The sequence below is a fragment of the Cryptomeria japonica genome, chromosome 2 (genome assembly GCF_030272615.1).
Source record: "Cryptomeria japonica chromosome 2, Sugi_1.0, whole genome shotgun sequence".
In the NCBI taxonomy this organism is placed as follows: domain Eukaryota; kingdom Viridiplantae; phylum Streptophyta; class Pinopsida; order Cupressales; family Cupressaceae; genus Cryptomeria; species Cryptomeria japonica.
In genome coordinates, this window is record NC_081406.1 from 88337425 (window position 1) to 88625782 (window position 288358).

At 37.6% G+C, this 288358-nt stretch overlaps 2 protein-coding genes across 4 annotated transcripts; both read left to right on the forward strand.

The window, feature by feature from the left end:
- The first annotated feature begins 5460 nt into the window (after positions 1 to 5460).
- On the forward strand, positions 5461 to 201114 carry LOC131078811 (uncharacterized). Of its 3 annotated transcripts, none has more exons than XM_058016577.2 (7): positions 5465 to 5724; positions 6653 to 6714; positions 7557 to 7640; positions 76631 to 76685; positions 122381 to 122516; positions 182755 to 182805; positions 200698 to 201114. In XM_058016577.2, exons 1-7 carry the CDS (start codon positions 5637 to 5639, stop codon positions 200795 to 200797), a joined length of 576 nt encoding a protein of 191 aa, XP_057872560.1. In that variant the 5' UTR covers positions 5465 to 5636; the 3' UTR covers positions 200798 to 201114. The 3 variants fall into 3 exon arrangements, with proteins under 3 accessions (XP_057872561.1, XP_057872560.1, XP_057872562.1); XM_058016579.1 differs by lacking the exon at positions 5465 to 5724 and adding an exon at positions 7268 to 7317 and having other exon boundaries at positions 7543 to 7640; XM_058016578.2 differs by lacking the exon at positions 182755 to 182805 and having other exon boundaries at positions 5461 to 5724.
- A 4865-nt stretch (positions 201115 to 205979) lies between these two features.
- On the forward strand, positions 205980 to 208427 carry LOC131078882 (pectinesterase). Its single transcript, XM_058016709.1, has 2 exons — positions 205980 to 207505; positions 207639 to 208427. The coding sequence occupies exons 1-2, from the start codon at positions 206500 to 206502 to the stop codon at positions 208331 to 208333; spliced, it is 1701 nt and encodes a 566-aa protein (XP_057872692.1). The 5' UTR covers positions 205980 to 206499; the 3' UTR covers positions 208334 to 208427.
- Positions 208428 to 288358: the final 79931 nt, after the last annotated feature.

Sequence of the window (288358 nt, forward strand, 5' to 3'; positions counted from 1 at the left end):
CTTGGATGAGTACTATATAAGTTTGATTAAATTCCTTATATAGTGATTGTCATAATAAGAGAAATAAGTGTAGGAAGGTCGGCAGTGGATGGTTGCGTAGGATTGTCTAGTGGGGAGACAAAAAGAAAGGGGTTCCATAAGACACTATGCCCAATTAAGAGGAAGACATTGGTCAATATTGCATATTCAACGTTTCATTCTATCAAATCTAAATAAGATATTTCATTTCAATTTCATAAAGTAGGAAGTAAGATTTTATTTCAGTTTCAGTTTTGCAAAGTAGGAGTAAAAGATAAGCTCAAGATCATTCTCATTCTCATGCCATTTGAGAGTGATCATTGATAGAAATATTGTAACATAATATGTCTAAGTATCACCAACCATAACATAAGTAGGGAAGGGTTGGTGATAAGGTATACCCGCCTTGTCTTGACAAGGCCAGAAGTGAAGGGAATTAAGATCAAATTGATCATTCCACTAGTTCAAGCCAAAATCAGTTGTTGATACTAATCATAAAAAGTGGCATACTCTTAGGGATCATCAAACCAGTGATTTTGAGCTCCAACAAGGTGTCCAACACAAGACCCCAGGTTTGCACATCAAGGACGACCTTCGCAAGCACCTAGTGGATGAAGCTCAACCACTCGGCCACGCCTTCTACAAATACATAACATTTCACATAAGTATCCATCATATCCAAAATCTCTACATCTATATATATGCAAGAAAGACTAAAGTACATCAACTAAAATCACAAGTACATACCAAGATCGCCCCTCTGCCAGTCTGTATCTTGTGGAGGCACCTTGATGGAGGATCCATCTGCAGCCATAGTCGTTGTTGTTGGTCGCACCCATGGCTTAGATGGTGGTACAACTGGTGACAGTGGAAGAGCCCCAGCAGCCAGTATAGGTCTATCTAGACTCAAGCTCCTAGTCTGCTGTCTCCACCCTGGTCTCCCGCCCTCATTGCTCGAGGAGGCCTACTCATCACTATCACCTCCTAGGGCTCTGACATCTCCTCCTCCTGCACATGGTGGGAAAATTGGTGTTGAGCCCACCCCGCTCCACCAACCTGCGAAACCTGGAGTGACTCCGACATCGTCTATATCAAGCTATGATGTGATGTCATCATCATCACTCCCCCGCGGACTATCCTGTACATCTCCCAAGGTGGGACAAGGTAGGTCCTATGGTCGCAATGCACTCCTGGCCAATCGTGTGTAGGTAGGTGCTACAGGTGGGATCGTTTGCACCTATCCAAACTATCGCATGCATCGCCACTAGTAGTATTACATCACCACATGGTCCCGGTGGTCAAGTAGGAAGCGGTCTCTCTACATATGTGGGAGTTGTGTGTGGTCTGTGGTCCATACCCCCATATCTCAGTATGACTACCAAACAACATCTCTAATCCCGAGTTGGTCGAAGGTGATCCTCTAGTATGTCAAGTCTCCCGTTTGCCATCCTCTGCGTTGTAATGGATATGTGTGTGCCCGTGGCATGTCCAAAGGCATGGGCATCAAAAATCCAATTAATTGTGTGCAAGTGATGTGCTCGAAGGACCAAACCTATAGAAGTGTGCATGCAGTCAGGCTCTGATACTCATGGTACACATATCGCTCCAGCTCATAGTATAGGTGGGCCAACATGTTGTGCCCCACACGTATAGTTTATGACTCTCCTCCATCTCTCAGATCAAGGGGACAAACCCTACAATTAGCTTTAAGCCACGCCCATCTATCAATACCCATCATGCAATGGTCGCGATCATGATGCGTTGTACTAGGGGAATCGACACTTGTCCCTGGCCCATTGCTCATAGGTATACATGTCCTGTGGTGTCTATCCTCCACCCAGGGCCCACTCCTGCTGTCTGACTAGCTCCATTGCAGATAAGATAGTTGGTGACACCTGCTCCCCCCAGATGGGAAGACGTAGGATGCAGTAAACGTCGATCAATGTGATGGTCATCTCTCTTGTGGGTAGGTGGAATGGCATGGTGTTCACATCCCACCTCTCCATCAATGCTCGTAGCATAGGGGTGTGGAACTGAAACACGAGTAACGTGTGTGTCCACCATAGACCTACTCTGCAGAGCAGTTGTCTATTGATGTCCGACAACTCATCCACTTAATTTCGCAGGGTCTGCAACAAGTTCCTCGACGTATGCTCCCGCATCCTGCATCTCGGGCAATGTCTGCACACAAAGAGTTTTTTATTAGTTTCGATTCATCTTTCCCATCCGATGCCCAGAAGATGACATCACATCTTCTGGACGATAACGCCCATCAGGATGACAACACGTCATCTGGATGACAACGACCATCGTAGACGACTGTGCGCTTACCAAACGATAGTGCGTCCCATGGACGCTTGCCCAGTCGTGCTACCTACGATGATAAATACATGATCCAAATGACAAAACCAAGCATGTTTCAAGCCGTACTTGGTTGGGCTCATCACCCTACTTGACTGCGGTTTGCAACTCCTTAATCCTGCTTGCCTTGGGCTCTCACCTGCGTGGCATTTTTGCTCAGATTCTAATCAAATATTAGCTAGAACAGCCACAATGAATAGTGAAAATGACCCTTCTTGGGTCCCACTTTCGAGTATATAGCCTAGTTTTTGCCCGAAATGGCTTTTGCCCAATTTTGGACAATTTTGGCTCATATTCCTTCCCGTTTTCCCCACCTGGCTGGGGGGAAAACATGAGGGGGCATATACTTACCTTCATCTAATTTTTTCCCTTCTATTAATACTAACATCTCTTAAGAATTCTTGTTGTCGAAGTAGCTTCCTCCGTTTTTTGTGTTGACAACTTTTCTAGTTTTGCAATAAGGAACTCGTCACATTAGATACTAGGTTTTCTAGTGGATACTTGGGGGCATCGCTCATGATCGTTGAATTGACCTCTGCGGTTTCTACGGTATCCTTTTTGGCTAAGTATTAATTGCATCTATTTTCATTTATTGCACTGCATGGGTTTAATGAACGTATCTTTCCAAACTACTTTAGTGCAACTGATCCTTAGAGTCGACCAGTCCACTAAAGTGGGGGCAAAATGTAGTGTCCTAAATTGCACCTAGTGCATTTATAACACTTATGCATGATGCCTAGTGCATTAATGATGAACTTATGATCAAAATTATATCATTTTGGCATCATAGGCTCGGAAGGCAAAGTGCCTCGAAATGCCTTGAAAGTCCCTTTGGGCTCGTTTTTGTGCGGACAATAGCGTGACACGAGGACGTCCACGCACCGCGCTAATGTCCTAAAAAACTAGTGGAATCTCAAATCTGATAGAGAGTTGAGCACTGGCCGACGTATGTCCTTTGGCTCGCATTTCGCCGTAATGGCTCTTCGCGTCTGTTATGAGTTTAAGAACCCTTCCTAGCTTATTTTGAAGGGTTCCCACTGGAGTTCTTGACTCTTGGACTTTGGTTGCACTCTCACACTCTCATTTCTCTCTTACTCTCTATGCTCTTGGATGCACTCTACCAACATGAAGCTACATTATCCTTGGTGGCTCTTACCAACAAGCATCATGCAGGCTTTGTCACACTCGTAATTCCAACAAGAGGGGTTTGGCTTCATGCCTTGTGTTATCTCTTTTATCTATTTAATCTACATGCAATGAGTCCTTTGCAATATTGATTGTATCTATTATCTAGGTGCATTCGTTATTTTTGATATTTCTAATATTTCCAATATTTAATGCATGCAACAGGGGTTTTCTTTCATTAAGCGAAGCATAGTTTCTATTAGCATCTATTTCCAATTTATCAAGTTTCCAAGTTCCTTTATCTCTTTTCAATATATCTATCTGGCTGTCTGTGGCGGTGGAAACACCTAAGCAGGGGTCTGACTGAGGCAGACCCCTATGCAACCCAACAATTTTCCCCATTCTAGTGTGTGTAGGTGACAAATAGATTCCGCAAGCAGGACGCTTTGCACATAATCAAATTTTGGAACTTCTTTGTCTACAAATTGTACAAACGACAGCACAACATGCTGATGTCCGCACCTCGCGCTGGTGTCTAAAACCCGAGAGCTTCTTGGTTGGCAGGTATAATCTACTTTTGATGCTTTATCGTTATGTAAATCCAATGTCTCTATTTTATCATTTCCATATTGTAATTCTATCATTTATTTCTATAGCATAGTTAGTTTAGTTATTTGTTATCCCCTGACTCATCTTAGCGCCAGTTCGAAGAGGTAGCAACAGACTGATTTGCCTTCTAAGATTCATCATCTTGGAGGGGGCAAATCTCCTCCCCTACAACCTTAAAGTTGCATGTAAAAAAAATATTAAAAATAAAAGTATAGGACAATTGTGGATCACCTTATATCTTTTGATGCTATTTCAAATACTTGTTTTGATTACTTTTTAGAAGTTCACCATATCGTCTTTCCAATGAATTTAAAATCATTTTGTTTGAAGACATGTGAGATACAAGGCCCTCAACAATAATTTTGTCTTTTATCTTTCCAATGAATTAAAAATCATTTGTTTGAAGACACATGCAAGACATAAGACACTCAACAATAACTTTATCTCTTATCGGATTAAAAAAACTAGTAACCAATTTACTCCATTTTGTTACAATCGAAACTCTAATATCACTTGTTAAGATCTAAGAATATAGTACTGTCTATAAGATAACATAGAAGATAGATTAGACACAAGATTTGATTATAGGCCAAGATGCCCTAATATTCAAAATGTGAAGAAATAAAACAAATTCTTGAGATAGGATAATAGTATACAATATTCCTTAAGGAAGAAGTCACTCTAAGAGATCTTAAAAGAACATGACATTCTTTTCATATCACCTACAATAATATTCACTTCCCTTGTACAAACCTCCTCCTAATAACACAAGAGAAGGGTGAAGCACTAAATTTCATATAATCCTTGCTCAATAATTGATTTCAAAAGTTGTTCACATGATCTAATATAACTAGTTTAATGGACATACCACATATTAGCATCTCCATCAAGCCATATATTTTAATGTCATATCCCCTGATACACCATATAAATACATCAATCTAAATACAACTTTGAATTTTGGATGCCTATGTTGATGGGTAGTGGTCAAATCTCAAGAATGTCAACTTTGAAATACAAGAATTCAAACTTTAAAAACATAGAATGAGATTGATCAACCCTATTTAAAGATAAGATCATGTTTAAAATCTTTAACATATTGGTTAAAAATAGATTAGAAAATTTCTTTAGAAAATAAATGGACGTATTTTTAGTATAAGATGAATTTTAATTAATTTTAAAGAAAACAATATAACACATTTTAATTATATTTTAATTTATAAATACACCAAAACAATTAAATTTTATGCTCGAAACATAATCAAAACCAAAAATAAAATAGTGTACAACAAATTAAGATGCACACACCAAATAAACAACAACAGAAAAAGCAAATTTTACCGTCCAAACATGGGGATCCGTTATGACAGCAGAGGGTCCGAATACAGCGGCACCGATGCAAAAAGAAAGAAGCGCCAAACGATGAAAACTGTTCAAGTGGAATTTTGTCGAAGACTACATTTAAAGTTATACAGGCTAACGTTTTAAGTCATTCGCAATTTTGATATAGAGGGAAGGCGAGGATGAAGCGAATGAAGGCGGCCTTGCAGGGATTATCAGAGGAGGAGTCGTTGCCTTCATACGAGGATTTTCAACCACTTGAAACTCGAGGTAATTCTGCTCCATCTCCTCTCCGACTCTATATATGTTCTTTTCTCAATAATTTTAACATTGTAAACATTTCTTTTTGTTTTTCACTCAGTCAGGGTTATGGGATCTCAGTTTCCTTTTTTCTTTGGATTTTTTAATGAATATACTTCTAAATACAGACACCTTCTTACACTGAAGCTTGCCTGGATTTGAACTTTGATCTTACCCATGACAGCACCCCTGGACCACAGCCCAAAACGTATAATCCTTTATATAAATTATAAGTCTCAGTTTGCTTTAATTGAGCCAATTAACCACTATGATTTGAATCTTTGGTGACTAAATATATGTGATTGTACGGATCAAATTTGAATCTATTATACAAGCATTGCTCGACAACCTCACTACCTGTCCCATAGGCATTCTATTGTGAACCTCCAAGTGCATAGGGAAGCCCCTTTTGCCACATATGCAGAGGCGAGGCGAATGAGCCTTTTATAGTTTGCAGGGTTGGAGTTATTCTTCCTGCAATTTGGAGTATTTTTGGGGTTGTTCAGATTGCTTGTGGGACTGGTGTGTATTAACTAGAGCTGCAAACTGGAGTGGTTATCTAGCGAGTTTCTAGAAGGTAGGGCAGTTACTTGGACGAGTGTAAGAAACATTGAGCATGCATTTGAAGCCTTTTCTCAGCATCTCAAAATCAAAATCTAACTGCAGTGTGTCTAATTTTGAACCTAGGTCATGCTCTTATAATAGAAATAACATTTAAACGAGATTACATGATTAGGTCGCTATAAACTCTTTACAACATCCAATTTGTTATTGTCCAAAAGTCTGATGCCTAATTTGGATGGTTAAAATTTAAAGCAATGCAAAACCTTTTGCTGTTATACTAGAAATAGCATTTATACAAGTTCACAGAATTAAGTGACTGCAAATTTTGTAACAGAGCAAGTGAAGATGGTTGAGTCGTTTGAGAAGAGTCATGCACTGCAGAATGCTGTGTGGCGGGTATGTTCAACTTTTTCTCATTTTAACTGATAATTGAGAAAGTTTTAGTGGATAATATTTCTTGTTGTCTAGTTTTATTAAAGAAAACTTCTAAAACGCATTTGTCAACTGAAAATAACGTTTACTACTATTTCTATCTATTTAAGATCTGCTAAAATTTTCAGAAATTGTGTAGAATCTGAAGAAAATTGGAAAATATTTTAAAATTCTATCCACAATTTTTATCTTCAATCTTTGCTCAATTTTTTATAAGTAAAAGATTTTATGAAAATTGGGTTCTAATTGATTTTGTGAATATTAGCTAGCATTTCTAAGCTTGTTGCAAAATGTATGGTTCTTATTTTTCCCATTGCTAAATACATACAAGCACCATGCGTCTAAAGTCATTTACATCTTGGATCATTGTTCTTGTTTACTAATGAAGTTAGATTCTCTTACATGTAGAGCCAGAACTTGATCTGTTTAGATTAATCACAATTTATAGTAACAAATCAGGGCAGTTCGATATGTTCTCAGCATAACAATTTGTTTAATACCAGATATTTTATTGCAGGTTATTTTTATCTTTTTTCCTTTTTAGTTGTCAAGGGCTGATTGCTACATGTAAGCACCACACATCTAAAGCCATTTACATCGTAGGCCATTGCAATTCTCTCTCTCTCTCTCTCTCTATATATATATATATATATATATATATAGATAGTTCATTCTTGTTTACTCATGAACTACGAGGACCATAACTTGATCTATCTTTTTTTATTCACAATTTACTGTAGTAAATGAGGTAAATTATATGTATTCTCAGCATATTGATTTGTTTAATACCAGATATTTTGTTGCAGGGCATTTTTTCAATTTTCCTTTTTAGTTTTGCTGGCTTCTTCATCTATTCAGCTCATCGTCAATCTTTGTCTCCCTGGGATGTGGTGAGTAGTAATCTATTTTGCTTTCTTTGATTACACTTGCTATTCATAAAGTTCTATGGCTACATCAAACTTGTATTATCATGATTATTATGACAAAGTTTTCCCAAAGGTAAATGATTCATTGTTTTTATCTAAGTTGCTGGTTCAGGTTCAAGAACCCGGTTCGCTGGTTCGGCAAAATTTTGAAAAGGGGTATATATATGTATGCATGAATTAAGACTAGAATGTCACATAGCATCATATAAACAACAAAGCCACCATAAACTTGTAATCTTAGCATCATGATCATACCATCATAGCATCATATACATCAAGTTCAATATCAAAATAATAATATCGAGTAAAAGTATCGTTGTCTCAACAATTGGAACTTTAGTTTTAAATTTTAATAATCAAATGGATTCTCTAAATCATCAACATCATCATCATCCTCATCATTGACATTGACATTAGATGAGCCAATGTTAATGCAATGCCATTTGCACTTGCACTATTAGTGTTCTCGCTTTCCAAGTCCTCAAATGCAACAAGCTGAGAAGTGGAAGCATTCAAGTCGGTATGCTCTGGCTATATATCCCACATCTTCGATTCCCCTTGCTTGTAGTCATGTTGCTTGTGTGAAAGGAGATGCAAGTTGGAATGCACACGTACTAAGTTCTCCCCTCTTTTTGATTGCAATCTATTGCGCTTTACTGAGTGGATGAAAGAATATGTACTCCAATTTCTTTCTGATGTAGATGGACTAGCAACCTACAAAGACAAAGTAAACTATAAATAAAACTTACTTGTGATAAAATAAATATTCATTAATTGTTAAACTCGTGATAAAATTTTGATTGCGAGGGGCTGCAGGTTTTGGAAGCATTGGCCATGGAAGTACTACCAACTATGAGCATCCTTCTTAAATCTATAACGAAGAGTGTCAACACTTAGACCATTTGTGTTCACAAAATTTGTGAACTCATTTGTAATCATATCTCACACATCATCCTTAGGGAAGAGTCTAAGGAATGCTGCCTTGTACCCTTCAGACACTTCTAAATCTCTCCATGGTGCAAGCCTTCCTGGCATATCAAGAAACTGATTGCTATAGTACTTTGGTGTCAATGCATAGGCAAGAAGATGTAAAGGAGTGGTCATCTTATTCCACCTTTATACAACAATTACTTGCAATTGTTTGAAGAAAGTTTCCTCAGGGTGTTGCTCTTTTGCACTCATGATGCACTTCATCTGCTTAAGCATTGAGTCAATGCCATCATAAAGCTCTCAAATGCAAGGCCTATTCATGTCAGTGTAGCGAATCATACCCATAATGGGCTCGGTGAAACTAAGGGGATGCTTCACACGATCCCACCATGAGTCATCCAATATCCCTTGCCTAATTCTTGTTGCGCTCTTAGTGTTGCTATGCTTCCATATAGCCCAATTTTGGTTGATCACTATATTACAAAGTGTCACTTTAACTTTCACAAGTTGTCTCAAGATGATTGTGTTAGATGCGAAACAAGTTTTTTGTAAGGTGCTACCCTTGTTTTGATTTTAATTTTTTTTTCCCTTTTTTTTTCCCATTTCAATCAATACTCAACATTAAGACATTATGTCAAACAGTTTGCTCGTGAGTGTATTTAGTTATTGTTTTTAGTTGCAAGAGGACAATGTTTGTTTGTTTGAGGTTTATTGTAGGATTGCACATGAACAATGTCAAACATTACATAGCAGAAATAAATACTATGGTGTCCACTATCAACAAACTTTCAAATTGCATGTGAACACTGAGACCCTCACAGAGTATAAAGGAAGAACATTTATATTGAAAGATATGGGACAGAACTCTTGTTACTTGCAAACTACAAACTGTAAATGAGAATTTATGACCTCTTAAGGCAGCCAAAACATAGGTAATATACTAGCATTGTTACTCATATTGATCTTTCAACAATATAGACTGCTTCTACAAGTTCCACGTTCCCTTCACACCTTCTCAAGTCACATTCATGGTCTACAATTGTTTTCTGAGTACTGCTGTGGCTTCTTTACACCCTTCAAGGTCATGTTTAGGGTCTGCAATTGTTTTCTGAGTACTGCTGTAACTTCTTTACACCCTCCAAGGTCATGTTTAAGACCTACAATTGTTTTTTGAGTATTGTTGTGGCTTCTATGTATCTGCAACAGCCTTGAAATAGCTGCTACAACTTCTTTTGCCCCTCTAGATTGACCGAGTGAGTAACCAAGACTGTAGATTTGCCTTGAATATGCAAGCTCACACCAAAAAATACCTTATGTGCAAATACCAGATTGCTAAAACAGCAAATTAAACCCTAGTACTATAGCATGACACTGTAGCAGCAGGTACTGTAGCAAGTGCGACACTGTAGCAGTCGTGTCATTGTAGCAAGTATGAGTACTGTAGCAGTCGTGTCATTGTAGCAAGCTTCCAAAAACAACATAAAATCTTCATCCAAGTACTTGGAAACTTCACACCAAAAAACTAGGGCATTGATCAATGAAGCACAATGTGAATTTTGAAGTGAATCCACTATTAAATGGAATTGGGTTTTCGTCCAATCCAAAGAACCCAAGAGTTTGTCCTAGGGCATGAAACTGAAAGCTAGAAGCTCCCAAATTCTCCAAGAGAAAATAATAAACCAAGCATGTCCATAAATGAGCTCTTAAGAACCTTTTATAACTTTCCTGGGAGAGCTCACCCACTTTCCAGCCAATGTGGGATAAAAGATATACTTTTTTCCTTTTAACATTCATGCCTTTACATACTTTAATAAAGGGAACTTTTAATATTTAAATCACTTTCCCTTTTAACTTAAGTTTCCACATCAATAAAGTTAAATATTTTAATTTAACTTTATAACTTAACTTTATTGATAAATTAATTAATAATCGCAAATGATTATTAAAATCTCAACTCAATATCGTCAATAACCATTGATAGGATATTATTCATGAATCACTGATGATCCTGACCTAGTTCAATTGATTTACTATAAATAGTAAGTATCCCAAAAATACATCAAAACACCTTAGAATTGCCTGTAATTGAAACTGCCTAGGCCAAATATCATCAAGATCCCTAAAAGTCCTGGTTAGCCTACGAGACCATGGAGAAATAGGCTAACAACAACATCACACAACGCGTGCTAGAAAAGGGGTATATCACATTTTTGTAACCTATAATAGAAATTAAAGCCAAAATGTTTAAAAATTAAAGACAAACTTTAAAGAACAATACTCATTACACAATCAAGTTATGAACATTGAAAATAAAAAAATCAGAAAATGTAAACTTAAATTACTATTTCACTTACCTTAATTAGCTCCAAACTTGAAAAAGATCTTAAAATCCCTTGAGACATGTGGTGGTTTGTGATGAATATCTGGATTTCCTTAGCCTCTTCATACACCTCTTTGATCCAATCAATTTTATTACCAATCTTTTGTAGCATAAGTTTGAGTGAGTGGACCACACAAGGTGTCCAAAAAATATGGTTATAGTGTTCCTCAATCAACAAACCAACAACTCTACAATTCTTTGCATTGGCCATTAATGACTTGAACAACATTACGGGTTCCCACTACCTCATTGGCAGAGATGAGAATATCTGCAATAAATTGCTTATCTTTTACCTAACCCTCACAATCCACAGCTTTCAAAAACATTGCCCGTTTAGGGGACACTGTTATGACATTGATCAAGGGACGATTTTTGGAATCTTTCCACCCATTTGAAACAATAGATACACTTTTCTTAGTCCATGAATCTTTTATGGGCTTCAATGCATCGTCAATCCCCTTGACCTCTCTTTCCAACAAGGTGCCACGTACCTTCTCATAACTTGGGCCCTTATACCCTCTTGGAGCTTTATTAACACTTTTCAACATCTTTTTTTAATATGGGAGCAAACAACATTGAAAGCCAACCCATTTGCATATATGCATCTTGCTACATCTTGTTTGGCAATGTCTCGACTCTCATTTTGAAATGCAATTTCTAAAGGCCAATTTGATCTTTTGTATGCTATGTGTGCTTCACTTTCAGGCTCAGTTGCGGAAAAAAATGGGTGGTTTTCTCCTATAATATTGGGATTAGATAGGGGTTGCATTCCCTTTCATTTTTTTGAAACGGGTTGATTTGATCTCTGGGCTTCTCTCTCTTCTGCTTCTTCATGCTCCCTAATATATTTTAACACTGTCTCTTGTGATATAGGCACTGTTGGTGTGTTTTTTATGCATATGCAAACACAGTATAAAATACCAAGGTATCTTATGCTCTCTTGAAGAAAGTCTTTGAAATGCTGAAGATTAGCTTAAGGATCACGTGAGACAATTCCAAGGTTCATAAATGTCGGGTCACGACGTGTGGATAAGCACAGTTGGTCGTTGTGATTGTTGTTCCTCCGAGGGGCCTTATGTTGTACATGAATACATGAATTGCTGAAACTTGATCATTTGATGTTGCAATATTGTGGTACTTTTTACACTAAACTAGCTTGAGTAAAAAAAAAGGCAAAAGAGAAAGGGTTGAGGAATTCTATCCTAAGACTTAGAATGCAAGAAAAGGGTGAATGATTCGATGGAATCCTACTGGGCAAAGTCTCACCATCAAACCGAACAATTTGACACAAGCTCAGTGCAATCTTCTAAGGTGCAATTCAAAGATGTTCAAATCATTATCATCAAACATTGATTGCCATTCAAGTTAACACATAAACAATGGATGTATAACAATTGAAATTAATCTTATACAATTCCAGTTGACCACGCATGGCACACTTACAATCAGCAAGAGGCTAGTGGTATGGACTAAATGGATTCCACACAAATGCATTCAACGGATTCCTCCATTCAATCTAGCAACATGAAAGCAGATGAGAAGTAGAAACCGTGGGACTTGTTGAAATAACAGATTTCACCATAACTTCAATGAAAAGAGTATCTCATTTACAAGTCTTAACAACAATTCCTCCTCCTAATCTAACTTCTATTCTATCTTCTAATCTATCTTTGGACTACACACTTTTCTATTAACCTTTACAAATGAAGAGCTTGAGCTTTATATAGAGAGCTCATTACAATGAATGGCTAGGATTGATTTGAGATCAATGGCTAAGATTTTACAATGAAACCCTAATTAGGGTTTGTTACAACAAACTTTATTCCGGCCAATGAAATAATTACATTCAGGTTCAATACTAAATGTGAACCAGTAGGAAACAGGAGTAGGTATCTTGAAGTTTGTGCCTACATATGATGAGCTTGGTTCAGTGAATCTGGACATGCTAATGTGGAACTCCTTGATTTGGGAGAGTAGGGACTAGGACGCCACCTCAATTTGCACTTGTAGACTTGATAGATCATCATGAGGGGATGTTGAGAGATATCTCTTGATACTCAACATTAGTCACTTGCTCAAAGCTTGATGTGATGATGATGGTGGGAAGTTCGACTCTCTTCCCTTGCCTGCCTACCTTGCCTTGGGGTGATTGTATGACTTCTCCTTTGCACTCCTTTGATCTCTTCATATCTCCAAGATAGAATGAGAACTTAGAAGGCATCCTACTCCATTTGTTGTTATGCTTGCTTCATGTTGGAGCTGTTGAAATGTTTGAAGTCATTCATCCTAATAGCATTTTGAGTCTTCTTCCATGTCTTTGAAGTGTTCTTGATGCTGCTTCCAGTCCACTTCTCCATCCTTTTCATTAGTTATTTTTGCAAAATAAACAAAAGATGGTATTAAGCACACATGATATATAACTTATACAATCTCTTAATTTGATATAATCTCTGATTTTATGTGATTAGCAGGTTTGATAAGTGCATCCATAGAGGAGATCGCTCCTTGGTTTGAGCAAATTTGTTGTCTCCTTGGTGAATTTGCTTCTTCCTTTGTGAATTTTGCCGTCACTATTGATCGGAGTCGCTGCTTGTAGATCAGATTTGATGTTGATGCTGACTGCATTCGCTGTTGATGTAATCAAATTCGCTGATGATATGCTTCCTGAATCAGATTTGCTGTTGATATTGATTGGATTCCTTGCCTTGCTGATCAAATTCACTAGTGAAGTTGATGGGGGCTGCTGATCTGCTGATCAAGTTCGCTCTAGGAGAAAGGATTGCTTCGAATTGGTGACTAAATGATTGCTTCAAGTCTCCTTATATAGGTGTCTTAATGAGGAGATGTGTCCTTTTAGGGTGAGGCCGACTTGATCTTGAGCAAATAAAATAAAATTTTCTCCCTAAAGAAGGCCAACTCACTACTTAAAAAAAATATTGTTTTTGGCGCCAAATGTGTTTGGATTGTGCTAGCTGTGGTGTCTTGGGCAAATTCGCTCCTAAGCTAGGTCAATGGAAGTAATTTTTGCTCCCAAGGTGGAGCAATGGAACAAAATTTCGCTCTAACTCCAATGCAAAGGAAATTCGCTCTCAAACACAAGCAATGGAAGTAGGTTTTGCTTCAATATCTAGGCAATGGAAGTTCATCAATTTCAATCATTAAGTTAGATTTTCACCTTTCAAGCCTCAAAATCACCATTTCTTCCATGTGAAATATTGGCAATTGTCATCATATTGCCTTGGGAAGATTTTCGCTCTCAAAGAAGGGCAATGGAAGTAGAATTCACTCCTAACAAGGAGCAATGGAATTTTTTTGATACTTAGTCAAATTTTTGCTCTCCATTCATCAATTTATGTCTTGAATTTAAGTCTTCATGTGCAAGAGTTGTCAAATTCTCTTCACCAAACGTCTTGTAGATGATTTCGCTCCAAGATAGAGGCAATAGAAATGAAATTTGCTCCTAATGAGCAATGGAAGGACATTTCGCTCTTAGAGAGGAGCAATGGAAATTCTCTCACACTTGTTCAAATTTTGCCTTTCATCAACTCAAGTTTGAGTAATTTGTCATCTATGCAAGTGGAGGCATCAAATCAGCTTAGAGGAAGGCTCTATAAGCAATTTCACTCCTAACCTTAGGCAAAGGAACACGAATTCGCTCCCAACAAGGAGCAATGGAAGAGATTTTCGCTCCTGTTAGAGAGCAAAGGAAGTAGGCCTCAAACTCACCTCTTAGCTAGGTTTTATCAATTCCTTGCCTTTGCATCAACTTAGACCTTATGATTTTGCCTTCCTAGTTTGTAGATGTATCAAATTAGCCTTAAGGAAAACCTTAGAGAGAATTTCGCTCCTACCTAAGGGCAATAGAAGTGAAATTCGCTCCCACTGAGGAGTAATGGAAATGGCCTCCAATTTGAAGCTTAACACTTTCTTATTGACTTTCCTTCGTTCTGTTAGCTCATGTCAAATTACGCTCAATGTGATGTCTAGAGGCAAATTCACTCTCAACCCAATAGCAAAGGAAGCAAATTTCGCTCCCAAAGGGGAGCAATGGAAGTGAAATTCGCTCCAAAAGAGGAGCAAATGAAGTAGGCTCGATTTTGCCACTTAACTCATTTTCACTCACTTACATTTATTCTCTCAACTCAAATGCACCAAACCATGCTCAGGTGAGGCTTTAGAATCAAATTCGCTCTCAACTAGGGGCAAAGGAAGAGGATTTCACTCCAAAAGAGGAGCAATGGAATTGATTTTCAAATTCACCTTCTAGCTTGGTCTTACTAACTTGCACCCTAGGGTTTAGCTTTCATACTTCAAAAGACCAAAATACCTACCTTGAATGTGATTTCGCTCTCAACCCAAGGCAATGGAAGGGAAATTCGCTCTCAAAGGAGAGCAATGGAAGTGATCTTAATTTGTCATCTTCCCTCCATTCCTTATTAAAAATCTTGATGCACTTGATGAATTTGAGTGATTAAAGTGATTGTGAAGGCACTAAACGAGTTCATCATCCTCCAATATGCTCAAGAAGATCAAGTTGCTCCAATGTGTGGGCAATGGAAGAGGATTTCGCTCCTTTTGTTGTGACCACATCGCCCCATCAAGATAGGGACCCCCCCTTTTTTTCAGGTTTTGCCTTCTCTAGGAGTAGTTTGTTTGTGCTCTTTTCTAGTGAATGAAGTGGAGTAGGTCATCAACTGTTGCTAGATTGATCCGTAGATGAAGGACTTGAGGATTGAATAAACCAAGTAAGGTCAGGTAAAATAGCTAAGTGAAGGGTCATTCATGAAGTTATGTACCTTGTTCTAACTTGAGAGCAAAATTTTCATCAAGACCGTGTAGGTGTACCTTGCTCCCTATTGGAGCAAATTTGCCTAAGTACCTTGACCCTGTACCTTGCAGAGGTCCTAGAGTAAAAATTTCACCAAGGTCATGTCCTTCCTAAGGGTCCAGAGCGAAATTTTGTTAAGTTGAGTACCTTGCCGAGGATCAAGGACGAATTTGTTCAAGCATGTACCTTGTTGAGATTTGAGATCAAACTTTCCTAGTAAGTCTTGTCCTTTCCGAAGGACATAGAGCGAATTTTTTTATCAAGTCTTGTCTTTGGAGAGGTCCAAGAGCGATTTTGAAGTCTTGTCCTTGGAAAGGCCATAAAGCAAATTTCAATTTTGAGTCATGTCCTTCCAAAGGATCCAGAGCGAAATTTTCATGTCCTTGCTAAGGGTCCAGAGCGAATTTGAATATGTGTGAGAAGTCTTAGAGTGAGTTTTGTCTAGAATCATGTCCCTACCAAGGTCCTAGAGCGAATTATTTCCAATTGATGTACCTTCCGAAGGTCTTGGTGCGAATTTCAATACAAGGTCACGTACCTTAGAAAGGACATAGCAAATTTTTCATACAAGTCATGTCCTTGGAAAGAACACAGAGTGAATTTTATTTTTAAGTCATGTCCTTGCTAAGGACATAGAGCGAAATTCTTATCAAGATTCATGTCCTTCCAAAGGACATAGAGCAAACTTATTTCAAGATGACTGTTTTGTGTTTTTGTTGTTCATTTGTGCTTATGGAGGAAGAGGTAGATGCCATTCTAGTTCCTATGGAAATAAATTTTATGAACACATTCAAAAACATAAACACAACAATGGAAAATGACAGGTAAACTAAATAAATAATGTTTCATGTTTGTGAAACAAAAATGGATGAAAAAAATGAAAAAAGCCTAACCTCTTTCAGCCAATGGAAGTTTGCAAATGAGTAGGAATGAAGCTGCAACACTTGATCAAGCTTCAAAAATCGATCTTCAACTCCTATTTGATGCTAGAAGCCAAACTTTGCTCATTTTGCACAATTGTTTGCAAAAGAAATGAGAAACATAAGCCTCCCTTAGTGTTTAAAGCTCACTTTTAGGGCGAAGTGGACTTCAAAAAAAGAAAAATTGCTAATATTTTATGAAAAAACAGTGCCTAGATGTCTGGGTTCACCCCAAATGAACTGGTGCGCCTAGGTGCCCACCTTGCCTGAACCTGCAAGCGTACTGGACCCAGACTGGTATCGGGGGTGCTAGGGGCCGAACCCTGCAACTTAGGTTTTATAAATAGTTTTCTTTCTTTGAAGTAAAGCCCCAATTTAGTTCCCATTTTTTTTGAATGCCACAAAATTATGACATTAAAAAATATTTTCTTACTAGCTTTAATACATATATTATGCATGTCTTTGTGGAAACGTTTTTGTATAGCATATTTTGACTCTAACTCTTGGTTACATGCCTAGATGTTTCAAAAGTTGTGCTTAATGGTATGGCACTAGGATTTAAACTTGTTTTTTTCCTTTGAAGGAAGTAGGCTTTGGGGGGTTGGTTGTTGTTTATGTGGCAGCATCCTCCCTCTCCTATGTAATAACATTTCTTGTAATATTGGTGCCATTATTTGTGTGCCTCTTGAGCTTATGGCTGGTTACTCACATGATATCTATAATTTACATGTTGTTTACTATTGTGGCAAATCCCTATAATGGGACTTTGTTTCCCATTTCTACTTTTCTTCTTCTTCCCCTTCTATAAAATCATATAATATCTACTCTTATAGTTTTGTTTTTGAAACCAAAATAGGGAGGAATCTTTCCCTCATTGCCATGAATGCAATGATGTGTCAAAATCTTTTGGCTGTTGCTTCTTTTCTCTTGTTAGGATTTTTCCCCCTATTTAATTGAATGTTTTTAGCATTTTTTGGCCCAAGATACTAATGATTTGATTGACATCCAATGGCATTTGCATGTTGGAAATATAAAAAATCCAATATTATAGTATTTTCTATATTTTCATAATTTGCATTTTTTAAGGACTTTGGAGGGGAATCAACCTTTGAAACTATAATTGGTTGCTAAAGAGGAGAGTTGCTGGCTTCCCTCCACATATGACAAGGAGTTGTATGCCATTGTTCAAGTCTCTATACAACAAAAGCACTATATTTTGTGGAGAGAGATTATCATTAGATAAACCATGAGCCTCTCCAATTCATATAGACATAATGAAAGTTGTGTAACGATTGACATTAAAGGTGGTCCATCTACCTCTAGGATTTTCATCTCAACATTCATTCCAAGAATGGGATGATGTACAAAATTGCAGATTATTTTAGTTGACCCTCTGTTGGGCCCATAGAGAAATTTCCATTCCATATGTGTCCTTGTTTGAAGTAATGCTCGTCTAATCCGTTGGTCAAGTCATTTCCTTAACCTTCCTCATGTAACTCGGCCATTGTTATGTCGTTTAAGTTTCATTGCGTTGAACTTGAACCTTGAACTTGAACCTTTTGGTTCAAGGTTCAAAGTTCAACGGGCGTTGTTTTGAATGTCTTGTTCTTCCGTGCAGTTTTAAGTCTTTACTAGTCCTTGTCGGCATTTTGCATTCTTTGAACCTTGAACTTGAACCTTTTAGGTTCAAGGTTCAAGGTTCAAGATTTGTCATGTTAATGTTGTGTCGCGATTGTTTCGCAAAGTTCAGAGTTTGATGTATAGGCTTCTTGGAAGACATGTGACTTGCCACGAGGTAACGGCGCAAACTTTTAGGATATGATAAACGGCCGCAGAGGAGAGGAATATTCTTTCTTCAATGATTTGAAATCTATCATTTATAGCAAGTATGTGTGAAGATCTGTATTGTCAGAAGTGAAGTGACTTAGCATTTAAAGCATGCTCCAGCGCAATCATTTCAAAGTAAGGTCACACGAACGAAGAATAATGAAGACAGTTTTTGGTAATGATGGGTAAGATTTTCTTGGCTTTAAAACTAAGTAGTTGTCACGTCGAGATTATCATTTTCTTTCGAAAGTTTTGAGAAGAAGTTTTTGGAGCGGGAGAAATAGACTGCGATAGGGATTTGCAGATGTCAGAGGAAGGTATGTTCAACAACTTTCTCAATTGTTGCAGTTTTCTTTAAAAGATCTGGGTATTTTGTTAGGTGTTTGTTTCCGTTTTCCCTTTCCTTCTTTGCCTGGGTAATTGGGAAAAATCACGAGCTAAGCATGAGGCCTACTTTGCCCAAATTAGTGAACTCGTCTTCCCTTGTAAGCTCTTTACCGGAACTAGGTGATACAACATTAGTTCAACTGGATTTAGATGTTTTTCTAGAAAGAGTAAGGAACCCAGCCGCAGATCCTATGATGAGAGATATCGCACAAAGCGGATTATTAGAAGCAACCGCATTTCCCACATCTGCTCCTTTCCCTGAATTAGTTTTAGAATGTATGAATCATTATGACAAGGGTAATAGATGCATAAGGAAAAACAATGGTGAGGTTTTGTTATCCATTGATAGACAGACAGTAATGGCAGCCATGGGTATCCCACACCGGGAACCCTATGAAGATTGGACGATTGGGAAATCCTATGGAATTTTCTTTGAGAAAAAGCAGTATTACAGAACTGTTATTGCATGGAATTGGCTTCTAAGATTCCAAAAAGGAGGCTCAAGGCTGCCGAGACCTCTAACCCGCGAGCATTTAATTCCTGCAATCCGAGACTTGGTAATATTGTTAAGCAGAGTAAAGGGTAATTCCCACTCTTTCTTTTGGGAGGACTGGATGTATTTCTTCATCCAAGTTAACTCTAGATAAAAATGGGTTCATTGACTGGGAAATTGTTATCGCGGAAAGGTTACACGAAGGTTTGAGTAATTATCTTGGAATGCCTAACTTTTATATGTCTTCCTACCTGTTATATATGCTTGCCTGTGTGAGAGAATGGTCTGGATTGTCCCATGCAAAATGGGTTCAAGGCATAAGAATTTATGAGTATCATCCTAATTTGACTTTAAAAGGGCATGTTGATGATTATCTCCGTTGAAATGATATTTTCACTGGGAGGTTCACCTTTGAATTACAAGGTAACTTGCATAGAAGGATGTCTGCAGAAGTTGTTGAACTTGTTAACATCTACGGCAGTTTCTTTACACAGTTTAGTCACTTCACTTACCTAAGGGTTGGAGGATTTAAAGGTGAACCCTTTAGGCTACCTAGGTATGTTTCAGACTTCTGTATTTTGATCGAAATTTCTAGGCAGCTTGCCTATGTCGCAAAGGATTATGGTGAGGACTCCGACACAAGTGGGATTTTCCCTATTGATTTAGGCCATTACAGCTGCAGATTTGTCTCTGATGCGTTGAATCTTAAGCTAGAATTTAAAAGGTTTCATTTGAAGACCTTTGTAAAAAGAGATAATTTTGATAGTAAAGGTTTCATTGCTCAATATGTGAAGAAGATGGTGCCTGATCAGCATATTCCTCAGTTGGAGGATTATTGGGAGGGTTGCCAGGATGGATTTGAAGTAAGGAAAAGGAGTTGGTCCAGGTTAACCCTGAAGCAAATTCATGACATGAAATTGCCATTGGATACTTTAGGTGTCACCACTGATGATGAAGATATACTTGATTTTGAGTTTATGAAGCCGGTACATAAGTAACCTCTTCTAGAGGTGGATTGGAGCAAAAAGATGGAGGATAGTATTCAGACACACACCTTCAATGTAATTCGTAGGACAGAAAATTGGCTTAGGAGTTGCCGATTTCATCCGACACGAGCAACCAATTCAAGAAGCAAAAGTGGGAAGAGGAATACCGCAAGCAAAACTTCTATTTTAACTAACACTCCTGTTTCTGTTGCAGGAAAAATGCAGGCAAAGATTAAAGAAGAGAAAATTGACACTGAGGCTGAACTTTCTATTGGGGGTCGGGTTACCAGGTCAAGGTCCAAGAAGAGTTTTCAGTTGCTGGCTCCTCATCTCGTTCTTGATTTGGACGCAGAAGAAACACTGTGCAATATGGCATCCCCTGTTTTTGATACAGACAAGGTTTCAATTGGCGTAGATACTGCCTTCCAGGATTCAAGGACGCTTGATAGCCGGTCTCATGTAGACAGTGCCACACTGCCACCCTCAGCAGGATCTCCACCCATACCATCTAAGGAACTGACTCTGGCACCGAAGTGGTTGAGTGAATCAATTACCTGGAAAAGGAACGTGGTCCCTATTTTGGTATCAATGGAGGATGCTGTGAGTAAATGTTTGGGAAAGTCCACGAAGCCCAAAAAGCTAAAAATGGAGGCTATGATTGGTTTTGATGAAAATACGAAGCATTGGATTGCAGACATTGCTAAACCCGCGATCGACAAAGATGCTGTTACTGTTTCAGAAGCAGACTATGTTATTGAACGAGTTGATTTGGGGGTCGGAACCAGAGCCGTGGATGTGAAACACCTGGAGACTTCAACCAAACGAATTATCTCTCGTACTTGGAAGGACGAAAGAGACAAGGCTGAGTTAAAGCAGAATTTAATGCAAATGGCTCAGTATATTACTGCACTGCAGAACAACCCATTACTGTTGTCCCAAAGTTTAGGGCCATTTACCCCGAAATCACCTGGTAATCAGAAATTCTTTGATGAAGTTCAACGAAATAGGATGATCGTTGAGGTCTTCTCAGAATGGCTCACCTCGATCATGCACCCAGGGACCAATTACATAACGGATTTAGTCCAAATTTTTAAAGATGCTAATGTAGTCACCAAAGAATTGGATTCAGATTTAATCTCGTGGCAGAAAGAGAAGGCTAAATGGGCAGTGATTTCAAAACAGACGCGTGACATTTAGCGTTATGGCCTGATGAATTTTCTTGCTGAAAGGCAAGTGCCAGGGTTAAATGAAGACGTAATGTTTATTTGCAAAGAGAGCATTGAGTGGCGTAATCAGATTATTGAACAGGGCCATAGTGAATCAGCCAGTTTGTGTGGTGAATTAACAGCCTTAAGGACGACCATGCAGAAGGATCTCCGCTGCGTGGATGTCCAATTGCTTAAAGAAGACAGCCAAACTCTGGAAGATACTGCAGAGATGATTAACTAGTTTAGCAGCCACATTAAACAAATCAAGGTGGAAAAATCCTTGGCCATGGGAGATTTTATGAGGATTTCCAAAGTAGAATCAATGCTTACAGTTTGTCTTGATCACCTGGACTCACACAGGGACAAAGTGGAGATGGTAAAGAGAAAGAAGGAGCTCTGGAAGCAGAGAGTAATTCACATCAGTTTGCCACATGTAACTATAATTCAGGAATTTTCGAAGGTGCATCAAGAGTGGAGTGCGGCAAAGGCGGTGATGGTGTCCGTCCAAAACACCAACCCGAGCGATCACACCGAGATGGAGGAGACGACATGACTAGCACTGCTGGCATTTGTTTGCCAGCGAGTCTAGTCCATTTAAATTTCGGTTATGCAGTTAGGGTAGTTTTCTATTAACTCATTCGAGTTAATTTTACTTTGGTTTAAAAACTATTGGTTTGGCAACCTATATATATGTTTCGCATTGACTTTATTGGGGTTCACCAAGTTTTTGAAAAGACTATCTTTAAAATTGGCTAAACACTTTGTGTATGTAGAAAGTGGATGATCATCAATGAATGAAAATCTTGTTAACAGTTATCTTCGATTTCAAATTTGTGTGTTTGATATTTGAAGTTTGGTTTTTGTGAAAATCTGTTTCAAAGAAGGGGCTGTTATACTTTCTATATGTGCAGAAAACTATTGGCAAATTTCATCTTTAAGAGCTTTTCTGTCATAACCCCTTTTGGACATTAGATTATTGTGATTAAATAAATATGATAATTAAAACATTTATTAATTAACATTTAATAATATTGGAAAATCGTCTCATTTATGAGACTTCACGATTTCCCTCTGATATATGATTATTAATATTTATTATTTGTTATGATTATTATTTATTATTATTGTTTTATTTTAATGTAACGTTCATATTTCAATTATTAATTTAACTATTAAAGAAGTTTTACCATTAAATTACATTAAATATCAATACACTTATTTAATACTGATTAACCATTCATTTATTTCTATTAGCAATCTATTATTGAATAATGAATAACCATTTATCTCTATAATAATAAATTATTAAATACCATAGTAATAAATTATTAAATAAAATATTGATTTCCAGTCAATATTAATTACTATTAAATAACTATTAAATAAACACCTAGTGGCAGACCAAATCTGACACATGTCAGATTTGTCTGCCTTTGCAAACATGTATAAAAGAAACAAGGAAAGGTACGATTAAGATATGGAGACATAATAATATTTGACTGACATTAATAAATATTTATTAATAATAATATTTAATAAGACCAAAATCATAAAGACTTACAAGCATGCAAAGACCATCTATATAAAATAATGATTACCAATGACTAAGAACGGTAACTTAGCGATTTGCTGGAAAGACCGACAGACTCTATTTTGACTTGCGATGAATATAATGGTTAGTGATGGTCATCAGACGAAAGAGGTCGGAGAGGATATTTAAAGAAAAATCATCATACACAAGCAGCTAATGAAGATCTCATAATTATCCATCAGTTATTTTTGCCATGAAGGGGAGATATTAGAAAGAGCTTCATCGCGTATCATCTACCGCCGAGTAGAGCAGCAAGTTGGAGCTTATCGAGCAAAGTCGGATAGTAAACAACGACTAAATAGAATTTGTACAGATGTATAAACAAGCAGTGAACATTTAGTATATCGACCATATATGAAGACCCATCTTCATAGACAGGTCATCCCCTGGATATCGATTATGATAAGGAGGCGATCAAGAAGGTATATTAATGGAGAAATGCGATACGGATCAACAAGAGTGAGGAGACCAATGAATGGTAAAAGGATGGTAAGCGAGGGACCAATATCAATACTCATATGAGGGAAGACAAATCAAAAGATAATCACCAAGCGACAGCATTAATAATATTATCTCGATCAATGGAAATATCCGTTAATTAAAAGACAGCGACTGGCCAAGAATTTAATCATCGGGATAATAGTATCTAAGGGTTGATAAATGAAGAAAACCATACAAAGTTGTAGCCCTGTATGGTGGTACCATTTGAAGAAGTAAAAGACGATCATCAAAGTGAGCCTCCGCTAATGATTAACATTCCTAAATCTATCACCAATTATAATTAAGAGAGACACCGATTATGAAAGTCTAAATCAATACTTATCATCAAATGATGCGATTAGGTGGTAATAACGAATAGGCATGAGTCATGTCTTTTGCCACAACTTATCATTCCAATTACAATATATAAGAAGGCACTCAGAATAACTTCAAGGAGATAGAGACGGGAGTGAATGCAATATATAGAAGATTAATTCCGAAGTGAATACGAAAGATTATAAGGACAAGATGGTGATATCTTGGTATCCCACTAGTGACCAGAATTATATCAGTTTCAAAGGCGTAGTAGGGAAATATGTGAAGAATAAACATCAAAGAAAAATATGAAATGCAATTCAGGTTTATATCAAAATACATAAAAGTGTTAATATTGTGGAGGGGAGAATATACAATACATTGGTATAGAGCAGAAATTGGAGGAAGACATAGCCACATTTATGATCAGATTTTTGGGGAGAGATATTACTATATTTATGATCAGCTCAAATTAGAGGAGACTATTGAGATAAGTTCTATCCTTCGAGCTATTTCTAGAGTTTTAAGTTAAATATTTTAATGAAATGTATTCAGTTTAAAATAAAAAATATCATTTATACATTATAAACTCTCATCTTAAGTAAAAATCTTGTTTCAGGACTGAATTAGGGAAAATCCCAAAAAGGGACATTACATTTTCCTTTTGTTTTAGTGTACATGTGAAGTTTGTTGGCTTTATGTAAAGAGTTATATATGAATCAGTGCTTGCATTCATTTTGTATTGACTGGTGGATGCAATTACCTTTTAGTGCTTTCTGGTGAAAAACATTCTATCGATTGTGTGTAATTTGGAGCTGATTGAATATTTATTAGAGGGAGCTGTACCTTAATTCAGAGGTTAATCAATATAATGATTTTCCAACTGTTTGGTAGAAAGTTTGTCTTTCTTTCCTCGACCAATAATGCATAAAGATTAAACAAATAAAGGGAGACAAATCTGTTTACCAACACCCTCCCAATCATAGCTCTAACAGTAGTGTTAGACTCTCATGGGTGCTAGATAGTAGATTGGCCTCAATTATAAGATATTGATCTTGATTTTGTTGACGTCTATGAAAGATAATAGATGATAGATAGGTCTCCGATTACAACTTGCAAGACAAATCCTTTGTGACATGGGGCACATTTGTGTCCATATTGAAGAACTAAAAACAGTGATTTGGGAAGCACAATACAACTACGTTGCAAGACACTTTGGGAGAGGGAAGACAATTGCTATACTATAAAAGCATTTCTACTAGGCAAAGTTGCATCATGATGTGATCTTGTACGTTCAATCTTGCATAGATTATGTTGTTGCGAAGCCTACAAATAAAAGAAAGGATTTTATACAGCTCTTCTAATTTCTGACAAGCCTTGGCACATTGTCTCCATGGATATCATATCAGGCCTTCCTATGACCAAACATGGCCATGATTGTGTGTATGTGGTGGTTGATAGATTCTAAAAAATAGCCATCATGTAGCTTGCAAGAAAGGGTTTTTTGCAAAAGACATTAACAAGCTTTTGTTTGAGAATGTTTGGTTCCATTTCAGTCTGCTCTAGATTATTATTTTTGATAGGGATAGAAGGTTCTTCAACAAATTCTAGTTAGCAATATCGGCCATGATGCACACCAAGTTGATGAATTCAATTTCATTTCATCCCTATTTAGATGAACATGCTAAGGTGGTGAATTGCATTGATCATTCACATTCCGTGGATGTATCATTTAAAACATCACTTGTAATGCCTCCACTTTGAAATATAATTTAATAATAAATAATAATAATAATAAAATTAAAATACACAAGAATAAAAATAAAAATAAAAATAAAAATAAAATAAAAATATAAAAAAATATAAATAAAATTTGATTAAAGTTAATGAATGGTCAAAAGGCATGAAATGATTAGTTGCGACTCTCTTAAATATGAGGTATAAAAGGGAGAAGAGAACTCATTTTAAGGGGGGATAATTTGGGAATCAGAAGTGCAGATCTGATTGTGAAAGGTTGTGTCCCTTTCAAAGGTTAAAATAATGAAGGGTTGCACTCTTTCAAAGGGTGCAAAGGGTGTCTCTTGCTAAAGGGCATACATGATGAAGCAGTGTAACCTCTCCCTCACATTGAGAGATATAAAGGAAAGGAATCAAAAGCATCCAGGGACATCACCATCGATCAGATCAGATCATAGCTGTTATTTACAGGCAGTAACATCTTTGTTCTTGGTGGTATGTATGGGGATGTGCTTATTATGTATGCTTAATATATGAAGCCTGATATGTTCTTATGCAGAATTTAGTAGTAATAGTAATATAGACTGCAATATGTATGACAGTCATATTTAATTTCATAGATATTCATAATACATAAGAAGTTGGTATACTTATAGCCTAGTCCTTGATCTTTTGCTAATATTCGTGAGCATAAGGTGGTTTGTGTAGGGAAAGGTGGAGTAATTCGGTTACTAGATGGGTAAATCCCAAAATGGGTAAGGACATATATTTCTAAAGCTTTGAGGGAGAATCCCGAGATGGGCATAAACATATGTTCCTAAGAAACCTTGAGGGAGCCTGCTCATAGACTGTTTCCAAGTGCCCTAGCACAATAATTTCACCATCTTCTATAGGGTTAGGGAAGAAGTGAGGGCGAACCCTAAATTTAATTAGTTATTTATTGCATTATATATATTTCTAATCTCAATAACCTAATTTAAGACATAATGATGTTAAATGATGTATGTAACTATTGGGAAACAAGTAGCGTTCTAATAGGAGACATTACATCACTCCACATGCGATGAGAGTTTGCCCTATGTTCAACATGCTATCAAATTTTGTATGGGACAGGGGCTACTCAGCTCATAAATCAAAATTACCCAAAAACCAGTTTTCTATTTATTTTGAAATTGACTTCCTTGTGTTAATGAATTGTAGCTTCGGTCAGATTATTCTCATCGATGAAATCAAAAGCATTTAATTACTATCTTTCTTTTGTATACTGTCATGATTATGACTATCACAATGCATGACTGAAATTCAGAATCATGTACATATATATACATTTAATATTGCATAAGTACATTATTATATATATATATATATACATGATCATTAATTATGCCATTCATGTTGTTGATATTAGTCATGTTATTGTTGATATTGATAATGCTGTTTTACACTAATATTAATGTTGATACCACATTATAGCATATATCGATTTTGTGAAGTATCGATATTTAATATCGATTCCTTTATACGAATTGATTATGTATGTCAACCGTGGTTTTTGCCTATATTAGGAATCAATAGTGAATATCGACTAATCAGCATTCATTTGTGTATTGCGTCGGTCTAACTAACATGTCTCACGTAGAGACATGTCTCTCCGGGAGATATGTTCCTTCAGCATCATATATTATGATCAATCCAAATTCGTGTGAGACACAAAAAAAATAAGTGCCAAGCAAGACATATAGAATATACTTAACCTGCAATCATTCCAGAAAATATATCAGCGAATATATATACAGTTCGAATCAATATTAGAATTGCATTATCTCTAAGCATTATTGAATTGACATTGAAAACAAGATATTAGCACATCGATATATGTTCAGACTGCACTCATCTCAATAATATCATTTGAAATTACATATATTTGGAGAACAGAGATTATAATTTTAAAAGCATACTATAAACCTCTAAATCTGATCAAACATTAACATGGTATCAGAGCTAGCATAAGGAAGATCCGATTAGATTAATAAGAAGAGGAATTCTAACCACCATTAAAATCTCTCTAAATTTGCAAAAATGGTGAATGGTGTAAGATTTGAGGACAGACTTGAAGGAGCTGCAAATTTCGTTTCTTGGAAGTTCAGAATAATGATGGCACTAAGAGAACATGATTTGAACACATTTGTGGAGAAGGCAATACCTATACTTGATGAAGATGATGAGAAACTTCAATGGACAAAGAACAACAACAAAGCTATTAAGATATTAGTGGATGTAGTGAAGGATTCTATAGTTCCAATCATATCCAAATTAGACACAACATATGAAATGTTCACTACTCTAGAGGACATGTATGAAATAAATAATACTAGCAGGGCTCTTTCTCTAAAACAGCAACTCCACCATGTCAAAATGAACAAGGGAGAAACCATCACGTCTTACTTCTTGAGGATAACAGAGTTAAGAGATCAGCTATCCACCATTGGACACACAATTGATAGCAAGGAATTAACAATGCTGGCTCTCAATGGACTTCCTACATCTTGGGAAGCATTCATACAAGGAATAAGTGCTCGATCTAAACTTCCTAAGTTTGATCATTTAAAAACCGACTGCATTCAAGAAGAGTCAAGGCTGATCACTAGAGGAATTGGCTTAAACACCTCCAATGAAGAAATTCAAGTTCTAAATTCAAACTCCCACAAGAAAGGAAAGAAAGGCAACTTCTAACGAAAGAAAGGAAAGGACTCCCATGGAAAACACTCATTCAAGAGGAGGGACATGTCTAAAGTACAATGTTATAGGTGTGACAAATATGGTCACTTTGCGATGAAGTGCCCAGACAGGCCTAAGCCACAAGTGTGATGTCCTCGATATAATTAAATTATAAATTTAAATACTTTATTGTAAGGCCCCAAATGTATTAACAAATCTTTCGGGCCCTTTATTTAATTCGATTAGTCAAGTCTTAGTTTGGTCATGTTGGCCCGTTTGTAATCCTTCGGGAAAGTTCTTGGAGCCCATATTTATGGCCGAGTCTGTCATTTGTGTTGGTATGCGAATTTGGTATTTCTCTTTGTTTGTGCAAATTCCAGTGGAGTTCGATTGTCAGCAATTTCGGAGGTGGAAGATTCTCCATACCTGGTATCCGTAGTTTTGGTGAGATTCATCCCTCACCCTATTCTGCTCTGTGTACTTGTTCCGGATCTGGCAAATCTAGAACCTCATTATTGTTGAATAAAAAATTACTTCTAGTTGCATATCTGATAATCTGGTATACATGCATGCCAACTAAGTTCACAGATTCCTAACATTCAAAATTCATTACTTGATATGCTTGCGGAAGACCAACCCCTTCACACACACAGGTTGAAGTCCACCGTACACCCCTTCACCGTACAGTCACATTCTCTCCTCACTACCGTGCGACCTGCTTCCCTGACACCACCGTACGACCTACTTGACACCACAATACGGCCTGCCTTGACACCATAGTACAACCTTCTTGACACCACAGTATGACCCTTCTTGACAACTGTACGACCTAGCCTGACACCATCGTACAACCTCTGCTCGACACCCGTACGACCTTGCCTCACACCATCGTACGACCCTGCTCCAGACACCACCATATGACCTTGCCTCCCTTGCCGGTACGGTTAGGGAACATTATAGTTGTATTAGAGCTAGTGATCTTGCCAGCCTATCGTGTAGTGGATGCAAGTGTACACTAGAAGGAGGTACCGTTCGACCGATCGAATGGGGGAATCATAGGATCCTGCAAGAGAAGTCATGGCACTATTAAGGGAGCTAACCAAAGCCAAGCTCAGCTCAATGACACTTTAACCAGAGGGGAGCAACGACAACAAATCATGGAGGAAACCTTACGACAATTGGCCTTGGGAAAAACGAATGGAGAACATAATGGGCAGGTCGATGATTCGGTCACTGGAAGGTCAAACGTCCAACACTCACATTCACGATCGTTGATGCCGACTTTTCCTCAGAAATCAGAAGCGCCACGCGGGGAGCAAGAACCCACCTTTCAGGAGATGCAAACACAGTTGAACCAAGATTGGAGGGATGCAAATCTCGAGGGGGACATATCCTTCAAGGATTATGCTGAGCTCCGGATGAAATACTCGGGCGGTAGAAGTCGGGGCTATTATGGACACTATAACAATGACATCAAGCGGATGGTTGGCAAGATCAACCTGTCATCCTTTGATGGGACCGGAGCAACCTTGGCACGAGCTTGGGTGCAAAGAGCAGATACCTACTTCCAAGTCAACTCGATGCCTGAAGATGAAGCTATCAAGTTTGAAGCACTTCACCTGGAAGGAGTCGCGCACGAATGGTGGCATCATGGAATGATCACTCTCGGCCATGACCAGATAACTTCCTATGCCGACTTCACGGAGAAGCTCATAGATTAGTTTGACGGGAAGTATCCAAAACTCAATTTCAAGGAGTTGGCGCAACTAAAACAGTCGGGACATGTGGACAATTACATCACGGAGTTCCAGAGACTATCCGTGTTGGTAACAGACATCTCAAAGTGGAGATTGGTGGTCTTGTTCATGGACGAATTGATGGAACCTCTGAAAGGTTGGGTGAAAGGGTTCAACCCCAGCACGCTCACGAAAGCAATCAAAAAGGCCCGTAACATGGCAACATCTTCCTCTTCCAGAAATTTTGCACATACCAAACCACCTTTCGTTCTGAAGGAGAAGGATAATAAACCCTTTCCGAAGAGGTCATTGCTTGATGAAGCCACAAAACAGGAACTCAGAAGGAAGAAGCTTTGTTTCACCTGCAAGGAGCCATGGGAAACAGGACACCGATGTTTGGGCAAAGGAAAGATTCACTATATTGAAGTGATGTCCTATGGAGAAGTGGAGCCTGTGGAAAGCAAACCACCAAGGGAAGAATTTGACGAAGAAACCGGCTTGGCGGAGAGAATCTCCACATTGCTACGGAGGGGAGGCGTCATTGCCACACTGGCGGGTACCCCAAGGTGGAGTGTATTTAGGGTACGTGGTACACTCCAAGGGCAACGAGTCCTGATTATGCTCGATAGTGGGGCCTCGCTCAACTTCATAAACTCATCACTCGTCACCCGAAGGGGATTGTGTACAAAGGAGCATGAAGGGTTCGATGTCAAGGTGGCAGGAGGCAATCTCCTATCATACACTCACCTACTTCTGCAACTGAGCATCACCATGGGAAATTACACTGTGACCGACGATTTCTTTGTAGTAGATCTTGATGACACGGATGTAATATTTGGCATTCAATGGATGGAGACCCTCGACCAGTACACGCAGAGCTTCAAAAGGATGGAGTTCTCATTCGAGGTGGATGGCAGGAAGGTGGTTCTCAGAGGAATGTCGAATGGCGGCTCGAGGGAGATTTCCGCCAAACGGATGGAGGCCATCTCTAGACTTGATGAAGTAGTCTGGGCAGCACATTGCTTGATCTCGACAAAACCTGTGAAAGAGCATTCGACTTGCTACCAAGATGAGGAACTTCAGTCGATTTTGGATAAGCATAGTTTGGTCTTCGCTGATATTCCACCTTGTATACCCCCACACCGAGGGTTTGAGCACACCATCGAGTTGGAGGAAGGAGCAAAACCCGTTATCACCACACCCTATCGCCACCCGAAGAAGTTCAAAGAATAGATAGAGAAAACGATCCAGGAACTCCTTGATAAAGGATGGATCCGGCCCAGCTCTAGCCCCTTTGCGTCCTCGGTGGTACTGGTGAAGAAGAAGGACGAAACTCTCAGAATGTGTGTTGAGTACCGTGCACTGAACAAGAAGACTATCAAGAATAGATACCTCTGCTCCGGACAAACAACATGGCGCAGTCTATTTCTCCAAAATTGATCTCCACTCCGGCTACCATCAGATCCGTATGAGGGAGCAAGATGTGGAAAAGACAACCTTTTGTTGCCATTACGGACAGTATGAGTTCTTGGTCATGCCGTCTAGGTTAATCAATGCTCTGGCCACTTTTTAGTCCTTCATGAACAACATCTTCAACAAGCAACTGCGTAAGTTCCTATTGGTATTCTTCGATGACATACTCATCTACAACAAGACCTGGGAGGAACATTTGGGACGTTTGGATGAAGTATTGGGGATTATGAAATCGCAATCATTTTATGCCAAAAGGGCCAAATGTGAATTTGGAATGACCGAGGTCCTGTACTTGGGTCACGTCATCAGTGCCTGGGGGGTACAAGTTCACCAAGGGAAGATTCAGGCAATTTTAGATTGGCTTCCACCCAAGACTCTCGGAGCTATGTGGATTTTTTGGATTGTGCAGTTATTATAGGAGGTTTGTGAAAGAATTTTCACAGCTTGGTGCACCACTGACAAATCTGACAAAGAAAGGATCCTTCCATTGGAATGCGCAGGCGCAACAGACCTTCGACAAATTAAAATAAGTTATGAGTACGTGTTTGGTTTTGGCACTGCCAGATTTCACTCGCCCTTTCATCCTGGAGTGCGATGCCTCGAGAGAAGGCATTGTAGCGGTGTTGATGCAAGACCATCACCCCATTGCGTTCGAGAGTCAAAAGCTCTTAGGAGTTGAGCGGTTGTACTCCATCTACGACAAGGAGATGCTCGCCATCATGCATGCACTGATGAAGTTTCGACAGTACCTTGTCGGGGCAAAGTTTGTTGTGCGGACAGACCACAACAACTTGCGATATTTCTTGGAGTAGAGGGATTTGAATGAACGACAACAAAAGTGGGTGAGCAAAGTCCAGGCATTTGATTTCGACATTGAGTATGTAAAGGGCAAGAATAACGTGGTAGCCGATGCCTTGTCAAGAAGGCCTGCCATATGTTCTTTATCCCAAATTTCAGCGGATTAGAAGGAACACTTGTTGGTAAAATACTCCAAGAATACTTTTGCCTGCGAACTGATGGATGGTCAAGTGCAGGATGACCGATACAAGGTGGTTGATGACATCATTTACTACAAGGACATAATTTATCAGGTACCTGAGTCCAAGATGAAGGAAAAGATTCTGAGGGAAATGCACGACTCTCCCTTGGCCGGACATTGGGGATACTTGAAAACCTACAGATAGATCCGAGAAAGGTTTTCCTGGAAGGAAATTAAGAACGATGTCCTGCAATATGTGCGGGAATGCTCCGCCTATCACCTTGGTACTAGGGTGTTTATAGATTATTTTAGTGTTTACATGCTTCTCTGTACAACTCCTTATACTCCAAAATTGTAGAATTAAATTTATCAGTTTAATTTATTATCTTTCATAACCTGCATGTACCTGTCTAACATTTATGCTGGTAACATCCTGCACATACCGGTTAACATTTGATGTCAATTGTTAACCTTCACTCTTTAAATCATTTAATATAATATATTGAGGGATGAACTTGAACTGATAGTCGCCATGGGGTTCATAATTAGTTTTAGTGAACCTTTGTGTTTTAGTTTTATACATCCTGATATCTCTCAAAGATAACTTGTAAAGGGCTCAGAAACAGCAAAAGATGTATGCCGACCGACATCGGGTTGAGCGAAAGTTTGAGGTGGGTGATTTGGTATACCTCCGACTTCAACCATACAGACAATCCTCCTTGAAGACAAGTGGTAAGGAGAAGCTAAAGCCGCGTTTCTATGGACCCTACAGGGTGGTTCGAAGGGTGGGCGAAGTTGCCTACGAGTTGGAGCTTCCTGAGGGGAGTCAGATTCACAATGTTTTTCACGTGTCATGTCTCGAGAAGGCCGTCGGGCAGCGCGTCACAGTGTCCAAGGATCTGCCACCCATCGATGAAGAAGGAAAACTAATTCTTGAGCCAACGAAGATCATCGATGTTAGAGAAAAGAGGCTGAGATCACGCACAGTCAAGGAGTTCCTTGTGCGCTGGAAGAATCTACCCATCGAGGATGCCACCTGGGAAGGCGAGCAAATTCTGGAGCATCCAAGTTTGCAATTGCTTGAGGGCAAGTAATATTTGGCCTGGGAGGATTGTGATGTCCCCGATATAATTAAATAATAAATCGAAATACTTTATTGTAAGGCTCCAAATGTAATAACAAATCTTTCGGGCCCTTTATTTGATTAGATTAATCAAGTCTTAGTTTGGTCATGTCAGCCCGTTTATAACCTTTCGGGAAAGTTCCCGGAGTCCATATTTATGGCCGAGTCTATCGTTTGTGTTGGTATGCGAATTTGGTATTTCTCTTTGTTTGTGCGAATTCCAGTGGAGTTCAATTGTCAGCCATTTCGGAGGTGGACGATCCTCCCTACTTGGTATCCGTAGTTTCGGTGAGATTCATCCCTCACCCTATTCTGCTCTGTGTACTTGTTCTGGATTTGGCAAATCTGGAACCTCATCATTGTTGAATCAAAAATTACTTCTAGTTGCATATTTGATAATCTGGTATACATGCATGTCAACTAAGTCCAAGGATTCCTAACATTCATAATTCATTACTTGATATGCTTGCGGATGACCAACCCCTTCACGCACATAGGTTGAAGTCCATCGTACACCCCCTTCATCGTACAGTCACACTCTCTCTTCTCACCACCGTACGACCTACTTCCCTGACACCACCGTACGACCTGTTTGACACCATCGTACGACTTGCCTTGACACCATCGTACAACCTTCTTGACACCACCATACGACCCTTCTTGACAACCTACGACCCAGCTTGACATCACCACACGACCTCTGCTCGACACTCGTACGGGCTTGCCTCACACCACTGTACGACCCTACTCCAGACACCACCGTACGACCTTGCCTCTCTCGCCGGTACTGTCAGGGAACATTACAACAAGTCTCCTTAGCTGAAGCTAGCAAGGAAAGCTTGGATGAGGACTTGTTGTGACGTATTCACACATCGCCCCATTGCAAATGGGGACCCCTACTTTTTTGCTTTCTGGGGTTTGCTTTCTAGGTTTGTAGGGTTTGTTTGTTAGTCTTTGCATGTTGAGTGTTGCCAGAGGGATCACTAGGATGGCAGGTTCTGTTTGAGCTAGGGGGAGTCAACAGGTGCTCCAAATTAGGGTTTCTTTGAAAGTCTTCCTTAGGACAAGGTTTTGCTCTTGTTGCTAATTGTGTCTTGTTTGAGGAGGTCAATGAGGCTTCGTGAGTGAATATCATCCTTGAAGGTTTGAGTTAAGTCAAATTGGTGAGTAATGAAGTCTGGAATGTCATCCTGATCTTCAAATGCCCTGAAATTTGGCTGTCTGGAATGTCTTCCTGATTCTGAAATTTGATTAAGTCTGGTAAATTGAAGAATCCTCCAAAAACTAGATTTTGCATTATAACTCCTGGAGGTCCGAAACCACTCTCAAACATCCTGACAGTATATATGGAATATAACTCACTTATACTTAAATGTTATATTCCATACATGAATCGTGACGGAGAGACCAAAATGTCAAATTTAGCTCCTGACCCTTCCAAAGGGTCCAAAGCGAATTTCAATTTCGCTCCTGACCCTTCCAAAGGGTCCAAAGCGAAATTCTCCATAAGACATTCTACTTTGACCAAAACCTAGAACTAACGCATTCCCAGGCATTATTGAGGGCAAAGCACTTGTTTAGATGAAGAAATGTGAGAAATGAAGTCAAGATCTGAGCCTAAATGTGAATTTCGCTCCTGACCCTTCCAAAGGGTCCAGAGCGAAATTCTCCCTAGACACCTTGTTTGCTTTAAAAGTCTTGTTCCTTGGACGTGGTAGAGGTAAATTGGTATGATCTAGCCCAGGGAAGTGATTGAGGGCATTCGAAAATGTGGATTTTGAGCTAAAACTAGAATTTCGCTCCTGACACTTCCAAAGGGTCCAGAGCGAAATTCTTAGAAGAGAACTTTTTTCCTCTTTGTTTGCACGCAAACCTTGTTCCTTGGGCGCAGTTGGAAGCAGGATGATGAGGTGATAGAATGCGAAAGAATGAAGGATTTTTGACCAAAACAAGAATTTTGCTCCTGACCCTTCCAAAGGGTCCAGAGCGAAATCTTCCGTTTGACCTTCTATCTTGCCTAAAATGATGAATAGAGTTTGAAAGGACCTTGAAATCTATCAAGTTTGAGAGAGAATTGGATAAATCAAGATTTTGATCTTGACCCTTCCAAAGGGTCTAGAGTGAAATTCTTCAAAGCACCTATTTTCTCCTTGGATGAGGTCAAAACTTTGGTTCCTATGGCGTATATGGAAGTGGAGTGATGTATTTTTGCTTGGCAATGTAGATTGGACCTCAAGAAATGAAATATCAAGCCTAGAGTGTGAATTTCGCTCCTGACCCTGCTAAAGGGTCCAGAGTGAAATTCCCCAAAACCACTTTTTTCCCTCAATTTTATGCCAAGTCTAGGGTGGTTCAAGGTGAATTAGGATGGTGAGTGTCCTTAGGTGTGACCTTGACTTGCTCGTGATTATCAAAATGATGGAAATTAGCCCAAATCAAGGATTTCGCTCCTGACCCTTCCAAAGGGTCCAGAGCGAAATTCCTAGGATCACCTATTTTCTTTGCAAGACAAGTTAAGTTTTTGGTTTTTATGGCCTAGATAGGAGTGAGGCGATGTATCCTTGGTCTTGGAGGTGGATTGGAGTTGAGAGAATGAGAAAATAAGCTCAAATAATGAATTTCGCTCCTGACCCTTCCAAAGGGTCCAGAGTGAAAAACCCTAAAACCATCTTTTTCTCCAAATTTTGTGTGAAGTCAGGCCTAGACCTACCAAAAATACAAATTTTGAGCATCAAAAATACAAATTTTGAGCTAAAACATGAATTTCGCTCCTGACCCTTCCAAAGGGTCCAGAGCGAAATTCTGGATAGGTCCTGTCCTTGGCTAGGTTTTTGAGCGAATTTTCCTTTTCAAGCCTTTTGAGGATCAAGCAAATGTTGCCAAGCTGAGAGATGGATTCAAATGAGGGATTCTAGAGGAAACAAGAGGAAAGGAATGGAGTTGACTCAGGATAAACAAGCAAAATATGAATTTCGCTCCTGACCCTTCCAAAGGGTCCAGAGCGAAATTCTTCAAAACTACCTATTTCCTCCTTGTGTGAAGCCAGGACTTTGATTCCTAGGGCGTGGTTGAGGTTGGAATGATATTTACCTTACCCTGCAAGATGAATTGAGGTGAAGGAAATGGAGAATTAAGCCTAAGACTTGAATTTCGCTCCTGACCCTTCCAAAGGGTCTAGAGCGAAATTCACAAAATCTCATGTTTCCTCCAAGATTGTGTTGAGCCAAGATAGTGATCAAGGTGGATTAGACTTGAAGATTGCCACGAGCTTGCATTTGAGTAAGTTTTGAGTTCAAGAAGGGTGAATTTTGACCTAAAGGATGAATTTCGCTCCTGACCCTTCCAAAGGGTCTAGAGCGAAATTCTCATGATCACCTAATTCACCCATGGAGGAAGCTAAAAAATGGAATTTCTAGGCTTTGTTGAAATAAAACTAGCATATGCTCACCTTTGAGAGCAATTCGGAGTAAAGAATTGAGACAATTGAGACATAATCATGGAAATCGCTCCTGACCCTTCCATAGGGTCCAAGGCGAAATCTTTTGAAACTCCTATTTTTCACCTTGTTTGGGCTAGGTGAAGAGCTAGTTGTGAGATAATGTTGAAAAGAGGTCTAAATTGGGCAAAAGAACAAATTTCGCTCCTGACCCTTCCAAATGGTCCAGGGCAAAATTCTTATAGGGCCTGTCCCTGGGAAGGATTTTGAGCGAACTTTATTTTAAAGTCTTCTTGTTGATGATTTAAGGTGGAAAATGCTTTGTTGAAATGAACATGTCATATGTACTTAATCACGTTTTGGTTTATTTTGCAGATGGAGAAAACTAGTCCAACATCATCAAGGACGACCTCTTCCAGTCCAGCATCATCAAGGACGACCTCTTCGAGTCCAGCATCATCAAGGACGACCAATTCCAGTCCATCATCGTCAAGGACGTTCCACAGGCAAAAGGAAGACTCAAGGTGTTCAAGGAATTACTAGTTACCTCCAGAACCTTCACTTTGCCACACTAAGGAACCACAAGATGACAATGAAAGGCGTTGCCAACATTTCAAGGAAAGGTACACCACCCATCCATCATGTCAAAGACAGAGGATAATCAAATAAGGTCAGTGCAAGGGTCCGTTGAAGAAGCAGATAGTCTCAGAAGAGTTAATCAAAGTTAGCTTCTCAACCTCATCAAATTGAACATCAACCATGTTACAAGTGTCAGACAAGGTGGCATCCCAATCATCATTCCTCCAGTCGGATTGGTCCACCTCAGCATGACCAAATTCAATGTACCTAATTTACCGGAGGCGACACAAACTTCGAGGCACCTACCCCTGCTTCCTATTGGTCCTCACCCTTGGAATGTAATTTTCTAATTGGCTAAGGAAGTTTGTTGTAACAAACCCTAATTAGGGTTTCTATCTTGTAATCCTAGCCATTGATTCTAAATCAATCAGAGCCGTCTATTTGTAAAGGGTTTCTCTATATAAGCCCTGGCTCCTCATTTGTAAAGGTTAATAGTTGGTTGATAGAGAATAGATAATAGTGAATAGTCAGAGAATAGGAGAGTAGAAAGAGAAGGCAAAGATTGTTGCCAAGATGTTGTAAAGGACTTGTAAACTTCATTGAAGAAATGGTGAATTCTATGGGTCGATTCAACAATTTGCATGGTCTCTATACTTCTCAAATTTGATTTCATGTTATTAGATGAGTGGAAGAAATGTGTATGATCAATGGTGAAATATGTATATCCATACTACTAGCAGTTTGTTGATTGCAGACTTGCCTTGTGTAGTCAACTGGAATCAGTCAGCTTAAGCTTAACTTCAATTGTCGCTTCTTCATTGATATGCATCAGCCTGATGGTGTCCATGCTTGTAGCGATGATCTGAACATCATAAAGCTTTCCTCAGAAGATCGCACTAACCTTGTGGAGATGCTCCTGGGATGTCAAAGCAAGATTTAGTTAGAATTTCATCAAAGGTCATTCATTGTAGTTACGTTCTTAGCGTTAGAAATAGATCCCATTCCAACCCTTATCCTTTTTCCTTTTTTCAAAATCTAGGACCAGTAAATTCTCACGTTCCAGCAATATCCAAAGCAAATCAGACGTTCAGGCAGTTAAACGTAAGTCCCCTTGCGATTTCAGTAAAATCACATCATACCATGAAGAGCTTATCCACACGTAGAGAACCTACATACAAGAACCTTGGAGTTATTTCGACTTATCCTTCGGCGAGATCTTCAGTAGTCGGGAAACTTTGTTCAAGAGAGGATAACATACCTTGGTATTTTATTCTGTTTTCGCATGTGTACAAAAAAACACATCAAGAGGACTTTGAAATGCTTGTATGCTATTCAGCCCTATCAAGCCAAGTATCTACCAACCTGTTGATGTGTATTTTGTACACTATCAAACACAGAATAAAATACCCAAGGGTACCTTATCCTCTCTTGAGTAAAGCCTTTGAATGCTGAAGATATCGCGAGAAAGGATCAATCAGGGTGACTTCAAGGTTCTTCGTTGTAGGATCTCTACGTGTGGATAAGCACCAGTGGTCGTTGTAAATGCTGTTTCTTCAAGGGGCCTTACGTTTTTGAGCTGCAGGAACAGAATTTTCCTAAAGCTAACAGGTTCTCAAAAAGATCAAAAGATAGGGTTTGCAAGAGATGAATTCTAATCTAATCCTAAGAATGACTCAATGTAGGCTAGACTTGGTAAGATTGTACCAATTTCAGTATTGCCAAGGAATTACAACTCTACTGGAATTGATGCGATCTTCTAAGGTGATTAGTGATTTTTCAAATCATTAAGAATTATAGATACTACCATAAAGATACATATCAATAGTTCAATAATGATTGAAAGTTCAAGCAATCCAAATATCTCCAGTTGACCACACAAGGCGTTCTTACAATCAGTAAGAAGCTAGTGGTTTGGAACGTGAATCTCACCAAAGATCAAGCCCAACACTTGGTCCTTCAAACTTTAATACTACTTCGACTGAGAATGATTCAAGAAAGTAAACAACCATGAAGATAGCCACAAGAATTGCAATAAAACACCATAACTTCAATATTTTATTGATCTCAAAGCCAAAATAGACAACAATTGTTTGAAATTCCTTCTTCAATACTCAATCTTGCTACAAAATAACTTTCTTCTCTCCAAAAGCTCTAACTATCTCCTTAATATCTAATCTCTAATCTGCTATTTCTAATTTCTAATGACAAAATGAAAATGAGTGAGGGTATATTTAGCATCTTCAATTACAATGAACAGCCCAGATCAAAAGAAGATCAACGGCTGAGATTTCGACACCTAAACCCTAATTAGGGTTTGTTACAAAAAGTTCCCTTTTTAGTTGAACATTATTAAATGCATAGCCAAATATTTAATTGGCACAAAAATCGAGGGAACATAGACCAATGATAATTAAGATGCCACATCATTTTATAACAACCTCTCTTCTAGAACCTTATTCCCCTTCCAATGTTCTTTCTTAGCATATGTAACAAATCTGGACACAATTCCTTCAATCTCAGCAATAGGAATCTCGGGAAGATTCCTCATTCGCTCCTCCAAGTGGATAACCTGATCAAAGGCCTTGAGAAGAGAAGCTTCCCATCCTGGTTTGAGTTCTTTGATCTTCTCAATCAGGAGCATAGTAGTGAACATTAGATCTCGTTGCCCATCTGTGATGACATTCTCATCCTTGCAAAAGATGATCTTGACTCTTTCTTCCAACTCTTGAAGGTCCACATCTGTCTCAACTTCGATCCTCCTGCCGAGAATGGTACATAACACTTCAAACACCTTATCCTGAATTGGATGGATGACGCCCTCAACTTGATTGCATTTGGTGTTGATGTCCTCAAAAAGAACCTCTTTCATCTGGAGTAGAGTTGACCACTGAAGTAAATTATGAGCTCCTCCATCCATTATCTTTTCTTGTGCTAGGATCTTCCTTGGTGTTTGCCTGATTACTTGCAGAACAGGAATGATAACATCTCTAGTGTGAGCGAAAGCAACTACTGTTATCATTAGGTTGTGGACGATCTCAAGGACTTGGATAGCTCGGTGGATTGTTTGCATCATTCTTGTTGTAAATTCAACGGCTACTGTGTGGGATTTGTCAATCCAAGAGCTCATAAGCTGAACCAAGCTCTTGACTCTTTCTGCCTCGCCAACTGATTCAAGGGGAAGTGCTTGCATAGGAGATACTGCTGGATCCTGATGTCTCAAGGGTTGATTGAGATGACTAAAGTAGCCTCTCCAAGCACCTCTCTCTCTCTCAAGCTTTCTATTCTTTTCCATTTCTTCCTTAAGCTTGTCTTTAAGTGCTTCAAATGAATCGGTTGCCTCATCCAGTGCCTGCTCAGCAGTGAGTGGACCAAGCTCAAATGTTTCTACATCATATTCTTCTGCAAGAATCTCACCTTCATACTTGTCCACTACTGGTGTAGCTATCTGCAACTTCCTAGATCCTGCCTCATCTGTGATCATCTTGGACATCTTGGTGGCCTTCTTCTTCTCTGTTGCCTCTTGAGAATTTCCTATAAGGCTCTCTAAGTCAATTACATCATCTTCATCTTCAATCACAATCACCCTTGTCAGTCTCTCCTTCAACCAATCTGGAATGGCGGATCTCGTCTCTCTAACTTGTATTTCCTTAGGCAATGGTTCGTCTTTTCGGAGAGGAGATGTCACTTCATCATCATTCTTTTCTCCATGTAGCTCATCGACTTGGGGAGATTGACTTGATGAATGTTGAGTTGCCTGCCCCTTTTCAGGTTTATCATTCTGTACCATCGACTCCATAGATTCATCAACCTCAGGCACCGTCTTCTCTTGTCCTTCAACTTGACTTGTCCTTTTTTCATGTCGAGAGGATGTGCCTGATGAGCGATCTCGATTGGCCTCTTGCTTCTTCTTGGAGGGTTCCCTTTTCTTAGGTCTTTCTTTCCTCTTCGCGCCTCTAGGATGAGAATTGCCTTCCCTTGCTCCTCCTTCTTCTGGTCTTTCCTCCAAAGTAAAAGTCATTGGTATGTTTTGTTCTCTTAACTTTTGATGTTGTACATCCACCCATCTGCGAGTACATGACAAAACGGGAGCCATCAAAGCTCTCAAGTCCAAAATCTCAGGCTCGTTCCAATCTATCTTCACTGCTTTGTCTTCTCTATTATAGAATGATTGGAGATGTCTGCCACTGTCCTGAGCTTGATCGGCCACTCTGTAAACTTTGCAAATCTTGATGAAATCTAAAGGTAATCGAGAATGCATCTTTCTTTTCACCTCTAAATCACTCGAGAGATTCATCCAAAAGTCCTCTACCTGAAATTTGTGCTTGTACTTCCTACCAGCTGTCTCTTCCATATAACCATGAGGATCGAAATTCTCCCTCGAGGCAAAGAACGTGAATGAATATAAGGCCAATTCCCTCTCTGCATCATCCAAGGCTTGAGTATTAGGACATACCTCAACTGAATTCCCCAATATGATGGGCACGGGAATTCCATTTCCATGCCTGTGTCTGAAAGTCTTGGCATAAGCTGCCAACTGTCTGGTTACCTCAAGTAGTACTATCCTGTCTGTCGGATACCTTGGCAACATGTAGGGAGGTGAAGGACACCCATGAACTCTGATATATGTAAACTTTTGAAACTGGATGAACCAAGCACCATACCTCTTTACAAGCTCTTGTGCATCCAGAGATAGTTGATTGTGAATCCCACCTTGCAATATCCTAGTGATGTTCATCGTGAAGGTGTCATTGACTAACTTGTAGTCGCCTTTAGGAGGATGATGCAAATGAACATAGGAATCACAAACTCTCACTTCTCCGGGTCCTCTTCCGATCACTCCTCTATGAGGTAGCCCTGCATATTCGAAACTCCTGATCAAGGCATATATGACTTATGAGCTCATGTGGAACGACTTGGTAGGCTTTAGTCTTCTTGACTGCACATCCAGGCAATGGCTAATAATTCTAGCCCAATGAATCGTTCATTTCCCTTGAACTATCACTTGGATGAAGTAGAACATTCACTTCTCAAAGTAGGTGGTTTGAGGAGCTCTTGTAACTCGATTGAGCAAAGTTATCAAATCTCTGTACTCCTCCTGGAAGTCGATCCTATGTGGTTTGTTGGGAATCTTGCTTAGGCGAGGACGACTTTTGAGTAACCAATTCTTATTGATGATACTCAAGCAAGTGTCGGGATCATCTTCATACATTGACCTGGCTCCTTCTAGGCTTTTGTAAATTATATCTTTATGCTCTGGAAGATGGAGAGCTTCACTTATAGCCTCCTCCGAAAGGTAAGCCAAAGTGTTCCCTTCCTTGGATACGATTGATCTTGATTGTGAGTCATAATGGCGGGCACACTCGATCATCAGCTCATGACACTGGACTGTTGGAGGGAAACCGACCGCCTTGATGATGCCACTTTCAATTATTCTCTTCGCGACAGGTGATGGCTTGCCAATGTAGGGGACCTCTCGAAACTTCTTCACACTGAAGTTTCCCAAGTTAGTATCTCCAATATTGCTCCACTTGGACACGACCCTGGTCTCCAATTCTTCGTTCCTCTGATCTTCCTTCATGAGAGCAGGACGACTAGTAGATGTTCCTGCCTTTGGAGTCGCCATCTTGACACCTACACAACATTTCATAATGAGTAATATATCTTGAAGAGTAGCTAGGAAGATAAAAGATATTAATTAGGAAACTTCATGATAAATCTTGAGTTATCATTTCCTAATTAACTACGTCAAACTTAGAATTTTCAAAACGAAGCACAAAATTCAAATCTTCAACATTGGGACTAGGATGATCTCGCCATACCTCCACTTGAGTACTAATTCTAAGAAATGATGCAAAAATATAGGAGAATTCGCTAGGCAAAATGTAGATCAAAGTTCTCCCTTGAGCAAAATGCGCCTCCCTTGGTCTTCACAAGAATCAACTCCACCACCTTCTAGCCTCCAACACTTGAGATAAATTCGCTCCAAATAGACCAGATTTCGCACTTCCTTCTTGCTCTCCAAATTCGCACTTGAAGTAATGAGTGAATGATTGATTAAACTTGATCAAAACACCCATATTATATAGGGCGCTCACCACTTTGCTTCCCCATAGGCCGACTTGTCAAAATAGGCCTAAAAAAAAAAAAAATTTGCAAAAAGGAGAGGCCGACTTGTAAAATAAATAAAAATAAGCCCTCGAGCGCTCCATTTTTAATTTTAATTTCACAAAAATTAATTTTAAATGCCTTTATAATAAAAATTCGATTTTCTAAGGCTCAAAATTAATTTATTAAATACCAATGCGCCTTTATTAAATGCCCAATTTAATTCAATTTTTTCAAATATTTCGAAGTTAGCAATTTTGGCATTTAATGCAATTTGGAGGATGTTAACGCTCAAATATGGTGAAAATAAAAAGATGCTACCAACTTCGCCTTGGACCCTTGGAGAGGGATAGGAGCGAACCTTCAATTTAGGCCTTGCATTCCTCATTTTTCCTCGCTCAAACCCCTATCTAGGCATTAAAATGGCATTTTTAATTGGAGTCTTGAGTTCAATTTCACTTGATCTCTAGGAGGGAAGTGCATTAGGACCTTTTTCGCCCTGGACCCTTGGAGAGGGACAGGAGCGCCTTTTCACTTTTGCTCTTCATCCTTCACCTTTATTTGTTGATTCTCGTTGTGAGGTAAGCAATGATCTCTTTCATTCGTTCCATGCATGCTCAATTTGCTTTTTTCAAAGCAAAATAGGTGTTTCAAAGATTTTCACCCTGGGCCTCCAGTGAAGGACAGTGGCGATTTTTGTATTTTAACCTAGGATCATCAAGTTTAGAAGTCAAGTCTTTGTTCACCATGCTTTAGAAGACCTTTTCATCCTTGCACAACCTTGCCTTAGCCTAATCTTAGAGGGAAGTTATTGATTTTGCAAAAATCGCCATGGTCCTTCAATGAGGGACAGGAGCGCTTTTGAGTCCTTTGTACAAATTCTTGATCACCTCAACTTCAAATTACCCTCAAGGCGTAGAACATCATCCTCCACTCCCCTTCGAGTGTTGGAAACAAAAGGTTATCTCGAAATGCAAGGTAAATGGGCACATTTGGAAATTTCGCCCTGGACCTCCAGTGAAGGACAAGAGCGATTTTCCCTATTGTCATCCAAATTCGTAATCCTAGCCTCTCAATTCCACCTCAAGGCATCTCAAACATCATTTCAAACTTGCGCCTTGGCTTAGATTTGTCCAAACTTGGAGAGAAGGGCTGGATACTAGGTTTTTCGCCCTGGTCCCTCAGAGAGGGATAGGGGCGATTTTGCAGTTTTAAGTTTATTCGTCCTTTGCTAGCCCTCCAAATTATCTTCAATGGGCAATACACGCCTTCTTCCATTCATTTCAATTACAAAACTTGCCTTGTCCTTGCAAGAAAATTGCACTTTTTAGAAAATCGCAAGGGACAAGAGCGCCTTTTGTCATTTGGGTTGATTTCCTCCTTTGCTGACTACTCAAATTATATTCAATGGACAAAACATGCTTTCCTTGATCTCTTCCAATCATAAAATCACTTTGATCCTGCAAGAACAGTGCAAATTTGAAAATCAAGCTCCGGACCCTCATTGAGGGACAGGAGCGAACTTTGCCTTCTAGGCCAAAATGCTTCATCTCTCATCACGAAATGTCTTTGCTAGGGAAGATTTCATCTTGTTACATGCCATGAATAATTGTTCCAGTCCAAAGAAGGTCTAAAAATGTGTATATAAAGAATTTCGCCCTGGACCCTTGGAGAGGGACAAGAGCGAAATTACACTTCTAGGCAAAACTCCATCATTTCATTGTCTCTAATCAAGTCTGGATGCTCTATCACGTTCATTTCGTCCTCCACCATGCCTTTGATATCTCAATTTGACCAAACAAGGTTAGGAATGACTCCACTAAGTCTTTTCGCCCTGGACCCTTGGAGAGGGACAGGAGCGATTTTGATGATTCAAACAAAATCCTTCATCATCTCGAGCTAAAACTCCTTCAGGCGGGTGGAGAAAGTCACTTGTTTTCCAATCATATCCAACACTTGGTCCCTTTTCATTGCCAGATGAGGGAAATCAAGATTTCGCCCTGGGCCCTTGGAGAGGGACAGGAGTGATTTTTCTTATTGTCATCAAAATTCACCATTTTCATGCCTTAAAAATCTTCAAAAGTATCAAGTCACGTTCGATCATCTCTCCTGGAGACCCTGCATAAAGCAAAATAGAAAAGTCAGTGACAAATATGCTTGAAATAACATTTTCGCCCTGGACCCTGAGAGGGAGTCAGGAGCGATTTCACCCTTTCTGGCTAATCCATCCAAAATTTAAGTCTCCAATCTTTCACAAGGCAGAGTTAGGTCATCTTCAAGGCCAGGAACCAGTTAGTAAGCCTTCTCAAAACAAGAAATTGCACTTAGAAAGAATTTCGCCCTGGGCCTCCAGAGAGGGTCAGGAGCGAATTTTGTGTTTCAGGCACCATCTTACCTCCAAAATTCGATCAAAACTTAACTAGGCAAGAACACATTCAAAATGCTAACACTTAGCCAAAAATTTGGATTTTTCCCCAAAAAAACCAGATTAGACCTAACTTGAGACCTATCTGACTCTCCTGATAGGCACACCTTACTTCAACAATCTCAATCCTAGGGAGGACACTTAACAACTCTCAAAATTTGACTGGACTCAGCTTGAATAATGTCAGAAGGAACCCCTAAGGCTTAGTCTTAGCTCAGACAGACCACTCACTCACTCAAAAGTCAAAACCCTAAAAGCAGAGAGAAGAACAGGCAAAACAAAAGTGAAAAAGAGGGGGTCCCCATTCTAATGGGGCGATGTGTGAAATGGTCACAACACAACCTTAATACTTGGATCATAGAAAGTGGTGCATCCCAACATATACCAAGATTCAGAGAACATCTTGACAGCCTAGTGGAAAATTCAAATGAAGAAGTCACCATTGGGGATGACTCCAACTACCTTGTCAAAGGAATCAAAACCTGCAATATTCAACTAAAATAAAGCATCTCTCTTCAATTGACAGGCGTATTGTTTGTGCTAGGTATCAAGCTAAATTTGGTTTCTATTTCAGCTCTTGCAAACAAACGATACTGGATTACTTTCTAGCATGGCTTAAGAACTCAAATATAAAGAAAACTCACACCATAGGAATTCGACATGGATGCCTATACAAACTTTGCACTCCTCTTTCTCAAACCTTAATCCATGATTCTTCTACTACAAGTGAGCTATGGCATAGAAGATTAGGGCATCTTCACTTCCAGGCATTGTCTTCAATAGAGAAAATTGTAACAGGTTTACCTAAACTCAAACAAGATCATGAAGGAACTTGCAAAGGGTGTGCCTTAGGGAAGAACGCAAAGGGCACCTTTCATGGTAATGAAAGTAAATCTAGAAATGTATTAGAACTTATTCATATAGATTTATGTGGACCCATGTCAGTAACCTCTTTAGGAGGATTTTTGTACCATGTTATTTTTGTAGATGACTACTCTAGGAAAACATGGATATATTTTTTAAAATGTAAAGAGTCTAATGAAGTCCTTACAAGATTTAAGGAATTCAAGGCTCTAGTAGAGAATATGTCAGGCAAAAGAATCAAAACTTTAAGATCAGATAATGGGGGGGGAATATATTTCTGATAGTTTCAGAGACTTTAGTAATAATGTTGGAATTAAGAGGGAGTTCACCGTTCCTTACAACCCTCAACACAATGGGGTAGTGTTGATGTGGTTTTCATGCACATGCGAACACAGAATAAAATATCAAGGTATCTTATCCTCTCTTGAACAAAATCTCTTTGATTCTAAAGATTTGCTTAAGGATCATTCGAGAAGACTCCAAGGTTCTGGTATGTAGGGTCTCTACGTGTGGATAAGCTCTGTTGGTGTGATGTGATTTTGCTAGATTCACAAGGGGACTTACATTCGATTGCCTGAAAGCTTGATTTGCTGGAACTCAAGTCCTATCTACTCACCGGGATAATAAAGAAATAGCAAAAAGGTGTAGGGTTTAGAGAGTCTAATCTAAGACCTAGAATGCAAGAAGATAGATGAATGACTAGGTGGAGTCCTCCTGGGGTAGGTCTCACTATCAACTAGAACAATGTGACACCAGCTCAATGCAATCTTCTAAGGGATGCTTAGAATATGTTCAAATCATTATTATCATGTGTTGATCACCATTCAAGTTAATTCATGAACAATAGACACATAACAATTTGAAGTTAAGCTCATAAATGCCAGTTGACCACACAGGGCGCACTTACAATCAGTAAGAGGCTAGTGGTTTGGCTTAGGCGAATTCCATGCGAGTGCATTCGGTAACTTCATTCAATCTAATCATTTACCATCTAAAATGAAGATTCAACAAGAAACCATGCATATTGTAGAGAAACAACACACTTCACCATAACTTCAATGAAAATGGAGTTCATTTACAATCAAGACAACAATTTCTTGCCTTCTCTTCCTAATCTACTCTAATTGTTATCTATTTGCTATTCTTACCATTAGCTATTCTAACCACTATTAACTAACTATTTACCAACTATTAACCTTTACAAATGAAGAGCCAGAGCTTTATATAGAGAGCTCTTTACAATTCAATGGCTTTGATTGATTTCAATCAATGGCTAGGATTACAAGATGAAAACCCTAATTAGGGTTTGTTACAACAAACACTCTTAGCCAATGAGAAAATTACATTTCATGAGTGTGGACCAATAGGAAGCCGAGGTAGGTACCTCGAAGTTTGTGCCATCACTGGTGAGTCAGGTACATTGAATCTGGACATGTTGATGTGGACCTATCTGACTAGAGGAACAGTGACTGGGATGCCATCTCGTCCCACACTTGCCTAGTCAAGGAACGTCATATCTCTTGATATTCAATGTGATAATGATGAGAAGCTAACTTTGATCAACTCTTCTGAAACTATCTGCTTCTTCAACGTACCCTTGCACTGACCTTGGTTGATCCTCCTTTGTCCTTGATGTACTTGATGAATGATTTACCTCTCCTTGGCTCTCTTGTGTTTGATGAAGCCTCTTCATGGTCAAGTCATTTCTTCTTCTCTGCCATCTTGTGATTTCTTCATGTGATAGAATGAGGTCCTTGAGGATGGTCAACTCCATTGCTTGCAATTCCTTGAACACTTGAAGTCCTTCAACTTGGAAGTACTTTGAGTCCTCTCTCACTCATTTGAAGTGTCCTTGATGATGATGAAACTTGAAGAGGTCGCCCTTGTCCTGGCTTGATCTTCCTTCATCTTGATTTTGTTGATCTGCAAAACAAACAAAAGATGATTAAGTATACATAATATATTCATTCTAACATAGCATTTCTTACCTTAAATCATCAACAACAAGGCATTAGGATTAATTTCGCTCTGGACCCTCTCCAAGGACAAGACCTATAATGAACTTTGCTCTCCACCCTCTCCTAGGACAGGACCTATAATGAAATTCGCTTTGGACCCTCTGGACCCTTTGGAAGGGTCAGGAGCGAATTTCTTTCTTCGTCTCACTTCAATTTGCATTGATTTTCACCTTTTGATCCCTCTCTCATGAAGACATCACTTATTTGACCCCCAAAAAGGCCCAAAAGAAGGATTTCGCTTTGGACCTTGGGCAAGGTACATGCCTCAAGAAAAATTCGCTTTGGACCCTTTGGAAGGGTCAGGAGTGAAATTTGCATTTTACTCAATCTTCCTTCATAGAACTTCATCTCTCACCCTTACCTTATCAAGATCAAGTCACTTGCCTTCAAAAATGCCTAGGAATGGGTTGGTTCAAAGGTTTGAGCAAGGTACAAGGTATCTTGAAGAAATTCGCTCTGGAACCTTTGGAAGGGTCAGGAACGAAATTGGCATTTAGTCTCAAATTCATCATTTCCTTTGCTCCAATCCACTTCTCAAGGAAAGTATACATCAACATTCTCTCAACCATGCCATAGGAGCAAAAGCTTTGACCTAATCAAGGAACCAATATGCGTTTTAGGAGAATTCGCTCTGGACCCTTTGGAAGGGTCAGGAGCGAAATTCTTCCTTTGATGCCATTCATCTTCCATTCATCATTTCTTTGCCTTGAACTTAACTTTTCAAACCTCCTATCACCATCAAGTCAATTCGCCCTCAATTTAGCTTAAAACACGATCTTTTGGGTGCATTAGGTGAAATAGGGAGTCCTAGGAATTTCGCTCGGGAACCTTTGGAAGGGTCAGGAGCAAAATTGATAAATAGGGCTTAGGCATTGATAAAGTTTCCTCTTAGCTTGCTTGTTTAGCTTCAAACCATCTTAGGAAAAGACCTTAAGGGCAATTTGCTTTAAAATTGGGAGGAAAGTACATGTTTTTGAGAAATTCGCTTTGGACTTGTCTTTTCACTCATCTTGCTTAAGAGTTGTCCTTTTGAATTCTTTTTTTTGACATGCATGACCACCATTCAATGTTTCTGGTGAGGAATTAGGTCCTTTGGAGAGTTTCGCTCTGGACCCTTTGGAAGGGTTAGGAGCTTAGATGGATTTCACTTTGGACCCTTTGGAAGGGTCAGGAGCGAAATTGATACTTATGCTCAAATTCCTAACTCTTTCAAGATCCAAGGGCATTCTTCTAGGTCCCAAATCTTCCTTGATCACACCATAGGAACAAAGAATTCGACCCAAACAAGGAGCAAATAGGAGTTTTAAGAAAATTCACTCCCGTCCCTTTGGAAGGGTCAGGAGTGAATTTGGTGTTTTTGCCCAAATTCTCCATTTCTTCATGTTCTAAGTGTATATATCTTCTTCAAAGATGCCATGGGATCAAGGTTTGTGATGCAAATTAGGACCAAGAAGGGAGATATAAGGAAATTCGCTCTGGACCCTTTGGAAGGGTCAGGAGCGAATTTGAGGAATTAGCCTTAGATAACACTCAAACATTCAAACTTCACTCTCATTCACATTGTTTTCACCTTAGGACATGCTAGCAAATCACCTTAAGGAAGTGCCTAGTTCAAAATGTTGAATCAAAAGTGCATCTTAACAATTTCGCTTAGGTACCTTTGGAAGGACAGGACCTAAAGAGGAATTTCAGTCTAGACCCTTTGGAAGGGTCAAGAGCGAAATTCATGTTTTAGGTTCAATTTCCTCATCCCATCTCATTCCAACTTGCTCACAAGGCATAGATAGGTCATTTTTCATCTAGTCAAGGCTTGTAAGCAAGGGTTATAGTCCAAGTTAGGACCAGGAGAGGTTTTTAAGAAAATTCGCTTTAGACCCTTTGGAAGGGTCAAGAGCGAAATTTGCAATAATGCTCAAGTTCATGACCTTTTCTCCAAATTATCAGGTCTAAGTTTGTTCAAAGGCATCCAAAAGGTGAATTGAAGCTAATATCCTCCCAATCCATGCCTTAAAGTGAAGGTTTTGTCCAAAATAGGAGTCAAAAGGGAGCTAAGGAAGATTTCGCTCCTGTCCCTTTGGAAGGGTCAGGAGCGAATTTAATAATCTAACTCAAATTCTTCACCTTTTGCTCAAACTTTTAAGTCTAGACTTGATCATTAGGTGTTTTCTAAGGGCAAAATAGGTCAATTTTATACCAATCAATGCCTAGAGTACAAGAACTAATCATCTATTGACTTGACCAACTCAAACCTTCAAAGGGAAAATCCTTGATGACACTTACTCACATATCTTCATTCACTTCCTCGACTAAATGCCATAGATCTTAAAGGCAAGGCCACCTTTGGATTTTCACTTAGACTCATGGCAAGGTACAAAGATTCCCTTACTATCAATCAAGACTTAACCCCAAAAACAAGAGCAAGGTCTGACCTAGAGAAGGCTTTCAACAGAGACCTTGACCTGGACCACCTACTGACCCACTAAAATTCAAGGAAACCATCCAATCCCAATGAGCTCTCTAGAAACTCTCCAATGCAAAGATTAATAGCCAGGAACCTAAAAGACTCAGCCAATAAACCAGCCCTAGAAAGCAAAAAGTAGGGGTCCCCATTTGCAATGGGGCGATGTGTGAAACATCACAACAGGTAGCAGAAAGGAAAAACAGAAATATTGTAGAAGCAGCCAAAGCCATGATGCATGACCAAAACCTACATACCTTCTTCTGGGCTGAAGCCTCTATCACTGCTGTCTACATTCAAAATAGATGTCTTCATTTCCTTCTAGATAACAAAACCCCTGAAGAAGCATTTACATGGATAAAACCTGACATAAGTCATTTTAGAATTTTTGGGTGTCCTGTTTACATCCACATACCCAAAGAGAAAAGATCTAAGCTAGAACCCTCAGGGAAAAAGGGAATATTTGTTGACTACAGCGAATCATCTAAAGCTTATAGAATTTATATCCCTGGACAAAGATTAATTGAACTAAGCAAGGATGTTATATTTGAAGAAGATGTTGCTTTTAAAAGATCTAAAGACTGCTGAAATTGATGATGAGTCTCCTCTAAATATGGAAGAGGATCATGCTTCCGAGATTCAGAGGGAGATTCATGAAGATAATAATCAAAATGAACTTATGGATTCTGCTCTAGAGCCTACAGACCCTAATAGGAGTCGTAAAAGACCTCTATGGGCAAAGAAAATGATTCAAGAAGCTGAAAATTATGCAGCTCCAAAAGGAACCTACAAGGAAAGCAAGAGACCTAATAGATATTCCAGCTATGTTGCACTTATGAGCGAAATCATCACATCAAAACCTTCTTGTGTTGAGGAAGCCTTCAAACATCAAGTTTGGAAAGATGCCATGACAAAAGAATACCAGTCTATACTCAAGAATGATGTCTGGGACATTGTACCTAGACCAAAAGACAAATCAGTAGTTTCATCTAAATGGCTCTTCAAAATCTAACGTGCTGCAGATGGGAGCATTGAAAAATATAAAGCAAGGTTTGTTGCCAGCAGTTTCTCTCAAAACGAGGTAATTGATTATGAAGAAACATTTGCTCTAGTTGCTCGATGTACCTCCATCAGGGTTGTGATTGCTATTGCCGCATCAAAGGGATGGAAGATTCACCCAATGGATGTGAAGACTGCATTTCTTAATGGTATAATAGAAGAGGAAGTATACTTAGAGCAACCTGAAGGATTTGTGGTACATAGTTATGGTTCTCATGTTTGTAAACTAGAGAAGGCTCTATATGGTCTTAAACAGGCTCCTCGAGCCTAGTATGAAAGGATAGATAACTATCTCTTAGGATTAGGTTTCTCCAAGAATGATGCAGATCCGAACTTATACTTCAAGGTAATAAATGGCGACATGTTGATTCTCATCCTTTATGTTGATGACTTGTTGATTATAGGAGAGGACCATCTCATTACCAAATGTAAACAAGATCTAGCATTTGAATTTGACATGAAGGACTTAGGTCTTCTACACTATTTCCTTGGTTTAGAAGTATGGCAGCAGGCTGATGGTATCACTCTAAATCAAGGAAAGTACACTATTGATATTCTAAAAAGGTTTGGAATGATGGATTGTAAACCAATGTCTACACCCAGGGAGACAAATCTACATAAGTTAAAAGAAGTAGCAACAAACTTAGAATTAGCAGATTCCACTCTCTATCGACATATGATTGGGTCCTTAATGTACTTGGTCAACACTAGACCAGATATTTGTTATGCAACAAATGCACTTAGTCAGTTCATGTGTGAACCAAGGCAGTTACACTTAGTTGCAGTGAAACATATTCTGAGATACCCGCGTGGCACAATTGGATATGGATTAAGATATAATAATGTAGACCTAAATCTACGTGGATATACTGAATGTGATTGGGCTGGAAGTGTGGTTGATCGCAAGAGTACTTCGGGGTGTTGTTTCACCTTAGCATCAACCATGATTTCGTGGATTAGCAGGAAGCAATCTTCAGTGGCACAAAGTTCCACCGAAGCCGAGTACATTGCTGCATCTACGGGAGCTCGAGAAGCTGTGTGGTTAAGAAAACTTCTTGTAGGATTGTTTGGACAATCCCTAGATCCCACGATCATCCACTGTGATAACCAGAGTTGTATAAAGCTTTCAGTGAATCCAGTATTCCATGACAGATCAAAGCACATTGAGATCCCTTACCATTATGTTAGAGACATGGTGGAGAGAAATGTTATCCAGTTGAGATATATTAGTACAGATGAACAAACAACAGACATTCTCACCAAGCCTCTCTCCAAAACAAAGGTGGAATACTTTAGAGGTAAGCTTGGTATGGTAGAAATATAATGTTATCTGAGATTGAGTCTCAACTATATAAATTTATTGTACTAATATATTTTAAAGATGTTTAATGCGTAAACTCTTTTTTGGTCATGTGTGACCTCACGGGCTCCTGCAAACATCTTGAAAGATGACGATCTTTCAATGATGTACATCTATTCTTCAAGTTACTGTTGTAAGGTGACGACTTTACAACAGTTTAACCTTACTATCATGATGGATATCATGTGACTTGGTATCCGTGGACATGTCATGATAGTTGATATCTCTTAAGTAATATAAAGATGTGGATAATCACAATGAGTTATATTACTGAGATATCTCATGGTGGATATTATGTGACTTAATATCCGTGGATATGCCATGAGTTGATATCCTTATGAATGGCGTCATGTGACTTGATGCCAGTGCACATATCATAATGGATATCGTGAGTATGGTGAATATCATGTGACTTGATAATCCTGGACATGCCATTACTCCTGATATTACATTGAGGTGATATCTCTCTCACAATACATATGGATTTATAGTGTTTATTTCAGGACAGTAATCATCCTCCCTAGCTAAGAGGGAGTGTTAATGAATTTTAGCTTTGGACGAATTATTCTCATGAATGAAATCAAAAGCATTTAATTACTATCTTTCTTTTGTATACTGTTATGATTATGACTATCACAATGCATGACTGAAATTCAGAATCATGTACATATATATACATTTAATATTGTATATATATATATATATATAAATGATTATTAATTATGCCATTCACGTTGTTGATATTAGTCATTTTATTATTGATATTGATAATGCTGATTTACACTAATATTAATGTTGATACCACATTATAACATATATCGATTTTGTGAAGTATCGATATTTAATATCGATTCCTTTATACGAATTGATTATGTATGTGAACCATGTTTTTTGCCTATATTATGAATCGATAGTGAATATCGACTAATCAGCATTCATTTGTGTAAATGTTACTGCAATTTCCAATTTAATGAACAAGTTATATGCTAGATGGTGTATTTAAGATTTTGGTATTATTACTGTGACAATAATATTTTCTTTTGTTTGCTGCAGGTATGGAGGATGAACATGTATCGATTTCAATGTCATCTCCTTTCTTTTGAATGATGTATATATAGTAAGGTTGCCACGATCAAGTGGCACCTTGATCGGACATGTCTTTTAGACATGTCCGACCAAGATGTCACTTGGTCGTGACTCTTACCAACAGCAACTGATCCACTCGGTGATAACTAATCGATGCTGGTGTAAATGATAACAAGTCTGTAAACATACCCGATAATGAATCGGTATCATTGCAAATGATAACAGATCGATAATCACACCCGATAGTGAATCGGTGTCATTGTAAATGATAACAGATTGGTAAACACACCCGATAGTAAATCGGTGTCATTGTAGATGATAACAGATTGGTAAACACACCCGAAAGTAAATCGGTGTCAAAGTAAATAAGCCTGATAACTTAATTCCATTTAGATCAACGCTTAACTATGTTAAGCAAGTCATTGATCTAATCCATCGTTATCCAATATCAATATCATAATCAAGATCAAAGTTACAGTCTGATAAATATATTCAGTTCGGAAAGCATAAATCAGATAATCTAATAGCATAGATGAGTAAACCAAAACAGAATAGAGGAGATTAACGGGTTAGGAAAGCCTTATCTTGCAGAAGCTACTAATGCATTAACACTTCCTCTTAGCTTTGGAAGATAGATAAAGTAACCTGCATCACATTTCTTTTCCATAATGTCAGTCTCGAGGAATTTATATCATCTATACATATGATATGAAGTACCATCAGGACATAAGATAGAAATATAAAACATCACTCTATGTGACATAGAGTATCACCTAACCATGTGATATAAAAGATTCATCATTTCATTATGACAAGATATCACTTGAACACGTGATATCAGTATTGCCTAAACACGCAATACTAAGGATAAACATATGAGGATGGTTAGATTCTCATCTTATCCAGGTTGTGATATGTGCACAAACATTTTATACAAATGTCATATCACCTAATCACATGATATGAAGTATCACCTAGACACATGACACAAATGTCCATCATGTCAATCTTTTGATGACAGGATATCACCTAAGCACGTGATATCAGTATTGCCTAAACACGCAATACTTAAGGATAATCATATGAGAAATATTTAAATTCTCATCTTATCCAAGTTGTGGTATGTGCACTAACACTTCATATGAATGTTTTACCACAACACAATCATGGATTCATCCATGATCCACCAGAGATCCACCATGATAATTGGTTTGGACATTATAAGATCGTCACCTTATAATGTCTCCATACAAGTGTTCATTATCTTGAGAGATTGTCACCTCTTAGATATGAACCCAAGGGATAAAATCCAAAAATGTCTTGTCATGACAAAGAAGTTTACACATTAAACATGCAAATACAGATTACAAAGCAAATTACCTTTCTATCATACCTAAACCTTTTCTGAAGTGATCAACCTTCACTCTGAAAGAGGTTTGGTCAGAATATCTGCAGTTTGATCTCCAAGGGAAAACCCTCCTACTCGAGGGAGAAACACCCACCATAAAAATGTCTTCTTTATATATCAAATATGTCTAGCAATAATGCAAGATACGTGCCCAATAGATATTGCTTCACTCCTTGAAGCAAATTTCACAAGAACAAATCTGATTGGCCTTTTTCACAGGATTGATCTGCTCTAACTAATATATAAACTGCTCTTCACATAAATTGAATGGATCAGAGAATGAGTTTGCATCTTCTATATATATGAGGGAGACACCCTTTCACAAGGGGTTGGTCCTCAATGACCATCTGTCCCTTCACAAGGGTGGCCACTACAACATCAACACTCCCTCTTAGCTAGGGAGGAATCCTTGTTAATAATATAGTTATGAAATGACATCCACCATGGCTACTCCTAGAGGGTGGAACACGATTCATCACGGTACCCAACATGATGACATCAATCATGGCTATTCCCAGAGGGTGGAACATGGGCCTTCTCCTCAAACTTCTCTCTCACAGAGAAGAGTGTATTAACAAGGGCTTGCTCCTCAAACTTCTCTCTCACAGAGAAGAATGCATTAAGCATATCGTCATGATGGTGTGGCTCCCTCTGAGCCTGATATCAACCTTCTGACCTCCTTGTCTAAGGTTGCTTCTGATGAAATGTTAGACTCCCTCTGAATCTGATATCAACCATCTGACCTCCTCTTCGAAGAACCAGATCGCAAGGACAAACTGTATGGGTTCTTCTTCTTCGATGAATACTTACCGCCATCAACTCAGTCCTATGACTGCAAGCATCAAGTTCTTTCTCCCTTGAATGAAATCTCTTATGCTTCTTGGTTTGTCCTTTCTTTATCTCAAAAGATCACCTGCAAAACATGACTTATAGAACTCTGGCATGTACTTAGCAAATTCACCACTAGTAGCATAAACAAGAGCCCCTATGGTCAACATTGCTTCCTCATGGACTGTTGCACTTCTGCAGGCAAATACTTGTTTATAGATGGAAATGTGAAATTTCAGAATCTCCACTAAAGTCCCCTCCATATTCTTCCTGAATTCTTCATCACAAATAGTACATCAAAACTCTATAGCCTAAAGAGCAACAAGCTCTTCATCACTTTTAACTGCTTTAGTTGTGATTCTAAAGATGTCCTGCATGTAAGGGGCAAGTTTCTCATAGTACATTGATTGAAACAAGATATTCAAATGTAGCTTGTCCTGTGCGGACACCTACTGACAATGTTGATTCACAAATAACACGCATAATGTAATTGCATGAATTAATAACTACATATGAAATCATAATCATTAATCAAACATGGATTACTTATCTCTTTGTTTATTAGTCTTCCTCGCAATCTAGCAATTGTTCATTACTGATTCTTTGCACTTGAAGATTTAGATCTCATTTGATGGTTGCTCTTTGACACACATACTTTTAGTTGCTGTTTTCATCTGACATAACCAAGATCTGTGAGATGCTGAGCCCATATGCCACGCATAGGACACTCAGCAGTATCAATGTGGCATAGATCTTCCTCAGTAATCTTCCCAACCATGTACTCAACTTAGGTAAACCTGTGACAAGGTTTCCCATAGATGATAAAGCTCTAAAATTCAGGTGGCCTAGTCTTCTATGCCAGACCTCATTTGCATTTGTTGCTTCATGAATTAGGGCTAGGTTGGGCTTTGTGCACAACTCATACAAATAGCCTTGTCTTTGACCAATGACTTTAGCTTTCTTGATGGAAGAATGTCTTGGCCAAGCCAACACCTTGTTCTCCATGAAGGTTACTCTTTATCTGTTATCTTCTAGGGCTGATATGGAGACTAGATTTCTCTTGATGCTGGGGACATATAGTACTCCCTCGAGTTGCAATGATATGCCTGTCTTTGGTTTGATGGTGCAGGAACCAATTCTTCTAACTGGATGTGAGGAATCATCTTCGATGGTTACTTCCTCATCATTATCCTCTGTCATGGAGTCTAGCACTTCTCTAAACCCTGTAATGTGTCTGGATGAGCCATTGTCGATCACCCAGGAGTTAGACTTATTTGATGCATGAGTTGTAAGTGCTGAGTAGAGGACATAGTTCTGGGAGTCATCTTCTCTTTTAGATTTTCCTGCTCTGGCAAATGTGGCTTGTTTGGCTCTCTTTGGACATTCTGCAACAAAGTGCCCGAACTTATCGCACCTATAGCATTGAATATGTGATAGGTCTCTCTTTGAAGTGTTCTTGCCTTGATGACCCTTCCTCTTCCTAAATTGCTTCTTCATGGATGTCTTATTTGTGTTAGTATTTAGAACTTGAAGATCTTCGTCTATGTTCTTTTGTTTTATTCCCATCTTGTTCAATCTTGATTCTTCTTGGAGACAATCGTCCCTTAATCTTTCAAACTTAGGATACTTGGACATTGCACTGATGCCTTGGACGAATGTACTCCATCCACTAGGCAACCCATCTAGAGCAATGAGTGTTAACTCTTTGCTTTGGATCTCGTAATCCAGAGTTGCTAGTTCGTCTCTTAAAATTGATATCCGCATAAAGTAGGTGTTGATTGTCTCCCCCTTGTTCATGGTGATATGATTTATTTCTCGTTTTAATGGCAGAGTTCGACTTGCATTTGATATCTTAAATGTGCTTTCAAGTGATTTGAACATTTTATAGGCTGTCTGATGTTTTCTTATGATGGGCATTATGTTGTTTCTCACCCCATCAACTATTATTTTATGGCCTTTTCATTTCCCTCAATCCATGTTGTTTTGTTAGGTTCATTTTCAGGTTGGCCATTTTTAGTTTGAACAAATGAATCCACTTTGTTCTCCTTTAAGATCATCTGGATTTTGAACTTCCAGGCTGAAAAATCATCTCCACCTCCAAGTCTGTCTTCGAATCTGATAGCCTCAAATTCGATCAACTTGGCTCTGATACCTTGTTCTTAAATTATTCACAAAATTGAATAGCCTCAAGTTCGATCAACTTGGCTCTGATACCATGTAAATGTTACTGCAATTTCCAATTTAATGAACAAGTTATATGCTAGATGGTGTATTTAAGATTTTAGTATTATTACTGTGACAATAATATTTTCTTTCGTTTGCTGCAGGTATGGAGGATGAACATGTATCGATTTCAATGTCATCTCCTTTCTTTTGAATGATGTATATATAGTAAGGTTGCCACGATCAAGTGGCACCTTGATCGGACATGTCTTTTAGACATGTCCGACCAAGATGTCACTTGGTCGTGACTCTTACCAACAGCAACCGATCCACTTGGTGATAACTAATCGGTGCTGGTGTAAATGATAACAAGTCTGTAAACATACCCGATAATGAATTGGTATCATTGCAAATGATAACAGATCGATAATCACACCCGATAGTGAATCGGTGTCATTGTAAATGATAACAGATTGGTAAACACACCCGATAGTAAATCGGTGTCATTGTAGATGATAACACATTGGTAAACACACCCGATAGTAAATCGGTGTCAAAGTAAATAAGCCTGATAACTTAATTCCATTTAGATCGACGCTTAACTATGTTAAGCAAGTCGTCGATCTAATCCATCGTTATCCAATATCAATATCATAATCAAGATCAAAGTTACAGTCTGATAAATATATTCAGTTCGGAAAGCGTAAATCAGATAATCTAATAGCATAGATGAGTAAACCAAAACAGAATAGAGGAGATTAACGGGTTAGGAAAGCCTTATCTTGCAGAAGCTACTAATGCATTAACAATTTGTGTATTGGATCGGTCTACCTAACATGTCTCACGTAGAGACATGTCTCTACGGGAGATATGTTCCATCAGCATCGTATATTATGATCGATCCAAATTCTTGTGAGACACAGAAAACACAAGTGCCAAGCAAGACATATAGAATATACAGAACCTGCAATCATTCCGGAAAATATATCAGCGAATATATATATACAGTTCGAATCAATATTAGAATTGCATTATCTCTAAGCATTATTGAATTGACATTTTAAACAAGATAATAGCAGATCGATATATGTTCAGATTGCACCCATCTCAATAATATCATTTGAAATTACATATATTTGGAGAACTGTGATTATAATTTTTAAAGCATACTATAAACCTCTAAATCTGATCAAACATTAACACCTTGAGTCTGAATTACAATCTGAGTTTTTTTCTTTCAATCAATTGCAAACAGACTGAAACAATGTGTCTAATATAGAATTTGATCGAAAAATAGTGGATAAAAAACACCTAAACATTTGCCTAAAATAAGATGTCTTAGATGCAGTTCTCCAATTGGACATTTTAAAATAAAACAAATACAAAATCTGAGTAAATAAATCACAGATCGTTCTCTCCAAAGATATTTTCTAAATCTCAAAAAATAGCTTATCCTAAACATAGCGATTGGCTTTCTTCTAAAACATCTAATTAATATATAGATCCCTAAATTTAGTTTCCTAAGAATCTTAGACTACAGCAAAAGTAATGCATAAAATATTATCTTCTTTTATTGAATGCACCGGAAGTTTCAGTGAATTGTAGAATGGATTAAAATGTCTTTGACAACAATTGTTGTCATCTTCAGCTACATGTCATTTCTTTAGCAACGGAGATATCCTCATTCGCAATAGGTCGACTTCGTCAACATCAATAGTTCATCGTCATTATCTTCTTTTAACTGATCAGTATTTTGTTGTTTGACTTGAAATTTTCCAACATTTTCCCTATTGACTTCAAATCCCTGTATTTGCAACTTGTCTTCAAACCTAAATGTGTTATCTTTCCTAGCCCTTTAGTCCTGAAATTTGCCTATTACTCTATTGACTTTGAATTTCACCTTTCTTCTCTTGCACCAATTCTTTTACATAATGAGATAAGATTGCTTCTTGCTATTTCATTCTCGAACATATCATAAATCTTGCAAACATAATCAACAAATCTCTCTTTTAATGCATATCATCACATGCTTGGCCATGCCATTGGTGAATGTAATGCTTTCAAGAGAGAGGTACAAATGCTTCTTAATGATGGTATCATTCACATGACAAGTGACATTGAGTTTCTCTTTTGTCTCATCTCTCATATTTAATCAAACTTTTTGCTGTTATGTTGCTCCTCACTATATGACATTCATAGCTCTATATGGGGGCTCATTTTCATTCATGGTGGTATAATCTTATGTGCAATCATGCTTTATCTTGGGAATTGACATAGTAGTCTCTAGTGTAGTTGTCCTTGCCTATGCACTGGGGGGATGGATAAACAATTTTTGGAGGTGTGTATCCTTCTTGAGGTTCCCCTTCTCTTCTTTCTCATATTCCTTAAAATGTTAGCATAGTATTATGCTAATATTTAAAGTGGGGGGGGGTATATGGCCTCCTAGGTTGTGGACATATTGATGTTGTGGTGGTGTGGTTTTTCATGATGCCCCATGAGGCATGGTTATCAGTCTTCCTTTTGTAAGTTTTTGTGGTCTATGAATCATCCAGCATAAGGTAGCTTGTTTGCTAGTGGAATTAATATGTCTCACCTTGATCACCTAGCATAATGCATATTGCAAGTTTGGGATCTTTTCTTATTTACACTTCTTGAGGAATTGGTGGGCTTTGAATCACCTATCATTACACAAATTGCTGGCAAGTGGAATTCATATGACTCACCTTGATCTCTAAGCATAATGCAGATTGGTAGTTTGTGATCTATTGTTGTTTACGCTCCTTGAGGTGTTGGTGGTCTATGAATCACCCAACATAACACAACTTGTTGACCAGTGGAATTCATATGACTAACCTTGATCACTTGGCATATTGTAGCTTGCTAGTTTGTGATCTTTTGCTGTTTATTCTCCCTGAGGTGTTGGTGGTCTATGGTTCACCAAACATAACACAACTCATTTATCAATGGAATTCATAGATTTGTTTTTTCATCCATGGTCATCTAGCATAACACAATTTGGTAGACCCATGGGGGCTTTGTAATGTGCATGACCCCTAGCGACAAAGCAAGCTAGTGCTCGAGTCATGCACTCATTGTCACCTAGCATAATGCAGCTTGCTAGCTTGTGATTCTTGACTGCATTTTGGTATGCATGACTCATAGCCACAGAGCAAGCTAGTGCTAGAGTCATGTAACCTTGTGTGTTTGCATTAACTAGGTACATGCATGCGTTTTATTGAGTTCCTGCATATGTTTATGTTCTTGTGTATGTTTATTACATATTGATTTCTTACATGTGTTTGCTATATGTATTGATTAAGTTCCTCTATGTGTTTGTTATATTCAGGGGATGATGCTCGGTATTGAGACAACCTTTCATACCAAGGTCTCTTTACCTCACTGACTTGAAATCTTTGTTTGCTAACATTTTCATTATATGCTTCGTAAATGTCTTGCATGCCTTATGTGTTTGCATTGTGTCTTGCGTGTTTTGTGTTTGCTCCATGTCTTGCATGGTTGGTGTGTTTGCTTCGTGTCTTGCGTATATGCTTTGTACCTTACATGTCTGCTTCATGTTTGATTCATGTCTACTTTGCGTATGCTATATGCCCTGTATGTGTTTGCTTCATGTTCTGTTTTTCCCGTGAATGATATTGTGGGTTTTTAAGTTCCTTAGCCTCGATTTCTTTATAATTTATCGTGTGTAAGGGCGTAAGCCCACACCCTTGCTAAAGTGGGGCTAATGTCATGTCATAAATTGTTGATGCTCACAATTTCACGTTGTGTTTAGCACGCATTTTGGCGTTGTTGATGTTTCTTTTGTACACGACCAAACACAAAATAAAATACTCTGAGGTATCTTATCCTCTCGAGTAAAGTTCCTGAATGCTGAAGATATCGCAGAAGGATCAATCGGAGGAACTTCAAGGTTCTGTTATGTAGGTTTTCTACGTGTGGATAAGCTTATCGTGGTATGATGTGATTTTGCTGGAATCACAAGGGCACTTACGTTTAATTGCCTGAACGTCTGATTTGCTTTGGATATTGCTAGAACGTGAGATTTTACTGGCCGTTGATTTTGAAAAAAAAAGAAAAAGGAGAAAGGTTGAAACGAGATCTATTTCTAATACTAAGAATGTAAGAGAAATGAATGACCTTTGATGAAATTCTAACTAAGTCTTGCTTTGACATCCCGGGACCATCTCCACAAGGTTAGTGCGATCTTCTGAGGAAAGCTTTATGATGTTCAGATCATCACTACAAGCATGGACACCATCAGGTTGATGCATATCAATGAAGAAGTGACAATTGAAGTTAAGCTTAAGCTGAATGATTCCAGTTGACTACACAAGGCAAGTCTGCAATCAACAAACTGCTAGTAGTATGGGTATACATATTTCACCATCGATCATACACATTTTTTCCACTCATCTAATAACATGAAATCAAATTTGAGAAGTATAGAGACCATGCAAATTGTTGAATCGACCCATAGAATTCACCATTTCTTCAATGAAGTTTACAAGTCCTTTACAACATCTTGGCAACAATCTTTGCCTTCTCTTTCTACTCTACTCCAACTATTTCTTATTCTTTGACTATTCACTATTATCTATTCTCTATCAACCAACTATTAACCTTTACAAATGAGGAGCCGGGGCTTATATAGAGAAACCCTTTACAAATAGACGACTCTGATTGATTTAGAATGAATGGCTAGGATTACAAGATAGAAACCCTAATTAGGGTTTGTTACAACAAACTTCCTTAGCCAATTAGAAAATTACATTCAAGGGGTGAGGACCAATAGGAAGTAGGGGTAGGTGCCTCGAAGTTTGTGCCGTCTCCGATAAATTAGGTACATTGAATTTGGTCATGTTGAGGTGGACCAATCCGACTGGAGGAGTGATGATTGGGATGCCCTTGTTTGACACTTGTAACTTGGTTGATGTTTAATTTGATGATGCTGAGAAGTTACTTTTGATTAACTCTTTTGAGACTATCTGCTTCTTCAACGGACCCTTACACTGACCTTATTTGATTATCCTCTGTCTTTGACGTGATGGATGGGTGGTGTACCTTTCCTTGAAATGCTGGACTGGAAGTGGTCGTCCTTGATGATGATGGATTGGAATTGGTCGTCTTTGATGATGATGGATTGGAATTGGTCATCCTTGATGATGGACTGGAAGTGGTCGTCCTTGCCCTGGCCTAGTTTTCTCCATCTGCAAAATAAACCAAAAGGTGATTAAGTACATATGACATGTTCATTTCAACAAAGCATTTTCCACCTTAAATCATCAACAAGAAGACTTCAAAATAAAGTTCGCTCAAAATCCTTCCCAGGGACAGGCCCTATAAGAATTTCGCCCTGGACCCTTTGGAAGGGTCAGGAGCAAAATTTGCTATTTTGCCCAATTTAGACCTCTTTTAACATTATCTCACAATTAGTTGTTCGCTTGGCCAAAACAAGGTGAAAAATAGGAGTTTCAAAAGATTTCACCCTAGACCCTCTGGTAGGGTCAGGAGCGAATTTTTTGGTCATGGACAAAACACTCACTTCTTTCACTCACAACCCCTTCTAAGACATGTTTGTGGCAATCTTTAAGCCCAATCTACCTTGATCACTGTCTTGGTCTAGCACAAATTTGGAAGAAAAAGGACATTTGGTGAATTTTGCCTTGGACCCTTTGGAAGGGTCAGGAGCAAATTTCTTCCTCTAGCCCAAAATCATCATTTTTGGAGACAACAATCCATTCAAGGGCAATCTCAAGGGCTTCTATCATTTTTGTCTAGGCCTGGCTTGGCACAAATATGAAAGGAATAGGTGGATTTTAGAATTTCGCTCTGGACCCTTTGGAAGGGTGAGGAGCGAAATTCATGATTTGAGCTTATTTTCTCATTCTCTCAACTCTAATCCACCTCCAAGACAAGGATACATCGCCTCACTCCTATCTAGGCCATAAAAACCAAAAAAATTTACTTGATTTGCAAGGAAAATAGGTGATCCTAGGAATTTCGCTTTGGACCCTTTGGAAGGGTCAAGAACGAAATTCTTGATTTGGCTTAATTCCTTCATGTTCACGGATCACTAGCAACTCAAAGTTTTGCTCAAGGACTTCTCCAATCTTACCCCATCCTGACCCACACTTGACTTAGCATAAAATTGAGAGAAAAGGGTGGTTTTGGAGAATTTCGCTCTGGACACTTTGGAAGGGTCAGGAGCGAAATTCAAGATTAGGACACAATTCCATCTCTTTCTTCCCTTGCTATGCCATGATTCTCACCATTGGACTCCTTCCTCATGAAGACAACACTTGTTTGACCCCACGAAGGCCTAGAAAGAGAAATTCGCTGAAGACCATGGCCAAGGACAAGTCCCATTTGGATTTCGCTTTGGACCCTTTGGAAGGGTCAGAAGAAATTCATGTCCTAGCTCATAATCATCATTGTTGATGGCAAAAAATCAACTCCAAGGCATGCCTAGGGGTCCTTCTAAGCTCTATTCATCTTTATCCATGCTTAGCTTGACACAAAATGAAAGGAAAAGGTGGATTTTTGGAATTTTGGTCTGCACCCTTTGGAAGGGTCAGGAGCGAAATTTCTTTCTTGGACAAAAAACCTCACATTTCAATGCTTTCAATCACGTCCTTTGGCAAGAACATGTCCAAACTTTCACAATATGCCTTAGAAACTAAGATCCTGGTTCTAAACAAGGAAGAAATGGGTGCCATCTAGGAATTTCGCTCTGGACCCTTTGGAAGGGTCAGGAGCAAAATTTCCAATTTAGGTTGATTTCACATTCCATTGTCTCAATTCTTTTTCAAACTTGATTTATCCAACCTCCTTTCACCATAATCAAGGCAATCCACCACCAAATTAGCTCAAAACAAGGTCCTTCTAGTGCTTAAGGCAAAACAGAGGGTCAAAATGAGGATTTCGCCCTGGACCCCTTGGAAGGGTCAGGGTCAAAAATCACCCTTTAGGCAAAAAATCTTCATTTTCTCATGTGTCCAACCACCTTTCAAGGCAAGAACACCTCAATCCATTCGCTATCATGCCTTAGAAACCAAAAGTTAACCAAACCAAGGAAGAAAATGAGGTTTACAAGGATTTTTGTTCTGGATGCTTTGGAAGGGTCAGGAGTGAAAATCATCCTTGGGCTCAAATCCTAATTTCATTTTCACATTTCTTCACTCGAAATAAGTGTTTTACCTTCACAAATTCTTGGGAATGAGCTAGTTCATGACTTTGGGCAATGTAGAATGTCTTATGGAGAATTTCGCTCTGGACCGTTTGGAAGGGTCAGGAGCGAAATTTGACATTCTGGTCTTTCCGTCAAGATTCGTGTATGGAATATAACATTTAAGTATAAGAAAGACTTATACTTTAAGTTATATTCCATATATATTGTTAGGAAATTTGAGAGTGGTTTTGGACCTCAAGGAGTTATAATGCAAAATCTAGTTTTTGGAGGATTCTTCAGTTTTCTAGACTTAGTCAATATTCAGGATAAGGAAGACATTGCAGACGTAGCCAAATTTCAGGGCATTTGAAGATCAGGATGACATTCCAGACTTCATCACTCACCAACTTGACCTAGCTCAGACCTTCAAGGATGATACTCACTCACTGAGCAAGACACAATTAGCAACAAGAGCAAAACCAGGCCCTAAGGAAGACTCTCAAAGAGACCCTAATTTTGGGGCCCTGTGGACTCACCCTGGCTCAAGTAGAGCCTGCCATCCTAGTGATCCCTCTGGCAACACTCAATATGCAAAGGCTAACAGACAAACCCTAAAAAACCTTGAAACAAACCCCGGAAAGCAAAAAAAAGTAGGGGTCCCCATTTGCAATGGGGCGATGTGTGAATACGTCACAACAGGCGTGCGTGACTTGTCCTATGTGAATGTGCTTGCCCCGAGTTCAGATTGGCAATGCTGGTCACATCTTATAGTGCTTGGCCCTTTGAATAGTCAAATATTGCAGACATTAGCTTCCAATGCTAGTGTCTCGCTAATTTGGCTCCAATTCGAAGGTTGAAATGTTAGCTTCGAGCTCTTAACTAACATGACCTTGTAGTTGGCCTTTCCCGAATTGTTGTCTATGAAAAGGTGTAAATCGCATATAAATGTGAGTCCCTTCCTCATTTGAAAAGCCTAGCTAGACAATCTATTTAATCTCTTAATCAATTTGTTTAGCAATCAATTAAGATCAATCAAGCTAAGAAGTTTGAGGATATTATCAAGCACATTGTCATTTGCAATCAAGCAATTTTGTTTCTTATTTATTGTTATTATCATGTTGTGTACTAACACATGTAGGAGTTCATCAACACCTTGTGTCAAACTCAAGCAAGGGCCTCACATATAAGGTAATCATTATCATTTATGTTATTTGTCTTTGCCTCTGCTCCCCTAAGAGCACACGATTGTTATTATCATCACTATAGTTGTTGTGGAGGTGGGAACACCAACACTGGTTTGACCAAGGCAAGCCCATATACAACACAACAATTTCCCCTCTTTTATGTGTTTAGGTGCAGATCCAAAGGTTTCAGACTATGTCAGTGGCACAAATGGACAAAGTTGACAACGGCAAACAGTTCTAGACTTTGAATAGTGCAAAACTCTAGGACACTAGCACTTAGTACTTTTTTTCTCTTGGTTTGGCTCCAGATTTTGATGATAATTTCATAGGTCTTTGCTCAGACCATTCCTTACACCAGCTCCTGTGAGAATAGCTTCATGACACTAGCTTATTTAATTAATAAAGTAATTTAATAAAAGAGTTACCGAAAAGTTCTCAAAAAAAGCTTATAAAAGGGAGTTGGGAGCTCATTTGGCATTATGCAGTTTATTCCATTTCTCTTATTGAGACCCTTGTGGTTTGAGAGATTGAATGTGGTTCATCTCAGCCTTTGGAGGATAAAAACCCTCTTGGGAAGGTCAGTTTCGGTGGTGAAATATTCCTCCCTAGGTGGTGATTTGGTGGAGTCACTCAGATTTTGCATCTGCACTTAAATGGTTATGGTATTAAATTTATGAAGTCTTTTCAAAGATAAATTTCAGAGTTTGAAGCTTTTTTTGATGAAAGTTTGATCCATTCACTTGGATGCTTGGAGATTTCAATGAAATACAGTTTGATGTGGATGGGAAGATGATTTACATGAAGATTTTGATAAAGGTATGAAGACATTATTGGGTGTGGCTTTTCCTTAGCAGGTCGTGGGTTTTATTTGCGATCAAAATTTGTCTTCAACAGCTTTCAGCAGAGCGTGTGATTCTAGGGTTACATACTTCTTCCTTGTTGGGGGCGTAATAACTCCCTTATGTATATCGTAAATGTTCCATAAACCCTATGCACAGCTGAATAGTGGGATGTGAGGTTCTAGAGGCAGATTTGTCAAGTGTTTGATGTTCACAATTGTTAGCTGCCATTACTAAGGAGCTTGTTGTGGACACCTGAAGCTTCAAGCAGTAGTGTTGAGTTTATTCTGGACATGAGGGCACATAATGAGCCAAAACTTGGGTTTATTGCTACTGCTCTTAGAATGCTGGGTGCTGCCATAGTATTTCAGAGTTGATATGAATCTTGTAAGAAATTTTGGCTGCAGGTTATTTGGAGTGTAATTTTCTCACTTTGAAATACAAGTTAATGGTAAATAATAATAATAAAATTTAAAATTAAAATATACAAGCATAATTAAATATAATTAAATTTTAATTAAGTTAGTGGATGGTCAAAAAACATGAAATGAAAAGTTGTGACTCCCTCATGTTAAGTTTTATGATCAGATTAGATAGAAGATAATTCAATAACAAATGCACAGCATGTACCCTGGGAAAACCCTCAAACATGAGGGAGAAAAACCCAGCTATAAATCTCTTATAATTAATGAAATGAATACAATATGGCTATCACACAGCCAGATATGAGGTCACCATCAAAGCCGATCTGCAACTATAATTGTGCCAATTATTATATTAACTTTGATCTCCTTGATGAAGATGATGAATACGCCCAAGTCTGAATGTAGTGTGAAGGAGAGACGAAAATCTTCTACTTCGAACTGCTGTAGATGACTCGATCTGCTGTATATTTTAATCGATCTGCTTGTTATCTTATACGATGCTTGAGGAGAGAGATTCGATCTAAATGTACCCATACGTGGGTGACTCCAAGCAACATGTCTATTCCAAGACTCAGCTTGTCATTAATCAACATGTCTCTTCACCAAGGATCGATTTCATTATAACTAACACGTCTTTTCACCAAGGGTGGCGGGTTTAACAATTTTTTATATTTCAAAACATTTTATTTAATTCACAAATGCAAAGTCGACATCATATATATAATTTTGTTGGTTGAAAATTTTGTACACTTGGGGAAATTTACAAAATTGTGGTTTCAACCACAGTGTGTGAGTAAAACTCTCCTAATTAAGGGAAGGCTCCCCCTATCTACAAACCAAACTAATCTAATATGGGTGGGACATCAATCTGTCTTCTTCTTTCAAGAAAAACTATACTCTTTTCTCTTCACAGAAAAGTAATAGCAATTGGAAATAAATAACAACAAATACAGAAATGAGACTTCTTTGTAGGATTTTTGGAACATAAAGGGAAGCAAAGTTTCCATGAAGGTACAAAGACCTCTGTCACTTCCCCGGGACGGGAAAACAGAAAAAAACTGAAAGTCTTCAACTATCTATTCTCCTATCAACCTTTTTAGATGATTTTCTGCTAACTAAGCACAATATGTAGCAACTCAAAGTCTAACTACATGATGCACTTCAACTCACATGCACAAGTCTTAAAAATAGAAGCAACACAAAGTCTACAAGCTATCTTCCCACTTTAGCTTTCCACACTAGTTTCAGATATGATAAGCAGCTCAAAGTCTGCAAGACCAAATCTGATTACCAAACATATAACTCTAAATACAATTAGCAGCTCAAAGTCTGCAAGATTGAATTCAAATCCCTCTTTCACAATAGAACAAAATTCACAATCAACTCTAGAAAATGTCGTCACATAACAACTTGAATTGGCACAAAGTCTCAACACAAGTTGCCTCTTTTATTGAAAGCACTCTGATTTACATCTGAGCTCAAAGTCTTAGAGTGCACATACAAATTGGCAGAATTTTGTTGCATTGCCAAAAGATAAAAATTACAATAGACCCCTCAAGTATTTATAGAAGAGGAGTGACGAGAAAAAGGTTGGAGGATCCCAACTAACTTGAGAAATTCTCTCAACCACCAAGACTTATTCAATAACTAACTATGACCTATTCCAACTACAGTCCTAATTAAACACAACTTGTAGTTGCTTTACATGTAATTACAAAAGTGCAAGTAATGAGTTAACTTGCAATTACAAAGTTATTTTTTACATGTAACTTGTCAAAACAAAATTACAAATGCATAACTAAAACTATTCCATGTGTCTAAAGACACGACTCTAACTGCATCATCCTTTGTCTATGATGATCTTCATGTCGCTTCAGGATGCTAGAACTTGAAGTATTCTGGATTGGTAAAGACATCTTGAATCGGAATGCGAACTTGCATCCTTATCTTCTTGCTTGGGGTAGTACTAGCTTTTCAGGAGGGAAGGGCTGCCCTCCTCTTTTCATGTTATGACCATCTTTGTCTTGAAAGCATTTTATGCTCTCAACCATGAATTGTTGTTGTATCTCTTCATTGTATCATCCTCCATTCTTGAAATCTGCTTGCAAAATAAGGCCCATGCCTTAATCCATTGATTTGGTAGATCGTGTGTGCAAACCGGACTGACAAGGGAAGAGATAAATTGATGCAAAAATGGGCTCACAAGTGAATTTCGGGTTTTGGAAGCTGCATTACATGTGTGGGATAAACAAGAGCATTAACTTACAATTGTGGAGAACAAACATGCAACTTCATATGTGTAATGGGTAACTACAAGTTTGCACTTGTAATTGGACCTTTAAAACTCATTTACAAGTGTTTTTTGAGTGCATTTCGAACCAATTTTGAATCAGTGTTCTGCAGTTTTTAACTTTCTTTAACTGATTCTTAAACCACTAGATGCAAAAGAATGAAAGTAAAATGCAGAAACTCAACACACGCAAGCACAAAACCATAACACTGGATTTTTTACGTGGAAACCCAGAAAGGGAAAAACCACGGTGGGATTGAGACCCACAATAGTATGATACTGTGATTAGGAATATAATAATATTACAAGGGAATGCACATGTATTCAAGCACACTTCTCAATTACAATAGAGGGCTACAACCCTCGAAGGACTCACTGTCCTACAAATGATTACAAATGATAACTGATTGTCTGAACTGATGAATATCATCTATACATGCCAAAATGTAGTTACGGTTAAGCACAAAAGGTCTTCTTCCATTGTTCTGTCTCATTTCTCTGTTTTGCTCTGCTCTGTCATATACTGGAGCACCAATCCAAGGATAGCACACATGAAACTATGCACCAACGCTTATACAATCTTCGCACACTCACATCAATCCACAAAATGCTCAAATAGATCGGTCTTATATATCTGCAACACTTGATTTGGTCACCAACATGTCGGCTTCAAACATATTCACAAAATATGAAACGTGTAACAAGAGGTCGGCTCAATCCGATTACCAATACACATGCGAACCAAAACAAATTGATAATACGCTTCACATAAGTTAGCACAACAACCTCGAACACGGCACCAATCAACAAAATCATCCCGAAGATTTCACATAACACACTACACCAAAATAACCTTGTTCTTCTTGAAATACTAGATACCGGATCATCAAACTTACACCAGAATTAACATCGAAAGCTAGGATTGGGGACTAAGCAATTCCAACCAACAAATCGACTACCTCTTCCACCGCGAACAAAAATGTGCACCGAAAATCGAGTTCTGCTCAATGTACTCATACTCTGCCGAACACTGTGTTCCACCTTCCAGACTTAAGAAAAACTTCCGGTAGAATGACTTTGCACATACCAGATAACACTTTTGATCTGAGTTGCCATCAATGACAACCCCTAAACAATTCTCAAGCACCGATCTCTTCTAGAACAATGTCTCATGCCAACAAATTTTAGTTACAAATCCTTAAAGATGCTATTGAAGAAGTTAAATTAGAGAATATGGTGAAAGTAGTGACAAATGATGCCCATGTGTGCGGAGTTGTAGGGAAGATGATTAAGGTGGCCTACAAACATATTTGTTGGACTACTTGTTGTGTGCATGCCATGAATAATGAATTTAAGGGCATGGAAAAAATTTGTTAGATCAAAGAGGTCAATAATAATGTTAGACATGTGCATGTGTTTATTTGCAAACAAGAAGGAATTTTGGAAACTTGTAGAGAGTAGATATGTGTCATACTTCATGATCTTGGAGAGGATGCTTGAGTTGTAATACGCATTGCAACTAATGGACGTGATGCTAGAGTGGAATTGGTGGCTTATTTTAAGTTAGAAGTAGGGGAAGAAGGTCAAGGAGGTGGTGAAGAGTCACAATTTATGTAAGAACCCTTCACAGGCTCTACTGCTGAACTGAACTGATGGTTTTGTTTATGCTTCGTCTTTTGCCATTGTTTTGAGTTTTGATATGGTTTTTGCATAAAAAGAAAATACATGAATTGAAATAATGCTTCAAGCATTCAATCTAACTAAATTCTGATAAAGGAAGGCAACTTTTATTTATTCAGCTTCAATACATTGCACAAAAATGACTCCACATCAAGAAACATACCAATTAATTGAAGAAAAAGCACTTGAAGCCCTTGCTGGCCGAAAAAGCAAGGTATTGGCAGCTAGAAATCCCTTATAACAGCTTCAATTCCTTCAGCTAATGATGTCGATCTCTCTTGCCTTGCTAGGTGTCTCCCTTGATGAATTTTATTGATTTTTTTAAGCCCTCAAACCAATAAATCGTACCAACTTGGAAGTATGATGGTACGGCTGTGTTGTTGCAGCAAAAAGCAATGAAATAACCCTCAATGATCAGTAAATAAATCTTTTGTTCTATGTTTTCAACCTGCCATCAAATATGACCTCAACCTGGCAGTAACTTTGAGAATAAATCTTCCAATGAGCACGATGTCAACTTCTGAATGAAGCCAGCCCAAGGAGTAAATCTGGATGAATATTCCACACCCTCAGACTGTTGATGCAATGAAGTCTTCACGTTCTCCAATGCCGATACTCTAGACAAACTGTAGAAACCCCAGTTCCTTCTGCAAAGCCAAGCAAGACAATTCTCTCAACAAAATATCAATCATCATAATGAACTTGTACGATTTCCAAGAAGAATATAAGCTTCTCACAATAGGGTTGGATAATCCTCCAAAAAACACTTAATTGCTCATTAAAATGAATTAACATTACTTCTCTAATATTATTATTTTCAACTTATGAAATCGTGCTAACAAACAAATAATTAATTAGGCCCCTTCCTATGATGATTCGACCTTGAACTTAAGTCACTTAAATTATAATTTTTAATTATATTATAACTTTATAATATAAGCTCATAACCATCAATGCTTATTTTAGCCAAATAAACATTAATATCTCCTTTATTACTCAACATTTTTGCATGCCGTTTGAATTGGGAGTTGACATGAGGAAACTGCATATGACCATACCCCCTTACTAAAAATAGCAGGGGTCCATCTCTAACATCTCTAACTTACTATAAATATTAAGTACTGCAAACGGAGTCCTGTAGACCTCAAACGAACGCCAATCCTGCAGAGCTCTGACCACTGAAGAAGCTGCATCCCTCAAGGGATCCTCTATCCAACGTCATTAGCCTACGAGGGTCAATGATAGGCCAATCTACACAGCTGACTGATGTCAACTAGAAGGGGACATCACACTTTTTGGGTTGCCTTGAAATACATTGTGTCCATCATTAGTCTAGATTTCAAATTCACTAGAGATAGGGACACTAAGGCACCTTGGCTCGGAGAGGTGTCTTAGACTATTAGTGCATTGGTAATATGTTTGGCCAAATGACGGCCAAGAGGGAGACCACACATTGTAGTTCTACAATTAGCATCTTTAGCCCATCATAAATCAGAGATGGGAGAAATTCAACACTCCCTTACACATGGGTGCCTATGCATTGAAAATGAATTGGTATGTGGTATGTGCTAAGGCCTAGAAGAATTACCCCTATACAAGATTTTAATGTGGCAGGTTCATGAAGGCTATTCAAAAGATGTGCAATTCTGCAGATTTCGGCATGATTTGTGGAGTAGTAAAATTTATCACCCATAAGGGATAGCCAAGACAGGCCAAGTTGTAGGGAGACAATGGCATAGCATTACCCAGTTTTGTTGGGGTATGCATGGGCCAACTTCTTTGAAAACCACTAATTTATTTGTTGTCCTAGGTTTTTGGTTCATTTGCTACTAAGAGGAATTGATCTACTTGTAGCTTCAACCACTCTATTAAGAAGAACATGTTTACCTCTAGGAGGGTGAAGAAGATTGTAGTTGTAAGTAATGCTTGTGTTTCATTGTCTCAAACATGCTTAAGTGCAAGGAGAGTCCATTAGCTTGATGGTATATAGAACTAGTGGAGCCAACCTAGGTTGATGATGATGCTACATAGACAAGGTTGGTTGGTATTGTTTTGGAGGACATTGATCTTGAGGAGTCTAGTAGTACAAGTGATGAGGAGTTTGGTGCAAACATTGGGGGTGATTGGAGGCATTGGGCCATTGGCCAATTGTATGTCAATTTTGAAAATATATCCATATTTGGCATTCTCATTATTTAATACAATGTGATGTGTTTAGTACTTAAAAGTTTCATTTGTTTTTCATTATGCATTTTTTTATAAATATTTTTTGAAGTACTATGTATATTTGCACTGCCATTCTCCCGTTGTTCTGTTGGTCTTCTCTGAGTCTTGTCCTCTTGTTCCCTTGCCCCAAGACTTTGTGGAACAATGGTTTGAGCATACCCAAGACATTCGTAGGCCAGAGTCAAGATGCTAGTTGAATTCAGGTTAGGATTTGTAGGTTTGGACCAGCCTTGGTCTGGTTCATGATACCAAATTAGTTAGGTTCTGGCAAGACGCTAGCCTAACTTGAGCTAGGTTGGTTTGAAATCAGCCAGGTTTAGGCAAATCCATCATTGTAGGTTCTTTGATCACATTACAACTTGGATGATATGCTTATGGTTTCCTCTTATTGGTTTTAGCCACCTAATTGTGTTTATATTGTTTTTTTATTGTAGTTTTAGATACCTTTTCAACTCCTAGCGTTCTCTTTACCTTGAAAATTCTTTGTTGTAACTGATTATTGTGTCCCATTTGCCTTCTTTGTTCTTTCTTTTCAATCAACTTAAGATTGTTCATTCTTCATGATCACAACATGGACATAGCCTGCTGAAATGATACATTATCTTGTGGATATACTTTTATATTACCATCCCCCTTTTGTTTTGTAGTGCATTTCTTTTCTAGAGATTTAAACTAAAATCTCAGTTTTTCTTCAGCCAGTTTTAGGCAAATCCATCATTGTAGGTTCTTTGAGCACATGACAACTTGGATGATATGCTTATGGTTTCCTCTTATTGGTTTTAGCCACCTAATCGTGTTTATATTGTTTTATTATTGTAGTTTTAGATACCTTTTCAGCTCCCAGCCTTCTCTTTACCTTGAAAATTCTTTGTTGTAACTGATCTATTGTGTCCCATTTGCTTTCTTTGGACACAGGTGGACATTGACATATTCTTTCTTTTCAATCAACTTAAAATTGTTCATTCTTCATGATCACAACATGGACATGGCCTGCTGAAATGATACATTATCTTGTGGATATACTTTTATATTACCATCCCCCTTTGTTTTGCAGTGCATTTCTTTTCTAGAGATTTAAACTAAAATCTCAGTTTTTCTTTAGGTATCTTATTCACAATATAGTAATGGAAGCATTTCATTTTTTAAAGGATGTCATTAGAAGCTCACATGCTACCTAACAGCCTATTTCTAATTTGTACATGGTTTAAATTTTGTTCCAAACAGAGATATCATGCTTATTTCATGGACGAGGTTGATTCCAGGACTGTGATAATTGCAGGTTTATTATTCTCGTTTCCAAATTTTACCTCATCTCTTTCTTTGAACTTGTCTTTGTTTCCATCGGCAGCTTTGATGCTGATTAAGGTGACTTTCAGGAAATGTGTAATGTACTTATGTACAACCTGTTTTTGTGTCTTGATATATGGATTGGGCTTTGTGGGTTCTTGTCAATGTGCATTTATGAATTGATTTGGTGTGTAGGGTTTTCTTAGGTTATGTGATTGACCTACATAATTAGAATAATATAAGCTTATGTGGGCATAAGACACTTGACTTGCAAGAGATTTTTTTTTTTTTTTTTGAGAAGTCTCAGAACATACACAGCTATGATCAAGTTTTTGATGAGTGGAGGATTCTTTGTGACAGTTGAAGCACTAGAGACACTAGCAATAATAGGCACAACTTTGCACAAAACCGAGTAAATAATTTGTATTAGAATTGACTGTTAAGTTTGTGTGACTCACATCAATCCACTCCTATAAGATAGATAATTTGAACACTTCTTGTTATCATTTCACTCAGTATCAGGATGCCTATGTATTTGTTTAGAGATAGGAATTTCATCAGGTTGTTTTGTGCCAAACATAGAGTCATACAGTGGATATCAATAAAAGTCTCTGCAAATGTACAATGGCTATCTTGAAAAATCTCTGAATGTAGATGCCTTTGTATTCTATGGAGTCCACATATTGTTCTAATGTTCTTGTCTTCAATTGTTGTTTGTTTTTGACCTCTTTTACACATTGTACATGGCTTCTCTGTCTAAATTGCGAGTTCTTTTTCATTCCTATTTTAATATTATGTTACATGGGAATGCGTTCTCCCCTCTGAAACCCCTGTCCCCGGACAGTGGAACATCTGGGGACACTGCTGGCCATCCCATGTTTCCAGAAATTTTCTGGAAAATTACTGGGACACCCTCCACAGAGGTGGGTTGTCAGGATGTTTGGCTGTACCTGATGTCAGGGATAAAATTTTCACTGTTTTAATAGAAAATCAATTAAGATTTTTCATTTTATTTTTATGAATGGAAAAGTGGAGCTGTAGTGCTATAAATACAAGGTAAACAGTTCTATTTGGGAGGAGAATTTTTAATGAAAACATATCAAACTCATCTTTGCTATGATGTACCTGAGGCAGCTGTAGGGGATTACTATGGTGTCGATGAATATAACAAGAAATATTTAATTGAGATTGATATGAGTTGGTTGGAATTGATAGGTAAAGCAGTCTAAGAGGACAATGCTGCTGTAGAGATGGATTTTAGCACTCTTGAAAATGTGGACTGAAAGCAACCAATTTGTTTAAATTACAGTAATTGTCACTAAGCCTAGCTTTAAATTGTGCCAAGTATGATATAAAAACATAAAAAATATGAAACTCAGACTGTAAATTCTTGAGATGATGATTTGTATGATACATTCATAGAAGATTTCCAAGTTATAGAATAAGTATTGACCACGGTGTTTGATTCTTTTGTAATAGCAATATTTCTATTGTATTTATCAAACTAGTAAAGTTTTTCTTATTCATTTGGAAATTACATTTTGATTTGATTTTAATATCGAATTTGATATATTATATGCCTAAACTTAAATGATGTTATTTTCTAGTTATACTTGTAAAAGTTGGAGTTCCCCTACACACATGCTGTGCCATCCCCTCCTGTCCCCCAAAAATGGCCCTTCGTCTGCTGTTCCTCAAACATGTCTATCCCTGTCCTGGAAGTGCCGTGGAACGTAGTTGTAATTTAACTGAAGAGAGAGTAGTCCATACAGTCTTCTCAGAACCTTGGAAAGTTGAAATCTGTCGTGGAAAGGAATTTACCACATTTGGTCAGCTTCTTGTCTTGGATGTCTAGGGAGTAGAATCAATCTTTCTTTTTGTTGCACTGAGTTTTGTTCCCCCATTTATAAAATCTTATTTTGCCCATTAACTGATTAAGTCAAAGTTTTAGGGGTCTTTGAAGTCTTCCTATGTTGTCATAATTTCATTAAGTCCCTTTAAACCCTTCAACACTTAGTCATTTTGTCTGAAATCGGCCTTTTGAGTCAGTTTTGAAACCATTGTTAGGCCCCGATGTGGTTCTCACAACCCGCTTTGGCCTCAACAAAGCCTTTGCCTTCTCAATGATCATCAAAGGTCTTCAAAGTGTTTAAGTCTTTTGGCAATTGGCATCAGTCATTAAGTTGGTTCTCACAACCCTTTCGGGAACTGCTGAGGTTTTCAAAACCTTGTGTTCTTCCGAATAAGGTTATCTCAAGAAAAAAGTCTTTAACAGAATTTAACTTTTCTTCACAAAGTGGCCCTTTTAGTTGGTTTTAGAACCATTGTCTGGAGTTGACAAGGTTATCACAACCTCGTTGGGCTCTAACACCAAACCAAGAACTTAAAAGGTTCCAGCTGAAGAAAAGAGAAAAGACAAGCTATCAAAGATTTGAAGAGTCATTTGTGAGTTTTGACAACTCTTTTGGGAGTTGACAAGGTTCTTACAAGTTACAACCTTGTCGGCATCTGACACAACTCACAACTCCCTTTCTTTTTCAAAGTTTTTTGAAGGTGTGTGAAGGAAAAGAAATAAACAAAGTAAAAGAAAGAAGCAAAGAAAAGAGACTAAGTGAAAACCAAACGAGGTTTTGAAACCTTTGTTGAGCTCTGACAAGGTTTCAAAAACCTATCAAAGGCCCGATCTTTCTTTCCAAAAAGGCGGTTTTTGAATGGTGCGAATGGGAGCCACCGACCAGCATTGATTTTTTTTTTTTTAGCTCTGTGATGGCTTTTGATTGGAGCTTTGAATTAGTGGGGTCACAGAGGGGGACCCCATCCTCGAGTACATCATATATTTGATATCGAGGTATTAACACCTCCATTTTTTTTTGGCTCCTTTTTGGCTCCTTGTCACTCAACACTTTCTCCTTATCACTCCATATATCTCTCCTTATCTTTCCATACACCCTTATCACTTCACTCATTCTCCTTATCACTTCGATATGCTATCCATACTCCTTATCACTTCATACGCCTCCACTCCATGGCTCTCCCTTATGTCTCCACTTCTCTCCTCTCCACATCACCATTTCCTTATCCCTCTGCTTGCTCCCTTATCTTTCCATAGCTCTCCTTTCACCCACGTCCGTCCTACGTGCTCCGACGCTCGCCTACCCATGTCTGCAATGAGTGGGGGTCTTAACACCCCCCTCGTACATCATGCATCTTGTCCAAACCCCGACATCTTTCGGTCAACGCCACATTCTTTGACTCCTCTCCTATGCACGGGTCCGCTTTGAAGTCTGAGTTGAGCAGATTAACCTGCCATCTACTATTCCATTTGGGGTTGGGGGGACATAAACAACAAACCACCATATCAACACGGTGTCGCAACAACCGTTGCGCTGCGGGGTGAACCCCAACTGGCATTGAATGTTGTTAGAATAGAGGGTGAATTAATTCCTAAGACTTAAAAAAAGAAAAAGTACCCAAATTGAATCATTCTAAGCTTTTACAAAAGAGATTTGAGGGTTTCTAGCGCACACAAAAGTAGAATTGTGGTTAAAGGATTGATAACAGTAAATTTTTTTTTGGCTAGGAAGAATTCTTAGAAGTCATAAATGGGTAAGTTCATAGTCTTAGCACTCTTGTAAACAAATTGCTCATTCACTCTAATAAGCATTTTCAAACAATTTCCAAAATGAAAGTCGAGTAACCTAGCTGTTACTCTACCAAAATTTTCCCAGAATTAAAGACTAGAAGTTTAAGTTAAAATCTAGTAAAGATGAAGTACAAATACCTAAGATATGAGCACCTGTCCGGTGTGACCGGTACAATGCTGAAAATTGGTGATACTCGACTAGGGCATATCAATTTAGGAGATTTTTTGGGAAAGAATAAAAATGCCAAACAAAGCTCCAATTGCACAAAAGACTTGTAGAAATTGGTTGTTTGAGGTAGCTACCTTTCCCACGACTGTGCAATGCACAAATCTTGCCCTTGAGTGCATTAATCACTTGATCTAGACACCAGAGAGATCACGACAAATGACAGTAATTTACTCGTCACTTTGGATAGAGCCACCATCACTGGTTGTTTCAGATTGCCTAAGAGAGAAGTCTATGCAAACTTTAACTTCACTACATTAGAGGGTCAATTCGGTGAGAAGAGAGGGCATTATAAGAACATCATTTGCTAGACATTGGTTTGCTGTCCCTAAGAGATGGAAATCCCAATTATCTAAGAATTTACACAAGTCACACTTCAAAGATGAAATTTTAGATATCATCATATTGTTGCATAGACTGAAGGGCAATGTGAATGCCCATGAGTTCGAGGAGTGGATGTGCAAAAAGAAAGAAAGAAGGAATCCAATTCTCCATTGGACTTGGATACTATTCATGCCAATTTCAATCAGCTGCTCTCAACATTGAGAGAGATATTGTGAAGTACACAACTTCAACATATGAGGTGATATTTTCATTTGACAATAAGAACTTTGTGAAAAACAATTTGCAACTAGGACTTGGATTCCACCATACCCCTCATATGGAAGACTACTAGGTAGATTGCTCCAATGACTATGAAGTCAAAAAAGAAATTGGATGAGAATGACTCTAAGGCAAATTGTGACTGGGATGGGATATAAATGGGGTCAAGGATGATGAATCTGATTTGTTTGACCAAATCTACACCTCCCACATTCAAATGAAGCCTATTGTGTCAATAGATTGGAGCCTCAAGGAGCCCAAATACCTTGATACAAGGACTACCGTTGTTCTAAAAAGAACACAAATTTGGTTGGCTAAGAAAAAAGATGAGGCTTCTAAAGCTCAACCTAAAGGAGGGTAAAGGACAGGAAGACAGGGCAACCCTAGTTAGATAGGAGTCTCCTCATCCAGCACAATGCCAACCCCAGCTCACCAAACAACTACACCAGGAGGGGGTGGAGATGGTCCACCAAAGGACAATGGAGTGGAGGAGAAAGAAAATAAGGATAAGGAGAAAGGAATAGAGAAGTATAATGAACGAGAACAAGAAATTGAAGAAATCAATGTTGATTCCTTTGGCCCACTGCCAGATCCTTCTCAAAATGAGCCTAACAAAGATGCTCAAAAGGGTAAGAATCCTCCTTTCCCCATAAATTTGCAAAGTGTGACTAAAACCCCTCCATTGAGAAGAGCATTGCATTTTTCATCACTCAACTCTCATACTGTTTAGTACTACTTCCTCCCCTTCATGGTTGGAAAATACTATCTAAGAGGAGAAAAATAGTATTGGTCAGTTTGCTTGCTGATAATATCATAAGGCAATTGTTACAAAGATATTCTAAGCTCACAAAATTGATGACTACATCAAGGTTGATGGAGGATAGTGGTTTTGGGAACCTATATGTGGAAATTAGACATCCTTTTATACTAAAAGAATGTGGTTAGGCTACTATAGCTGCCTACAATATGACAAAGGTTGACAGGACCCCCTAGTAGAGATGGGGATGTGCATGATTTCCAAGCGACAACTTTCAGTCTGGTAGAAAGAATAAAAGGGATAAGCAAGATAAGGACGAGCTCAATAAATTTGTGGAATTGCTTACAAGCTGCTTGAAGTTATTGGTTGACCCATCCCCCCAACCAACAATCAAGCTAGTTCCTCCTTTGACCCTAACTATGCAGTTGGGAAAGAGATGATCAATAAAGTGCAAAAGGATAGTTCTTAGAGCAGAATTTCTTAAGAATGGATAAAGGATATGAAAGCCAGGGGACCTCCATTTATTGAGTAGGTAAGGAAAGTCTTGTTGTCCGTATTTTTGTATTCACAAAAATAGAAAACTCCCTTAAAATTTTTGTTAAAAAATGAAAATTTTACTCTAAGGAACGCTTCCCGAGGTAAAATTTTGCTTCGCTCTTGGATTGGCTTAATCCTCAGTCCATCCTTGATCCACGTTTCAAATTTCATCACATTTCGAGTTCGTTTGCTATGTTTTTCTTTCAATTTTGGGTTTTTTCTCCTTGACTGTAGGTGGGAAATTTTCTTTAAGTTGCAAGTTTTATTTTTCTTTTGTTTGAGTGTTGTAGGGAAATTTAAAGTTAATTACAAGTGCACTTAATGAAAAATAGAACTTGTAACTTACTTTTTATGTCCCCCTTGTTGCTTTTTGGCTTTTTAGTCATTGTAGGAACTTTTTGAACACATTACAAGTGAACTTCAAATTATAAAGTTAAAACAAAACTTGTAATTTATTTAAAAAGTTTCACTTAAGTGATTTTAAGTTATGGTAGGGGTTTTTCTTCTCCATTACAAGTTTTATAAAGTCACTTTAAGTTGTAATAGGGATTTTATTTCCCTATTAGAAGAAGTTTTATTTTTCAGTTATTTTTGTGACTTGTAAAAGGAATTTTATTTTCCTTTTATATGTCTTCTGTTGAGTTGTTTAAAACTTGTAAAGGGAGTTTTATTTCCCTTTTACATGTATTTTAAACTTGTAGTTTGCTCTCACAAACCTGATTTTGCCTTAATGAATGAAAAGTAACATTTTTAAACTTGCAAATGGGTTTTAAAAACCCAATTTCTTTTGTTCTTTGCAATTTTAAACTTGTTATTCTTCCTCAAGAACCCGACCAGCTATAGAGGTGGATTTTGTTGAAGATTTCAAACGATTTTTGTGGAGAAATCTTAGGAGGAAGAATGCATTTTGGTTTCATACCTATTTTAATGCATCTTCAAACTCTTTTCATGCCATTTGGAAGACGTTTTGCTGGTTCAAAAGCATTCTAACAACAAACACGTGTTTCAGGAAATGCCACGATTTTCTTTTTGAAGTGCCACGAATCTTGGTTTTCCTAAGTCGTTTTGGCTTCTAGAACCTTGGCGTGGAGATTGAATGCATTATTTGACCGATTCTTCATGCATTTGATATGCATTTTGCTACATATGGCGTTTTTTTTCAAAAACGTGGCTAGGGTTTGGAGTTAAGTTTTTTTTTTAAGAGATTCTTTCTCTTCTTTCAAGGATTGCTTCTTGTTCTTGGGAGGTCATTTTGTTGATCAAGGTATGCTTTCTTCCCTTGTTCTTGTTTTCTTTTCTTATTTTAGTTTGTCTTTGTTTCCTTGATCAATTTGTATATATGTTAGTTTTGTTTTGCCCTTGCCTAAAATAGGTTTTGTGAGAGATTTTCCCCTTTGTTCCAAGTTTTCAAAGCAATTTGTGAATTGCATTGTCTTTCCCCATTTTCCCTCTTTACTTGCATTCGGGATTTAAAAACCCGATTGCAAGTGAGATGAAAGTAGTTGATCTACCCCTTTGGTTGAAAAATCTTAACCATCTTTTGTTGAAATTCCAAGTTTCAAAGTTGGAAAAATGCTCATCCTTTCAAAATTGGGTTTTAAAAACTTGATTACAAGTTGAAAATTCTTCCCATTTTCATAAAGACGATTTTCCCAAAATCTTTTCATTTTCACTCATATTCATTGCCATCATCCATACATACCATTCCCACCATTTCATCCACTCATTTCACACTTTCATTCATTTTTCCCATTTAAAGTCTTCACTTGCAGTCAGTCATCTAGGGCCCGAAATTGGTCCAAAATGCACTCAAAAAACACTTGAAAATGTGTTTTAAAGGTCCAATTACAAGTTCAAACTTGTGTTTACCCTTTACACATATGAAGTTGCATGTTTGTTCTCCATAATTGCAAGTTAATGCTCTTGTTTTTTCCACACATGTAATGCAGCTTCCAAAACTCGAAATTCAGTTGTGAGCCCATTTTTGCATCAGTTTATTCCTTCCCTTGTCAGTTCGGTTTGCACACACGATCTACCAAATCAATGGATTAAGGCATGGGCCTTATTTTGCAAGCAGATTTCAAGATTGGAGGATGATACAAAGAAGAGACACAACAACAATTCATGGTTGAAAGCATAGAATGCTTTCAAGACATAGATGGCCATGACATGAAAAGAGGAAGGCAGCCCTTTCCCTCCTGAAAATCCAGTATTACCCCAAGCAAGAAGATAAGGTTGAAGTTCGTTGGCCAAGGACACAAAGATCATTAAGGATGCAAATTCCCGTTCCGGTTCAAGATGTCTTTACCAATCTAGAATACTTCAAGTTCTAGCATCTTGAAGCGACATGAAGATCATCACAGACAAAGAATGATGTAGTTAGAGTCTTGTCTTCGGACACATAGAATAATCTCAATTATGCATTTTTAATTTTGTTTTGACAAGTTTCATGTAAAAAATAACTTTGTAATTGCAAGTTAACTCATCACTTGCACTTTTGTAATTACATGTAAAGCAATTACAAGTTGAGTTCAATTCGGACTGTAGTTGGAATAAGTCATGGTGGTTGAGAGAATTTCTCAAGTCAGTTAGGATCCTCCCACCTTTTTCTCAAGGCTTCTCTCCTATAAATACTTGAGGGGGTCTATTGTAATTTGGATCTTTTGGCAATGCAACAAAATTTTGCCAATTTGCATGTGCACTCTAAGACTTTGAGCTTAGATATAAATTATATTGCTTTCAATAAAAGAGGCAAGTTGTGTTGAGACTTTGTACCAATTCAAGTTGTTATGTGATGACATTTTCTGGAGTTGATTGTGATTTTTGTTCTATTGTTCAAGAGAGATTTAAATTCAATCTTGCAGACTTTGAGGTGCTAATTGTATTTAGAGTTATATGTTTGGTTTTCAGATTTGGTCTTGCAGACTTTGAGCTACTTATCATATTTGAAGCTAGTGTGGAACGCTCAAGTGGGAAGATAGCTTGTAGACTTTGTGCTGCTTCTATTTTTAAGACTTGTGCATGTAAGGTGAAGTGCATCATGTAGTTAAGACTTTGAGCTGCTACATACTGTGCTTAGTTAGCAGAAAATCATCTAAAAAGGTTGATAGGAGAATAGATAATTGAAGACTTTGAGCTTTCTTTCTGTTTTCCCGTCCCGGGGAAGTGACAGAGATCTTTGTGCCTTCATGGAAACTTTGCTTCCCTTTATGTTCCAAAAATCTTACAAAATGTCTCATTTTTGTATTTGCTGTTATTTATTTCCAATTGCTATTACTTTTCTGTGAAGAGAAAAGAGTATAGTTTTTCTTGAAAGAAGAGGAAAGACTGCTGTACCACCCATATTAGATTAGTTTAGTTTGTAGATAGGGGGAGCCTTCCCTAAATTAGGAGAGTATCACACTCATACACTATGGTTGAAACCACAATTTTGCACATCCCCTAGGTGTACAAAATTTTCAACCAACAAGTCTATGATAATTTAATCCTATTGAGGAACGGTGTTAATATTGAGATAGCTAATAGAAAATAGGAAGAGTCCATATGGCTGCAAATTGACCAAGAGCTCAAAGATGTCCTAGACATGGGCTTATATAAGGCTGCAACTGAACAAATTATTCAAAGTGTAAATGATACTGGGTACATGATGTGAAGGGAGAGCATAAAATGGAAAGATTCTTTTCTCAAATAGAATATCAAGGAGCAAGGTAGGTTGTTGAGAGAGTGTAACTGCATCCAAGTTGACCTTATCAAAGAATTTTCAGATAGAGGATGTCAGCTGAAAAAGAAAGACAACGCTAGTGATGCTACTACAAATGAGTTGAAGGAAGAAGTTCGGAAAGTCATTATTTTTAGATGAACAAGCCTTCAACAAACACAACTTAAAAAATGGCAAGAATTGATTTGGCATTGGCTTGGTATGATAGTCATCCAACTAGCTTCACCATGGAAATGGATAACATCCGTGCCAAAAAAGCCCTCTGGAAACTCAGGACCAAAAACGTGAGTATTCCTCAACATATAGAGGTTCCAACTGTCACATAAGCATTGAAGAATTGCGAAGCACACGTGGCAACCACTGAACAAGTGCTAGTGGATGGAGTAAACTTGGGCCAACAAAATCAACCATCTCAATAGTAGCCACTTATTTATTTTTGAGTTTTAAAAGATAATAAGGCTTAATTGTATTAAGCATAAAATTAATGATTCTTTAAAAGAATCAGTTTCAAGACTTTTGGTGGCAGTTACTTTTGTAACTCTTTAAATATGTAATTGGAGGACATTAGAAGGGTCCAAAACTTTGATCCCCATTACATTGTAGTGTAAGAGTGAGATATGATCAAAAGAAGGAACAATAAGGTTTTGCTCATTTCTAGAGGAATTCATTTGTCTATGTGCATATGAAGTTGAATGCAATGCTTTGATATTTATTTAATATTCTGTGTGCTTGGGTGAATATTTGGGTATTACTTTTTTTTGTGTAAATGTGATATTCATTTTCTTAGCATTCATTTCCTTTCGTGGTGTGGTAAAATTTCAATTTGAAGTTACATATCGTTCACTTGCATTTCAATCTTTGCCTTGGGGTGCTTTGTGAAATCCTTTTTATTTAAAATCTTTGGTTGTTTTCAAACCTAAGTTATCGATTCGGGTACGGAATCAGAATCGGGTACAGATTCGCGGATTCGGCAAAAAAAAAAAGTCCTTGTGATCGTGTTCAGGTATGTCCGTACATATTGTTGATGTGTTTTTTATGCACAATCAAACATAGAATAAAATACCAAAAGTATTCTATCCTCTCTTGATCAAAATCTTCTTGGATGCTAAATGAGGTGATCAATCAAGACGACTCCAAGGTTTCTATAGTCAGGTCATGACGTGTGGATAGCTCAATTGGTTGATGTAATTGCTGGTAATCCAAGGGGACTTGCATTGAATACTTGGATGCCGAACGTCTAGATATTGCTGGAACTTAGATTCTAACTATTTGCTTACAGAATAAAAAGAGCAAAAGAGATGGGTTTAGGAAGACTATGCTACTCCTAAGAATGCAAGAGACAGTGAACGATTGGATGAAATTCAACCAAGCTTCACCTTGCCATCAACGAACAACTCTACAAAGCTAGTGTGATCTCCTAAGGTAGGAACGTGATGTTCAAATCACTATCAACAACAAAGACACCATCAAGGCAATGCATATCAAAGTGTGAATAGCAATTGAAGTTAAGCTCATTAAGAATTCTAGTTGACCACGCAAGGCAAATTTACAATCAACAAATTGCTAGTGGTATGGATAAATGAATTTCACTATTAATCATTCACAATTCCTTTCATTCATCTAATCAACATGGAAACAAATGAGAAGTCGAAACCATGTAGCTTCTTGAAATAACACATTTCACCATATCTTCAATGAATAGAGTATATCCAATTACAAGTCTTAGCCACAATTTCTTCTTGCCCTACTCTATTCTAACCTCTAACTTCTAATCTATCTATTCTTCTTACTCTTCTAACATTAACTTGCTATTTGCTATTAACCTTTACAAATGAGAAGTTTGAGCCTTATATAGAGAGCTCATTACAATTCAAAGGCTTAGATCGATTTGAGATCAATGGCCGAGATTACAAGATGAAACCCTAATTAGGGTTTGTTGGAACAAACTCTTCTTAGCCAATGAAATAATTACAATATTTGGACACGTCTTCTTTTGAATATTTGACCAATAGATAGTGGGGGTAGGTACATTGGAGTTTGTGCCTCCATATGATGAGTCAGGTGCATTGTATCTGGACATGCTGATGTGGAACCTTCTTGATTGATGGATTGGTGACTAGGATGCCACTTGATTCATCATCATGAATAAGTATTGAGCAATATCTTTTGATAGTCTTCTCAAGCTTGCTCAATGTGGTGATGATAGGAAGCATCACTATAGCTAAGCAAACTTTGATTAAACTCTGTTGAAACTATCTGCTTTTTAGCTTGAAGTGAAACATGTATGTTGACTTCCTTTGATATTATGAACGTACTGATCATACTCCTCTTTTCTGAAGTGATCTTCCTCTCTCTAAGTGATGGAGTTCCTTCTTTCTCCCTCCTATATAAAAAAAACATACAACCTTGATCAAGAACAATATCAATCTGAAATGAATTTCTTTTGTTCAACTTTTGATTATCATCTCTAAGGTCTAATTTTGTGTCTGATTTACTAAAAATGATCAAAATTTAACTTGTCTCAGACCTGCACAAAACTTTCCACCAGTTTGAATATTAAATCATACCTCTGATTTTGATGATTTTGACATGCAACTAACAAAGGAGATTGAGTATATTTGCTGAGAGCTGAGGGTGAATAAATGCAATCACCTTACTACTGATCAAATTCGCTGCTCAATGAGGTTTTGATCGCTGCTTTGCTCTTTCAAAGAAATAATTTGCTTTGTTTAAGTGATCAAATGACTAAATATGACTTGGCATTTATAGGCCCTCAAGAAGATAGGTGTCTTTTCAGTTCTTAGGCCGACTTGATAGGCTTTAAATAAAATTGATATTAACCGTAAGGTGGCCGACTTGATTGGCATTTTAAACATTTTCTTTTTGAATTTGAAACCTTTGGCGCCAAAATTGTTTGTTCATGCTGCTGCTTGGCGTGGTCATTGGTAGGAATTCAGACGTTTTATTGAGCAAAAGTAGGAAGTTCGCTCCCCCAAAGTAGCAAAGGAGGTCAGCCAGCTCCTCTTAAGGGGCAATGGAAATTAGTTTGCTCCTCTTAAGGGGCAATGGAAATGAGTTCGCTCCTCTTAAAGGCAATGGAAATCGCCATCTCCAGCAGCATTCCATCAACTTCTCCATCAATTAGATCCCCTCTCTTGCTCATGCCATGTCAATGGGCAAAGGCAAAGTAGTATTTAAGATGAAGCATAGGAAATGCTTAAGGTTTCTTCCTCCATTCACCTAAGATTACCAACTCTTCTTCAAAGAATGCCTTGCATATATATGAAATCTCCTAGGGTAATAAAAAAATGCTTACTGGGCTTGATCGCTGGTTAAAAGATCAAAATCATTACTCAACAAAGGCACTAAACCATAATTCACAAAGATCAAAGACATTTTTGGACCTCTTAGAAGGCAAAGGAATTCATATCACTCCTCCCAAGTAGCAAAGGAAGTCATATCGCTCGTCCCAAATAGCAAAGGAAGTCATATCACTCCTCTGAGGTGGCAAAGGAAGTCAGACCGCTCCTCTAGGAGGGCAAAGGAAGTGAGTTCGCTCCTTTAAGGGAGCAAAGGAAATAAGATCGCTCCTCTGAGGGGGCAATGGAAATTTTCCTATACTTAGACAAATTTTGCCTATGTGACCTGCCTCTCAGTGAAGAGCAATCGGAGCTCTTGAATGGCGAGGAAATTTTGTATATTTAGTGAAATTTCATCCAAGGGATTCACCTCTCAAACTTCCTTGCTTATCTTGTTTGAATTGACCTTACTTGACACCTTCCTTTCAATCTTTCGCCACCCTAGGCTTTGATTAATCGGGTTGATAGCCATACATTAACCCTAGTCACTCAAATGCAAGAGAAGGAATGCTACAAAACATCAAATGCTCATTCTTGATCAAAATGTTTTCTACGAGGTCAAAGGAAGTGACTGTCAATGCCATGGAAGAGCAAATGAAGTCACCGTCAGTGCCATTGAAGAGCAAAGGAAGTGACTGTCAATGCCTTGAAATAGCAAAGGAAGTCATTGTCAGTGCCATTGAAAAGCAAAGGAAGTGATTTCGGTCCTCTAAAGTAGCAATGGAAGTCAGATTACTCCTTTAAGAGAGCAAAGGAAGTCAGGCCACTCCTCCAAGGGGCAATGGAAGTGAGGTCGCTCTTCCAAGAGGGCAAAGGAAATTTTCCTATGCTTAATCAAATTTAGCATTTCATCCCTAGTTCTACAAGCAAAAGATGAGTCATTCATTTCTCAGCCCTAACAACTGATTGATCTAACTTAATCAAGAGAGAGAGAGACTTGACTTGATTGCCTCCTGGCCACTTGAGAAACTACACCTCTTCAACACAAAGGCTAATAGCAAAAGACTCTACCACTATCCTAGAAAGCAGAAAAAAAAAGTGGGGGGTCCCTATTTGCAATGGGGCAATGTGTGAAAACGTCACAACACACATATTTTTTAAATTTATATATATATACATATATTATATATATGTTCAAACATCAAAATTATAAAATATAATTATATAAAGTATAAACTATCAGTCTATCACTACCATTATTGATTATTACAGTGATACAATTACAATCCATACAAATATAGAATGTAACTTTCCCATACATAACCCATAAATGACAATGATAAATGTGTTGGATGATTGTTTAGATGCATGAAATGCATCATAAGGGGCGGAATTAGGGTTTATTGTAAAAAAAATTATTTTTAAAAGTGTTTTTAAATTAAAATTTGTTACTCTATGACCCATGGGCCTCGTTTTTGGGAACCCATGGGCCTAGGTCCTCTGTGGATTCCCCTCGGGTTCCTCCTAGGTAGTTGGTTCCTCTGTGGGTCCTAAGAATTAGGACCCACAGAGGACCCAGCCACTTGGGAGGAACCTGGGCGGAATCCAAGGAGGATTTGAAAGGAATCAGAACTTGAAAGGGATCAAGACCCAAATCCAGCCTTGCAAGGAAGAATCCGGTATCTTAGTTCCAAACCTATGCGTCGAATGTTCATTTTGGAATCTTTTGTACCAAATCCCATAATTGCATTTATGTCATGGCTATGAACAAATGTTAGTTTTCCTTTTCTACTTTCTAGTTAAAAGTATACCTCATTTAAAAGTATTGAAAATCCAAAATAAAATTTGATCATAAATTTATTAAAAATTCGAAGGGAAGTTAATCATTAACTTACCCAACTATTTCTTTATAATTTGTTTTCGTTGTTGGGCAAAATAGAGTCATTAAAATTAATCATTTGAGAAGACAAATCTGTCAATGAACACCTTTCATGAGAAAAGTATCCAAACTATATTTATAATACTAGCTAGTATTGTAATGTCCCCTGCTAGGAGGCTGCCTGTTTACCAATAATTAACATATATCATTAAATATTATTATGCCTTAAATTAAGCGTTTGAGATTATTGAATAACTAATTCTTCATAATACAATCAATAATCAATTATATTAAGGGTTTATCTTTATTACTTCCCTAACCCTAATGGACGATGGGGGAATTATTGTGCTAGGGTGCTTGGAAACCAATCTACAAGCAGGCTCCGTCAAGAGTTTAGGAACACAGGTCCATACCCCATCTTGGGACTTCTCCCTCAAGGTTTCTGGAACACCTGTCCATACCCCATCTTGTGAGGAATTACTTCGCCACTCTCCACACAAACCAACCTATCCTCACAAAGGCATTATTGGAAGATTAGGGACTAGACCATTTAATATATTGTCCCTTAAATTATTACGAATGCATAAGAAATCAAGTATAAATCTGATTTCCTTATTATTACCAATGCAAATTATTGACAATATTCCCTAATATGCATTTATAAAAATAGTGTCCCATATCATGTATATTTGGTCTGTATTCTTAATGTTCCTTATCACATAATTGCAAATAGTCACTTAGCAATAAGTGAGATACATCGTACCAAACTGTTGTCATAGGCGATGATGATCAATCTTCCTTTTGATGAGTGTAGATTTCACCGTATTGTTCTTCTGATTTGATTCGATGATCCCTTCAATGGATAATGGGCTGCATATATATCTGCTTAATGTGAATGGAGGGTTATGTCCTTTCCTAACGGTCATCTCCCTTGCAAGGGTGGCGTCCTTTAGTTTAATGACTTTGCCTTTTGATTAATTGGTTGTTATTCCATCGCCCCTAACCATGGTAATTATCTGTTGTTATCGCCTTTTATCATAGATTAGTAGCCTGTACTAATGTGTGTATTGCATTATTCGCTGCATCTCTATTTTGTATGTGGATCACTATATCCTTCAAGTGTATGTATCAATGTCATTGATAATTTTAGAGCCTTTTGGGCCTACTGTAGGAAGACATCTATTGCTTGAAGCATTAGTTCCTTTAGAATATTGTGAAGTCTCATAAATGAGACGATTTTCTGATTAACAGAGTCTCTTGATTTATCCATTTCTGTTTTCTTCCTGCTAGAAGGTTGGTTAGAGGCTGTTGATAGGTGGGGCATGATGTAATGTCCCTTTTTTGGGACATTAGGAACTCCATTAAAGAATTAAGTTTAAGTTGTCTAAACATAATAACTTCAAAGACAACTTAATTATTTATTTAAGCAGATTAAAATGACTTTTTATGTCAACATCAAATTATAAAGTGAAGTCACTTAATTAATAGAAGGGAATTCCAAGAGATAGGTAGTGGGTGAATGAAGAGTCATAGGGTTGAGCTATTTAATAAGTTGGAAAGACTCATTTTTGGCATGCTTGGTTTTATGTTTGGAAATTAATTCTCTTGGAGAGTTTCTGGGAAACTCTAGTTTTCAGCAGTTTTGAGGATGCAAACCCTCGAGCTTGGAGGCAGTGGACGGAAACCCATTGTTAGTTGGAGTTATCACGCAAGTGACTCACATGTGCTTCAAATGCATGTTTGCTGGTTGTCCAATTTGACTATAAATGTTGTGGCTGGGATTGGTAATTTCTGTTGTTGTTCTTTTGAGGATTTTTATGCAATGTTTATTTCTAATGTCAAAAACTATTATTTTAGTGTGAAAATTAATGAATATCAGTTAATTTGATGGGGTATTGAAAACATTTGCATGTAAATTGTTGTTTAAATTTTCTGTGGATCATTTGGTAAAAATCTGGAACAAATATCCAAGGGGGATATTTCACATGACAAGTATCTTTGAGATCAATTTCTTATGGTGGTAATGCTGTTTTGGCAGATTCTGTTATTTTGTTATTTCCAAATGAAGTAGAAATTAAGCCTTGGATCTAATCTGTGGAAAAAAAATAAGATTGGTAATTTTATATGTTGCGAGTCTGGTCACTATTAGTGGATTTTGTTTTCAAAATTGTTTTGAGGCTGGTGTGAAATTGTTTGCCAAAGCTTCCCATATGTGAGTATCTAAGGGGCATCTCATTAAACGATGCTTAATAGTGAAATATCCCACCTTATTTTGCACTAAATTTGCCTTGTTTTTGCTGATTTTTTCTCTTGAGTTTTGTATGATTGTTTTCAGTTGGGGTTTGCATAGACAAGTGCATATAACAGCAACAAATAATATAGAATACAAAGCAATGAAGGAAGACACAATAAACTTCTTATTTCTCCTCAAATGTCAATGAAGGTACTATTGACGGGTGTTTTGTGACCACATCAACACAAAATAAAGTTTCCAATGGTCACTCTATCCTCTCTTGAGTAAAGACCCCCTCATATGCTTAGATTGTGAAGATCATATAGGCGAATCCAAGGTTCCTATTGCGTACTTGTGACTTTATGTTGGATATGAGCTCGTTTGGCTTGATGTTTTGTTGGTAATCCAAGGGGGACTTACGTGCAGTGAAAAGGACTTGAATAAATTTATATTTCAAGGAAATTTAATGAATGCTTTGGCAATGATAAGTGCTTTTTGGAACTTTTTTCAATAAGACGTGGAAAGTAAATAAGAAAGGGTTTTAGACAGGTTCTAATCTAGTCTAAGGAACTCAAGAGAGACAACAAAGGCACAGGTGAAATCGACCAAATTTTGTTTCGCCAACATTAGACAACTATGCAAAGAGAGGTGCAATATTCAAAGGTTGTGCATAAGATTTTCATATCACAAATGAATACCATCAAGATGAACAATATTCATTCGATAATTGAAGTTAGACATACACATTCAAGAGGCTCACTCCAACCTTGCACTGCAAGTAGAAATCATCTACTTACAAAAGGTATGAGCAAATGATCTCACCATGAAACAATGCTATCTATCTAATTCATCCAAGTGCTTGAAAACAAATCTAATCTAAGTGAGGAAGAGAAACCATGCAACTTCAAAATAACTTAAGTAATCACCAAAATCAATGAATCACTCTTATCATCTTGACAACATTAAGCAACAATTTCTTACAAATTCTCCCCCCCCCCCCTCCCTTTACAAATGAAGGGGTGAACCCCTTTTATAGGCCCCAAAATGAAAATGGATGACCCAGATTACAACAAGATCAATGGCTAAGATTTACCCATGCAAAATCCTAATTAGGGTTTGAACAAAAATAACCATATGTGGCACCAAGTAGTGGGCATGGTCATTAATAAAGAATCACACCTATGTGCAATTAATAGCACATCACTCCTAAATTTGGCGTCCACCTTGCATTAAATGACCCACTAATCCATCAAGGCGCCCACCATGTAATAAATGACCCATCACTCCGTCATGCATTTAATAAATTCTAATCCAAAATAGGATGACCATTATCTCTCTCCTTGACGGCAAATGCGATGAATCTAGTTATGATGGCCTCGAGCTCTCCTATAGAGACACTTGGCACAGTTTCCAACTTGTATTTCAACATGTCAGTATCCTTTTCACACTTGGAGAAAAACTTCTCCCATCTCGGCACAATCTCCTGGGTCTTGCTTATTATGCTTGAGCACAAGGAAACATTCTCTAGATGTTCCTTCGAGAAGGATTCCATGAAGAAGAATTCATGCAGCCTATCTTTCAATTTGTCCATTGTCAACTCTTCATCAGTTAATCTCCTTGCAAACAAAGCCTCGATAGCATTGAGGATTTCCTCCTGAATCCTTTTGACTAATGTCCTCAATAATTCTGACTCCCTGTTGGACCTTTGAAATATTTCTTTTCCAGTGCTTATTGCATAGAACCATCAAGGGAAATCATATGGCTCATTTTCCTTGATGACCTCTTCATTAATCAATGCCTTCTTGGGGGTTTCCATTAGTGCCTCAAGGCTTGGAATTGTAAAAGCTTTATAAATGTTCGCATTCTCCCATGAGTTGTCCACGCTTTTCAATCTGCCAAGGATAGCCAGGATCCTCCAGTAGAAATGAGCCAAGCCCTCAATGAATTTGCAAGTTATAGTGCAGATGTCTTCTATCAATTCCTCAGAACATTGAGCCATTTTCCTTATTTCTTTAAGTCCATCCACAGATTCATTTCGAAGAGAAGAGGGAGGAACAAAAGTCTGATCTTCCTCTCTAAATGGACGCATCAAGCGTTGTACATGCTCACATAATGCTTTGTTTTCACTCTTCAACTTCCTATTTTTCTCTTCCACTTTCTTCATCCGCTCCTTCAATGCTAAGGAAGACTTGTCAAATTCTTCTATCACTTGTGCCTTGGTGGCACGTCCCAGGTCAACTGCTGTAACATCATACTTATTTGGTATAATCTCATTTTTGTCCTTGTTGACTCTGGGCACAACTATGTGCAAAGTCCTAGATCTTGATTCATCTCTTGTAACTTTGGATAATTTCTTCACCACTTTCTTTTCTGTTGGCTTGCTTATATTGTTAAGAAATTATTCAATCTCTAGTGCAGGATCCATCTCTTCCTCTGGCTCTTTCTTCATTCTCTCTTTCAGCCAATTTGGAGCAGCTGCTTGCTGATCCTATATATGTGTAACTTCCTCGAATAGCCCTAAGTCTCCCATTGTTGTTTCCCTGAAACAATCCTAAACCTGTTGTTTTGTATCCGAAGGAAGTTCTTGTCTTTCATTCCTCTGCTAAACAGGCCTTCGAGAAGCATTGACACTAAAAATATCCCGCACTTGTGGAATGTCCTAGTCCTCTTCTCGTGGCTGATTTCCTGCTACTTCTCTTGTGAATAAATCAGCTTCATGCACGCTTGAAGAGTTGTCGGGTGACAGATTTTCTTCAAACCTTTGCCTCTTTTGTTGCATTTCCTCCCGTGGAAGTGAATTCCCAGGAACACTTTTCTCCTTTCCTGTGGAATTGCTTCTTCTCGGGCTTGGGCTTTGGATGACCCTTCAGTTGCCTCATCAGGAGATTCCAAGTTTCCCATCAAATTATAAGTCAAATAGGCATTCTTTGCCTTCAGCTTAGCAATGTGATGCTCAACCCAGTGCCTTGTGAATTTCATAACAGGGCTTTTTAAAATATCCAAATCATCAATTTCTAATTTGAATAGTTAGGCGCCTCGATTAGCTTATCCTTTTCCTTTTCATAATCTGGCTAAATGGTATTCGCATCTTTTTCTATTTGTTCTGATGCTTGGATGATTTCACATATTCTTATCAACTTAGGAGGCAATCTAGAAAACATCCTTTTTTCTGATTTCATAGTCATCCATGGCATTAGCCCAATAATCCCCCAACTACATTTTGTGCTTTTGCCTCATACTGACTACCATCCTTATCTTATCATACGGAATGAAATCCGAGCTTGCAGTGTGAGGTGCAAGGTGGTAGAATATTAATTCATTCGCTGACTTCTCTGCTGTTGCCAGTGATGGGCACATTTCATCATAATCTCTTATGACAATTGGAAATTCAAGTCCAATCTTCTTCTTTTGAATCTTGTCATAGGCAGTGAATTGTTTAGTTACTTCCAACAACACTATCTTATTTGTTGGATATCTTGGGAGTTTGTAAGGCTGGGTAGAGAATCCTTGGACTCTGATATAAGTAAATTTGGGAAACTGAATAAACCATGGTCCATACTTCTTTACCAACTTCCTCGTTTCTTGTGACAACCTTGTGTGAACACCTCCCTTTAAAGATTTGACAATATGCATGGTGAAGGTGTCACTAACTTTCTTGAAGTAGGGTCGTACAAGTGCAATTGTGGATAACACTCATAGACTTTCAGTTGTCCTAGACCGCATCCCATGGGTACTTTGCCGAGTAGTCCGTTGAACTTGCCCATTCTAGCCAACATGTAGACAATATATGAGCTCATGTAGAAGGATTGTGACTGCTTCAAAATTCTCAGTTGCTCGTCCAAGTTATTGCTAAATATTTTTGCCCAATCAATCACTTTTATGGCGTCCATTACTTCCTCACCGAAGTGAAACATCCAAGACTCGAAGACGTAAGCTTGTGGAAATCCCATAGTCATCACCACAAGATCACCATATTCTTGCTTGAAGTCCATGCGGGTGAGCTGCTTGGGCATGTTTGAAATGTGAGGCTTCGACTTCTGCATCCATTTTCTATTGATGGTTCCAACACATCTTTCTATGCGAGAATCATAAATTAAAGTCGCTCTGTCCTTGGTCTTGTACATCATGGATTGGAATGTGGGGATTCCAAAAGCTTCACCAATTGATTCAAAAGTAAGATTTGCCAAAAGTTTGCCATCATGTGCCAAAATCGTTCTTCTTTTAGCGTCATAATGCTTCGCACATTCCATGATCAGCTCTGGGCATTGGATGGTAGGAGGGAAGCCGACAACTGCTACATTTCCGCTTCTAACTATCTTATTGGCAATGGCTGATGGAGGATGTCCGTCTTGACCAAATATTCTCCTTTTGAATTCTCCCAACTTGAAAGTTCCCAAGTTGGTATCACTGACTTCTCTCCACTTTGTAATAATCTTAGTCTCCTAGAGGAATCCTCTCTGCTCGTTCTTGATCAGTGCTTGCCGGGAAGTGTTCGCCACCTTACTCGATTCTGCCATTCCTGCAAAATAAAATAATCAACATTAAATCCTCAAAAAGAGAATTTTAGAAATCTATTGAGGGAAGTATTCCATGCTGTCAATTCCAGACTTGGAATAAAAAAAAACGTCCAAAATAAGAACTTCTGGATAATAATAAAAATCTCACCCTAGCTTTTCTTCACTCTTGCTCTTGCTTCAATTTCTCCAAAATGTGTTGTGAAGAATGAATTCCAAAACCTTGTTTAAATAAAAAATGTCTACCAAGCTACTAAGTTGGTGATTTTTAGCAGTTGCATCAATTCATTCCAATCACACTTCATGTATGCTAAATGAGAAAGAGACAACTTGTCATTCCGGTGGACCCCGCCTGTCATTCTTGACTTCAAAAATAGGAACGTCCATAATCTCTTAAGTTATGCTTCATTAATGTGGAATATTCCATTTTGCATGTTGTTGACTTTCCTTTTACAAGATTCTTTCTATCTTGGGCGCATATAAATCCCAGAGGAGGAAAATTCCTTTCCTCGTGAAATTCTGCCATTTCATGTTTTGGCAATGCTTGGGCGTGTATTGTCCTCAAGGAAGAATTTTTTGATATTTAACCACTTTTCCGTTTTCTAGGAATTTTGTCTTGTTTGGAGCCCGGAGAAGGATTTCCAACACTTAGCCAATTTTTCTTTTTTCTAGGAATTCTATTTACATGGGCGCATTTTGGCTTCGAAGAAGGAATTTTGTCCATGAGGAAAATTATCCTCAGCTGTGGATTTTCACCCTCCTTGTCTTGGGCGCGTTTTGGAGGTGAAGGAAAAGTTTTGCGTTTTTTGAATAATCCTCCACTGCCAGTCAAATGCACCCTCCTCCCTATCCTGGGTGCATCTAGGGGGATGGAGGATTTTTGCGTTTTTTTGAATAATCCTCCATTGCCAATGAAAGGCACCCTCCTCCCTGTCTTGGGTGCATTTGGGGGGTGGAGGAATTTTCTCCTGCAGGGAAAATCCTCTCTGCCTTGGGATTTGTGCCCAAGGTAGGGGTCTGGGCGCAAATGGGGCCTAGTGGAGGAATTTTGAGGATGTTGGAAAATCCTCCACTTCAAGTGAAATGTGCCCCTCCTAGTTGTTTGAGTGCTTCTGGAGGCAGGAGGAGCAATTTGGATTCCTTCGCCCAAGATGGATTTTTCAAGCTTTGTAATTTCGGGAAGGATTTCTAGACAAAAAGCAAAATTTTGATCACTTGCCCGCTCTTCAACTTTTTCAGATTAGAACTAGATATTTAGGAACGTTCTGTCGTCAGTGCCCTGCCAGTTGCTAGAGATGGACTTTCCAAAAATAGACGTACGAAATATAGTAAGTTCTTCCAAACACCAAATTAGAGCATACCAGGACACAATGACACTAAAAATAGACATTGCTAAAAAATAGTAAGTTTATTTAAATGCAAAATTAGGCCAATCTAGGACGTAGTGACACATATTAAAAATAGACGTTGCTAAAAATAGTAAGTTTGTTTAAACGCAAAATTAGGCCGATCCGAGACGTAGTGAAACTTACTACAAATAGACTTACTAAATATAGTAAGTCCTCAGAATTTGCTAAAATTTTACTGGTAGCTTCCTTGAAGGGTCCTCATTTCAATGTTTCACTCAGATTTCACAAAATCGTAGGCTACTGACCTCATTTCTAAGTCTGAAGGATAAAAACCCTAAAATAGACAATACAAGCTTCTAGACGGTCAAATTTTGCCAAAACACTTGCAGGCTTAGCCAAAATTTGCCAAAACACATAGGGACTTGAGGAGATCAAAGAAACTGCCACCAAACTACCCAAAAGATCAAGTGGACAAAAATGTAGGGGGTTCCCATTTGGAAAGGGGTGATGTGTGATTAGGTCACAACATCTGGCGACTCCACGAGAGAAGTGTTGAAAAACAGGTCAGGGCTAGAACCACAGATTTAAACATCTTCATCCGAGATTGTTTAAGTGTGTGCATATGCATTAAGTTGATCTCACAAGACCACCAAGACTCCTAGAATCGGCCATGGCAAGCTAAAAATATCTATACTTCAAAAGCATCCTGGACATTGCCTTGCGGCCAGCTAGGCGTCCATAGCCATGATGAGTTTGTCGTTGAGATTCCTACGAACATTGTTGCACTGCCAGCTGAGCATCTATAGCTCTGGTGGAGTTATCTGCATGTTCCCAAAGCCAATGTCTTTGATATTTCTTTTCATTTTTTCATCTTTGCTTTCTTTTGATATTGCATTTTTTGTTTCCATCAATTCCTTATTTGCCTCGTAAGCAGTGAAACTTACTATGGGTTTGAGAATTGTAGTGGCATTGAAGTAAGATGTAATCTTTTCACTGGCCATAACTTCTCCCAAGAAATCCAAATGATTGGGAGCAATTGATTAGGTGTGTAAAGTATAACAATCTCAAGATTCCTGTGTCAAGATACAACATTAGTGGAAAAACCCAGATTGTGCAAAGGGAAACATCATCACCTTTTTCACAAATGCAGACTTTAAACATTCAAGCCACTAAAAACCTAGACCTAAGTAAAACCACTTGAGCGGAAAAGCTCAAGGGAAACCAACACCTAACCTAACAAAAACCAAAACCAAAAACCAATTGGAAAACAAACCAAAAACCAGAACAATAGGGAAACCTAATCTATCTATGTACAAGGTAGGTCTTGGAAGGAAACCTATGATTGGAAATAATGCTTGAGGAACTATCCATTGGCGGGCAATGGAATGTCCTCTCTGGTCAGAGTCTTCAACTTAAATGCATTATCTCCCAAGATTTCAGAGATCTGATATGGGCCCATCCATAATTTATCAAACTTGTCCTCTTCGCTCATGGGCCTTGTCCCAGCATAAGACCAAGTAAGAAATCCGGAATGACTTGATCTTGGCCTACCTTTCAAACCAACGCTTGACCACCCCTTGATGCTTAGTAAAGTTATCTAGAGCTTGATCCCATTTTTCTTCTTAGTGTAACAATTGGGAAAGACGTGTCTAAACTCTATCTTCCCCTTCCAGATATTCTTGCAGAACTTGTAGAGTTGGGATCTGTTGTGACCTAATCACACATCACCCCATTCCCAATGGGGGCTCCCCTACTTTTTAGGTCCTCTTGGTCTTTTGGTTTTGGTTTGTTGGGTCTTTTCACAGCAGTCTCGTCAGTCTCCTCAGTTTTCAAGTATTTGGGGATCAATTTGATTAAGTCTGCAAGTCGTTTGTAGAAATTTGGCTAAGTCTGGAGCTTGTTTTTCCATTTTAGGCTTTCATCCATAGACTTGGATTTGAGGCCTTTCCTTTAGGGTTTTGGAAAAACTGAGCGTTGCATTGGAATCAAGACCCTTTAAGGAACCTACCCGTGAAATTTGAGCGAATTCTGAGCAACTTTCTATTTTTAGAAAGTTCCTGTTTTTAGGTATTTCACTACATCCCGGATTGGCCTAATTTCAGCAAAAATCAAACTTACTATTTTTAGAAGTTTCTATTTTTAGTAAGTTTCTATTTTTAGTCTCTGCATCCCGTTTTGCCCTAATTCTAACATTTTGAAACACTTTCTATTTTGGTAAAATTTATTTGTGGTAGGTTCTTCACAGACAGACACTGAAGACTGAGCATCCCTGATTATTTCTAAATCCGGAAAGTTCCAAGAGCAAGCTCAATGGATAAAAAATGGATAATTATGGGTGCCCCTTCCAGAAGTGGAAAACAAGAAAAATCTTCGAAGTTTGGCAACAAACAACTTCAACTCCTATCATGGTGTCCCGGGACGGAAATGTGCAAATTCCACCACCTTATTGTTTTGACGCCCAAGTTCCAAGAAGGGCGCTAAAATGGGTGTGTGGAGGATTTGTCCTCCACACACAAATTTCCTCCATCATGTGCTTTTAGTGCCCAAGTTTAGAGTTTGGGTGCTAAAATGAGTTTGTCATGGAAAAACTTGAAAATTGCAAAATTCCCCACTAAGTGCAAGTAGCGCCCAGTTTGGAGTAGGGGCGCTAAAATGAGTTGGCCATGGAAATTTCAAAAATGTCAAAATTCCTTCATCAAGCGAGATTAGTGCCCAAGTAGAGAGGGGGGCGCTAAAACCTCAATACCAAGGAAAGTTTAAGAAATTGAAAATTCCCCCTCATGGTGATTTAGCGCCTAGACAAGGAGAAGGGAGCCAAAATGAGGGTGCTAAGGAAAATAGGTCAAAAGTATAATTCCTCCTCAAGGTTTTTTAGTGCCCAGTTCAAGTCAGGGCACTAGAATGGAGATAGCATGGAAAATTTACAAGAACCAAAATTCCACCACAGTTTGATTTTGGCGCCCAAGTCAGGAATAGAGCGCCAAAATCAAGAAGGCATGAAAAATAAGAAAAATGGAGAATTCCTTGACATAGGTGAAATGGTGCCCAAGTCTCAGTCAGGGCGCCAAATAGGGGTAGCCATGGAAAATCACAAAACTCCAAATTTCCTCGTCAAGGGCAAATTGCACCAAAGCGTGTAATAGAGGGCCAAAATTAAGATGTCAAGGAAAAGCTTGAAAACGTGAAATTTCCTCCACATGATGAATTCCACGCCCAAGTTAAAAATTTTTTTTTTTCCAAGGCAAAGAAGAAATTGAAGGGAAAGGATGAATTGAACAGAAAAAATTCCCCTCGGAATATTTTTGAAAAATTCATTTCGGGCATCAAAAATCATCCGAATTCCAAAATTTTGATAGGTCCGGGTTTGTTAGAGAATTTTCTCTACTGGACCCAGGAACCCTAAGCTGGAAAAATCCCTAAAATATAGTTGTGCAAAATCGATGGAAAAGCCCCCCTGGAAGAAGGAAAATTCGAAGTTTCAAAAAAATTCTTCATTAATCAGAAGTTCCTCTCTCCTGAAGTTTTCTCTCTCCTAGGGTTTTCTGCCAAGTGGATGGATAATAAGAATCTTAAGTCAATCTTTCAAAAATCCCTCCAAAAAAAAATAAAAAATGGAAAGTTGGCAAGTTGGCGACACAAGAAGAAAGAATATTCCAAATCATGATGCACAACTCAAGGCACTGAAGGAAATTTCCATGTTGGAACTCAATTATGAAGGTGGGACCCGTTTGCATGGCATCTTGGAGAGGTAAGTATGATGCACCATTAAAACAATTGCCAAAATTAACCTTTGTCACCTTAGCAACATGTTGGGGAAATTCTATATAAACGTGCAAGAGCAATTCATTTCTCACATGCGAATTTGGAGAGAGCTAAAGTTGGAGAGAAGTAGCGAAGTTAGACTTGAAGAATTTCTTACTCCTTTTTCAGAAGTTGATCTCGAAAGAATGGCAAAGTCAAGTAAAGCGGCAACTATTACCAAGCAGGCATAGATAAAGGTTGAGATGAAAGGATTCCTTCCGGAATCCAAGATGGTGTGCAGGTGGAAAGAAATCAGTGACACAAATCTGGGGACTTTCAACTTGTCTGCTTTCCGGATTAGGATGTTTGGAACAGCCGGACATAATCCATCACCCACCGCTGCCAAGATTGTTAAAAGCGGAATTGTTGCAGCGACAGGTTTCCCTCCGTCTATTCAATGTCCGGAGTTTATCCTGGAATGCGCAAAACACTACAACTTGGAGAGAAGGACTATTTCAACAGGGAGTGGCAAGCTTTTGGCCAACCTAACTCCAAAGGCTATGGGATTCCATCACATCATTCCATGACCTATAGGACTATGGAGAGAGCTAAAGCGGTGTATGATGTAGGTCTTGATAGATGCGTTGAAATCATCAACAAGAGCTGGTTGCAGAAACCAAGGCCTCACATATCCAAGATGCCCAAGCAACTTACCATTTTTGAATTCAAGCAAGAGTATGTGGACTTGATGATGATGTTGAGCAGAATTATGGGGTGTTCACATGCCCTCAATTTCGAGACGTGGATGTTTTTCTTCATCAGTGAAGTTATGAATGCTAATGGGCTAGTGGATTGGGCTAGGTTAATCAACCACTATGTGCATGAACAACTTAAAGATCTAAAGGAAAAGAAGACCCAATCCTTCTATATGAGCTCCTACGTGATTTATTCACTTGCAAGGATGGGTGGCTTCGACGGATTGCCAAGAAAAGGGCCCATGGGTTGCGGACCAGCACAATTGAAGGTTCATGAATGTTACCCTCAGCTACACCTATACAACACTAGTTCCTTCAAACTAGTGAGTGACACTTTTACCATGTACTTGACTAGGCTGATGTAGAACAAACTTCATACAAGGGTGTCACTAGAAGCAAGGGCATTGCTGCACAGGTTTGGAGCCATGTTCTTGCAATTTCCAAAGTTTACTTATATCAGGACACAAGGATTTTCCTACCAGCCATACAAATTACCAATGTGCTCGTCAGATAAGTTGGTGTTGTTGGAGCTCATGAGACAATTCACAACTTACGTTCAAATGCAGAAAAAGAAAAGAAAGTTGTCCATTGAGTTTCCTGTCGTCCTTGGTGACTATACATAATTGTGTCCCAACTTGGCCGTAGCTGAGAAGGCGATTGAGGAATTGGCATTTTATCACTTGACGCCCTACAAATCCAGATCTTATTACAATCCATGTTAATGTTTTGTAGCTTCGGTCAGATAATTCTAATCGATGAAATCAAATGCTTAATTGGGCTATCGGCCTTAAGCATTTGATATCTATCCTCTACAAGTATTAATCCATTATTTGCATTATGTATTTAATAAGATTCTTGCTTAAATATTAATTTTGAAATATGATTATGAATTAATCATATGTATATATTTAATAATGTATAACTATACATTATTAAATATACACATATAATTAATTTGATTATATCAAATAACATTTAATCATATGCTTATCGATATTTACCATCAATCAGATTATGTGCGTTTAGCAAATCATATTAACAATGTAACAAATGCAAATTGGTTACCAATAATTATCGATTGCATTACATTACGTATCGGCGTGTTCTTACACGATCGCGAGACATGTCTCCGTAGAGACATGTCTCTATGTGGACATGATCGACGTAGAGGCATGCCTCTACGAAGGCATGTCTCTCTCCTTATATAAGGAGGGAGACAATCGTACTGTGGATGTACAGAATAATTACAGTGCAGAAACAATGTAATGTCCCCAACTCCGCAATCTAAAGAGACATATAAACATGTGGATTTCAACAACTTATTTTGAGTATGAATAATTTATTTATAGGGTAATTAGCCAAATTCATTTTTAAGTCACTTATTACCAATAAGTCAATTCCCATATTTAATTCCTAAGGGGATTGAGAGGATTAGCTACCATAGGATGCCCGTAGCGCTTATCATGCCCAAGGGCGGTACACTCCCCCTTGGCCCTACTGTCAGAAGCCCTTTGTCAACTGCAGTGGGTGGCCTACCTGGTAGAGGCCTAGTTCCTGATATCCCTGTTGCCTAATTCCTCATCTACCCCACTAGGTTTGGATATGCAATTGCTTTATTCATAATTTTGGTAGTAACGCATATCATACCTATTAGTCCCTAATTGCACAATGTTGTTTATTCCTTAAATAGGGGTTGTAGTTTATTAATCAATTTATTTATTAACTTATTTATTAACTTGTTTATTCCATGAGAATTTATTCACATTGCACAACCATCTACATATATATATATATATATATATACATATACACACACACACATATATATATATATATATACTTACTTTGATCTTTATTATATTAGCCTCTAACATTTGTATACCATTCATATACTATATACTGAATTAATGAAACTATATACATTTGTTTAGTATTTAACTTCCTATCTTCCCTGCCTGAGTTTCCTTTTATTTATTAACTTCTACTGCAAAATGAATACTTAGCGGGTTATAGTTCTTACCTGGTCTTCCCGCTGTTATCCTGCGCTAAATCCTCGTCACTCCCTCCGTTCGCTATCTCCTGTGCCTTTTTCCTTGTCCGTGTCTCCTTTCTCTTCATCCCTTTCGGCTCGCATCCTTATACCCGTGGGGGGAGGCGCTTGGAGTGGGTACCTCCACGGGGCGTGACTGTTTGTGGTGAGCGGTGGTGACGGCTCCCTGTTCTAGCCGCTACCCTCGTGGACGCCCTTAATAGATGCCGCCGTTTTCCATGATGCGTCCCTTCTTAGCATAAGTTTAAATCACAAACTTTGTTAATATAATTACCTTTAGATTATGTGCGATAGAGTTTATATCGTATGGTGCCTTTATGGGATTATTTTCATAATATTTTATAAAGTATTTCTTGGGCGATTGAAATTTAATAACGTAGTTTATGTTTGTTTAATTATATATTATATGATAAATATAATGTTATATTAATATGATAATTTATTTTGTTTTGCGTTGTATGATTGTTATATTATATTATGTGTTAATGTTTTAGGATAAAGCTCATTTAATATTTAACATTATTTAATTAAAAATATGATCAATAGATATATTAAAAAAATAAGGAGTCATCATTAATTAAGTTACAATAATATTGAAAAATGGAAATGTTTTATTACAAAAATGTGGGATCATGACAAACAATATCGACTGCCTCCCATTACAGTGCAGAAACAATATCGACTGCCTCCCAGAATATTGCAAGCCATTTGTTGTGTGAAATTTAATATATTGATTGATTCTATTTTCATGTAAAATTGCAATAAGATTAATATTAGTTTTAATTGATCATTGTATGACAGTTCATGTTAAATTAATTGATATACAAAGGAATCCTTATATTGATATAAGAAGTGGAAATTGCATTAATAAGATTTAAAAGATCCTATATTCAAATCTGATATAAACATTAACAATCCATATCGTAAAATTAGGAAAGTTGCTAGAATGAAGTTCGTGCATAAGTTCCACCTCGAAGATTTTTCGGCTAGTGCCGGGGACCACCTTGAGGTCAGAAAGAAAATGTTTTGCATATTGCCCCTCGACATAATTAGGATTGGGGAAGTAGTACAAGTCCCGGATCAGGTGAGAGAGGATACAAATGTAGTATAGTCGGAATTTGCAAAGATCAAGGACCAACCTATCTGTTGACATGGCTAAAATCGTATTGCTACAACTCTCTCCGGCCAACCCAAAATAGAATGTTCTCGCTGAGTATCCTATCCTCTCTTGTATAAGAAATCCCTAATGCTGTTTTAGTTGATCAAAGGGGACAACCTCAAGGTTCCAAATGTCAGTTCATGACTGCGGGATAGCTCAACGGTTGATGTGTTTTGCTGGGAGCACAAGGGCCCTTACGTTTGCAACAAGCTGGTCTAAATTTGATTCTCAAATTGGGAAATAAAAGCAAAGGAGAAGGGTTTAGGAGACCTAAAATTAACAAGACTGGTGTGCGAGTAGACGGATTCGACATAACCAATCCCTGCTTGGCCAGAATAACTCACAACCTCACAAGAACAGTGCAATCTTCAAGGTGACTTAGAAGAATTTCAGACTGCAGGTGTATGCCCAAACACCTAATTCTGGCGTAGCTCAGACGGACACTTGCAATTGAACTAAGCACGATTTTTAAAGGTTCAGACTAACCATACACAGGGATACACAATCAGTATATCCCCAATGGTATGAACCCGAATCTATCAAATACCTGCACACCAGAAGGATCTATCTAAACCTGTTGAAGGAAACCATGCAAACAAAAGAAAACCATGATAACAAACGCCATACATCAATGTTCATATATTGATTTTGGTTGTCATTACAACAATTTTTGCAGCAGTTCTACTCTATTCCTAACTACTAAAATCTAACTTTCTACTAAAACTCTAACTGGAATCTAACTGTCTAACCTTCTACCAAAAATCTAACCCTTTACAATGAGATGTATTCAGTTTTTTATAGATTTTACAAATTGAATTAGAGGCCAGGATTGACTACATCCAACAGTTCTAATCTGCCTTCTAGAACTTGGCAGCTTTAACCCATGCCCAATCAATCCTTAGTTATCTTCCCAACCACTTTCTCAACTACCTACAATTGTTTGGCATCAATTCGGTCAACTTGGTAGTTCGAAATAATTGACTTGTGTTCCTTCATTTTGAATTCATTAGACGGGGCCCACAGGCAGTCTTTTACATTTAAACAACTTAGTTTTTAAACTGATTTTTTGGAATTTCTTCCAGCTGTGTGTTTCTGAGAATGCACATTTTGTAGCACCCCACGTGTTCTTTGTCTTCGGTCTGGCTGGTTGACTTCAACTCTAATTCAGCGGTGACGCGCTTCCCCGTGCTTCGTCTTTTGATCCTGCGCTCCGCATCCTTGCTTCTCGGCATCGATCACGATCCTATCTTCAAATTGCGCCTCAGATTGCCACCTTGATCTTTCACCACACAGGCAATGTGGGATAAAAAACTTGTATTTATACTTGCCTGACAAAAGTCAATTTGCTTCTAGAAGGCAAAATTCATTAAATGCTCATTGCAAATCATTTATTAATTGTTTTTATTTTTTAAATAATCGTCAACGTCATTAAAAAAAATTAAATTTGGGTCACATTAAAAAGATTTCAAAGGTTCATCCAAAATTGGACCCATGGGGAAAATCGATCCCTATTTGGATTAAAAATCCAAATAAAAATAATTAAAATATTCTAAAAATGCACATTGGGGAAATTCGTGTTGATGATTTATAGCTTCGGTCGGAGTAGTCTCATAAAATCATATGTATAAGTAATGCTGATTATAGTTGATATGAATATATACATATTAATATATGTAATAATAATGTGTTATTATTATTATATATATGAATATTTATGTATACATAATTTATATTAATCACATTGTTTATATCAAATCGAGTATGAGCATCGTATCTATATAAGTATCGATTATATTGATCAAATGAAATGATCAATATAAATCGATTCTCCACATTAATAGTTCGATATCATTTGTCGCTGTGTATATTGACAATAGTCGATCTCCTTCCAAAAACGATAATGAGAATCGTTACTTGCAGATAACAGTGATAACCAACGATTATGAGAATCGTTGTCTATTGTTAAACTGATAGCAAACGATTAGGAGAATCGTTGTCTTGCAAATCGGATTATGATTTTCGATATGTTAAGAGGCATCTCAATGAAGAGAGTACGTGGAGACATTTCTCCACGTACGTAGAGGCATATCTGTCTATTGACATGCCTATATCGTAAGGTATATATTATGATGGAGTTCTATTCTAATAGGTAAGTAGAATAATCAAAAGTGCAAGACATTAGATATCGATCTCCTTCATTTAGCAGTCTTGCAAATACTTTATGAATTAAGTTGTGTTCCCTTCACATAAGCAACAACCTGCACTCAAGTGTTCATTGTGATATAGTTTAGTGTGAACCAGGTATTAGAAAAATAGAACTACTCACATATCTAATTTGATCCAAACTTTAACAATTCGACCCTTGTCAGGGTAAAAATCTGAACAAAATTTCATCATAGATTGCACAAAATTGCCTTCAAGGGAAAATCAACCCATGTCTGGAGTTGAAATCCCGACTAAAATCATCACTCTTGGCCAAAAAACACCTCTGGGGGAAAATCGACCCCAATCTAGATAGCAACCTGAACTAAAAAATCTTCAATTTGCACTTGTCCTCACTAAAATCCACAAAAAGTTGTCATGAAAAGCTCTAGTGGAAAATCGATAGTCATTAGGAATCCTCACTGAAATCATCCGCAACTTCATCGACACTCCCTAGGGGAAATTCGAAGGTAGTTAGGAAAATTCCCAACACTTGGACAAAATTTAATTATCCTGGTGGAAAATCGCCCCTAGTCTAGATTTTGAATGGTGGAAAAATAAGGCATGTTTGGATTCCAGGGGAAATCCATGTCCAGTTTGGGTTTTGAGGGGGGGGAAATCATGGGTAGTCAGGAATATGAGGGGAAAAGCACCTCTAGTTTAGAATTTTGACCTTTTAACCCTTAGAATATGGATTTTCATCCAGAATATGATGATTTTTCCACTCAAAACCACTAGGAAACTTCAAAACTCAATAAAACTCATCTGGACTTAGGCAAATTCACCAAAAATTTGAGCGAAACGCAAGGAAACCTATCGGGATAAAGTGCAAAATCACCTTGAATAAGTTCCTAGGAGCGAGAAAACAACTCCAAAAGGTCCTAAAACACCTTAGCACTTAAAAAATTACTGACGTAGACGTTCAAAAACACGTTAACGCTCAAATGGTCTACACTTAGACAAAATTAGGATCATTTAAAATCTCAACTTTACGTGCTTGATCCTATAACGAAAAAAAATCCCTAAACGACAATTAGGCATTATCAAAATCCGAGATTTGGGCACGGGAACTCAAAATTACCCATTATGTTGCCAAAACCCTAAACTAACCAACGCGAAAAGCAGGAAAAGAGGGGGTCCTCGTTTGCAATGGGGTGATGTGTGAAAAGCTCACAACAGGTCCCCATTTGCAATAGGGTGATGTGTGAAGAAGTCACAACAGGGTCCAAGGGCATGAATTATCTTAAATCAGACTCAAGTTCTTCAGGGCAATGATACCAATTTTACTCTTCAATTTGATAGAATTAGTTCTTGAGATAATGAATAGAAATAACAATGTGTTGACGTGGCTAAAGTCGGATTCCCAACTCTCTCCGGCCAACGCAGAATAGAATGCTGAGTATCCTATCCTCTCTTGCGTAAGGAATCCCTAATGCTGTTTTAGTTGATCAAAGGGGACAACCTCAAGGTTCCAAATGTGAGGTCATGATTGTGGGATAACTTAGCGATTTGATTTGTTTTGTTGGTAACACGAGGGGCCTTACGTTTACAACAAGTTGGTCTGCATCCAACGATGCTGCAATTCTCAAGCTAGGAAATAAAAGCAAAAGGGAAGGGTTTAGGAGACCTAAATGCAATGATAGGAATGACTAGTGTTGCGGGTAGACAGATTTCCATAAATCGATTCTTGTTTCGCCAGAGACACCCTCACAACTTGATAAGAACAGTGCAATCTCCAAGGGGATGAAGGATTTTCATACCGAAGATACTCATTTAGGCACCCAATTCTGGCGCAACCTAAGACGAATACCTACAATTGAACTAAGCACAAGTAAGGTTCAGACTAACCATACACGGTGACCTACAATCAGCAGGCCTTTAATGGTTTGAACTGGAAATGCATCAAATACCCCCCACATTTTGCCTTTAAAATCATTGTACTCTACTGCTAACCAACTGGAAGGAAACCATGCAAACAGAATAAAACCGAAGATAACAAACACCAGATTCAATGTTTATATATTGATTTTAGCTGCCCTTACAACAATTTCTTACAACAACTCTACTCTATTCTTAATCTAAAAATTGCATCTACTTCTAACTCCTAAAAATCTAACTAATTCTAACCCCTAAAAAAATCTAACTAGAATCTAGCCCTTTACAAGAGAAAGGCCTCTGCCTTTTATAGATTTTACAATTCAAATCAAAGGCCAGGATTGATTGCATCCAAGGGCCCTGATCTGCCTTCTAGAAACTTGGCAGTTTTAACCCATGCCTAGTTACTCTTAGTTGTCCTACCAACCATATTCTCAACTACGTACAACTGTTTAGCATCAATTTGGTCAATCTGGTAGTTGGAAATACCTAACCCGTGTACCCTTTCACTTTAAATTCATTAGACGGGGCCCACAAGTAGTCATGTACATTAAACAATTCAGTTTTGCAACTGATTTTCTGGAATTAATTCTAGTTGTGTATTCGTAGCATTCTGAGTGTTGCAACTGTCTTCAATCTTGTCGTCTGGTGATGGTATGCTTCCTCGTGTTTCGTTTTATGACACGTTCTTCATTGGCAGCGCTTGGGACTGTTGTTTTGATCCTGCGCTCCTGCATTTTCGCTTCTCGATGTCGATTGCGTTCGTCTTCAATCTGTTCTCTAGGTTGACGTCAATCTGCAAACAACCAATTTCGACTTAAATTAACCACCTCGCAAAATTAAATGAATTTAATAAATATTAAATTTTCTAGGCAATGTCGGGCTTTGTTTCAGTGAAAATGAAAGATGTTTGCTTTTAAAACCATATAAATCTTGTGCAGGAGCACCCTCAAGACCTAATATGCCTACAAGAGGAAAAGTTTGTATTTTTGCTTTGTTTTGTGTTGTTTAATGTTTGTAAGGTCATTTGTGACCATTTATGATCATTTTGGGTCATTATGTCAAGTTTTGAGTCATTTGGATAAAAATTGTAAAAGTTGCTCCAAAATTGTCATGACAACTTTTAAAAGTTTGTTATAAGTTGTTTATGGGTAGTTGTAGGTTAGTTGGGTAGTTGAATATGATGCAAATTGTATAAATTTTGTTCACAAACTTGAATTTGGAGGTTGGAGAGGGTTGGAGAAGGATGGAATAAAGAAGGAACTTATTTTTGTAGCATCCTTACATTGTTTTATGAAGTTTTCAGAATTTGCAGTCTGAAACATGCCATTGTACGGCCTTTTGATGGCCTCATATTGAGGACTATAATATATGGATGTAAAGATATTTGTTTCTAGTTTCCAAATCTTTTTGTCTCATTAAATTTGAATGAATTTTGTGTAACATATGCCATTTTTGGTACAGGCTGTCTTGAATGACTTATTTTTCTGTAACAGTCTGAAAGAAACGTATGGTATGGATTGGTAAGATACAATAACAGTCTGAAACCAATGGGAAAAGGTGGAGAAATGAGTCTAGTTTCATTTCCGTTTGATCTGATCCAATTTCATTAAATTTTGAACGAGTTATGACATTTTTTGTGAGAGCAGGTCTGTGATAAAACTCGGGTTTCCAGCAAACATTAAGAAAACATTATCTTTGTATTGCATCATCCCAAAAGGCTCAAACTTGGTGAGAGTCTTCTTTACATTGTTGCACAAGGCTCCTAGAAAGGAATTTTGGTTATTTTATCATTTGGGAAAGATATGGATGTTTTTGTGTGTCTTTTCATAGTAAATGTTATCATGAGGGTTTAATAAAACAATACATTGTTGAGTTGTTTGATGTAATGATGACTTGTGTGCCATCAAAATCCATAGTGAGAGGCCATGATCAGGCCAATATTATATTTCCTTTCTGAAGTTTAGATGACATGTGTGAAATAGACCAAAGTAGCAATGTATCCAAGTGGTGTAATTGGAATGCACCTTGAATTCATTTAAGTATAGCTTGTATGTTGATTGATGTTACCCCCACCTTTGCATCAAAATCCCCCTTACTTTGCTTCATTTTAACCCTCATCTTAAAGGACAAAACTCGACAATCAGAGGAGGAATGCGAACTTCGACCTAGCAATCCTTTAAATGCACTTTGGCCCTTTTAAAGAAAACTCGGCTTTTAAGGTGAAAATATAAACACCTTTCAAAAATTCGGCCTTTAGGAAGGAATTGCACGAACTTTGGTTCATTCGTCCCACTTACTAAGTGAAACTCGAGTCTTTGTTGAGAAGTGCGACTTCACCTTAAACTTATTTGTCAAATCTTGTTTAAATACTGAATTTCTTTTGAACGCCTCTAACTCGCCTAGTTGCAAACTCGACTTCTTAGCCCAAAATGCACAACTTTAACCTCCTTTCCCTTTCTCGCAAAACATAAACAAAGGCCGAATCTTGGTTTAAATGCTTTTGCCTTGGTAAAAAAAAGTCGGGTTCCTAGAACAAAATTCGCAGACTTTTTCATTTGCTTTTTCACTTGGCTTATGAAATTTGGCTTATTTGTTAAAATGTGCGATTTTTCTCAAACGCCCTTTCACTCTGATGCAAAACTTGGGCCCTCAAAACAACATTTTGGGCTTTTTGATTGTTTTGCGAGATTCTATTTTAAGTTGTGACGCCTCCCATTTCACTTGTGTTTTCAAGACTTCGGCCAAATCAGTCAAAAAGTGTTATTTTGGTTTATTTTGGAAAATTCGCGATTTTCGGGGGAAAGAAGAACGTGCGACTTTAGAAATGCGTGAGTTTGTGTTCTTTTCTTGAACGCCCTTTCATCTTACACCGAAAATCGACCGATTTTGCTTCGACGCGCGAATTTCAGGTTCAATCTCCCTGTGCGACCCTAACCTTCCTGCACGGCTTAGGGTTTAGAAGGTGACTTTGGGTTTCTGCTTGCCTTTTCTACAAAATATGAATTTTTGGTTTTGCAATAAGAATGTGCGAGTTTGGTTTAAATCGGGTTTTTGACAAAATGGATGAGTATGCCGAATTTGGTCTAACTTCCTCTCTATTAGGCAGATTGCAAAAATGGGGTCCTGTTGTGACCATTTCACACATCGCCCCATTTAAATGGGGACCCCCTCTTTTTGCTCGTTTTTGCTCGCCTTTCGCTTTGCTTTTTAGGGTTTTGGTTTAGTTTGTTAGTTGTCTGGACCAGGGTCAAGCCTTAGGGTTTCTGTTACTGTGTTTTCAAGCCAGAGTCCAGTCCAATTTTGAATTTGAGAGCTTCCTCCCGAGGGATGCAATTTTGGAAATAAAGTGAATTCGCCAGAGGCTGAGTAAGTTGGTCTAGTTTCAATCGGGATTTTGAGTGCAGCTCTGAAAATTTGTCTAAGTGTTGATGACGAGTGTTTGATTTTCGTCCGATTGAGTAATTTTGACCAAATTTTGAAAATTTTGACAATTGATCCCGGGCATTAGAAATGACTTGTTTTTGCCTTGTGAAGTGATTAAACTCCCAAAATCTTGATATTTTGGCTTGTAGGAGCAAAATCGCTCCTGTCCCTCAGTGAAGGACTGGAGCTCGTTTCTCAAAATCTTACTGTCCTTGCAGGATCCAAACGAATTTCAGAGTGGAAGTGGTAAAGGGAGGCATGATCTTTCCATTGAATATAATTTGAAGAATTTCGCAAAGACAAAAATGTGCCAGGAGTAAAAATCGCTCCTGTCCCTCAGTGGAGGATCGGAGCTCAAAATCAAACATTGCCTTGTCCTTGCAGGATTTAAACAATTTGACGATTTGAGGAGATCAAAGGAGATATGTTTCATCAGTTGAATATAAGTTGAAAGCGCAAACATGAGGAAAACATGACTTTGAAGCAAGATCGCTCCTGTCCCTCAGCCAGGGACCAAGGCGAAATTCAGTGGTAGCTCCCGTCCCTCTCCCAGGGACCAAAGCGAAATTCCTCATGAGGCATGTTTTGGGCAAAAAGCAAGCGAGTTTTGAGTTTGAAGCAAGAAAGGAGGATGAAATGAACCCGTTGAAGACAAATTGAAGATTACAAGACATCAATAGGAGACTCAAATTGGCCTAGGCGCTCCTGTCCCTCAGTCAGGGACCAGAGCGATTTTTGCCTTAGGTCAATTTCTCGCCAAGTTTGAACAAACTCCCGGCCAAGGATGAATGAAAAGGTGTACTACAAGACCATTGAAGATAATTTTTGAAGTTAGCAAAGTGTGATGGAGCCTACAAGTCCAAATTCGCTCTTGTCCCTCAGCCAGGGACCAGGGCGAAATAGTGGTTAAGTTGCCTTTCTTCCAAGTTTAAGATCACTCCAAGTCAGGATACAAGGTGGTAAGGACATTTCGAGGTGTTTCGACTAAAAGACGAAGTTACAAGGACCACCAAAGATGAAGGATTTGCACTAAAATGCCTAAGTTCGCTCCTGTCCCTCATCAAGGGACCAGAGCAAAAATATTCAAATGAGGCCAAATTTGGGTTGCCATTCACATTTTAGATGTTTGAAAGGGAGTAAAGAACATCATTTTGAGCCTTGAAGATAATTGCAAGTTAATATGATGAAGGATTTATACTCTATACCCTAGTTCGCTCCTGTCCCTCAGTCAAGGACCAGAGTGAAATTTCTATGGAGGCTTAAGTTTTGGATGTTGATCACGTTTCGAGTGCTCAATAAGGATCAAAGGACCTCATTCTACGTTGTGAAAGTGATTGCAAATTGATGGAAACAAGGATGACCCCAGAATACTAAAGTTCGCTCCTGTCCTTCAGTGAAGGACTAGGGCGATATTCACCATATTGGCGAATTCCTTCAAAAATCACGCCAAGTCAAGGACGTACAAGGTTACACAGGGTCTAAGGTGTCTTGAGAAGATGATATGAGAAGAAGTTAAACGTCAAAGGGTGATCAAATTGAGTCAAGAAGCTAGATCGCTCCTGTCCTTCAGGCAAGGACCAGGGCGATATTCACAAAATCACTCATTTTCCTTCGAAGATCATGTCAAAGCAAGATTATATTGGGTCGAAGATATCATTTGGAAGGCAATGAACAAGAAGCTAAGGTTAAAAGATGATGAATTTTGGCTTGAACACAAGGATCGCTCCTGTCCCTCACCAAGGGACCAGGGCGAAAATCATTCAAACATCAAAGTGCCTCGTAAAAGCCAAGTAAAGCAAGCGTGGAGTGAAAGACTAACGTTGTTACTTCCTCATGATGAAGATTGGTGATCGAAGAAGCCAAGGCCAAGGAGAAAACATAAAGTTCGCTCCTGTCCCTCACCAAGGGACCAGGGCGATATCAACCTCAGGAGGCACTCATCCACAAAATCAAGTCGATCAAGCTCGAGATTCCTTGCAAAAATGCCAGTTTCAACGTGAAGATGGAGGTTTTGAACGTCAAAGGTAAAAGAATCAAGGCTAAAATGCAAGTTCGCTCCTGTCCCTCAGTCAGGGACCAGAGCGATATGGTTTGTATCTTTCCACCTCTCCAAGTTTTGGCGCTAAAACATTTTTGAATTTTATTAAATGCTAAAAATCGATAAATTTAATTAAAGATAGCATTTAAAAATAGCGCAAAGCATTTATTAATTAATTTTTGCCCTTTTAAAAAATCGAATTAATAAACAAAGGCATTTAATTAATTAATTATTAATTTAATTAAAAATCGAATTTGAGCGCTTGGACTTAAATTCTTACAAAGTCGGCCTTTGGTTTTATTTATAAATTGTTTTAAAATTGCCTTATTTTGCAAAGTCGGCCTTGAGGTAGTTGTAAGGGTAAGCGCCTATAAAGGGAGGGTGATAATTTCGTTTTCAAATCATCATTTCACCTTCATTCATATGCGATTTTGAGAGGACAAAGAGGTGCGAATTTCATAAAGGAAAAGTGCGAGTTTCTATTCAAAGTGGTGCGAATATCATCAAAGAGGAATACGAACTTTGATTGGAGGTGAGGCGAATTTGCTATCATCAAGACATTGAAGACCCCTTCCAAAGGTGGCGAACTACTAAAGAGGACGTTCATTTGAAGAGAGATCACGTGGGAAAGCTTCAAATTTTAATTTTGCCTAGGCAAATTTCCTTGTTTTGCATTTTAGAGTTAAACTCTCAAGCAAGGTATGGCGAAATCTTACTTTCTCTCGAATTTGAATTTTGATCGTCATTGCTTGAAAGTTTTGAATTTTGAAATTTTGAATTTCAGTGGCTCAATCGTTTTTTAGGAAATGATAACTCAAGGACTTATCATGAAGTTTCCTAAAATTAATCTAATCTATGTTATACATTGCAAAATCTAGTTTCTTATTATGAAATGTTGTGTAGGTATGGCGACCCCGAAGGCGGGAGCATCCACCAGTCGTCCAGCTCTCATGAAGGAAGATCAAAAGACCGAAGAAGTGGAGACCAAGATCGTGTCTAAGTGGAGCAACATTGGAGATACCAACTTGGGTAACTTCAGTACGAAGAAGTTTCGAGAGGTCCCTTACATTGGCAAGCCATCACCTGTCGCCAGGAGGATAATTGAAAGTGGCATCATTAAGGCGGCCGGCTTCCCTCCAGCAGTACAGTGCCATGAGTTGATGATCGAGTGTGCTCGTCATTATGATCCTCAGTCCAGAACGATCGTGTCCAAGGAAGGAAACACTTTGGCGTATCTTTCAGAGGAAGCTATAAGTGAGGCTTTCCATCTTCCAGAGCACAGAGATATGGTCTACAAGAGCATAGAAGGAGCCAGGTCCATGTACGAAGATGATCCAGATGCTTGCCTAAGCATCATCAACAAGAACTGGTTACTCAAGAGTCGTCCTCGCCTGAGCAAGATCCCGAACACACCACATAGGATCGATTTCTAGGAGGAGCACAGAGATTTGATTACAATGCTCATCCGAGTCACGGGAGCTCCTCAAGCCTTCTACTTTGAGAGGTGGATGTTCTACTTTATCCAGGTGATAGTTCAGGGAAAAGGAACAATTCATTGGGCTAGAATGATTAGCCATTGCTTGGACGTACAGTTGAGGAGACTCAAGGCTACCAAGTCCTTCCACATGAGTTCATACGTCATATATGCCTTAATCAGGAGCTTTGAGTACGCAGGACTACCTCACAGAGGAGTGATTGGAAGAGGACCCGGCGAGGTCAGAGTTTGTGATTCCTATGTCCACTTGCATCATCCGCCAGGAAGTAACTACAAGTTAGTTAATGATACCTTCACAATGAACATCACAAGGACGTTGCAAGGCGGGATTCACAACAGATTATCTCAGGATGCACAGGAACTAGTAAAGAGGTACGGTGCTTGGTTTATCCAATTTCCGAAGTTTACTTATATTAGAGTTCATGGATGTCCTTCACCTCCATACATGTTGCCGAGATATCCGACAGACAGAATAGTGTTACTTGAGGTAACAAGACAGTTGGCAGCTTATGCGAAGGCATTCAGACACAGACATGGAAATGGAGTTCCTGTACCTATCATCTTAGGCAATTCAGTTGAGGTATGTCCTAATGCTTTAGCCATGGATGACGCAGAGAAGGAGTTAGCTTTGTATTCTTTTTCATTCTTTGCTTTGAGAGATAGCTTTGATCCACATGGATATATAGAGGAGACAGTCGGTAGGAAGTTTAAGCATGAATTTCAGATAGAAGATTTTATGATGAATCTCCTAGACGATCTTGAAGTGAAAAGAAAGATGCATTCTAGATTGCCTTTGGATTTCATCAGGAAATGCAAGATTTATAGAGTGGCCGACCAAGCTCAGGACAGTGGCAGACATCTCCAGTCATCCTATGACCGAGAAAGCAAATCAGTAAGGTTAGATTGGAATGAGCCCGAGGTCGTGGATCTAGATGCTTTGATGGCTCCAGTCTTGTCTTGTACTCGCAGATGGATTGATGTGCAGCATCAGAAGTTGAGAGAGCAAGGCATAGCTATGACTTTCACTTTGGAAGAGAAACCAGCCGAAGGTGGAGCTAGTGTAAGCGAAGGTAATCCTAATCCCAGAAATGCAAGTGAAGGCAACCTTCGAAGTGCAAGTGAAGGCGATCTCCATCCAAGAGGCTCGAAGAGAAAAGAGAGACCTGAGAAGAAAGAATCTTCCAAGAAGAAGCAAGGGGCCAACCGAGATCGTTCATTCGGCACATCTTCTCGACAAGAGAAGAGGACACTTGAAGTGGAAGATTCTATGGAGTCAATGGTACAAAATGATAAAGAAGGACAGGCACCAGGTGGATCTCTTCAAGACAATGAGTTGCATGAAGATGGGGAAGATAATGAAGTAACATCTCCTCCCAGAGAAGAAGAATTGCTCAAGGAAATACAGGTTAAAGAGACAAGATCTGCCATCGCAGATTGGTTGAAGGAAAGATTAACTAGGGTGATCGTGATTGAAGACGAAGACAATGTAATTGATTTGGAGAGCCTTGTCGGACATTCCCAGGAAGTGACAAAAAAGAGGAAGGCTACCAAGATGTCCAAGATGATTAGAGATGAGACTGGATCCAGAAAGTTGCAGATAGCTACGCCGGCAGTGGACAAGTATGAAGGTGAGATCTTAGCAGAGGAATATGATATAGAGACATTTGAGCTAGGTCCATCCACAGCCGAGCAGACACTAGATGATGCCACCGATTCATTTGAGGCCTTGAAAGACAAGCTTAGGGAAGAAATGGAGAAGAATAGGAAGCTTGAGAGAGAGGTTGGTGCATGGAGAACATATTTCAGCCATCTCAATCAACCTTTGGGACGTCAGGATCCAGCAAGATCACTCATACAGGCACTTCCCCTTCAATCAATTGGTGAGGCAGAGAGATTCAGGAGTATGGTCCAGCGTATGAGTACTTGGATGGACAAATCTCATACAGTTGCCGTAGAATTTACAACAAGGATGATGAAGACTATTCATAGGGCTATCCAGGTTCTTGAGATTATCCACAACTTGATGATAACAGTAGCTGCTTTTGCTCATACCAAAGAGGTTATCATTCCTGTCTTGCGAGTAATCAGACAAACATCGAGGAAGGTCTTAGCACAGGAAAAGATTATGGATGGAGGACCTCACAGTTTACTTCAGTGGTCAACCTTACTCCAGATGAAGGAAGTTCTTTTCGAGGACATCAGTACTAGATGTAGCCATGTTGAGGAGGTTATCAACCCGATCCAAGATTTGAGGTACTACATACTATTCTTGGCAGGAGGATCGAAGTTGAGACAGATGTGGATTTGCAGGAATTGGAGGATAGAATCAAGGTTATCTTTTGCAAGGACACTAATATCATAGATGAGCAACAGGACCAGATATTTGCTACCATGCTCCTGATTGAGAAAACTAAGGAAATTGAACCTGAATGGGACGCTACTCTTCTCGAGGCATTTGATCAGGTCATCCACTTGGAAGAAAGAATGAAGAATCTTCCCGAGATTCCAATTGCTGAAATCGAAGGAATCGTGTCTAGATTCATTGCATATGCTAAAAAGGAGCATTGGAAAGGGAATAAGATTCTAGATGAGAGGTTATTATAGATGACATGGCACCTTAGTTGTCATTGGTTTATGTCTCCTAGATTTTTGTGCCAAATTTAATAATTGGCTATGCATTTAATGTTGTGCAATAAAAGGGGAACTTTTGTAATGAAACCCTAATTAAGGTTTAGGTGTCATAATCTTGGCCATTGATCTGCTTTTTGATCTGGACCGTTCATTGTAATTGAGGATGCTATTTATACCCTCATTTCTTTTCATTTTGCATTAGAAAAGAAGGAAAAAACTAGAAATTAGAGAGAGTTAGAAATTATTGATGTATTAGAGAGATTAGAGTTTAGAAGCAATTTACTTTTGTAGCAAGATTGAGCTTTGAGAAAGGAATTCAAGCAATTGTTGTACATGATGGCTTTGAGATCAATGAAATATTGAAGTTATGGTGTTTTGTTGCAATTCTTTTGGTTATCTTCATGGTTGTTCATTTTCCTTGAATCATTCTCAATCGAAGTAGTGTGTTAATTCGAAGGACAAAGTGTTGGACTTGATCTTCGGTAGGATTCGCTTTCCAAACCACTAGCTTCTTGCTGATTGTAGGAATGCCTTGCGTGGTCGACTGGAGATATTTGAATCGTTTAAACCTTCAATCATTGTTGTATCTTGGATATGTACCTTCGTGGTAGTGTCCTTGGTCTTTGATGTATTGAAAAATCATTTGTTACTTTAGAAGATCGCATCAATTTCAATTGAGTTGTTAATTTATGGCAATGTTGAAATTGGTAGAATCTCACCAAGTCTTGTCCACATTGAGTCATTCTTAGGGTTAGACTAGATTAGACCTCTTGCAAACCCTATCGTTTTGATATTTTTTGAAAAGCTTGTTTAGTTTAGCAAAATCTTCGGCAACGTAAGGCCCCTTGATGACACAACAATCACAACGACCACTGGTGCTTATCCAGATGTAGAGACCTTACATCAAAGAACCTTGGAGTCATCCTGATTGATCCTTTTTCGCGATATCTTTAGCAATCAGAGGCTTTACTCAAGAGAGGATAAGGTACCTTTAGGTATTTTATTCTGTGTTTGATAGTGTACAAAATACACGTCAACAGGTCCCTTGTCCAAGACGGGGTGGGGTGTGCATAATGCACAACACAACATATACCAGATAGAGTAATAAACTATATCTTTGTCCACATGAAGTTCCTACAAAATTAGACCAAAGATGATCAACCAAGGATCAAACAGTTGTTTTTCCTCACCATGGAAGTCTATTTTAAGCACTTGATGGATTCCAAACAAACCACAACCATTGATGACTAACAACTAACTATTGGAAGTAGAGAAGTGAATAACACATAGTTAAGTACAAAACATAACAAAGGCATGTTGTGCTAACTACTTGTATATCAATTGTTTGAAAGGTCTTAATTTGTGATGTATTAAACAATTAATTTGTGATGATTAATGTTTCCTTGAACTAGGTTTTTACTATTACTAAACCAGACAATGGCCATGGACTTAACTTTTCATTCATAGAAAAGATATCATGAGAGCATTTTTGATAAGATTATGAATATGAAGATAGATGACAGTACAATAATGGATGTATTGACTCTTGTGATTCAGATTGGATGGCAGCTATTTCTTTTTTAATGGCTATAGTTGGATTGCTTTGGAAGTCAAAGTTTCATGTATATTGGCTCCTATCTTCATCTGCAATTGGGCTATTGCTTGCTTGCTTTTGGATGTATCACATGTTAAGGTAATTTCTGCTAAACCATCTTATACTTTGTTGAGTAACACAAAACAGCCTATGTTTGTCTCATTCTGTAAATGGTTAACATGTTTGATATACTTTCTTGCATAGTAATTTTCTATTATTTAGGAAGAATCTTTAAACTATCTATCTCTTATTCTAAAACATGTTCTATGGCATTCTCCTTCTAGAGTGTTTCTTTGTAGATTGTTGTAATTTTACTTGTAAGCTTTAGTCTGCTTTAATATGAAAACTATCAAACGAGAAATGGCAGGAACTATCTTTATATGAATCTTTTTCCTTATGGAAACAGCATACACCACAATAAACATATGTTGAAGTTATGTAACTATGTTAGTCGATACTACCCTGGATGCCTCCATAGTCGATATCCATACCACCATGGTTCTGGTATTGCTTCAGGCGCTTGCTGGTTTTTTGTATTGATTTTGGATACTGTTGTGACCATTTCACACATCGCCCCATTAAAATGGGGACCCCCTCTTTTTGCTCGGTTTTGCCTGTTTCTCTCTCTGCTTTTAGGGTTTTGGGTTAGTGAGTTAGTCGTCTGGATTAGGGTTAAGCCTTAGGGTTTCCGTTTTGGTGTTTTTAAGCCAGAATCCAGTCCAATTTTGAAGATTGTTGAGCTTCCTCTCGTGGAGTGCAATTTTGAAATAGGGTGAATCTGTCAGGAGGTCAAATGAGTTTGTCTAGGTTCAGCCAGATTTTGAATGCAAATCCAAATTTTGCCTAAAAGTGTTAATGATGGAATTTTGAGATTTTGTTTGAGTGATTTAGACCAAATTTTGGAAATTTTGATAATTGATCCCAGGCATTGGAAATGGCCTAATTTTGCCTTGCGAGGTAACTGAAGTCTTAAAAACTTGATATTTTGGCCTGTGGAAGCAAATTCGCTCCTGTCCCTCAGTCAGGGACCTGGGCGAAAATCATATTTTACACATCTTAGTCATTAATTTATTTCATTTGTCTTGTGCAGGGTCGCTAGGAGATGCAATTGATCGCGAATTGAAGGTTTTGGAAGATTTTGAGACTCAAAATTGGCAAATTTTTCAAGTTTAAGGCCAAATCGCTCCTGTCCCTCAGTCAGGGACCAGGGCGAAATGACTTATTTAGGCCATTTTGACTTCATTTTGATCAAATTGAGACATCAAGAACGTAATGGAAGGTGAAATCAACATGATAGAGCCCCAGGATTGAGTTGTTTGCAATGAAAAGTTGAACTTTTGCCCTCTAGGACAAAAAATCGCTCCTGTCCCTCACTGAAGGACCGGAGCTTGAAATCCAAAATTGCCTTGTCCTTGAAAAATTTGAATGATTTCACGAGTTGAGAAGAACAAAGGAAGTTCATCTTAGCAGTTGAATATAACTTGAGGGTACCATAATGAGGAAAATTGGCCCTAGAAGCAAAATCGCTCCTGTCCCTCTGCCAGGGACCAGGGCGAATTTTAGTGATAGCTCCTGTCCCTTTGCCAGGGACTAGAACGATTTTCCTTATAAAACAAGTTTTGGGCAAAGATCAAGTAAGTGTTAAGTTTAAGGCAAGCAAAGGAAGCATAACGAATCTATTGAAGATCATTTAGAGTTTGCAAGACGCCAAATGAAGCCCATATTTGCCAAGTTCGCTCCTGTCCCTCTCCAAGGGACCAGAGCGATTTCTTCTCAAAACAAATTTCCCACCAAGTTGGAGCAAGACTCACGTTAAAGATAAGTGAAGGGGAGCGTAATGAGCCCATTGAAGACAAATTTGAAAGTTGGCAAAGCACGAATGAGCCTATAAATGAAAGTTCGCTCCTGTCCCTCAGCCAGGGACCAGGGCAAAATCAAGGTTATCTAATATTCCCCTCCAAGTTTAAGTCGCTCCAGGCCAAGGTATAAGGGGGCAATGATGTTTGGAACGCCTCGAAGAGAAACCAAGTTGCAAGGACCGCGAAAAGTGATGGAGATGGTCAAGTTCGCTCCTGTCCCTCACCAAGGGACCAGAGCGAAATAGTCAAATATGCTTAAACTTTGAAGGCCACTTTCGTTTCAAACGTTCAAGAAGGAATAAAGGGCACCATTTTACGCCTTGAAGACAATTTGATATCAATATGATGAAGGATTTGCACCATAAACTAAAGTTCGCTCCTGTCCTTCAGTCAAGGACCAGGGCGATATTCACTAGACTGGTCATTTCTTTCAAAAAACCACGTCAAGGCGAGGTCGCACAAGGTCGAAAATGTCTTTGGAAGGTGATGAACGAGGAGTTAAGGTTAAAAGATGACAAATTTGAGCTAGAATTCAAAGTTCGCTCCTGTCCCTCACCAAGAGACCAGGGCGATATTCACTTAAATATCAAATTGGCCTTGCAAAGGACAAGTTAAGTATGCGTAGAATGAATAGATAAAGTTATTTCTTGCCTTGTGACGTAAGTTGGCAATTAAAATGATCAAGGATCAAGGAGAAATACAAAGTTCGCTCCTATCCCTCACTAAGGGACCAGGGCGAAAATGGTCTAGGGGACATTCATTCAAAAGATTGAATCGATCAAGCTCAAGGTTCCCCAATTAAAATGCCAATTTTGACGTAGAAGAAGTGACTTTGAACGTAAAAGGCGTGAAAATCAAGAGCAAAATGCTAGATCGCTCCTGTCCCTCTCCCAGGGACCAGAGCGATGTGGTTTGTACCCTTTCACCTCTCATGTTTTGGCGCTAACACCATTTTCAAATTATTTCAAATGCTAAATTTCGATAAAATGGGCATTTAATAAGTGCGCACAAGACATTTAATTAATTAATTTTGCCTTTTAAAAAATCGAAATAATTAATTACAAGGCATTTAATTAATTAATTATTAATTTAAATAAAGAAAGAGCGCTTGGGTTTATTTTAAATGTTTTGCAAAGTCGGCCTCCTCTTTTTATTTAAAATTTTGTTATTATTTGACTTATTTCCAAGTCGGCCTATGTGCAATTAGAGGGTGAGCGCCTATATAATGAAGGTGTGATATCTCATTTCAAACCATCATATTCATCCTTTCATATGCGATTTGGAAGACAAGGAGAGTGCGCATTTGGTTTGAAGTGAAGCGAATTTGCTATCAAGACGTTGAAGACCCCAAAAGTTGGCGAAGTTATCAAGGAAGCCGCCTTTGCTAGAGGAGGATCGCATTGATACTTCAAATTTTGATTTTTTGCCTAGGCGATTTCCTTGTTTTGCTTTTTAGAGTTAGCTCTCAAGTGAGGTATGGCGAAGTCTTCCCTTGTCTTGAATTTTGAATCTTGATCGTCATTTCTTAAATTTTGAATTTTGAGATTTTGAATTTCCTGTAGCTCAATCGAATTTAGGAAATGATAACTCAAAGACTTATCATGAGGTTTCCTAAATTCAATCTCTAATCTAATCTATGTTTATACATTGCAAAATCTATTACTTATTATGAAATGTTGTGTAGGTGTTACAATGGCGACCCCGAAGGCGGGAGCATCCGCCAGTCGTCCAGCTCTCATGAAGGAAGATCAGAAGAACGAAGAATTGGAGACCAAGATCGTGTCGAAGTGGAGCAACATTGGAGATACCAACTTGGGCAACTTCAGTGTGAAGAAGTTTCGAGAGGTCCCTTACATTGGCAAGCCATTGCCTGTTGCAAGGAGAATAATTGAAAGTGGCATTATCAAGGCGGCCGGCTTCCCTCCAGCAATCCAGTGCCATGAGTTGATGATCGAGTGTGCTCGCCATTATGATCCACAATCCAGATCGATAGTGTCCAAGGAAGGAGACACTTTTGCTTATCTTTCAGAGGAAGCTATCAGTGAAGCTCTTCACTTGCCAGAACATAAAGATATGATTTATAAAAGCATAGAAGGAGCCAGGTCCATGTACGAAGATGATCCAGACACTTGCCTAAGCATCATCAACAAGAATTGGTTACTCAAGAGTCGTCCTCGCCTGAGCAAGATTCCGAATACACCACATAGGATCGACTTCCAGGAGGAGTACAGAGATTTGATAACACTACTCAACCGAGTCACAGGGGCTCCTCAAGCCTTCTATTTTGAGAAGTGGATGTTCTACTTCATCCAAGTGATAGTTCAGGGGAAAGGAACAATCCATTGGGCTAGAATGATTAGCCATTGCTTGGATGTACAGTTAAGGAGATTGAAGGCTACCAAGTCTTTCCACATGAGTTCATACATCACATATGCCTTGATCAGGAGCTTTGAGTACGCAGGACTACCTCACAGAGGAGTGATTGGAAGAGGACCTGGCGAGGTCAGAGTTTGTGATTCCTATGTTCATTTGCATCATCCTCCAGGAAGCAACTACAAGTTAGTTAATGATACCTTCACGATGAACATCACTAGGACATTGCAAGGTGGGATTCACAATCGGCTATCTCAGGATGCACAAGAGCTTGTAAAGAGGTATGGTGCATGGTTTATCCAATTTCCGAAATTTACATATATTAGAGTTCATGGATGTCCTTCACCTCCCTTTATGTTGCCAAGATATCCGACAGACAGAATAGTGTTACTTGAGGTAACAAGACAGTTGGCAGCTTGTGTGAAAGCATTCAGACACAGACATGGAAATGGAGTTCCTGTGCCTATCATATTAGGGAATTCAGTTGAGGTATGTCCTAATGCCGTAGCCATGGATGATGCAGAGAAAGAGTTAGCTTTATATTCATTTTCATTCTTTGCCATGAGAGAGAGCTTTGATCCTTATGGGCATATAGAAGAGACAGTCGGAAGGAAATACAGGCATGAACCTCAGATAGAAGACTTCATGATGAATCTCTCAGATGATCTTGAAACGAAAAGGAAAATGCATTCCAGATTACCTTTGGACTTCATCAGGAAGTGCAAAATTTACAGAGTGGCCGACCAAGCTCAGGACAGTGGCAGACATCTTCAATCATCTTATGATCGAGAAAGCAAATCAGTGAGGCTAGATTGGAATGAACCCGAGGTTGTGGATCTAGATGTTTTGATGGCTCCAGTCTTGTCTTGTACTCGCAGATGGGTTGATGTGCAGCATCAGAAGTTGAGAGAGCAAGGCATATCTATGACTTTCACTTTGAAAGAGAAACCAGTTGAAGGAGGAGCAAGTGTAAGTGAGGGTAATCCTAATCCCAGAAATGCAAGCGAAGGCAACCTTCGAAGTGTAAGTGAGGGCAATCCTCATCCAAGAGGCTCGAAAAGAAAAGAGAGACCCGAGAAAAGAGAATCTTCCAAGAAGAAGCAAGAGGCCAATAAAGATCGTTCATCCGGCACATCTTCTCGACCTGAGAAGGGGACACTTGAGATAGAGGAGTCTATGGAATCAATGGTACAGAACGATTAAGAAGGACAGGCACCTCGAAGGTCACCAAGTGGGTCTCTCCAAGCTAAGGAGCTACATGAAGATAGGGAAGATAATGAAGTAACGTCTCCTCTCAGGGAAGAAGAAACATTGCCCAATGAGATACAGGTTAGAGAAACAAGATCGGCCATCCCAGATTGGTTAAAGGAAAGACTAACAAGGGTGATTGTGATCGAGGACGAGGACAGTGTGATTGATTTAGAGAGCCTTGTTGGAAATTCTCAAAAGATGACAGAGAAGAGGAAGGCTACTAAGATGTCCAAGATGATCAGAGATGAGACAGGATCCAGAAAATGGCAGATAGCTACACCGGCAGTGGACAAGTATGAAGGTGAAATCCTCGCAGAAGAATATGATGTAGAGACATTTGAGCTTGGTCCACCCACAGCCGAGCAGATGTTGGATGATGCCACTGATTCATTTGAGGCACTTAAAGACAAGCTTAGAGAAGAAATGGAGAAAAATAGAAAGCTTGAGCGAGAGGTCAGTGCTTGGAGAAGCTACTTTAGCCATCTCAATCAGCCTTTGAGACGTCAGGATCCAGCAGTATCTCCTACACAGGCACTTTCCCTTGAATCAGTTGGCGAGGCAGAGAGAGTCAGGAGTTTGGTTCAGCTTATGAGCTCATGGATTGACAAATCCCATACAGTTGCTATGAATTTGCAACAAGGATGATGCAGACCATTCACCGAGCTATTCAGGTTCTTGAGGTCATCCACAACTTGATGATAACTGTAGCTGCTTTTGCTCATACTAAGGATGTTATCATTCCTGTCCTGCAAGTAATCAGACAAACATCAAGGAAGGTTCTAGTGCAAGAAAAGATAATGGATGGAGGACCTCAGAGTTTACTTCAGTGGTCGACTTTACTCCAGATGAAGGAAGTTCTCTTCGAGGACATCAGTACCAGATGCAATCAGGTTGAGGAGGTTATCCACCCGATCTAGGACAAAGTGTTTGAGGTACTACGTACTATTCTTGGCAGGAGGATCGAAGTTGAGACAGATGTGGATTTGCAGGAATTGGAAGATAGAGCCAAGGTCATCTTTTGCAAAGATGAGAATGTTATTACAAATGAGCAACGAGATCAGATGTTTGCCACCATGCTCCTGATTGAGAAGACCAAGGAACTTGAACCTGAATGGGACGCTACTCTTCTCAAGGCATTTGATTAGGTCATCCACTTAGAAGAACGAATGAAGAATCTTCCCGAGATTCCAATTGCTGAGATCGAAGGAATCGTGTCTAGATTCATTGCATATGCTAAAAAGGAGCATTGGAAAGGGAATAAGATTCTAGATGAGAGGTTGTTATAGATGATGTGCCACCTTAATTGTCATTGGTCTATGTCTCCTAGATTTTTGTGCCAAGTTTAATATTTGGCTATGCATTTAATGTTGTGCAATAAAAGGGGAACTTTTGTAATAAAACCCTAATTAGGGTTTAGGTGTCATAATCTTGGCCATTGATCTTCTTTTGATCTGGACCGTTCATTGTAATTGAGGATGCTATATATACCCTCATTTCTTTTCATTTTGTAACTAGAACTAAGAAACTAGAGATGAGATATCAGCATTAGTGATTAGAGAAGCAAGTATTTTGTAGCAAGATTGAGCTTTGAAGAAGGAATTTCAAACAATTGTTGTTCATGATGGCTTTGAGATCAATAAAATATTGAAGTTATGGTGTTTTATTGCAATTCATGTGGTTATCTTCATGGTTGTTCGTTTTCTTGAATCATTCTCAATCAAAGTAGCGTTTTAATTTGAAGGACAAAGTGTTGGACTTGATCGTCGGTGAGATTCACTTTCCAAACCACTAGCTTCTTGCTGATTGTAGGAACGCCTTGCGTGGTCAACTGGATCAACTTGAATCACATAAACTTTCAATCATTGTTGTATCTTGGATATGTGCCTTCGTGGTAGTGTCCATGATCCTTGATGAATTGAAAAATCATTTGTTACCTTAGAAGATCGCATCAATTTCAATTGAGTTGTTACTTTATGGCAATATTGAAGTTGGTAGAATCTTGCCAAGTCTCGTCCACATTGAATCATTCTTAGGATTAGATTATACTTTATCTCTTGCAAGCCCCACTCTTTTGACCTTTTTTGAGAGCTTGTTAGTATTAGGAAACCCTATTCCCGCAGTTCGGATTTGGCGTAAGACCCCTTGATGAAACAGCAATCACAACGACCACTGGTGCTTATCCACACATAGAGACCCTACTTAAAAGAACATTGAAGTCACCCTAACTGATCCTTCTTGCGATATCTTCAGCAGTTAGAGATTTTATTCAAGAGAGGATAAGGTACCCTTGGGTATTTTATTCTGTGTATGATTGTGTACAAAATACACGTCAACAGATACCCAATTGTCATAAAAAATATACAATAAAAACACAGTGCCAGTCGAGGATGCTCTTAATGAAGAACAATTTGATGATTTGTTCATGTAGGTTTTGAATTTGACTGATTATTGACTACTTTCCTATTTTGAAAAGATAATATAATCCAATGGGATATATCATTAATATTTTGAATTGCAAATTATTAGAATATTTTGTTACTTTTTTTTGGTTTGTTTTATACGCATATAACATGATATTATAAGAAATATTATCTATAACCTTGTATTTTTTATTAATTTTTGTTCAGACATCCTGAGTTAAATGCAGAACAGTTGTGCCAACAGGGCATAGACTGGATGGTTAAGCCTGGATAGTGGTCACAAGTTCAAATACCCGGCTTCAATCAGTGCATGAGTAAGGGCAGCTCATGTGGCTGGAGGTTATAGGTGCTGCATAATTAGGATCTCACAAATGGGGTCCTGACTAGTGTTTACTCCTCTATCAAAAAATAAAAGAAAAGCAGAACAATTGTACACAATTTTTGTTCTAGTAAGATCTGTAAATAACTACAAATATGATGCATATTATAGCACTGTTCTTTGACGTATTATGGATGCTTTTTTCTGGTTGTTTGACTAATTGTAAGTGTCATATGTAGGGAGGGACAAAATTAGCATTTCACTGGGGAAGATAATGATACAAGAATTATATTTATTTTGTACATACTTCCTATTACCTATTTAGAGTAGACATTTTCAATTCCTTGTCTGCACAATCGGTTTTCCCTTGCAGCTGGCCCAAAAACTAAAACATTCTACCAAATTAAATGTGTCCTGATAATTAAGTTTTTTTTGTTGGGTGATAACGAGTCATGAAGCCATACAATTAGCAATCCATAGATGCGTTTTTTATGCACTTCATACACAATGAAATACCAAGTATTTTATCCTCTCTTGAAAAAAATCCTCTCGAATGCTAAGCGATCTGATCATATGAGGTGACTCCAAGGTTTCGATAGTCAGGTCTTGACTTTATTCATGGATAGACTGAGTGTATTGATGTGATATTGCTGGAATCACAAGGGGACTTATGTTTTATATTTGAACACTGCTGAAACATGAAGACTTACTTGAAAAACAAATAGCAAAAGGAATTAAGGGTTAAGAAAGCTAATCTAATCCTAAGATCAATGATGACGATCAATGTTACTTAGATAGACAAACTCCTTTGAATCAAGTCTTGCTTTGCGATGATGACAACAACTACACAAGACTGATGCAATCTTCTTAGGAAAATGGAAGATTTTCATATTGCAAGTACATCACTCAAATACCCAATGCTGGCACAACTTGAACAAGTATCTACAATCAAACTTAGCGCAATGACGAGGTTCAAGCTAACTTTACATTGTGACTTACAATCAACAAACCACAAAAAGTATGAACCAAGGAATTCATCACAATATCCTCATAAGCATCCACCATATCCTCATAAGCATCCACCATAATCAATGAACTTTGCTTAAACTATGAGAAGTAGAGACCATGTAACAAGTTGAAATATCACACTAGATTCGCCATAATTTCAATGAATAAAGTATTTTATTACAAGAAGTATTGGCAATAATCTCCTTTCCTCCTATTCTACTCTACTTGCTACCTAATTACTATTTGTGAACAATTATCTATTTATTAGCAACTATTAACCTTTACAAATGAGAGAGTGGAGTCTTATATAGTGCTCTCAATACAATTCAATGGCCCAAATTGATTCTGAAATCAATAGTTGAGATCTTACAATAAAACCCTATTGAGGGTTTTCTACAACAAACTCTTTTCCTGACCAATGAGATCATTACAATGAATTGGAGACATGTCCTTCTGGATTTCTAACCAATGAGAAAATAGGTTAGATATGTGAAACAATATATGACAAATTGCCATGTGTCACTTGCTGCTTTCTTGGATGAATCAGGTTCAACATATTTGGATGCGTTGACTTGGAAGAACTTGATTGGTTGGTGATGAATAGGATGCCACATCAGCTACATCATCATAAAGTGTTTGAGATTGAGACATATCTCTTGATACTCAACATTTCCAATTTTCTCAATGCAATGATGATGGGACATATTCCCAAATTGTATCATCTAAGCACGGTCAAGTGAACTTTCTAACTTTGCTTAGCTCTTCCACCTCCGTAGGAATGAAAATTGTTTCCTCTTGATTATTTTCATTGCCTTGATCTTTCTTTCTTTCATATTTCATCATCATCCTTCTTATACCTCGGATGTACTTGACCTCTTTGGATTTCCAAAGGAAATCCAAGGTCATTGTAGTTGTAGCTTTCATTTGCACTATCTTCCTTTGTCATCACCTTGAACATGTTGATCTTTGCACTTGCACTGCTGAGTTCATTCACTAAATTCTTTGCTTTAGACATGCTTTTGATGTTGATGGAGCTCATCCCTTTCACCATGATGAAGACCTTAACGTTAACCTTGCATAGGTATCTTGTGCTTGCTTGATGAATTCCTTCACCTTGGAGTACTAGCAATAATTCTTGGATTTCTGGAGGAAATTCAAGATTGTAAAATATCCTTTTGTCTTTGTTACTATCTTCCTCCAAGACTTGGCAAGTTGATCCTCCTTGCTATGACTTAACTTCTTCATGTTGTTGGAGTATCGTTCATGCTATGACATCTTGATCTCTTTCTTGTATCGGCTCCTTGAAATGTGTAAATTCTGATGTTGTCTTTTCACCTTGCACATCTTCTTGTCTTCATGCCTCAAGTCCAAGTCTTCATGTTTCTCTTCTTGCCTTTGTAAAGTTTTATTCAATTGCAATGAAAGAACATATTATATATGTGAGAATTTTATATGATTATATTGTCTAATAATCTGATTGTTTTGTTGGAGGCAGAAGGAGAGAGATCATTAATATTTTTATATGTCTTCTCCAAATGATTCATGTCGGGCTTTATATGTTTAGAAGACTGGTCAATAGATGTCTTGACCGGTCATGTCTTTTAGACATGACCGATCAAGGCACCTATTGATCGGTGCACATCCCGATTTCGGCTATGTTTGTTAAGTAACATTTAATACTTAACACTCGATTGAAACGGTGTTAGTTATGATGCTTTGTTAATGGCCCGAATAAATGTTTATCTCGATAACGATAAGCATTACATATGCTATCAGGTTAATACTCCGATAGCATATTAATGCCGATTCATAAATGAATTGACATTAATATGCTATCGGGTTACTAGCTCGATAGCATTTAGATCAACGCTTAACTATGTTAAGCAAGTCGTCAATCTTTATCCAATGTCAATATCATAATCATGATCAATGTTATAATGTGATAAACATATTCAGTTCGGAAAGCATAAATCAGATAATCTAATAACATAGATGAGTAAACCAAAACAAAATAGAGGAGATTAAAGGGTTAGGAAAGTCTTATCTTGCAGAAGCTACTAATGCATTAACACTCCCTCTTAGCTTTGGAAGACAGATAAAGGAACCTGCATCACATTTCTTTTCCATAATATCAGTCTCCAAGAATATATATCATCTATACATATGATATGAAGTACCATCAGGACATAAGATACAAATATAAAACATCACTCTAAGTATGTGACATAGAGTATCACCTAACCATGTGATATAAAAGATTCATCATTTTATTATGACAAGATATCACCTGAACACGTGATAACAGTATTTCCTAAACACGCAATACTAAGGATCAACATATGAGGATGGTTAGATTCTCATCTTATCCAGGTTGTGATATGTGCACAAACATTTTATACAAATGTTTTATCACAACACCATCATGGTACATCCATGACATACCAGAGATCCATCACGATAACTGGTTTAGAGAATCATAAGATTGTCACCTTATGATGTCTGCATACAAGTGTTCATAATCTGAGAGATCGCCACCTCTTAGATATGAACACAGGGGGTGAAACCCAGAATGCCCCAACATGACAAAAGAAGTTTACACATTAAACATCTTATTTACAAAGCAGATTACCTTTCTATCATACCTAAACCATTTCTGACTTGATCAACCTTCACTCTGGAAAGTGGTTTGGTCAGAATATCTGCAGTCTGATCTTCTGTACCAACATATTCCAGTTTGATCACATTTTTGTCTACCATGTCTCGTACATAATGGTATGGAATCTCAATATGCTTAGATCTGTCATGAAATATTGAATTTATAGAAAGCTTTATGCAACTCTGGTTGTCACAGTGGATGACAGTGGGTTTCATGGGTTCACCAAATAGTCCCACAAGCAACTTCCTAAGCCATACTGCCTGTCGAGCAGCCATGGAAGCTGCAATGTACTCGGCCTCGGTGGAACTTTGTGCTACAGAAGATTGTTTTCTGCTGATCCAAGATATCATGGCTGATCCTAAACTGAAGCAACACCCTGAAGTGCTTTTTTTGTCAATCACACTTCCAGCCCAATCTGAGTCTGTAAATCCGTGTAGGTCTAGATCGACTTTCTCATATTTGAGACCAAGGTTTAGAGTACCTTGTAAATATCTCATAATGTGTTTTACTGCAATCAAGTGAATTTCCTTAGGCTCACACATAAACTGACTTAAGGCATTGACCGCATAACAGATATCTGGCCTTGTATTCACCAGATACATCAGGGACCCAATTATCTGTTTGTAGAGAGTAGGGTCAGTGGATTGTGACTCTGCTGATGCTTCCTTAAGTTTATGTAAATTTGTTTCCATGGGAGAGGTCATAGGTCTGTAGTTATGCATTCCAAATCTCTTCAAAATATCCAAGGTATAATTTCCTTGGTTTAGTATAATATTTTCAGAATTTTGCCATATTTCCAAACCTAGGAAGTAATGAAGGAGTCCCAAGTCCTTCATATCAAATTCTTTAGATAAATCTTTCTTACATTGATCTATGAGGTGATCTTCTCCTGTGATTAGTAAGTCATCAACATATAGAATCAATATTAACATATCACCTTTATTTTGTTTGTAGTAGAGATTTGGATCTGCATCATTTTTAGAGAAGCCTAGTTTAGAGAGATAGGTGTCAATTCTTTCATACCGGGCCCTGAGAGCCTGTTTAAGCCCATAGAGAGCTTTCTTTAGTCTGCACACATGAGACTCTGCACCCTGAATTTCAAATCCTTTAGGTTGCTCTAGGTAGACTTCTTCTGAGATCTCACCATTAAGAAATGCTGTCTTCCATCTGGTGCACCTTCCACCCTTTTGCTGCTGCAATGGCTAGTACTGTTCTTACCGAGGTATATCTGGCTACAGGTGCAAAGGTTTCTTCATAATCTATTCCTTCCCTTTGAGAGAATCCTCTAGCTACAAATCTGGCCTTGTGCTTTTCAATACTCCCATCTGCAGCATGTTTGATTTTAAAAAGCCATTTAGATGAAAGAACAGATTTCTTAGTAGGCCTAGGAACGATCTCCTAACATCATTCTTCATAATGGACTGATACTCTTCAGACATGGCATCCTTCCATACTTGATGTTTAAGTGCATCTGACACATTGTTTGGTTCAGCTTTAGAGAGATCATTCATAAGAGCAACATAGCTAGTGAATTTATTAGGTCTTTTGCTTTCCTTGAAGGTTCCTGAAGGAGCAGCAAACTTCTAAGCTTCTGCTACAGTCTTGGTGGCCCATAAAGGTCTTTTCTTGAGGTTTTCTCTAGGTGGTATTGGAGTTTCACCTATAGTTTGCTCAAGATTCTCCCTCTGAAGCTCTGGAGTAGGATCTTCTTCTATGTTAGGAGTGGAGATATAGATTTCAGGCTCTATTGTACGTAGGGCTCTTTTGAAGTCTAAATCTTCTTCAAAGATTACATCCCTATTAAGTTCAATATTTCTCTGACTATGTATATATATTCTATAGGCCTTGGATGTTTCACTATATCCTACAAGTATTCTCCTTTTTCCAGAAGGTTCTAGTTTTAGTCTTTTCTCTTTAGGTACATGTATATAGACAGGACACCCAAATATCCTAAGGTGGCTGATATCTGGCTTTAGTTTGGTAAATACTTCCTCAGGAGTTTTATTTTCAAGATGTGAGTGAGGACATCTGTTTTGTATACACAGAGCAGTGTTAGTTGCTTCTGCCCAAAGATTGATATTTAGATTTTGATCAAGAATCATGGCTTTGGAGGCTTCTACAATTGTCCTATTTTTCCTCTCAGCTACCCCATTTTGTTGAGGATTATAAGGTATTGTTAGCTCCCTCTTAATCCCTGAGTTTTTACAAAAATCTCTAAATAATTCTGATGTGTATTCCCCCCATTATCAGTCCTTAGGATTTTAATTTTATGTCCTGAGTAGTTCTCCCTCAGTGATTTAAACTCTTTTAAACCTACTAAGGATCTCTTCTGATTCTTTACACTTCAGAAAGTAGATCCAAGTTTTCCTAGAGTAGTCATCAACAAATATTACATAATACAAACATCCTCCTAGAGAGGGAACAGACATGGGTCCACATATATCAGAATGAACTAACTCTAAAACTTTGCTTGTCTTCCTAGTACTATTATGGAAGGCACCCTTGATATTTTTACCTAGGGCACATCCCTTGCATGCCTCTAAATGATTTTGCTGCAACTTAGGTAAACATGTGACAAGGTTTCCCATAGATGATAAAGCTTTATAATTCAGGTGGCCTAGTCTTCTATGCCAGACCTCATTTGCATTTGTTGCTTCATGAATTAGGGCTAGGTTGGGCTCTGTGCACAGCTCATACAAATAGCCTTGTCTTTGACCAATGACTTTAGCTTTCTTGATGGAAGAATTACTTGGCCAAGCCAAAACCTTGTTCTCCATGAAGGTTACTCTGTATCCGTTATCTTCTAGGGCTGATATGGAGACTAGATTTCTCTTGATGCCCGGGACATATAGTACTCCTTCGAGTTGCAATGATATGCCTGTCTTCAGTTTTATGGTGCAGGAACCAATTCCTCTAACTGGATGTGAGGAATCATCTCCGATGGTTACTTCCTCATCATTATCCTCTGTCATGGAGTCTAGCACTTCTCTAAACCCTATAATGTGTTTGGATGAGCCACTGTTGATCACCCAGGAGTTAGACTTATTTGATGCATGGCTTGTAAGTGCTGAGTAGAGGACATAGTTCTGGGAGTCATCTTCTCTTTTAGATTTTCTTGCTCTGGCAAATGTGGCTTGTTTGGCTCTCTCTGGATATTTTGCAACAAAGTGCCCGAACTTATCGCACCTATAGCATTGAATATGTGATAGTTCTCTCTTTGAAGTGTTCTTGCCTTGATGACCCTTCCTCTTCCTAAATTGCTTCTTCTTGGTTGTCTTATTTGTGTTAGTATTTAGAACTTGAAGATCTTCGTCTATGTTCTTTTGTTTTATTCCCATCTTGTTCAATCTTGATTCTTCTTGGAGACAATCGTCCCTTAATCTTTCAAACTTAGGATACTTGGACCTTGCACTGATGCCTTGGACAAATGTACTCCATCCACTAGGCAACCCATCTAGAGCAATGAGTGTTAACTCTTTGCTTTGGATCTCGTAATCCAGAGTTGCTAGTTCATCTCTTAGAATTGATATTCGCATAAAGTAGGCGTTGATTGTCTCCCCCTTGTTCATGGTGATATGATTTGTTTCTCGTTTTAATGCCAGAGTTCGACTTGCATTTGATATCTCAAATGTGCTTTCAAGTGCTTTGAACATTTTATAGGCTGTCTGATGTTTTCTTATGATGGGCATTATTTTGTTTCTCACCCCATCAACTATTATTTTGATGGCCTTTTCATTTCCCTCAATCCATGCTGTTTTGTTAGGTTCATTTTTCAGGTTGATCATTTTTAGTTTGAACAAATGAATCCACTTTGTTCTCCTTTAAGATCATCTCGATTCTGAACTTCCAGGCTGAAAAATCATCGCCACCTCCAAGTCTGTCTTCGAATCTGATAGCGCTGGCCATTGGAGAAATGTGATGTAGTATATAACCTTGTTCTTAAATTATTCACAAAATTGAATAGCCTTAAGTTTGATCAACTTGGCTCTGATACCATGTAAAGTTTTATTCAATTGCAATGAAAGAACATATTATATATGTGAGAATGTTATATGATTATATTGTCTAATAATCTGATTGTTTTGTTGTAGGCAGAAGGAGAGAGATCATTAATATTTTTATATGTCTTCTCCAAATGATTCATGTCGGGCTTTATATGTTTAGAAGACCGGTCAATAGATGTCTTGACCGGTTATGTCTTTTAGACATGACTGATCAAGGCACCTATTGATCGGTGCACATCCCGATTTCGGTTATGTTTGTTAACTAACATTTAATACTTAACACTCGGTTGAAACGGTGTTAGTTATGATGCTTTGTTAATGGCCTGAATAAATGTTTATCTCGATAACAATAAGCATTACACATGCTATCGGGTTAATACTCCGATAGCATATTAATGCCGATTCATAAATGAATCGACATTAATATGCTATCGGGTTACTAGCCCGATAGCATTTAGATCGACACTTAACCATGTTAAGCAAGTCGTTAATCTTTATCCAATGTCAATATCATAATCATGATCAATGTTATAATGTGATAAACATATTCAGTTCAGAAAGCATAAATCAGATAATCTAATAACATAGATGAGTAAACCAAAACAGAATAGAGGAGATTAAAGGGTTAGGAAAGTCTTATCTTGCAGAAGCTACTAATGCATTAACAGCCTTAGACCTGCAAAACAAACAGATGCTGAATTAAAACACTATGAAATGGAAAAGAACACATAGCAAATCATACATCTTAAACCTTTAACTTTAAGTATGAAAAAAGAACTCAGATCTAAAAAAATCTGATCTTTAGGTTAGAATTTGTGTTCTTTTTCAGGTCTGATTTCATCTCTGCTCCTGTTGTGGACTATCCTCTTTCAGGTCCGGTTTAATTTCTGCCACTGATTTGCCCTCTGTTTGCTTATGATTCTGGAAAAATGATGTAAATATTGACTTCAAAAGGTCAGCTGGAATTCGCTTAGGTCTGCATCTGCCTTAATCAGCTTGGTAAAGCAAATTGAATTGATGATTGCATTTGATGCTCCCCTTTATATGCTTCTTCGGTTTTGAACTTCCCCTCAACTCTATCAGGCCAACTCACATTCCGATGTTTGTAATAAAATTCATTTGAATGTTTAATAGGTGGACAGCCCTAGTTTATTCATCATACCTTTTACAGTTTGTATTTTCCCTCTTTGAAGTCTGCTGTCCTATGCATTTTCTCACACGTTTCCTCATTTATTGCTTTGAAAAGGTTTAATTCATTGTTGTTTAACAAGGTCGGTTCTATTTTTTTTCATCATTGGATGGGTATATAAGTGAGGTTGAGCACACCTTATTTGTCACATTTCCCATTGCATTAGCTACTTTGCTCTGCCCTAAATGCGAATTAGGACCTGCCTTAGGATTTCCAGGTCTGATTTAGGTGAGTTTTCTAACTTCTCCTTAATATCAGTCCCTTTCACACGTTACATTTCTAGGTCCCCTATCTCCACATTTCGCTCTACTTAGGTCAAGTTTTATGAGAATTGGGCCAGACGTTTCATCGTTAGGCCAGGACCTAATCTTCCACTTTCACCTCCACCGTCGACACGTCTTGATTTAGGTTTGTACTTTCAGATTTAGGTCCACATGTTTCATTTAGGTCAGTACCTTATCCTACACGCTTCAATGGATTTCCTTCTTTACACGTTTTGTGAGGACTCATTTTAATCCAACCAGGACCTTTCTTGTATCTTGCGGCTTGCCACACATCTCAAGTTTAGGTAAGGACCTATTCCCGTCACACGTTTCACTTCAGTCCACATTCACACATTTCATTTAGGTCTAGGCTTGATTCATACACTTGCCTTATGATTCCACACGCTTCACATTGAGCCCACATGTTTCAGCTTGTTTTGTGCTCAAGTCTCATTCATAGGGTGGAAAATCGCACCTCATAGGGATTAATTTGTCCCTACTTTTATTTGCATTTCACTTAGTTTATATACCATGACAGAAAGTTGCAACGCACAAGGATAGATTTCATTTCAAATTCTGATTGCTCATTGGTGGAAATCTGCTGGGGATAAGGACAAAATAAGTCCTTATGAAGTTTCAAATTACCTTAGCAAGTTTAATTGAAATTCAATAGGCATAGGGACAACTTTAGTCCCTATGAAATTTCACCTTACCTTAGCAAGGTTAATTCCTTGGTGGAAATTCAATAGGGATAGGGACAAATTTAGTCCCTATGAATTTGCTCAAATCTTGCAAGGTATTTGTTCTAGTGGAATTCCGACCTCTATAGGGACAAATTGAGTCCCTATTTATGCTCTTATTTTTGACCTAATCCCCTTTAGGTAAGTTGATCTTCATGAGCTGAGTGGAAAATTGATATGTATAGTGACTAATTGATCCTCATTTTTTTTCCTACTTTTAACGTGACTTGCCATAGGTAATTTGATTTTGAGGTGCTGAGCGCAAAATGTATAGGGACTTTTTGATCCATGACTTTCCTTGATTTGTCCCTATGAATTTTTTACTTATTTTTTTCAATGCCTTGAAGAGTGGAAATTCGACCTCCATAGGGACAAATTGATTCCTATTTTTGTCCTTATTTTTGTTGCAATCTCTCTTAGGAAAGTTGAATTTTGTGCTGAGTGGAAAATCAAACCTCATAGGGACTTTTCATCTGTCATCACATAATTCACATTAGCTTGCAACTACTTGGACAACTTAGCATTCTAGATGACTTGCAATTCGACAGCTTTTTGCGTTCTTTGACGACATTTCTTGCTTCATGACAACTTTGACAACATTAGCTGATTGACAACTTTAATCTTGGCATGACACCCTCTCCTAAGCAAAGTTTAAAACTAGGAAATTATTGCTAAGGCAATCGAAGCAAAACATCTACCTAAAAAGCGAAAATATGGGGGTCCCCATTTGCGATGGGGCAATGTATGAAAATGTTACATCACAACCTCCATTTATGGAAGAGTCATGAAGTGCTGACATAGTATGCAGAAGTGAAAATATTTGGCTTTTATGTTATATTAAGATTGGATAATCCTCATGTGATTACATGTAATGTTCAGGTCTGGGGGATTACCTGGTCTTTGATTATTAGTTCATATCCCTCTCTGGAGAACTTATTTAAAGTTAAGTTCTGAACTCTATGGCATACTAATAAGCATGATTTAGCGTTTGAGTGCCAAGTTTCACCATCTCAAAACCTTTGTTGTATAAGCCCCATCCTAAAGTCAGTTGCATCCTTGTGCTCTGTGCTTTTATGTGGACTTAGAATTAGCTTAAAATGATTTAAGTGACAAACTTAGAGTGAATGGTGCTTTGCCCTTAAGCAGAAATTTTACCATATGGAAGATTTTTCAATTTTGTGCTGAATACAAATTGTATGGCAAGCCATATTTCAAGTTTATTATCTAAGAAAGAGGATGATATTTAAATAACAAACTAAATAGTTTTATTGAATAGAGTGCATATTTCATATGAAACATTTCTCCTTTTGTTCACATAAATGTTGGTTATATTAGACTTATTACTAACTGTTTATGGTGAAAATGGATAAAACAATATTGAAAGACTAAATGAATTCAACCACAAAACCCTAGCCTAACAACAACAAAGATCTACCATAACATATGAAGATTACCTAAGACAATGCAAATCAAATGAAATCGCAAAGATTATACCATCACATGTCCAATAGGGTTTGGATCTCCATTCTTCCTATCTCCATTGATCTTGCTTGATATATTTGCTCTCAGATTTTATGTGTGCATAAGAGCTCAACAAAGAACGGAAATGTGGTTGCAAGTAGGCTTGATCGCATATGAAAGTTTGAAAGCTTCGTTGGGTAGAATGATTAGAATAGAATGATTAGGGTTGATAATGGGAGAAGTATCCTCTTATATAAAAGACACTGTAAGAAATAGAGGGATAAGATTGAGAGGTGTAAAAGATAAATGGCCGGCTATGATTAGAGGGTAGGTAGAAGAAATAATAAAATAATGAGAGGTAGGTAGTGTATGAATTAAGAGATGAATGACATGTGTCATGGGTAGAAAAGGTTAGTGAATTAATTAAATAAATAAAGATTTATTTAATTGAGGAAATGGGATCAATTAAATAAATAAAAGTATTTATTTAATTTAGAAAAATGATTATTTAAATAAATAAAAGTATTTATTTAAATAAGAAATAAGGCTAGAAGATAAATGAATTAATAAAATAAATAAAGATTTATTTAATTAATAGAAGAATTAGGCTAAAGTAATTATTTAATTAGACTGGACAATTTTAGGTGTCTACATTTTACCCCCCTTTGAGACAATGCAGCTTGTTGCGTTGTTTCAAAGAAGATAAGATGAACTGATACAAAGTTGCCCCAAGATGGGAATGATATGCCCCCTCGAGAGATTGGATGAAAATGTTTGAAAAGATCGCAGACAATCTCTCGATAAGAAAGAAAGGGCTAGAAAGAACTGACCGGATAGGATAGAGTGACAGAGTCACAGGATAAAGAAGACTGACTCGGGAGACTAGGGCGATGGCTAGGGCTAGGGCTAGAGCAGTCTACAAGAGAGACCACGAGGGGAAAACATCCTCTTGTCATCCACACATCCAAGAGATCAGAGTGCAGAGAGAGAATAGAGCAGCAACAATCAACGGCGATGGCATTGGTGCATAGATTCGATCGCGTTCATCGATTTCAGAGGCCAGCAGATGCAGGAGAGCCGGTAAGTACCGCAAAACCTCCTTGTACTTTGTCGTAATAAATGATGTCATTAATGCATGTTAAGTAGCGCATTTAATGCATTTTAGAATATGTCAAGCAGGAGTAAAAAAATGCTAAGGCACGACGTTTGCGTTAGTGCCAAGCACGTCTGGGTTGGCTAGGCGCGTCTGTGTTTGAATGCACGTTTATGTCATAAATGTGCGTTTATGTCTTCTAGGTCGAATCGAGAGTTCTATGATGAACATATGCTGTCGATTGGATAAGCTGCTGAGAGGATACACTCAAGAAGGTCCTCTAAGGAAGACTAGGATAGTAGATAGGGCTAGGATTGACAATTCTGTGATAGAACATACATTGCCAATTAGAAAAGTACTCAAGAGGATACACTCAAGCAGAGGCCTTAGGATAAGATAGATCAAGGCACTTTGTGATGAACAGGGAATGCCAAAACATAGTACTTTGTGATGAACAGGGAATGCCAAAACATAGTATTTTGTGATGAACAAGGAGTACTAAAAAGAGCAGCACTTTGTGATGAACAGGGAGTGCAAAAAAAAACGCAGTACTTTGTGATGAACAAGGAGTACCACTATGATAAACAACAACACTTTTTGATGAACAGGGAGTGCCACTAGGATAAATGACAACACTTTGTGATGAACAGGGAGTGTCACTAGGATAGAGTACCATAAGCACTAGGATAAAAAGTAGCATTTTGTGATGAACAGGGAATGCCACTAGGATTGACACAGTTGATTTGCTTGACTGCTGGAGGATCTACCGATGCTAGAGTCACGGGAGAGATTCCCTTCGACTCAGAGTTTGCAAGTAGAGCTGACATTCGAGGATAGAGCAATGATTCAGGCTATGGGCCTGCGACATATTTTGTATGTGCTTGATTTTCGAGCGAACATGGGGTTGTTGACTGTGCTGGCTGAGAGATGGCACTCAGAGACTTGTAGTTTTCATTTGCCGATGGGTGAGATGACAGTCACCTTAGAGGATGTTTACAGGATTCTGAGGTTACTGATCGATGGGGAGTTAGTACCCTACGATCGAGATGGAGACAGGGATGCGCTGAGACGAGTGTTTCAGGATCCAGGACTAGAGATGAGGGCTGGACATGTGGCTTGGGATACCATGACACGGACAAGATTAGCGCTACCAACAGTGTTGGCAGGAGTGATCAGTGGGTTCCTCTGTCCGGATAGGGCGACACAAGGATTGGCTGTGGGATGGGGGAGGACTCTGGAGAGGGATACAACTAGGCTCAGGAGACAACTGAGGGACAGTGAGCGGGACACGGATCAGGCTATTTAGCGTTATACAGAGGTTGAGACAACACTGAGGGCAGGGAGGGAGGTAGGCAGCAGAAGACACAAGAGCCGGATATGCCTATGTTCTGTGGGTAGGGGAGGAGATATCCTACTGGAGAGACCTGTACTATGGAGTGGTGCCACTAGATCAGTGGGCTAGGAGCTTCCGAAGACCATCGCAGACTACGATGACCACTGGAGGGAGAGATAGGAGACAGGAATCGAGTGGTGGGGTCATGGGTCCTCCACCACCACTAGATAGAGGGGGCAGGAGAGATGATCTTGGGGTGGGTCCTTCTAGGGCTCAGACTCCGTCGAGGCCAGTCGGATCCGAGGGAGGGAGTTCATCATAGCTTTAAAGGGCTCCCTATGTATCAGTTTTGTACCATTTTGTATGATGACACCTTTAGGTGATTGTAACCATATGATTTTGACATCATTGTATCATGACACTTATATATATATATATATATATATATATGAGATTCATCCTTGCGGCAGCTATATGCATGTCTACCTATGTGATGAGATGTTACATGATGTATGTTTCTATGTGATGGTTATGATATGGATGCAAATATGTACATGATGAAATGCCATATTTTTTATTTTTTATGTTTTGTGTTATGCAAATGTGAATGTATGAAATGCAGATGAATATGATAATGCAAATGACTATTGACATGATGAAAATGTAAAATGTGCTAACATGTGTTGTGTGCAGGATGTGTTGTAATTGTGATATCTATATGTATGTATGAAATGATTAATATGTGGTAATGCAGGTGCAACTACATGAAATGCAAATGTTTTTGGCGTGTCATTATACTCAGTCATGTGATAGTAGGCTACATGGACTCAGGAAGGACTATGGAGGTCAATCAAGAAAGGGGGATGAAAGATAGGAGATATGAAAGTGAAAGAGCTTCTTGTGCGTTATCATCACTGAGCTTTATTATGGCAAATAGGTTATGACAATCCAGATATATGTTCGACCCAGAAAGTCATTGTACCCATTTGCATGGAGATCAGACAGTTGCAAACAAAGAATGCCCCAATTCACACTAGACTCACAGTGTCCTCATATCCTTGGACAAGTCATAGCATTACTAAGAGACAATCCACAGACAACAAATAAAAATAGGTGACGATACCCCATCCTCGCCTTTCTAGTCAAAGACATCCTGGAGATAGAATCTCTAGTCAGAGACATCCTGGAAAAGCTAAAAGACATGACACCAAAAGATAAAATCAAAAGAAAACCAAGACTCGACACCAACATCCACTGTAGTCTCAAGTTTAGTGTCTCTTGTCACTTGTATAAGTCTATTTGATTGTGGTCACAATGTTTACTTTCACAAAAGGATAGATAGCACTGAACCATAATGTTGTCTGAGTCTGTTGAAAGATTTGATTTGTTGAAGCCCATTGCTGCTGTTGTGTCTCATCTGAAATTGACTGAATCCATGCAACTGATACTTTATTGCGGATTGGTGATGCAAATGCTACTTTATTGCAGATTGTGCGCGGATAGACTGAAGAAAACTGGAAGAAACTATACTCCTTAGAACGTGTGATGCTCTCAGTTCCACACCCATCACTAGAAGTAGGATTAGCCTTAGCCACAGATAGGAGCTGATTTATTATGGATGGAAAGGGGTGAAAAGGGAGGTTTATTATGGGTGGCTAACCAATCTTAGGTAGATCAATGATAAGCCATGATGGGAATGGGTAAGTTTGTTGTGAACGAATAGGCTGTGAGTGTGTGCAAAAGTAAAAGGATGAAAGATATTCCTGAAGGAGGGAGGAGCAATGTCTCTACACATGGTGTCGGTGACCCGGTTTTCACCATAGTACTTGCCCAGGGCGCCACCGAAGTGGTTTTCACCTTTGGACAGATTTATTTCTCTTTACTTTTTTCGATTTTTTAATTTTTTTTTTGGTCACAAGGCGCCTGTTTGCCAGGTTTTCACCAAGTAATGATTTTTTATGTTTATGATTTTTTTGTCTTTTTGAATTTTTTGATGTTTTTGTATTTTGAATTTTTTTAATTTTTTTTGTATTTTTGAATTAGGATATTCTGAAGAGCTATGTGTAAAACTTGCAAAGGTGCATGCTGTTGATAGGATCCTCCAAAGGTTAGCCGTCTGGAGTTGAGAGCTGATATGCACCGGATCCATAGGCTGTTGTAATGATGTAAGGACCAAGCCAATTTGATTCGAACTTGCCCTTCTTCTCTCTGTCTTGCTGATTTTTAGGATTTTCTTTGAGAACTAAGTCACCCACCTCAAATGTACGAGGTTTCACTTTATGATTGTAGTTGTGTCATTCCTTGATTGAATGATGTGTAGCTCGAGTGACTATCTTCCTTGATAAAGGAACTGAGATAGAATTACTAGTGTGTGGACTATACAGGTTCGTATGCGTGTCACCTGAAGAAGTTTGGGCATCCCTGATAACAAAGTCCTTCGAGGAAGCTCCATTAAAGGTCCATGATGTATTGCCAAAAGTGAATGGATGTGTGGAACAAGTGGATGAGTTATGAAGGCTTATGATTGCGAAAAGAAGTGAAAGTAGGATAGCATGATGGAGACTTAGGATCAACAAGTATTCTTTTTGACATGAAATTGTAGAACTTTTGCCCCCAGTTATTTTGATATTAGGGGAGATCATCTCTTGCTCTTTTTCTTTCATAAGAGTTTTATCCTTGACCTTGATTTTTGCAGAGTCCAAGAGCTTTTGATTTTGATTTGGACTAAAGGAATTTTCTTTATTATTGACTTTTAGATTTTTCTTTTCAAGTCTTAATTTTTCATCCCTAATTAGTAAGGGCTTTTGTGATTCTTGTTGATCCAAGTGTAGAATTGGAGTGGAAATGGAATGAATGGATGAAATGGTAAAGCTATGTGAGTTCTCAAGAGGGCTGGCGATACGCTCAATAGATTCTTTGTTGGAACCACTCTAGGATTATTGATATCAAGAGTTGCTTGCACCATTGGAGGAGATTTGCATTCAGACTTAGTAGTAGCCACAACACTAGGTGGTTCACACCCAATTCCTTGGTCTTGCATACTGCTTATAGACTGTTGCTGTTGACTGAATGTCTTAACAGATAGTGGGAGTTGATCAACATGAAAGATATACTCACCACATCCCATGTCGTTAAACTTGAACTTTTCTTTGATCTCTGCTTTTTTTGATGTAGAAGCTTTCAAGGATTCTGGATCCACATATGCTGAAGATGGAATAGCCTCTCGATTGACTGGTATTGTTATTTCTGATCTAGGTCGCAGATTGTTGCAATATATGAATGGATTAGGATCACCATTAACGGTCACTTCAACTCCATTGTGTGGAAACTTGATACATTGATGATATGTAGATGGGTCTGCGCTCATTTCATGAATCCATGGGCGTCCCAAGAGTATGTTGTATGTGAGATCGAGATCAAGGACTTGACAAACTACGTCCTTTGTAACTGGCCCAACTTTGAGAGGTAAGGTGATTGTTCCTTTGGATGAACGCTCTTCATCATCATATGCCTTGATGGTAATTTTGTTTGTAGCATTCACAACTTTTTCAGAATATCCCAATTGTTTAATAGTGCTCAATGTACAAATGTTTAGACCTGCTCCTCCATCTATCAAGACTCGTTTTATTCGATGTTTGTGTAGGAAGGCTTCAATGTGCAATGGTGCATTATGTGGTTGGCTCACAGAGGCGTCGTCAGCTTCAACGAATGTAATGGAGTGTGGAACGGAAAGGTATCCCACCATGGCTTGAAACTGGTCCACATTCGGGTCAGTAGGGACAGAAGTGTCTCTCAAAGTTTTGTCAAGAATGGCTTTATGTGCAGGGGATATGCGTAAGAGCTCGAGGATTGAGATAAACGCGGGTGTCTTCCCTAACTGTTCTACAAGGTCATACTCAGGTTTGGTTGATGAGGAAGTGGTGTTTTTAGCTGGAGCACCTTTCAAGGAGAATTTACTTCGACGAGTTGTGACATTACATTCAAAGGTAGGTTCGGAAGACGATCCAATGCCTTTTAGGACAATCTTGGGTGTTTGGGTAGAATTCTCAGGTGTTTTGTCCTTGGTGATAATGGTAGAGACATAATTGTCCATCGAAATGTGATTGATAGTTGAATCATAGTTATAAGATGCTCTGGTATAGTTGGTTTGGTCATCTGTGGCTTTAGCTTTTCCCTTGTCATCTTTTGGAAATGGTTCTTTAAACATTTCATGTTCTTGATTGGATGAGTGTCCTTCAATCTCAATGTCACCTCTATTAATGAGATCTTGTATGATGTTCTTTAGCCGGTGACAATTTCTTGTTTTATGGCCTTTGCTCTTATGAAATTCACAATACTCACCATCATTCCATCAATTTGGTTTGACCTTTGGCTCATATGGAGGCAAATCTGGAATTGTTATTATTTTGTTTGCCACTAGCTTTTTGAAAACTGACTCAAGTGGTTCTCCCAATAGAGTGTACTTCCTTCGTGACTTTGAAGTTGTTTGAGTATTCACTTGATTGTTTGTAGAGCTTGATCTTGAAAAAACGATTTTGGGTCCTACCGTATTGGCATCAACAACACCAGCATTGACTGTGTTACTTTTTTTCATTCCAAAATCTTGGCTTGTCTTTTCCTTTATAGTCCTCTTTGTTTTCTTTGAATATCTTAATGACTCCTTGGTCAATTAGGACCTTCTCTGTCGCTAAGCCTTTTTCAATGACGTCCTTGAAGGTGGACAAACAAGCTTTTCTTAGATCATAACCAATGTCTTTGTTGACATTTTGGTTGAACATCTCTACCATTTGTTTTTGTGGAATTTCACAAGAGCATCTGTTGGCTAGATTCCTCCATCTTTGTAAAAATGATGAAAAAGATTCTCCATCCTTTTGCTTGGTGTTGCACAAAGTAGTGACTGATATGTCTGTCTCTATGTTGTATGAGAAATGTTGGATAAATGCCTCTGCTAAGTCACCCCGTGACTTAATTCTACGTGGGAGTTGGGAGAACCATTCCATAGCTTGATCACCTAAGCTTTGTGGGAATAATCTCATCAAATATGTCTCTTCTGATGCTACCTCAATGCAAGCCGTGAAAAATTGTCTTATATGTGCCTTAGGATCTCCTTTGCCTCTGTACTTGTCGAACTTAGGTGTCACGAAATGTGTAGGAAATGGAGGCATTGGAATGCTTTTGTCAAATGGATAGGGACATATGTCTCTCATTGTGTAAGTTGGCTTCGGTGTATTTATGTCCTCCATTTTCTTTTGTAAGCCCTTAATTTGCTGTTCCAAATTGTTCTTAGGTGGAGACCGACTTCTTGGACCATACCCCATGCTTGCGGCGCTGGGTGGAGGAGGAGCATGTTGCATATATGGATGATATTGATCATACACATGTTCATAAGGAGGAGGCCTATAATGATGTTGCGTATACGAACCACTTTGTATAGAGTCATGATGAGGAATGGAATATCTGTTTTGTCCATGTATACCATACTCTACAGGCATGTCATGAGTTTGTTCTAATGTGCTGCCCCCAAATTTGACGTGGGGTTTCCTTGTGTCCAAATTTTGAACATGTCTTTGGATATCCAATTGCTTTGGTGGTTGGTCCTTAGCATTGGTATGTGTTTGAGTGTATTTTTTTGCATAAGACTTCCATAATGGTGTACGAAGGTGAGTATCATATGCTTGACCATGTGTGTATGGGACCTCAGGTTTTTGAAACAAAGATGATGGTGATTCAGGCACCATATGTGGTCCTCTATTGCCTCCACTACTAGGCCTCCTTTGATCCATGTTGAGGTGAGGTTGTTGCAAAGGTCGATTTTCCATTATTCGAGACATGTCAAAATCATGAGGAATCTTGGCTCCACGTTGTGCCATCACTTGTAAGAAATATTGTCTAACTCTCCTCATTATTTCCTCAACCAATCGATTAAAACGGGGATCCATAAAGGAGTCCTCCACTTCTGCTGAATGTACTGAAATGTTGTCCATATTGTCATTATGTGTATCATTGTTGTTTGTAGTGTCCATGTTCTCAACATTTTGAATGTTTCTATAGGCATCCATGTCAGGTAATGTGGTATGATCAGAATTAAAAAAGACATCATTGTCATACTCATAGGAACTCATGTTTGCGGACTCTTGAGCTTCTTTAGCTTCTCTCCTAGATTTTTGGGAACGAGTTTCAACCATGAACTAGGTATTGACCGAGATGTGTGAGACTAGATGAAAATTGAAAGAGTATGGAAGACCAAGAGTTGGATGGAATGTAAATGAATCTGAGGTTTACTTGCAATGTCCAAAGTGTAAGACCAAGTATGTATGTAGTAGAGTAGGTGTGACTTCCAAAGAGATGATAGTTTCTTTTGATGAGGTAAGTTGACCTTGACTCTAAGTAAGACCAAATGAGACCCAAAGGTGATAGACCTTGATGAGGGACCACTTAGCAAAATGTTGTTGTATGTAGTGTGTTGACAAAGTATGATGAGGACAAGCAAGTGACCTTTTGACTCAATTTTAGACAAATGTGAATGTAATATAAGGTGTAAAACAATGATGGACTTTGTGAGACCCAAAGATAGGTTGAATGCTAGATGAAAACCTGGAGAAATAACCTAGGAAGCTCAAGAATTCTCAAACTGATTGCTCTTGTTTGTTGGACTGTAAATTTTTCCAATTTGTGAAGTTTTGTTGTGACCCAATCTGAAATTTTGACTGTATTTTTGTGACAAGAGGACACAATGTTTGCAAGTGTTTAGACTCAATGTTTGCAAGTGTTTAGACTAAAAAATGACTTAAAGAAAAGTGTGTTGTTTGATGTAAAATTGTTTTGCATACACTTGAAGACACAAAAGACACAATGTTTTGATGTTTGGTCTTGAATGTTTGATAGTTCAAAATAAGACAAGCACAATTCTTATGGTTGGCCAGGACAATAGTTGTTGATCCCACATGGGGTTTCCTCCGAGGCTACGCTATTCAGAGCGGATACTTAGATGCTTGACTCCACTAGCTCTACCCTCGGCACTCACTTTTGTTGTTGTAAATAAATATTCATTTTTGATATTATTACACTTACTTAAGTTAACTTAGGATAATGCATCTCTTCGTAGTTTGGATTTGAGACACTTAGGGAAGTGTGCACATAGGGATAGAGCTTGTAGGAGAAATTCCACCTTTTGTGGTCTTATTTTGCTGTTACACTCCACATTCGGTGGGTCATCCACCTCTTGTGGAATATTATATCATTTCTCCTACCTACCCCTATTATTTCTTACCTACCCTTGTTTCTAGCCTATATTCATTGTATTGGTGAATCCAGTTGATCATTTTGCATATTGATGAGAATACAGTTTGTTCTTGTCATTCTATTGTCTCTTTTATGCTTTCCATTGTGCCCTTGATCTTGGCAAAATCCTACATGGTATCAGAGCTATTGGGGCTTCAGTGATTGGTTTTTGGAGACATTGTGGAAGGCTTCTATTTTCGGATTTGGGGATCTTCATTTTTTGGGGGCATCATACAGCGACTTGGACATCACCGTTGAATCCGAGAGGCCGTTTCCATAAATTTCAACTATAAAGTCGACCTATTTTGGTCGTACCCGCACTGCTGCAGGTCCACGTCGCTTATGCCGCCGCCGGTCTCCGCCTTCCGCAGGCTGCCGGTCTTTGCCTTCCGCAGGCCGTTGACGACACCTGTCCACGCCGCCTCCGGTCGTCCACCTCCCGCCGACCGGGACCCAGCCATCGCCGCCGGCAGCCTCAGCTCCCGGCCCGCCGGCGGCCCCGCGTCCGCCACGTGGCAGGCGGCCACTGGCCCGCAGTCGACCTCCGTACACACAGTCACTGCGCCACGTCATCCGTACAGCCTGCACAGTCACCTGCCCAGTCAGTAGTCCGTACAGTACGGATGCCCAGTCAGCAGGAAGGCGAAGTTTTCGCAACGGTCATACGACCGTCAAATTTAACACAGTGAATTGCTGATGTCAGTGCCACATCAGCATTTTTTGACCCCTCTCCATTGGGCTTTTCAGTTTTGCAGTCCAACTTTGAAAGGCCATATCTTACTCATTTTTGCTCCTTTTTTGGTGCAATTTTTTTTTGAAATGGGCTAAAATTTCGTGATCTTCGCAGTGGTGTGGTTATTTTCTGATTTTGGTGCACAGGTTTTTCGGAATTTTCGGATTCTCTCAGCTGTACCTGTCCAATCCTCAATTCTGCAACTTCAAAAGCCTCGTTTGAGTTCATAGGACCTCCTTTTCAGGTGCTGTTTTTTTTGAAAGTGCTTATTTTTTCGTCTACTTTCATAATCTATGATCAGATTTCAGAGATTTTGAGTGGAAATTGTACTTTCAGATATTGGTCTTATTTGGCCTATTAGGTACTTGTAAATTGCTTGGATCTTAGTTAGATCTCTTGTATTATCAGTTTGAGTCTCTTTTGGCCTTATTAAGGCAGTTCTAAAATTGTAATCAGAAGTCCACTTTGCCATTTTTTGCAAGTGGCCCATTGTATACGCACTACTTATAAAGTGCCAAAATCATCACATTTGGGGGGGTTCTTTGATTGAGTGAATTTGGGGGGTGTCTTGTGTGATTGTGCCTCTCTTTGTGCTCTTTCCATTCTTGTTGCAATGAGTCCTAATAAATTTCCACCTTTAGCTCCACATAATTATGCATCATGGAAAATTAAAGTATGGAGTAAATTAATGGAAAAGGGTCTCACACATTACATATATGGAACAATAACAGCACCACCTGATCCTAAGGCTGATCCAAATGCTCAATTAGAATGACTCACAAAGAATTGCATGGCTCTTGGAACTTTGCGCAAGTATGTATCAGATGACCTCATTTTTCACATTGAGAAGTGTAAAACAATCAAAGAGGCTTGGGATATGTTTCAGAAATTGTATGGACAAGTTGATGAAATTAGAGGCTATCAAATTGACAATGAGCTCACCAACTTGGATCCCAAGAGTTTTGATACAATCCAAGATTATGTCACCAAAGCAAATGAGCTAAGAGCAAAGCTTAAGGATTGTGGAATTGACAAAAAGGATGCTCAGTTGATATTCAACTTGTTGGACAAGCTTGCACCAGAATATGCAGCATTTGTGTCTAGCTTCCAAACTCATCGTTTGACAGTGGGGAGTTCTTATGTTATGCCTTCATTTGATGCTTTCATAGAAATATTGATATTGGAACAATCTAAGTTGTTGAACATGGGGTTTCTCAAGTCTTCAAAGTCCAAGGCTTTGGTGGCTAATCAAGGGAATCAAGGAAGTCAAGGCAAAGATTCCAACAAGAAGAAGAAGCACTCTAAGTCTAAGCCACACCAGGAAAAAGGACAATCATCCTCTCCATCACAAGGCGATTTTTCATCCTCTTCCAAGAAGGGGACACCACCTAAGAAGGATAAACCAACTTGTGCATATTGCAAGAAGTATGGTCATGATGAGCATCGATGCCACGCAAAGCAAGTTGATGAGTTAACCAATCTTCTTAAGAAAAACAACATCAACTTGCCATCCGCCTACACAAAGAAGGATTCATCTCCTTCCTCTTCCTCACAGTCTAAGGGAAAAGGGAAAGCATTTGTGGCTACAACAGGTTCTTCACGGCAATGGATACTTGACTTGGGTGCCTCATATCACATGGGTTCTACAAAGGAGCAGTTTTCTTCATTGGAGCCGTCTAAGGTACCTCACATTTACATAGGTGATGATACCCAAGTAGAGGTTGAAGGGAAAGGTTCAGTTGACATGGATGATGGAACATTTGAGAATGTTCTCTATGTTCCTAACTTGTCTACCAACCTTCTCTCCATCTACCAAATCACTCACTATGGGAATGGGAAAAAGGTTGAGTTTACACCAGATTCAGTTGTGGTAAAGCAACTTGATGATGATGGCTTGGTAGCAATGGGACAAGTCAATGACAACTTAAGGCTTTATTCATTCTCCCATTTTGTGCCAAGTTCACCTTCTAGGGCCTTGCTTACTCATTAAAATTCAGAAAGTAAGCTATGGCATGAGCGGTTTGGTCACCTCAACTACCGCTATCTTCAGCAGCTAAGCACTAAAGACATGGTCATAGGTCTACCTCGAATCAGTTTTTCAGAGGGTGTATGTTCAGGTTGTTCCATGGGCAAGCATCCCGAAGAGAAGTTTGATAAAGGGAAAACTTGGAGAGCTTTGGAAGTTCTTCAACTTGTTCATAGCGATGTAGCAGGTCCATTTTCAGCACCTTCATTTAGTAAGGCCCGCTATGTTCTTATCTTCATTGATGACTACTCCCGCTTCACTTGGGTCTACTTTCTCATTCATAAGAGTGAAGTATTTGACAGATTTTAGGACTTCAAGACTCGTGTGGAGAAGCAATCAGGGAAAGTGGTCAAGATTCTTCGCACAGATAATGGAAGGGAATATGTGAACAAAATACTTGAGGATTTTTGTACATTTGAGGGGATTGATCTTCAGCATTCTGTAGCATACACTCCACAGCAGAACAGGGTTGTAGAACGCAAGAATAGAACTCTCAAAGAAATGGCTAGCTGTATGATACATGCACGTTCTCTTGATCCTGCTTTTTGGGCAGAGGCTATCAGTTGTGCCACACACATCCAGAATCGGGTTCTTCACAAAGCTTTGCAAGGTATTACTCCTTTTGAAGCTTGGGCTGGTAGGAAACCGATTGTGAGACATTTCAGAGTCTTTGGGTGTCCAGCATGGGCTCGCATACCTCTGCAGAAACGCAAGGCATTGGAACCACAGAGTCGACCTTGCATATTTGTTGGATATCTTGAGGGTGTTAAGGCATACAGATTGATGGATCCAGAGACACATGAGGTATTCATTGAGAGGAGTGTTCACTTTGAGGAAAGCTCTCCTAGCTTAGCCTCTCTACCTCCTCCACCTTCCTCCATTGTGGATAGTGATGTTAGTGATTGAGATGATGAGACTCCCTCAACTCCGACTCGCAGGGTTACACCTCCGCAGGGTCCATTTGCAGTTGAGGAGCCTCGTTCTCCACCTCCACCTAGACCTCGTTGGGCTCGACAGACACTTGAGTCCGTGGGTTCTCTTGTTGGGGATCCTTCAGATAGACGGAGAACTTGATCACAGCATCAGGATCTACCACATGCATTCATTGTTACCGCTTCCGATCCACAGACATTTAGGGAAGCATCAGGGGTTCCTGAGTGGGACCAAGCTATGGAGGAAGAGTATAGTTCCTTGATGAGGAACAACACATGGGATCTAGTCCATCTCCCTAAGGGGAGAAAGTGGTTCGATGTAAGTGGATTTATCGGACCAAGTATGCAGCGGATGGTAGTGTGGATAAGTATAAGGCTCAACTTGTTGCGAAAGGTTTCTCTCAGGTTGCAGGTGTTGACTATATTGAGACCTTTGCACCCGTAGCCAAGATGAACTCCATTCGTTTGACACTTGCTATTGCTGCAGCTCATGGTTGGGCTGTACATTAGATGGATGTGAAGAGTGCTTTTCTTCATGGTGATCTTGATGAGGAGATTTATATGGAGCAGTGTTGACGTGTATTTTGTACACCATCATACACAGAATAAAATACCAATAGGCATCTTATCCTCTCTTGAGAAAATAGTCTCTAACTGCTGAAGATCTGCATAAAGGATCAGTTAGGTAGACTCCAAGGTTCTTTTAGTAGGGTCTCTACGTGTGGACAAGCTTCCAGCGGTATGATGTGATTTGCTGTTTCCTCCAAGGGGCCTTACGTATTCCGAAAGTTCAAGATTTTCTAAACTAAAGGAACTTTCAAAAAATAGCAAAAGGAGTAGGGTTTAAAAGAGGTCTAATCTAGCCTAACCCTATGAATGACTTAGTATGGATGAGACTTGGCAAGATTCAACCAACTTCAATTTTGCCATAAGATAACAACTCAATTGAAATTAGTGCGATCTTCTAAGGTAATAAAATGATACTCAATACATCAAAGATCAAGGACACTACTACGAAGGTACATATCCAAGATTCAATCCTTCATGTGGCAACACCATCGTACTTCATGATCATGTTTTGCAACGTATTCTTTTTCAAAATCTTCGGACTTTCGGACTTTCGGAAACTAAGCCCTCCTTCTAGCGCCAATTCTGTTGACGTGTATTTTGTACACCATCATACACAGAATAAAATACCAATAGGCATCTTATCCTCTCTTGAGAAAATAGTCTCTAACTGCTGAAGATCTGCATAAAGGATCAGTTAGGTAGACTCCAAGGTTCTTTTAGTAGGGTCTCTACGTGTGGACAAGCTTCCAGCGGTATGATGTGATTTGCTGTTTCCTCCAAGGGGCCTTACGTATTCCGAAAGTTCAAGATTTTCTAAACTAAAGGAACTTTCAAAAAAAATAGCAAAAGGAGTAGGGTTTAAAAGAGGTCTAGTCTAGCCTAACCCTATGAATGACTTAGTATGGATGAGACTTGGCAAGATTCAACCAACTTCAATTTTGCCATAAGATAACAACTCAATTGAAATTAGTGCGATCTTCTAAGGTAATAAAATGATACTCAATACATCAAAGATCAAGGACACTACTTCGAAGGTACATATCCAAGATTCAATAATGATTGAAGATTAAAGGACTCAATGTATTCTCCAGTCGACCACGCAAGGCGTTCCTACAATCAGCAAGAAGCTAGTGGTTTGGATTGCGAATCGTACCAAATATCAAATCTCACACTTAGTCTTTCAAATTAACAAACTACTTTGATTGAGCACGATTCAAGTAGATCAAACAACCATGAAGATAACTCAAGAAATTTGCAACAAAACACCATAACTTCAATATTTTATTGATTTCCAAGTCATCATGTACAACAATTGCTTGAATTTCTCTCTTCAAAGCTCAATCTTACTACAAAATGAAATTGCTTCTAACTCTAATCTCTCTTACATCAACTATTAACTCTCACACTATTCCACTATTTCTCTATTATCCAATGAAATGAAAAATGGGGGTATAAATAGCATCCCCAATTACAATGAAAGGTCCAGATTGAAAGTAAATCAATGGACAAGATCATGACACCTAAACCCTAATTAGGGTTTGTTACAAATGGCCTCCTTTTTACTGAACAATATTAAATACATAGCCAAATATTAAATTTGGCACAAAAACCTAGGAGGCATAAACCAATGAGAAATAAGATGTCATGTCATCTGTAACAACCTTTCATCTACAATCTTATTCCCTTTCCAATTCTCTTTCTTAGCATATGCAATGAATTTTGTCACGATTCCTTCGATTTCTGCGATTGGAATCTCGGGAAGATTCTTCATACTCTCTTTTAAGTGGATGACCTGATCGAATGCATCTAGAAGAGCTGCGTCCCAAGTAGATTCAAGTTCCTTCGTCCTCTCAATCAGGAGCATGATGGCGAACATCTGATCATACTGCTCATCTGTAACATTTGCGTCCTTGCAAAAGATGACCTTGATTCTATCCTCTAGTTCCTGCATTTCCACATCTGTCTCGACCTCGATCCTTCTGCCAAGGATAGTACGAAGTACCTCAAATACTCTGTCCTGGATCGGATTGATCACCTCCTCAACTTGGCTACATCTAGTACTGATGTCCTCAAAGAAAACATTCTTCATATGGAGTAAGGTTGACCAATGAAACAAACTGTGAGGTTCTCCATCCAAGATCCTCTCCTGCGCTAAAATCTTCCTTGATGTGTGTCTAATAACTTTCAAGACAGGAATGATAACGTCCTTGGTATGGGCGAATGCAGCTACTGTTATCATCAAATTGTGGATCATCTCAAGAACCTGGATAGGTTGATGAATAAACTTCATCATCCTTGTTACAAACTCTACAGCCACTGTATGAGATCTATCCATCCAATTACTTGTACGTTGGACCATGTTCCTGAATCTTTCTGCTTCATTGATTGATTGAAGCGGCAATGCTTGTACTGGTGATCTAACTGGATCCTGACGTCCCAAAGGTTCATTGATGTGACTGAAATATGTCCTCCATGCACCGACCTCTCTCTCAAGCTTTCTGTTCTTCTCCATTTCTTCTCTAAGCTTGTCTTTCAATGCCTCAAATGAATCGGTAGCATCATCTAGAGTCTGCTCTGCGGTAGGTGGTCCTAACTCAAAAGTCTGTATATCATAATCCTCTGCTAGGATCTCACCCTCATATTTGTCTGCTGCCGGTGTAGCTATCTGCAGTTTTCTGGATCCAGTCTCATCTCGAATCATTTTGGACATCTTGGCAGCCTTCTTCTTTTCTGTTATTTCGTGTGAACGTCCAACAAGGCTCTCTAAATCAATTGCATTGTCTTCGTCCTCTATTACGATCACCTTGGTTAATCTTTCCTTCAACCAATCTGGGATAATCGATCTTGTTTCTTGAACTTGAATCTCTTTATGCACTATTTCTTCTTGTCTGGGAGGAGATGTTATTTCATTGTCTTCTTTGTCTTCATCTAACTCATAGTCTTGGAGAGATCCATCTGGTGAACCATGCTGTGCCTGTCCTTCCTCCTGTCTATCGTTCTGTACCATCGACTCCATGGATTCTTCCACTTGAATTGTTCTCTTCTCAGGTCTAGAAGAAGTACCAGATGATCGATCTCTGTTAGCCTCTTGTTTCTTCTTGGAAGACTCTCTCTTTCCAGGTCTCTCTTTCCTCTTCGAACCTCTTGAATGGAGATTGCCCTCACTGGCACATTGAAGGTTACCTTCACCTGAATTTCTAGGATTAGGATTGCCTTCACTCACACTAGCTCCACCTTCGGCAGGTTGCTCTTCCAAAGTGAAAGACATAGCTATGCCTTGTTCTCTTAACTTCTGATGCTGAATGTCAACCCATCTGCGAGTACAAGACAAGACTGGTGCCATCAAAGTATCTAAATCCACGACCTCGGGCTCATTCCAATCTAACCTTACCGTTTTGCTTTCTCGATCATAGGAAGACTGGATATGTCTGCCACTGTCCTGAGCTTGGTCGGCCACTCTGTAAATCCTGCATTTCCTGATGAAATCCAAAGGCAATCTAGAATGCATTTTTCGTTTCACTTCAAGATCATCTAAGAGGTTCATCATAAAATCTTCAATCTGATACTCATGCCTAAACCTTCTACCGACCGTCTCCTCTAAATGTCCATGTGGATCAAAGCTTTCTCTCAAAGCAAAAGATGAAAAAGAATATAAGGCTAACTCCTTCTCTGCGTCATCCATGGCTAAAGCATTAGGACATACCTCAACTGAATTACCCAAAATAATGGGTACTGGAACTCCATTCTGATGTCTGTGTCTGAATGCCTTCACATATGCTGCCAACTGTCTTGTTACTTCAAGTAACACAATTCTGTCTGTCGGATATCTCGGCAACATGTATGGTGGTAAAGGACATCCATGCACTCTAATATAAGTGAACTTGGGAAATTGAATGAACCAAGCACCGTACCTCTTTATGAATTCCTGGGCATCCTGAGATAACCTGTTGTGAATTCCACCTTGCAACGTCCTGGTGATGTTCATCGTGAAAGTATCATTAACCAACTTATAGTTGCTCCCTGGCGGATGATGCAAGTAAGCATAGGAATCACAAGCTCTGACCTCGCCGGGTCCTCTTCCAATCACTCCTCTGTGAGGTAGTCCTGCGTATTCAACACTCCTGATCAAGGCATAGATGACATATGAACTCATGTGGAAGGACTTAGTAGCCTTGAGTCTCCTCAACTGTACGTCTAAGCAATGGCTAATCATCCTAGCCCAATGTATTGTACCTTTCCCTTGAACAATCACCTGGATGAAGTAAAACATCCACTTCTCGAAATAGAAGGCATGAGGGGCTCCTGTAACTCGGTTGAGCGTGGTAATTAAATCTCTGTACTCCTCCTGGAAATCAATCCTGTGTGGCGTGTTCGGGACCTTGCTCAGACGAGGATGGCTTTTGAGTAGCCAGTTCTTATTGATAATGCTTAGACAAGCATCTGGATCATCTTCGTACATTGATCTGGCTCCTTCTATGCTCTTGTATATCATGTCCCTGTGCTCTGGAAGATGGAAAGCTTCACTTATAGCTTCCTCTGAAAGGTATGCCAAAGTGTTTCCCTCATTGGACACGATCGTTCTGGACTGTGGATCATAGTGACGGGCACACTCGATCATCAATTCATGGCATTGAATAGCTGGAGGAAAGCCTGCCGCCTTAATGATACCACTCTCGATTATTCTCCGGGCGACAGGTGATGGCTTGCCAATGTAAGGGACCTCTCGAAACTTCTTCGTGCTGAAGTTCCCCAAGTTTGTATCTCCAATGTGGCTCCACTTCGACACGATCTTAGTCTCCACCTCTTCGGTCTTCTGATCTTCTTTCATGAGAGCTGAGCGACTGGTGGATGCTCCCGCCTTCGGGGTCGCCATACCTACACAACATTTCATTATGAGAATAGATTTTGCAATGAATAACATAGATTAGAGGAGAAATTTTAGGAAACTTCATGATAAGTCTTTGAGTTATCATTTCCTAAAATAAAACGATTGAGCTAGGAATTCAAAATTCAAAATATTAAAATATGACGATCAACAAATAAAACAATAAAAATCAAATCGCCATACCTCAATAGAGAGCTAACTCTAGAATGCAAAAGAAAAGGATCGCCTAGGCAAAATTGAGGTATAAATAATCTTCAACGTTATCTCCTCAAAGAAAATCAATTTCGCCACCTTTGTCTTTGACGTGATCTTTCAAGTTCGCCTTTGGCGTGACCTTCAAATCTTGGCAAATTCGCTCAATATAGATCTTCAAATATCGCACCACCTTGGAAGTATTGGCGCCACCTTTGGATGATATTCGCACTTCTTCAAACACACTTCGCACTACCCTTTGTCTTCCTTAATTCGCATGTGGAAAGGTAAAATGATAATATAAAAATGACAATTTCACCCTCCATATATAGCGCTTGCACCTCTCCATTAATTAAGGCCGACTTGGAAAATATAGCAATTTAAAATGATTTTTTAATTAAATAATAAGACCGACCTCCATATCAAAGCGCTCCATTCGATTTTTAATTAATTCATTCATTAATTAATTAAATGCCTTTTATTTTAATTAATAAATTTCGATTTTTTAAATCAAGGCAAAAATAATTAATTAATGCAAAATGCCATATTAAATGCCAATTAAATAGAATTTTAAATTTTATCGAACATTTAGCATTAAAATGAATTCAAAGAGGTTAATTTGGCGCCAAAATTTTGAAAATGAAGTGGACGTACCTCATCGCCCTGGTCCCTTGGAGAGGGACAGGAGCGATTCACCATTTTTGCCATGATTCTTGCGTTTTCAACGTTCAACTCCTTCATTTCCATGTTCCAAATCGATCATCTTATTGGGTTCTCCGAATTAGATTGCCCTGCATGTGCGCATGAGTGTCTTTAGATGTATCATCGCCCTTGTCCCTTGGAGAGGGACAGGAGCGATCCTAAGGTTTTCGCTTGAAATTCTCCATTTTGATACGATCCTTTCTTTGTATCATCTTCCAAATGCCATTTAAAACCTTGTGCGTCTTTATCTTAACGTGATTGTCAAAGGATATCATGTGTTTTGGCTAACATCGCCCTTGTCCCTTGGAGAGGGACAGGAGCGATCTCCATGTTTTCACGTTCATCTTGCATCTTCGATCTTCGAACTTCCATTGCTAGGCAAATAACATCATTGCTAGTCCATTCCACGCACATCCCACTTGCTTTCATGAGGTGTTTGGATGTTATAAGGATCATCGCCCTTGTCCCTTGGAGAGGGACAGGAGCGATCTATGTTTTTTCTCCGTTTTGAGCTCAAGTTGGTAACATTTAACCTTGGTTCATCGTTTATTGCCTTCGAATAGCGTCCTTTACCTCGTCCATCCTCGCCTTGCCTTGACTTTGAAGGAGTATGAGTGTTTTTAATGAAATCGCTTTGGTCCTTGTCCAAAGGACAAGAGCGATATGAGCTCTTTAGCTTATTTGGCAACATCCGGACGTTCAAAACCTTTGCATATCACCTTCTAATCATACCACGGACCCTCTACGATCTTGCAAAACCTTGACCTTACGTGATTCTTGCATGAGCTGGCCAATATACCTAATATCGCTCTGGTCCCTTCCTGGAGGACAGGAGCGAACTGGGTCTTAGAGTGCAAATTTCTTCAATGTGATGACCTTGGTAACTTGTGCTCGATGAAGATGCCTTGAAACGTTCTTGCCACCCTTCGTTTTGACTTGGATTGGTTTTAAACTTGAGTGAGAAGCAATATAACCACTGTATCGCCCTGGTCCCTTGGAGAGGGACAGGAGCGATCTTGCTCTTGTGGTCTTCATTTCACCTTGTCACCTTCAAAACTTATATTCAACGGGTTCGTAATGCGTCCTTCCATTCATTCATGCCTTGGGATCGATTGAAACTTGGCAAGAAAAATCATTTATAACAAAAATCGCTCTGGTCCCTTCTTGAGGGACAGGAGCGAACTGGGTCTTTTGGGACCCTTGTTGACATTTTAAAATATTCAATTTATATTCAATGAGTCCATTTCACCGTCTTCCTTGCCACCAAACATGAACTTGACTTGATCTTGGCCTGGATTTTACTCTATGAAGAATATCGCTCTGGTCCCTGGGAGAGGGACAGGAGCTATAATGTACTTCGCCCTGGTCCCTTCCTGAGGGACAGGAGCGATTTTAGCATTCTGGGTCATTTTCCTTCATATTTGCAGTTCAAATTATATTCATCTGATGAAACATCTTCCCTTGGACCTCTTCGAATCGTCAAGTCGTCAAAATCTTGCAAGGACAAGGCAAAATTTGATTTGTAGCTCCGGTCCTTCACTGAGGGACAGGAGCGATTTTGCTCTTGGAGGCATTTCTGTGTTCATGAAAATCTTCAATTTATATTCAATGGAAAGATCTCGCCTTTCTCCATCACTTACAACTCGAAATTCATCTTGACTCTGCAGGAATAGTAAGATATTTGAAAACGAGCTCCCGTCCTTCACTGAGGGACAGGAGCGATTTTGCTCCTACAGGCCAAAATAACATGATTTTACAAGTTTAATCAATTCACGAGGCGAAAACAAATCATTCTCAAAGCCCGGGATCAAAAATCAAAAAGTCAAAATTTGGTCAAAATTAGTCAATTGGACAAAATTCACATTTCACCTTCAACACTTAGACAAATTTAAGCTCTGCATTCCAAATTCCAATTGAAAATAGACCAATTTGGCGAAATCATTTCATCCAAAATTGCATCCTAGAAAAGAAGCTCAAAGCTCTCAAAACTGATTGGATTCTGGCTTGAAAATACGTTAATTAAGACCTTAAGGCTTAACCCTAAATCCAGACAACTGACTGACTAACAAAATCCTAAAAAACGAAGCAAAAGGTGAGCAAAAAGAGGGGGTCCCCATTTTCAATGGGGCGATGTGTGAAATGGTCACAACAAGCAGCCACAGGGTTTCATCCAGGATACTTCCTTGGTTTGTAGACTAAAGAAATCTCTCTATGGCCTTAAGCAGGCCCCCAGGGCTTGGTACGCCAAGATGGATTCCTTTCTTCTCTCCGCAGGGTTCACCAGGTGTCATTCCGATCCAAATGTCTACATTTTACGACAGGATGACTCTTACTTGATACTTGAGCTCTATGTTGATGACTTGATCATTACAGGGAGTACTTCATCCATCATTAGTAGGGTCAAATCTGCTTTGCATGACAAATTTGCTATGACTGACTTGGGTCTTTTGTACTACTTTCTCGGGATGGAGATTTTACAGTCACCTTCCGGGATTACACTATCGCAGCCCAAGTATGCTCTTGATTTACTTGCACGCTTTCATATGGCTGATTGTAAGCCTGCTCCGACTCCCTTTCTTTCAGGAGTCAAGCTTGAGGCTCAGTGTTCTTCTCCACCAGTTGATGCCACTTTGTATCGTTAGCTTGTGGGTAGTCTCATCTGCTTGATTCATACACGCCCTGATATTTCATTTGCAGTTGGCATGGTTTCCCACTTCATGCAGGAACCACATGAGCTTCATTGGAAAGCCGCCAAACGCATCCTTCATTACATCCAAGGTACACATCACTATGGGATTCACTATGCAGCAGGCACAGGACTTCGCTTGGTTGGTTACACAGACTCCGATTGGGCTGGCGATCTAGTTGATCGTAAGTCTACTTTTGGTTACAGTTTTCACCTTGTTTCGGGCCCCATTTGTTGGCAGAGCAAGAAGCAACATGCTATTGCTCTCTCTTCGACTGAGGCTGAGTATCGAGGCGCTGTTAACGCAGCGATTGAGACCATTTGGCTCCAGCAGATTCTCACAGAGTTTGGTTTCACCACTCCACGACCGACAGTTCTACATTGCGACAATCAAAGTGCTATTGCGATCTCGAAGAACCCGGTCCAGCACCAATGGACCAAACACATCGAGATTCATATGCACTATATCCGAGAGCTCATCCAGGAGCAGGTCATTGATTTGCAGTATTGTCCTACAACAGAGCAGGTTGCTGACATATTCACCAAACCTTTAATCGAGAGTAAGTTCCAGCAGTTGCGAGCTCTCTTGGGGGTGCAGGATGTGTCATTAGGGGGGGTCAACTGACTTCTCCTTCCTCTCTTATGGGGGGGACTTTTTCCTCTTTGAAGTTTTGTCCTTCTTTGAGAGTCTTTTGTACATTCATCTCTCTTTGGGGGGGGGAGTTTTTTCCCACTGGGTTTTCTCCCTTTCTCCATTTGTGAGAGATTGCATTGCATAGTTTTGCTTGCATTTGCATATTGTACACGGGTACCTATCATGGCCTAGTAGCCGGGACCCATCTTGCATTGTTGACTTGAGTCTTCATTCCCCTAAGTTGCACTTAAGGGGGGGTGTTGGAGTAAATAAATATTCTTTTTGGATATTATTACACTTACTTAAGTTAACTTAGGATAATGCATCTCTTCGTAGTTTGGATTTGAGACACTTAGGGAAGTGTGCACATAGGGATAGAGCTTGTAGGAGAAATTTCACCTTTTGTGGTCTTATTTTGCTGTTACACTCCACATTCGGTGGGTCATCCTCCTCTTGTGGAATATTATATCATTTCTCCTACCTACCCCTAGTATTTTTTACCTACCCTTGTTTCTCATTGAGCCACATGTCATATTTGTGTGCTCATACATCCATATGACCTTGCCTATATAAGCAGACCTATATTCATTGTATTGGTGAATCTAGTTGATCATTTTGCATATTGAGGAGGATACAACTTGTTCTTGTCATTTTATTGTCTCTTTTATGCTTTTCATTGTGCCCTTGATCTTGGCAAAATCCTACAACTTCTCTAGGGTACCTAAGCATCATTCCCCACGAAAACTCCCCGTGGCGAACTTTGTATCTCTACTAAGAACCGTATGTGTGTGGGTCGCTCCAGAGGTCCGACCTCCTGCCCCAATAACTAAAAGGATTTTGGCTTTCTAAAACAAAAAGGTGTTAGTAAGGGCATCCGCTCGTGTGGCCATACATGCGACACTTTCAGCTTTGTAAATACAGAAGGCTCGCAGCCGGTAAGGGTTACGCCCTACAAATGATCAAATAAATTTGATCAAACGAGTTTATGGGGAGACATAGTGTCGGTATGAACTAATTAGCACACGTTACCCATGGTTTTCACCATGGATACAGTTGTTTATAGTGGTTCGGAAGAAGTGGGTTTTCCTCGCTACCACTTGGGTCGTTCTCTCCTCACTAGTAGTCCTAATGACCACATGGGGAGACAGACCCTCTAAAAATGAAACAAAAAGAGCCTATTGCCCGAGACACAAAAGACACCGGTTCAATTTTAGTGCACCAATTGAAGTGTTTGCTAGTCTATGAAAACAAGACACACAATAAAAATCAAAAACCCTTGCCAAGGTCCTGCAACAAAGATCTATTAGTAGTTTGGATTGTTTCAAATGATCACCCCTTCCTGCAAGCACACAAGTTAGGTAAATTTTAGATCCAAAAGACTTTGTGAAATAGGGGCCTTCAACAATGCGTTTTTTTGACCAATTCAAAGATCTGATTCATCACAAAAAAAGACCACCTATAAAATTTCAAGAAATTTCTAGAAATGTAAGAAAATCCAAAAAAATTGCTAATTTGCTCCAAAAGTTATTTTTTTTTGAAAAATCATAAAAAAATCATATAAAATGCAACATTGATCTAAAAAATCTGAAATTTTTACTGGACACTCCTGATGACCTTCCAAACCTGCATAAAAAATTCCTGCAAAATTTCCAAGCAGTTTGTGAGATATGAGCAAAATAATGCAAAACCCTAATTTTCAAAGATCTGACTTTTTAGGAATGATTTTGCATCAAAATTAAAATCAGAAAGAATAGATCCTGTGTATAATTATGAGATATTTCCAAAAATGTTAGAAAATTCGAAAAATTCGTTAATTTTCTTTCAAAATTATTTTTTTATGAAAATACATAAAAAAATTCATAGAAAATGAAAATGTGCTCCAACAATTTTGCAATTTTTACTGAGCATCTCTGATGATTTTCATGACTTGCAATTTTTTTTTTATGCCACAATTCAAAGCTGTTTGTGAGATCTGATCAAAATAATGAAAAACCCTAATTTTTAAAAATCCGATTTTTTAGGAAATATTTTGCATCAAAATTAAAATCACAAAGAACAGATACTGTGTATAATTATGATATATTTCCAAAAATGTAAGAAAATCTGAAAAATTCGCTCATTTGCTCTCAAAATTAATTTGTTATGAAAAATCATAAAAAATTCATAGAATATGAAAATGTGCTCGAAAATTTCTGAATTTTGGATTGAGAGCTCTTGATACTGTCTTCAACCTGCCAACAAAATTTTGTGCAAAAATTCCCAGCCGTTTGTGAGATCGGATCAAATTTCTCCAAGATCTTGATCTTGTGTCCAAATCCCTAGCTGCACAAGGTTATTCTCCAAATTGTTTTACAAAATAGCAATATATGGTCAGGAAAACCTGCAAAAAACACAGATCTAACAAAAATCCATGTCCTATGGGGCGTGCCAAAATGTGTATGGTGAAAATGGATAAAACAATATTGAAAGACTAAATGAATTCAACCACAAAACCCTAGCCTAACAACAACAAAGATCCACCATAACATATGAAGATTACCCAAGACAATGCAAATCAAATGAAATCACAAAGATTATACCATCACATGTCCAAGAGGGTTTGGATCTCCATTCTTCCTATCTCCATTGATCTTGCTTGATATATTTGCTCTCAGATTTTATGTGTGCACAAGAGTTCAACAAAGAACGGAAATGTGGTTGCAAGTAGGCTTGATCACATATGAAAGTTTGAAAGCTTCGTTGGGTAGAATGATTAGAATAGAATGATTAGGGTTGATACTAGGAGAAGTATCTTCTTATATAGAAGACACTGTAAGAAATGGAGGGATAAGATTGAGAGGTGTAAAAGATAAATGGCCGGCTATGATTAGAGGGTAGGTAGAAGAAATAATAAAATAATGAGAGGGTAGGTAGTGTATGAATTAAGAGATGAATGATATGTGTCATGGGTAGAAAATGTTAATGAATTAATTAAATAAATAAAGATTTATTTAATTAATAGAGGAAATGGGATCAATTAAATAAATAAAAATATTTATTTAATTTAGAAAAATGATTATTTAAATAAATAAAAGTATTTATTTAAATGAGAAATAAGGCTAGAAGATGATAAATGAATTAATTAAATAAATAAAGATTTTTTTAATTAATAGAAGAATTAGGCTAAAGTAATTAAATAAATAAAGATTTATTTAATTAGAATGGAACCTTTCATTAGCTTCTAAGAAAGAGGATGATATTTAAATAACAAACTAAATAGTTTTATTGAATAGAGTGCATATTTCATTTGAAACATTTCTCCTTTTGTTCACATAAATGTTGGTTATATTAGACTTATTACTAACCACTAACATTATATGTTAGGCTAACGTCTATTGGTAGCTAACTACTAACATTTTATTCAAACCTTTTCATCTTACTTCCTAATACACCTCCTTGGAATGAAAAGTACATCAAAGTATCTTTACTCCCTCTAAAATCATATTAAAAAAACTTTGATCCACAAAGGAAGTCTTCTTTCTTTTGTCTTCACTTGGCACTTCTGAAAACAAAACATATTCTAGTTGTCACACCATCATCACAGTGCCAACAATAATGACAACTTAAATCAAATGAGCTTCTGAAAGCTATTAATATTTGACTCAAAATGCATGATTTGAAACAAGAAAGCGCTGATGTTGTTCTGCAATTTGCAATCATCTCTTACCTCCATAAACAATTGGGAGTTTATTGATGATGAGCCACTGCAATAAAATGTCTTAAATATATCTGAGGCCATAGAAGTTTCTGTTCTTTGAAAGGACCACAAGAGATATTCCATTGTCAATCAGCAGTTGCAGCAGTTATAGAATCCTAGATGGTAACCCACGCATTGATATATTCTTCTTAATAAGTTTGCTGGATGTGCTAATCAATGCCACTCTGCCCTAAGCAATGGTGAAGGGTATGTTGGTTTGTTCTCAGACTCTGAAGGGTGGCCACCTCTTGGCTGCAACAACAAAAACTGGATCTGCACCACTCATCACATCAGCAATCAATTAAAATATGCTCTCCCAGTCTTTAATTTCTGGCGGACTGTATTGTCCCTACTTCGAAATATAATTTAATAATAAATAATAAAAAATTTAAATACAAAAGAATAAATATATAAATAAAAATTAAAATATAAAAGAATATAATTAAATATAATTAAAATCTTAAAGCTAATGAAAGGTCAAAAGGCATGAAATGATAAGTTGTGACTCCCTCAAACACGAGATATAAAAGGGAGGAGAAACTCATTTGACGGGGGGAGAAATTGAAAAAATGTGAAGTGCAGATCTGATTTAAATAAGAAGTGCAGATCTGATTATGAAAGGTTGTGTCCCTTTCAAAGGGCAGAAATAATGAAGAGTTGCACTCTTTCAAAAGGTGCTAATGGTGAGAGGGTGTGTCTCTTGCCAAAGGGCATGCATGATGAAGAGGTGTGACCTCTCCCTCGCATTGAGAGATATAAAGGAAAGGAAATAAAGCATCCAATAACATCACCATGGATTGATAAGATCAGAACTGTTATTAAGTTACAGGCAGTAACATCTTTGTCCTTGGTGGTATACATTGGGATGAGCTGAGTGTGTATGTTTAATATATGAAACTTGATAATGTTCTTATGCAGAATTAATAGTAATATTAATATGGACTGCAATATGTATGACAGTCATACTTAATTTCATATATATTCATAATACTTAAGAAATTAGTATACTTATAGTCTTAAATCATGTTATTACAGTTAGTATTTAAGACGGGTTTGAGATGTTCCAAAGAGGGGCAGTCTAAATCCAAGCAATAGGTTAAGTCCCAAGATAAGGTGGGGATCAATGACCCATAAGCCTTGAGGGTATAGACCTATTGTGACGTATTCACACATCGCCCCATTGTAAATGGGGACCCCTACTTTTTGCTTTCTGGGGTTAGTTTAGTTTGCTTGGTTGCCTGGTCTTGGCTTTTAGTCTTTGCATTGAAGGGTTGCTAGGGGGCTCACTAAGATAGCAGGCTTTGCTTAAGTAAAAGGGATTGAGTCAGGTGGATCTCCTCAAGAGGTCAGGTCAATTCAGTGATTAGGGGTTATTTAGATCATTCCTAGGGTGTTTTTTGTGTACTATCTGGTCACACTTCAAGTTGCTAAATCAAACCTTGGTTGAATGCATAATGTCCTCCTAGGTCCCATCCCTTACATCAAGGGCTGAGCGAATTCGCCTTGAGAAGTCTGAAATGTCATCCTGATCTTGAAATTTGACTAAGTCTGGAAAATTGAAGAATCCTCCAAAAACTAGATTTTGCATTATAACTCCTGGAGGTCCGAAACCACTCTCAAACATCCTGACAATATATATGGAATATAACTTAAAGTATAACTTATACTTAAATGTTATATTCCATATATGAATCCTGACAGAGAGGCTAAAATGTCAAATTTCGCTCCTAACCCTTCCAAAGGGTCCAGAGCGAATTTCCTAATATCTCCCTTCCCGGTCTTAATTTGCCTCATAAACCTTGTCCTTATGGCGTAGTTGAGAGAGTATTGAGGTGTGAAACAAAGTGAAGTGATGAAGAGTAAGGAATTTGAGCATACTTGCAAATTTCGCTTCTGACCCTTCCAAAGGGTTGAAAGCGAATTTTTTTCAAGCTCCCGACCCTTCCAAAGGGTCCAGAGTGAAATTTCCCAGAAGGACCTACTTCTTCACCTAAATCATTGAATGGCTGAGAAAATTTGCAAGGATATGGAAGGAAATAGATCTAGGATCAAGTCTAAGGCAAAGTCAAGTCAGTTTGAAGGTGGATTGAGCCAAGAATAGGAATTTTGCTCCTGACCCTTCCAAAGAGTCTAGAGTGAATTCCTCTATAGGAAACTCTACATTGACTAAAACTATGAACTAATCCATGTCCCAGGTATTATTGAAGGCAATTCACATGTTTGGATGAAGAAATGTGAAAATGAAGTCAGGATTTGAGCCAAAGGGTGAATTTCGCTCTTGACCCTTCTAAAGGGTTTAGAGCGAAATTCATATAAGACCCTATTTTTTCACAAAATCTTGAAGAGAATGCCAATTTGAACTGGACGATGATGGAAGGAGGCCTAACAAGTTGTATCGAAGCCAAGGAAAGGAGAAAGGAAGTGAGAAATGAGCCTAAAATGAAAATTTCGCTCCTGACCCTTCCAAAGGGTCCAAAGCGAAATTCACATTTCTTCTACTTTGCTCCTTGTTATGACCAAATTTGTTGACTTCTAAGGCATGTTGAAAGGGCTTTGATGCATGTTTGCCTTCGAAAGGAGGTTTGAGGCGATGGAATAGTGAAAATCAACCCAAGATAGGAATTTCGCTCCTGACCCTTCCAAAGGATCCAGAGCGAAATCCTTAATTTGACCCCCTATTTTGCCTAAGACGTTGAAAAGACCTTGTTTTGAGCTAAGTGGATGGCAAATGGACTTGATTGTGGTGAGGAGAGGCGAGTTTGATCAAATTTGAAGGAAAATTGAATGGAAGAAGTGAGAAATCAACCTAGAATGGAAATTTCGCTCTTGACCCTTCCAAAGGGTCCAAAGCGAAATTCCCCATAAACACTATTTTCCTCCTTGTTAAGACTAAAAGCCTTGTTCCTTGGATAGTGGGGGTAAATGGACATGTTCTTGCCTTAGGAAGTGAATGAAAGCATTGAAAAGTGAGGATTTTGTCCAAGATTGGGAATTTTGCTCCTGACCCTTCCAAAGGGTCCAAAGCGAAATTCTCCATGAACCTCATTTTCTTCCTTGTTTAGACCAACATCTTAGTTCCTTGGGCATATTTGGAAGTGGATTGACATGTTTTTGCCTTAGGAAGTGATTAGAAGTGAAGGAGTGAAGGATTTTGTCCTAAATCATGAATTTCGCTCCTAACCCTTTCAAAGGGTCCAGAGCGAAATTCTTGAAAGCACCTATTTTTCCCTTTGATAAGGTCAAATCCTTAGTTTCTATGGCGTGATTGAAGGTGGATTGGTTTATATTGACTTTGCAATGGAGATTGGAGTTCAAGAGATGAAGAGTCAAGCCTAGAATGTGAATTTCGATCCTGACCCTTCCAAAGGGTCTAGAGCGCAATTCCCAAAATCTCCTTTTTCTCTCAATTTTGTGTCAAGCCAAGTGTGGATCAGGGTAAATTAAGATTGAAGATGTCCTTAAGCATGCCTTTGAATGGCCTGTGACCACCAAAAATGAAGGTTTTTGAGCTAAATCTTGAATTTCGCCCCTGACCCTTCCAAAGGGTCCAGAGCGAAATCCTAAATAGGTCCTGTCCCTGGCCATGATTTTTAGCGAAATTCTCCTTTCAAGCCATTTTGAGGTCAAACAAGTGTTGTCTTTGTGAGAGGGGGATCCAAAGTTGAGAGTCAAAGGAAAGCAATGTATGAAGAATGAATCTAGGTGAAGGAAAACAAGCAAATCAAGAATTTCACTCCTGACCCTTCCAAGGGGTCCAGAGCAAAATTCCCAAAATCACCTAATTTGCCCATGATTGAGATTAAGAGATGGATTCCCAGGCCTTGGTGGAGAGAAGACTAGTGTATGCTTGCCTTGGAAGGCATTTTGGAGTAGAGAAATGATAGAATTTGTCCTAGAATGTGAATTTCGCTCGTGACCCTTCCAAAGAGTCCAGAGCGAAATTCCTTATAGGTCTTGTCCTTGGCCAAGGTCCAAAGCGAAATCCTCTTTTTTGGTCTTTTTGGAGGTCAAATCAATGATGTCTTCAGGAGAAAGCGATTCAAAGGTCAAGAGAAGTTCAAGGCAAGGAGATGAGGTCTAAATTGAGCAAAATAGCAAATTTCGCTCCTGGCCCTTCCAAAGGGTCCAGAGTGAAATTCTTATAGGGCCTGTCCTTGGGGAGGATCTTGAGCGAATTTCATTCTAATGACTTTTTGTTGATGATTTAAGGTAGAAAATGCTATGTGAGATAAATATATCATGTCTACTTAATAATCTTTTGGTTTGTTTTGCAGGTGGAAGAAAATCAAGCCAGGACAAGGACGACCTATTCTAAGCCCATCACCTTCAAGGATGTCCCAGATGCATAAAGGACTCAAGGTGTTTTGAAGCGTTGGAAGACTTCAAGTGTTCGAGGAGTTGCAAGCTAGCCTCAAGACCTCATTCTACCACATGAAGGAACCACATGATGACAGAGAAGAATGACCTTACCAACACTTCAACGTGAGACATGCTACTAGAGAAAGGACACTCGACAGTGAGGAAGCCTCATCAAGCATATTGGAGTCAAGGAGGTACATCATCCATCGCGTCAAAAGACAAAAAAGAGATCAACCAAGACACAAACGTCAGACAAGGGGGCATCCCAGTCATTTTTCTTCCAGTTGGATTGGTCCACCTCAGCATGTTAAGATTCAATGTACCTGATTCATCGGGGACGACACAAACTTCGGTGTACCTGCCCCTGCTTCCTATTGGTCCTCACTCCTAGAATGTAATTTTTTCATTGGCTAAGAACCCTAATTAGGGTTTCTATCCTTTAATCCTAGCCATTGATTCTAAGTCAATTAGAGCCATCAATTTGTAAAGGGCTCTCTATATAAAGCCTTGGGTCCTCATTTGTAAGGGTTAATAGTTAGGGAATAGTTAGAGATAGTCAATAATCAGTAGTGGTAGTTCAAGAGCAATTAGCTTTTAGGGTAGAGTAGAAAGAGAAGGCAAAGATTGTTGCCAAGAGATTGTTGCAAAAGACATGTAAACTTCATTAAAGGAATGGTGAATTCTATGTGTTGATTCTACAATTTGCGTGGTCTCTATACTTCTCAAATTTAATTTCATGTTATTAGATGAATGGAAGAAACTTGTATGATCAATGGTGAAATTTGTATATCCATACTACTAGCGGTTTGTTGATTGCAAACTTGCCTTGCGTAGTCAACTGGAATCATTCAACTTAAGCTTAATTTGAATTATCGCTTCTTCATTGATATGCATCAACTTGACGATGTTTATGCTTGTAGCAAATCTGAACATCATAAAGCTATCCTTAGAAGATCGCACTAACCTTGTGGAGATGATCCTAGCATGTCAAAGCAAGACTTAGTTAGAGTTTCATCAAAGGTCATCCATTGCTCCTACATTCTTAGTGTCAGAATTATATTCTTCTCCAACCCTTATTTTTTTCTCTTTTAAAAAAATCAAGGATCAGTAAAGACCCACATTACAGTGATATCCAAAGTAAATTAGACGCTCAAGTCATCAACGTAAGTCCCCTTGTGATTCCAGCAAATCACATCATACTGCAAGAGCTTATCCACAAGTAGAGAACCTACATACAAGAACCATGGAGTTGCCTTGATTGATCTTTCGGTGAAATCTTCAGCATTTGGGGAAACTTTGTTCAAGAGAGGATACGATACTTTGGTATTTTATTTTGTGTTCGCATGTGCATAAAAAACACATCAACAAGACCCAAGATAGGTAAGGGCTTGGATCTGTAAACTTTGAGGGAACCTATTGTATTTGGTCTCTAAGCGCTTTAGTAACATACATAGACCCTTCTCCCTTAAAACTGAAGTAGTGGCAGGGTCTAATATCTATATTAAAAACTACGAATAATGAAATTAATCATCTAGTGAGGAAAATAAATAAGAACTTGTTAATAACTAATTGAAGAATGTCAATCAATTTTAGTATATTGAAATAGATCAAGTAGGGGACATTACAAGGGTATGTTGGTTTGGTCTCAAACTCTGAAGGGTGGCCACCTCTTGGCTGTAACAACAAAAACTGGATCTGCACCACTCATCACATCAGCAATCAAAGAAAATATGCTCTTCCAGTCTTTAATTTTTGGCAACATCACAACACTTACCTTGTTTTTGTTGAAGCTGCCTTCAGTCTGTCTGTAAGGACGTAAGACGTTCTAAATCCAATAATACAACGAAATACTCTTTATTCTTTAAATAAACTTATAATTCTTTAAACAATTCTATTTCCTTTAATTATTCTATTATCAGTTCTATATAATCATTCCAAAAGATACCTTAGCTCTCACATGATTTTAATAAAATAAAGAGATTCTATACTCATTATAAGTAAATATGAATAATATCTTAACCATCTACAATACTTAGGCTATTCAATTTGCCTTAAGTTCAAATAACAAGTATAATACAAAGAATATACAATAAGAGGATGTGAAAGATCCATTAGTCTTCGCTTCAAGCAGTCTTCTAACTCAATTTTCAGAATAAGGATGAGAACAAGATTCAGGTGCTTTTTCCACCCAACCTTGAAGCTTACACTTCCCCGGAATTCTTAGTCAACCAAGAATACTCGACCCTGCATGAATTGCTTAGCAAAAAGAATTCGATAGACAAGATGGAATCTGGTGCATGCCTAGAATGATACATGCATTTTCAATTTTCTATTCCATTAAGAAACAAGCAAGATCAATCAAGGATATGGCAGAGAGTGTAAATCAATAAATCCATTTATTTCAATGGTCAATAAGTTACTCGGTCGAGTATAATGCCGTGCACATCAATAAAATACAGTTTGGAAAAGCACAAACTATCTCACTATAATCCACATTCCACATTCACCCCTTGTCTCGGAAGGTAAACTTTCCCCACAACCACAAACATATTTAGCATTCCTAGTGTTCATATGATGTGAATATAAAAGAAGACAATCTTTCATTTTCATCTTTATAAGCAAAATAACAAATTTAAAACAAGGTGTAACACATGTATGCATATATTAGCATATAAATATGAAATAGAAGTTATGAGTACACATTCTTGCATTGACTTTTCATAAAATTAAATTAGCGTAATAACTTATATTCCATCTTCTATGGGTTTCAAGTTCAAAATTTATAATGCATAAGTTCTCTATTTTTCCTTCAATGAAGTTTACATGTCTTTTGCAATAATTAAATTTTGTTTTCAGAATTTCATCAGAAAGAAAGAGAGAAAATTCAAATGAATTCATACATTGTACCAAGACTTGTGATTCTTTTATTTTTCCTACTACTAAATCTAAATCCATTTTATATCCACAAGAAAACAACAGGATCTATTTATCAAAACTCAGGAAATTACAAGTTCAAATGTTACCGACCTGTGTATTCAGAATCAAAACTAGAAGATTGTTGTTGAAATGTTGCCAATTCCTTAATCAAAAATCCCCTATCTGTATCTATTCATTCCTTCTCTGTCTTTCGGTTGTTTCTCTGTATTTTGAGTTTTTTTTCTGATTGCTTTTCTTCTCCCCCCCCCTTAATTCCAATTCATCGACTTGTTTATATGCCAAAATGGTGCTATATTTCTTGCTAAGTTTTTGGCTTCCACTCGCTGGTATTAATGTTTACTTGTGCCACCTCCGTAGCACATCTATAGTTTATGGTGGCATATAGTAGATCGACTGCACTACATTGGCTTAGTTCCAACAGTGGCAGTCCCTATTGGCTTCGAACTTTATGAGTTGGACTGGCAAAACTCAGTCAATCACAAACATCGACTATAACTTGCAATAAAGCATGCATAGTTACGTGGGGTATCGACCCTACTAACATGGTTTACATGCTACGTGGGTAGTCGATGACTCCCACTGTTATAAATGCAGTTGTTATGTTATAATAACATGCTTATTGATAAGTCCGTCCCCATTAACATAATTATATATATATATATATATATATATATATATATATATATATATATATATATGACTAATATCAGAAGCTTATGTATATGTATGTATATATATATGTATACATACATATATATATATACACACAAATACATGAAGTAATATATAAATTTTCATGATTAAAAGATATATATATATATTGTAATTATATACGTATATACATGTATATGATCGTATCAATTTATATATATATATATATATATATATATATATTGTAATTTTATATATATATATATATATATATATATATATATATATATATATATATATATATATATATATATATATATATATATATATATAAGTGAACAAATAAGTACATTATTTCATCAATTCACTCATATCTGCACACAAAAACATAAAATCTACGATCAATAATCATATTAAATCTAATACTTTAAAAAAAATAATTCTTGCTTAGAAATAAAACATATCATTTTGCAAATGTCATGAAATTTTGAATTCTAGCGAAGTCAAGCTATGCAACAGATACACATATTTATTCTAAAGTGGTGTGTGAGATTCCATCTATTCTAGCGAAGTCCATGAGCTAAGGCAACTCTACTTGAACTTTGTTCTTCATCTGTGTTCACCTATTCCTGCATTCACTTGCACTCAATCTCACATCAGCAATGACAATCCCCAATTAACAATAATACTGATCATATCAAATAAAATAATGTAAATCATTTCATTTGCATTTCATTTTCATCTAATTTCACTTAAAAATTTCATTTCTATTTCAATTCCATTTCAAAAACGAAAAAACAAAACAAAACATTATTTTTCCTAATTAAACAATTATGGATAAATATGATTTGTGACACTGTTTTTATCGTATCCCAAGGATGTACTCGTGGTTGTGTTGTGACGTATTCACACATCGCCCCATTGCAAATGGGGACCCCTGCTGTTTTTGCTTTCTGGGGTTTGTTTTCCTAGGTTTTCGAGTTTTGTCTGTTAGCCTTTGCTTTTCGAGTGTCGCCAAGGGGATCACTTGGATAGCAGGCTCTGCTTGAGCTAGGTCAAGTTGGTGAGTGATGAAGTCTGGAATATCATCCTGATCTTCAAATGTTCTGAAATTTGGCTAAGTCTGGAATGTCCTGATCCTGAAATTTGGTTGTCTGGAATGTCTTGATCCTGAAATTTGACTAAGTCTGGAAAACTGAAGAATCCTCCAAAAACTAGATTTTGCAATATAACTCCTGGAGGTCCGAAACCACTCTCAAACATCCTGACAGTATATATGGAATATAACTTAAAGTATAAGAAAGAAGAAAGATATAAGGAAATATCACTTATACTTAAATGTTATATTCCATAAAATGATCTTGACGGAGAGACCAAAATGTCAAATTTCGCTCCTGACCCTTCCAAAGGGTCCAAAGCGAATTTCGCTCCTGACCTTTCCAAAGGGTCCAGAGCGAAATTCTCCATAAGACATTCTACTTTGACCAAAACCTAGAACTAACGCATTCCTAGGCTTGAATGAAGGAAAAAACGCTTGTTTGAATGAAGAAATGTGAAAATGAAGTCAGGATCTTGGCCAAGATTAGGAATTTTGCTCCTGACCCTTCCAAAGGGTCCAGAGCGAAAATCTTTATAACTCTTGTTTTCCTCCTTATTTTGGCTAGGCGTTGGCTTGATGGGAGATGAATGGGTATGTTTTTGCCTTGAAAGGGAGTTTGATTGATTTTGAAGAAGAATATTTTGGCCTAAAGGAGAAATTTCGCTCCTGACCCTTCCAAAGGGTTCAGAGCGAAATTCCTAAAAGCTCTTATTTTTGCAATGAAGAAGATCAAGTTTTGATTTGTTATGATGTGGATGGAAGAGAAATAACTTGTCTTTGCCTCTTGAGGTCGTTTTGAAAGGGAGAAATGAAGAATCTAGCCCAAGTCAAGATTTTCGCTCCTGACCCTTCCAAAGGTTCCAGAGCGAAAATCTCTCTAAGAGGCATTTCTTTCCTTGTTTAGCCAAATCTTGATGACCAAGACATGATGAGAAGAAGAATGAGCATGATTTAGCCTTTGAGAATGTTTGGGAAGTTATGAAAATGAAGGATTCTAGCCAGGAAAGGAAATTTTGCTCCTAACCCTTCCAAAGGGTCCAGAGCGAAATTCCTTATTAGCCTACTTTTTGACCTTTCTTGGACATGAAACCTTGTTCCTAGGGCAATGAAAGATGAAATCCTACCTTGCAAAGAAGTTTCAAGTTGAGAAAATGATGATTTTTGGTCAAGAATGAGAATTTCGCTCTTGACCCTTCCAAAGGGTCTAGAGCGAATTTTCTCAAAACCTCTTTTTGCTATCAAGTTTTTGCTAGATCAAGTGTGGGATAAGGTAAAATCATGAGGAAGTTGCCCATAAGAGTGACTTTGAGTTGCTAGAAACCATGAAAGATGAAGGAATTGAGCCTAAAAGTGATTTTCGCTCTTGACCCTTCCAAAGGGTCCAGAGCGAAAATCCTTAAAATCATCTTTTCTTCCAAATTTTGAGCAAAGCCAAACTTGGACAAGGGTGTGAGAAGGCATTTGGATTGCCTTAGAGTGGATTTTGGTTTGCCAAGAATACAAATTTTGAAGCCTAATGAAAATTTCGCTCCTGACCCTTCCAAAGGGTCCAGAGCGAAATTTCTAAGATTCCCCTTTTTCCTTGCAAATCAAGTCAAGATTTTGGTTTTTATACCCTAGAGAGGAGTGAGGCAAGATGTTCTAAGTCTTGGAGGAGAATTGAAGTTGAAAAGATGGAAGAACATGCTCAAAACTTGAAAATCGCTCCTGACCCTTCCAAAGGGTCTAGAGCGAAATTTCTAAGATTCCCCTTTTTCCTTGCAAATCAAGTCAAGATTTTGGTTTTTATACCCTAGAGAGGAGTGAGGCAAGATGTTCTAAGTCTTGGAGGAGAATTGAAGTTGAAAAGATGGAAGAACATGCTCAAAACTTGAAAATCGCTCCTGACCCTTCCAAAGGGTCCAGAGCGAAATTCATCAAAATCCCTATTTTCTCCTTGTGTCAAGTCAAGACTTTGAGTCCTAAAGCGTAGTTGAGGTTGAAATGATGTTTCTTTGCCTTGTAGGATGAATTGAAGTGAAGGAGATGAGGAATTAAGACCTAAAGCTTGAATTTCGCTCCTGACCCTTCCAAAGGGTCCAAAGCGAAATTCTTAAAACCTCATTTTTGCCCCAAGTTTACATCAAGCTTGGTGTTGGTTGAGAATGAGGACGTCCTTGGGCATGTATCTAAGCAAGTATGATCACAAGGTGCGAAGAATTTGAGCCAGGAATGCAAAATTCGCTCCTGACCCTTCCAGAGGGTCCAGGGCGAAATTCTTATAAGGCCTGTCCCTAGGGAGAATATTGAGCAAGCTTCATTTTAACATTTTCTTGTTGATGATTTAAGGTAGAAAATGCTATGTTGAAATGAATTTATTATGTGTCCTTAATCATCTTTTGGTTTGTCTTGCAGTTAAAAGAAGACCAGGCCAAGACAAGGATGACCTTTTCCGGTCTAGCATTATCAAAGACGACCTTCTCCAGTCCAGCATCAACAGGGGCGACCTCTTCCAGTGCAGCATTTGAAGGAAAGGTACACCATCCATCCTGCACATCAAAGACAAAGGAGGTTAAAGCAAGGGTTCGTTGAAGAAGCAGACAGTTTCAGAAGAGTTAATTAAAGCTAGCTTCTCAGCAACATCAAATTGAATATCTACCAAGTTACAAGTGTCAGACAAGGTGGCATCCCAGTCATCACTCCTCCAGTCGGATTGGTCCACCTCAGCGTGTCCAGATTCAATGTACCTGAACTCATCAAAGATGGCACTAACTTCGATGTACCTACCTCGGTTATCCATTGGTCGAATATTCCAGAGAAGACTTGTGTCCAAATAATGCAATTATTTCATTGGCTAGAATTGAGTTGGTTGTAACAAACCTTAATTAGGGTTTTCATTGTAAAATCTTGGTCGTTGATCTCAAGTTGATCTAAGCCATTGAATTGTATTGAGGGCACTATATAAGCCCTGGCTCCTCATTTGAAAAGGCTAATAGTTAGCTAATAGAGAATAGTTAGTCAATAGTTGATAGTAGGTGAATAGTTAGAAATAGTGAATAGTCAGTTAATAGTATAGCAATTAAAGTAGAATAGAAAGAGAAGGCAAAGATTGTTGCCAAGATGTTGTAAAAGGCTTGTAAACTTCATTGAAGAAATGGTGAAATCTATGGGTCGATTCAACAATTTGCATGGTCTTTATACTTCTTAGATTTGATTTCATGTTATTAGATGAGTGGAAGAAATGTGTTTGATTGATGGTGAAATTTGTATATCCATACTACTAGCAGTTTGTTGATTGCAGACTTGCCTTGTGTAGTCAACTGGAATCATTCAGCTTAAGCTTAACTTCAATTGTCGCTTCTTCACTGATTTGCATCAGCCTGATGGTGTCTATGCCTGTAGCGATGATCTGAACATCATAAAGCTTTCCTTCGAAGATCGCACTAATCTTGTGGAGATGGTCCTGGGATGTCAAAACAAGACTTAGTTAGAATTTCATCAAAGGTCATTCATTGTTCCTACATTCTTAGTGTCAGAATTAGATCCTTCCCTCACCCTCATCCTTTTTTCCCTTTTTTCAAAAAGTCTAGGCTAGTGAAATCCTGTGATTCCAGCAAATCAGACGTTTAGGTCGTCAAGTGTAAGTCCCCTTGTGATTCCAGCAAAATCACATCATACCACAGAGAGCTTATCCACACGTAGAGATCCTACATAACAGAACCTTGGAGTTACTCCGACTGATCCTTCAACGAGTTCTTCAGCAGTCAGGAACTTTGTTCAAGAGAGGATAAGATACTTTGGTATTTTATTCTGTGTTCGCATGTGCATAAAAAACACATCAACAGTTTGCTACTAGGTACTTGTTGAAGTTTTGAACAATTAAAAGTCTTCTACCCTTTTGAGGTCTTTTGTAATCATCCCCTTTATACTGCTATTTTTTGGGGGGGTTTTTGTAATCTGATACTTCATACATAATATAAGTATTTTCCTTAATCAAAAAAGAAAAAATCTCTTTCTAGGCGGTTCTCTTCAAGCTGTCATCACCTTTGTCTTCTATAGAGGCAGAGTGTCATTCCTATGACACATTGTCACATACTGCTACTGCGCCATAGATTTCCATTACCCCAATACTCTTTTGAGGTAGAGTCATTAATACACATATGGGTTTTGTCTAACTTTTTGATCATCAGGCCTAGATCTTGGATTTAACACACCCTTTAGTGGGCAATCCTTATTAACTCCTCATGACCTGCAACCTCTATCACCTGTATTCAAGTCATTCTGGTATTGAGCCTGGCCTTCATATCAGAAGATATTGAACAACAGACAAAATAACTTAATTGAGAAGAGTGTAGATTCTGTTTGATACATATCTTCTTGTATTCACATAAATGGCGGTTACATTAGCCACTTATTAATAACTACTATCATCAAATGTAGACTAACATTTAGTTGATCTAATTAGTAATAATTTGTTCAACTTTTTCTGTTACCACCTGAGACATTGGATAAATTGTCCATTGTCTGATGCATGCTCAGTGTAATTGGGGTAATGTGCATGTGAAAGAGTTGAAGCTTTAAAATTCTTTTTGAAATGGAAGATTCAACTCTGTTTATCTGTTATTCAGAGATGCTTTGGTTATTGACCATATTTTGTCTTGTTGAATCATGTAATTAACTTACGGCAAGTGTTAAGTTCTACACTTGTCATTTTGAAATCATAGACTAGAATACTTATTTACATTAAAGCAGTTTCACATTCTTCAAATATTTTGGAAGTCAGAGAACTAAATTTAGTTCATTATACATACATTGTGGGTATTGCATTTGAGAAATACATACCTTAGAAATCTGAATGTATTTGTATTTGAGAGTGTTGATTGCTTCTGACTACTACCAAAATTCTCTCATGCTATGACTGAGTAATATTCTTGAGTTTGAAATTGTTCACCTTTTTTCCATGTAGGTTATCAACATTTCGGTGGGATGTGATATGGCTACCATTGGGCCCTCTTAGGTGCTCTCTTCCTCCTTTTTTACACTTAGGTGCATGCTTGGTTAATTGGGATGGCTTTTCTCACTTTTCACTCTATCATGTTATAGTTTTTAATTTTTTCTTCAATTCCAGATAAACAGCATGAAAACAGTAAAACAGTAGAGTGGCATCTAAAAATATGTTTGGCTAACAGATGCACCATGATTTAGTGGCATAAAGAAACTAATAAGCAGTCACCAAGCAACTCCTGTATAGGATGAGGGCTGTGTCCCATCTCAGTATCCAAATTTTCTGATGACGAGATTTGTATATAATGGAGGTGCACGCCTCTACATTTACTCATATTAATTGAAGGGTGTCACTATGACCGTACCTGTAGCCAAAGATTTCTAGGTGACTGGTAAATAGTAAATGATCCTAAAGAAGTGATAAACAACAAAATGATACCTAGAAGGAGCAGAACGAAAATGTGCAACATTTACACTCCTATACCAAATTTACCAAGGAGCTTGAATTCTTTGATGATGCTTACTTTGTTAGCCCTGTCTTTTGAACAATGTTCACTACGTTCTTTGTGGAGGGGATATGAAAGATTGTAACAAATGAGATAAAGTATTTGTACAGTATAAGTGAACAGCAAACATTTCTTTATTGTAGCATGCAAAGAGATTTATTTATCATTTCAGATTCCATGCGCACAAATTTCCATAGTTTGTATTTTTTCAGATTTCTTGATGGTCTGTAAATTGAATGAGTACATGGGCCTGTGGGGTATGGTTGTATTCAGTACACAGGTACAGGTTTTGTGTGTACCTTGTTAGATTTGCGCTTGACATTTACCTTGATTTTGAAGTTCATTTCGTCTGAAACAACGACTGCTAGCATGTTCAACCCATGAATGCCCTTTTAAAATTCCATTCAAAAAATAAATGAATAGAAAAAGATTGAAAACACTAAAACAAGTAAAAAAGAGCAAGTTAACTTTTTACGTAAAAGAAAAACAATACTTGTCAGAACATTATTTCAATGATTGATTTCTCCAGGTAGAAGTTTACCGTGTGGGTAATTTTACAAGGACTTCTGTAAACTGAGATAGGTCAATTTCCCTATTTTCATGGCTACAACTTGTCTGTGTCATTAGATTCTTATACATGCTATCATGAAACATGCATCTGTAATGTTCCCTTTTTAGGATTTTTGTATTTTCCTGAATTTTCTGAACAAATGAAAAGCTAATTAGCCAACTGGAAAAGAAATATAATGCTGGTAATCCACCGGAGATGACTGAAATTACTTATTTCAAACTTTACTTTGAGAGAACATAAAATATGAAATCATTTTGACCGAATCAATCAAATCAGAATATTGCACTTGATAATAAGCTGGAAAATTTATTACAGCAGTATATAACGTCACAAAAAAACCTATATATGATAATTGATTCAATGACAACCAACACAGTGCTGATTATTGGCAGAGCTGTAACAAGAAATTTAGAATTGCAATGCAATATAACACTATAGAATTGTTTAATTGTGCTGGTGCAGCTGGTATATTGGTGAAGGATTTAATGTAGCAATAAATGTTGATTGGTACAGCCACCTCCTTGCTGTACAGACTGCTGTACAGTCTTAAAACCCCCGGATTAGGGTGTAGCACCTCCCAAAGTGATAGGATTCTGCCCAAACAGCAGCAATCAGACCTAAATATGCGGTGAATGACACTCTTAATGCAGATCACAGCTTCAAACCCTCCAATGTTGTCACTAAATGTTGATTGCAGCCTTGAAGTTGCTCCAAATAGTGTTAAAAATATGAGTCACCTTCACACAATGTGATTCACCCTTGATGATATCCAATGCTGGTTACCCTCAATAAGGATGTGAAAAATGCTGATTTGCTCATCTTTCAAATTGTACAACAGCAACCTCCAAAGATGCAATTGATAATTCCAAACAGAAGCAAATGATGTTGAAGCCGTTACAAATCTGAAATCAGTGACCCAAGTGTTTTTCTTGCAAATATGTATGGCCAAACCTCCAAAATGGAAATACAAGAGGGTTTTCGTCTGGTTTTCATCCTTGGATGGGTATAATGGATGTAATGCATAATCTGGAAGGTGAATGAAAATACCAAAGTGAATGCTAGATCCCAAATGAGGCTAGTTGCCTTCCTTTTAAACCCTTTCAAATTGAGCCCATGATTAATAATATCATCGAATTTCTTTAAAAGTACTTTTTTTATAATTATCTAAAACACTTATAATGAAATAAATAAACACTATTATAAGTTGCTCCTTAAATATAAAATTACTGGCTCAAGTTATAAAGTATTTCCCTTGCTCTTCCCTTAGCTCATGAGAAATGAGGATAGGCCAGAGGTCTTCTCCACAACTCTAGTTTGAAAAAGGGGATGTGACAACATCCCACAACTGATTCTTAAATAACAAATCATTTGTTATTTTTATACTTTTGTTGTTTGAAAATTTGTGATTCATTATTGGTGAATCAAATTATGAATTGTGAAAACATTAGAATGATGTCAATGACTCAGATATTTAGATGTTCTTACATGATTTATTTTGTTACCCATGTGAAACTCACCTTTTGCAAACCTTGTTTGTCTATTTGTTGTCTTTTGATTCTTGGTCTTGCATCATTTCAATCAATTGATGTATTTCTTATTAAATTGCAAAAGTTAGCCCCATTCTTGTCTTTTTGGCTAACAATCTTGTGGGGAAAAGAAAAAAATGAGAAAGATCTAAACTATGAAAATAGTGAAGAAGGCAGATATTAAGCTGGGATGCATGTGTAGTCACACATGAGGAGAAATGATGGCAGATGCGTAGTTGATAGATCTAAACTATGAAAATAGTGAAGAAGGCAGATATTAAGCTGGGATGCATGTGTAGTCACACATGACGAGAAATGATGGGAGAGGCTTAGTTGATAGAGCATGAAAGAATAGATCAAAGGAAGTGGCTTAACCATCATAAAATGGCAACCAACAGGTGGCAAATTAGTCATCAAAGTGCACTAGTTTTGCAAAGAGTAACTTAAGTCATTTGATTGCCATTTTTGGTTGTTTTTATCAGCATGGAATTGCACCCAACTATTAATAAAGTGGTAAAGGATTTCCCAATGTTTGTTTCTTAAAGTAGAAATTGATTAATAAAATTACCTTTGGCATTTAAGGTGAAGAGAAATAAGGAAATGCCAGACTTTTCAAGTGACAAAGTCAGTCCAAAATTGTGACATAACATTTGTAGGGACATTATTGATAGGCTCTAGTCAAACTCATCTCAAAAAAATAAAGTTTGTGTGCTTTTGACATGGTACAACCATCTTAAAATTACACCTAAGGACATCAAGTCATCTAAAATATTTGATAACAATCAAGTTTCTAAAGCAAAAAAAACACTTGAAAGGATGGCACCGTTTTATCCCATTCAACTTGTTTAGAAGAAAGTAGAGTTAAAGTAGGGAAGAGCCTATTTAAGGCTATTTATGTGTCTTTATTCCTCTTTCTAGTGGACAGAGTTAGGGTTGCTTTAATCCAAAGCTTTGATGGGAATATTTTATTATTAGTGTATCTTTAAAAGCTTCTTCTTGAGAGCTTATAAATAAGTGCTTTTGAACCAGAGTTTTGAGACTTGCCAGAATCGCTTGGACTCAGCAAGTCTCAAGCCAGGTGACCCTAGGCGAGTCCTAGGGGCCCGGACTTGAGCTCATCCAAGTCAAAAGTGAGACTCGCTGAGATCTGGGACTCACAGACCCGGTGAAATCGGATGCTTGGACTTGGGCAGAATAATTTTTTTTTTGTAATCTTAGAACATAATAAAAATAGACATTTTTTTCAAAAAATTTTGCATCCAAAAACCCTAAAATGTTTGTAAAAACAAGAATAGAAACATGAAGACTTGGACATGAGGCATGAAGACAAGAAGATGTGCAAGGTGAAAGGACAACATCAGAATTTAGCACATTTCAAGGAGCTGATACAAGGAAGAGATAAAGATGTCATAGCATGAACAATACTCCAACAACATGAAGAAGTTAAGTCATAGCAAGGAGGATCAACATGTCAAGTCTTGGAGGAAGATAGTAACAAAGACAAAAGGATATTTTACAATCTTGAATTTCCTCTAGTAATTTAAGAATTATTGCTAGTACTCGAAGGTGAAGGACTTCATCAAGCAAGCACAATATACTTATGCAAGTTTAACATTAAGGTCTTCATCATTGTGAAAGGGATGTGCTTCGTCAACATCAACAGTATGTGTAAAGCAAAGAATTTAGTGAAATAACTCAGCAATGCAAGTGCAAAGATCAACATGTTCAAGGTGATGACAATGGAAGTGTTGTGACCATTTCACACATCGCCCCATCAGAATGGGGACCCCCTCTTTTTTCTTAGGGTTTTTCTTTCCCTTTGTTAGTTTTTCTCTCTGCTTGCTTGGGTTTCGGAGTGAGTGAGTGGTGGCTTGGGTTGGCTAGTTTAGGGTTAATCTCTGAGGGCTCGTTTTAGGGTTTCTTTCAAGCTGAGTCTAGCCTAATTTTGGGAGGTCGTTAGTCGTCTTCCTGGAACCTTAAGTTTGCCTTAATGAAGTATTCCTTTCAGAAGAATCAGGATGATGAGATTGAAGAGCAAGGTGGATAGGTCTAAGGTTAGGGTAGGTCCAGTTTGATGGTTTTCTTGTTAAAGTCCTGTTTGCTTCCAGGTCTGTGTCGATTGAGCAAAGTCAGTGATCAGAGGAAGATCGGAGTGGTTATTTCAGAAACTGAGGAGCGAATGCACCTGATGATGATTCAAAGAGTTTTACAGGAAGGAAATGAAATGAACCAAGGTGAGGAATATAAATTTCGCTCTTGACCCTTCCAAAGGGTCCAGAGCGAAATTCATCATAAACCTTGTTTCTTGACTTGAATGGATTAAGAACCTTGTTCCTAATGTAGAGAATGATCTAATTTTGCCCTGTGAGATGGTTTGAAGCTTGAAAAATGAGTAATTTAGCCAGGAATGAGATTTTCGCTCCTGACCCTTCCAAAGGGTCCAGAGCGAAAATCTTCCCAAAGCACATTTCATCTTAAATTTGGCTAATCTTTGACTTGCAGGGTACCTTGGAAGGAAGCTGGGACATTCTTATTGCCTTCGAAAGGTTTGAAAGCATTGAAAATGAAGGATTTTGGACAAAAAATGAAAATTTCGCTCCTGACCTTTCCAAAGGGTCCAGAGCGAAATTCCTAAAAGCTCTTAATTTTGCAGTAAAGGAAATCAAGTTTTGATTTGTTATGGCATAGATGGAAGGAAAATGACTTTCTTTTGCCTCTTGAGGTCGTTTTGGAAAGTAGAAATGAAGGATTTAGCCCAAGCAAGGATTTTCGCTCCTGACCCTTCCAAAGGGTCCAAAGTGAAAATCTCTCTAAGACACATTTCTTGCCTTATTTGGCCAAAATTTGATGTCCAAGGCATGATGAGATGAAGTGTGAACATGTTGAAATCCTTGGAGATGATTAGGAGATTGTGAAAATGAAGAATTCTAGCTAGGAAAGGAAATTTCGCTCCTGACCCTTCCAAAGGGTCCAAGGCGAAATTCCTTATAAACCTACCTTTTGACCTTTCTTGGACATGAAATCTTATTCCTAGGGTGATGAAGGACGGAATCCTACCTTGCAAAGAAGTTTCAAGTTTAGAAAATAATGATTTTGGGTCAAAATGAAAAAATCGCTCCTGACCCTTCCAAAGGGTCCAGAGCGAATTTTCTCGAAATCTTCTTTTTGTTATCAAGTTTTGCTAGGTCAAGTGTGGGATAAGGCAAAATCAAGAGGAAGTTACCCTTAAGAGTGACTTTAAGTTGCCAATGACCATGAATGATGAAGGAATTGATCCTAGAGGTGATTTTCGCTCCTGACCCTTCCAAAGGGTCCAGAGCAAAAATCCTTAAAACCATCTTTTCTTCCAAATTTTAAGCAAAACAAGCCTGGACAAGGGTGCGAGAAGGCATTTGGATTGCCTTAGAATGAATTTTGGTTGCCAAGAATGCAAATTTGAAAGCCTAATGAAAATTTCGCTCCTGACCCTTCCAAAGGGTCCAGAGTGAAATTTCTAAAATTCACCTTTTTCCTTGCAATTCAAGACAAGATTTTGGTTTTTATACCATGGAAAGGGGAGAGACAAGATGTTCTATGCCTTGGAGGTGATTTGAAATTGGAAGGATGGCAAAATAGCCCTAAAACAAGATTTTCGCTCCTGACCCTTCCAAAGGGTCCAGAGCGAAAATCTTAAAACCTACCCATTCCTTTCAAATTTATGCTAAGACAAGGCTTGACTAAGGTAAGAAATGCCCTTGAGACTACCTTTGACTTGATCTTGGTCTCCAAAAGTGATGATTTTAAGCCCAAGGAGGATTTTCACTCCTGGCCCTTCCAAAGGGTCCAGGGCAAAAATCCTAAAATCTCCTATTCTGCCTTGCAAAACGAAATCAAACTTGGATTGGGTGAAAGAAGAAAGCCATTTCCTAGCCTTGTGAGGTGGATTGAAGTTGGAATGATAAAAATGAGCTACAAAAGGAGAAAATTGCCCCTAACCCTTCCAAAGGGTCCAGGGCGAAACACACTGAAGTCACCTTTTCCTTCAAGGTTTAAGTAAAACTAGGCTTGAATTGCAGTGAAAGAAGCCATTTGGAATGCCTTGGAAAGATTTGTACCTTCAAAAAATGTGAATTTTGAGCTCAAGAGGGAATTTCACTCCTGACCCTTCCAAAGGGTCCAGAGCGAAATTCTGGATAGGTCCTGTCCCTGGCTAGGTTACTAAGCAAAATTGACCTTTGTCGCCTTGTGAAGATCAAACCAATGTGAGTAGGTTGGGAAGTGGGTTCAAACTGAGCGAATGTTGATGAATTGAAGCGAAGGAGATTGGAAAATTGGCCTGAGAGATGAATTTCGCCCCTGACCCTTCCAAAGGGTCTAGGGCGAAAATTCCTAAAAAGCAGTGTTTCCTTCAAAATCCTGTTGAGCTAACTTATTGGTTGAGATGAATAGACCCTGGAGATTGCCTTGGAGGAAGTTAATGATCAAGCAAAGATGAATTTTGACCCAAAAAGAAAAAATCGCTCCTGACCCTTTGATCAAGCAAAGATGAATTTTGACCCAAAAAGAAAAAATCGCTCCTGACCCTTCCAAAGGGTCCAGAGCGAATTTTCTCAAAACCTATCTTTTCCCTCAAATTTATGTCAAGTTTAGTGTGGGTCAAGATTAGAGGTGCCTCTAGGCATGTCCTTGAATGGTCAACAATTATCAAGTTTGAAAGAAGTGAGCCAAATGATGAAAATCACTCCTGACCCTTCCAAAGGGTCGAGAGCGAAATACCTATTTTCCACCCAATTTACTCATGTGAAGAGCTAAAAAGTTGAAATCCAAGACTTTGTTAGGCCAAAACAAGCGTAAGCTCGCCTTCCGGAAGATTTAGAAGTGAAGAAAATATGGTATTCAGGGCCTAGTCAGGAAAATCGCTCCTGACCCTTCCAAAGGGTCTAGGGCGAAATCCTCAAAAACACCTATTTTTTTCATCCTTGTTAGATTGAATCAAGGGTAAGTTGCAAAATTGTGAAGACAAGGACATAGGAGATTGCAAATCTAGGTTGAAAAGATTTTGATTCACGAAGTGAACAAGCCTAGAAAAGGGGTCCAAACAAGCCTTGAAAGGATGTAAACCTACATCATTTTGGATATTTTTGATTCTTAAGGAAAATAAAAGTTCATCAAGCCTTAATCAAGCTTTGACATTCCTAAGCTAGCCCATAAATTTTCACTAAAATTAACCTATTACAAGACATTTGGGAGGCTGAAACAAGTTCGCCATGAATTAAGGCATTCATAATTTAATTAATTAATTTCTAAGTCTTGAAATAAATGAAAAATCCACCCTTAAAGCTTTGAAATTAATTTAAAAATAAAAATTAAGTTGAGCGCTCAATACTTATTATTTTGCCTTTATTTGCCAAGTCGGCCATGCTTCAAAAGGGGGTTTTATTTCATTTTATTTCCTTTTTGTCAAGTCGGCCTCAAGGAGAATTAAGTTGAGTGCCCTATATAAGGGAGGAGTATTTTGATGAATTTGAAATCATTTATTCATTGTTCTCATGCGAACTAGAAGAGCAGATCTAGAGGAGCGAATTCTAGCTAAGTTGGAGGCAAATTTCTTGCTAGATTGGAAGATAATTTCCAGAATTTGCCAAGTATTTGAAGGCTAGTAGAAGGCAAAATTCTTTTGAAGGCTGATTGGGGCATAATTCATCCAAAGGAAGACCAGAAATTCAGATCTAACATTCTTGCCCAGCGAAGTCATCATCTTCCTTCTTTCATTTTCAAGGTTGATAGCTAAAATCCAAGGAAGAGGTATGAAGAATCAAATTTTTGAAGTTTTTTTAATTCAAGATTTAGTTTGATTTTCCATAGTAATCATTTTGAAAATCTAAGTCTTGTACAATCTGATTTAATTTAATTTGAAAATCCATAATTCTTAGATTCATCATTGTTTTCAAATTAATATTTTGTTATTTCCTTGAAAGGTCTCAAATCTCCTATAATGAAGATATTATGCTCAAATCCTAACTTTAAGCTTTTGTGTAGGTGTCAATGACGACCCCCAAGGCCGGATGATCCATTACTCGACAGGCTCTCATCAAGGAGGATCAGAGAAATGACGAATTGGAGACCAGGATCGTGTCCAAGTGGAGTAATATCGGAGACACCAACCTAGGAAACTTCAATGTGAAGAAGTTTCAGGAAGCGCCCTACATCGGAAAGCCGTCACCTGTTGCAAAGAAGATAATTGAGAGTGGCATCATCAAAGCTGCAGGTTTCCCTCCCGCAGTCAAGTGTCATGAGTTGATGATTGAGTGTGCCCGACACTATGATTCACACTCAAGGACGATCGTGGCCGAGGATGGAACTGTCTTAGCCTATCTTTCAGAGGAAGCTATAAGTGAGATTTTTCATCTCTCGAAACGTAAAGACATGGTCTGCAAAAGTCTAGAAGGAGCTAGGTCGATCTATGAGGATGATCCTGATTCCTGCTTGAACTTCATCAACAAGAATTGGCTACTCAAGAGCAGACCTCGCGTGAACAAGATTCCCAATACACCGCACAGAATCAACTTCCAAGAAGAGTTCAAGGATTTGATAACCTTGCTCAATCGGGTCACAGGTGCTTCTCAAGCTTTCTTCTTTGATAAATGGATGTTCTTCTTCATACACCTGATCGTCCAAGGAAAGGGAATGCTCAATTGGGCTAGAATCATTAGCAACAGCCTGGACGTGTAGTTGAGAAGACTAAGGCCTACCAAGTCATTCCACATGAGTTCATATGTTGTATACGCCTTGATCAGAGGTTTTGAGTATGTAGGACTACCTCACAGAGGAGTTGTTGGAAGAGGACCCGGAGAAATAAGAGTTTGTGATTCTTATGTTCAACTACATCATCTGCCCAGAAGTGACTACAAGCTAGTCAATGACACCTTCACGATGAATATTACTAGGATATTGCAAGGTGGGATTCACAATCAACTGTCTCTGGACGCACAAGAGCTCGTGAAGAAGCATGGTGCATGGTTCATTCAGTTTCCAAAATTCACATACATCAGGGTTCATGGGTGTCCTTCACCTCCCTACATGTTGCCAAGATATCCTATTGACAGGATAGTACTACTTGAGGTGACTAGACAGTTGGCAGCTTATGCGAAGGCATCCAGACACAAGCATGGAAATGGAATTCCCGTGCCCATCATACTAGGGAATTCAGTTGAAGTGTGTCCTAATACTCAAGCCGCGGAAGATGCAGAGAAGGAATTATCTCTATACTCATTCACATCCTTTGCCTCGAGAGAGAATTTTGATCCTCATGGTCATATAGAAGAAACAGTTGGGAAGAAGTACATGCATGAGTCTCAGGTGGAGGACTTTTGGATGAATGTCCAAGATGATGTCGAGGTCAAAAGAAAGATGCATTCCAGGTTACCCTTAGATCTCATCAGGAAATGCAAAATTTATAGAGTAGCCGATCAAGCCCAGGATAATGGTAGATACCTCCAGTCATCCTATGAGAAGGAAGACAAAGAAGTGAAGATAGATTGGAATGAGCCCGAGGTTTTAGACCTAAGAGCTTTGATGGCTCCCGTTTTATCCTGCACTCGCAGATGGGTGGATGTACAACATCAAAAGTTGAAGGAGCAGAATGTATCTATGACATTCACCTTGGAAGCAAGAACAGAAGAAGGAGAGGCAAGTGTGAGTGAGAATACTTCTCATTCCAAAGGCTCAAAGAGGAAAGAAGGACCTGAGAAGAGAGAACCTTCCAAGAAGAAATAGAAAACGAATCCTGATCGCCCACCAAGCACATCTTCTAGGCATGAAAAGGAAGCAAATCAAGGAGAAGATTAGAGGTAGATAGTATATGAAATTGATGAGTCTATGGAATCCATGGTACAAAATGATAAACAAGGGAAAGGACAGACACCTCAGCATTCATCAAGTCAATCTCCCCAAGTTGGTGCTAATGAGCAACATGCAGAAAAGAATGACGATGAAGCAACATCTCCTTTCCGGGAAGATATACCTCTACCTAAAGAAATACAAGTGAGGGAAACGAGATCTACCATTCCTGATTGGCTGAAAGAGAGGCTGACAAGGGTAGTTGTGGTTGAAGAGGAAGAAGATGTATTTGACTTGGAAAGCCTTATAGGAAATTCTCATGAAGTAATAGAGAAGAAGAAGGCCACGAAGATGTCAAAGGTAATTAGAGATGAGACAGGATCCAGAAAAATGCAGATAGCTACACCAGTGGTGGACAAATATGAGGACGAGATTCTAGCAGAAGAATACGATCTAGAAACATTTGATCTTGGTCCACTTACCACCGAGCAGGCTATGGAAGAAGCAACTGATTCACTGAAAACACTCAAAGACAAACTCAAAGAGGAAGTGGAAAAGAATAAGAAGCTTGAAAAGGAAGTCAGTGCTTGGAGGAATTATTTTAGCCATCTTAACCAGCCTTTGAGACGACAGGATCCAACAATATCTCCTTTGCAGACACTTCCTCCCGAATCAATAAGTGAGGCAGAAAGGGCGAAGAACCTAGTTCAACTCATGAGTTCTTGGATTGATGAATCTCACAAGGTAGCCGTTGAATTTGTAACAAGAATGATGAAGACAGTTCATCGAGCTATCCAGGTCCTTGAGATTATCCATAATCTAATGATAACTGTGGCTGCATTCACTCACACTAGAGATATTATCATCCTAGTCTTACAATTGATAAGAGAAACACCAAGACGGATTCTGACGTAAGAAAAGATAATGGATGGAGGAACCCATAGCCTCCTACAGTGGTCAGCTCTGCTCCAGATGAAGGAAGTCTTTTTTGAAGACGTCAACACTAGATGCAGCCGAGTTGAAGGCGTCATTCATCCAATTCAAGATAAGGTGTTTGAGGTGTTGTGTACCATCCTTGATAGGCGGATTGAGATCGAGACAGATGTGGACATTCAAGAGTTGGAGGATAGAATCAAGGTCATCTTTTGCAAGGAAGAGAACATCATCACAGAAAAGCAACGAGATCAAATGTATACTACTATGTTCCTGATTGAGAAGACCAAAGAACTTGAACCTGGATGGGAGACGACTCTTCTCATTGCTTTTGATCAAGTCCTTCATTCGGAAGAACGAATGATGAATCTTCCTGAGATTCCCATTATTGAGATTGAGGGAATTGTGTCCAGATTCATTGAATATGCAAGAAAAGAGCATAGGAAAGAGAACAAAGTTCTAGATGAAAAGTTGTTATAGGATGATGTGGCAACTTAATTCCTATTGGTCTATGTCTCCTTGATATTCGTGCCAATTTTTTATTGGCTATGGATTAATAATGTTTATCTAAATGGGGACTTTTTTGTAACAAACCCTAATTAGGGTTTAGGTGTCAAAATCTCAGCCGTTGATCTTCTTTTGATCCAGGCCATTCATTGTATTTGAGGATGCTATATAAGCCCTCACTCATTTCATTTTAAAGAGTTAGAGACAGAGAGAAAAAAGTTAGAAAGTTGGAGAGAAATAAGTTTAATTTTGTTAGTCGCAAATTTGAGTATGAAGAGAGAAAGTTGAACAATTGTTGTTTATTTGGCTATGAGATCAATGAAATATTGAAGTTATGGTGTTTTGTTGCAATCCTTGTGGCTATCTTCATGGTTGTTTATCTTCTTGAATCACTTTTAGTAGAAATATCATTTAGATTTTAAGTTTGAAGGACGAATGTTGTGCCTGATCTTTGATAAGACTCACATTCCAAACTACTAGCTTCTTATTGATTGTAAGAACGCCTTGTGTGGTCAACTGGAAACATTGAAATTGATTAAGAGTTCAATTATCATTGGAAGTATTAGTACGTATCTCCTTGATAGTATCTATCTCCTTGGTAATTTGAAAATTGTGAATACCCTTAGAAGATCGCACCAATTCCAGTGGAGTTGTAATCCTTTGGCGATATTGAAATTGGTAGAATCTTATCAAGACCAGCCTTCATCGAGTCATTCTTAGGATTAGTTTAAGTATCTCTTCCTTGAAACCCTTATCTTTTGATCTTTTTTTGAAAATCTGTTAGTATTAGGACAATCCTGTTTCCTCATTTGGAAAGATAGTAACACGGACAAGCTTTCTTTGAAAGTACGTAAGGCCCCTTGAAGAAACAGCAAACACAACGACCATTGGTGCTTATCCGCGAGTAGAGATCCTACAAAGGAGAACCTTGAAGTCCTCCCGATTGATCCTTTTTGCAATATCTTCAGCATTCAGAGACTTTACTCAAGAGAGGATAAGATACCTTTGGGTATTTTATTCTGTGTTTGGTCGTGTACAAAATACACATCAACAGGAAGATAGTGCAAATGAAAGCTACAACTACAACAAACTTGGATTAAGGAAATCCAAAGGTCAAGGTCAAGTACATCCGAGGTATAAGAAGGATGATGATGAAATATGAAAGAAAGATCAAGGGAAGGAAGATAATCAAGAGGGAACAATTTTCATTAAGCAAGCACAATATACTTATGCAAGGTTATGCAAGGTTAACATTAAGGTCTTCATCATTGTGAAAGGGATGTGCTTCGTCAACATCAACAATATGTGTAAAGCAAAGAAACTAGTGAAATAACTCAGCAATGCAAGTGCAAAGATCAACCTGTTTAAGGTGATGACAAAGGAAGATAGTGCAAATGAAAGCTACAACTACAACGAACTTGGAAAAGGTCAAGTTCAAGTACATCCGAGGTATAAGAAGGATGATGATGAAATATGAAAGAAAGATCAAGGGAAGGAAGATAATCAAGAGGGAACAATTTTCATTCCTAAGGAGGTGGAAGAGCTAAGTAAAGTTAGAAAGTTTGCTTGACCATGCTTAGATGATACCATTTGGGAATATGTCCCGTCATCATTGCATTGAGAAATCTGGAAATGTTGATTATCAAGAAATATGTCTCAATCTCAAACACTTTGTGATGATGTAGCTGATGTGGCGTCCTATTCATTACCAACCAATCAAGTTCTTCCAAGTCAGCTCGTCCAGATACGTTGAACCTAATTCATCCAAGAAAGTAGCAAGTGACACATGGCAATTTGTCAAATATTTTATCACATAGCTAACCTATTTTCTCATTGGTTAGAAATCCAGAAGGACATGTGTCCATTTCATTGTAATGATCTCATTGGTCAAGAAAGGGGTTTGTTGTAGCAAACCCTAATTAGGGTTTTATTGTAAGATCTCGATTGTTGATTTGAGATTCAATTTGGGCCATCGAATTGTATTGAGAGCACTATATAAGTTTCCACTCTCATTTGTAAAGGTTAATAGTTGCTAATCAATAGATAATAGTTCACAAATAGTAATTTTGTAGCAAGTAGATTAGAATAGGAGGAAAGGAGATAATTGCCAAGGCTTGTTGTAATAAAATACTTGCTTCATTGAAATTATGGTGAATTTGGTGTGCCATTTCAACTTGTTGCATGGTCTCTACTTCTCATAGTTTAAGTAAAGTTCATTGATTATGGTGGATGCTTATAAGGATATTGTGATGAATTCCTTGGTTCATACTTTTTATGGTTTGCTGATTGCAGGTCACAGTGTAAAGTTAGCCCGAACCTCGTCATTGTGCTAAGTCCGATTGTGGATACTTGTTCAAGTTGCACCAACATTGGGTATTTGAGTGATGTATTTGAAATATGAAAATCTTCCATTTTCCCTAGAAGATTGCATCAATCTTGTGTAGTTGTTGTCGTCGTGCCAAAGCAAGACTTGATTCGAAGGAGTTTGTCTAAGTAACATTCATTGTCATCATTGATCTTAGGATTAGATTAGCTTTCTTAACCCTTAATTCCTTTGGCTATTTGTTTTCCAAGTTAAGTAAATCTTCATGTTCCAGCAACATTCATGTTCAACATAAGTTCCCCTTGTGATTCCAGCAATATCACATCAAACCATTTAGTTATCCACACTTCAAGACTTGACAATAGAAACCTTGGAGTCATCTTGGTTGATCACATATTTTAGCATCTAAGGAGATTTTGTTCAAGAGAGGAAAATACTTGGTATTTTATTTTGTGTATGAAGTGCATAAAAAACACATCAATATATACCACCTTGGCTGACTTAGATAATTAAATATAACTCCTAGGACGACCTAAATACATATATATGATTACAATAATGATTATATATCTTATTTAAGAGTTAAGGTAGCTACAAGTTGACTACTCATAATGCAATACACACTATAGGGAAGGGGCAAAACAAATGACATCACCTGTGGGGGTTCTACTAGGAAATCCCCTTTCCTTCTGGGTCAATGCAGGTCAAATGAGCGGGAAGATGATGGATGATATACTTAATAGGGTCATCTGATAATATTTGAATTTGAGAATTGTGAACTTAACGGTACCAATTGGTCTTGTCATTATTTCACTTCATGCAATGTCGGCATAAAATGCTAGGTCAGTGAAATAATCAATAATATATATAGAAAGTGTTATTTTTGAGGGCTTGGACTGAACACAGGTGTGCTATATATTATATACTGTTAGAAAGGTTTCAATTGGCACTGCCATAGTTTATTCCTGAACATGGAGGAGGACTAGCTATTCCAAGTACCTTATTTCAAAATAATGTTTTTATTCTGTTGTATAGGCGGTTTACCATGCCAATGAAGTCCTTCCTAATATCAGTTTAGGTTCCAAGAGGGTGTTTGTTTGTAATTTTTGCTGGAGATTATGTTACATATTGAAGGTTAGATTATGATAGTTAGTAAATAAATAAAATTAAACAAATGTTACTTTTGAGAATTTGCCCATAAGTAGTTGGTTTAGGAGTTAGTTTGGTGGTAATTCACTGGAATGGATTAATAAGCCAATATAAGTTCAATGTAATGTCATCCTCAGTGAATGGAGTGAATCCTGGTGAAATCAATAAAAGTAAAACATTGTATTATTATGTAGTATTAATGTAATCTGAGTTTTGTTTTTCTTTATCCTTACCTTCTTCAACATGGTATTGGAGCAATACACGATTCTATACTGTGTAGAAGACAAAGCGGATTCAAGTGAAATTTGCCAGTTAAAGTGTTTCTGCCTGTAGCTTGGTGCAGTTGGAGTCAATGCATGAGTAATATGGGATGATCTTCATTGAAAAATGACTTATTACTTGGGAATTCAGAAGAGACTTGGGTGGTTTTATAAGTGCTGTTGCAAGAGGCCATTGGAGGCATATTTTGGAAGTAGCCTCTAGTATGTTATGATTCTGGCTGATCAACAAATGATGGAAAGGTATTACTACCAATTGGCATTTGTTCAATTGATTACTTGCCATTTGTTAATAATTTCATACATGGTAGTTGTTGAATTGGTTGACGACAATGAGAATCTTCAATAGGTTGAGTGATTGATTTTACTTTAAATGATATATTCTACATTGGTGGCTATTCTTTTTAACAATTATAATAACAAATGAGTTTTTAAGAAATATTGGTAGGGATATTTATTTGTTAAAAGTTACGATATTCTTGTTGGAGTATATCTTTTCGCTAGGCGTCTTTTGAATATAGGATTCTTATGCTCATCTTACTCTTTTGTAATGCATATCAGAATATTGTCGTGTTGAATATTGGTACGAGGTTAAAGATATTCTGAGTTATATGACAGTGGAAAAATCCAATCATTTGGTGTGTTATTTGATTTGTATATTTGAGGTTTAAAGACAGCAATCGATGAAGTCTGAAGGCATTAGGTGACCCCATCATGGCTATTAGAGATTTGCAATTAAGAACCATCTGTCAATCTATTAATAAAGGCCATTAAATCTCCTTTTAGATAAATCTTCCTTAAGCTCACGGCTGTTGGAGATTTTGTATTAAGAACCTTCTGGCAATCTATTATAATTAAGGCCATTGAATCTCCTTTTAGATAATTTTTCCTTCCTCATGGAAATCCATCACAAAGAACATCTTCCACATAAATTGACCCTGGCTTTTTTCTCAATCTAAAAGCTCTACTCAGAGACGTCCATTTTCAGCAAGCTTCCCTTCGAGACTGTGCCTGGATTGTTACACTTTTCTTTAAGGTCAGAGCTTACCCGACAAGAAATTTCACTAGCTCGGGACTTTAAATTCTTCCCTTTGTCCTAGAAGCCACAGGTAAAATACATAAATTTTCTCGAAAAGAAAATCATTGAGACCATTTTTCATTCCTCCCATAACAGCAAAAGCATTTTCAAGCATACTAAAGATATATTTAATCCCCTTCAACACTGAGTTTAAGAAATTCCTTGGTCTTCTAGAGCTTCTAGAGTTAGGAATTATGTTTCATCTTAATAAGACTTCACAAAGCATAGCAGATGTGTGTAATATCCACATTGAGAGAACAACCTTGGTTTATCTATCAAATCAAACACAGCTATGGAGAAATCTGAAGTTATCGCCAGAATTCGACATTACCTTAATAGAATATAAGAGAATCCCAACATAATCAATAGGGAATATTATCTTAACTGATCCACGGGAATTGCTTTGTTACATAAACAAAATGAAATGTAACAATTTTGAGGACACCTTTTACTCCTGAAAAGTCCATTATGAACTTCACAACTAATTAAGGATACCATCTACCCAGCTAATGGATACGATTGTAATCATATTTTTAATTTCTATATTTGTTCATACATCTGCCACCACCTTTTTCGTTAACTGTTGATTCGTGAAGGAACTAACTTGAATTGTCAAAGTTAAAAGCTTTCTATGCAATATTACTCAGGAATCCCATCAGAAAGTAGATTGATACAGCTAAAGATGCAAATGATCCCTTATAGCTATTGAGTCTCGAGTATCGAACCAATCAAACCATATGATATTAAAGGTCTAAATGTGTTTCCTTTCTAATAGTTAAGTTATCCTTTTCTCTTGTTTGTTCTGCGAAAGGAGGATTTCAAACAAGATGGCAGAAATGAATCTACTTCTATCAATCCCAACCATCAGTGCCAACATTCTCTCTTTGTTCTTGGTTTGATCTGTGTGTAAGAATAACTCATCAATCTGTTCTTATATTTACATGGGAGGTTTAATTTAGTGATTGATACCTATAAAACAATATTTATATGATTTCTTGAATTTTCATATTGTATATATAGTACATTGACAAAAGTGAGCATATATTGCTAAGTATTTCTAGCATTGCATGATCAATTTCATACCTTCCAAATATTTCCACTTGTTGCAGTTGTTCCCGACATTTTTCAATCATATCATTATACAAATGGTTCAATACCAATAACTTGTGTTCTAGAAATATTCAGCTTTTCATGTGTCATACATTTGTATTTGCAGCTGTGGAGGACTATGCGTTTATGTTGACCGATTGCTTTCAGAAGCACTAGAAGATATCAAGCGATTACGTGCATCCATTTACCATTTCAAAAGAATCTGACGTTGGACAGCGAGATCATAAACAATTAGGGAGTCGCTAGCCAATTAAAAAGTAGAGCAAGGTTATATCAAGCCAAAAACTTTTACATCCTTGTTCATTTGCTACTCACGTTCTTAAATGTTCAGAAACAAATGCAATTCAGCCTAGAGGAGGTATTTTGACATTATATTATTTTGCTTTCTTGAATGGAGAACCAATTAGGCTTTGTCATGGAATTAAGTAATCTATCTTCAGTATATTTAATTGTCGAGATTTGTACATCTAAAAATTACAAAGTGCTTTTCCCAAAGGCAATAGATTTCATAAATTTCTTGTTACCGTTTTTAATAGAACACAAAAATAATATTTACTTCAATAGTTGCAAACTAAATTTAAGAACTGAAAGTCTAGGATTTTATAAACAAAGGTAAATGAGTTTGAGCTTTAATGTAGAGATCAAATAACAGTTTTTGAATTAGAATGGGTATTAGATCAAAAAATAACACAATCTAATTCAAAAACAATTATTTGACTCAATTTCATAGATTGTGGAAATTTGATGTCTTCAGCTTGTAGCATCCAGTAAATTTATATTGACTCACATTTTTGTAATGAATTATTTTTCCTGTTATGTACAACTCAATTTATTTGAAGAGTACAGATAGTGACTATTTTAAGATGATCTAAGATAGGATTTTTAACTAAAGGGCACATTTCTAGGCATCAATGATACCAACCATTAATAATCTTAAGCTCAGAATTTTATTTGACTTCTAGGCTTTAATTATTTAAAAAATAATCATTTGATAGATGGTAAGGATGCTTTAAACAGAAGTGTGAATTTTTAATGGCACAACTCTCATTTGAGATTTTGGATTTGACGAGAAATAATAATAACGATTTTATCAAGGGGAATTGATGTTAATAGAATCTTAAATGCAATAGAAATAAAATATTAGTATATTTATAACATAACATGATTATTTACCCTTTAAAACTCATCAAGGAAAATATCTAACAAAAAATATATTCACTATGTTAGTTCAATCATTTAGGTGCTGCATATTTGTAGGTGCCACTTAAGAACTTTGTTAAGCACTAATGTAATGGAATGGGGTACTGAACTATGTTCCATGACATCTTTGAGATGGGGACAACAATAAATGTTGGAAAGTAATTCTTAGACACGGAATGGGATGACCTTTTTTAGGAATTATAGTAAAAAAATAGAGATTTTTTAAGAAATTTAAATTATTCGTATTATAAGGCATTCATATATTTAATTTAGAACCATATTAGATAAGATTATAGTTGAATTGAGAATTTCACATCATAGTGGACAAAAATTAATTGAATTTCATTGTTCTCATTGCCAATGTGCATATTTAACAAGTACAACAAAAAACTTATGTATACAAAATGACAAAAATGTAGCAAAACAACTTATTAAGCAGATCTACAATTGTGTTTGCTCCTCATTTGAAAAAAATGCATCCAAATCATAGTGTAAGTATGAGTGACTCCCAACATGAGGTATTGACAAGCATCCTCAATTCGCTTTGAGCTAATATGATCATATTTGTGTCAACTTTTGGTTTGTTAAATGTTGAACCCTAAACATTGACAAAAAGTATCACTACTTTCAAATTTTGGATGCTTCTTTAGTGTTGTAGATGTTTCAAAGCCTTTATAAACCTTTATCTCACCTCTTCATATGGGGCACCTTCATAGCACTTGGTGCATAGCATTTGAGATTTAGAGTATAGGCTGCCATATAAACTAAGATATTGATAATATTCCACCAATGCATCACAATGAGTCCCATATACTTTTAAAAAGCCCCAAATTAGGCTCTCCCACAATGAATTGTTGTTTCATTTGCCAAGAATGTTGTGAAATGTTCCATAAATTTCTCAAAGACTTGGAGAGTATTCCATTGATGTACCTAGTCACCTACACAATAGATGAAATGAAATAGCCATTGTATTTTTAAACAAATAAAAAAAGTATAAGACTCAAATGATAGAGTAAATGCTATTTCTTTTAAAATTTAAAATACAAATACATATATTTAACAAGTTTCAAATGTTATTAAATTCTTACCTTACAATACATCACCAAACATGATCAATGACCTTTGGCTTGATGCTCTTCCCTTGAACTATGTTGGCTTGTGCCCATCCACCTCACTCAACATTAACTAGGATTAATCATAGAGGCTCCTACATCTCAAGTACTCTCTCTAGCAAGGTGGAGTAGCTAATGTGTCTACACAAGTTTAAGGAGTTCCTTAATTGAAGTGAACAAGGGAGGTGTGGTTGGTTACAAATAAACATTTGGGTGTATCTAGCTTTTGCCACCATTACCTTTGCTCAATGCATCTTTCCAATGCCTTTTAATGTACGGTTCAACACACGAAAAAATGGGGCCAAAAAATGTGCTTATAAGTAATATCCATTGTCATGCCAATTGATTTATGATTATGTGCTAACTTGATCACAACTTGTACAACATTTAAGGCTCCAATTTCCTTTATGGCTTCCCTCAAAATTTGGAATTAGAGTTTTTAATCTTTAAGATTCCTAGAGCAATCAACAATTCTAAGAAAATATGAGCTAATAACACATGTAAATATGATATTGATGAGTGGTTGATATTTAATAACTATCCACTCATCTATGATAATTGAGCAAATCATCCTCAACTAGGTTTGCCTTGTGTCAACTATCAAATGTTACCTTCAAATATTGTCTATCAAGGAGGGTGGTACATATTCTATGTTCTTGTTCTCTTAGAGAAATGAATAACCATTTTTTAATATGTTTTTGAAGTACAAAGAACAAGTCACATGAAATGAAATGACATGAACATTTTTATTGTAGTTGCACAATCTCTTTTCCTCCATGATTGCAAGTTCAATGTATGTGTAACTATACTCAGCCTACACTAGTAGACTTTCTCTTTTCTTTGATAGGACCCTTTCGCCTCTTAGCCTTAAATCTATAACAAGCATAGTACATCACATAGATTCCATTGACAAACTCATAGCTTTTACCTTCCCCTCCGTAAGCAATATAGAAACTTTGACCTTCTTAGCTATGGATAAATGAAATGATTGAATGTAGGATATAAACTAATTTAAGAATGCATAAATCACATAACTTGAATGATAAAACTTAGTTATGAAGCCTAATTATAGAAACATGAGAATTACAGGAAATCACACCCAACCTCTTAAGGAGAGGTACAAACAAATCATCACTTGGTGATTCCCTACCATCCTCTAACATCTCTTGAAGTTTCCATTATGGTGAATAAGTGTTGATGAAGATTTGATATTGTTGATTTATCCTTGAATTTGCAGATTTTGAACTTCACATAAGGCAAAGCTTTCTCATCATAAGAACATCATAAAGTTGCACTCTTCAATTGATTTCACAAATGAGGAAAATGACTTGCTTATATATGAAATTCTAACATTAAATTGATAAAAGGACGAATGGGAACTATTATTTTTTCTCATTGGGGATCGTTCTAGAAATGACAAGATCAACTCTTTAACCTCACAAAATTTGGGCCAAAAAGCATCAAACAAGGATGTTAGGCAACATTGTCTTGATAAAATAGGCTCGATATTTTAGGATCACAAGATAATAGGACCCTAATTTTACAACTATAATTTATGTGAAAAGTTATAATATCAAAGTGGGGGAAAAGTTGTTTCAAAATTTGAAATGGGGTAAGACAGTAAATTAAAATATTAAAAGATAAAGGGCACACCTAAAATTAAAGGCCCAAATAAGAGTGTGATGAATTTTATATTAAGAAAGGACTCATGTTCTTGAATTAATCATTAATCAAATGCTAGAAGAGGTCCTATAATGCATTGAGGGATGAGACAGACTAAAATGAGTGCTAGGAGAGTATGAAATTGGACTCTCTAATTTAGGGAGTACAATTTATGATGCTACAAAAAATAAATTTCTTCCTATTGCTACTTTCATACTATACTTATGCTATGAAAAGAGCGATCTTATAGAAGTCCCTTTTCTTTTTATTAGTGAACTTGAAATAAATATTATTACTATCCTAAGACTATAAAGTCTTCAATTGTGTAAATTTTACTTATTCTTTTATGCAGTGCATGAAGGAGAACTTTACTCTTATATTGAAGGTTTCCATCGATCCTCAATTAGGTAAGTGCTTAGTTTACTCAAGTTGAAGCACTCTACATCCCGAGGGATAGATTAGTGGTATAATAATAAAGTGGCTAATTCATCAAAATTAGTAAGAAATAAAGAATATAAAAAGATATTCTCAAGTTAGAAAATTTAGTCTCTTAATAACTGTGTAGATAGAATTATTGAAACTTGATTCAAAATTTATAGAGTGGGTTCCAAAAATTTAGTTATAATGATTTATTATGTATTGGTCCAAATTATTAGGGTCATGATGCTACACATTCTACAGCTCCAATATGAAAGAAAAGATTAGAAACCATCATCCTCTAGCTTCATATTCTATTACTACACTCAAGCCTTTACAAGAAGATACAAATACATAAAAAAACAAAATGTGTACACAAAGAATTAATAAGTTTACTACACTTGAGCCTTTACAAGAAGATACAAATACATAAAAAAACAAAATGTGTACATGAAGAATTAATAAGTAAGAAAACACATTGAATATATTCTATTTTATAATAGCTTCAAGTCTTTAAGCCTTGTAATAAAGTCACCAAAATGATTGTTTTGATAGAAATCATGCACTATCTTTGAATAACAAACCAGACATTATTTAATGTCTCATCATATAGAAACTCTGTTTACTAGGAAACATGCATTCACCATGTAGTTTAGAAGCTATGCTAGTGAAAGATTTGTTAAAAAAGTGATGAAAATAACCAATTCATTTATTTGGTTCGGTAATCAAAGAAAATATATAGATTCGATAATCAAAGAAAATGATGAAAATAATCTTATTATTTACACAAGTCATTTAATATAGATTGATAAATTAATAAATTATTTAAAGCATAATCTCATTCTATCCTTTTTATCCTTAAAACAAACTAGAACGATTATAAAAGAATATTTTTTCATGCACAAATTGATTTTATTCTTCTATTCTATCTTATTCATAAATTCCAATCTCTCTATTAGTCTACAAAACTTATTAAAAAGATATAACTTAGATATTATGTGCAATCTTGTTCATAAATTCCAATCTCTCTATTAGTCTACAAAACTTATTAGAGAGATATATCTTAGATATTATGTGCAGGCTTAGGGGTCGTCTTCTATGTAATGGTGCTCTTCGATTTGGGAAAAACATTAAAACTAAGTGGAGATAACACAATAAGCACGATTAAACTAAGCCTCATTATTACAATGATTAAAACCAGTCCTTGTTTTTCTATTAACAGACCGAGTCACTCGTTATCAGGCCTTTGCGTGGTCAAATCCTTGTTACGATCTTCATATCCCTATCTTTTGGCACCTTCAAACGTATTGACGGTATTGCATTCAAATCTCCTTTCGTCTGATTATGTCGGATCTTTTTATTCAAACGAATCTCTTCTTTTTTAGTAATTTACAGTTTGTATCGACGCAAATAACTATTTTGAAACCATTTCCTTCCTAATAGGAGGGATCTCCTTCCGTAAAACATAAAAGACCACCATAAAATTTTCCAACTGCATCTCCTCTCGTTATATATAAATGACCCAATATAATGTTGTGCTTATCACAGTGGTGATTGCAAAGAGAGAAAAGGATCAAGAAATAGAAATGGCCGCTTACAGGTTATTCTTTTGGATCCTGCTAATATCTGTCTGGTTTTCTAAGATTCATAGCTATAATCTTCAGTCTGCCTGCGAATTGGCCGAGGATCCTAAGTCATGCCTCTCTAGTTTACTTCAAGATCCAAGGTCGTTAAGAGCTAGTCCCAAAAATCTCACCAAAATTTCTTTGTACAGAAGTTTAAGTAAAGTTCAAAGGGTGAAAGATCTAATTCCTCCTCTGGGTTGGGTAGGCAGAGCATTCGATGCAAAGTTTAGCAGTGCAATTGGACATTGCTTAAATTTTTATGATCTTGCTGTTAAAAACTTGAAGGACGCTCAGATAAGATTGTCTCGTTCTAGTACAGATGATTTGAAGTGGACTCATGCAGTCCACATTCAGACTTTATTAAGTGCAGCTCAAACTGATCAGCGGACCTGTCAAAGAGCCCTTCATCATACCAATGTAAATCTCAGTGAATTCACGTTCACTAATGGCATGCATAGTGCCTCGAAGGCTGTAGGTGACAGTATGGCTCTGGTTAAGAAATTGTGGATCTTGAACAGGGCTCCAATCCACCACAAGAGACGTCTGTTATCTGATGGATATGATTTGGGCCTGGTTGAAGATGGGTTTCCTTGGTGGGCGTCTCGTTCAGAGAGGAGAAAGCTTTTACAGACTTTTGAATCTTCCCGAACGGACGCAACCGTGGCTCAAGATGGCAGTGGGGATTACACGACGGTTGCAGCAGCCATTAATGCTGCTCCTGTAAATAATCCCCACAAATACGTGATCCGTATCAAACGAGGAGTGTACAGAGAAAACATTCAGGTGCCCCGTGAGAAGCCTAATATTATGTTGGTGGGAGATGGCGTGGACGCCACTGTCATTACTAGTAGCAAAGGCACCGGTGATGGATATGGATTCCTCGACACTCCAGCTCTAGGTTTGATTCAAATTGATATTTGACCTGATAATAGATTATTAAGAATGATCTGAAAGGTTTTCCTATTACTGTGTTCAATTAGTAAACCTTCTATAAAAGCTTTCTAAACTGGTTTGATTTGAAATATATGCAGTTGTTTACTCGAACGGTTTTGTGGCTCGTGACATTACATTTCAGAACACAGCAGGTCCAGCAAAAGAGGTGGGAGTTGCACTCATGGTGGTATCAAACAATGCAGCCGTTTACCGTTGCAAGTTAGAGGGCTTCCAAGACACTCTGTACGCGCATTCCATGCGCCAATTCTACAGGGAATGCGAAATCTATGGAACCATCGACTTCATCTGTGGTAACGCTGCAGCAGTCTTCCAGAAATGCAATATTTATGTTAGAACACCCCTCCAGGGCCAACAAAATGTGATCACAGCTCAAGAAAGAGAGATCCCAAATGAGAATACAGCAATAGTTATTGATAACTGTCAAGTCAATCAGGACACCGGGGTGCAAACGTTGTCTGGGGGCTCTGTGGCGACGTACCTGGGGAGGCCCTGGGGACACTACTCTCGCACTGTTTACATGAATACTTATTTGGGCGGTTTCATCGACCCAGATGGCTGGTTTCCATGGGGCAATCGAGATGACTCACAGACTGTATTTTATGGAGAATATAACAACAAAGGACCCGGGGCTGATACTTCAAGACGACACAAATGGCCTGGCTTTCATGTCCTCACCAGCCTCTCTAGTGTTGCACCCTTTAGTGCATCTGCTTTGCTCCAGCTTGAAGATTGGCTGCCATCGGGAATACCTGCTGACCAAGACGCTAAGTAACGTTCATAAAAGTGTGATAACCCCTATTTTGACCATAATCCACTAAATTCATTGAAATGGACATGAATAGAGGGTATTTTAACTTTTGGGTTTATCTTTATCATTGTAGAAGTGTGTTCAATATTTTTCATATTTTCTAGACTTTTATAAATAAAAGTGTGATACTCTTATTTTGACAATAATTTGAAAGTATATATCTTCAAATGAATACAAAATAGGGAATGGCTTAAACCATACATACTGAGCTTACACTTCTAGACTTAAAAGTGTTAAACACTCACATTTTCTAGGCTTAATATGTTGTTTAAGGTGTGTGGTCACACTAAGAATACACTTCCAGGCTTAGAAGTGTTAAATACTCAGAGTTGACTAACATTATCTAGGCTTAATATGTTGCTTAGTATGTGTGATTTGGCTAACAAGTAGACGGTATATTAACTCCGGGTTTACCTTTTATCATTATAGAAGTGTGTTCAATATTTTCTATTTTTATAGATTTGTAAAAGTGTGATAATTTCTATTTTACCAAAAAATTGAATGTATGTATTCCATAAAATTCTATGCACATGGACATGAATAGAGGACATTTTTTCTATAGTTTATCTTTATGATTATACTAGCATACCTATCTTATGAAATGGACATGAATAGAGTAAATATTTTTTTCTTTTGAGTTTATCTTTATGATTATACTAACATACCTATCTTTAGAAAGCATGTGGAGAGAAATCTTTTATTGAAATCTAACTTTTATTCAAATGTAATTGTTATCAAATAGTCAACCTTTATTGAAATCTAACTTTTATTCAAATGTAATTGTAATCAAATAGTTAACCCAACTTTGATGATTTATAGTTTAGGGTTAGGGTTAATGATTTATGATTTAGGATAAGCATTTAACTAGGGTTTGGAGTTAGGGTTAGAATTAAATTAGGAACTTATGGTTAAATACAATTAGAGTTAGTGTTCCATGTGGGTTTGGGTTAGGTTTCAATTTAGGTTGGGGTTTAATAAAGATTAGATTATGGTTAGGTTTAATGAGGGTTGGGGTTCAATTAAGATTAATGTTCATATGGGTTGGATTAGGGTTAAGGTAAAATGAAGGATTAGTATTAGTATTTTTAATTATGGTAATTTTATTTATTTCTATAAATAATGTATAAATAAATATTCAATTAATATTTAAATTTTATTTAATTTATTATGTAGGATAAACATTTTTTTTTTAATCAAAATATCTATTATTGATTCTTAAATTCGATTTAGTTATCCTAAGTTTTTAATACTATGTATACCATATTTATGACATAAGACAATTTTAATACTCCCCACAAAAGAACATGTTTTTATAAATAAAATAAGGGAAAAAAATTTATTAGATATTTACATTAATTAATTTTATGTAATTAAAATTTAACTTTTGAGATGTAGAAACATGATATATATTTATTTTACTTATTTTTAATATTTGAACATATTTAATCTCATTTATCATATTTTATATAATTTAAAATAAAATAAATAATCAATCAAATATATACATATAACTAATAATGTTTATTTAATATTGTAATTTTAAAATTTAATATTTATGTAAAATTTTATTTGCAACACCTAAGAAAACTATTGTTTATGCATCATTTTGTTGTCAACAATACAAAATCTTAATCCTTATTTCATAAATGATGGTTTTATTGATTAAAAAATTGAATCCAAATTTTTACCACCTATTAAAATAAATATCATTACTTAATTGAATAAAAAACTCTAATAACATTAATGGAATAAACGTATGTTTCTTTTTTCTATTAAAAAGATATTATTTGCAACATGTCAAAAAGCATTTCTTATTTTTGTATTGTATTTTATATTTTAAAATAAACTTGATTTTTTTTATAAAGTTGAGATTTATATTTTTAAACTTAATATATTGTAAAATTTATTTATATACATGGTTCGTTTAAAATTTTTGCTCTTATATGAACAAATTTTTTAGGAATTAGAGGTTTTTTAGATTATTTATTTTTTGCTTTTTTTTTTATATTTTAAAAAGAAATGTTCATTTTAAATAGTCTTTTATTTATTTTATTATGTATAATACTATAAATAAAGTGATTTTTCTATATAGATATACAAATTTAATAATTTTTCTCTCTAAATATATGCAATAAAATCAATTATAGGGGTTTGATACACTATTTAAATTAAATTAAATAAAAAAATTTTGATTTTAAAAAAAACCTTAATTATAATATGTGTATTCTTTATATATATATATATATATATATATATATATATATATATATATATATATATATATATATATATATATATATATATATATATATATATATATATATATATATGAAAATATTCTATTTCTTATTTTTGAAAACCATATTTTTTAATTATTTTAATATATACAATATAATTTAATAACTTTAATCATTAATTTAAATATTTTTATTTAGTCATTCAAAAAATGCCTATTTTTTCTCATATAATAATTAATAGTTATTTTTTGAAGATCATTTGTAATTAATATTACACAAATATAATTTTAATTTAATAATTAACAATTGAGTTTAAGATTAATTTTATTATTATAATTATAATTATATAGATTTTTTAATTAAATTAAGATTATATTTTAAAGTCACTATAATATTTATATTATAGTTAAATATCTCATTTTATTAAAATAAGAATTATAGTTAATATTACATAAATATAATTAAAATATTATAATTTTAAAATAAAAATTATTCAAAATTATAATAATTAAGAATTACAACAAATAGTTTTATTACACTACTATGAATGCAAGTACTATCCACTATGTGGCATTTATTTATAAATTAGTTTAAATTTTAATTATAGAGAGATTCTCTCTAATGAGAAGAATTATTGTTTGATATTTTATTCTTTTGGAAAATAATGAAAAAATATTATTTGAAGATTCATTTGAATAAGGATATATTAATTTATTTTAAACATTAATTTTTCAAGTGAAATACTACATATGTAGTGCCCCCTCTCTTTTGGCTTGTCCGACTTTATGTTTTTTAGCATTCTGTGTGGTTATGACCCTTTTGGTGTTGGTCGATTTTGTTTTGGCTATGATGTTTGATTATGTTCCCTGGATTCATATGTGACGTTGATACTCTATGCTATATGAATTGTTAGAATAATGATGTTCTCATACTGCTATTTATGATTTGATTATTCGGAGCTGTCCTTTCCTTGATAGTTAGATGATTATTGGGATGGATTTTATATGTTATGTTAGGATTTAATCTTCATTCTTATAGATGATTATTGCTGTGATCTTACACTGTATTTTAAATCTGATGCATTTGGGTGAAGGGGAAAAATGCCACACTGCTCTCTATGGGCAAGCTACACCGCTTCCATTCCCTTTTGACGATGTGATGTTATATGGTTTATATGCACATGTTCGACGGTTTGTTTATGCAGCTGCTGGTACCGAGCATCGACTCCACCTGAATCTTCAGGTCTGAGCGTGCTCTTCAACCCAATGGTAAAGTGGAAACTGAAGATATCAGTCAGACCCTATCAGGTATCTTGGTGGATGTGGTTAGTCTTGTGATTGTCGATTCCATCCTTGTGTTTTTATGTATGTTTGTTGCAGTTGTTATCTTAGAGTGTGTTTTATGTTAATTAATTATTTTTTGCGAAAAAGACTAATTAAATAATAAAATAGTACTTAAATACTTTTGATTATTTATTTAATTAATAAAATGTAAATAGTGCAAGTTTAAATAAAATAAATTAATTAAACATTTAATTTGACATTTGCACTCAATAAATTAATGATAAAAAATAGTAAAATTAATTTGTGATATTTTGGCTTTCGTAAAATAATCTATGTTTTGTTAAAAAAGAAATTCTAATAATAATATTATTTTAAAAGGCATTAATTGTTTAATTTGCATGAAGGAGGGGTTACTAAGAAAATTCAATGAATTGATTAAATGGGGAATTTCTCACATGCATTGGGAGTTACATTTTTGGGGGAATTATTTCCCTCTTCTTTTTGGGGGGGTTTTTGAGGAAGCTCTACCGAGAAGAGGGGGGCATGGTTTTTTCCTTCATGGAGAGTTATGTTGAAAGAAAATTGGAGATTTTTTTTGAATTTATGTGAAACAATTCTTGCTGTGAAATTTTGGGTTTTGGGGATTTTTGAATGAGATTCAGGAATTGATTTTTGGGAGATTTAGTTTTCTTGGAATCTAGATATTGATCTGAAAACCTTGGGACATCACAAATCTAATCTTCTAGCAAGTTTGGTTGTGGAGCTCTCTGCGATGCCAGAAAATAAAAAAACATTATTTGATTACCAATAACCAGGTTGGTGATGTTTTTGGCCTTTGTTTAATTTCTGCATTTAATTTGGTCAATGTTCAATAAAATATTGGATTCAAGTTCTGTAGATTTCTCTCTGGGGTTGAAGAATAGAATTGTTCTTGAATTATCTGTTCTTGGGGGTTTTTATGGATTTTGGAATTTAAGCAAATAATCTATTTGTTTTATGTTACTGTGAATTCTAAAAAAATTGGGAGATGGGGTTGATTTGGTAAAGTGATCTATTTTTATTTTGATATTGATTTCTTATAAGAGATTTGTTTCAAGAAAATTTGGGGTTTGCATCTATTTTTATTCGAGAAAAATCATGTTTAGGGATTTTGGGGTTTTGGGTGATATTCGGTTAATTTTGCTCTGAGAATGTATCAGAGAATTCATTGCCTGTGGTTATGTAAAAAAACAGATATATATATATATATATATATATATATATATATATATATATATATATATATATATATATATAATGTATATATGTCAATATTTTATTTCATGGCAAATATTCTTGGTTTTGGCTCTGTCTTTTAACCTTACCTCTGCTTGGGATCACCCACGATTGTGGGAGGCTTCTCGCATAGCCGTGGGAGCACCCATGACTGTGGGAAGCTTCTCCCATAGTTGTGGGGGACTCACCCACAACCGTGGGTGAAACCCCACGACTCCCCCTCTATGCCTTTGCGCCTATGCATAATACTGTCGACCAATAAATTTATGTTGTGTTCTTATAATTCATTGAGAGTGGACAACCTTCTTGTTATTTAGTTGTTAATCAGAGTTGTATTAATAAAATTACTAGAGGAAACCTTGTTTTCTTAAATGTTGAATATTAAAATAAAGGTTCATTTATAAATATGACATTTTTGGGAATGAAATGTGATTTGATTATTTAAGTTGAGATATTGGGGAATAAAGTTTAATATGAACTTCCAGTGTTATTTTATGATTGAAATTCTTATATGATTAGCATAAAGAAAGTCTTGCTTTATTGGTTAGCAAAGTAATTTATGTCTTATTGTAATAGCGTTATTTGGTCATTTTAGTTAATTTGAAAGATCCTTTGATTCTTGGCATGTCGAGACGTTATTCTTCTTTTGGGGAACTAACCTATCTTTGTGAGGGTTGTTCAGTTGAGTGGTTTTATGTTTTGGTTTTGGAGGCTTTGGGGAGGGAATTTATGGTTTCTTTATTGTATTACCATATTTTTCCTTGTTGGATTAAAGTTCCAGCTTGTATGTTTTGGAAGCTAGATGGTGATTCCTAGCCTACCTTGGATCCTCCCTGTGTGTTATCCTATTTTAGCAAGCGAGCCAGCCTTGCTATGATAATCTGGTGTTTAACCATCTTGTGATTTCCATATTGATCTTTGGTGTTACTCGTTTTCCTAGTTGAAATCATGGGGGAGTGTGGTACAGGAGCACCTAGTTTTGCTTATACTCTCCATTTTTGGTATTTTTCATGCTTAAGTGTCTTGTTCGTGTTGAAATGTTGTCATAGGTTGTTTTTAGTCATTTCATAGATTTTTGATCTCATTTTGTGCTTGAGAGATCAAGTTTTTGTTTTCCTAAGGTCCAAATAAGGCTAAAAAGTGGAAAATTGCCTTATAGGATTAGCCATGCTTTGGAAAGAATTTAATAATGTTTAGAATGTGTTTTTAATCATTCCTTGGTGATTTTGGAAGGTTGGTTGAGCTAGGTTGCTCGAATTGCCACTTAGAGCAACAAAAGTTGTCATTCTTGCTCGTAAAAGTTGTCATTTTGGACACTTTTTGTAAAAAGAAGACAAAAATGCCTTATGTCCGTACAAAACTTGATAACTACCTTCCCATACTATTTATATGCCTCCCTCTTCTTGGTATAGGGTTGGCTTTTGTACTTCATATCACAATCAATTGAAAGAGCAAGCATTTTCTATCTTTTCTCATGTTTTGAATTCAATTTGGATAGCAGTCCATACTGGGGCTTCTCTTTTCCGTATTGTACCTTTTGGAGTGTATTTATTGTATATCCAATGCTCTTTATGTAATTAGTTTGTAGGTTGTGTATTTGGAAGTTGGTTCTACAAAATTGTTTTCATTTCGCTCCTTGACTGCCCTGTCAATGGTTTTGGACTCCAAAATGCATCAACTTGTCTAAATCCAAGTTTGGGCTCCCATGGGTGGACTTAGAAAAGTTGTATTGCATATGTACAGTGTAAATATTTTATATTTTGGCTAGGGTTATGCAAAAGAAGTGCCTTTGAGTATATGCTAGGCAAGTTGGAGATGGATTTGGCTAGCAAATGTGAACAAAGACTCAAACAAGTTTGTGCTCAAAGGTCAATTGAGTGAAAAAACCTAAGAAAAAGGTCTGAACTAGTCTCCTTGGAATTTTAGAGACATTTGGAGCTCCAAATTTTTTTTTCTATATCTTGTAAATGTGTCAAGTTATAGCTGGTAGCAAGCTCCCTATTTTGGGAATTTAATGTCTTTTTGAATCCAAATTGCGTTATGAACATGTCCATGCCTTTGGAATGTTGTGAAAAATGCTAAAAATGTTTCTTGGAGGTTGATACATGCATTGGTGAAGTTTCCATGAAGTTCTAACCTTTTAAAGTGCAGAAAAAATAGTGAATTAGCAGTGACAATGCATATAACAATCATCTTATTGTTTGTATGGAAAATGTTTGATATAATGTCATACAAGGAAGAGTTGGAGAATGGTTCCAAATGATGTGGCAGAGGTTATACAAGAGTTTGGAGGTTTGGTTAGTGGTTTAGAAGTGACTTCCTTTGTTTCATGAGCAAAACCCTCTCAAAACCCTACTTTCTTGCCTAAAAATGTGGACAGTCATTATACCATCTTCACAAGAGCTAAACCATAAAAATCCTTGAGTTTAGACCTTGTTGACACCTTCCAAGTCAGGTTCCATGGTTTTTGTGGCCATCGTTGCATTATACAAGCAAAATTCCCTCCAATTAGGCCTCCACAGGCTAGTTTCCTTTTAGCCCTATTTTAACTAAGAAGTGAACCCGATTGCCCCAAGGGTGATAGAAACTTCCAAACTTGTGTTAAAAAGTTGAAAGACACTCAAGGAGCCTGATTCAATCAAAATTGACCATTTAGATACCATCTTGCAATGTGGACCTATGGTGGAGGGTTTGAGTAACAAGCTAGAACAAGCTAGTGTAACAACATAATGGGGTGGTTGCTTGAGAAGAGGTGTGGGTGTTGAAGATTGACATGGAAAACACTAATTGAACACAAAGAAAAGAATGTCCTTTGGGTCCTTTTGATTGATTAAACCAATTTAGACTTATTGAGCAACTTCTCACCCAATCTCCCTATCAAAGTGGCTTTCATTGGGGGTCGGGACCCAAAGTGGTCTCCAGGGTAACTCAATGAAAGTTTCTAATCAAGTGAAAACATAATATAATGAATTGGGGTGGGTAGTTAGATCACATTAATAAATATTAATATTTGTTTCCTCTCTTATGCTCAGGTTCTTGTTCAAGGCTGAGGTAAGTAGAGAAGGGCCTGGAATGGCTTCCAACAATCTTGTCTTTTCAAAAGGTTGGTGTGGTCCAGTAGCATTTGTTTGGGGGCCAGGGGTCAGGAGAGATCACCAAGGTAACCTAGGATGGGGGCTAGAACCTAGTGAAGACCTACTAGGGTAACTCAAGACAACCTAGTAATGACACTCTTCCCAATTGCATAACTAGTAATTTCCTTGGTTGATCATCTATGTTTTATTGGGCCTCTAGAATCTGGATGTTGTCCTTGTGAGTTCTTTGATTTTTTCTTGTAGTTTTCTTGAGATTGTAGCCTTGTGAGCTTCATTTGTATGTTTGTATCATTATGATTCTACCTTTAGTCTCTTAGGTCTGACTGATACCTCCTAGCACAGGGGTGTGCCTGATGGTACCACATGGTTGGGTGGAGTGTTATTTGCACCCATTGGGTTTTGGATCAACTTGCATTCTGATCGAGATAGTTCATGAGAAGACTGAAGACCTACTTTATATTTAAGATTTTATACCTACTTCTTCATTGTACATTTGGTGAATTGTATCCTTATGAGTACCTTGTAATGTAAACATGATCATATGTATATTCTCTTGCCTATGTAAATTGTTCCTTGTACCTTGTGAAGGACAATGTAATCTTAATTGTAAAATTTTCTATATATGGTGAAAATGGATGATGAAAAAAAAACAATATTGAAAGACTAACAAAGATCCAACCAAAATACCCTAGCCTAACAATGAAAAGGATTCACCATACACAAATGAAGATACCTAAGATCATGTAAATCAACAAAATAAAACAAATTATACCATTCACATGTCCAGTAGGGTTTCAATCTCCATTTATCTTGTTTAATATATTTGTTGGCAATACGAAGGAATTGATTAGGTGTTGCATTGATGTTTTTTCATTGATGTCAACACTAGCTATTATGGTTGTTTACCGGCTTCCGGTAGAAGGACTGAATTGGGAAGATTATCATTTGATTATCACCGACATGACCTGAATGATGAAATAAGTTTGTATGAATGATTTATATGCTTCTGAAGTATGTTTTAGTCAGTTGGTATTGACTTGATAATCAGATGCTATCTTATGTTCTAGTAAGCTTGCTTTGTAGGTCCGGTTGGGGTTTCACCGGCAAAGATTTATTGAAGATCTTTGATGTAATGCTAAGTGGTGTTGGTAAAACTTATAGAAGGGATTTACGTATTGGAGTTGAGAAAATACAACACCATAGGAGCCCAAATGATCCCTGCAAGCTGAAAAACCTGTTACAAGGAGAAGCAAGGAAGCAAATCATAGAAGAAAGAAATACACAGAAAATATGCTAAAAAAGAGAGCTCAATATTCACAAAATTGTGTAATGTAAAAAGCCTTCTTCTTACAATGAAAAGAATGAACTTAACCTTTAATAGGTCAAGAAACCCTAAAAAGGGAAAACCTAGGTTTGTACATAATAATTAATAAAAGAATTAATTATTATGCACCTAAAGTTAGCTTAAGTGTAAAAGAGATAAAGGGAACTTAAATAATTAAATAAATATTGTTTAATTAATCAAGTAAATACTTGAATACTCTAACACCCCCTGTTAAGCTAGACTTAGGGAGAACCTAAAACCTAGAACAACTATTGAAAGCAATAAAGATGGATCCCGACAACAAGGCTTGATCAGGTACCCAAATACAATGAAATCTCTATGAACTGGAGAAATAGAGAAAACCACGTGGGAACAAAACTCTACTCCAAAAAAAGATGGAAAAGAACACCACTGAAGCATGAAGAACCTGCAAACTCTGTCGAAGAATAACTGCTGATTTGAAGAACCTCCACTGAAATAGAACATGACCAGGTAGAGAAGACTGTAATCTGTATGAGTGCCCTCAAATGACACTACTCGAATCAGAAGGAAAACAAGGCAAACAACTGAAATCGAAGATACAGATGGCATGAAGACACCAAAGCCTGAAGAGCTGATCAATCGAACCATGGAAGCATTAGAACCAACAGGACAAACCTCCCCATAATGCTGAAGAGGGAGAGGGATAGGTACACTGAAAATAACGACCAACAAGAACTACATGATGAAGAACCAGGAACATCAAAGGTGCTAAGAAAAGTATAGGGTGTCGTGGAAGGAACACTCACTTGACACACATCATGAGGTGAATGTCCTGGAAGGAACACTTATTGGACAAAGGAAGATGGCAAACAATAGGCAAACATCAACCCCCTCATGGCACTTTATAAGTAGTGCATGTACAATAAGGCACAAGATGTGGAAGATCCCAAGTAAACAATGCAAGATGGCACTTTATCTCAGTGCATTTGTATAAATACAAGCTACAATGATAAGAAGACTGGAAATAGAAACGAGAACCAAAATAGAGACATCCTACCCAGAGAAGAGATTCCAGGACCTAAAAGAACCAAGATATCCACCAGAGTGCTGAAAAGCAAAAAACTAAATAAAATATGCATGGAGCAGAATCTGGAAATAAAACTCCTATGGCTAGAAAGTACACAACACACGCTTTCCAAAAATATAAACTTTTCAAAAAAAGGAGTTCGGATGCTCATTCTACATCCCCTGGAGTGCAAAAAGAGACCTCACTTTGACTGGAAAAAAACATAGTCAAATAGCGAAATTGGAAAAAATTACCAACATGAAGAGGTCTGACTTGGAACCATCTTTCTGACACCTATTCGTTATAAAAAAAATGACTCTGTATGCCTAAGATATGGCCAAAAAACCAAATCCCCCTTCAAAACAAGAGGAAGGGGTAGTTTGGTGGCTGTTTGGGTAGAGGTGGCCAGTGAGTGGCGCTCCAGTGGTAGCCGGGTGGAGCTCTGGTGGCCAAGGGTTGGCAGCAGTGGCCGGGTTGCGACGGGGCCAGAGGGAGGCCGACGGCGGCAGAGCAGGGCCGGGCGGTAGGGGCCGCAAGGAGGCCGGTGACGGTGGGGCTGGGCCGGGCGAAGGGCGGAGCTAGGGCTGGTGGAAGGGAGGCTGGGGGCCATCTAGCGGCGAGGAGGCGGCTGCAGGGGAGCAGCAGAGGGTCGGGGACCAGTAGGCGGTGGGGAAGCCGGGGGCCAGCAGGCGGCAGGGAGGTCGGAGGGAGCTGCCGGTGGGGGCCAGGGAAGGCTGCCTGCGGGGGCTAGAGGTCCGACGGGGGCCAGAATGGTGCCGACGGTGGCTGTACGGGGCCTGCAGCATGACAGGGGGCCCACGGTACCCTGCGTACCATGGGAACCCCCCCCCCCCCCCCCCAAACAATTTGTTTTTTTAAAACTTGCTTTTCATCGTGGTGTGTTTGATTTTTTTGATTTTTTTTTGATTTTTCCAAAAAATCAAAATCCGGCTTGCATGCCGTGAAAAGGCAAAAAATAATTTTTTTTTTTTTGATTTTTTTCCCCTCAAACTGTGTGCTAGGGCCGTACGACATGGATTTGAGAAAAAAAATACTCCAGAGGCTCAGGAACCAAAATAGGTTAAATTTTATATGACCATAAGGGTTTTCGGGCCTTTTGAGCACGATGGTGAGGTTCGTTTAGGCCCAAAGTGCTCAGAAAAAAAGCCTATCCCTAGGTGCATAAAAAAAATTATGAAACCCCAAATTTGCTTCCAATGCAGAAAATCTCAAAACAATAACAAATAGCTGCAGATCTATGGCTCTGATACCATATTGGAGTTGAGAAAATACAACACCATAGGAGCCCAAATGATCTTTGCAAGTTGAAAAACCTGTTACAAGGAGAAGCAAGGAAGCAAATCATAGAAGAAAGAAATACATAGAAAATATGCTAAAAAAGAGAGAGCTCAATATTAACAAAATTCTGTAATGTAAAAAACCTTCTTCTTACAATGAAAAGAATGAACTTAACCTTTAATAGGTCAAGAAACCCTAAAAAGGGAAAACCTAGGTTTGCACATAATAATTAATAAAAGAATTAATTATTATGCACCTAAAGTTAGCTTAAGTGTAAAAGAGATAAAGGGAACTTAAATAATTAAACAAATATTGTTTAATTAATCAAGTAAATACCCAAATACTCTAACATTAGGATGCTGATGGTGATTGTGTTCATGCCTCGATTGATTGGTATCATTGCTTTGGCATGTGTGGATCTAATTTAGGTCTGGTGTTATCTAGGTTATGGACCGGTTTCATGAAACGTGTTGGTGGAGCCTTATGATGCGCTTCCAGGATGTTTTATTGATTGGATGATGTTTGTTTGGCCTTAGGCCAACATGTTTTTTGATTATTTCAGGATCATGTAATGGATCTATTGAATTATCATTTGGTTGGCTGACCTAATTGTTTAGGTCTAGGCTTGTATAAATATTTGTAAGATCTCATTGTAGATCATAGGCAAGGAGCGAATAATGTCATAATCATTTGTGTAGAGGATTTGGTCAATCATAGGTGATTGAGTTTGGTTTATGTAAGAGGTTTTAGACCTCCGATATTGAGGTTAACCAGAACTGTAATCTAGCATGTTTGATTCTATCATAGCCAATTCTTCTTTTCAGATTGTTGTCCAAATATTTTGAGGTGGTTGACCTCTTTTGTAGTTAGTAAGACTTCATTGTGATGAGCAGTGCGCTCTAGGCAGTGTGCCTTCCTGCATGTGTAGGCCTCTATTGTAATGATATACTTTCTGCAGAAGTATCATCTGACTGTGGGTAGGGTTTCCCACCATGGTTTTTCCCTTTACCAGGTTTTCCACGTACAAATCATGGTGTTATGTGATATGGTTGCATGGTATTGATTCTCTGGTTTTCAATTATGATTTAATGTTTTATCAGTTATTCCGGTATTTGTTTTCTTATATTTCGGTAAAAGGTTTTTAGTGATTTAATTCACATAATCTGTTGACAACTGATTCACCCCCCCTCTCAATTGTCCATTGGTTATCCTAAAAATTGGTATTAGAGCTTTGTCCTCTTTTTGCAGAAGCCTAACCGCTTGAGGAAGATCATATGACAACTAATAGTTCAACTACTATTTACCGGAAGAACAACTCTAGGCTTGATGGAACAAACTATGGAGTATGGAAAATTCAGATGGAGACTCATTTAAGATGCATTGGAAAGGAAATTTGGGAAATAACTCAGAAAGGTTACACTCCTCATGATCCGACATCTGGCAATCCTGCACTGATAAAATTGGAAAAGAACATTCAAAATGATTATAGAGCTAGAGAAGCCCTCTTAAACGCCTTATCAAAGCAGCAAATCATGGGATTATCAGATAAATCATCGGCAAAAGCTATACTGGACAAGTTGGACACTTTGAATGAAGGCAATCCCATGGTTAAAATTTTAAAACTTGAATGTTACCAGGTAAGATATGAAAACTTGAAGATGGAGGAAGATGAAAGAATTTCTGCATTCATGGTTTAAAGGGTAAATGAAATTGTATTAGGAATTCAGTGCTATGGTGGATCTCTGAGTGAGGAAGAGATTGTTTCAAAAGTATTAAGGGTTTTGCCACTGACATATAAGATGAAGGTAACTACAATTAATGAGCTAAGAACCATGCCTAATTCTTCTGTCAATAGAGATACTCTTGTTGGGAATATATCTGCTTTTGAGCTTGAAGAAATTGGTCCTCCATGAGCTGCAAAGATTGATACTACATTTAAGGAATCCACATCATCAACCGACAATCAAGATTGGAAATTTTTGTATACAAAGGAATTGGAAGAGATTAGGAAAGAAGATGAAGAGCTTGAGAAACTTGAAGCCCTATTTGCTAGAAGGATACCTAAAGGTCCAACAGGAAGTAAGTATGAAGGAAAATCTCCTTTCAAATGTTTTGCATGTAATAAGATAGGTCATTTTGCATCTAGATGTCTTGAAAGGAATTCAAAATTGGAAGAAAGAGAAAGACGATCTTTTAAGCGTAACCCTGAATATCAGATCCAGCATAAGTATAGGAGAAACAAAAATAAATAATGTTACTATTATAATGAGGAAGGAGTTACTGATGATTCAGAGGAAGAACCGACATGAGATTCAGCTAGTGGATCCAACAATGGAAGAGACTGGGTATTTTATGCTATGAAGGAAGATGATCCAAAATCAGTTATCAAAAATGAGGAAAAAGCCCTTGTAGCAAAAGTTGAAGACAAAGATGAATGGGTAATAGACAGTGGATGTTCTCATCATATGACAGGAGACAAAATAAAGTTTCTAACCTTGCAAGAATTTGATGGTGGTCAATTCAGATTTGGTAAACAAAGCATGCATGATCAAAGGAAGAGGAACCATTTCATTGGATGGTAAGAATAACACTGAAAAATGTCTATTATGTTGAAGGTCTAAAGCATAATATTTTGAGTGTAGGACAGGTGGTAGACATAGGATTTCAATTACAATTCGAGGATGGAAAGTGCAAAATCATTAGAAAATCAGGATTGGAGATTGCAACCGGCACACAGACAAAAGGTAACATCTTTCATTTGAACTCCAGTGAAAAAACATGTTTGATTGCACATATTGATGAAAGTTGGATATGGCATAAGAGGTTGTGCATTGTAAAGATCAGTTCAACTAAGGCAGTTAGAGATTTACCTAAGGTTGTTAAGCGTCATAATCTGGTATGTAAGGAATGTCAAATGGGTAAGCAAATCAGAACTTCTTTTAAGAGCATACCTGATAAATCTAATGATATTCTTGATTTGATTCATACTAACCTATGTGGTACTGCTAATACAAGAAGCTTTCAAGGAGATAGATATTTCATGTTAATCATTGATGAATATTCTAGAATGATGTGGGTTGCTTTTCTAAGGGAGAAATCTAAAGCCTTTGAGAAATTCAAGATCTTTAAAGCTATGGTTGAGACAGAGACATGGATAAAAATCAAGTGGCTGAGATCAGAACAAGGTGGTGAGTTCAACATCTAGTGAATTCAATAGGAATTGTGAGAAAATGACATTAGTGTTAGGCCCAATATAAAAAGCTAATGTACTGAGAGGGGAGTGGTGAATTAGTACTCTCAAACTTTTCCTTTGTAATAACCTTACTGTTATGCATAAATAGAATAGTGGAGTAACATAAAATAAAACTATAATCAACAGATAAGAGCCATACATGATTCACTCCATAACACATATATTTTGGTCACGCAGAAACTCTTGGTTAGAGAGAAAAACTGCGGTGGGGATGGCACCCACAACTTCACCACTGCAATAATAAAGAATGCTCGGTTAGAGCTACATTTAGCTATTTCTGATAGCTTACCCTATTAGGAGTATTAAGATCAGTTAGATCTACCTTACTAAAGGATTTGTACAACACTATATAAAGTGTAGCACCTGGTTAAAGGATTTACAATTTATAGACTTGGTTAGAGTCTTTTACCATGTTAAAGGTTTCTCTTACAACTTCAAAATATTACAATATAATCATTACAAATATCTGCAACTTTACATCTGAAATGTTAAAGCAGATTCTATGTGCTCTGAATAAGATTATCTAGCTTGTAACATACCTTGGTAACCCATAATGAAACTCGGTAAACCCTTCTGTTTACTCTGTTCTTTGACTATTCACTTATAACCTTCTCAGTGACCTCTCTATGTCTCTGTAACAGTCTTCCTTCATGTATATACACTGCTATCTCATTGCATCTCTTATCACATCATATCATGTCTTATGTCTAACCCTAGAATCATGCTATATATATAGATCTCTTACAGTGGTGATCTGATTCATTGCTTCAATCTTACAAAAAGATTCTTCGATTAAACAAAATATCTCATAGGTTAGATTGATCTTGTAATCATGCACAATCTCCTAGTGCAATTTCCAATGCAAAAAACGGTTAGATGTGCCTCGATATTGTAACACGTTTTCATGTGCATGTCTAGGTTCAATGTATCTAGTAAGACGTTTCACTTGGTGAATATCAACTCGGTGAGTTAACTTTACCACTTGGTAGCCATGAACCTTTACTCGGTAAACAACTCAGTGAATACTGTGTTCTATGACTGCTTTCTTCAGTAACCGACTAGACTGTTCATACCGACTTCTCTGTGTGTATCGACTGCATGATTCGATAATACTAACCGACTAGAATATAGTATGACTTTGGATATGAAACTAATGGCAATTTGATAAGTAGTAACAATCTCCCCTTTTGACATTAGTTGAGATGTTTGACAAAAACTACTTACAAAGTCATAACTCAAAAAAAATATATACTTGACAAAATGACTATACTTGACAATATGTACAATAGTCAATAGTATATGTAGATATACTCCCCTTATCATTATCCTATACATAACTCTAAATTTTGCATGTTCGGTTCGGTTCTGTACTATACTTGTGTGCTCTGTATATTCTGCATATTCTGCTCGGTAGACTCCCCTTGTATACAATACTCAAAATTTTGTTATCAAAACTGTACTATTCTCCAAGTGTAGAATTACTCCCCCTTTGCTGGGCTTTCCTCCCCTGTGTAGTAACATAATATTACTCCCCCTTTTTGACAAACATTAAAAACTTAATTTGCATCCAGAGGTGGTAACTGATAAAAAATAGTCTTATACTTGGTCCAGGCGTCAGTGAGGCGACTAAGAGTGAGTCCTTTAGACTTTCCATTAATGAGTTCTGTGCTTGAATATCAGATAAGAGTGATATCAAGTCATCAAGAGTGCTTCCCTCTTGGGTAGTTGATAAGGTTGTAGCTCGGTTAGGCTGCTCTTGGATTTATGATAGATGAGGAAGGAATAATGTTTGAAGGGTCATTATATCCATCCTAATTTTATGCTCTTCATTCCTCAGTTCTAACTGTTGAGCCATGAGCTGTTGTAGCTTTTTGTAAAAAGTCTAAATTGAATTAGGCTTAGTGGTCAACTTGGAGGAGAGATCGATGATCTCTTTCTCAATTGCATCCATTTTATTTTTGATGTCTTTAATAAATAAAGAAAATGTACACAATTTCTGGAATAAATAAAGAATGTGCTTGAGTTGAGGGGTCAATTCAGCAATGAATTTGACAAGTTTTACCTTGCCAAAAACAATTGATTTTTGGACTTCCTCTATCATTTTTGCTGTGAGCTCTTTATCCTTGAGCTTGCTTAGGTATTCAGATGCATCAACTCCGTATGTTTCAATCTGATTAAGGAGTTCATCCAACTGAATATGGATGGCTACATCGGTTGACACTGTTGCGGATGGTAGCATTTCTATGAGCAGTGTCCTAACCTTTTGAAGTACCTTGTTCTTTTTCTGTATTGCCAGTTGTTTCTCCTGTTCGGCCTTTGCTTTGCATAGTTCACCAAATTCAATGAGTGCTTGCCCTTTTAATTTGGAGATGTCGACATTGGGCAACATGATCGGTTTAGATAAGTCAAATTTAAAACCATGCTTTCTCACCTTTTTCTCTTTTCCTTTTTCTGGGGCACTAAGACAAGTGCTTGTGAGGCGTGCTGTCCCTTGGTAGGTTGCTCAGTAGATGCAACACTTTGCACTATTCTTGTAGCAGTTGCAATGTCTTTGGATGGCTCAGTGCTAGGCGTCTTTGCTGTAATATTTGCTGTGCTTGTCTGTCCCTGAGATGATTGATCTTTTGTTGTGTCTGCTGCAGCTTCAGATTTGTTACCTTCGGTAACTTGTTCGGTGTCCTTGGGGGCTTTGGTTGGTACTGTTGGCTTCACCAGCAGATAAGGCTGAACTTGTTCTAAGACCGATTCACTAGATACAAGTTTTGCATAAGTGGTGCCTTCAATCATTTCTTGCTCCGGTGCGGCTTCATCCATTACATCTTCATCAATTTGTATTGTGTCAACCGGGTCTGGACCTTGCTCGGTGACATCTGGATCTTGCTCGGTGACATCAATAATTTCAATTTGAGATTGTTCATCGACATCCTTTTGTTTGAAGATCTCATGCCTCTTGGCCTTAGTCTCATTCTCTACGTCAATATATAGCCCATTCATCAATTTTAAGGCTCTCTGTTTCACAAGAAATTTTGAATTGTATGTGGACAAATGCTCCTTGATTTCAGATACGGACATGTTAGGAAATAAGTGGACAAGACTTCTTTCTCTTATTTGTCTCTCTGAATCCATTGCATATTTCCATCTGTTATCAATATGTGAGTAGAGTTCACTTGGAAGTGACTTTGCTAGTTCCAATGGTTCTAACCAAAACTTCAGAAGTGTACATATGACAACTTCTTCAATCTGTCATTTCTCATCATTGTTCCTAGACTCATACTTAACATATCTGAATCCTGCAAACCCACCGTATTCCTTAAGATTGGCACAAAAGTTTTCAACACTGTGAATGTTTGCCTTTTTGCTCTTCACAATCTGGAATTTGTTAGCATCATCAGACCCTGTATCACTCAACTCTTTTGCCAAAATGAGTCTCCGAGTAGATTTCTTGTAAGTCTTTGTTACCTTAGGAGTGGCAACAGTCTTTTGTTTCTTGCTCGGTGATGCAGTTGATGCTCTGGTGTTGGGTCTCTTTGTTGGTGGAGTCGGTAGGGCCTTTGAAATGTCCCGTTTCTTTCTTTTTAGAACTTTTCCCTTTGGCAACTCTGTGCTCAATGTTATTGCAGCTTCCTGTGCTTTTGATTCTTCCTCGGTAATGGCAAGATTGCCTTTGATAGGTGTAGATGAGGATTCTTCTCCGAATTTCTCAGATAAAGCTTTTATCATCTTTGTTGCTTTCCTTGTAGCCTTAGGAACTACAATGCTCATTTTTACTTTCTCCTTTACCTCTTCATAGGTTCCATACCTTAGTTCAGTTGCATGCCTTGGAAATGATAGGTAGGCATAAATTTGTTGCTGTGTGATGTCATGATCAATTTCATAACCCATTGGTTGCAACGACTGAATCCTCGGTTCAACAACATTTACATAGCAGTAATCAGTGTCGACTTCAAAACAAATATTGTCCTTGTATTTTTCAACTAGCTGTGGTGGGATCCTGTACCTGTTGTGCATTTTCTCTTGGAATTTTCTAAAGTAATCATCCATGACATCATTAAAGTTATCTCCTAACTTCTTGATGTAATCATTGATTTGATGGGTGATAGGTCGATGTAGCTCCCATACTACTTTACCGACTGAGGGAAAGAACTTTTCAAAATAGAAAAACATACAGACAAGTAGTGAACCAAACTTGAGTGTGTTTTCCGAGTTCTTCTTCTTTGGCTTCCTTATTGTGTTTAGGTTCTCAAATAAGTTCTTTAGTAGTACTTCACACAAGTCTACTTTCATTCCCTTCTTTACTATTTTGTAGACTAGGTCCACTGTAGCACATGGTACACTGTTTTCCCTTGCAGATTGGAAGAAATAGTAACCAATAACTCTGATTGCAAATTTCAGTTCAGCATCAGTGACATTATTCAATTTCAGTCCTCGGTAATCAGATTCTACTCCGGTTAGACTGATTAGCTCCTTTTGTGAAATCATTTTCTATGCATGAGCATGATCGTAGATGGGATATCCGATGATCAGGTGAATGAGTTCCTTCATGATCTTGAATGGTTGCTCTTGTAGCCACATGAAATCATTATGTACTCTGCTCAATACAAACTTAACCCATTGGGGTTCGAACACACGAGGATAGACTAGGGCTTCAGTTAATCCCTTGATTCTGATATGTTCAAATTTACTATCTAGTTCTCCATCAGTGCACAGTTCATCATATGTGTCACTAATCTCTACATGAACAAGTTCCTCAACACGACACTTCGTAAAGAATCTGACATCTTCTACCAATAAGACTCGATCCGAGATGAGTGAAAATGCAGTTTTATCATCCGGTTCTAAGGCGACTTTAGGAGTTAGGGAATACTTCAGAGATAGCTTCTCCACATTTTGGACAACTACAGGGTCTTGGATCTTGGGCACCATGGTAGATCTTGAGTAAAAATTCGATAGGTTATCCTTAGGGTTTACAAGTAGCTTACTCTTTACACTTGGTAGATACTAGCAATTTGACTAGATCAGAAACCAACTAAACAGTGTGAATAGATTGATGTAAATACCTTGAAAATTCGCTCTGACTGAAATTAGGTCACTTTGATTCGCTCTGCTCTACTTCTCAAAAACTTGGGTGAATGAAAATGACCGCGAAAACACTTTTAAGTAGTCAAAAATACCTTATCGGGCTCCGTGCAAGTTAGGTCATGGTATTAAATGCACTCGGTTCACCTTTTACCGATTTACTTCATTTTCTATTTTCACCGAGTATTCAACGTTGCTTTGTTAACCGACTTGACAGGTTTCCTGTATACACTGACTTGAGAGGTTTCCTGTATAGTATGTAAACTGACTAATTGCATCTTAACTATGTAGATTTTGAATTCTATTCATAATGAAATAGGAACTGTTATGATTTAACTTTTAAAGAATGCAGTCCCTTCATACCTTTTCTTGACTAATTTGAAATAGGTGCACCTAACTCGGTAGGTGAGGTGCTTTCTTCATCAGACATAATTTCTTTCTTTTTCCAAATCATCTTGAATTTTTCTTTTATCTCCTCAGTGTCTCTTCTCGGTTGATCTCTGTAATCTCCTGCTAAATGTCCAGCTTTGTGACAATGAAAACATGCGATACCGAGATTTCTCCATGATCTCCGGTTGTTCATTCCAAACCTTATAAAATAGTTGGCACTTATATGTCCATATCTTCCACAACATTCGCACCATATCCTTGTATTGTAATCCCATGGTACTGCTGCATATTGTTGGTAAGAATCTATGTGAGTTCGGTAACCTCCAGTGTTTGCTCGGTGTGGATACTTCATGTAGTTCTTTCGCTTAAACCAACATCTCTTAGTACTATGTCCATATCTATTGCAGTTTTTACAAAACCCTTTGAATTTTGCCTTTTGATGGTTGTTAACAGACTTTGTTCTACATTGATTAGGTATGTGACCATATTTATTGCAATTATAACAATATCCATTGGACTTAGAGATATTCAGTTGCTTACCTTTTCTGATCTGGCATATGATGGCAGTATGACCTTGATTTCCACAGTAGTAGCAAATAGGCTTCTTCCTTTTGATGTTATTTCTTTTTTCAGCTTATTTTGATGATTCTCCTTTCTCGGTAGTATTAATTCCTTTGTAACTGAGTCCTCCATCTTTGTAGAGTCTTCTTGTATTCAGTTGCTCATCCAACATATTTGATGCTTCATAACTTTTCTCCAATGATTCTTTGGATTTCTTTTCTGTTTCAAGCTCACTAGTCAACCTTGATACTTCAAGTTTCAATGATTGATTTTCATCATTCTTCAGAATTGCTTCATGATGAGCATAACCTAGTTGATCTATCATATTTTGTTGAATACCAGTTAACCTCATGATTTCATCATCCTTATCAGATACTAGAGCTTCAAGTTGTTGTTTCTCTCTTTATAGATCTCTTTCTTTATCCTTAGCTCTCCTTAATGCATCTAGATTTTTAGTCATTTTTGTACTAAAATGTTCATGTTCTCTTTTCATTGCTTTTAGTTGATCAGCCAATGCTTTGTTCTTTTCTTTCAACATTCCAATCATTTCTTCAGTTTCTTTAGATATACTATTCTTAGATGATGTCTCGATTTGTTCCACTAGCTCTTGAGAATCCTGCAAGTCATCAGATAATCTTCTCCTTACTTTTAGAGATTTTTGCATTTGCCTCTGCATGTCTACAATCACTTGATTTGTATTATCCAGCTCTTCTTGAAGATGCACAATCCTCCGAGTTTGTTTGTAGCCTTCCATTGCTAAGATCTTTCTCTTCAGGTGGTTAAACCCTTTTCCAAGATTCAAGCTCTAATACCAATTGTTAGGCCCAATATAGAAAGCTAATGTATTGAGAGGGGAGGGGTGAATCAGTACTCCAAAACTTTTCCTTTGTAATAACCTCACTGTTATTTATAAAGAGAATAGTGCAGTAACAAAAAATAAAACTATAATCAACAGATAATAGTCATACATGATTCACTCCATAACACACATATTTTGGTCACACAGAAACTCTTGGTTAGAGAGAAAACCTGTGGTGGGGATGGCACCCACAACTTCACTACTGCAATAATAAAGAATGCTCGGTTAGAGCTACATTTAGCTATTTCTGATAGCTTACCCTGTTAGGAGTATTAAGATTAGTTAGATCTACCTTACTAAAGGATTTGTACAACACTATATAAGTGTAGCACCTGGTTAAAGGATTTAAAATTTATAGACTTGGTTAGAGTCTTTTACCTTGTTAAAGGTTTCTCTTACAACTTCAAAATATTACAATATAATCATTACAAATATCTGCAACTTTACATCTGAAATGTTAAAGCAGATTCTATATGCTCTGAATAAGATTACCTAGCTTGTAGCATACCTTGGTAACCCATAATGAAACTTGGTAAACCCTTCTATTTACTCTGTTCTTTGACTATTCACTGATAACCTTCTCGGTGACCTCTCTATGTCTTTGTAAAAGTCTTCCTTCATGTATACACACTGCTATCTCATTGCATCTCTTATCATATCATATCATGTCTTATGTCTAACCCTAGAATCATGCTGTATATATAGATCTATTACAGTGGTGATCTGATTCATTGCTTCGATCTTACAAAAAGATTCTTCAATTAAACAAAATATCTCATAGGTTAGATTGATCTTGTAATCATGCACAATCTCCTAGTGCAATTTCCAATGCAAAAAACGGTTAGATGTGCCTCGATCTTGTAACACGTTTTCAGGTGCATGTCCAGGTTCAATGTATCTAGTAAGATGTTTCATTCGATGAATATCAACTCGGTGAGTTAACTTTACCACTCTGTAGCCATGAACCTTTACTCGGTAAACAACTCAGTGAATACTATGTTTTGTGACTGCTTTTTTCAGTAACCGACTAGACTGTTCATACCGACTTCTCTGTGTGTACCGACTGCATGATTTGATAATACTAATTGACTAGAATATAGTATGACTTTGGATATGAAACTAATGGCAATTTGATAAGTAGTAACAATTAGGAGAAAGTTATTTGCACTCTGGACACCTCAACAGAATGACATTGTGGAAAGAAAGAACATAACCATTTTGGATGTAGCCAAAACCATGATGATGGAAGCTAGTTTGCCTCATATCTACTAGAGAGAAGCACTAAGTATAATGGTTTATACATTCAACAAAGTTCATATCAAAGGAGATACCAGTAAGACATCTTATGAATTATGGTTTGGTCATTCCCCTACTCTTAAGTATTTCAGAATCTTACGAAGTAAGTGTTATATCAAAAGAGATGATTCCATTGGAAAGTTTGACCCTAGATGTGATGAAGCAATATTTCTTGTTTATTCAACTAAGAGAAAAACATATAGATGTTATAACAAAAGACTGCAAAGAATTGTGGAGAGCACTAATGTGAAAGTAAATGAGCAACACAAAGACCAAGCTAAATCTTATGACGAATAATTGACAGTGGAAATGATCATAACCAATCTACTAATACCTGTACCAGAACAAAATGCTGAACCAGCTACCCCAACATCATCAAAAAACTCAACTGTAACTGAAGAGTAGCACAGAGAACCCGAAAATCAGAAAATACCAACGTATGCAAGGGTAAATCATTTTGAAAATTAGATCATTGGAGACAAAAACAAGGGAGTTATGTTAAGAAGAATATTGGCAAATCAAGAGGTATGTTTCATTTCTTAGATTGAATTGACATCAATAATTGAAGCTTGTAAAGATGAATGTTAAATGAAAGCTATGGAAGCTGAATTAGATCAGATAGAAAAGAACAATACTTGGACTTTGGTTCCTTGACCCGAAAATAAGAATGTTATTGGAACTAAATGGGTTCTTAGAAATAAACTGAATGAGGATGGACAAATTGTAAGAAATAAGGCTAGACTGGTCTACAAAGGATATTCTCAGAAGGAAGAAATTGATTATGGTGAAACTTTTGCACTAGTAACTAGAATTGAAGCTGCTAGACTATTTCTTGCTTATGCAGCCTATAAGAGCTACAAGGTCTATCAAATGGATGTTAAGTGTTTATTTTTGAATGGAGAACTTGAAAATGAAGTCTTTATTGAGAAACCTAATGGATTTTTACTAACAAATGATAAAAATATGGTTTGCAGATTAAGGGAAGCCCTATACTGATTAAAACAAGCTCCTAGAGCTTGGTATGCAAGGTTGGATAAGTATCTTTTGAAGCTTGATTTTATAAAAGGTAATGCTAACAATAACCTATATTATAAGATCACTAATGATGATATTCTGATTATTAAAGTATTTCTTGATGATATCATTTTTGGAGGTGAAGAAAAATTGTGGATGGAATTCTCTAATAATATGAAGAGTGAATTTGAAATGTCTATGAGTGGAGAAATAAGATTTTTTCTAGGTTTGCATATTACTCAGACTAATAAAGGCATCTTTATTTGTCAAACTAAGTATCTAAGGGAATTATTGAAGAAATTTGGTATGGAAAATTCCAAACCGGTTAGTACTCCTATGGTTACAAGTGAAAAATTGTCAAGTATAGATGTATCCCCTCCAGTAAATCCTACAAGATATAAATCCACGATTGGTGGTTTTCTATATTTAACTCAAAATAGTCTGGATATAATGAATGTAGTTAGTATTGTATCAATATTTCAAAGTAATCCAAGAGAAAATCATGAAAGTGCGATAAAAAGGATATTCTTGTATTTGCAAGGAACAACTAAAATGGTTTATGGTACCCTAAAGATGATGACTTTACTTTATGTGCATATACAGATGCAGATTGAGAGGGTGATGTTAATGATCGGAAGAGAACATGTCCGATGGAGCATTCTTTCTTGGGAAGAAGTTTGTTTCATGGATCAACAAGAAGCAATCATGCATTTCTTTATCTATTGTTGAAGCTGAATATGTTGCACCTGCAACTAATTGCACACAAGTTCTATGGATGAAGAAGATGTTGAAGGATATACAAGTGAGTTATAGTTATCTGATTGTTATTCATTGTGATAACTCTGCAACTATTGACATACCAAAGAATCCAATATTTCTCTCCAAGAATAAGCACATATCAATCAAGTATAACTTTTTGAAGGAAAAGGTGGAAGCAAAAGAAGTCAGATTGGTTTATGTGAACACTAAAGAACATATAGCAAACATCTTCACTAAACCGTTGTCCCGAGAATCATTTGAGTATTTGAGAGATAGATTGGGGGTTTCTACCCCTCCAATAGAGACTTAAATGTTGCAGATGTGCATCAGTTCGATATGCATTATCAGAGCTATCTTTTACTCTAGATTGATGAACTTATGCTACTACTTAGGGGGAGTAGTCAGCCTTGAGATTTAGAGTTTTCATATTTTGTTTGATATCTATATCATATCTTTGGCATTGTTGTCAAAGGGGGAGGAATATATGTGAAAAACGATTGCTATTTATTTCTTAGATTGATTTCACTCCTCAGGGGGAGTGTGGTGGTGAGTTTGGCCGTATTTGGTCTTTTTCAAATTTGGTTCAGAGCTTCATTGCTATATCATTTTATGGGAGATTGTTGGCTGTCTTCCATAGGGGGAGACTTGTTTGGCATTTCTTGGTACTTGGATGTTTTTCACATCTAGTGTTGCCATCAATGCCAAAGGGGAAGATTGTTAGCAATATGAAGGAATTGATTAGGTGTTGCATTGATATTTTGTCATTGATGTCAACACTAGCTGTTATGGTTGTTTACTGACTTTTGGTAGAAGGATTGTATTGGGAATATTATTAGTTGATTGTCACCGACATGATCTAAATGATGTAATAAGTTTATATGAGTGGTTCATATGCTTCTGAAGTATGTTTCAGTTAGTTAAAATTGACTTGATGATCGAATGCTATCTTATGTTCTAGTAAGCCTGCTTTGTAGGTTCAGTAAGGGTTTCATCGGCAAAGCTTTATTGAAGATCTTTGATGTAATGCTAAGTGGTGTTGGTGTAGCTTCTAGAAGGGATTTAGGATGCTGATGGTGATTGTGTTCATACCTTGACTGATTGGTATCATTTCTTTGGTGTGTGTGGATCTAATTTAGGTCCGGTGCTATCTAGTTTATGGATTGGATTCATGAAACGTGTTGGTGGATCCTTTTGATGTGCTTTTGAGATGTTTATTGATTGGATGATGCTTGTTTGGCCTTAGGCCAACAATTTTTATGATTTTATTTCAGGATTATGTAATGGATCTTGTAGCTAGGAATTTGGAAATCATCAAAGCAATTAGTATTAATAATCTGGCTCAATCATGAAAGCTCAAATGCAATGATCAATCCTAAACACACTCAATAAAGACATGAAATCAAGACATCAATTCAAGATTGAAAACTCAGAAAACCAAATGTAGACTTGGATGTCTCCTTCATGTGGCTCTATTGTCCTTCTTTCTCCTTCAAATAGCTTTGTTGTGGATCTCACCTACTAGTGCATAAGCATGATATGAAAGCAAGTAGACAAGATTGTAGCGCAAGAATACTCGAAGCATGATTGATTCGACCAAGTAGGGATCTTGATTGAAGAAAATCATCCAATTTATAGACAAATTGGAGAAAAGATCAAATTAGCATGAAGAGATTCAAATGGAAATTGCAAATCAAGAATGTCAATTATGACAAATTATGACAAATTTGCACTTTCTATGCAAGATTGATTGATAATTCATGACAAAATTATGACAAATTTCTATGTCAAAATTGATGGATTGTCAATTATGACAAATTGAAATGTCATTCCCATGAAATTAGGAGGAAAATAGGAGAGAATTGAAAAATAGATGAAATAGAAATTAGGAAATTAGGAATTAGAAATTGATGATAATTTGGAAATAAGGAATTAGGAGAAATTAGGTAAATCAATTAATAATTTGTCATTTATTAATTAATTCACAAAAAGAGGAATAATTAGTTAGCCAATTAAATAAACATTTAATTGTGACAAGAAGACTTAGGATAAATAAACTATTTAACCTAGAGGGAGAAGGGACAAACAAGGTTAAATGAATAAATCACGAAACCCTAAAAGATGAATTAGAAATGCAAGGATGACAATTAGGTTCTGACAAAAGATAATTGACGTTGATTCGATTTGATCATGATTCTGACTTGATAAATGACCAATGCTGATAAGTGATTTGATTGATAAATGCGCCAATTGATGAGGAACAATGACTAATTGATCCAAATTGACATAATTGAGAAAGACGACAATCGATGACAAATCGATCGCAAAATGACAAAATTGACAAGAAGACAAGGATCGATGACAAAATAGATTGCAAAATGACAAGATTGAAAATGACCATGATCGATGACAAATCGATCACAAGACGACAAAATTGAAAATGACCACGATCGATGACAAATCGATCGTAAGATGACAAGATTGAAAACGACGACGATCGATGACAAATCAATCGCATGACGACAAGATTAAAAATGACAACGATCGATGACAAATCGATCGCATGATGACAAGATTAATAAGAGGAAAAAACCCTAATTAGGATTGACAATGTCCAAATATGACAAATGAGCACGCACATTGATGCGATAGGATAAGATCGATCAAAATCATGACTGAAGTTTGTTATCGACAAGACCAAAATCAAAAGCGAGATAAATGAAGAAATGTAGAAGAAAGACTCGATGCTCCCAAATGATAAAGACCAAGTGTGAATCATAGGAAAAATGTTAATGCGACGCAAAAAAACCCTAAAATAAGGCAATGCGCAAATGTTAAAGTACGACTCCGCAAGCGTTGACCATTTTTAGACGTCTACATTTTGCCCCTCTTTGAGACAATGTGATTTTAAGCGTTGTTTCAAAGAACAATAATGAAAATGCCCCAGACAATAACAATGACATATGCATGCCCCCTCGAGGAATTGGTCGGAAACATCCAGAAAGGAGGTCAATTGATCGATAAGAATGATAGAACATGATAGAAGCAAACAGATTGACAATTAGAGATCGGATGCATGAAGGACAAGAAATTGAAATCGCAAAAGACCACGACCAACATGAGATGGAGAGAGTGCATGTCCATCTATGCATTGACAAAGATCTATAAATGAGACAAAGAGAGTGAAAATTGCTCATTTGCACTAGCCAAAGAGGAGGATTTGTTGCTTTAGAAAAGGACACTTGCAGAGAGATGGCGAACATTCCAATGGTAGATCACCTCGGAGAACATGTATGCATGTATAGATGACCGGACGATGTGGGAGCAGCAGTATGTATCTCAAAAACCCATATTTTCAATTTTATGAATTTGACTGGCTTGCGGGACATTGCGGGGCCCACAGGGAATGCAGAAACTGACTTCTGTGCTTGTGTAGGGCGAATTCTGCACTTGTGTAGGGTCTTCTGCACTTGTGTAGGGGACATAGGCGCAGGTTGTGTTACACAGGTGTAGGACTTATCACACAGGCACAGTTGTGCATTGTGAACCCTAATTTAGTCAAAAATGGCATACGAATGAGCCGAAAAGGGGGGATAAGGGTAGGATAGGTCAAAAGAGATTAGAAACACCCTGATTTGTGGATGAAATGAGGAAATGCAACCCATAGGAGCAAACCCTAAAACTAGCAAAATATGCCCCAATTGTGATGCAGAGTCGACAGTATCCATTGATCACGCAGGAGAATCGACCAGACTGCTTCATGTTACGACATAGACTCAGGAGCACGGACAAAGATACATTAGAAAGACTTGGAATATACTATATCACATTCATGCCTGAGATTAGGGAAAACATAGGACTACTAACCACATTGGCAGAGCGATGGCATTCAGAGACCTCCTCATTCCATCTGGCGACTGGAGAGGTGATTGTGACACTAGAGGACGTATGGCGTATCCTCCGCATTCCAATTCATGGAGAGATGATAGAGTATGACCCAATGATAGGGAGAGATGCTTTGTGCAAATTATTTGAGTGCTACGCAGATGATCTAGATATTGTAGAGAGGGAGATCGGCTGGGAGACCATGGCATTAGAGTATGATCGATGATATGTGGTGATAGTAGTGGTTATAGCATGCCTACTAGCAGGAGACAGACAAGGACATGGATTCCCTATTGGATGGGGAAGACTGTTAGAGCAGATGGTGATAGAGGGGACAGTGTATGCATGGGGACCATGTGTACTGGCTATGCTGTATTTTCAATTGCATCAGATAGCATATCAGGGAGTGCAGACTTTGAGCTGTGGAGTCACATTGTTATAGGTATGGGCATTCGAGCACATAGCCATATGTCGATCGATTGCAGAGAGACAGGCATTACCACATCAACCATATGTGTACTACTATGGGGGAGCACTGAGATAGGGTCCATTTGGATACATATTGTATTGGCGACACGAGCTAGACAGATTGAGAGAGTTCACATGGAGGCCATATCGTGATTGCCCTGGATGGTTAGATGATAGTGATGAGCTATCGTATTGTAGATAGGAGAGGTACCTGATTGGGTGACCAATGAATCACCAGAGAGTGATTGAGATGTACTTGCCAAAGAGAGTCAGACGATAGTTTGGAGAGAGGCAGAATGTACCTAGGAGGACTGTACACTTTGCCCGATTTCATAGAGAGATGAGTCAGTGGGGGAGTATGATTCAGCCACACATAGCATATGCTGACTTCACATAGCTACAACAGAGACAATGGGATTGGAGATCAGATGTGGAGGACGTCGGGATGACAGAGGAGTACGAGAGATGGTTTGCACGATGACGGCCAGTGCCATTTACAGATCTTGATATTCCAGTACCAAGGAGACAGGAGGACTTCCCACTCACAGGAGAGGAGGACGGAGATGATGAGGATGAGGAGGACAATGAGGACGGAGATGATGAGAGGGATGATGATTATGAGCTAGATTCAGGCAAGCAGGAGTCATTGCAGGATATACCCATAGAGCCAGAGACAGCTAGCATAGAGGAGATGGAGATGTGCAGGGCAACCATAGCGAGTCAGCATGATCACATTGTGACTTTAGAGAGACAAAATGCCATCTTGAGGATAGAGCAGGATCAGTTCAGAGCGGAGATAGCCAGACTTACAGTGGCTCAAGATACAACAGTAGCTCAGGCACAACGAGAAGAACAGAGAGTCATTGAGTATATTGGGTCGATTAGGGATGCCAGTGCACATGAGATGACACAGATGTTGGTAGAGACCAAAGAGGAGATACACCATTGGAGGACACTATATGATAGTACAGTCCCACCAGAGCAGAGAGCAGCTTCATATCGGGCATGATCAAGGACAGAGAGCCAAGTACGCTCTCGGAGGTCAGTGAGCAGCATGGGGGTGAGTGGACCTATGAGACCACCACAGCTAGGACCTGGGATAGGAGGGACATCATCATTGAGAGATGGCAGGGATGAGGAGAATAAAGGGAGCACCTAGTGATAGAGGCACGTACTCCTTAGGACTGACAGTGGACATTATGTAGTGTGATATTATATAGTCAGCCTGCAGGCCATACTTAGGACATACAACCCAATTTTGTACTCTGATATTATTGTGACATATGATATGCATCGATATGATGGGATGCAATGTGTTATGACGTATGTTATTTTCCATGTATGGATGACTTATGCACTGTTGATGTATTATTGTGGAACATGTATGGATATATTTTTTATGTGTTTTTGATGCATTTATAATATGAAATGGATAAAATGCTTGATGTGATGTTTGATATAATGCAAATGTACTAACCAATGAATGTAGGATGTAGCATATGTGTTTGGGGAAATCGGAGCACTAGACCGAACTGACTATCCGAACAGACAGAAGAAATGTTAGTAAGAAGAAAATGAGATAGAGGACAGTTAGAGACGAAGAAAAACTTGCTTTCAGTAATGCACTTTGTAGGTGAGAACCTTTATTTTAATGTAGCAAAATGAATGCGTAGCATCATGGCATTGAAGGCTAGAGCTGAAATGCAACCCTTTTTGCAAAAGACAGACACATCACAGACAAACAACAATCACAACAAAAAAGAAAGGGACCATGAACCATCCCGGTCACTCTAAATCACTCAGTGACATCATCGAGCAACATAGGAACATGATCAAAGCCAAAGATAAATCAGTAAAAAGATAAGATGCACAAATTCCAACAAGTCAAACAAACATCTCGATCTTCATTGTCAAAAGTTGAAAGTGCTGATAGGACGATCATGCTGTCTGGTTTCAGGGAATGCGGTACCCCGTCTAAGACAGGACACAGTCTGGTTTCGAGTATACCACACCTTGTATAAGACCCATGATAGTAGTGACAAGGACAAATGATATTGATGTTGATTGATTGATATGACAATTGTGATCAGTTTGAATGTCTGGTTTGATTGAAAAGCTCATCTGTTAACGCATGATTGCATTAAAGTGCAACGTTGTGATTAATTGTTGTTGGATGGATGCTCAGTGATCTGTCTATGAGGGGTTATTTATTGCAAAATGCTTTTCGAGTTTTTACAATTTTTTTGTGATCATTTTTTCAGGACTTTATTTGACTTTTTAGGGATTTTTTTAAGGACATTTTTTGATTTTTTTGGATTATTTTAGGACATTTTCAATTTTTTAGAATTATTTCAGGACATTATTTGATTTTTTAGGGATTTTTTAAGGTTATTTTTCAATTTTTAGAGATTTTTTCAGGACATTATTTGATTTTTTTGGATTATTTCAGGACATTTTCAATTTTTAAAAGTTCTAGTGATTGATCATGACAAGGGGAACACACTCAATGCACATTTGAAAGACATATGTACAAGAAACCAGAGTATGCAAGACAATGATGTTGACCAATCACAGGCCTGGGACAGAACATTGGGTCAAGACAAAGATAGACATGATAAACCGACTGAGAGAAAGCATAGCTAGAGGTCATGACAGTTGACAGAGCAATGATCTCGTTACACATGGCACCTGATTGCCAGGTTTTCACCATGGTACTTGCCCAAAGTGCCTGTTTGCCAGGTTTTCACTAGAGGGCGAATCATTTTTCTTTACTTTTTTGCTCTTTTTCTCTTTTGTTTTTTTGTTTTTTCACTTTTTTTGTATTTTTTTGCTTTTTTTGATTTTTTTTGTATTTTATGCTTTTTTGATTTTTTTGTATTTTTTCAGGATCATACTTGAAGAAGTGCTGATAGAAAATTATGCCTAGTACTTGTTAAGGTGCATGTTGTTTACAGGATTGGACAAAGGTTCACCTTTTGGAGTGGCAAGCTGATATGCCCCCGAGCCATAAGCTGCAGTCACTATGAAAGGCCCAACCCAATTAGGTTCAAACTTACCTTTGATGATGTCAATAGACTGTACATTCTTAGGGTTTGCCTTTAAAACCAAATCTCCCACTTCGAAGTGTCACCCTTTTACCTTCTTATTATAAGAGCAACGAAGACAGTTTTGATATGCTTGTAAATGTGTCAGGGCTGTCTGACGTTTCTCATCTAACATCTCAAGCTGATGCAACCGAGAGACTCTGTGCGTCTCATCATCAATCAGATGTTGCAATTAAACACGCAAGGAAGGAATCTCCACTTCTAAGGGTAAAATGGCTTCCGCACCATACACCAAGGAATAAGGTGTTGTGCTAGTAGGTGTGCGGATAGAAGTGTGATAGGCCCACAGTGCTGGATTCAACTGTACGTGCCAATCTCGACCAGCGTCATTGACAACCTTTTTCAGGATCTTGATAATGGTTTTATTTGATGCTTCGGCTTGACCATTACCCCGTGGATAGTATGGATTGGAGAAATGGTGTTGGATATGAAACTTTTCACAAAGTTCCTTGACATCTTTATTCTTGAAGGGATGACCATTATCTATGACTATGGCAAGGGGAACCCCATATCTGCATCTGATATAATTCAATAGGAATTTTGAAATTTGCACACCAATGATATAGGTCATGGGGATAGCCTTGATCCATTTTGTAAAATACTCTGTGGCTGTAATGATGAACTTGTGTTCATTTGCAGATGTCGGGTGAATCTTGCCAATAAGATCCAATCCCCATTGAGAAAAGGGCCATAGAGATATGACAGAATGAAGCTCTTGGGCTGGTGCATGAATGTAGTTTCCATGGCATTTGTAGCACTTCTTAACAAAATCATGAACATCCTTTTCCAGAGTGGGCCAATAATACCCAACACGAATCAACTTTTTGGCTAAGCTCAGACCATTGAAATGGCCCCCACATATACCATCGTGAACCTCGTGTAAAGCCGTTTGTACTTTGTCAGAATCCAAACACCTGAGGAGGGTATGGCCAAAGGAATGACGGTAAAGGGTGTCGGCAATGATGACATATTTGGTTGTTTGTCGGATGAAGGCTCGGCGTTGGTTAGCGGAAATGTTAGGTGGTAAGGTTTGGGATTTCAAATATTGATATACATCTTTGTACCATGGGGAGTTAGGACCAACAAGAATGCACATCACATCTGCTATCGGAATGTCAAAAGAAGGAACAAGCAACTATTTGACCAAAAATTCACATTTGTCCATATTGTGGGGCATATTTAACATGGAAGCGATTGTAGCCATCACATCTGCCGACTTGTTTTGCATTCTTGGAACTTGACTGAAATGGATAGCTGTGAATTTTGTCTTGAAGAGATCTACCATATGCTTATAGGGAATAAGCTTTTCATCTTTTGTTTCGTAGTCATCATTCACTTGTCGGATGACTAATTAAGAATCTCCATAGACTTGTAAATGCATAATGTTCTAGTGGACCGCTACTCGGAGTCCTATGACCAGTGCTTCATACTCTGCAATGTTATTGGTACAATGAAAAGTGATTTTATAGGACTTGGGAATAGCATCACCTTGAGGGGTGACAAACAAGATGCCTACTCCAGACCCGAACTTGGTATGGGATCCATCAAAGTATAACTTCCATTCATTAGAAGATGTGAGAGAAAATACTGATTCATCTGGAAAATCGGTCAACATGGGATGATCATCATAAATAGGAGCCTCTGCAAGTTGATCTACTATGACTTGTCCTTTTATCGCCTTTCGCTCCATATACTCAATATCAAATTCACTGAGGATCATAACCCACTTTGCTAGGCGACCCATCAAAGCTGCTCTACTAAGCAAGTATTTTAGTGGATCATTTTTTGTAACGAGCAATGTTTGGTGATTTAACATATAGTGTTAGAGCTTCTGTGTTGCAAATACCATTGCTAAGCATGCCCGTTCAATAATTGAATAATTCAGCTCATAGCCTACTAGTGTCCAATTGATATAATAAATAGCTTGCTCTTTGCCATTCTCATCCTATTGGGCTAAGAGAACTCCTAGTGCCATTTCAGTTGTAGAAATATACAATATAAATGGCTTTCCTTCTATAGGAGGCATTAGAATAGGTGGCAACAACAAATAGTCCTTGAGAGCTTGAAAGGCTGATTGACATTGCTCAGTCCATTTAAAAGCGACACCTTTATGCAATAGATGCTGGAATGGATGACATTTATCTACCAACTGAGCTATAAAGCAATGGATTGACTGTAACTTTCCTTGCAGACTTCTTAGTTGATGGAGATTAGAAGGAGGAGGCATATCCATTATTGCTTTAACCTTGGCAGGGTCGACTTCAATGCCTCTGTGAGAAACAATGTACCCTAGTAATTTGCCAGCTGTGACACCAAAGACACACTTCTTTGGATTGAGTCTAAGCTTTTAGGTCTCCATTTCGTCAAAGATTGGGCCCAGGATGGCTAAATGACTATCTCTTGTGACAGATTTGCATAATAAGTCATCGACATAGTCCTCCATCAAAGTATGCATGAAATCATGGAAAATTGTCATCATAGCTGGTTGATATGTTGCGCCTACATTTTTAAGACCGAAGGGCATCACATTCCAATAGTAGGTACCCCAAGCACATGTGAATGCAGTCTTATGTTGATCTTCAGGAGCAATGCGAATTTGGTTATGGCTGGAGAAACCATCCATCAATGAGAGCATCTCATATCCAACAGTCATGTCAACTATGATGTCTATATTTGGTAGTGGAAAATCATCTTTAGGGCATGCTTTATTGAGATCCCTAAAATCTGTATAGATTCTGATGCCCCCAGTTACTTTGCTAATTGGTACCAAATTTGAAATCCAGTCTGCATAATCAATGGGTTTGATAAAGCCCACATCCAGTAATTTTTTCAGTTCTACTTTGACCAAAAGAGCCACCTTGGGATGCATCTTTCTAAGTTTCTGTTTGATAGGCTTGGCATCTGCTTTTAATGGCAAGTGATGAAGGACTAATTCTGGATTGAGGCCAGGCATATCTGCATAGGACCATGCAAAGCTGATCTTCTTCTCAAGAAAGAAATTGACAAAATCTATCTTTTCCTGTTTTGATAGAGAAGCAGCAAAATGAATGACCTTAGGGTTGTCAGGTGTACCCAAATTGATTTCTTCGGTCATTTCCACAAGAAATGTTGATTTATCTTGACTTGATAGGGGTATGTCCACTCTTCCACCTTTGGGTGCCTCATAGAGGTTTTCACCTGTAGGTACGTCTTTTATTTTTACTTTTGTATGATCAGAGAGTGCCTTACGGTTTTCACTCAAAGACCTATTCTTTTGATTCTTTACTTTTTCTTTTCTTTTTTCATTTTGATGACTGGAAGATGTAGTTGACTCCCCAAAATATGCTTTGGAATCTAGGTCAATAGCAAATCTTGCCTTATGATCACCTTGTGGTATACCTTCCCGTAATCCAAGGAATTCTGCAATTGCTTCGTCATTTTGAAAACAGTCCAATGTGAGTGGTTCTTGTTGGTCATGTTGGATAAGCTGGGGATAGACGAGGGGCATGTCATCATCGGTTTTAAGGAGAGAGAGGACTGAGATGGTAAAGATGTAAACATCTGTGGTATCACTATCTGAACTACTTATATCTGATTCAGACCTTGGATCCCAGAATGACTCTATCCAAGCATTAGGACATGTTTTAGGAAGAGGAGTTATTTCATGTTTGTCTTCCATAGGCAAATTATCAGGGTCAAGGAAAATATTGTCAAGGGCATAGGAGCTAGAAGAAAAAGAACTCCACTCCCATTCATTGGAATCAGTTTCGGGTCGGGTATCCTCAGGTGTTATTTCATCATCAGAGTCATGCCCTTTTCCACACGTGGTCACTTTGGTAGATGAGGATTCAATTCGCAATGGTACAAAACCTAACCCTATAGTTGGAGGTCTCATCTTGGGTATAATAGGTTCTAGCCTTCCATTTTTGTTCAGGCCTAAGCCACTGCAACCATCATAGCCTTTCTTTTGCAGCATTGTAAATCCTTTGCCGTACCATTCCACTGGCAACCGGACAGGTGGGGTCTCAGTTGGATCCTTATAAAGCCAATCTATGAAATCATCATCTAAAGTTTCTTTTTCAAGTTCACCCCATCTTGTAAATGTAGTGGGGGGCTGATATTGAATAACTACCTTAGGTTCCTTTTGCAACAAATGTGGTTTGCCATATGATTTTGGAGATATTGGTAAATTCCCAATGAGGAATGTTTGATCCATTGAATATTCTTTGCATCCTTGGTCATGTATCTTCAATTTTCCTTTGACAGCATCTAACAATTCATTAGGATACACAAAATTGAAATGGATTAGGATCTCCTAGAATTGTTATCTCAGTTCCATTGTAAGGATATTTTAAACATTGATGATAGGTGGATGGAATTGCTTTCATTGCATGGATCCATGGATGGCCAAGAATCGTATTGTAAGAGAGATCAAGGTCTAAGACCTGCAAGAAAGTGTTTTCTGTCACTGGACCGACTCTGATAGGTAATGTAATTATCCCTTTAGATGGGCGCTCAACATCATCATATGCTTTGATTGTTATTCTTCTGGAAGCATCAATGTCATTTTCTGTATAACCAAGGCCAATGACCACTCTCAAGGTACAAATATTAAGACCTGCTCTGCCATCTATCAAGACTCATCAGATTTTGCAATTATGGACAAAGACTTCAAGGTGTAAAGGATCATTATGAGGGAGCTTATCAGGTGAGATATCATTATCATAAAATGCAACATTTTGGGAAACAACTAGATGTCCAATTCGGGCTTGAAACTGGTCAACATCAATTTCTATCGAGATAGTGGACTCAATTAAAGCTTTATCTAGGACTGCACGATGCATGGGGGACATTTTCAACAACTCAAGGATTGATATTTGTGCAAGTGTCTTTCCTAGATGATCCAAGAGATTATACCGACTTGCAGGAGTTGGTTTCGGAGGAGCTGCAGGAGCTCCTTTCAGGACTATTTTGGATCGACGAGTGGTGATTGCGCAAGAAGTATCTTGTCCCTTTATTCTTAGGGTGGAAACATACTCATTTGATGCTCGAAAACAATTGATGACATTGTTATAACCAGTACTTGCATAATTTGCTATTTGGGTAGAGTTTGAAGAAGATGCTTTACCCTTGTCATGATCAAGCAAAGGAGTTTTGAGAATGGTATGATCAGTGTTAGAGGTCGCGTTGGGCGGATATACCTCAATTACTCCTTGCTCTAACAAGTCTTGAATCATATGTTTCAATTGAAAACATGATGCTGTTTTATGTCCTTTTGACCGATGGTACTCACAGTATGCATTATCATTCCACCAATGCAGTTTCACCACTGGTTCTGCCTTGATATCTGGTAGCTTAATAAATTTTGCTTGTATTAATTGTTTCATTACTGACTCAATAGGCTCTCCCAATGGCGTAAACTATCGAGGAGGCCCATCCCTCAATCAAAAAGGTTTGCGTTGCTAGTTTTGTTGCTGACCTTGTTGTTGATTATATTGTTGAGTGTATTGTTGAGTATGCTGTTGGTATTGCGGCTGTTGAGTAACATTGTTCATTGGTGTTTGATTTTGTTCCATAGTTGACATATTAGGAACACTCAATTTCTTGATTGTGAATGGGGGTTGATTTGCATTCATGACTCTTGCATCAACAACTCCATCATTAGTGACATTCTTGTTTTTATACCAAAATCTATTTCTGTCCCCTAAATTGTTTGTGTTGTCACTGTCTTTGTTAAGCTTAATGATTTTCTTGGCTACAAGAGTAGTTTCAATGTTCATCCCTTTCTTAATGAGTTTCTCTATAGTACTGGGACTTTTCAATTTTAGTTCATACATCATTTCTGGGACCAAATTTTGGATAAACAGATTCACTTGTTGTTCTTCAGGTATATCTAGGGAAGAATGACTATACAAGCTTCGCCATCATTGCAAGAAAGTCACTAATGGTTCACCTTGTTTTTGCTTGGTGTTGCATAAATCTGACATGGTTACATCACTGTCGATGTTGAATGCGAAGTGGGATATAAACTTTTGAGCCAATTCAGACCAAGTCTTTATATTTCCTGGCAGATGCGAATACCAATCCATGGCTTGTCCCGTGAGACTTTGTGCAAATAAGTGCATTAAATATGTTTCCTCATAACTCATTTCAGTACATGCCATGAAAAATACTCGAATGTGATCTTTTGGATTGCCATTCCCTTTATATTTCTCAAAATTAGGTGCTTCAAAATGCTTAGGGAATGGAGGCATGTATAAGCTCTTGTCAAATGGATTAGGACATAAATCCTGATCTGTATACAACTTCTTTGTTCCTTTAGTTTCTAATGCGTCAACTTGTCGTTGCAACTTCTCAAGTTGTTGCGCAATTGTATCAGATTTTGGAGGTCCATCATTAATCCCGGTGGGTACTCTTTGTCGATACATCGTGTTTCCGATCGGTTGTTGTTGCTTTGAAATGGCTGTTTTTGGTGTCTCCACCATAAAATGTTCTTGGTACATCTCTTGTTGTTGTGGTTGTGCCATGCCTTGATATTGACCTTGTTGCTATGCTTCTTGTAGCCTAGGTTGATATTGCAATTGAGGGTGTTGTTGATATTGCACAGGCACCAATTGTGGTTGTGAAGTATGATAGCTTGTTTTTCTTGGCACATATTGAGGCACATGTTGTTGTTGATGCTAACAAATCGAAATTTGCTAACTTTGTGCCAATTGTTGTCGCGGTGTAAATCCCATCATTTGCAAAAAACTTTGTTTGGGTGGTTTTTGTTGTTTCTCCTTAAGATGGGGTATGGCACTTGCATTAACTTGCTGTGTTGTTTGTCCAATCCATTGTGATGGTTGCATGTTTGCATTAACTTGTAATGGGGCAGAAGGTGCTGCAATTTGTTGTCGAATGCTATATTGTTGTTGTTGTACATTGCTTGTTTGCACATTCGATTGTACCTTTTGTGTATTACTCAATTGTTGCAATAATTGTTGTTGGTGCAAACCACTATTCGTAGCTCTTTGTGTCGCCATTATCGAAGGATCTGTCGCAATACTGTTTGGCAAATATATTGAGCTTAACGGGACATGAGAACTTTGTTGCATCATGGAATTGTTTTGGACATTGGTGATATCAGGCATTCCAGTCGTGAAGCTTTCTTGCATCTTAGATTTTGATCCAATTTTATGCATGTAAGGAACCACTTCTTGTTGAGGGATAGTTGTCAATATTTGCGTGGTCTTCATTTGATCTCGTGTTATAGGTGTTGTGTTGAATAATGGATTATTTATTGTCTCAAATGGTGACTTTTGAGGAATAGTCACTGTCAATGCCTTTGAAGCACATTTACTCATCAAGGTAGATTGAGTTTCTTGTTGCGTATTTTCTTCATTTGGATGCAGAGAGAAACTTAATAGCTCACCGCCTTGTTGTTTTTGCACATTGATTTTCTCACTTGAGGAGGTCATATTACTCATCATGTTAAGATATTTTTGTGGGAACATCTTAAAGACCTTGTTCAAGAATTTATCCATCTTTTTTGTCAACTTTGGATCTTGAAGGAACATATCAACATCATCAGAAGCATCAGAATCTAATGAAGAATTTGGTTGGAAATTTGGATTCATTTCTTGTTGAATGCCTTGATCTGAACCAAATCCTTGTGAAAGACTTTGTTCCTCATGTAATGTTTGAATTTCATGTTGCAGGTTTGGTTGATTCCAATCGAAAGGTGCATTTCCTCTTGGTGTTGGTGGAACACTCCCATGTCCTGGTTTCATGGGTACAAATACTGGTTCATATAATGGAGGTGGTCCAAGTTGAACCATTCCATATGGTGGTAGTGATGTGTTTGATAAACCTTCAATTTGTACTGTTTGACTAGTTTGAAATTGTGAATTTGATATGTTGTCAATGGGTTGATATGTTGGTTCACCCATCTTCTTAGATTTTGACCTTGTTTCAACAGGCATGTCACTTATGCAAATGCAATATTTTTGGAAATTTTCAAGGACAATTTATGATATGCAACTAAATGCAAACTAAATAAATGAGAATGCAATCTATGGCAAGAATGCAACCTATGTTTTTGGTTGTTTTTCAAGATTTTGACAAACTTTTTGGAATGCAAATCTAAAAGAGACCCTTAGGAAATTGAAATGATGTCTAGACCTCAAAGGACAAAAGGACCAAGTGACAAAAGGACAAAATGACAATGTCTCCCCTATATGCTTGGATACTAAGCTAGGTTTGACCAAATGACAATAATGACAAAAAGAGAAAAGGTTTGATAAGGTCTAGACTTCCTAACAATGACTTAGGGTTTATCAAAGATTTGGATTACTCAGGTATGACAAAACCTAGTTTTGACACTATATGCAAAGGGACAATTACTATGCAAATAACCCTAATATGATATGATAATGACCTAAACTTAATGAAGAGACCTAGGGTATGCAAATATGAATGTATGACAATGGTATTACTCTAATGCAAGAGGACACATGCAAATGGATGACCCTTATTGATATGCAAAGGAGTATGACCTAGGTGAACGCTAACCTTGGTAGTTGATAATGACTTTGCAAAATGCAAACCTAAGATGAACCTAAATCTAAGTGACATGAATGTTGAGACAAGATTTTGAACAATGTTTGACAACCATGTTTGAAGATGTTTTTTGAACTTTGTTGGATGAAATGTTCTTGTGTTTAACCTTGTTTTGAATCAATTTGTCTTGTTTTTGAAATGAGATGCAATTCAACTTTTGACAAGCAAAGAAGACAAGATATTTTAACCTAGACTGAAGACAATCATGCTCATTCACACATTTCTTATGGTAGGCAAGGACATTAGGTACTTGAGAGGTAGACTCGTTATGGGATTCAAGGAGAATACATAGATGCTTGACCCCATGGGCTCCCCTCCATGACACTCACTTCTCAGGGTAGCCAAGCATCAGTCCCCATGGAAATCTCCCCATGGCAAACTTAGTATCTCTTCCAAGTATCTGAACTTGTCCTTCTCAAGCAACTAGAAGGATTTTTGGCCTCTAAATACAAGGTGTTTAGTAAGGATTTCTGTTAAGCGTTACTCCTTGGTGTCACGCAAGCGTGATTGAGACATTAAGCCCACCAAGATACCAAACAAATGTAGTCTCGCAAGCACGATTTAGACCGTGATGTCCTACTTAGATGTTGATATGAGAAAGAGTTCAAGGGTCATCACTTCCCAAGTAACTGCAATTCCCACATAACCCTTCCTTCAAAGCTTTCACCCATCAAGTATTTGTTTATAGTGAGTTAGAATGCCAAGGTATTCTAGCCGTACTCACTTTGGGTCATTCCCTTCTCACGATTGTCACTTTCTTGCAAAAGCAAATGGTCAGGAAGGTAGGCCCTCTAAAGGTGACACACAATAAAAAACATGAGCATGGTATCGAAGATCTGGATTTATGATCACCCTAAGAAGGATGAGAGCATACTCTCCTACTCCAATGTCAAACTCAACAATCAAAGAAAACATACATTCATTCCATCCTATTTAGAAATCACACTAGGTGCCTAAATATTAATTACAAACACAAAGTTTAGTTGTAGTCCAAGGCAACCTGCAAAACCCAAGTCAGAAGTTTGATATGTTTAGTCTTTGACTATCGAACCTACATAAAACATGTTAGTAGTTTCATTTGTTGTCTTTTCCATGCGTAATGCCAAGGTGCTGCATAGAGAATTAGTACGAAAAACCAAAAAGCAGAAACAAAATGCAAAACAAAACAATTTGCAAGTAAAAACACTGCTTTTTTTACCTCTGTTTTTGGACTTACACAAGCGCAAAATGCTTGACACAGGCGCAGAATGCTTCACATAGGCACAGATTGTCCTTGACACAGGCACAGAATGCTTGACACAGGCGCAGATTGTCCTTGACATAGGCACATAATGCTTGACACAGGTGCAGAAGTTCCTAGAAAACCCTGCATTACCCTGTTTCTTGGGTTTTTAACCTGCAAATCAACTCAAAAGCACTCAAAAGCACGATTAGGGGGTTAGTTCGCATTGGGTTCACCAAGAAATGTAGCTAGGAATTTGGAAATCATCAAAGCAATTAGTATTAATAATCTAGCTCAATCACGAAAGCTCAAATGCAATGATCAATCCTAAACACACTCAATAAAGACATGAAAACAAGACATCAATTCAAGATTGAAAACTAAGCAAACCAAATGTAGACTTGGATGTCTCCTTCATGTGGCTCTATTGTCCTTCTTTCTCCTTCAAATAGCTTTGTTGTGGATCTCACCTACTAGTGCATAAGAATGATATGAAAGCAAGTAGACAAGATTGTAGCGCAAGAATACTCGAAGCATGATTGATTCGACCAAGTAGGGATCTTGATTGAAGAAAATCGTCCAATTTATAGACAAATTGGAGAAAAGATCAAATTAGCATGAAGAGATTCGAATGGAAATTGCAAATCAAGAATGTCAATTATGACAAATTATGATAAATTTGCACTTTCTATGCAAGATTGATTGATAATTCATGACAAAATTATGACAAATTTCTATGTCAAAATTGATTGATTGTCAATTATGACAAATTGAAATGTCATTCCCATGAAATTAGGAGGAAAATAGGAGAGAATTGAAAAATAGATGAAATAGAAATTAGGAAATTAGGAATTAGAAATTGATGAAAAATTAGGAAATTAGGAATTAGGAGAAATTAGGTAAATCAATTAATAATTTGTCATTTATTAATTAATTCACAAAAAGAGGAATAATTAGTTAGCCAATTAAATAAACATTTAATTGTGACAAGAAGACTTAGGATAAATAAACTATTTAACCTAGAGGGAGAAGGGACAAACAAGGTTAAATGAATAAATCATGAAACCCTAAAAGATGAATTAGAAATGCAAGGATGACAATTAGGTTCTGACAAAAGATAATTGACGTTGATTCGATTTGATCATGATTCTGACTTGATAAATGACCAATGCTGATAAGTGATTTGATTGATAAATGCACCAATTGATGAGGAACAATGACTAATTGATCCAAATTGACACAATTGAGAAAGACGATGATCGATGACAAATCGATCGCAAAATGACAAAATTGACAAGAAGACAAGGATCGATGACAAAATAGATTGCAAAATGACAAGATTGAAAATGACCACGATCGATGACAAATCGATCACAAGACAACAAAATTGAAAATGACCACGATCGATATCAAATCGATCGCAAGATGACAAGATTGAAGACGATGACGATCGATGACAAATCGATCGCATGACGACAAGATTAAAAATGACAACGATCGATGACAAATCAATCACATGATGACAAGATTAATAAGAGGACAAAACCCTAATTAGGATTGACGATGTCCAAATATGACAAATGAGCATGCACATTGATGCGACAGGATAAGATAGATCAAAATCATGACTGAAGTTTGTTATTGACAAGACCAAAATCGAAAGCGAGATAAATGAAGAAATGTAGAAGAAAGACTTGATGCTCCCAAATGATAAAGACCAAGTGCAAATCATAGGAGAAATGTTAATGCGATGCAAAAAACCCTAAAATAAGGAAATGTGCAAATGTTAAAGTACAACTCCGCAAGCGTTGATCATTTTTAGATGTCTACAGATCTATTGAATTATCATTTGGGTGGTCGACCTAATTGCTTAGGTCGAGGGCTTGTATAAATATTTGTAAGATCTCATTGTAGATCATAGGCAAGGAGCGAATAATGTAATAATTATTTGCAGAGAGGATTTGGTCTGTCATAGGTGATCGAGTTGGGTTTATGTAAGAGGTTTTAGACCTCTGGTATTGAGCTTAACCAAAACTGTAACCTGGCATGTTTGATGCTATCATGGGCAGTTCTTCTTTCTAGATTGTTGTCCAAATATTTTAGGTGGTTGACCTCTTTTGTAGTTAGTGAGACTCCAAGTAGTGTGCTCTAGGAAGTGTGCCTTCCTGCATGTGCGGACTCCTATTGTAATCGTATACTTTATGTAAGAGTATCATCTGACTGTGGGTAGGGTTTCCCACTGTGGTTTTTCCCTTTATCAGGTTTTCCACGTACAAATGATGTTGTTATGTGTTATGGTTGTATGGTATTGATTCTCTAGTTTCCAGTTATACTTTAATGATTTATCAGTTATTCTGGTATCTATTTTCTTATATTCTGGTAAAGGTTTTAAGTGATTTAATTCACATAATTTGTTGACAACTGATTCACCCCCCCTCTTAGTTGTCCACTCGTTATCCTAATAATATTTTCTCTCAGATTTTATGTGTGCACAAGAGCTCAATAAAGAATGAAAATGTGGTTGATAGCTTGATCGCAAGAATGCTTGATTGGTGCAGTCATTAGGGTAGATAATGAAGAAGAGTATCCTCTTATATAGAAGACACTATAAGAAAATGAAGGGATAATATTAAGAGGTGTAAAGATAAATGGTCGACTAGGATTAAAGGGTAGGTAGAGGAAATAATAAAATGATAAAGGGGGTAGGTAAGAGAAGAATTAAGAAATGAATGAAATATGTCTTGGGTAGAAAAGGCTAATGAATTAATTAAGAGGTGTAAAGATAAATGGTCGACTAGGATTAAAGGGTAGGTAGAGGAAATAATAAAATGATAAAGGGGGTAGGTAAGAGAAGAATTAAGAAATGAATGAAATATGTCTTGGGTAGAAAAGGCTAATGAATTATTTAAATAAATAAAGATTTATTTAATTAATAGAGGAAGTGGGATCAATTCAATAAATAAAATATTTATTTAATTTAAGAAAAAGGACAATTTAAATAAATAAAAATATTCATTTAAATTAGAAAAGGGATAGAAAGGGATAAAGTTAATTAATTAAATAAATAAATATTTATTTTATTAATAGAAGAATTAGGATCAAATAATTAAATAAATAAAAATATATATTTAATTAGACAGGACAATTTTAGGTGTCTACATTTTGCCCCTCTTTGAGACAATGCAGTTTGTCAGCTTGGCTCAAAGAAGATAAGATGAGCTGATAAAAAGTTACCCCATGACGGGAATAATATGCCCCCTCAATAGATTGGATGAAAATGTTTGAAAATATCACAAACAATCTCTCAATAAGAAAGAAAGGCTAGAAAGGACTGATTGACACATGGAAGAAATCTGACACGAGAGACTAGGGTTAATTAGCTTATATGATAGGGCCACAAGGAAAAACATCCTCATTTGCATCCACACACCTAAGATATTAGAGTGTAGAGAGAGAGCTTAGAGAAGTCAACAACAATGGATAGAGTTCATATGTTCAATTGAGTTTGGCGATATCAGAGACCAGATGACATGGGTGAGCCGGTAAGTACATCGAAGCCTCTTTGTATGTTTTTGCATTTATTGCTGTCATTAATGCACTTTAGGGTAGATAAGCAAAAAAGCAAAATCAATGTTTTTCATTGTGAACGTGTCTAGGTCAGTGCCTAGTGCATCTAGGTAGGATAGGTGCATCTAGGTTAGGCTTAGTCACGTATGTGAATGTAATCACATCTATGTTTAGATAGGGACACATCTATGTCAAGAATGCACGTTTGTGTCAAGGGGGTGCGTTTGTGAAAGACAAGTGCATCTATGTAGGATAGCGGCACGTCTGTGATGTACATGCACGTCTAAGGCCAACAAGCACATCTAGGTTGATTAAAACCACGTTTGTGTTACAAAAAAATGCGTTTGTGTCTAAGTAGGCTCAATTCGACAATTCTGTGATGAACATACGGTGTTGATTGGATAAGCTTTTGAGATGATACGCTCAAGCAGGTTCCCTAGGGAGACAAATTGAGAGATAGGCTAGAATTGACAATTCTATGATAAACATATGTTGCCAATTAGATAACCTGCCGAGAGGATACACTCAAGTAGGGCCTCTAAATATGATCAAGTGCAATGTGATAATTATATACACTAGGATGAAGTACCATGTGATAGACATAAGTGTAATACCCTAAAAATGGTCATCTAAACCATGAGCCCCTAATCTCAACAACATCATCAAGGTCCTAAGCAAAGGCAATTAAATCAATCTTGAGCGCACAATTAATTTCTTAAATCATCAATGTCACATGGCAAATTAATCACTCCATATTAATTAAATCATTCCAAGTAAATCATTTTAAATAATTATCTTATTTATTTTAATTAAATATCCTAGAATATTTAATTAAATAAATCAATTTGCCATTAAATCATCAAAAAGAGGAATTAATTTAATTAAATAAATCAAACTAAGATATAAGTAGCACTATGTGATAAACATGAGTACCACTAAAATTGAAGTAGCACTATATGATGAACATAAATACCACTAGGATTGACATGATTGGTTTGATTAATTGTAGGAGTACTTTCCCCATATAGAGTCGCGAGAGAGATTTCCTGTGACATAGAGGTTACGACCAGAGTTGACCTTTGAAGAGTAGGTAAATGTCGAGGATATGGGATTGAGACACACCATGTATCTGCCTGAGATTTAGGCGAACAAAGGATTACTGACTGCTCTAGTAGAGAGATGGTACTCTGAGACTTGTTCATTTCATTTGCCCATTGGCGAGATGTCAGTCACCTTAGAGGATGTTTACAGGATCTTGAGGATATTGATCCATGGCGAGTTGGTTCCATATGATAGGGAGGGGGATAGGGATGCATTGAGACAAGTCTTTAGTGACCCAGAGATGGAGATGAGATTGGGTCATGTCAGCTAGGATGTTATGCTATCTACTAGATGTAGACTAATGATACTAGTTAAGGAGTGATTAGTGGTTACCTTTGTCAAACAGGGTGACACGGGGTATGACTGTTGGGTGGGGGAGGACTCTAGAGACACTGGTGACACAACATATGAGGTATGCATGTGGTCTATGTGTATTAGCACACTTGAATTATGAGATTCACTAGTTTATGTATCTCGGTGGCTGTGGGTTAGGTTGCAGGGTGACTCTATTACAGGTTTGGTCATATGAGCACATTGCAGTAACTAGGCCAGTGCACTTCAAAGGGAGAGGACATGGACAATCCTATGCACATTTATATAGTATGATCACTTCCCAACCATAGATTGGGAAGGTGGACTATTGGAGATGGGTGATAGATGACATAGATAGTGTCATATGGACCCTATCTTGACTGCGAGGATTGGGAGGAGGACATGCCAGAGCTACCTTATGTCTTCAGGAGCAGGTATTTGATTGGGTGGACACCATATATATTGGATAGACATCTAGTTGAAAGGGTATGCAGACAGTTTGGGCGGCAACAGAGGATGCCTCAGGGATTTGGAGAGTTTGCATGGATAGTGCGGGAGCAAGCTCACTAGGGGCTGATTTTGTCTTATTATGTTGTTGTTACATAGTTTGAGAAGATGGTTCCTATGACTTGGGATCTATAAAGAGATGTGGTTGATGCAAACACAGATGTAGGGCATGATGCCTATTGTTGATAGACCCATATGAGCCTTTGGTAACTAAGGAGGATGACAATGAGGATGATGAGGATAGAGGTGGGGGGAGATGGATTAGGTGGAGGGGAGGTATAGTGAGGAGAGGCAGGGGTAGATAGAGGGATGCTGGAGATAAGGTTGAGGAGGGAAAGGATCCATAGGGAGGGAGGCCACCGAGACCACTGAGGGGTAGAGGAGGACAAATATTATAGGTTGGTGGACAAGTATAGGGATAGGTACTAGGGAGAGAGGCACAGGGATAGTCTAGACATGAGGAGGGTGCCCAGGGTGGAGATGAGCTGCTAGCATTGCGAGAGATTGCAATAGGATAAGCCGATGAGATCGAGGATCTTGAGAGAGACATGAATCGATTGAGGCGACAGTTAGCAGAGATGCAGAGTGAGCAAGATAAGGCCATTCATCGATATACAGTTGCAAAGGATAGACCAAGGATAGGGAGAGCAACATGAGAGGGGGATTATGGGGTGGATTAAATTCCTATGTCTTGCAAGTAGGGGAGGAGATCAGATACTAGAGAGACCTTTATTACGCCGCAATTCTTCCAGAGCTCAGGGAAGGGAGTTATAGGAGAGCCTCAGACTATGAGAACATGGAGAAACAAGAGAAAGGTATCCAGTGGTGGGGTCATGGGTCCACCAACACCACAAGGAGGAGGAGATAGAGGAGGTGATATTGGAGCAGGGACTTTGAGAGCTTAGATTTCTTTGAGGCTAGCTGGCTTCAAGGGAGGGAGTTCATCATAGCTCTTTTAGATCCCATTTTGTATAAGTTTTTATATGATGATGTAGACACCTTTTGGGTGATTTGGTAGTAGCCATATGAGATACTAGCATCATTGTATCATGACACTTATTTTTTATATATATATATATATATATATATATATGAGACGACTCATTCCTTACGACATATATATGCATGTGTACTATGTGTTTATATTTCTATATGATGATGCAGTTTATGTATGCATGTTCTTATAATGATTCTATGATGCTTATGATGATGATTATAATATGAGTGTAAAATATATACCTGATGAGATGCACTATATATTTTTGATCTTTTATGTTTTATATACCATACATGATGCAAATGAGAATGTACTAAATGCAAATGGATGCATGATAATGATATGATATGATTATTTACAAGATGAGATGCATGATGTGTTATTATTTTGGTATTTTATGTTTTATATGAGAATGCTGATACTAACCAATGATATATAGAATATGTGATGCTATTGTGATATATACATATGCATGATATACTAACATGTGAAAATGTAGGTACAAATTACATGAAATGCAAATATTTTTGGCGTGTCATTATACTCAGTCATGTGATAGCGGACTACATGGACTTAGGGAAGGACGATGGAAGTCAATCACGAAAGGGGGATGGAAGATAGAAGATATGGAAGTGAAAGAGCTTGTTGTGCTTTATCATTATTGAGCTTTATTATGGAAAATAGGTTATGACAATCGAGGTATAGGTTAGACCCAGAAAGTCATTGTACCCATTTGCATGGAGATCAAACAGTCACAAAAAAGGAATACCTCAGTTCATACTAGACTCACGATGTCCTCATATCCTTGGACAAGTCATGGCATTACTAAGAGACAATCCATAGACAACTAAACAATAGGTGAATCATATCCCATCCTCGCCTTTCTAGTCAAAGACATCGTGGAGATAGAATCTCTAGTCAGAGACGACCTGGAAAAGATAAAAGACATGTCATCTTAAAAGATGAAATCAAAAGAAAACCTAGACTTAACACCAAAGCACAATGAAATCCTCAAGTTATTTGTATTTCTTGCCACATATGTTAACATGTTTGATTTGGTCACAATGTTGTCATCCTGATAAGCCATGTTGCTGCCAAAGTCTGATGAAAGATTTGATTTGTTGAAAGCCCAATGCTTTTTGTGTCTCATATGAAACTAACTGAATCCATGAAACTAATACCTTTATTGTGGAGAATAATGTATTTTTATTGCAAATTGGCGATACAAGTGATCTTTTATTGTAGATTGTGTGCGAAAATAAGGAGCAATGAAAATACTATGCTCCTCAAAACATGCGATGCTCAAGGTACCACTTCCATCACTAGATTTAGGATTTTTCCCATTATAGATTGGATCCGATTTACTATCGAAGGAAAGGGTGAAAAGGGTGAAAAGGGAGGATTAATATGAATGGCTAACCAATCTTAGGTAGATCAATAACAAGCTATGATGGGAATGGGTAAATTTATTATGGATGGAGAGGGTGTGAGTGTGTGCAAAGTGAAAGGATGAGATTGAATCCTGAAGGAGGGAGGAGCAATGTCTCTACACATGGTGCCAATAACCCAGTTTTCAAAATGGTACTTGCCCAGGGCGCTATTGAAGTGGTTTTCATTGTTCGACGAATTTATTTCTCTTTACTTTTTCAATTTTTCATTTTTTTTTGTCTCATAAGGAGCCTGTTTGACAGGTTTTCACTAAGTAACAATTTATTTTTTTATTTTTATGATTTTTTTGTATTTTTGACATTTTTTGTATTTTTAAATATTGAGATATTTTGAAAAGCTATGTGTAAAACCTGCGAAGGTGCATGCTGTTAATCGGATCTTCCAAAATTTCTCCATCTAGTGTTGAAAGTTGATATGCACCTGATCCATAGACTACTGTATTGATGTAACGACCAAGCCAATTTGGTTCGAACTTGCCCTTCTTCTCTCTGTCTTGCTGATTTTTAGGATTTTATTTGAGAACTAAGTCACCCACCTCAAATGTGCGAGGATTTACCTTATGATTGTAGTTGCGGCATTCCTCGAATGAATGATATGTTGCTCCATTGATTGTCTTCCTTGATGAAGGAACTAAGGTAGAATTACTAATGTGTGAGCTACGTTCGCCCATATGTGTGTCACCTAAAGAAGTTTGGGCATCCCTAATAACAAATTCCTTCGAGGAAGTTTCATTAAAGGTCCAATGATGTGATGTATCGCCAAAAGGGAATGGATATGTAGAAAAAGTGGATGAGCTATTAAGGCTTATGATTGTGAAAAGAAGTGAAAGTAGGATAGCATGATGGAGACTTAGGATGAACATGTATTCTTTTTGACTTGAAATTTTAGAACTTTTGCCCCGAGTTATTTTGATATTAGGGGAGATCAAATCTTGTTCTTTTTCCTTCATAGGATTTTTATCCTTGACTTTGATTTTTGCAGAGTCTAATAACTTTTGATTTTGATTTGGACTAAAGGAATTTTCTTTATTTTTTACTTTTAGATTTTTCTTTTCAAAGCTTGGTTTTTGATCCTCAATTAGTAAGGGCTTTTGTGATTCTTGTTGATCCAAGTCTATGAGAGGAGTGGAAATGGAATGAATGGATGAAATGGTAAGGCTATAAGAGTTCTCAAGAGGGTTGGCTATAGGACTATTGATATTAAGAGCTACTTGCACCGTTAGAGGAGATTTGCATTCAAACTTAGTAGCCACAACACTAGGTGGTTCACACCCAATTCCTTGATATTGAAAATTGTTTGTACATTGTTCCTATAGACTAAATGTCTTAGGAGATAGTGGGATTTGATCAACATGAAAGATATACTCACCATATCCCATATGTTTAACCTTGATTTTTTCTTTGAGCTCTACTTGCTTTGATGTAGAAGCTTTCAAGGATTCGGGATCAATATATGCCGATGAAGGAGTTGCTTGTCTATTAATTGGAATTATTATTCCTAATCTTGGTTGCAGGTTATTACAATACATGAATGGATTTGGATCACCTTTTATTGTTACTTCAACTCCATTGCATGGGGACTTGATACATTGATGATATGTAGAAGGAATAACTCTCATTTCATGAATCCTTGGATGCCCCAAGAGTATATTGTATGTGGTCTCTAAATCAAGGACTTGACATACCACATCCTTCGTAATTGGCTCAACTCTAAAAGGTAAAGTGATTGTGCCCTTGGATGAGCGTTCTTCGTCATCATATGCTTTTATGGTAATTGCGTTTGTAGAATTCACAACCTTTTCAGAATATCCCAATTGCTTAATAGTGTTCAATGTACAAATGTTCAAACCTTCTCCTCCATCTATCAAGACTTATTTTATTAGGTTTTTAAAGATAAAGGCTTCAATATGTAGAGAAGCATTATGAGGTTGTGTTATGAATGCATCATCAACATCTATGAATGTAAGGCTATGCAAAATGGAAAGGTATCCCGCCATGGCTTGAAACTGGTCCACGTTCAGATCAATGGGTATGGATGTCTCTCTCAATTTTTTTCAAGAATGGCCTTATGGGTAGGAGATATGCGTAAAATTTCAAGGATGGAGATGAGGCCAGGTGTCTTCCCTAACTGACCTACAAGGTCATACTCATTCTTGGTGGATGAAAAGGATGTGGTCTTGGATGGAACACCTTGCAAGGTGACTTTACCTCGATGGGTTGTGACATTACATTCAGAGGTTTCATTTTTGGAGGACGAGGAAGATGTTCCAATGCCTTTCAAAACAACCTTACTCCTTTGGGTAGCACCTTCAGGAGTTTTGACCTTATGATAATTGTCGATACATGATTGTCCATTGAGATGTGATTAATAGTAGATCATAATCATAGGTGGTCTTGGTATAATTCGTTTGATTATCCATAGTTTTGGCTTTTTCATTTATCATGTTTAGGAAATGGCTCCTTGAGCATTGCATGCTCTTCATTGGAGGTGTGACCATCAACTTCTATGTCACTTCTTTCAATGAGATCCTGTATGATATTCTTCAATCTGTTATAGTTCCTAGTTAAATGCCCTTTACTCTTGCGATACTCACAATATTCATCATCATTCCACCAATTTGGTTTTACTTTTGGCTCATATGGTGGATTATCTGGTAGTGTTATTAGCTTGTTTGCCACCAACTTCTTGAATGTTGTTTCAATCAGTTTTCCCAACGGAATGTATTTCCTTCGAGATTTTGATTGCCTTTGATTGTTCACTTGATTGTTCATATTAGAGAAACTTGCATCGGGGAAAGTTGTCTTAGGTTTCAAAACATTTGAATCTAATACCCCATCATTAACTGTGTTCTTATTCTTGTTCCAAAAGAGGAGTTTGTCTTTCCCATTTGATTCCTCTTTGTTTTCTTTGAATATCATTATGACACCTTTTTCAATAAGGACTTTCTCTGTTGCCATTCCTTTCTCAATGACCTCCTTAAAGGTAGACAAACAAGCTTTTATTAGCTCATATCCAATATCCTTGTTGATTTTTTGAGTGAACATTTCTACCATTTGTTTTTGTGGGATATCACAAGAGCATCTACTAGCAAGAACTCTCCATCCTTGTAAGAATGAAGCAAAAGATTCCCCATTTTTCTGCTTAGTATTACATAAGGTAGCCACTGACACATCTGTTTCAATTTTGTATGAGAAAGTTTTTACAAAAGCCTTTGATATATCACTCCATGATTTGATTCTAGGTGGAGGTTGAGAGAGCCATTCCATTGCTTGTTCAAATAATCTTTGTGGGAACAATCTCATCAAGTATGTTTCTTCTCCTGCTACCTCAATGCAAGCTATGAAAAAATATCTTATGTGTGCCTTAGGATCCCCTTTGCCTTTGTACTTATAAAAGTTTGGTGTCACAATTTCATGCCCAAACTTTTGGGCACAAACGAATTTTTTTTTTTGTAAATACTCAACTAAGTGTGATTAACTAAGATAATGCAACTAGTTTGGTCTTAACTAAGTTTTTGAGTGAATCATCACAACTAAATTAGTTGGGCGATAAAATTATCTAAGTTATGAGCGAGCTATTATTTCTCCACGAGAGTTATCACTGATCTTCCATTAACAACTAATTAAGTTCACTCATTAATGATCACAAACTAAATATAAAATTTCTAAAGTTAATTGTCCAATAATCTCCTATAGTTCTTTAATCTCCCGGGGCCTAAATAAAAGGATCTAATTATTAAATTTAACAACCCTATCAAATAAGAACTCCATAAATTAAAATACTTTATAAGTTTGAAATTTAAATAGCCCACCTAACCCTACAATTATCGTTGTGTTACTATTTTTTATTTTTTTTTCTTTTTTTTAGGGTCTAATCTACCCAAGAATTTAAAATCTTCCTCTTACAATGCTCCTACATTTAATTACTAATTTAAAAGAGCATTAGTTAATTTTACAACTAACTAATTGAATTTCAAACAACTATAGCAAATTTAAATTACTTATATATATACATATACATATTTATTGGTATGTATATATATATATATATATATATTTATATATATATATATATTTATATATATATATATATTTATATATATATATATATATATATTTATATATATATATTTATATATATATATATTTTTATATATATATATATATTTATAAGAATATTCTAGAAAGAGGGAGGGATAGCTCTTATTTTATTTTATTATTTCCCCCCTTTTTGTTATCACTCCCACACACATACCTATTTTAAAAACCTAAATGTGTTTGCCCTAACCCGAAAATAGGGTTAGGGCATGTGTGTAAAAACATACTTACCCTTTTTTTTGTGTGTGTGTGCTGTGTGTGAGTGGCTTTTCATTTTCTTTTTGTTCCCTTTTTTTTTTTATGTGCGTGTGTGCAGGTGTGGGCGCGCAGGGCCGAACCGGGAGTTTGTCTTTTTCCATGGCGGAGGGAGGAGAACTGAGCGGTGGTTTATTTTTTTCTTATTGCGCAGAGGTGGGAGAAGGCGGAGCGGGGGTGCCGGCAGTGCGGGGTACCGCGGGCTGCGGATAGCGCCGCCCGCAGTCTGCGGCTCCTGCAGGCTGCGGACTACGCCGCCCACAGTCTGCAGGTTCTGCAGCCTATGGATGGTGCCGCCCAAGGCTGTGGCCCCCTACATACAGTGCGATATATTTTTTTTTAAACCCCCTTTTTTTGGGGTTAAAATAAAATGCGAAATTTTCTTTTTTTATTTTATTTTATTATTATATTTTTCTATTTATATATATATATATATATATATATATATATATAAAGGTATGACAATATATATAGTTTTAATTTGAAATATACAGATTTCACAAATAATGAATGATGTATATATATATTTATATACATATTAATGAGCGATATATATATATATATATATATATATATATATATATTTGAATGGCTTGATTAACAAGCTTATTAGTTTTTCCCCTTTTTTTTTATAAACAGGTTTTTAGAATGAACACTTAAATGGAGTAATATATATATATATATATATATATATATATATATATATATATATATATATATATATATATATATATATATATATATATATACATTTTTAAATTATAACTCACTTAGGCATTGTTGAGTTCATTATTGTTTTGTATAACCTTAGAATGCATGCAGGGATTTTACTAATGTTATTTGTAGTTTGATTAATGGGAAAGAGTATATTTATCTTTTTTTTTTTTTTTAAAAAATTTGAAGCAATATATATGTTGATTATTTTGTTTTTTTTTTTGTCTAAAAACAACATTCTACTTCTAGCATTTACAATGCATCCTAAACAACAAACTTAATATGTATTCTTTTTTTGTAGGCAAAATAAACTAAGACTAAATGCTAATTCTTTTTTTTGAAAAGAAATAGACTACTATAATAAGTTTCATTTTCTGCATTAAGTGGGAAACTAAATGACTGATTTATTTATTTACAACAGCATAATAACATAAAAGAATATGTAGTAACAACTAGTTTTTACTTTCCAAATACACAAAAATGCATCCACTCTTTTTGTAAAAACATGAAGATTTAAATGGCCAACTAATACATTTCCTCTCCCTTTTGCAAAACTAATCAAGTAGGAGAAATATTTATATTTCTTTAGCAAATGTAAATATTAAGTATATATGAATACAAATGGTTTTGAAAGTAAAACAACAACATTTTCCTTTCCATGGTAATAGGATTACATTTCTTTTCTTTTGGAAAATAAATACAACAATGGCTCTCTTTTTTTTTTTTTTTCCTTTACAAACTTCAATATAAAATACATTTGTCATTTAAACTTTTCTGCAACATAAAACAACAATAACATTCTTTATTCCTTCCTTTCCCATCCCAAGCAACTTGCAATAAAACACAACTTGACCATGGAGAGCTCACCTCCCAGCCTAGGCTTACTAGAAGCCACCCCCGAGCTTGGAGAACCAAGCACTAGACGGGTTACAAACAAGCAAACAACACAACAAAATAAGGCAAACACTCAACATACATCTTCCCTTCCCAAGCTACACTTTCACCACATTTTGTGATGATCATTCCATGGGTGGAAGTGGACCAAGTATCATTGGGGAGATTGCAAGCCAAAATTTTACAATTCAAGCCACCTCATGGCAATACAAAATACAACAAAAGATACATCCCCATACCTTATGCCCCCCAAAGGCTCAAAGGCCATATTTTCTCCCCTTATGACCCCCAAATGCATACACAAGGCTATGCAGCAAGGGTCGCAAAGGACACCCTTGAGATCACTCTCCATAAGGAGAGCCTCTCACCCAAGGCTGTCATACTCCTTCCACCCCAAGACCATCCTACTCCCCCAAGAGTAGGAGATCTTGGACACTCCAAAAAAAAAACAAGAACACATAAACCAAACATAGAAATGAAAACTACTCTTTTTTTTTTCTACATCAATTTACATAAACACATCTCTTTCATCAAGCATTTCTTTCCTTCAACAAACACAACATAAACAACATAAACAAGAGGAAATAAAACCAACCTTATTCTGCCAATAGGTATGTTAGATTTAGTTGGGGATGAGCTGCCCAAATCCACACAAACTTTACTCCAATCTCTCCCAAAAATTCTATTCTATAACTAATTTTCAAAACAATGCATAATCTCCAACAATGGAGAGTGGGTGATTACTCACTAAGTCTCCAATTCTTGCCTAAGAAGGCCTCTCACACACTTCCCAACCCCTTGGGTGAGGTGAGAGTTCCCATTGGTTGCTCTTCCCTAACTCTTACACATTACTAAAACTGGAAAGGGAAAAGGTGAGAGAAGATGGGGAAGAGAGTTTGACATCAAAAGGGAAGGTTGTCTATCCTAGGAGGAACTTTCTAAGTTGAATTTTCGCTCACCTTGGAAAAACCACTTTTTGAGGTGACTAAATAGTCACATGGGAGTAGTCACATGTTTCAAAATACCCCTAACCCATAGGCATACCCTTTGGACCTTTGGAAAAGCCCTAAAACTAACCCTAGGAGTCCATTTAACCTCTTAGAAACCCAACTGAAGTTTACCTACGGGTCAAACCTGAGTTGACCACTCCCAAGACTCCCTACCCAAGGCAAATTTGGGACCACACTCATGTTTTTGAATGGCTTTGGTAGAAACAAAACTCCCTCCAAGAGACAAGTCAAAATCAATGACACTAATCAGCACATGTGTCAAGTGACACAATAAAATACAATATAGAAAATTACACATGGAATTTGTCTCTTGTAGGATTACACATATACATAAAAATTTATTTTAACACTCAAGCATCATACACTTCACAAATTAAATACAATACAAACGGGGTGTTGTCTCTCCAAATGGACAACCCCCGGCTTAACAAACGTACATTGGTCTAGGTTTGGTTCTCCATATAAATTCCATGGTCACATGGATAATTTTCCTGTGCATCTCAATTAACACATTAGTAATTCCAAATAATCACAATTATACATAATTAAATACATGGATTTCATTGCACATCAAACACTCATACATTGGCAACAATAATTCAATATCTCATTCAATTAAATCCGATTTCACATAAGCAATTAACACAATTCTCAAAATTGAACCATTCATAAAATAAGCATCATTTTTCTATCATCAAAATGAAGTCCTGAAATTCAAATAATGACATTCACCATTTCAAAATAATTCTATTCTAGCAATATATATAGTTTCATAATCATCATGCATAAAATAAAGCATCAACATATGCCAATGTGATCTAAATCATGAAGTCATATAGGTTCTAAATCCATAAAGCATAAAATAAAGCATCCATAATAGTCTCAATATGCAAATAACTGAAAATGTCAAGCTGAGTCGGGGTAGGGCCTCACACACAAAATGTGGAGGAAATGGAGGCATTGGAATACTTCTATCAAAGAGATAATGACATATATCTTTTATTGCGTACTATTGCTTTGGTGTATTCATGCCCACCATTTGCTTTTGAAAATCTTTGATTTGATGTTGCAAGTAATTCTTGGGTGGTGTCTTTTCTCTTTGAGCTAGTCCTATGCCTGAGCCATTGGGTGGAGGAGGAGGGATATAATGCATATATGGATGGTATTGATCATAGATGTGTTCATTTGGACGAGGGACATAGTTATAGCTTTCATATGGACCAATCAATATGGTATTTTAGTGAGGAGCACTAGGTCTAGGTTGATACATGTCATGACCATAAGGATAGGAGGTATAATAAGAATGGTCTGGAGTATTTCCCCCAAATTTGAGATGGGGTCTCCTCGTGTCATGATTTTGAATGTTTTCTTGGGTGTAACTGTATGCATTGGTATGTTCTTGGGTATCATCATGAGCATGTGTAGTGGTAGTTCTCCTCCATGGGAAAGGATGACTGTAGGGTTGTTCATGAGAGTTCCTAGTAAAATTAGCATGAGCATAGGTATTGGGAACATCTGGTTTTTGAAATAAAGATGAAGGTGACTCTGACATGAAACACTCTATCCGATTACCACCATTATGTTTTCTAGGATTTGCATTTGTTTGATTTCCTTGATTTGGGTCCTCTTCTATAATTTATGACACATCAAAATCATGAGCTAATTTCATTCCACTTTGCGCCATGACTTGAAAGAAATATTTTCTATCCCTCTTCATGATCTATTGAACCAATTTGTTAAAATGGGCATCCATAATAGTTTTCTCAACTTCTGCAGAATCCACGAATACATTGTCATTGTCATCATCATTTTCATTATTGTTTTCATTATTGTCATTGTCATTGTCTGGTATATTATTGTATTTGCAAAATGGATTGTAAAATTCATCTCCATAAAATTCATAGGTACTCATGTTTAAAGACCTTAAAGCTTCTTAGGCTTCCCTTCTAGACCTTTGTGAACGGGTTTCAACCATAGACTAAAGTCTTGACCCAAAAATGAAAGGTAGGATGAAGACACAAAGACTATGGAAGATCAGGAGGTGTTTGAAATATTGATGAATCTAGGGTAAACTTGTAATATCCAAGAGTGTAAGACCAAATTATGTATGTTCTAGAGTAAGGTGTGGCTTCCAAAGAGGTGATGTATCTCTTGATGAGGTAAGTTGACCTTGACTCAAGATGACCAAATGGGACCCTAAGATGATAGATCTGATACAGGAACCATTTAGTGTTGTGTTGTAGTATGCTTGCAAAGTGTGATGAGGAAAGGGAAAGTGCAAAGTAATGAGTCATAAATTCGTGAGTCTATGCATTGGAAAACATGCTCTTAAAAATAGGGGCCCATTTTCAAAAAATGGGGGCTCGTTTATGCATCGGGCCCCTGACCCGAAAGGTAACGAGGGCCCGAAGTGAAAATTTCTCCTCTAATTAGCAAGAAATTAAATTTGTGGGTTGGTGTTTGGCATATAACTCTCTTTTTTAAGAGTTTATGTATTTTCCCTTCACCTAGTTACAATTTCTCTACCTCTTCAGATACTTAAAGAAAAGAAATATTAATCTAACAAACTACACAAAGAGTTAGTTTTAAGCAGCACAAAGTCTTATTTACAGTAACACTAATTCACACTGATCGTTACAAATCAAACAATAAGAAACTTAGCTTAAGCACAAAGTCTTCAAGTATAGATTTAATATTAATTAAACTACTAATAACTGCAACAATACAAAGCTTACTACAAGTTACTTCCTTTATCAGTGGATTTCTCAAGTATGCTAAGAGAACAAAGTCTATTGACAAGATTTGAGAGCTCTTTAACCGTGCAACAATATCTTAAAGATCAAATACATAAAGATAATATGTATTCAATGGACATAGGAACATTAAATAATATAAACAAATTTATTGATACAACACAAAGTTTGCAATCAACAAAAATGTTTTCTTTATTTGTTTGATTGAATTCTCACCACAAAAGCCAAAAGTCTTAATTGGGATAAAAATCCAGCAGAGTTTTGCTAAGCATGAAAAAGATAAAAATATTTACAAAAAGGTCCTCCTTATATAGGAAAAGAAGTTGAGAAAAAGGTGGGCAAAGTTGACTTATTCAACCGCACAGTCCCATTTTACTACAACTACTACATAAAGAAAACATGCAGCTGCATAAAAATTAACAACATCTATTGGTGCAGTTGCATGAAGAAAGAGTGCCAAAACGGGGAACTTCATTCTTGATTCTCTTCTTTGTTGGATTTCTGAAAACCTTTGAACTTGGTGAGGGTAGCTTTGACCTCTGATTCGTTCAACATCAAGGTAGAACTTGTGATGATTTGAATGCGGGACATTACATCTTGGATCTTCACGTGCTTCTTCTTAACATCCTTTAGCATGGAAGCGAGTACTTCAAAGCTGACTTGAATTTCTAACAATTTATCAAATGTATCAAACGAGAAGTCTTGTCCCGTGAATTGGTCCATCAAGGAAAGAAATTCTTGGGTGACGACTTCAACAGTGATGAGATTTTGATCACCATCATACAAATAGCAAGGGAGATCACCTACTTTAGCAAAAATAAGGTCAAACTCATCATCACCTTCTTTCTTTTCGTGATCCAGCTCTGCAATCATTAATTTCATTGTCTCTTGTTTATGAGACAATAATGACAAGATCTGAATATACTTCTCCCTTGTGGGAATTACCTTGTTCTCAACCAGGACATCTATCCTGAAATCCTCCATTTTGCTCCAAAGGGTAGTGCTTTTCACAACTTCCTCAATTTCTTGGGATAAAGATATTTTGAGTCTTTGCATCCGACTTTGGATCACTTCATAATTAGACAATAGTTCCATCATTGAACTCAGAAGATGCGAGCCTTCTGACCTTAGCCGCGAGATCCATTCATCCATTACTCGGCCCTTAAATCCTACCTACTCAATCTTCTTGAGAGCTTCAGTATCTATTGATGATTCTATAGGTTCAACCTCTTGAGAAGATTGTGTTACCTTTAAGAGGATGTTGGTCAACTGCTCACACTTCTGCTTCAGGATATTTTTATCATCCCTCTCCTGATCCAGTCTTCTTAACAAAGAAGTAAGGGCTATCTGAGAATCTAATTTCACACTTTCATGTGTCTCCACTCTGAGCTCCACAACCTGCATGGTATAATCTTCTGATCGTATGTTGCCTTTGTCCTTTTCTAATGATGGCACCATAACTTCAGCGTATTTTCTTTTGGAAGCCGGGTCTACTACCACCCGAGATACTGTCTTTGGTTTCTTCGTTCCCTTATGCTTTGGAGGAACCAAAATTTCAAAGTCAAATTCATCAGGAGATATTACCTATTTTTTCCTCTTTGGGGCCACTACTTCCATCCAAGGGGGTAGTTCTAGATTGGATGATGGAGTAGTAGCTCCTTGCTGACTTGGGGTTGAAGATTTTGGAGTGGGTTGACTAGAACTTGGAGCAGTTGTAAGTGTAATTGATGGTGCTGACATTGAAGCATTTAGTGGAACATTTGTTGCTACTATCCCTTCAGTTACAGGTATAAGAGTTGAGGGTGCTGTGAGTGTAACTTCAATAGTTACCAATGAAGGGATTGTTGTGACAGTGGTAATAATGGTGGGTAAATCTACCGAAACCTGTTCTGCAAGTGCATCTTGTAAGGTTTCATTAAAATCCATCATGGTAGACTCAAAAGTAGATGAAGGGATATCATCTAAAGTAGGAAGTTGGTTATTGTAAAAAATTGACTAGCAGTCTATGATTGCGGCATGCCCATTCTTAGATCTGCATCTTCATGAACATCTTCATCTTCTTGATCAGAATCAGAGTCAAAATCAATAGAGTGAACGACAACTTGTGAAGTGGTTGTTGTCTCTAAATGTGACACTTCTTTTGCCTATACTTCCTCTTGTTAAGGAATTTCACCTTCTTCGACCTCCTTACCCTTTCCAACTTCACTGATAGGTGGTTGTTCTGGCTCCTTTGCCACTGCCTCCTGTGATGCTGATGATGATTCACCTTGCTTTGACCCTTTAACTATAAATTTGATTTTAGGCCCTTTACCTTTTGATTGTACCACAAGAGCTGAGGATAGTGCTTGTGAGTCTGCCCTGTTCTTGGTTCTTGTTTCAGTTCTCGCTGTCTTGCCAAATGGACCATCACTGTTGTCATCATCTCCTGAGCTAGTGGGAAACTATTTCATCCTAAGATTCTTCTTTAGCAACCAAGCATTGGTGTTTGCTATGATGGGAAAGATCATTTGAGTAATGGACTTGCTTTCCTTCTTTGACCATTGCACAAGTGGAAGTTGGGAATCAACAATCTTCTTCTCATAGTAAATAGGATCCACTATGTCATCTGTGTCTTCCATAGTCGTTGGGATCTTAGCTAGATCCAAATTTTCAATTTGTTCTAGAGTAAGGTGGCTGAAGTCCATCCTCCTTATATCCTCCTCATTCTAACAATCTTCCCAAACATCTTCAAACCTATAGACATGAGTGTATGTCCTTTTGAGTTTTCTCTTTATACCCCAAAAATCAAAATCATTTCAGGCCTTGAATCTTCTCATGGTATTCCACTGCATTTCCTCCTCCATATTTATGGCTTTGGGATTAGTTAGCATAGAATACCTGCCAATTGACTCTGGGAATTTCAGCCCAGTCTTGTGTGCTTGTGATTGTTTCTCATCCACACTAATCAGTTGTATGCACAACTCCATAAGGACAATTTTGTCTGAAGGAAACCTTGGAAGGATGAAAGGCTCACTTGAGAAGCATCCATTCCGGATGTAGGTGAATGTGGGAAATTGTAGGAATACACACCCAAAATGGAGCACCCTGCTATAAGAGTCCTCTAATATTCTTCTCTTATATAGGCCTTTATCAAGAATGCACTTCCAAACAACAAAGAAAACATCATTAACCCTCCTGTAATGATTACCTTGATTTTTGATAGTTAGTTGATCATAGTACTCCCAAAGAGGCACCATTCTTCTATCACCCTTGGTTGACAAGCCTGGATATTGCCGAATTGAAGTAGCTTCGTAAACCAGGTATGAGGTAATATAAAACTTCAGTGTTACCTTGACCTCTTTCAGTTGGGCGCAAAGCGTATCACTGATTTTTTCTCCACAATCAATTCTTGTAGCTCCCTTTCTGATTATATTCATATAGTAAATCATCCAACTTTGGAAATAATGTGAGTCTTTTAATCCTCTCACTCTGGATAACATGGTGACCATGTCATTATATTCCTCTTTAAAACCACTTCTATGGAAAGACTTAGGCCAATGTGAGGTGAGGGAAGATCTAACAGTTGAGAGATAAAAAATATTGATCACCTTTTTGCATTTATCCTCGTGTTTCTCGTAGTACTCTTGAGCACTCTCTTGAGAAATATCAACCACTTCTTCAGCTGATGAGCCTTTGAAAACACTATTGAAGAAAGATGCATACTTATGCAGCTCAAATTTGATTAAACTGGTCAGGCGTGCAGGAGCCTTCTGAACCCATTCAAAAATCTCTTGCATGTCAACATGCCCAATTTCGGTGTCCCTGATATCGTTAATGTTTGAGTCCACTGAACTCTCAGGTTACATATTTAAGTACCTGTCGTACTTGTATTTCATCTTCTTTGATGATGCTTTACTCGGAGAAGGCTGTCCTGAGGAAGACTCGGGCTTCTTTGACATTCATGCACAATGACTACATTCAATACTGATGATTAGCCATTCATCATTATCAAAAATTAATCTTTTCTCAAACGGATGGAAAAATAGGACTCAAAACAGGCCAAGGAGTAAAAACTGCCAAAAAACAGCAGGTCGGGGAAAAAAGTCTGACCTGCTTCTTTACCAACAAAAATTTGCACATCGGACTTTAAAGTCTGAAGTGCAATTTTGTGAAAGGATATCAACACATTGGACTTTAAAGTCCGACATGTCAATCTGGGGAAAGACATTTACATATCAGACTTTAAAGTTTGATGTGTTGAGAAAAAACCTCAAACAAGCACATCGGACTTTAAAGTCCGATGTGCTATCTAGAAGAGTTTAGAGGCACATCAGACTTTAAAGTCTGATGTGCTTCTTAGGGGAAGGATAACCGGTTGGCATGTCGGGTTTTGAAACCCGATATGCCAATTGACTCCCCTCTGCATATCGGATTTTAAAGCCCGATATGTGGAGGGAAAGATCCCGCATATCGGACTTTAAAGTCTGATATGCAGAGGGACTAATCTCCAGCTGCATACCGGAGTTTAAACTCCAATGTGCAGGGAAGATAAGGGGATCCAAAGAATAGTCAAGTTTTGAAATCCGATTGTTCTATGGAACAAAGGAGGCAATCGGACTTCAAAATCCGACTGTTGTCCGGCAAAAAAATTAAAACAAAAAAAACCGAAGAAAGCAAGCACAAACAAACAAAAAGAAAAGGAAAAAAAATGAAAACAAGCAAAGGAGAACAAATGAAAACAAAAAACCCACCTCTTTCGCTTTGATCTTTGAAAAATCTGAGTCGTGAGTGATCCGATCAGGCCACGGAGAAGAAAAACCGAGTGGTGAGTGATGAAAATGGGGGTGGAGGCGTGCGATACAAACCAGAAATGAAGATGAAAATGCAAAGATTAAATTTATAAAGAATTTTAACAAATCCTAAAAGAACAATTAATGCGGCATTGAAACCACACATAGTTACAGTTCAGACTTTAAAGTTTGAACTGCTGGCGAAGGCCACATGCAGTTCGGACTTTAAAGTTTGAACTGCAGGCAAAGGCCAACAAATACACATCGGAGTTTAAACTTCGACGTGGAACTTTTGCCAAAAGAACGCTGCAGTTTGGACTTTAAAGTCTGAACTACAAGTAAAACTGTAAATTGGAAAAAACAAGGCAAATAATAAAATGAAGAGAAAAGAACGAAACGGACTAACCGACCAAGTCGATTAATCCTCCCGGAGGCCGTAAGGTACGAAACGGACTAGTTTCATAGGGTTGCCTCACGATTTTGGCCGTACCAAAATTGAGTACAATAGTTGGCTCTGACTAGGGAACAAGCTGCACCACCTGAAGCTTGTAGAATCCAAAACTCCATGTGCCTATATCCATTGGGCTATAGAGTCAGGCGACGAAAAGACTGAAAAGAAAAGACTACACATATTTTACAAAAAGGTACAACATCCTGTACATTGCTCTCTATTGAGTAAAGAGCTTCAAATGTTCTCCGCTATGAGGTAGCGAGAATGAGGTACCATCTGCATATGCAAGTAAGTAGCTATGCTTGCCACATACTTCATGAATAGTAAAGGGACCTCTCTATAAAGAATCAAACTTCCCATGCAAACCTTTTGGTTCTCTCCTCTTGTCCCATAACAAGACTTGATCACCAACTGCGAAGTCACGGGAAGTTGCTTTCCTATCAAACAATGCCTTCACTTGATTTTGGTGTGGAGCAATCCTATCCACCACTTCAGTCCTTGTTTCTTCTAGCTGAGAAAGAAACATAATTCGCTTATCCAGTGAATCTTGATATTTGTTGTCTTCAATGGCCTTAGCGAGCTTTAATGCTAGAAGTTCCACAATGATCAAAATCTTGGTATTCAATCCATACAAAATTTGAAAAGGTGACATGCCGATTGCTCTTTTTGGAGTTATACGATCTGCCCATAGTGCATCATAAAGAGTTTATGCCAAAACCGTTGTTTCTCATCAACAAGTTTCCTCATGATAGTGACCAGATTCTTGTTGCTTGACTCAGCCTGACCATTTCCTTGTGGATAATAGTCAAATGAGTGTGAAAGAGTAATACTATGATCAAAGAAAAAGTCAATTATCTCATAAGATGAAAAACATGAAGCATTATTAGCTACAATCTTATGAGGAACACCAAACCTTGAGACGATGTTCTCCTTTAGAAACTGACAAACCACCGCTGAGGTAGATTGCTTAGTTGGAATTGCTTCCACCCACTTGGTGAAGTAATCCGTTGCTATGAGGATGTATATGTGACCTACACTTTATGTTGGATTGACAGGTCCAATGAAGTCCAATCCCCACTATTTGAAAGGCTCTTCAATTATTACTGGCTTTAGGGGAAGTGCAGCTAGTTTAGGCTTGCCAACAAATTGCTAACATTGCTCACACTTGCGAAACCAACTGTACATATCTTTAAATAATGTTGGCCAGTAATACCTAGAATGCAAGATTTTGTGTGCAGTAATAGGGGTAGAAAAATGTCCTCCACAAGCAAGATCATGAAAAGATTGAAGTAATCTTACTTGCTTTTGTTTGTCCACGTAGCGTAGGAAATTGCCGTCTAGACCCTTCTTGTACAAACCATTATCCCATAGGACAAAATTCACTGCTTTGAGCTTTAAGGTTTTCTTTTCTTTCCTTGATAGATGTGTAGGACAATCTCCATATGTCAAGAGATACGCCAAGTCGGAATACCACTCGTCAGTAGTACTAACAAATAGAACATGAGGAAGATCTTGATTAATACCTTCTTTTTCAAGTACCACTTCATCTATCGATTTATTGTTAGCTATCAACAGACATAGACCTTTTCCACTAACCAACTTAGTGGGCTTGATTTCCATATCATATTCTTGAATCTTGGCAACCCAGTTGCCCCTTTTAGTCCCAAACTCTTGTTGTGTCAGAATAGACTTGACAACAACATTAGGAACAAGAGCAATGACATGTGAATTCAGAATATAGAACCTAAAATGTTTAACCACTTTCACCATAACAAAAGCATGCTTCTCCATTTCTAAGTATTTCAACTTATGAGTTTTCAATGGATAACTCATGAACGCAATAGGTGATTCCACACCTTCACTATTTCTTTGCATTAGTATAGCTGAACAAGTATGATCTAATGCATAGCTATACATAATGAACTCCTTAGAATAATCTGGGCACACTAAGACTGGAGCATTTGCCATGGCTTCTTTGATCTGATGGAAAGCTTGCTTCCCTTCTGGAGTCCATTTGAAGAGAGAATTACCCTTCATCATATTTACTATATGACGAGTTTGTTCGGCAAAGTCGGGAATGAATCTTCACAGGAAATTAACTTTTCCAAAGAAAGAATGAACGACAGTCTTACTGGTCTACAAGGAAAGGTCACAGATTGCTTTTACCCTTTCCGCATCAATTTTAATACCTTCCTTCAAAACAATATGCCCAAGCAATTTACCTTCAGTGACCCCAAAAACAAACTTTTGGGATTGAGAGAGATTCCATGCTGGCGACATTTTTCCAAGACTTGTTGTAGATGGGAAAAATGATCTAGACGTTCCTTAGAATAAACTGTCAAATCATCTAAATAGACAACAATGAACTTACCAAGAAAACTTTGGAAGGCCAAGTCCATTGCACATTGGAAAGTTGCTCCCACATTTATTAATCCAAAAGGCATCCTGCGATATGCGAAGGTACCCCAAGGTGTAGTGAATGCGGTCTTATGTTGATCTTGCTCCAGCACTTCTACTTGATTATAACCCAAAAACCCATCCAACATGGACATCATTTCTGCTCCAGTAACAGCTTGTAAGACATGGTCCATGACAGGTAAAGGATAATTATCTTTCAAGGATGCTTGATTCAAGTTTTGGAAATCTACACATATCCGAATTTTGCCATTCTTCTTATGTACAGATACAATATTGGCTATCCAATAAGAATGATGGATGGGGAAGATTATCCTTGCTTTCAACATCTTTTGTACTTCAGCAAAGATAGTATAGAGATTTTTGGGTTATATTGCCTTTGCTTCTGTCGGAAAGGCATAATACCTAGTTTCAATGGAATGTCATGGTGGAGTTCTTCGGGATGAAAAGACTTTAGATCTTCATAGGAGTATGCTAAGACATCAACATATTGCTGCAATAATGCAACAAATTTTTGTCTTTCTCCTTGTGAGCAACATTTTCCAATGTTGATCATTTTTGGATTGTCCTCAGTCCCAATGTTTATTTGTTCATATTCCATTGACCCTGTGGTTGATCTTTGCTGTTTCTTAACATAGCGATCATGCTTGTCAAAAAGCTTTTCTAGTGAAACTAGACCCTTGGGGATCTTGTTTCCTTTTACTTGCAGAAATTTTTCTCTTGTTTCTGTGTCAACACTTTCAATTGCATCCTTTGAAGGGCAGTGACTACCTTCAAAGTATAGATCATCAAAATTATCACAAGTTTGCAAGAAATTTATTACATGATGATCATCATTCAACACCTACCAATGATCAAAGTTGTCAGGAATGCTTGGTCGGAAAACTAACTCAACAACATAAGTTGATCCTAAAAAATCTTTGTGAGGAATCAAAGATGTTGCTGATGTTGCTAATGAGTCAACCCTATCATTGAATTCACAGGAAACCACAGATATATCAAAAGCATCAAATGTTTCTATTAGATCCTAGACAAGATTGCGGTAATGCCGCAACCTTTCACTCCTTGTTTGATATATGTTTCAGATCTGATAGACTATTAACTCGGCATCCCCTTGAGCATGCAAGTTCTTGATTCCCTTCTACTGAGCAACATTCATTCCCAGAAGGAGGGACTCATACTCAGCAGTGTTGTTTGTGTTATTGAATTGCAATTTGAAAGAGAGAGGGAAAAGATTACACTTGGGAGAAATCAAAATGATACCGGCTCCTGATCCGTTAGAAGAATAGCTGCCATCAAACTCCAGTGTCCAAACATCATCTAGACTACCAATGCTGACGGTATCAAAATTGAGAATTTCTTGTTGTAAAGTTGAAGCTTCTTCTGATTCAATAGCACTACTTTCACAACTACTTTTACAATCAACTGGGAAATAATTGAGTGAAGTATCAACTTCACTCTCAGGAGTCATCTTTAGACCATCATCAACATGCATGAAATAATCACCCATGCCCGATGATTCGAAAAGAATTTGGGCCCGCTGATCGTCAGACTTGACAACGGTATATTTTGATTCTTTTTCCAGAAGTAACCTTTGAATAACTCCTTTAATTGGGATAGAAGCCTCAGTCATATCCATATTTAACTCACCCCCAACATCTCTATAGAAATTCCTTCCCAACAATAGCCCATAGGAAGCTGGTATGTCAGCTACCAGTTCTGTCATCTTGATTTTCTTTTCTGGGAATGAAACAAAGGCAAACTGTGCATCTTTGATTTGACCAATCAAAGGGACTTGTTTGTTATCCATAGAGAAACACCTTCCAAATGTTTTGGTCAAAGTTAAACCAAGGGAATTGGCAACTTTTGATGGCATAACATTATCAGATGCCCCAAAATCAAATACATAGTTGCTAAGCTTGTAACCATTTATTAACAAAGAGATGTAAAATGGTTCTATCTTCTCAACAGGAGAAGGGAAGATACTAGATTGTTTTGAAGCAAGTTTGATTTTGGAAGATTGCTAGGGGTAGTATCTTTTTCTTTAACAAATTTGACCAAACAGTCAAATTGATCGGGGTTAGATCTCAAAAATTCTACCTCAGACATTTGTATCTTGGCTTTCCTAGTATGATCTAGAATATCAAATGACTGAAAAGAATTCATTAAAGATGAATTTGCGTTCTCATTTTGAGAACTTACAACATGAGGAACACTAGTATTCGATGCTGGTGCAGAAGAACTGACAGGTGCAGAAAAATTAACAGCAGTTGAAGGAGTACTTACACCTTTATCTTTAGTGACATCCTTTGAGATAGAAGTGTCCCTTGGGGGATTTGGTATAGGAGTCTCGTGCTTAGCAATAGAAACTGGCAAATGTTGAGAATCCTTGATTTGAGCAGAATCATCATTTTTCACATTGGCAGGAGGCAGAGCCGCTTGTGTTTGTGAACGAGTGAATACTGCAAAGACATCTCCTTCGCATGCATTTGACACATCATCTTCTTGGTACTGCATAAACTTGATGGTAGAGTCTCTAGCTAAATCTACATCACCTTCTTGATGAAAATTAGCATCTTCTTCACCAAAAGGAGGAAGATCATTTTGTTCAGCTTCATAGTATCCAATAGCTAAACTTTGGGGTGGTGCTTCCAATGCAAGCCTCTCTGGAGCAGGAGGTAATTTATTCTGATTACGCATAGCATAATTAGAAGCATTTTTTGGGTAAGTCCTTCTTGGAACGTCTCGATAAGAAGTATTTCTTTGTGAGGAAATTTGCTTCTTAAGTGCCAGCAACTCATTTGCTAGCTTCTGTATCATAGGATTAGCGGAACTAGTTGAAGAAAGAGATGCATCGGTAGCTTGATTACTCCTAACCTTGTTAGGATCTCTCCTTATCTTGCCAGCAAGGATAAGATCATCCTCAACCGATATGGCCATTTGTTGAGCTACAGCCAAATCTGTAGGATTGTTCCTCCGCAAAAGGAAACTCACCTCTGACAATTGGGAGTTGATGAAAAAACATTTCAAGTTTCTAGCAGTAGGTCTTGAAGCAATTGGAATACGATTATGTAACTTGTCGAACTTGGCTACAAACTCACGCATGGGTTCCTAAGGCTCTTTCTTCAACTGAGTAAATTGTGCTAATAAAGCATGATCATCTTCAGCAGACTTGAATCTCGCCTCAAACAACATTCTTAGAGATGCCCAATTTGTGATACAAGCATTGGGTAGATGATAGAACCAATCGGTAGCAGCTCCATGAAAAGTTTCAATGAATAATCTTACTGAAACATCTTCGTGTTCAACACCAAGAACTCCACAAGCGATGTAGAAGGCAGCAATGTGTTCATCTGGATGTTGAGCACCATCCCCAAAAAATTTGGGTAGATTTTTTCGCGTACCTTTGGATAATTCATGCAAAGGTGCAGTCAAGTTCAGAGGACCAAAAGAAGTACCCCAAGTACCAACAGCAACCATCCTTAATGGATTATAAGGTGGTATTACAAAAATATTTGCTAATGGAACAATTGCAACTTGCAAACTTGAATCCTCGCTTGGTATAGGAGATCATCGTGTAGATGGAGGAAAACTTTGTGTCCATTGAAAAGGAGAAAACGCCCGTGGAGGTGTCATAAAGGGAAAATTGAATTGCTGCAATACTTCAAAGGTAGGATCAACAATTCCTGCTAATTGTTGTGGACGAGTGTAACGTCGATCAGCCAGATTATGATTTGAAGAAAAACAACAATGTGGAAATTACAATGAAAATGCACTGCAACCCAAGAGACAAACCGGTTGCACGTCGTTCCCCAGTAGAGTCACCAAAAACTGTTGGGTGAATATTTTGTCACTAGCGTACTAATGACAAAACATAAAATTCACACAATGCTATGCTAAGAAATTAATCTCTCCTCTCATCAAGGGGAGGTTCCCTATAAAATTTCTCCTCTAATTAGCAAGAAATTAAATTTGTGGGTTGGTGTTGGGCATATAGCTCTCTTTTTTCAGAGTTTATCTATTTTCCCTTCACCTAGTTACAATTTCTCTACCTCTTCATTATTTTCTTGAATTGCCAACTTCATCATCTAATTCATTATTAACACTAAAGTACTAATTCGACATGTTTACTTAGTATGATAGGACCGATTATGGACCTATTATGCCATGTCTGTGGCATAATAAGACCTATTAGATCATGTCTGTGGCATAATAGGACCTATTATATCATGTCACCAGCGTACTAATGACAAAAAATAAAATTCACACAACGCTATGCTAAGAAATTAATCTCTCCTCTCATCAAGGGGAGGTTCCCTATGAAATTTCTCCTCTAATTAGCAAGAAATTAAATTTGTGGGTTGGTGTTGGGCATATAACTCTTTTTTTTTAGAGTTTATGTATTTTCCCTTCACCTAGTTACAATTTCTCTACCTCTTCAGATACTTAAAGAAAAGAACTATTAATCTAACAAACTACACAACGAGTTACTTTTAAGTAGCACAAAGTCTTCTTTATGGTAACACTAATTCACACTGATCGTTACAAATCAAACAATAAGAAACTTAGCTTAAAGCACAAAGTCTTCAAGTATAGATTTATAATTAATTAAACTACTAATAACTATAGCAATACAAAGCTTACTACAAGTTACTTCCTTTATCAGTGGATTTATCAAGTATGCTAAGAGCACAAAGTCTATTGACAAGATTTGAGAGCTCTTTAACCATGCAGCAATATCTTAAAGATCAAATATGTAAAGATAATATGTATTCAATGGACATAGGAACATTAAATAATATAAAAAAATTTATTGATACAACACAAAGTTTGGAATCAACAAAAATGTTTTCTTTATTTGTTTGATTGAATTCTCACCACAAAAGCCCAAAGTCTTAATTGGGATAAAAATCCAACAGAGTTTTGCTAAGCATGCAAAAGATAAAAATATTTACAAAAAGGTCCTCCTTATATAGGAAAAGAAGTTGAGAAAAAGGTGGGCACAGTTGACTTATTCAACCGCAAAGTCCCATTTTACTACAACTACTACATAAAGAAAATGTGTAGCTGCATAAAAATTAACAACATCTATTGGTGCAGTTGCATGAAGAAAGAGTGCCAAAAGGGGGAACTTCATTCTTGATTCTCTTCTTCATTGGATTTCTGAAAACCTTTGAACTTGGCGAGGATAGCTTTGACCTCTGATTCGTTCAGCATCAAGGTAGAACTTGTGATGATTTGAACGCGGGACATTACATCTTGGATCTTCACGGGGTTCTTCTTAACATCCTTTAGCATGGATGTGAGTACTTCAAAGCTGACTTGAATTTCTAACAATTTATCAAATGTATCGAGCGAAAAGTCTTGTCCCGTGCACTGGTCCATCAAAGAAAGAAATTCTTGGGTGACGACTTTAGCAGTGACGATATTTTGATCACCATCATACAAATAGCAAGGGAGATCACCTACTTTAGCAAAAATAAGGTCAACCTCATCATCACCTTCTTTCTTTTCACAATCCAGCTCTGCAATCATTAATTTCATTGTCTCTTGTTTATGAGACAATAATGACAAGATCTGAATATACTTCTCCCTTGTGAGAATTACCTTGTTCTCAACTAGGACATCTATCCTGAAATCCTCCATTTTGCTCCAAAGGGTAGTGCTTTTCACAACTTCCTCAATTTCCTGGGATAAAGAGGTTTTGAGTCTTTGCATCCGACTTTGGATCACTTCATAATCAGACAATAGTTCCACCATTGAACTCAGAAGATGAGAGCCTTCTGACCTTAGCCGCGAGATCCATTCGTCCATTACTCGGCCCTTAAATCCTACCTACTCAATCTTCTTGAGAGCTTCAGTATCTATTGATGATCCTGTAGGTTCAACCACTTGCAAAGATTGTGTTACCTTTAAGAGGATGTTGGTCAACTGCTCACACTTCTACTTCAGAATATTTTTCTCATCCCTCTCCTGATCCAGTCTTCTTAACAAAGAAGTAAGGGCTGTCTGCGAATCTAATTTCACAATTTCATGTGTCTCCACTCCAAGCTCCACAACCTGCATGGTATAATCTTCTAATCATATGTTGCCTTTGTCCTTGTCTAATGATGGCACCATAACTTCAACGTATTTACTTTTGGAAGCCAAGTCTACTACCACCCGAGATACTGTCTTTGGTTTCTTCGTTGCCTTAGGCTTTGGAGGAACCAAAAGTTCAAAGTCAAATTCATCAGGAGATATTACTTATTTTTTCCTCTTAGGGGCCACTACTTCCATCCAAGGGGGTAGTTCTAGATTGGATGATGGAGTAGTAGCTCCTTGCTAACTTGGGGTTGAATATTTTGGAGTGGGTTGACTAGAACTTGGAGTAGTTGTAAGTGTAATTGATGGTGCTGACATTGAAGCATCTAGTGGAACATTTGTTGCTACTATCCCTTCAGTTACAGGTGGAAGAGTTGAGGGTGCTGTGAGTGTAACTTCAGCACTTACCAATGAAGGGATTGTTGTGATGGTGGTAGTAATGGCAGGTAAATCTACCAAAACCTGTTCTGCAAGTGCATCTTGTAAGGTTTCACTAAAATCCATCATGGTAGACTCAAAAGTAGATGAAGGGATATCATCTAAAATAGAGAAGCTGTTTATTGTAAAAAATTGACCAGTGGTCTCTGATTGCGGCACGCCCATACTTACATCTCCATCTTCATGAACATCTTCATCTTCTTGATCAGAATCAGAGTTAGAATCAATAGAGTGAACGACTACTTGTGAAGTGGTTGTTGTATCTACTTCAACTGAATGTGGCACTTCTTCTGCCTGTACTTCCTCTTGTTGAGGAATTTCACCTTCTTCGACCTCCTTACCCTTTCCAACTTCACTGACAGGTGGTTGTTCTAGCTCCTTTGCCACTGCCTCCTATGATGCTGATGATGATTCACCTTGCTTTGACCCTTTAACTGTAAAGTTGATTTTAGGCCCTTTACCTTTTGATTGTACCACAAGAGTTGAGGATAGTGCTTGTGAGTCTGCCCTGTTCTTGGTTCTTGTTTCAGCTGTCGCTGTCTTGCCAAATGGACCATCACTGTTGTCATCATCTCTTGAGCTAGTGGGAATCTGTTTCATCCTAAGATTCTTCTTTAGCAACCAAGCATTGGTGTTTGCTATGATGGGAAAGATCATTTGAGTAATGGACTTGCTTTCCTTCTTTGACCATTGCACAAGTGGAAGTTGGGAATCAACAATCTTCTTCTCATAGTAAATAGGATCCACTATGTCATCTGTGTCTTCCATAGTCATTGGGATCTTAGCTAGATCCAAATTTTCAATTTGTTCTAGAGTAAGGTGGCTGAAGTCCATCCTCCTTATATCCTCCTCATTCTAACAATCTTCCCAAACATCTTCAAACCTATAGACATGAGTGTATGTCCTTTTGAGTTTTCTCTTTATACCCCAAAAATTAAAATCAGTTCAGGCCTTGAATCTTCTCATGGTATTCCACTGCATTTCCTCCTCCATATTTATGGCTTTGGGATTAGTTAGCACAGAATACCTGCCAATTGACTCTAGGAATTTCAGCCCAGTCTTGTGTGCTTGTGATTGTTTCTCATCCACACTAATCAGTTGTCTGCACAACTCCATAAGGACAATTTTGTCTGAAGGAAACCTTGGAAGGATGAAAGGCTCACCTAAGAAGCATCCATTCCGGATGTAGGTGAATGTGGGAAATTGTAGGAATGCACACCCAAAATGGAACACCCTGCTATAAGAGGCCTCTGATATTCTTCTCTTATATAGGCCTTTATCAAAAATGCACTTCCAAACAACAAAGAAAATATCATTAACCCTCCTGTAATGATGACCTTGATTTTTGATAGTTAGTTGATCATAGTACTCCCAAACAGGCACCATTCTTCTGTCACCCTTGGTTGACAAGCCTGGATATTGCCGAATAGAAGCAGCTGCGTAAACCAGGTATGAGGTAATATAAAACTTCAGTGTTACCTTGACCTCTTTCAATTGGGTGCAAAGCGCATTACTGATTTGTTCTCCGCAATCAATTCTTGCAGCTCCCTTTCTGATTATATTCATATAGTAAATCATCCAGCTTTGGAAATAATGAGAGTCTTTTAATCCTCTCACTCTGGATAACATGGTGACCATGTCATTATATTCCACATTGAAATCACTTCTGTGGAAAGACTTAGGCCATCGTGAGGTGAGGGAAGATCTAGCAGTTGAGAGATAAACAGTATTGATCACCTTTTTGCATTTATCCTCGTGTTTCTTGTAGTACTCTTGAGCAGTCTCTTGAGAAATATTAGCCACTTCTTCAGCTGATGAGCCTTTGAAAACACTATTGAAGAATACACTGTGTAGAGTCATTATGACCTTCTGATCATCATCTTTTACCTGCCTTGTGCTTGGATCAAAGTGATCAACAACTGCTAGTAGAAATTCAGGTTCATGAGCCGCAACTGGGAAAGATGAATACTTATGCAGCTCAAATTTGATTAAACTGGTCAGGCGTGTAGGAGCCTTCTGAACCCGATCAAGAAACTCTTGCATGTCAACATGCCCAATTTCGGTGTCCTTGATCTCCTTAATGTTTGAGTCCACTAAACTCTCAGGGTACATATTCAAGTACCTGTCATACTTGTATTTCATCTTCTTTGATGATGCTTTACTCGAAGAAGGCTGTCCTGAGGAAGACTCGAGCTTCTTTGACATTCGTGCATAATGACTGCATTCAATACTGATGATTATCCTTTCATCATTATCAAAAATCAATTTTTTCTCAAACGGATAAAAAAACGGGACTCAAAACAGGCCAAGGAGTAAAAACTGCCAAAAAACAGAAGGTCGGGGAAAAAAGTCTGACCTGCTTCTTTACCAACAAAAATTTGCACATCGGACTTTAAAGTCTGAAGTGCAATTTTGTGAAAGGATATCAACACATCGGACTTTAAATTCTGATGTGTCAATCTGGGGAAAGACATTTACATATCGGACTTTAAAGTCCGATGTGCTATCTAGAAAAGTTTAGAGGTACATCGGACTTTAAAGTCCGATGTGCTTCTTAGGGGAAGGATAACCGGTTGGCATGTCGGGTTTTGAAACCCGATATGCCGATCGACTCCCCTCTGCATATTGGATTTTAAAGCCCAATATGTGGAGGGAAAGATCCCGCATATCGGACTTTAAAGTCCGATATGCAGAGGGACTGATCTCTAGCTGCATACCGGAGTTTAAACTCTGATGTGCAGGGAAAATAAGGGGATCCGGAGAACAGTTGGGTTTTGAAATCCGATTGTTCTCTGAAACAAAGGAGGCAATCGGACTTCAAAATCTGACTGTTCTCCGATGAAAAATTTAAAAAATAAAAAAAACCCAAAAAAAACTGAAGAAGGCAAGCACAAACAAACAAAAAGAAAAGGAAAAAAAATGAAAACAAGCAAAGAAGAACAAATGAAAACAAAAAACCCACCTCTTCCGCTTTGATCTTCAAAAAATCCGAGTTGTAAGCGATCTGATTGGGCCATGGAAAAGAAAATCCGAGTGGTGAGCGATGAAAATGGGGGTGGAGGCGCGTGATACAAACCATAAATGAAGATTAAAATGCAAAGATTAACTTTATAAAGTGTTTTAACAAACCCTAAAAGAACAATTGTTGCGGCATTAAAACCACACGTAGTTGCAATTCGGACTTTAAAGTCTGAACTGCCGGTGAAGGCCACATGTAGTTTGGACTTTAATGTCTGAACTGCAAGCAAAGACCAGCAAATACACACTGGAGTTTAAACTCCGACGTGCAGCTTTAGCCAAAAGAACCCTGCAGTTCGGACTTTAAAGTCCGAATTGCAGGTAAAATTGCAAATTGGAAAAAACAAGGCAAACAATAAAATGAAGAGAAAAGAATGAAACGGACTAACCGACCAAGTTGATTAAGCCCTCACGGAGGCTGTAAGGTACGAAACGGACCAGTTTCGTAGGGTTGCATCACGATTTTGGCCGTGCCGAAATCGAGTAAAACAATATGTTGATCTTATTTTATCTTTTTTACAAGTTCATGTATGGAATATTTTATATTGATTTTAATAGTTGATGCATTTTACAAGAAATGAATGCATTAAATTGAATATATAATAGATTTATGAAGTTTCATTGAAATTTTTTAATAAGTTTTGTGCTTAAATTTTATATTTAAAGATTCAATAGTATGTACATGTATATTTTTTTAAGTTCAATATTATATTATATTTCATGTGTATCTCATTCAATAATGTAGAAATGTTACTATTTAACATTACATAATAGTCCACCTATTATGCCATCATGGCATAATTGGTCCATAATAGGACCTATTAAGTCATGACATGATTTTCTCGAATTGCCAACTTCATCATCTAATTCATCTCCAACACTGAAGTACTAATTCAACATATTTACCTAGTAAATGACCACTTAGAGAGGTTACCATCTAATATATTAGTACTCTTCCAACACAAAGTACTAATGTAACATGTTTACCAGAACCATGACTTAATTAATTATTATATAAATTACTTTATATATGTTGATCTTATTTTACTTTTTCTTACAAATTCATGTATGGAATATTTTATATTGATTTTAATAGTTGATGCATTTTACAAGAAATAAATGCATTAAATTGAATATATAATAGATTTATGAAGTTTCATTGAAAGTTTTTATTAAGTTTTGTGCACAAATTTTATATTTAAAGATTCAATAGTATGTACATGTATATTTTTTTTAAGTTCAATATTATATTATTTTTCACATGTATCTCATTCAATGACATAGAAATATTACTAAAATTCTAGAAACAAAAAGGAAGGTGAAGGAGCTGGAAGGGAACAAAGATGCTAAGGGTTCGGATACTAACCTAAACAATCTGGTCAACAGAGTGGATAGGATGAAGCTTACTGTGAAGAGGATTGTTGAGCAAAACTTCCAGATCCTTAAGGCTACTGTTGACCATATTAACATCCTGATTAATAAATTTGAACAAATTAAAGGCAAGGAGGGTGATAAGGATCAGGTGGAGAAGAAGGGCCATGAAAAAAGAACAAGGGCCAACACTCGAAAACAGGTTGATATCAAGGAAAAAGAGCTGGAAGATATGAAAAATTCTGCGATCAATATGAAGCAGATGGTGGTTCATGCTGAAGAACTTATGAGAAACATTTAGCTATCCTTGTGCTGTCTTTGTGCTTTCCTTTGGCTATCTAGTGTTGCTTCCTTTGTCTTGTGTTCCCTTTTTGTTCTGGCTGGGAATTGTTTTATGTGTGGGTGATCAAGCATTGTTGTTTTCTACCTCTTTTATGCTTTATCTTTCTCCTGCTTTGTAACAAGGTTCCGGGTTCCTTTCAAAAACCTATTTTTAATTAATCAAAACATAGAAATGTTACTATTTATAAATATTTTTTAAAAAACTAAAATAGATTCTTCTTTGACATAGAGTTGTATATAACTCATGTATATCTTTATATATGCAGGAGCTCTTTATTATCATGGATGTCTTTGACATAGATGAATTATTAGGTGAAATCCCCCACTGCAACCCCCCCCTCCTCCACCACCACCACCACCTCCACCTCCACCTCCACCCCCTAGATTGGATGAAATTCATTTAAGAGAATGAATTAATGAAAACCTACAAGTGATTGAACAAAATATTACTGCTATCCAAAATGAGCCAATCACGCCACCCCATCTTCTAGAGTTTGCAAAATCGTTGTTGAGTCAGTTATATCTATTGATTCTCAATTAGATAAATTTCATAGATGACGACAAGAGTTGCATGATTTTTATGCCTATGGTTTAACTTATAGGCAAATCACTGATCTCAAAATAACCAAAGCTCATTTATGTCCATATTTTACTAACCCAAAGACAAGATAACCAATGCAACCTAGCCAAAAAATAATTTCAATTAGGTGGTGTGAGCATCCAGAAATGGCTAGACACTTTTGGGATAGATGGTGAATGGTTTTTGATTATCCACCACATCATAATTATGAGGTCCCTTTATATTTTTTGAAGAAATTATACTGTGAGTTTGTAATGCACCAAAAACCAAATTATTTTGATATTAAGTCATTCCAAGGTGTTGGTCATGGAATGCCACAACATAGATTAGGGGCATGGAGTAATAATCCCCTACCAGATCCACCCATAGTTCCACTTTTTGCTCCATCGATTCCTGCAGATGTGCAAAATACATCATTCATTTCAACATTAGATGCTTTGATTTCCCTCATAGGTAACTTGAGTGAGCAAGTTACTCAGATGGCATCCACTCCTCGATGGATGCCACATATGTGTTTGAGCTATCATTAGATGTGTGTAGGTCCTACTGTTGATCCAGGACCTGCTTTAGTTACAGCTAAGCATGATGTAGCAGATGATAGTATGATGACATCATATATGGATTTTCTTTGCTCTGATGATCATCTTGAGAAGGTATAGATATATATACATGTACATGTCAATCTTTAAATACTTCATTAAACATAGGTATAAATTAAGTGCATGTCTTTTTTTTAAATACAATCTAATACTTCATCAAATAAATTTGGTTTATGTAGATAAGGACTATACCAAATGTTAGAATAAATATTGTATCTACTCCTACACAGCTTGGCACACCTTA

Coding starts and splice junctions, on each gene's coding strand:
- LOC131078811 (XM_058016577.2), top strand. CDS start 5,637: ATGAAGCGAATGAAGGCGGCCTTGCAGGGATTATCAGAGGAGGAGTCG. Junction 122,517..182,754: donor TGGATGTATCACATGTTAAG/GTAATTTCTGCT, acceptor TTTTCCATGTAG/GTTATCAACATTTCGGTGGG. Junction 182,806..200,697: donor CTACCATTGGGCCCTCTTAG/GTGCTCTCTTCC, acceptor TTGTATTTGCAG/CTGTGGAGGACTATGCGTTT.
- LOC131078882 (XM_058016709.1), top strand. CDS start 206,500: ATGACCCAATATAATGTTGTGCTTATCACAGTGGTGATTGCAAAGAGA. Junction 207,506..207,638: donor CCTCGACACTCCAGCTCTAG/GTTTGATTCAAA, acceptor AAATATATGCAG/TTGTTTACTCGAACGGTTTT.